This window comes from Copadichromis virginalis, linkage group LG23 (assembly GCF_057382275.1).
Source record: "Copadichromis virginalis isolate Kocher_CV1m ecotype Utaka linkage group LG23, C_Virginalis_male_GT1.1, whole genome shotgun sequence".
In the NCBI taxonomy this organism is placed as follows: Eukaryota; Metazoa; Chordata; class Actinopteri; order Cichliformes; family Cichlidae; genus Copadichromis; species Copadichromis virginalis.
In genome coordinates, this window is record NC_140639.1 from 29097072 (window position 1) to 29370774 (window position 273703).

Below are 273703 nucleotides of genomic sequence, written 5' to 3' on the forward strand. Positions count from 1 at the left end.
TTGTAGTGTATATTTCTTATAAGAACCTCTTGTAGTGTATATTTCTTACAAGAACCTCTTGTAGTGTATATATTTTCTGTAACGCTACCGATCTCCGACCTGTATCCCCATGTGATGTCTGTGTTGTGTGTGTAAGGTCGGGGGGGGTCCTATTTCACTGCAGGGCAACCTGCACGTGGCGAATAAAGCCTTGATTGATTGATTGATTGATTGATTGATTGAAGTGCTTTTAAGGAAAGTATGCATTCAGTATTTAAAACACTAAAGAGAATTACAAGCACCTGATTCTGCCTTTACTAACAACTCATCTAAGTCTGCTTATTAACTGCTTTAAATTTGTTTTGTTGATGCAACTTCCAAGTGAAAACGGTTTTTTTTTTGCGTAACTTCTGCACCGGATTTCTACAAATGATTTTTCAAATTACTCTTGAAATGTTATGTTTAAAAAGGGGGTTTAGTCTGCTAGAAAAAAGTCATAAAAATGTTACCCATGTCATCAGCTTCTGTACCAGCAAAAACTTATTCTCAGACATTCTTTAGTGGTACTGCTAATTCAGTATCCATGTAGCTGTAAAGATGCTGCCAACATCAAAATCACCTTCTTCCAGTTTCACAAAATAAATGTTTCCTTAACAAACATATTCAGGTAAGGTAATGACAAAATAAAGTGTTATTGTGAGCATTATGTCTCCGGGCCTTCTGAAGTTTATTTTTAAGGTTTCTTTGGCTGCTTTTTCACACATTTCCAGTCCAGTCCTTGAACCTGACCATTTTTCTTTTTGTTTCATATGTGACTTAACACTGACCTTTGACTCATTTAAGCAAGAAAAAATGCACCTAACTCTTTTCTCGACAGACAGCTTAGAAAAGAACCCATTTTAAATTGTACCTGTGGGCATTTTGTTATTAGCAGCCTGTCACAAAAACACATATTTTGTTCACATATCTTTAGTTGCAGTTACAAAAAACAAAAAACAAACATATCACAGTTCGACAGACTGTGATATGTTTCAGCAACACGGTGATTATCAAAGTGCTATTAGGCCAAAACTTTTCATATCTCAGCATGGTGTGCAGTGTGTTCTTAGAAGATTTAAAGCAGCTGGAGAAGTGGAGAACAAAAGACAAAGGGGAATGTTTTAAAAAACTATCTACAGCAGATGAACAGGATCTGAAAGTCTTATCAGTAGATAAAAAGTCCATCAAAGACTTGACAGAGGACCTGAGTAATGGAAGGGAAACGGGTATGCCAAATTACACAAGAACTGGACCCATTTGACCTGCAAATTCAATTCAATTCAATTTTATTTATATAGCGCCAAATCACAACATAAGTCGCCTCAAGGCGCTTCATAGATACAGAGAAAAACCCAACAATCATATGACCCCCTATGAGCAAGCACTTTGGCAACAGTGGGAAGGAAAAACTCCCTTTTAACAGGAAGAAACCTCCGGCAGAACCAGGCTCAGGGAGGGGCGGGGCCATCTGCTGCGACCGGTTGGGGTGAGAGAAGGAAGACAGGATAAAAGACATGCTGTGGAAGAGAGACAGAGGTTAATAACAGATATGATTCAATGCAGAGAGGTCTGTTAATACATAGTGAGTGAGAAAGGTGACTGGATGTCAGGATGAGGTCGTGGACGAAAGAAGGAGGACCCAAACGCTGGACTCACAGGTAGGTGAAGATTGGCGTTTTATTGTCAACGGAGTGAACAAACAGAACAGAAGTAGGAAACGGCTGGCCGGCTGGACGACTGACTGAATGGATGAATGAAAGACTGACTGACAACTGACCGGCTGACCTGACGGAACTGAACAGAGGACAACCTAACGGCGGCGAGAACAACATCACAATAACATCAATGACAAGACATTGGACTGGTTGAACTGAGGGACATAAATACACAGGCTGAGTGATGAGAGATTAGAACCTGGTGAGTACACAGCTGAACATAATGACCTAATGATAAACGGGAAGAGGACGGAACATAATGCACATGGACCAAGGCTAACACAATAAAACAGGAGGTGAAGCAGACAGAATATAAACAGTGAACATGAACTAAGAATACTGGGTCAAAGACCCAGAAACCCTGACAGTACCCCCCCCCCCGCAAAGGCCGGCACCCGACGGCCAAAAGAACGAAAAACCAGGACAGGGCGGGCGGAGGGGGCCCAGGACGGAGGGACGGAGTCCACACAGAGACAGTTCAGGGGGCCGACCGTGCGGAAGGCGACGGCGGCGATGACAGCGTTGGTCCGGGGGCCGACCGTGCGGAAGGCGACGGCGGCGACGTGGACGCAGTTCGGGGGGCCGGCCGTGCGGAAGGCGACGGCGGCCACCCAGGAGAAGAGGGTCCGGGGGCCGGCCGTGCGGAAGGCGACGGCGGCCACTCAGGCGAAGGCGGTCCGGGGGCCGGCCGTGCGGAAGGCGACGGCGGCCACTCAGGCGATGGCGGTCCGGGGGCCGGCCGTGCGGAAGGCGACGGCGGCCACTCAGGCGATGGCGGTCCGGGGGCCGGCTGTGCGGAAGGCGACGGCGGCCACTCAGGCGATGGCGGTCCGGGGGCCGGCCGTGCGGAAGGCAACGGCGGCCACTCAGGCGATGACGGTGCAGTTCAGGGGGCCGGCCGCGCGGAAGGCAGCGGCGGTGGCTCTCCAGTGTCAGGCGTACTGGCCGAGGCCCGGTGGGCACAGGACCAGTCGAGGCGGGACCAGTCGAGGCGGGACCAGTCAAGGCGGGACCAGGCGAAGCACAGGCTGAGGCTGCAGCAGACGAAGGCTCTGAGGCTGCAGCAGACGAAGGCTCTGAGGCTGAAGCCGGACCAGGCGGAGCAGAGGCAGAGGCCGGGCCGGGCGTGGGTGCAGCTGAGGCAGAGGCCGGGCCGGGCGTGGGTGCAGCTGAGGCAGAGGCCGGGCCGGGCGTGGGTGCAGCTGATGCAGAGGCCTGACCGGGCGTGGGTGCAGCTGATGCAGAGGCCTGACCAGGCGATGCAGGCGCGGAGGCCTCTGGCCGGAGACAGGCAGGGCCAGTAGGCGCGGAGGCCTCTGGCCGGAGACAGGCAGGGCCAGTAGGCGCGGAGGCCTCTGGCCGGAGACAGGCAGGGCCAGTAGGCGCGGAGGCCTCTGGCTGGAGACAGGCAGGGCCAGTAGGCGCGGAGGCCTCTGGCTGGAGAGCGGCCGGGCCAGTAGGCGCGGAGGCCTCTGGCTGAGGAGCGGCCGGGCCAGCGGGTGCGGAAACCCCTGGCTGGGGAGCGGCCGGGCCAGCGGGTGCAGAAACCCCTGGCTGAGAAGCAGGAAGGCTCACAGCTGGCTCTGGGTGCTGTGGCTGCAGGTCCGGGAACTGGACGGGATGGTGGACAGGTGACTGGGAAACAGGAGGCGACTGGACTACAGGGCACTGGGCGGCAGACTGGACTACAGAAGAGTGGAGGACAGGTGGAGACTGGACTACAGGTGACTGGAGGACAGGTGGAGACTGAGCTACAGGTGACTGGAGGACAGGTGGAGACTGAGCTACAGGAGGTGACTGGAGGACAGGAGGGGACTGAGCTACAGGAGGTGAGGGAACTGACTGGAGGGAAAGCTGAACAGCAGGTGAGGGAACTGACTGGAGGGGAGATGCTAAGGGAGGAACAGAGGCAGGCGTGGCTGCTGGCTGAGCTACAGATTGAGCTAGTGACGGAGATAAAATTACGGCTTGGGCTCGTAAGGCTGGTGCCTGGGCAGGGGACAGTTCAGCTAATCTAACTAGGGATAGTGCGAGGGCGTGAAAGGCTGGGTCAGGAGGTGGATGAAGTGGTGAAGTAGCAGGTGGACCGGTTAGCTCCTCCAAGCCTCCAGGGAGGTCAAGCTGGGTTCTGGTTGCCCTCAACCTGGGCGCTGGGACGGGCACGGAAGGTGGCTGGACACCAGTCACCCCCACCTGAGAAACAGAAGCGGGTGTGGAGGTAGACCGGGTCGCAGCTGCCCTCCTCCTGGGAGCTGGCACTGGTGTGGGCGTAGACTGGGCCCCTGTGCTGGTGGGAAATGGCTGAATACTGGGTGTGGAAATAGTGACGGTGTGTGTTTTACTGGCAGGTTTATTGGAGATTGTTCTGATTTTTCTGCCACCACTATTTACAGTCTTTAACTGAGCTGTCTTTGGGGAAACAGAGCAGAAAAAGTCTACCCAGTCCACATTGTCGTCCAAGAGGGACGTTCCCCATGAATCGGAGAGGCGTCTATTATTTATCTTATGTGAAGAGTCAACTGAGGAAGGTGGCAAACAGTCACTGGGACTCACCGCCGGGAGTGGCTGGAAATAGTCCATGTTACGGTGGCGTGTGTGCCGCTTTCTCCGGGTAGAGGAAGCGGGCGGGGTAAACAGATGAGCCTCTGGCACGGGAGCCTCCATTGAGCCGAGGTGGTAGGTGGAGCCGCTGTGCCATGGCGAGGTTGAAGGTCCGGTGAGTAGAACGGCTGGCGGGTGAGCGAGGAGCGGAGCAGCGGGAGAGCGAGCGGCCGAAGCTTGGCCTGTGACGCCCACTCTCCGCGGCGAATGCTCCGCTGCAGGTGAGGCAGCAGGTGGAGGACCGCGGCGTCTCCGAGGCCCGCCCAGAGCCAGACGAGTCCCCTCGAAGACGAGCTCCCTCTCTGAGAAGAGCCGCTGTTTCCACCTGAGCTTCTCCGCCCAAATGGAGAGCGCTGCGTCCTGCCGCTCGAAGAGGTCCGAGTCCGCTGGGTCCACATCGTGTCTTCGTGGCACGGGTCTTGTCATTCTGTCAGGATGAGGTCGTGGACGAAAGAAGGAGGACCCAAACGCTGGACTCACAGGTAGGTGAAGATTGGCGTTTTATTGTCAACGGAGTGAACAAACAGAACAGAAGTAGGAAACGGCTGGCCGGCTGGACGACTGACTGAATGGATGAATGAAAGACTGACTGACAACTGACCGGCTGACCTGACGGAACTGAACAGAGGACAACCTAACGGCGGCGAGAACAACATCACAATAACATCAATGACAAGACATTGGACTGGTTGAACTGAGGGACATAAATACACAGGCTGAGTGATGAGAGATTAGAACCTGGTGAGTACACAGCTGAACATAATGACCTAATGATAAACGGGAAGAGGACGGAACATAATGCACATGGACCAAGGCTAACACAATAAAACAGGAGGTGAAGCAGACAGAATATAAACAGTGAACATGAACTAAGAATACTGGGTCAAAGACCCAGAAACCCTGACACTGGAAAGGAAAAACTCAATGCATCATGGGAATCCCCCGGCAGCCTATGTCTATTGCAGCATAACTAAGGGAGGATTCAGGGTCACCTGGTCCAGCCCTAACTATATGCTTTAGCAAAAAGGAAAGTTTTAAGCCTAATCTTGAAAGTAGAGATAGTGTCTGTCTCCTGAATCCAAACTGGAAGCTGGTTCCACAGAAGAGGGGCCTGAAAACTGAAGGCTCTCCCTCCCATTCTACTTTTAAATACTCTAGGAACAACAAGTAGGCCTGCAGAGTGAGAGCGAAGTGCTCTAATAGGGTGATATGGTACTACAAGGTCATTAAGATAAGATGGGGCCTGATTATTTAAGACCTTGTATGTGAGGAGCAGGATTTTAAATTCAATTCTGGATTTAACAGGAAGCCAATGAAGGGAAGCCAAAACAGGAGAAATATGCTCTCTCTTTCTAGTCCCTGTCAGGACTCTTGCTGCAGCATTTTGGATTAGCTGAAGGCTTTTCAGTGAGTTTTTTGGACATCCTGATAATAATGAATTACAGTAGTCCAGCCTGGAAGTAATAAATGCATGAACTAGTTTTTCAGCGTCACTCTGAGACAGGATATTTCTAATTTTAGAGATGTTGCGCAAATGGAAGAACGCAGTCTTACATATTTGTTTAATATGTGCATTGAAGGACATGTCCTGGTCAAAAATGACTCCAAGGTTCCTCACAGCGTTACTGGAGGCCAAGGTAATGCCATCCAGAGTAAGAATCTGGTTAGATATCATATTTCTAGGCTTTTCAGGGCCGAGTACAATAACCTCAGTTTTATCTGAATTAAGAAGCAGAAAGTTAGCGGCCATCCAGGTCTTTATGTCTTTAAGACATTCCTGCAGTTTAACTAATTGGTGTGTGTTATCTGGCTTCATGGACAGATAGAGCTGGGTGTCATCTGTATAGCAGTGAAAATGTATGCTATGTCTTCTAATGATACTGCCTAAGGGAAGCATGTATAATGTAAACAGAATTGGTCCTAGCACTGAACCCTGTGGAACTCCATAATTAACCTCAGTGTGTGAAGAGGACTCTCCATTTACATGAACAAATTGGAGTCTATTAGATAGATATGATACAAACCACTGCAGTGCAGTACCTGTAATACCTACAGCATGTTCTAATCGCTCTAATAGGATATTATGGTCGACAGTATCGAACGCTGGACTAAGGTCTAGCAGGACAAGCACAGAGATGAGTCCACTGTCAGAGGCCATAAGAAGATCATTTGTAACCTTCACTAAAGCTGTTTCTGTGCTGTGATGAGCTCTGAAACCTGACTGAAACTCTTCAAATAAACCATTCCTCTGCAGATGATCTGTTAGCTGTTTGACAACTACTCTTTCAAGGATTTTTGATATGAAAGGAAGGTTGGAGATTGGCCTATAATTAGCTAAGACTGCTGGGTCTAGAGATGGCTTTTTGAGTAAAGGTTTAACTACAGCTAGCTTGAAGGCCTGTGGTACATAGCCGATCATTAGAGATAGGTTGATCATATTTAAGATCGAAGAATTAATTAATGGCAGGACTTCTTTGAGCAGTTTTGTAGGAATGGGGTCTAAAAGACACGTTGATGGTTTGGAGGAAGTAATTATTGAAGTTAACTCAGAAAGATCAATTAGAGAAAAAGAGTCTAACTTAACATCAATGGTACTAAGAGTAGCTGTAGATAATATTACATCTGTGGGATGATTACTGGTAATTTTTTCTCTAATGATAAAAATTTTATTTGTGAAGAAGTTCATGAAGTCATTACTAGTTAACGTTAAAGGGATTGTTGGCTCAAAAGAGCTCTGACTTTTTGTCAGCCTGGCTACAGTGCTGAAGAGAAACCTGGGGTTGTTCTTATTTTCTTCAATCAGTGATGAATAGTAAGATGTTCTGGCTTTGCGGAGGGCTTTCTTATAAAGCAGCAAACTATTTCTCCAGGCTAAAGCAAAGGCTTCATTTTTCAGCATGACAGTGATCCCAAACACACTGCCAGTCATGGATCGGCCTCCCCAGAGCCTGGACCTCAACATTACTGAGGCAGTGTGGGATCATGTCGACAGAGAACAGAACAAAAGGCAGAAACATCCAAAGAAGAGCTTTGAATGTCCTTGGAGAAGTCTGGAGAACTATTCCCGAAGACTACTTAAAGAAATGACAAGAAAGCTGCCTAAGAGAGTTCAGACTGTGCTGAAGAATAAAGGTTCAGTACAGTAATTGTACAAACTCTGTTTTTGCTGCATATAATGTCTTTCCATGTCTTTTCCATGTCTTCCCTAACCCTTTCTCCTATTTTCTCCTATTTTCCTCACAAAATATAAAGAAATGAGAGGTGGCTTGAGAGTTTTGCACAGTGCTGTAATTTCTTGAAATATTCTTTCAAATCACACAGTTTTTTAGTTGCCAATAATAAACAACATTATCAAAACGTGTGTTCTTGAAAATTAGAATCATTAAACTGACTATTGTGGCCACCAGTGGTTAACTTGTGCAAATCAAACCTGTTTCTTGGCCGGTAAATCTGTCCTGCAGTGAGTCTACTGCCGCACCTTGCAGGTGCTTGGAAATAGTTTGGCAACACATAAACATTTGTTCATTTTATCTTGTGCTTTATTTTATTGTTCTTATTCTGCCATTGTTTTACTAAGTGTTTTATTCTATTGTAAAGTGTCCTTGGGTGACTTGAAAGGCGCTCATAAATAAAATTTATTATTATTATTATTATTATTATAAACATACAGCACATCATCCAACTGAGAGACACACTGTAAAATGCATTTCCCTGAAACAAAACAGTAGGCTGTTTAACAGACGGGGAAATGTGGCATGGAGCCTTTTGTTTCATCTACACATCAGAACTGAAACTACACATTTGTTGTTGGTATTAATGTAGACCCTATGGGAGTCAGTCCACTTACAGATGCACGTTTCCACCTGACTGTCTAAAGTGACAGTGAGGACACATTTTTATTCATCTGTTGTCTTGTCCAGTATTGATATCAGTGCACATATGCAATCTTTCATTACAAAGGAGGCCTATTAATAAATTAGCAGGAAGACAATGGAGATTTACATATTTATTTTTAGCTTGCATGCCATACCCATCTCTGGAAAAATCAACAATACAAAACTCAAACGATTTATCCTTAGTTCTAATTTTTTAAAGAATCTGCATGGGCCAAGACAGTCACGAAAACAACTGCAGTTGGAGCCATTTCACATTATTTAAAGTGCTTTCTGTGAGTTGTGTTTTGCAACCTTGCTTCTCATGTTTTCCTGTTCCTTTCTCAAATTTACTTACAAGTTTGGTTTTTATAATCAGTCTTAAACTCACTTTCCATCAGTTTACACACATATACACAACGGGCATGAATTTTATGGTCATTTTTTTCTTCTAAGGATTTCTGTGAACTGTGATTTCTTTTTCCCAGTGTAGAATTATGGTACAGCATACATCGTTAATTATTTTAGAACGACAAGAACTGGTTTTTAATTTACTTTGGAAATTTTCTAATCCACACAATGTGAAAAGTATACATAGAGTCTCAAATATGTACACTTAGTCAAATCTTTAAAGTGCTGCTGAAGGTTCTACAAAATTTTTTAACTTCTCATTAGCAATAATAATTGACAACTAGTGGTGGTTTCTCTTTGCAACATAATAAGGACTTGTTTGACAGCACTCATTGGACTGACCAATACTCAGAACAATGGGAAAGTCCAAGGAACTCAGTGAAGATATAACAAGGAGAACTGTACTGTGTGTAAGTACAAGTCATTTGGCTGTGTCACCACTATGCAGAGATCTGGAAGAAGACCCACTGTCACCCTCAGAGGAAATTGAAGGATCAAGGGTTGAGCTATTTGGCCACAATGACAAGATGCATGTTTAAGGCTTTCAAACCTAAGAACACGGTACTGACTGTCAAACATGTCAAACTTCACCTCAAATTAGCAGCTATACTGCTGAAACCTGGATACAAGTGTTCCAACAGGACAATGATCTCAAACACATCAAAACTGGTTTTGGAGTGGATAAAGCAGGCTAGTTTTATCCAAATTTGGGGACTATACTTAAATGCTGGGTCTGTGCTAGGAAACCAACCAGTTTAAATGAACTCTACAAATTCTTCCAAATGAAGAGTGGTCAAATATCCATCCAGAATTGTACAAGAGGTTCGTATTTAAAGTCATTAAAGATGGATGCTGTACAATCATTCCACCCTGGAAAAAGAACAATTCAAAGAAATCATTAAAAGTCCAAAGATTACCCTGACATTCATGTTTATAATGAGTGCACGTAAACTTCTGACCACAGCTGTAGTTGCATAGTTGCCATTTAACTGCAATTATGTTTCTGGTCACTTTATAATTACTGTCTCAAAACTGTAGCCATCTGATCCACTGATGGATCAGAAATATTATCCATGCAACTGAAAAAAAACACCACTTCTATATTTAGGTACCTAAACTGAGATAAAATGTGTGGAGTACACAGTACGGCTTGAATGCTTGATGTGGGATCTGAAATTGTCATTATAGGCTGTAAAACAGATATTCTGATAAACTGTTCTGACCACCAGTCGCACCCTTTTATTTATAAATATAAAAGGCTTACATACAGAAACTCCACGCTGAGTCCTTTCATGTGCGTGCCCTCCAAAACACTGCCCTCTTCACCCCCACACACACAAATACACTGTATATCTGTCCATCGGTAAAGTGACGGCCTATCTGAGGTGGACTGCAGGGTACTTAAGGCTATCTGCAGCTAATTCAAGATATGTGAAATTGAAGGGAGATATGACATGAGCGAAGAGAGGGAGCGGAGGAAGAGAACAAGAGAAGTAGAGAGCAATGGGAAAAACAGTAGGAAATAGAAAAAGCGGCAGAGATGGAGATGAAAAAATAGAGAGACTTCTTGGAAAAGCTTTCAGATAAATGCAGAAATGATAAATAGAAACCACACAAGGACAGAAAAAGTATGTGGTGTGGGCAGTGATGTGTGCGTTTCAGGTGCTTATGTACTGTGCTTGTTTGTATACACATGAGCCCGTGTGTGCACATGTGTATGTGCGCATGTGCGTGTGTGTGTGTATGTGTGAGTGACTTTGAGGTGCAGTCCTTGGCACACAGATGCCCCTCCATTATCTGCCTGTCTTCGTCCGCTCAACCTACTCTGCCTCGGGCAACTCTCTACTTTAAAGAGCTGTCCAAAGGATACACACACACCTACAAGTGTGCACGCACACACACACATACTCTTCCTCACTCCATGTTCCAGTGGGGCAGAGTGGTTTGGCATGGAAGTGCTTGGCTAACAGCTTGCAAGAGTAAGGTGACATTTCTCTGTATGCACAGCAGTGTGTGTGTGTGTGTGTGTGTGTGCGTGCGTGCGTGCGTGCGTGCGTGTGTGTGTGTGTGGTAAACTAGCAGGTGCAGCTCTGGAAGTTTTTTCATACTTGAGCTTGTGTGAGCATTTTAACATGTGGGTTTTGAGATTTGTGTTTGACTGTCTGAACTGGAAGTTCAGTGTTCATTTAGCTATACAATTTGCACAGTGTACCTCATATTGTGTGTGTGTGTGTGTGTGTGTGTGTGTGTGTGTGTGTGTGTGTAAACAGAGAGCACACTCTGTGATGAGCCACATGAATTTTGATTCTTTCAATATTTTATTTTGCTGTTATATGACTGAACTGCATGGAGCACAAACTCCTGCTCACCTTTCAGTGCACAAGTATTACACTGTACTTTACAATAATACAGTATAAAGTATTACACTTCATTAAGTTCACCATTTATCTAATCTAATTAGCCAATCACAGACAGCAGCTCAGTGCATAGGCATGTAGACATGGTCAAGACAACCTGCTCAAGTCTTGATTTCTGCTACAATATACAGATGGTAAAGTCAGAATTCGGCATAGGCGACATGAAATCAGGACCCAGCCTGCCTTTTATCAGCAGTTGAGGCTGCTGGTGTAATGGTGTGGGAGATCTTTTCTTGGCACACTTTTGGACACTTAATACCCCTAATGCTATCATTTAAACTCCACAACCTATCTTTGTATTGTTGCTGACCATGCCCATCCCTTTATGACCACAGTGCACCATCTTCTGATGGCTACTCCCAGCAGGATAACACATCATGTCACAAATCTCAGATCATCTCAAACTGACATGAACATGACAGTGAGTTTACTGCACTCAAACGGCCTCCACAGTCACCACATCTCAGTCCAGTACAGCAGCTTTGGGATGTGGTGGAACGGGAATCTGTAGCAACTGTTTGATGCTGTCATGTCAAGATGGACCAAAATCTCTGAGGAATGTTCCCAGTGCCTTGTTGAATCGGTGCCCTGAAGAATTAAAGCAGTTCTGAAGGTAAAAGGGATTCAACCTGGTCCTAGCAAATGGCTGGTGAGTGTATATCTTCACTTTGAGAAAAAAATGGTGGCACTTAACCCCTAGCTCTAGGACTTCAAGTGTGTGTAAATACACTAATTTTCTGTGTAATCTGCAATTTTGCTGGCATGAAAATCAGTTTCTCAGTTTGTGTTTCATTTCACGCAGCCAGATAGGAGAGAAAAGTATCACTGTAAGCATTACATTTGTGGGACCACTAAAGTTGTTTTGGTGAGCAAATAAATCTAAGATTACTGAGTTACCTCATTATTTTTTGCCTGTAAAATGAGATTATTCTCACAATGAAGTTTAAATGTTAAGGAGAGGAGAGAGGAGTGTGGTTATTGCCCAGCGGAGCAAAATTCAACCTAATGAATAAAAAGTGAAAGTGTGTGTGTGTGTCTTTGTGTCCCTATCGACTAATCAACAATACACCTTGAAGACACAGCAGATAAGGGAGGAGATAGGCTCACCTTGAGACGCACACCGTATATATACATAATGCTGCGCTCACACACACACACACACACACACACACACACACACACACACACACACACACACACACACACACACACACACACAGTAACACACACACAGTAGATTCCTATTTGACCTGAGACTTTTAGAAGCTTTTCTCTTTTTTCCTGATAACTTCAGTGTGACAAAATGGCTGTAACTTAGTGGCTGGTGCTGTGAATAGATTAATTAGAGAACACAAAAAAAACTCAGCCCTGCCGCCTCACCAATTTCTTATCATTGAAAGAGAAAAAGTCGTGGTTTGCTGGCAGTGGAAACCAGAGGAAACGAGAAACACTTCACACTTACCGCATGACAAAATAAAACTGGTGTTGACAAAGCAAATAAAATAATCAGGCGGTAATACTAACCAAGCCAACAGGGTAATGTGTTTGACTGCAGGACTTAAACACATGTAGAAACATGAGAGTGAACAATATATTTTTATTTATTTATGCAGATATAAAGGGTATAAGAGTCTGTCAACAAGCCAATCTGCACTTAGAGTGAGGAGCTCTTGAATTCCTTTTATTTGCATTAAAACCTGCAGGTTTAAAGCACTGAGGAAAATACGAGACACAATATGTCTCTGCCATTTGTGAGATCAAAATCATTAGCTCCTCTTCTAAGATTATTTCCAAATTTTCCCCAATTTTAAAATACAGCATTTACATGCTACACAGCAAATCCAGCATGTCCAAATTAACACTGTTGGATTTGATTTCAACACTATTAAAGTGTCTATATGGGTCCACACCAGAGAGTGTTAATTTAACTCTTTTTGGAGAGTTGGTACGTTAACTCTGATTTAGTGTTAAACACCAAATCTGTCTGGAGTTGATAATTTAACACTTGGTGTTAAGAGTTTATATATTAACTCTCAAAGAGTATTTTAGTTTAACTACGTAAGAGTTATCTTCTAATTAATTCTAAAAAGCGGGAATTTTACTGTTCTGAACTTCTAGAAATTTCTTTTGGAAATAAACATTTACTAAAAAGACGTAATGGTTTTTGAAAAACATTTATTCTGAACTGTGCACCACAATTTCAAAACATTTTCTGAAAGATGTAACAGTATACATGTTCTCACTTTCATTAGAATTTTGTTTATCAAAAGGTCAGACATAGGTGAGCTGGTAAATGCAAATAACAGCATTCTCATCACTTATTTCTTCAATACAATATGCATGTCCTTCATTCATCACTTTGTGGAACTTCAACGCACTTCTGCTCTCCCCCATATTCTATCTTCAAAAGCATATCCTGTGCGGAGATTGAATAAAAATTAGTTGACACTAATTAATGGCACAAATAATCCAGTAAACAATTGCAGCACAGTAAAAAAAAAAAAAAGGAATCCTTTTTGAGCCATTACTTGTGTAAAGTATTTTCCCAAAAGACAAGGACACCGGCAACAGGTAATACTGAACTAAATGTAAAACCTCAACCTTTTTCATTTTTACCTAAACCGTGTGCACAAAACTCTGGAGGGATCTAAATGCTAACATAGAACCCAGTCAGGACGTCTGCTACTGCTGTTTGCTTGTTTTTTTTTTATTTTTATGCGAGATCATTTTCAGGCTTCAAGTAGCACCATTATACCAACATTTCACATTCTAGACATTGTTTTAGGTGTATTTGACCAAAGGTTTGACTGAAAATTCACATGCAAGCTTTTTTTCAAGGCTGTGGTATTTGCCCGCAAACAATACCTTTCAGCTAGCTAAAACAGAATATTATGCTATCAGCGAGCAACATGGCTAATGCCTTTCACACAGCTTTGTCTCAACTCCAAAGAGCCACAGAAGTAAAAGCTAATAATAATAATTGAAACAATCTTTAAAAAAATGACTTACCAAGCATGGCAAACAACTCAAATATGTAGAGCAAAATGTTCTGAAACGGCTTCACTTCAGCTTCGATTGGAGCCTATGGTGCTGGGGGCGGAGTCTGTGAATTTACTCTATTGGTGTCATAGCCCCTCTAGGAGTTCAGAGTTAAGAGGTCAAGAGTTAATGTTTCCATTGTAACACCTCCAGATTTGACAGAGAAACACTCATTTTTAACACTCGATTTTAACTACTATCATTTTACACCTCAGAGTTACATTAAAAGAATGTGACTCTACTTAGTGTAAAATTAACTCTACGTTTGCAAGAAGACTACTAACACCAAAACTAACACTTTTGAATTTGCTGTGTAGTTTTCTTAGTTGCCTGAACACCAACATGTTTATTGAGCCAAAGTACAAACCACTACTGTGCAATGATGTTCACTAACTTCGTAATTCTTGAAGGTTGTAAAATGAAATTAAAACTAAGGGTTATCTTCCAAAAGTATAAAAACTTCAGTGAGGGTTCGAGGTGTAACTTGAGAAAGCATCGTGCCAAAATCAAAAGAAATCAGTTTAGACTTGAGTGACATCATCAAGAACTTTAAAGACAGTTACACAGTACAGAACAAGCCTGGCAGACGTGGGAAGCCAAAGACTTATCAGAGATGTGTTTAAAGACCCCAGAATAACTGCCAAGACACTAGTGAATGACTTCGCCAAGTTCCAAATGTAGTCTTAAAAAAGGACAATTGCTAGAACCCTGCAAGGTTGCAGACAAGAAAACTCCACTTCTGCGGAAGAGATGGCTTCAAGCCAGACTGAAGTGAACAAAGGATTACAGGAAGCCCCTCCTTTGATCAGATGAAACACAACTCGAGCTCTTTGGCCACAGAGACACTGCTTATGTTTGGAGAAAAGTGGGAGATGCTTAAAACCCAAAGAACACCATTTACACAGTAAAACACGGTGGTGGGAGTATTATGCTGTGGGGATGCTTCAGTGTGTTTGGAACTGGGAATCTAGAAAGAATAATGAAGAAAGAAGGATATGTGGAGATGAAAAGAAAAACACAACTACTGGCCAGAAGACCATCAAATCTGGAGGAGCTTGGGGGATTTACCAAAGAAGAATGGGTTGGTATTGTTTAGAAGATGTGTGTGAGATTGTTGACTGCAGACTGTTACTCACCAAAAAAGATCACCATTTGCATCTCTGGGGCTAATAATTCTGACTCTGGTAGTTTCTCTGTGACAAGTAAAAATTAATAAGCATCCAAAATAAAACTAGGACATTTGAAAAAGCTGTATTAAAGATTTTCACTGCTACCTGTTTAACCTTGTGGGATACCATGCTCTACCTAAGCCGTAAACTACTCTCTCAGGCCTAAAAGAGAATTCTTTCTAATGCTGCTAAAATGCAACTCGTTTAGCCTGCATTTACTTGGTTATTTCTTTTTATTTGATATAATAATTGCCATGTCTGTATCTGTACTGCAATAGTCTGTGTGTCTTCGTGCATGTGTGTATGTATGTGCGTGCATGTGCAGTGATTATGTGAGCTATTAGCCGCTAAGTGGACTAGTGTCTGGCAGCATGCCCAGCCTGTTCCCTCGGGAGGGAACAAGCACGTCTTAAGACAGGGAGAAGGAGCAGCGCTAAATCAATGTTTGGTTTCTGCTGTGTGTGTGTGTCTGTGTGTGTTCATCAGAGAGGTTTTTTTTTTTCTGTGAACAGAAGCCTAGATTTTATTGCGATTAAAAATGTTTATCAGTGTCATTTTTCAAGGACATGAATTGACAGTGTGTTTTTATGCTTTACTCGCTGACTCTCCACAGATTGGTCTAATTGTTGCCTGTATGTACATGCATTAATACTCTCAGTGAGTAAACACCATTAAACTGGGAATAAGCAAAAGAACGGTGAGTGTCATTGAAACTGCACTGCAATATTATGTTTACCATATGTGGGATGAATTAAAAGAAAAAAAAATGCCACTATTTTACTGTTCCATTTGCTGCAGTACTGGTGCATTTGTTTCCTTTAAACGACTAAATGGGTGTAGATGGTAACTCAACCAGCATCTCATGGCGACCATAGCAAATGCTTTCAGCAGTGTATTTAGGCTGGGTGTGATCAAAAACAGATTAATGCAAGTAATCCTTTCAACATTAAATCTAATCTTGGCCGATGAGCCCTCTCAAGAAATGAGATTGTATACTTCCAAAAGTATGGTTATGTTATTGTTTGTTTAACAAGAATGAAGCCAAAAAGTTGAAGTAGTGTGTAAAAAAATAAAAACAGCCTTACTGCTTCCACAGGAATTAAGAGGGTAAGTAGCAGCCAGGTCCTGCTAATCAAATGCACTTAATTAAGTGATCATCAGTAAGTGTGAGCGCCTCTATGAGAGTAGAAGTTTTGCTGGACTGGAGCATTCAAGTGTGTGCTGACACAATGCCAGGAAGAATGACGTTATTTCCAAACAGTTTGAAGTCCATCATTCCATAGTGAGAAAGATTATTTACGAGTGAAAAACATTCACAACAGCTATCAATCTTCCCAGGAGTAGACGTCCCAGCAAATAAACCGGAAGTTCAGACCGTGCAATGCTAAGACAAACTGCAAAAATATCCAAGAGTTCAGACTCTACAGGTCTAATCAGCATGTTAAACTGTTCAAGAGAATGCAATTAGAAAAAGACTGAACAGGTATGGCTTGTTTGGAAGGACTGCCAGGAGAAAGGTGTCTTAAGATAAGATAAGATAAGATAAGATAAGATAAGATAAGATAAGATAAGATAAGATAAGATAAGATAGGACTTTATTGATCCCACAATGGGGAAATTTTTGCGTCACCTCAGCTCAGGTACAGATATCAGAAGGAAATACAAAAATACAAATAAGTACAATCAGTGAAAAAAGTAAGATAATACACTATATACAATGGTAGCATACACAGTATGTGATTATGGATATGGTTGGAAATATGGAAGACATAAACTATATAGCTTGACATAACTATTGTACCACTACTATTCCTATTTATAGACATGTACACACACACATGTACACACTAAATATACATATGTATACATATACATACATATATATACCTGCACATGTCCATACACATGGAAGGTCCATTATCCATGAAGTGGTGACCGTGGATTCAATTCAATTCAATTAAATTTTATTTATATAGCGCCAAATCACAACAAAAGTCGCCTCAAGGCGCTTCATAGATACAGAGAAAAACCCAACAATCATATGACCCCCTATGAGCAAGCACTTTGGCGACAGTGGGAAGGAAAAACTCCCTTTTAACAGGAAGAAACCTCCGGCAGAACCAGGCTCAGGGAGGGGCGGCCATCTGCTGCGACCGGTTGGGGTGAGAGAAGGAAGACAGGATAAAAGACATGCTGTGGAAGAGAGACAGATGTTGACAGTGTCCAGTGACTTATGACATCGTGATTGAGGAGTTATCCGGTTGTTCAGTCTGATGTCACTAGCCGTGTCTGGACCTAAACTCCGCTGCAGGTCCATATATCAAACGATCACTATGGCATTACTGAGAGTTGAAAAACTGTCTAAAGTCTTTCATCTTTAATAAAATGATCAGCGTTCTGCTCTACCAGGTGTAACAATTGAGTTTAACATCCAGGCATCCATGAAAACGGAATTTATGACATTTAACGGAGTTAGAAGTTAGCAGGGAGTTAGCTCGCTAGCTTCTATCTAAATACAATATAGCATGCCCTGACTGCGGGGTTTTGGAAACAAATTAAAACGTACAGCTCTGTTATCACTTCCAACATAAATGAAGACAGAAAACTAAACAGCAGTGACGTTTGTAGGGTTACTGAAGTTTGGCTAGCTGGTATATAATGATGTGCTACGTGACCGCTAGTGACACAGCTATGTTAGCATAATATAAACAAGCTAACTTTTTTCCACTCAATAAAAGTTAACGTAAGTGTTCTCGGTGGTCAGGAACAAATGTAATCGCATGGCAGGATGCTGTAAAAGGACCAAACTTCAGCCAGGAGAACAACTGAGATAATCCATCCACAATACGAGCTTAGTCATTCATATACTGCTGCATGGGCTGGGCTGTAGTTACATCCTAAGGTTTTAAAAACTGAGCTTAAATAAATGATTAGCGGTAATAAAAGCCGAGGGAGGTCAACAGTGATCACTGACTGTTTTAGGAGCTTTTTGAGATCAAATAGAAGAAAATACATAACATTAAACAAGTTAACAACACAAAAGCCATATTAAACGCAGACTACTTTAGGCCCGGAAGTAGGATTCGTCGTGTCATCCCTGAACAACCGGATAGAGTCTAACTGCTGTTGGGATGAATGATCTGCGAAAGCGCTCCTTCCTGCAGCAAGGGTGTTTCAGTCTCTGACTAAAGGAGCTGCTCAGCCCACTCACATACTCATGCAGTGGGTGATGTGGGTTGTTCATGATGGATGTCAGCTTTACTAACATCCTCCTCTCGCCAACCACCTCCACAGACTCCAGGGGACATCCCAGCACGGAGCTAGACCTCTGCACCAGTTTGTCAATCCTGCTCCTGTCCTTGTCCGTGCATCCACTCCCCCAGCAGGCCACTGCATAGAAAAGGGCAGATGCTACCACAGTGTCATAGAATGTCCTTAACAGAGTCCTGCAGACTGCGAAGGACCTCAGTTACCTCAGCAGGTGGAGTCGACTCTGGCCCTTCTTATACAGGATGCCTGTATTTGTAGTCCAGTCCAGTTTATTGTTGAGGTGAACACCCAGGTACTTATAAGAGTCCACTATCTCAATGTCTTTCCCTTGGATGTTCACCGGTGTGATAGGGGTTGACTTCCTCCTGAAGTCTATGATCATCTCCTTTGTCTTGCCGGCGTTGATTTGGAGTACATTGGTCTCACACCAGCCAAAAAAGTCACTGATGACCCCCCTGTATTCCTGATCATTCCCGTCTGATACACATCCAATAGTGGCTGTATCATCTGAGAACTTCTGTAGATGGCAATCGTCCGAATTATAACAGAAGTCTGAAGTGTAAAGGCTGAACAGGAAAGGTGAGAGAACCGTGCCCTGTGGTACCCCCGTGCTGCAGATTACCACCTCGGACACACGGTCATGGAGCCTCACATACTGTGGTCTGTTGGTAAGGTAGTCGATGGTCCATGCAGTCAGCTGTTTGCCTACTCCGGCTCCCTCCAGCTTCCCTCTCAGTAGTGCAGGTTGGATGGTGTTGAAAGCACTGAAGAAGTCAAAAAACATGATCCTCACAGTGCTCCCCACCTGCTGTAGGTGAGAGAGGATCGGTGTAACAGGTAGATGACAGCGTCATCCACCCCAATTCCAGAATGGTAGGCGAACTGCAGGGGGTCCATCACTGAGCCCACCAGTGGCCGAAGGTGGTGCAGGATGAGCCTTTCCATGGTCTTCATCAGACGAGAAGTCAAGGCAACAGGCCTGAAGTGGTTGGGCTTCCTGGGGTGTGCGATTTTTGGCACCGGAACCACACAGAAAGTCTTCCACAGTTCAGGCTCAGGTTGAAGATGCACAGGGCCACCTGACAGAGCAGGTCTCCACAGTCCCTGAGCAGTCTGGAGCAGATTCCATCCGGACCTGCTGCCTTCCTTGCCTTTGTCTTCTTGAGCTGATTTCTCACCTGATCAGCTGTGAAGTAGATGTGAGGCTGGGCTGGAGTGGGGGGTGGGGCTGGCTTTGTTGTGGGTAGATGTGTGGATAGGGGTGAAGCAGGGTTGTGGTGAGAGGAGAGCTCAGGTGCACCCGGAGGGGGGGGCAACTGGAGGGGGGTTAATGGAACCTGGGGGGTGGGAGAGGTGATAAGTGGGCTATTGTCAAATCTGTTAAAAAACGGATTCAAGTCGTTAACCCAGCAGACACTGTGGCTCCTCCATTGTCCTGGAAGTGTCCAGAGATTTTTTTCATGTTCCTCCAGACTTCTCTGACGTTTTTCTGTTGGAGTTGGTTTTCCATCTTCCTCCTGAAGCACTCCTTGCCTTCTCGGATCTTGTATTTAAGATCCTTTTGGACTTCCTTAAGTTCCTTCTTGTCTCCTGACCAGAAAGCGCTCTTCTTCTTGTTCAGCAGGGCCTTCAGTTCTGGGGTGACCCACGGTTTATTGTTTGAGAAACACTATCTTCTTGGTAGGTACAGTGTTCTCAACACAGAAATTAATGTAGTCCGTGATGCAGTGGGTGAGGGTGTCGATGTCCTCACCGTGAGGCTTGCAGAGTTCCTGCCAGTCTGTAGGTGGGGTGGAGAAGGACCAGGTTGCGGTCTGAGTGGCCAAGCGGGGGGAGGGGTGATGCACTGTAAGCCTGCTTTGTGTTGGCAAACAATAGATCCAGGGTTTTGCTGTCCCTTGTATGGCAGTCAACGTACTGGGAGAAGTTAGGGAGAGTGACAGATAGTGAGGCATGATTGAAGTCCCCAGAGATAATAATGAGGCACAGATGTGCCATCTGTAGCTGAGAGACAGTGGAGTGAATGTACTCACAGGCTGCTGTAGCGTCGGCCGAGGGTGGGATGTAAACAGTCAGCACAATAACGTGTGAAAATTCCCTGGCCAGGTGTTATGGCCGGACGCTAACTGCCAACAGTTCAATGTCTTTGGTACAGCTCTGTTCCTTCGCAGTAATGTGCCCCGGGTTACACCATCTCTCATTGACATACATTGCTAGTCCCCCACCACTCCTCTTACCACTCTAACCAGTTGAAAGCCATCCAGAGTTATGACAGAGTCCAGTGTGTGGTCCATGAGCCATGTCTCAGTGAACAGGAGGAGGCTGCTCTGCTTGTACTCCCACTGCAGTCTGGTTAGCGCAATTAGCTCTTCCATCTTGTTGGGTAAAGATCTTACACATTACCCATGAGAATGGATGGAATGCTTGGTTTGTACCGTCTCCTTCTTTCCTGGTACTTCACTCCAGCCCTGCATCCCCTCCTCCAACATCGTAATTCCTTCAGAATCTTGGGTCGCTCCTCCGGGAGTACTTTCCTGTTGCCCAGTTCTAGCAGCTGCTCCCTACTGTAAACAATGGCTTGGCGTACAGATTCTCCAGAAGTGGTGGTAAAAAGTCCCAAAAAGAGTAGAAGACATACTACTACTCTCACGAAAATTTGTGGGTCCATGTCCCTTTGCACAACAAATAAAACACGACTAAGAGTGTCGGGTAAAAAATGCTTAAAGTACAAGAAAAAACAGAAAGGAAAGGAAAAAGCTGGGAGCTGAGGAAACAGTCTGCCTACTGTGGCGCCATCTTGGAAAATATTTTTTTTTCTTGACTCTATAAAGAACACATATGTTTGCAAAGTCTCATCAGATTAAACAAGAAGACTTCTAGAAAAATGTCCTTTGGATAGAAGCCAGCACCATGTAAACCAAACACACCATATCAGCACAAACACCTCATACCAACTGTGAAGCACGGTGATGGAGGTGTGATGATTGTGCTTGCTTTGTAGCCACAGGACCTGAGCACCTCGCAGTCATTGAGTCGACTCCTCTGTTTACCAAAGTATTCTAGAGTCAGATGTGATGCCGTTTGTCTGAAAGCTAAAGCTTTGACCAAACTGGGTCATACAAAAGAACAATGATCCCGATCACATCAGAAAATCAACAACAGAAAAGAATCAAAGTGTTGCAATGACCCACTCTGAGTGCAGACCTTGACCTGGTGAGACCTACAGAATTTTACGTAAACGAATGCCTGCAAGCCTCAATGAACTGAAGCAACACTATCAGGAAGAGCGGGCCAAAATACCTCCACAACAATGCAAGAGACTGATAAAGTCAGACAGAAAACCATTAGTTCAAGTTACTGTAGCTAAAGCTGGGCCTACAAGCTATTAAATCACAGAGTGAAGGCAAAGTTACATTTTCCAGCCACTGTATTGTGGCTTCACCTGTCTTAAACAAAAAATATGCAACGTAATATTTAGAGATGGACCGATCCGATATTACATATCGGTATCGGTCCGATACTGACGTAAATTACTGGATCGGATATCGGAGAGAAATAAAAAATGTAATCCGATCCATTAAATATCAAAAAAGCACCTCACAAAACTTGCGACACGGCGTAACTCGGCTCATAACCGTAGCACGTCGGAGCAGTGTGGTCACGTGATAGAGCGGCTGTGTGTATTTGTAGCCTCGCTACCAAACCAGCATTTCATCTCCGAGGAAGTTATCCCAGAGAGAAGTAAAGCAAGTGTGTAAGTTCATCTCTGAATGTTTGTAAAGCATTCCCGCGTTAAGTTTAACAACGGATATATGGAGCGACTGCCTCTCTCTCTCTCCTGCTGCTACTACAATCATGAAACTGATCAATGATCAGCTGATCAGCTTTTCTGTCGCAAGTCCGTCTCTCTTGTTTGTTTTTGGCCCACTTTGCACCAGAAAGAGGAAACCAGCGGCTGAACAACAGCAGCACATTTAAGCTTGATAAGCTGTTGTTAGAATTTATTTAATATTACTTTCTACACCAGGATCTTTTTCTACTTAGCTGACGGCTGGTAACTGTGCAGGGGCGGATCTAGCAAAGTTTAGCCAGGGGGGCCGATAGGGCATGAACAGGGAAAAGGGGGCACAAAGACATACTTTTCTTTCTTATTCTCATTTAAAATGTCTAGCTTTTAATAAATAATTATCTGAATCTTACATCCAAAGTTTTAATCTGATGTAAAATGTATAGAAGTCCATTACTGTATATAGTAACTATTAAGTCTAATATACCCTAGTAAGCTATAGTACTTTTTCCATTGGGAAGGTACCATCTGTGCAGTCTGCAGTTCTGTTGAAGAACGATGTTGAATCTATTTAATTATTCTTGAAAAATAATTTAATTCTGTGCAATTTTTTTCCAACCAGCATCAAATTAAAGTTGATTATGTCGATTAAGTCTGTGAAGGTTCTCAGTCATCCAGGTCATCGTAGTCAAAGGAGCTTGCAAAGAAAAGCGTCTGGACTTCTTTAACTTGCTTGAAGACGTTTCACCTCTCATCCGAGAAGCTTCTTCAGTTCTAAGGTCAAATGGTGGAGAGTCCCAGATATAAACCTAGTGGGAGTGACCCCCCACAGAGGGACAAAAGGACCCCCTGATGATCCTCTAATCGCGTGAGCCAAGATGTGAAACTGGGCGTGGGTCCCAATCAGCCAGAGTTTCGGGTGTGTTCATTGTGAAACCTGGCCCCACCTTATCATGCGAATTCCTGAGGTCAGATGGCCCAGGATGTGAGTGGGCGTTAAGGCGTCTGGGAAGGGATCTCAAAACTGGATTATAGATGGCAGAGAGTTGGTGTCGTAAACCCCGCCTCTGTTCAAAGATGGTCGCTCACAGTGGACATAGATGGCTTCTTTCACTCCTCTTTCAAACCATCTGTCCTCTCTGTCCAAAATGTGAACATTGGCATCCTCGAAAGAGTGTCCTTTATCCTTAAGATGCAGATGGACAGCTGAGTCTTGTCCTGTGGAGGTGGCTCTTCTGTGTTGTGCCATGCGCTTGTGAAGTGGCTGTTTGGTCTCTCCAATGTAGAGGTCTGGGCATTCCTTGCTGCACTGTACAGCATACACCACATTGTTAAGTTTGTGTTTTGGCGTTTTGTCTTTCGGGTGAACCAGTTTTTGTCTGAGCGTGTTGCTGGGTCTGAAATGCACCAGGATGTCGTGCTTGGAGAAAACTCTCCTGAGTTTCTCTGATACACCGGCTACATAGGGGATGACAATGTTGTTGCGTCTGTCCTTCTTATCCTCCCTCGCTGGTGTCTGGTCTTCTTTTCTGTGCCTCTTTGCTGACTTTAAGAACGCCCATTTAAGATAGCCGCACGTTTTGAGTGCTTCCTTTACATGTGTGTGTTCCTTCTTTTTTCCTTCAGGCTTAGAGGGAACATGTTCTGCCCGGTGGTGTAGGGTCCTAATTACTCCAAGTTTGTGTTCCAAAGGGTGATGGGAGTCAAAGAGGAGGTACTGGTCCGTGTGTGTGGGCTTCCGGTAAACTTCGATGTTGAGTTTGCCGTTCTCTTCAATGTGCACAGCGCAGTCCAGGAAAGGCAAACAGTTGTCAAAAGGACAAAATTATTGACCGCCTTACATATCACCGTCTTTACCCAGGGGATGCCATACCCTGCATCTATGGACTTCCTAAAATCCACAAGGAAGCTGTCCCACTCAGACCCATAGTCAGTAGCATAAACTCAGCCACTTATAACATTGCTAAACACCTTGCTACCATCCTTGCTCCTCTCGTGGGGAACACCCCACACCACATCAAGAACTCCACCGACTTCACCGACAAGGTCCAGAAACTTACCCTGGATCCAGATGAAACCATGGTGTCCTTTGATGTAGTCTCTCTCTTCACTTGCATACCCACCACGGAGGCCGTGGAGACTGTCAGAAACGACTACAAGAAGACAGCTCCTTGGAGGACAGGACCAACTTCACACCCGATCAGATTTGCACACTGTTAGACCTCTGCCTTACCACAACATACTTCAAATACAACGAAGGCTTTTACAGACAAAAACATGGCTGTGCCATCAGGTTCACCAGGGAAGACACAAAGGACAACTGTTTGCCTTTCCTGGACTGCGCTGTGCACATTGAAGAGAATGGCAAACTCAACATCGAAGTTTACCGGAAGCCCACACACACGGACCAGTACCTCCTCTTTGACTCCCATCACCCTTTGGAACACAAACTTGGAGTAATTAGGACCCTACACCACCGGGCAGAACATGTTCCCTCTAAGCCTGAAGGAAAAAAGAAGGAACACACACATGTAAAGGAAGCACGCAAAACGTGCGGCTATCTTAAATGGGCGTTCTTAAAGTCAGCAAAGAGGCACAGAAAAGAAGACCAGACACCAGCGAGGGAGGATAAGAAGGACAGACGCAACAACATTGTCATCCCCTATGTAGCCGGTGTATCAGAGAAACTCAGGAGAGTTTTCTCCAAGCACGACATCCTGGTGCATTTCAGACCCAGCAACACGCTCAGACAAAAACTTGTTCACCCGAAAGACAAAACGCCAAAACACAAACTTAACAATGTGGTGTATGCTGTACAGTGCAGCGAGGAATGCCCAGACCTCTACATTGGAGAGACCAAACAGCCACTTCACAAGCGCATGGCACAACACAGAAGAGCCACCTCCACAGGACAAGACTCAGCAGTCCATCTGCATCTTAAGGATAAAGGACACTCTTTCGAGGATGCCAATGTTCACATTTTGGACAGAGAGGACAGATGGTTTGAAAGAGGAGTGAAAGAAGCCATCTATGTCCACTGTGAGCGACCATCTTTGAACAGAGGCGGGGGTTTACGACACCAACTCTCTGCCATCTATAATCCAGTTTTGAGATCCCTTCCCAGACGCCTTAACGCCCACTCACATCCTGGGCCATCTGACCTCAGGAATTCGCATGATAAGGTGGGGCCAGGTTTCACAATGAACACACCCGAAACTCTGGCTGATTGGGACCCACACCCAGTTTCACATCTTGGCTCACGCGATTAGAGGATCATCAGGGGGTCCTTTTGTCCCTCTGTGGGGGGTCACTCCCACTAGGTTTATATCTGGGACTCTCCACCATTTGACCTTAGAACTGAAGAAGCTTCTCGGATGAGAGGTGAAACGTCTTCAAGCAAGTTAAAGAAGTCCAGACGCTTTTCTTTGCAAGCTCCTTTGATTATGTCGATTAAGCATCATGAGGTGGAGGGTGGTTCCCTATTTTTTTTTTTTGCTGGGAGTTTCCAACCCTATTAGTTAGGTTGCTTAATATTTCTGCTAAGTACTCTTTAAAATACCAGAGTAGGGAGGATGGTGCAGGTTTAAGTTTATTAGATTGATCAGTATTGCTGAACTATGAAATATTTTGGGTGCAGTGTATTTTTTACATACAGGTATAACAGAATAGCTTTAGTGTTGTTGTTTATTTAAACTTGAGTATGAACTTATACAAAATGCAGAAAGATATTAAAAAAACAGTTTTATTGATTAAAAAACACACTATATCGGATTCATATCGTTATCGGCAGATATCCAAAGTTATGATATCGGTATCGGTACCACATAAAAAAGTGGTATCGTGCCATCTCTAGTAATATTTAATGTGTTGTTGTTCATTTGCAGTTGTATTTACCTCATATTATGTCCTGTTATATAAAACCTGATGACTGAAAGCAGGTGTACTTTGTTTTAACCATGACTGTATATAATTATTACTCCCCTCTTCCTTTTTCCTATGGTATATGCACTTTAGCTCCACCATACCTCTCACTGCCCCTACACACACACACACACACACACACACACACACACACACACACGCTAAAACACATGTGCACCAATACATGCATATATCCACAGTAAAAGGAGAGAAGAGGAGTGACCTTGGTCCAGCCTGGGGGGCTTCAGCAGATGGAGAGAGGGGCAGAGGGCTCTGGCACATTAGTCTGGACCTCACACACACACACACACACACACACACACACACACACACACACACACACACACATATGGACAAATGCTCAAGCTGGCGGGGTGACTTTGTGTGTGTCTCGGCAGGGCCAGCCTTTGGTTCCAGCACAATAGCTCTATTAAGGAAGGAAATCCATTCAGGAACATCCCAGTTTGGGAATGTCACTGTGCATTGACATGGATATCAATGATGTTACTTACCTTTGCCTTGATTTCCTTAAAAAAAACAAAACATTAAAATAAGAATAACTGTATAACTGTAAAAAAAAAAAAAAGAAATACCACAATTTCAACACTGTATGGAAGTGTAAAAGTTTTGATAACAACACACACACACACACACACACACACACACACACACACACACACATTCCTGTCTTGCATAACGACTGAGGACCGGGTAAGTGTACTATCAAAGTGAGGACCACCATTTCTGCTACACTTGCAGACAAACCTTTGCCATTTTTGAACACTGGGTGGCTCTCTAACACCAAAAATCACCTCAAAATCTTAAAACACTCAAGTAAAAAAAAAATCTCATTCTACTATCAGAATGAGGACCTTGTCATTGAGTGCTATTCAGGTGATTTTCCACCAGGGGGTGCTTTTGTGTTCGTTTCTGTCTATATGTTTTTTTCTGTTTGCATTTACTCCTTGACATTTTCTATTTTAGTGCAACCAAATAATGTTAAAGTTAAACAGTCTCAACTTTATACATAAATAGAATAACTAAAAAGTTCTGATAATCTATCAAGACAACCCTACATAACAAAAGGTAGTATTACATTTCAAATACCGCTGTAGATTTTATTAATAATTACCAAGGAAATTCCCACAATGCTGCAACAAGAGCAAATTCAGTTTATTTCACAATGTGACATCCTTCCAGAGGAATAATAATTGCTATTATAACAATGAAGACAACTATTAAGTCTAATGACTTACAACTAAAATAGTGATCAATAACTTTGATCAGTTTGTTTTGACTTCTGCCAAAAAGAAAAATCAGTAAAGCTTAGGATGGCTACAACTGTACCAGTATGACCTTCCTGCTTCCTACATAATTCCCAGCCGTCTTTGCACTGCCGTCTTCTCTGCTTCACTCCATGGCCTCTTGACCTTCGAACGGGGGATCTCTACAAATAACACAAAAGACAACATGGACTGTTAACTTTACAACATGTATGTAACCGTAGTTTTTTTGTTTTTGTTTTGATTTTGAAATGGGGTTCTGCTTGTGTATATTTACAGAAAATGCCAAACCAAACTGTAGGTTCAACAATTTACTCAACATTTGTACCCAAGATATGTAGTAAGCACTTTTAAATTAAGTATTTTGAGTTCACAGAAACATGAGATCAGTTATTGAGTAATATACCTACAGAGTGAAACAGCAGCCAATTTACTTTTATACATTTTGTTTTCAAAGGTACATGTTGCATCTAGCCTTTTAAAATAAGATGCTAACTAGTTATTAGTCCTGTTAAAATCATTCATCATAACAATATTCTTGTAAAAAAACAAAAAAACTGTCAGACTTTAATAATTTGCTATTGTTTTAAATAAGGCAAATATTTCTGATGTACTAGTAATAAAAAAAACCTGTGCTGGTGGTAGTAGTTCTAATCTAGTTAACTGACATCACATATTTTAAGTCAATTTTTTTTTTATTATGAAATACAATTGCTAATATCCTTGACAATGTAACAAATTACCTAGATCATGATTCAGAACCAAACATAACTGATTGACATGATCTTTTCATTTTATCTGAATTTATGCGTTTTATTTGACAAACTGTCACAGTTTTGCGACTGGCGCACAGATACAATACCAAAGAGCAGAATTAAGTTTTGTCTATCATTAGTCATAAGGCCTGTACTACAAAGCACATTCAACACATCAAGGCTATCTTTCCATAATCTGGATTCACTTAACCTGAAAGTGGCGATCTGGATAAGTGGTCACAAAAAGCTTAACCTGCATGGTCGCATGAAAGGGGTGGCATTGTGAGCATCTGTTCACTAATGATTATTGAAAAGCGTACTGGAAACAGAAGCTGATTTTTCAAAAGATAAAAGTATAGTATTAGGCAAATATGAAGATATTAAAACAGACTGCAGCATAACTAAGGGAGGATTCAGGGTCACCTGGTCCAGCCTGAAATATATGCTTTAGCAAAAAGGAAAGTTTGAAGCCTAATGTAGTCTACTCGATGAGCTTTGTTGCTTGTACTTGCCGTTTCTTGCTGTCTTTTCACAAACCTCACACTGAAAATGATGGTCCATACTGTCAATCTAGTTCACTTTACAAATTTTGATTTTAAAACACAACATCTGTGTGTGTAATTGGTGGAAACTAAAATACGCATTGTAAAAAAAAATAACATTGAGATAAAGTAGTTGTCTTTAATTGGTAAATCATAGGACCTTAAACAGGTATTTTCTATGATAATATAACAGGACATTTTCAGCCTGCATTTTTTTTTTAATTCCAGACTTGTGAAATGACCTGCAGAACCCTGCCATGTGTTTTGTAGTGCTGTTCTTGCAAAGTGTGAACTCACGCAACACAGCAGGTTAAACTAGTCACTCACCAGAATAGGTAGCCTAACAAATCATAAATGTAACAATAAAAGTGAAGCAATCATTCTTTCAGCTGAACTCTTTAGGGGTCATCACAGCGGATCATCTCCTCAACCTCCTCCTATACCAGCATCCTCCTCTGTCACACCAACCTTCTGCCTGTCCTCCTTCACATCCATGAACCTCCTCTGAGGTCTTCCTCTTCTCGTCCTGCCTGGCAGCTCCATCATCAACATCCCTTGGCAGCCTCCTCTGCACATGTCCAAACCATCTCAGCCTTGTCTCTCTTTGTCTCCAAACCTCTGACCTGAGCTGTCCCTATGATGTAGTCATTTCTAATCCTGTCCATCCTGGTCATTCCCAATGAAAATCGTCATAGCTTTCCTCACTACCATTTTGTAAACCTTTCTTTTCCCTCTTGCCGCTTTCCTTTTATAACACATCACCCCTGACACCCATCTCCACCCCCTCTGAATTCTCCTCTTCAACTTACTGTAAAGCAATACTTAAACATTTTCAATAATTTTTCTAATTACCAACAAAATAATTCTGGATCAATATTATCAAGAATTTTGTGTTTGTGTAGGCATATATTCTGCCACAGAGGACAAAACTATAAGGAAATAAAGTCATGTCTACAACCTGATTCATATACTGCAAACAGAAAATTTTAAATACATTTAAAGCTTAAAACATCTCACCCTTTGCTTTGGCCACTTTGGTTTTTCGCCTTTTCCTCAAAGCCAGTCTTGCTTCCTTGCTCTCTTCTAAAACAGAAACACACAAACAATGGTAGCTGTTATTGTACAAAGCAGATTGTACTGGAATAGAATTTGAGTAGAATACATACAACAGTGTCACTACATTTCAGACAAAAGCTTAAACTCACCATCTACATCTGAACTCTCTTCACTGGTGGGCTCCGGTCTCTTTTGAGAGGAGAAATGCTCAGAACTTCCACCTGAAAAACAGAAACATTCATGTGCCACATCTTCCTAATTCACTGTGTTTTTGTACTGAATGACTCTGTAAAAAACCTGACCTTCATCCATCTCACTGCCTCCTCCTTTTTCATTTCTCTGGGGGACACGGAGTAGCTGCTATGTCAAATATTAGCCATCTGGAGTCACAAAAAACTTCAAACACAAACAGTATTGTTGACAAATATGACAAAAAACAAAGATGCAACAACAACGTGCAAAGGAGCAATCTTAACTTCTCCAAGTGTCACTATGTCATCCTAGAAATGAAATTACTCTTCTTTTAGTTAAGATAATTAAAACAATGCAGCACAACCATTCAAAGGTGCCATTTGTGTAAACATGCACTGGACAAATGTAACAGTTTTTAATTTAGAATCTGGGTCGTGGTGATAAAACCACAAATCTCTGAGATGTCCTTTTTTCATGTGTTGTGAGTCTAGTTCTTGCTGTAATAAAAGAGCTCACTATAGAGTGAGTGTACATGATCAAGTGTTATCTGTTGTATAGACTACTGAGCACTGAACTAGGCCAACAGTGTGTTTCTTTGGCTGTAACATGCCACCCAGTTCATTTTACCATTAGGAACCCAAGCTAACAGGTTAACGTCACTCTCTAATATTAGTCAATGTCACATACATAACTTGCAGTTGCATAGCAGTTTATCAAAAATGCAGCTTATTCATGAGGCAGTATACCAACAGCTGTACTAGTGAGCAGGTAACACTTACCACCACTATCAGAACAGCCATTATCACTGCATGCGAGCGCCACGTTATCGTCTGCAATGTAAGAAATAAATATTGAAAGGATACAATTATATTTGGACATTTTTTATGAAGAGAGAAGTCTATAACATGACATTACTGTAAAAATGTATAACCTAAGCTAATTTCTATTGTCATGAGCTTTAACCTCCTATGACCTGAACTCTTCCATGCCATTTTTAATTTCTCTTTGCTATTTGGGCTGATTGGGACCTGATGTAAAAACAAAGAATTATCTGAATTTTTTTTACCTCTCTTGTTTCTGAGAGGAGTGAGATCCACATACGAGGGCATTTGTTTTAAATTTTGATAGAACAGTGGCAGTATAATGTCCTTGTAGAGCAAAATTTAGTATTTTGGTCGAGACAACCCAAAATGTGATGTCCACATATGTGGACATCAGGTCCAAGGAGGTTAAAGTACACAACACTAACAATGCACCATAAAACAACAAGCAGGAGATCATGAATAGAAGACTAATCTTATTTTAAAACCAGTGCCCATTTAAATTTAAGATTATGCCAGTCAGGATTCAGTTTGAGGTCCTCTAGCAAGGAATTCTACATGTTCTCTCCTGAACAGGAAAAGCTGTTTCTCCAAACAGGGATTTAAGTGACATCAGCTTCCAGCTGGAAGCTAACAAAGCCAAAAACTAAATACGACCATAAGATCACTGAGCATGTGGGAAATCTGGTTAATAAGCATTTTTTTTAATTTGTTTCAGAAAAATACATTTATTAAAATCATCAACCAAAAATTTCTTTAAAACATACCACTGCTGTGATGCTGACTTTGTCCTATTGCTTGATTATATACCATGAGACGGTGTTTGTAAACACGTTATACATGAAATTAAATGTAAAATAAATTCTCAGTGGATCAAACTATCTGTTGCATAAATAAATTGAATATATCCAAATAAATTTGTCATTTGAAAATCTGCTCATCATTTCAACCTGCTTAATAACAAAAATTTTCACATGTGAAAAGATATGTTTTTAAAGTTATAAGACTTCACTGAGCTCGTGTATTCCTGGCTGTAAGTAAAATAATATGTTGTGGTATAACCGTGGTATCAGACTGCAGAGGACTACACAGGTCTGCAATGAGGACACAGGCTGCAAACAAAAGTTACGTTCAACAACTTTTTGTCTTTGTCTCCTGTTTCTGTTGTCTGTTTGGGACTGTTTCTCATATCTGGCTTACATCATTTATATTATAAAATGCTGAGTTTCAACCATGTGTTGTCCTTGTGCCATTTTCAGGTAAAGAGGCTTCAAATGATTTTCTGATCAATGCCTATTTTATTTACATTTTATGCAGAACGTGGGGCCGATGTGATGCACATGAGTATTGTTCTAGCAGCAGTTGTTCATATTATAAGCAACAAAGAATCACATTTAGAAAACAATCACGTCTGATCTAAGAATCACCTATTCCCACCTTAACTGATAATGATTCTTAATGCATATTATAGTTTGTAGTATCTGTTGTTTGGTCTGTTGTTTGACACTCCTACGTACGATTCAGTAACGATTAAAGACTACATGTTCAAATATTCGATAAGAAGGCACATACCTGTATTTGGCTTGCTGCCGTGGCTTCCTTCACCTAATACCAAAGACAAAAGTCAAAGTTACTTCTCAGTTACAGTTAAATAATCCAGTTACAGTCAATAATGACTTGGAGGTGATACAGTAAAAGTGCACCAACAGTTTTGATGCAGCCCATTACCCATTCATTTACAGTAGCTCACCTCAATAAATATACAGGTGTCTTAGCAGTGAGCGCTCATGCAGGTGAACCTGCTGTAAAAATTGTGACCTACAACTCTATCAAATTTAAAGTAAAACAAAAAAAAAAACATGGAGCATCACAACGTTTCACCCGTTTTAGATATAGTAGTATTAGGCATTTAAAAAACAGAGTGTCATATAGGAAAGCTTATATGCCTTCTGATGGCTACACTGTTAGAGTGACATCATTTCCTTTTTTAACATACTTTTATTAATTACTCTCTGTACATAAAGCAATATTAGGACAGCATGTTATTGTTTCCTCCAAGGTGAGTCTTATTATAACACTAAAACATAGCAGCCAAAGAGACAACACATAAACACACTTTCAATTGTTGGAAGGCACAATTATAACACACTATACAAAAGGCTTATATTTTGTATAAGCATGTACATTATTTGCTTTGAATAGCCAAATTAATACTACATGACAGCCTTGATGTTCCACAGAAAAACACTATCTGAAGCCCACTTCAGCAACAGAACACCAGGCCTTCTGTCCAGTTATGTTTGACGGTGAAAAACAAATGAGAGGAATAAGACAAACGAGGCTAAACGGAGCACGCTGCTCAGCTGGGTCATGCTGATGTGCGGCTACGTCAGTAAATATACTGGACGGACAGACGCTGCTCAGTCACTGAAACATCGACACCAACATAAAACTCCATGTTGGCGTAAACACGTGGGAACGTTTATATTTGATGGATAAAGGAGGACAATGATTTCAAGCATTTTGGATTGTAAACACTTTAAGACAACAAAAGTTAAAGCATTGCTACGCGCATGCGTCACACTTCAGTCGTTTCCTTTACATATTTTGAAATGCTAACTTGATAGATGTTATAGCTGGGCAACTGAGGTTGGGTTTTAACAAAAGATTAAAGCGCTCGGAATAAAAGTGCCTTTCGACTAAATCTAGGCTAAAATTGTGACTTAAAAAGAAGGGGACAAAACCCAGTCAAGCTATAAAATGCCTTAAAGAGATACCCTAAATAAAACGGTACAAACCACAGTTTGGCCGCTTGTTATCTTTAATAAAGTTTGTGAAGAATTAAAAAGCATTCCACTAAGCTGTGTTGTGGCGAATCCACTTAGCCAAAAAAATGGATCGGACATCAATTGGAGAAACGATAGTCTTTATATAAGGCTTCAAAAGGGGGAATGTACAACAAATAAACTGCTCGACATCAGAGCAACATATAATGGCTTCCCAAAACTTTCTTTGCTAGCTAAAAACCCAGAGTAACTTTTGTCTACCACAAAGGATTCTGGGAAACGCAGTTTTCTAATGAAAATACCTGTTAAATAAATTAAATCTATAATTAACAGCTCTCACTAAACAAGTGACTAACACTTAAATCACTTACAAAATAATCCAAATGCTGTTATCAAACAAACTGCACTAAAGTTACAACAAGCTGTCTTGTTAAAAGGCTGGAACTCACACAGGTCTGCAACCAAAACACTGCATAGGATTTTTCATTTTAGACTTTTACTCACTGAAACCGTGAAAAATCTCTAACTTCATGTTTTCTTGCAAAAATCATGTTTTTACTGTAATTAAGCGTACATTTTCCCCCTTTAAACTGAAAACCAGATCCGATAATTATTTCTTACGTTAATTTTATATTTCTAAGAGCGACACTGAAGAGAAATACAGATAGAAATTGCCAGAAATTGAGGGGGAGGGGACGGTAGGTTTGGCATAAAATTTAGTGTTAAATATATCACGAAGGAATCGGTTTTTGTTCCTATGTTCAATTATAAGAAAAATTATGCATAGTTAATTGTAATAAAATATAGATTGAGACGAACTTTATGCATTGTTCAATTAAAAAAAAGTATATTTACTGCCGTGTCATTAAGTTAAAAAAAAATTAAACTTAATGTAAGATACCTTTTTCTTTCGTTTCTTAGAAAGACAACATTTGCACAGTTTTCATATAGCAAAAATGTGAAATCTTACCTGCAGAAAGCGTGCTTTGCAGTCTTCAGAGCTCCACTTAAACGGCTACTCCGACTGTGGACTGAATGACGTCACATGCCCTGCAAAAGTTTGAGAGCTGCAGTGCAGGTGCGCGGGGGGAGGGTCACTGATGGAGGAGCAGAGAGAGCCAAAGTTTTCTCCTCAGCTCTGACTCTCAAACCTGATTTACAGGCTACAATATGTGAAATAAAGGAATCCTGACATTTATTTTAACTACAGTTTAGTACACATTATGAAATCACAAAATAAAATTTATCTAAAGTAAGATTTAGTTTTACAGTCTAATTAAACTTTATATATATCAGTAGTGGAAAGAGCCATTACCATATTATTTATTTATTTTACACACACACTAAACAGCTATATTAGGTACACTTTGCTAGTCCTGGTTTGGACTCTCTTTTGCCTTCAGACCTGCCAAAGTGCTGGAAACATTTACCTGCCCCTCCCCCACTGCAGCAGCTATGGGGGAGGTGCAGGGCATCAGTTAAGTTGGGAGCAGAGTGAGCTACAATTCTCTGCTCAGCTCTCACTCAGGCTCAGGCTTAGTGTACTGGCCAGAACACATGAAACAAAGGAACCCTGACATGTTTTACTACAATTTAGTACACATTATAAAAGCACATACCAAGATTTATCTAAAGTAAGATTTAACTTTACAGCCTAATTTTACTTTATATACATCAGTAGTGGAAAAGTACTTAGTATTTATCTAAAAGTATTATTACCATAGGGAAAAGAAATACATATATATACACACAGTGGACTCATTGCGAGCCCTTCAGGAGGCGAAATGATGCAATTTAATGCAAAATACGTATTTCATCTGCTATGATGGGAAAGCCAGATATTTCATAGATGAAACTTTGAAATATCTGGCTTTTGATGATGATCAAACATTATTTTTTCTGCATATAGGGGAGAAGCATGTTAGGAGTCGAAGAGAAGGACAGGCAGGAGCGTGGAGGTACTATGACTGGCAAAGGGACAGAGCTGGCTGATATGACTGGAGAGAAGGAAGGTAGATTTACTGTGTGTGCAGGAGACCAGGTTGAAGGTTGGATGTCAGTTAGAAGAGAAAGAGGAATTCTGCAGTTAGTTTGATAAAGTGGTAGAGAGTGTTGATTGGAGCAGACTTCAGTAGCCATGTAGGTGAAGGAAAGAGAGATAATGAGGTGTTAGATAGGTATAGTGTTAAGCAGAGAAATGCACAAGGTCAAAATTAGGAAGATGGAAATGGCTGGGGTGAACTCATACTTCAAGAAGAAGGAGGAACAGAAGGTGACGTAGAAGAGTGGAAAAATACAACTGAAATGGTGAGAGAAAGGCAAAGAAGGTGTTTGGTGTATCTTTTGGAGAGAGAAAAGAGGACAAGGAGACTTGGTGGTGGATTGGACACTTTCCTGTAGTTCCTCAAAGGAATAGCTAAGAGAAAGTGCGATAGTCAGGGGAGATGGATAAAAGTAGACAGGAATACTGGGAGGCCAGGCCAACTGCAAAGATAGAGGTGGCAAAGGAAAAAGCTTATACTGAGTTGTACGTGAGGCTGGGTACTAAGGAAGGAGAACAGTACTTGCATGAATTAGCTATACAGAGATTGAGCTGAAAAGGATGTGCAGCAGGTTAGAGTGATTAAGGATAAAGATGGTGAAGAGAGTGTGTTGAGAAGATGGAAGATAGAAGTATTCTCTCACTGTCTTCATTAATGAAGACATTAATAAAGACAGAAACTGAGGACAGATGGAGGAAAGTTAGTAAATCAGGAAGCGCAGGGGTAAGTAAGGAGGAAGTGAAGGCAGCTATGAAGAGAGGAAAGGCAGTTGGTCCACATGACATATCTGTGGTTGTATAGAGATGTTGAGGAGAGAGGACTTTTTTTTTTTTTTTTTTGCCTGTCCCGTTTGGCTCTTTTGCCATCAGAATTATTGTCTAAAGGCAAAGAAAGATGCCCAACGGATTTACTTTACCAAATTGACCATCCCAGCCTTGCCGTAATGGTCCATTTGATTCACCTTTTATTGTTTATTTTATTTTCACTTGTTGAATACGGGACAGACTTGACTGGGGGAAAGAAGGGGAGAAAGAAAGAGAAAGAGCTGAGAAGAGGGATAGGGGAGAAGGGCAAAAAAACAAAAACCAACAGAATGGGCAGAAAAAGAAAAAAAAATGCATCTATCGATCACCTGGATCACCTGTTGAGAAAGAAAAAAGAAAACAAGCAGAAGAGAACAAGAGTAATAGAATAAACAACATCACAATGATATATGGGAATATGACAGTAAATACTAAATATTAAACATTATTGTGCAGCACATAGGATCAACAGAACACAGTGTGCTTTGAGGTAGGAGCCAAAAAGGGTGTAGTTTGTGGGTGTGATCACCCGTGTGTACACCTGTGAGCATGGACACGCTTCCATCCATCCATCTTCATCCGCTTTATCCGGAGCCGGGTCGCGGGGGCAGCAGCCTAAGCAAAGAGGCCCAGACCTCCCTCTCCCCAGCCACCTCCTCCAGCTTATCCGGGGGAAGACCAAGGCGTTCCCAGGCCAGCCGAGAGATATAATCTCTCCAGCGTGTCCTGGGTCTGCCCCGGGGCCTCCTCCCGGTGGGACATGCCTGGAACACCTCACCCAGGAGGCGCCCAGGGGGCATCCTTGTCAGATGCCCGAACCACCTCAGCTGGCTCCTTTCGATGTGGAGCAGCAGCTGCTCTACTCTGAGCCCCTCCCGGATGGCCGAACTTCTCACCCTATCTCTAAGGGAGAGGCCAGCCACCCTTCGGAGGAAGCTCATTTCTGCCGCTTGTATCCGCGATCTCGTTCTTTCGGTCACTACCCACAGCTCGTGACCATAGGTGAGGGTAGGGACGTAGATCGACCGGTAAATGGACGCGCTTGTTTTTTTAAAAGGTTCCTTCATGTAATGATCTGCTAGAGGGTGTGGGGGGGCCACAGCCCCGTCCTCCAGGGCATGAAGCAGGTATGGAGGAGATCAAAACTCCAGACATCCAGAGGCCCCCAGAACACAAGAGACCAAGGAAGACCAACAGAGGGGCAGCCGCGCCACTGTCCCAGAAAGAGCTGAGGAGAGTCCCAGATGAGGGCTCACTCAGCAGCCGCGGAGCAGAAGCCAGGGGGGGTTGCAGTGACGCGCCCGTGAGCTCCGCCGGCAGCCAGCTGTGCCTGAGTGACCGAGCCCCAGGCTGAGAGGCCGGGGGCACCCCACCTCCGAAGTGGCCCGAGCGAGCCCCAGGATCCAGGCCCCGATAAGCGGCCGCCAAGGAGTGAGCCGGTGTGTACCTGGACGCCCATCCCCTCATCCTCTCATATGCACTTCACACTCAACCAACGTGGAGACAGACATAAAGAGACGCTGTACACACGATCACACTCCCCAAGCGTACTCTACGAACCGGGTCTAGGTACCCTTGCCCCTGGAGGGGGGAACTGCACCCAGACCCAGGTGGTGTTACCCTTTTCCCTGCGGTGGGGAGAGGCAGACCGACTCCGCAGCAGCAGGGAGGCCCCACACTCCAGATGGCCAACTCCTCCTCCTAGCCCCCCCGCTCCAGCAGGCCGCAGATAACGGGGGTGAGAGAAGACTCCAAACCTCCTTCCACCCGCTTATTGTAGTGTTGATGCATGTGTGTTCTAAGGTGCATTTAAAACCCAGGAGGGCATGGAGCTACCTGCCAGAGAGCAGCAGGTAAGCGCATAGTCCCTCCTGCTAGCCCTCAATGTCTACGTGTATTTAAAATTGAGAGGTGGGCAACCACGCGAGGGGTGAGGTGTACACCCTGATGGTAATTTGGATTCCGTGTATCGTGCCCACTCCCAGAGAGGACTTTTTAACCAGATTGTTTAACACAAGTTTGGAGAGTGAGGAATGAATAAGTGTACTGATACCAGTTTTCAAGACCAAGGGTGATATGCAGAGCTGTAGTAACTACAGAGCGATAAAGCTGAGACACACCAAGAAAGAGTTGTTGAAGCTAGGTTAAGAAGAGAGGTGATGATCCATGAGCAGCAGCATGGCTTCTCACTGAAAAAGAGCAGTGCAGATGTGATGTTTGCTTTGAGTGTGTTGATGCAGAAGTATAGTGAAGGTCAGAAAGAGTTGCACTGTGTCTTTGTGGATCTGGCAAAAGAATATGATGGGATGCTAAGAGAGGAACTGTGGTACTGCATGAGGTAAGTCTGGATGTGAGGGTGGTGCAGGATGTGTTCAAGGTGAGGGTGGGATTACATCAGGGATCTGGAGTCAGGAGGAGGGACAGGAAACAGAAATGAGTATACAAGAAGGACAGCTCATGCTGAATGGTATGGAGAGAAAGTTAGAGACAAGGCTGAGATGATTCAGACATATGCAGAAGAGGGATAGAGGAAATACTGGACAAAGGAGGGAGAAAACAGCATGACCTCAGAGGTCAACACCAGAGCCTCTGGTGTTGTGACCCCTAAAGAGAGCATTTCTCTCTCATATATATATATATATATATATATATATATATATATATATATGTATGTGTGTGTGTGTGTGTGTAAATGAATGATGGATCAGGTGATCACATAACATGTAATGTGATCACCTGATCCACCATAGAGATCATAGAGGTCCTCTTTTGGATTGAGATCTGGTGACTGTAGAGGCCATTTGAGTACAGTGAACTGAACTGTTATGTTTAAGAGTGCAATTTGACATCATTTGAGCTTCTTGACACTGGTTATTATCCTCCTGGAAGCAGCCATAATGAGATGGGCACTTCTGATGGATGGGACATATTTAATTTTTATAAAGTATTACAGAACACATGAGTCAATATTATATTGCATTACAGATTATATATTAATGGTAGATTTTCACTAATAGAAGCTTACAGTAGAGGAACCAGGTTTTAATATAAAAGGGAACACAGCAATATATGTATCCTTTGTACGGAAGCCCATGCTTTAATATAATCTATCAAAATTCACCAGTATGATTTATAATAGTTTGAAAAATACTTGAAACAAAACTACAGTTTCTTGCACATTGTCTATATTTATGTTATGTAGACACAATTTGTAGCTCACTACTAAAGCAGGGTCAAGGTGGTTTTTCAGATTCAGTCTCCTATTTGTGGAGATATTTTGGTAAAATATGCTGGTAACACTAAATCGAAAGCAGCCCCTCAAGACGTTAAATGATTTTTTTTTTTTAACTGAATGGTCTAAAAAAGTTACTTATATGCCATTTCTATAGCAGAGATAAAAGTATGGTTTAAAAAGAGACGCCTAAAATGAGAACCAGAAGGCAGAAATGATGAGCTGCATTAATAATTTCTAAACCTGTCTCACATTAACTGATCAAACCCATGTTAACTAGCACACTGTTTAGTTTAAATTGAAAATCCAGTCGTAATTTTTCAGGAACTGAAGCACTGTCTCATAGCCCAGTTTAGGCCAGTCCATATTCAATATTTCTATTTCAGCATTTAATTTCAAAAATTGTATTGGTGTGCTTTCCAATTTGGGTAGACCAAGACCAGAAATTAAAAGTAAGACATAATAATATGTTTAACTTACCTTGTAGGGTCTTTACCCTAAAGTATAAAGTGCCCTCAGGTGACCTTTGTTGTGCTTTGGTGCTATATAAATAAAATTGAATTGAACTTCAAGGCGATAGAGCACTATTTATTTCTCCTTCATTAGATAAACTGTCATTATCTTCATTTGTAGTGAATGGGCAAAGACAGTAGTTGGCAGTAGAGTGCAAAAAAGTTCTTGGGTGCAGTGACTGTCCAAAAGCAGTAGGGGCAGTAGAGAGCAAAAAGTACTTGGGTGCAGTGACTATCCACAACCATAAGGGGCAGAAGGGCAGTAGAGAGCAAAAAGGCTCAGGAGCAGTGATTTTTCATAACCACTAGTAGCCAGTAGAGAGCAAAAGTGTGTGTATGAAAAGAATAGCAGTGTGTATAGAAGTGTGTATTTTTTCTCGTATTTCTATCTTTCTGAGGACCTCGCTCAAACTTTGAGAGAAGCATAAAAATGGCCTCTAGAAGCCATTACAGTGAAAAACAAGTGAGGACCATATTAAATGTCCTCACTTTCCCAAAAGGTCCTCACTCGTAAGGTCTAAAACCCGCGATGGTCCTCGCAAGTATAGCAGAACAAGCACACACACACACACACACACACTGTTTATCTTCGGTTTATCTTGTTTCTTTTGAACACTAACATGCGCTCGCATGCAAAAATCTGTTGTTGTTTTCTTGTTTATTCCCGTTAACAGATGTACATCAGAGAGCAAATAAAAGCCGCTATTTCAAATCGTTTTGGTGACAGAAGAAATCATAAAAGGCCATTTGGTCTCGCTAATTTGCAGTATTTATGTGGGACAATTTCTTAGGAGCCTGAGCAAAGGGGGGAAAATGTGCGACTACATATGTCCCTCCAGATTGGGACAGCGCATTAAAAAAACAGCAGCTAACGAGACGAGGAGGAAGGCGATGTGGGGGAGGAGGAGCGAGAGGGAAGGACAGGGTAGGAGGGAACATTTGTGAGGCTACGACTCTTTGGAAGGGAAGTGCTGCCTGCCCACCTGTCTGCAAGGCTGCCAGCTGCACCACACGCACACACACAAATGCGCACATGCATATGTTTGGTGATGCACACGCAAAAAAAAAAGTTTTAATAGGCAAGGAAGAGTGCATGAAGACAGTTTTAGCAAGTGTAACAAAGGCTTGATTGATCATATTCTGAAACTTTATATGCTTTGTAATGCACTGGAACAGGTTATTGGATACAGCCTGCTTTAATTGTGATGGTGGGAAGTGGATTGAGTTTGACTTTGGTCATAAGGTCTGTGGTTTTGAGTTTGTCTTTGGTTAACCGTCTATTCAGAGTTTTGAGGGAAGAGGGATCTGGAGCACAAAGGGCTTTTTATGCTTCTGAAGGCGGTCCATAAAAACACACAGAACAAGTTAGTGAGACGCTAAAAAGATACAAGCGTGGTGGTCTGGCCTTGGAGTGGAGGAATTTGGTTCACCAGTAGTCAAAAATGATTCAAATGAAATGTTTTAACTTTTTTCCTCTGGTTCTTGTTTAGACTCCACTTCAGTGAGCTTTCAGTTCCAGCTACAGCGCTGTGCAAAACTCTGGATTCATCCCTCATTTTGAAAACGGGAAACAGGTAGCAGAGATTTATCAAAACACGTGCAAACATACGTGGAAATAAGGTATATAAGACAAAAACACTTTTTGTTCTGTTCTCTGTCAACATGATCCCACACTGCTTCAACAGTGTTGAGGTCTGGGCTCTGGGGAGGCCAGTCCACGACTGATAGTGTTCCTCAGTGTGTTTTTCTACTTCTACATGCATTACACATACATGACCATATGCACATTATGGCATTCAACCCGGTAAGGATGTCTTTGATCATTTGTACCCATGAGTGGCTTTCTGTGGTTCTTAAGCAGCAAACTCAGTGCTGCATGTGATATTTAAAGGCCTAAACTGGCCTGATGAGAGACCTTGTGCTACAATGTCAAACATCAGCTTCCATTATCCTGAGAGGACATTAGCACTCGTGTGTTTTTCATGTTTAAGAGGACTAATTGCGCTCACTGCCTTCAAAGTAAGAGCGGGGCAGCAGAAAGGAAGTCATGCGGCGTGCGTGAAACTTGCAAAGAGCAGAGGTTGAATGTAAATATGGGTGATTATAGAGCCATTTATCTTATTAGAATTAGGGGGAAAACACAAAGGCAGACATACGTACAGTGTTCACACACATTAAGACACCCACACATAGGCATATACGCACACATACGCACACACACACACAGGGACACGAGAGCCAGCGTGGCCGAGTGAGCCAGCAGTGGATCTGTGCAAAGATGTCTTCCAGATGAATAGGTGGTAATGAGCGTGTAGTGGAACTGATTCTCTCCCATCATCCCCTCCACACACACACGCTTTCCTCCTCCTCCTCCATCTCGTCCACATCCTTCTGCCACCCCTCCAGCCCCATCTCTCCCTCCTTTTCTCAGGGCTCAGGTGTGCAACACATGGCACCTCTCCCACTTTTTCTCCCTTGTTTTCTCGCGAACTTGCTGTTATTACCCCTTCTGTTTCCCTCTCCTCAGCAGTTCTGTCCCTCTTTGAACTCTCAGAGCTCTTTTTATGTGACTTCTCACGCTCTGTCTCACTGTCCTTCTTTCTCCTGTCTTCTGCATCTGCACTTTGCTGTACTTACGCAAAAAAAAAACCCTCCAAAACCCCCAAACTTTCCACTTGCGGAGGCTTTGAAAGGCTGTTAACAGTCCACACTGTGCCCGTCATGCATCGAGGCAGACTTAGACTCAAACACCTGCACGTCTGGATCCTGTGAAAACGGCGTGGTCGACCACTCTGTCCGCTCGTGTTCACATAAATGCTGCAAGTTCTTAGAAAAGAAATCTTTTCATGGTGTTTGAGGGACATTTTAACCTTGCTTATTCAAATAGTCCTGTTTCTTTTTTTGTGCCTCGGCATTCACACAAGACCCCGGGAATAATGACAAGACATAAATAATGGCATCCTCAACAATGGAAGCGACTAAAGGAGCAATCAGAGTTTGACTGAAGAGAATAGGTCAGTAGACTGCGACGCATAAAAGGAGGCTGGCGGTTACAGGCTTTTTGGTGTATTCTGAGGCAGATGAAAAATGTGTCAATAGAAAAAAACAATTGGGACTTTTTACAACCATGTAATTTCCTTTAGTTTTCTAAATGTCTTAACATTACCTTGGATCCATATGTTCTGTCTTTCTTTTTCTTCTTCTTCTTCTATTTTTTTGCCATCACAGATTCATACTCAGAAGCGCACACACAGCCTCGTCCGGGGGCAGGTCCTGGGGGACCGAGGCACTTGAAGGAGTGACTGCCTAATGAGGGAGAAAATCTGTTTTACTGTGGGACAGGAGGCGCAGGAGCAATCAAAACAGACTGTATTTACATTACACATGCACTAATTAAAGATGTAATTGACATCAACAAGGAAACCTCAGCGCAACCCATTTAATCATTAGACATTTATTTCTGCTCTGGCTCATCGGCATGAATTAACAATCCCCAGGTTGGCCCGGGGAAATGCACTTTTGAATCAATCCGTGCATGTCGCGTTGCACCACGGCTGTTATTTCTTTTAGTTAGGACTTCACCTTGCTGCCTGTACACTGAAAAAAGTACAAAATGAAGTGTATCCCTCCTAAAATAATCGTCTTAGCCTTGTGTTCCAGCCCTGTAATATCCCCAAACAGTATTTTCTCCAGCACTCCTTTAACTGTTGAACTGAAGGCAGCAAAAAAAAAAGATGAGCGTGAAGCAGAAGTTATAGAAAGGTTACACTGTAGCAAACATTAAAGAAAGTCAGTCGTCATCAGTTGGGCTAAAGTACTAAAAAGCAGCAGTTCTTCTAGGGGCCACTTGAGGCTGGCTCCAAAAATTGAGTCAATCCCCATTCAAGGTGTACGGATCGATCCAAATATCAATAGTGTCGATACCAGCGCTGGTATCAGTGTCAGATCAATACTAGTGTGATAGGATCAGTACTTTGTTTCTATCCTCTAAGTTCACCATGTAGCCCACTGAATTGTATTATACTGTATAAAATTACTTAGTTTTCATTAATATGTGCTCAGAATTTGTAAATTGATGATGGTTCATCTCATAAATCACGACACACTGCTATCGGTATCGGCAATACCCGTCCTGTCTTTGCAGTATCAGAGAGAATGGATCCCCATAGACTTCAAGGTCAAGATGCTCAACTAAATAGCCAAAATATACAAGTTTACAGCCTGGTACAGCCAACACGTTTGGTTTATGTTCACCTGGTCTCACAGATGTTTTTGAAAATGAACTGATTTTTTGTGTTCATGAACTGAAATGACTGTGTTTGTTTTTGGGTCAATGTTTAAATAATGCATCTCAAGAGGAAACACAGTTCATGTCGGATATACACATTTATTTTAGGTTAAAAACATATGGGAGGTGTCATTTTGACAACCAGCTTTAAAACTTTAAAAGACATAGCAGCCAAGTAACAAGTAGTAATCCTTAAACCTAACGAAGTGAAAAGCTTTCTAATAACATATCTTACAAATGATGTGCAATTGAGCACCACTTATTCCTCCACCAACCTTACAACCTTCAAATGCATCAGTGAACTGATGAAAATCCATGTTTTGGAACATGAGATAATATTGGGGATTCTCTGTTGGGTCACAGGCACATGATAAATGATTAAAAATTAATGTTAAGCAACTCAAATCAGCAGATCATGACTATATCACAACCTACCGGAGGATGTGTTGATTAGTCATTTCAATTTTAAGGCGTCATGGCTGACTGACACATGAGTACAAACACAAGCCAATGTACCCACTTCTAGGCTTCACCTTGTTTATTTGAGCTTGCTTGTAGTGTTGGTGCCTTTTAGAACCTATTTTTAATGCTAATGCCTGATTAAAGCTTGTTTTCACCACTGATGTGTTGCTATTTATTTGTTTTTGCAAAATTTAGAGGTAATAAGAAAAATTTTGAGACAACTCTGCCTGTCAGGAATCTCTGTGAAGGTAATTTTCTTGGTATTCTGGGTCTGGGAAGGCATTAGCTACCAGTGCTACAGCTAAGCTACCAAAGCTACAGCTAAGCTAACAATGTTACAGCTGCCGGTCATGAATAAGCAAACTGCGGAGTACTTCCAGTGTGATTTTACAAATGATGAAATCCTTGTGTTACTAGCTGAACTGCATGGTGTTATTATCAGCACAAGAGCAGTTTTTTTTTAATGTTTACTATACACTGGTAGCTCACTGATGCTACCCCTAGTGGATATTAAGAGCACCTTTCTCTGCGCCATCTATTTTCAGGTAACATAGAAATGAACTCATTCGGGGTGCTTTGTGATTGGCAGTGTTAACTTGAAATTTTGAGACAATAACTCAAAATTTAACCTTATTAACTTGAAATTTCAAGTTATGAATTGTAAAATATTTATTTATTTATTTGGCTTGGTATAAAGAAACATCCAAATAATATTATCTGCTGTGTGATTAATTACAGTATGAGACTATCCAATAAATGTGAACTTGTAGCAGGTATCTGTGTATGCCTCTTACTAAAAAATGCTAGCGTTCGCTAAGAGGTTATAGCTTTTACTTAGAAAAAACTCAAGGCTTCAAAAGGGGGCGTTGAAGACAGTGGCAACTTTCATCTTTTAAACAGAGTATGTGAGCTGCACATGCACAATTACACACTGCTACGCACCACATTATTACATATATGACATGTTAATTCATCTGAACTCATCTTTGTAATGTGTATAACCTTGTAGTTAAACTAACTCTTTTCTCCAATGCAATTATCATCAGGAAGACAATGAAGTTCTGATTTACATTCGAGATCTTGCCTGAATGAAAATACTTGTTCTCTATAGGAAAACATACCAGCTAACTACTTTGTGCTGTTTTCTTTACATTATTACTGTTCCCCATGAACAGGAGCCCACTCAGACAATTAGCACAGGACAAATGCACACACAAAATCACAGAAGCACTCACAGGTGTAGTTATCCTGGGATTATGAGGGAGTGTGTTCTCCGATAAAGAATCTGTGTTTGATTTTAGGATTGGTGCAGGATTTAATGTGTGATCGGCATGACTGGCCTTGGGGAAAGAGCGACAGAAAGAGAGGGAGACAGACATCTGAGACTACATAGATTAATTCAGAAAACACCGATTTACAAATAAGAAAAGTCATCATGACTCAGTTCTCGGAAAATAGAAAGACTGAGCTTGCTTAAAAAAAAAAATCAAATCAGGGTTTGCGTTTTCTCCCATTTGTTTACCGCACCAGAAGAAGTGGGATGTAGGAGAAAAGAGTGATTAATCACAGGATGGAGGGATATTTTGTCAGAGTGTGTCTGTGGGTTGATAAAGGAGGGGTGGGTGAGGGTGGGGAGGACTGTGTTTGGGTTTGGGATCAGAGTGGAGACCGATGTGTGAACAGCACTCTATAAAGCACACAGATTATCAGGTCAACACACACAGAGACATACTTACTGAACTGAACAAAAGAGGACCCACTGAACTCTCTCTCTCACACACACACACATGCAAACACACACACCGAAAGAGATGCCATCGGATAAGCGCTCTCAGGCAGGACAAATAAAATACACTCCAGGAGAGCCTCAGGAGAACTGGGCTGAAAGACAAGAGAAGTGATAAATAACTATATTTTTAGTCACTCAAGAAAAATTGGCTAAAAACAACAGCAAGGAGTAGCTTTCGTTGATCATTTTCACCAAGAGAAATAATGAACAGCAGCCTATATGCCCTCTGGATTGTCTCTTGAAGGGTTGCACCGACAAACAGAAAAAAAATAATAATATTAATTTTAAAAAAACATATATGTCTGTTACCCTTTTTCTTAAAAACAAGCCGTTTTTCAAAGCCTTTTTAAAGAACCCTAAAACTGTACCCTACAAAGGAGACCAATGCCAGGTGCAGCACACCGGCAGAGAGCTAAACATGTCCCCACCTACTGGCCAAATGTGGCAACTGCAACACGCTCAAACCAATTCAACAGGCACTGATATGAACCAAAAGAGGGGGGAAATAGCATCAGGGGACACAGGTGATTAAGATAATGGTTCATTTGTGGTGTAAAATGCAGTGTGTCTGTAAATAAGTAGTTCATGCGTAAGAGTAGTCAAAACAACAAGGCTTCATATCAACAAAAGGCCCTTGTCGCTTTAATTTTGCTTGTTATGAAAACAAGCGAATCTGAGTCAATTTAATATGAGCTTGGTCTGAAATCTACAAATTTAAAAAACGGCGCATTCACACATTACAAATGAGAAATAATGAAGTGTCATTCTGTGACAGATTCCTGCACTCGTTCAGGCTTTTAATGTTTTCTAAATTTGTAATATTACCAGGAACTCTTTGATCAATTCAAGTGTTGGTGACCTAACACTGCAAAAATGCTGCTCCTGTTATAGAGGCGCTGATGATTTTCTATGGCAAAATAAGCAAATAATAAAAAAAATGTAAAAATGGGTACATGTGATAATACAGCAAGATTATGACAGGCTTTCTGACTGATTTCAACATCTATGCCTCTTAAAAAAACATTAATAAAAAACATTCTTTTTTGCAGAAATTTTTACATTTGACAACATTTGAAATTTCATCAAATTGATTTATGGTAATATTTACTTTTTTACAATTTTATTCAGGCTTGCATTGTTTCTCATGTAAGTTCACTTCTTATTAAGCTTCTCCACATTTTTTAATCAGCTGTTAAATAGTGAATATAATCAGAACATCATTATAGCAGATCATTGCATTACATCTGCATAAATGAGGGTCCTTCGTGTAGTACAGTTTCATTGATTCTGCAGCCGTGTGTGTGTGTGACATTCCTATGTTTTCTCTAAGTGTAACACTTTGCCGTGTCTTGCAAGTTTGCACGTGGTTTCAAATGATTTCTCTGAAATGTTGTGGCAGTGAAAATAAAATATGGTCACTCCTGATCTGGTTTTAAATTTACAGAAAACTAATTCCTGTGTGTGTGTGTGTGTGTGTGTGTTTTGTGTTATGGAGACAGATGGATGTGATGCTGGCACAGAATCAGAGAGAACATCAACAAAGAGCTCTGAACACACACATGCGCAAATGCACACAAACACGCGCTACACTCCATTGTGCTTACTTGTACTACTGCCCAGTTAGGCGCTCATATTGTGAACTGTAGCAGAGCTTCAGTGTGTGTGTGTGTGTGTGTGTGTGTGTGTGTGTGTGTGTGTGTGTGTGCGTCTCAGGCCTTTTTGCAATCCTGCCATATCAAACCTGCAGCTCTGTGATGACAAGGAGCCACAGAGAGGCTCCCCCCTGTGAAACACACACACACACACACACACGCATCACTGTGAAACAGCCGATAATGCTGTGTGGATTTGTATTTGTGTGTTAAAAATTACCCAACAATCCAAACAGGTTTTCCCGTTGCCTCTTTCAGCCTCAACGGAGGACAGAAGCAACAGCTGCAATTAGCCCTTTGTGGCTAAAACCAGCCTGATTAGACATCTCGTTAGGCATCGTTAAGGCTTTTACTAACAGGGCGCATAGATAATGAGCCTGCCCACTGAACAACCAAGATACTAATCATAGGATAAAACGCCTACGCATTTAATTGGAGGCAAGAGCACAGAAGAAAAGAAAGGAGACACTTTATAGAGAGAAATAGGCAGGAGGATATTAAGTGTTTAAAAAAACCGACTGAGTGGAGGAGAGAGTGAAAGGGAGGAGAATAAAAGATGGGAGATTGTTAGCTATCCCTAAACTTTGATCACATCATCTTTTTTACGCCTCCAATTTTAGTGAATTTATTACTTTCATTTCCAGTGAAAGTACTAATTATTGCTTTAAAAATGTGATAAGAATCCTGCTAATGTGTGTTCTCACCAGCTTACAGTGTTTAAAATTAGAGTAAGTAAAAATGAAAGTGAGGATAAATAATAAAATAGTTTTAATAACAAAGAAAAGAAAAATGGAAGAAGGTGGAGGTAATAAATACACTCATAAATACTCTCAGCTCGTAGATTTAAGCAATGAAATAAGAGAAGCTACATAAGCAAACTCATCAGTAGTGCTAGTACCTGCTAATTCAGGTATCAATCCAGTGCCACATAAATACAGGGCTTGTATTGCCCATGATAATACCAATACATTTTAATGACCACTAAATCAGTGTGATATTAATAATACTAAACACTTAAGAAAACACACCTTTCAGCTTTTAATGTATTTTTAAATGTGCATGTCTCTAAAGCACTCTGGCTCAACTTCTGCGCTATAGGCTAAAAAATAGTGAACTTAGAGAATAGAAACAGATTCTATTGCACGAGTATCGATCCAGTACTAATACCAGCGTTGGCATCAATACTGTTGATATTTGGATTTATCCGCCCACCCTTACCACAGTTATAACAGTGAGTTAATTATTGAGGTCTCCTGAGTAAATAGGTGCCATGCAGTAAATTATCAGTGACAGGGTTTTTCATCACACAATCATCTTCCTTTCTTCATCTTTGCAGTTTTTCTCCCCCCAAAAAATGCATTCCTTTTTTTTTTTAAATCAGCGGTGGTGATGGCCCAGCAGGAAAATAGTTGTTTTCCCTGGCTAATACACTGTAATCTCCAGTTAACACATAGGTCACATTGGTGCTGATGCAGGGTCAACTCCCTCCCTACTCTGACGCCCAGGGGCATTCTGTGAAAGTCTCCTAGTTTATCACATCGCCGGGTAAAAATTTTATGTTTCACAGTCCTTGCTGCTCTGTGGCCACTGAAACAACCAGTCCAAATGAACACCGCTGCGGTTAAGAGAGAATCTGTTCTCAGGGCGCCACTTCAGCTTGCAGCGGCATACGGACAGATGCAAATGGACTTAATAGTTGCAGTGAGTATTAATTCGGCACATGCTCTGACCTCCGTCACCCTCACCTTGTGCTATTATAACGAGGCCTGCCACATGACAGACACACAGCGCAGAAAGGCACAATCACACGCGTTCCGCTAACACAAAAGCATTAGCATATTTTTCAGATTAAAAACAATGTGAACTTCTAAGCACAGAACAGACATATGCAAATGACTGCAGCAATTTACCAAAACAAAGCTGGCACTAATGTCACGTGAAGCAAAGGGAACGGGGAGGTGACATGGCTAACGGACACGTTAACCAAAGGTTCTGTACGAGTGTGTGTGTGTGCACCTGTGCGTGAACTCACTGGGTATGGACTGAAATTGAGGCTAAGGTGACTACACAACAAACTCAGTCATACAATAAATATGTATTTATATGTTTTAGTTGTATGTCAGGTTCCCCACCTTTTTCATCTGGCAGATCAGATGAAAAAGATCACTCAACTCAGAAGCCAGCACACTTCTTTATCTTTATTTAAAATGCCTTTAAACTGGATCTGGACTATTTCAGTTTTATGTTCATCTACTGACTTTTTAGAAGATTGAATGTTATAAAACTTCCAAACCAATCAGCTACAAGGTGTATTATGACCATTTGGACTTAAAAATAAAAAAATATATATGTAAAGGAACATGAACAAAAAGGCTAAGTTACAAGACTGTCTACTTAATTACTTTTGACAGTGAAGAAACTGCTCGTTGCAAATTTTATAATCCACAATGAATGACTTCCAAAGTTCTCAAATTCAATATATTTCATTAGTTCATAGTATTGATATGGTTAAAAGTTAAGTTAATATTTTCCATTGTAACAGATAGGATTGTGGGTAGGGTAGTTGTTCTTTATGACATTTCAAATAAAATGCATTTTTGTTTAAATAAAATCCCTATGCAGAATATGAATGTTATTTTTGCCTCCAAAATTTATCTATTTAAAAAATTCTCCTTTTAGCCAATACAGTTTACTAGCTGTTCACAAAATTTCAGTTGTTTGTATTTTATATTTAGCCTATACTCTTTTAGCTGCTAACTAGTGCTAGCTAACGGTATAGAATAACAAGCCATGCTTTTAGATGGAAATTTCAAATTTTTTATTTACTTATTATTAAAAATATATATTTTCGATTTTTCATCCATTATATTTAGCTAATAATTCTGACTGTTTAGACACAAATTTAGCACACAGTTTATCCACAAAACTGGATAACAATCTGAATTGTTAGCTATATTTTAAGCTAGCTATTACGGCCCCTTATTCTCTTTTTGGCTCTCAATTAGCATTACTTATTACTGAATTTTTCAGTTTAGTAATAAATAACTTTACGTGTTATCCTTTTCAATTTATTTTTGTTTTGTTTATGTGTCCTTTAGTGAGCGACTCAGCCAAAAAGAAAAGATGAATAAAAAACATTAGATGTAATCATTTTAAAATATACAGTGACCGTGAAAAGATTATTGAGATGAGAGGGAAAGAAAGCTGCAGAAAAACTGAAACAATCAACTGAAAGACACATGGAGAAACTATAGCTGACTTGGCAAGGAAGGTGAGAACACTGGGAAAGGCTAAACATGAAAAACTGGGAGCTAGAAGGTCAGCCAGAAGCTCAAATGGAAGACATTTACAGCTCCAACAAGACCGTATGCACACACATGCACACACACAAAATAAATACATCTGAGCCAATGTCTTTGCTGGAATAATTGCACAAGCGAACACATCTGGTGCACTTTGAGATCGAGTTCTGGCTCGACGTAGCGATGGTAATGACAGTGTGTGTTTGTGTAAAGGGGTTCATGTGTCCACTCCAAATGCCACCGCGGTGCTTCACAGGGTTTAGCTCCTCTCATTGTGGCTCACAGGAGAATGAAAAATGACCTCATGAAAAAAAGCTTTTCATCTGAATTGAAACAGTCGCATTTGCAACATAATTTTACTGTTTATAACTGATGCATGCAAAAGCAAAGCAATGCTGTGTGTGTCCATACATGAGGTTTTCCTATCTTCCTTTAGATCTTGCAGCTCAGTACAAGCTCTTTTCTTTGCGTGATTATTCACTTACCATGAATTAAGGGCAATAAACTCCAAAATGTGTGCCATAATTTAAGGTTTGCTCAGTCATAATTTGTTTTTAAGCTCCACCTGATATTTACAATTACATTGCACTCTAGTTTATAAGAAAATAAGACATTGAAAGACATTTTAAAAATCTTGTTTTCTGTTAAAATTTGCACAACTTTGGCTGTAGAGGCTGATAAAAAGAACATAGATGACAGTTCCTGAACATGTACTAAGTAAAGCAGTCCAAGCAAGTGTACTTTACATGCAGCTGTTTGACGATGTGTAACAATAGGTAACACATTAGAGAAGAACTCGTTTAAAAAAGTCATAAAACACTGTCAAAATCATCACTTTGCTCTAAAGTGTTGTCTCTGTGCAGTGACCTTAACATCTGAAAACAGTAATGATATGCAGAAAGAAGCTGGAGTGGCCACTAAAATATGTCCAGTTGTCATGGTGACAGAGGCACTCAAACGCACCTCACACCGAAGGGAAGGTCATTGTAAACACAGTAGAGTCAAATTGGCAGACATGTCACAACTCTCTCTCTGTCACTATCCCTCGTGGCTGTGAGACAAAAGAGGTCTCTGCTATTCAGAAAGTTAGGAGGGAATGGTTGAATAGAAAAACGAAGCCCAAATATGCGATCATAGCGGCGAGATGATGAACATGACATGCAGCTCTCAAGGGTTTAAAGTTGGCCTCCAGTTCTGACCCAGACTGTTCTGATGAATGTGGTTCTGTAATTTTTTTTAAATTAATACGTGGTAAGCAAAGACAATTTTTTAGATCTCTGTTTTGTCTTTTGTGTGAATTAACAAAATAGCTCTAAGTCCTTCAGTGAGAACGGTGTTTAATCGCAAGGGTCAACACCTGTAAGGTAACTAAGGCAATAATGTTATAAACCAGATTATATCAGCTTGATGATATATGTGCATGGGAATGTTCTTTCCCTGAGCATAAATTGAGGACAAATAGTACATAATAGTACATGCCAGGTCTCTCTTGGAAATGAGATTTTTAATCTCAATGAGATTTTTTACCTGGATAAATAAAGGACTAAAAAAAAATAAGACGAAACTCTTAGGCAGCTTTCTTGTCATTTCTTTAGATAGTCTTTCTCCAGGTTTCTTGACGGACATTCAAAGCTCTTCTTTGGATGTTTCCACCTTTTGTTCTGTTCTCTGTTAACATGATCCCACACTGCTTCAATAATGTTTAGGTCCGGGCTCTGGGGAGGCCAATACATGACTGATAGTGCTCCACTGTGTGGTTTTCTATCCAGGTATGATTTTACTGCAAGTGACAGTTGGTTTGGAATCATTGTTAGTATATCCGATTTATTCTAAATCAACAGGCTTGTGTTTACTTCCTGCAATCTGCATATTATCTGTATATAGCCACGCCCCATTTCTCTATATGAGGAAACACGTTTACATGGAGGTGAATTATATGATGATGTAAAAGACCTCTAACACAAAAACAAGGAGAAAGTCTGACTGGAGAAACTTAAATAACACTGTTTGACATCTGAGGAGGAGGCTAGAACAAGTGAAGGAGGGTGGAGGGTTTACAAAGTGTTTCTGTGATGTTTAAAAAATGAATCAATAAAAAGAAACACTCAGGCAAGAGCAGCCAATGCCCAGAGAAAAACCTTGATAAACCTTCAGAAAGCCTTGAGAATTATTGCTTAAGACTACTTTAATAAATGTCTGGCTGCTTGGAAGCAAAATGATTGGTGACTCAAGATGTTCTGCAGTACTGTATGTCATGTTTGATGACTGAAATGCCAGCAATGAACGATCAAGTTCAATGTTATTTCATTTCAGTGTCAAGGTCAAAGGATAATTTTAATAAATCATAATCAAGATAGTGACCAGACTATATACGTATTTGTAATCTCACAAGTTTATTTGAAAACACTTATTAAACAGGCATTTTTTAGATTTACTATAAGCTATTATGCATGTAAATAAGGATATTGGTTGTTTAGCACGGATGCTAAATGCTACACGCTGCTGATGTGACTGTGGCAACTGGCCTTAAGCCAGTAAGTAGAGCGCTGCATGGCTGCGAAGGCCCCCGTCTCCTCTGTAAAGGCCTGCGAGGCATCTTAAAGTGCAGTCATTAAGCAGCCACTTGTGTAGGTGTTCTTGCAAGAAATATTGTCAGGCAGATACCTGCTGTCTAATTAGCAAGACAGCACACACTTGCTCAAGGGGAAGAAACGGCAAGCTCAGTCAGTGGCTGTGCAATGTAGTGAGTGGGTCCGCTGCTCAGTGTGTGTGTGTGTGTGTGTGGTTGTGTGTGTGTGTGTATGTGTGCTAATAATGACCTGAGGCTCAACCTGCTGTTGAGAACAGTAACTTGTGACTCAATGCCTTTGTTCACCCCGTAACATCTGGCTCTGACCGAAGGCTGTGGCTGTGTGTGTGCTCGTGTTTGAAATGCATTCAAGCCGAATGGTCCATTGCTCAAAGAGTGTGTGTGTGTGTGTGTGTGTGTGTGTGTGTGTGTGTGTGTTTGCGGGGGTACTGAGGCGAGCACAGCAAGGACTAAGGCGCGAGGAGTTGATCATCATCGTGGAAACCTCTGAGGGAAAAAGGCCTGGAAGCCCCTTCTGTCAGCTGGGCTCTGCGATGCTTCCCCTCGACTGCCTTCACACACACACACACTCACACACACATGCATACACATTCACACACACACCCGAGGTCCCTCCGGAGCAGCAGATTAAGGACTGAGTGAGTGTGAGCAGAACAATACCCCAGTGTGTGTTTGTGGAGCCGTGGCTAATTGTGTTCATTTGCTGCTCAAGTTGAGACGACGAGGACACTGGAGGGGTGTGTGTGTGTGTGTGTGTGTGTGTTTACATGTGTGAAAACAGACAGAAAAAAACAAGAATAGGAACAAGAAAGAGTGACAGGGGGAGCCAGGACAGATGAGCAAATGTGCAAGTGTGTGTGTGTGTTTGTTTGCAAGGGGATGAGAAGTGCAATGTGAGGCCATGCAGGTAATTCTCATTATGATGCGGAGGTGTTCATTTGTGAGGCGAGTGTGTGACGATACGTGTGAGGTGAGCTGAGTATTTAAGAGTGCGCTCTTTTCCCTTCATACATCTGCCTGGCCTTGCGCACATTACACACTAAGATGCACTCGCTTAGGTCCTTAGGAACGCACACATTTATAAACACATGCTATCCGGCATTTTGCATGACTTCACAGCTCATGCTTGCACACCACTTAGAGGAATTAAACCCCTATTTGCCTTAATCTTTGAACAACGCACAACCGTGCCAGCAAACAGAAAAGTTACTTTCTGCTGCTGAAGCTCACTGAGAGGCCCTCTGTCTGTGAGGCCAGTCATAAAAATATTGATTCTTTATGTATCTACGTGGACGTGCTTGATGGAAAGCTTGATTTGACGATGGCAAAGTGCCTTTGCTTGCCTTCCATTTCATTCCCGTGTATTGTGCCTTGGTGAGAATAGGCATGCAATCCAAGCAACACCTGCTCTCTTCATGTTTGTGAGCATTTTATCAAATATCCTTGGATTCCCTGAACATTTAGCTTAAGAAAAAAAAACTATTAAATTATTCTTCTATTGATGCTGGTTACAGTGCCATAGAAAAAGGTGTTATGAATGGGCCATTAGTGTGACTCAGAGTATATATCACAATGACATAGGCAGTGTGTGTGTGTGTGTGTGTGTGTGTGTGTGTGTGTGTGTGTGTGTGTGTGTGTGTGTGTGTGTGTGTGTGTGTGTGAGAGACAGAGAGAGAAAGCGAGAGGAAAAATCAGCACCATGGACAGATCCAGGTGGTTTCATATTGGAAAGCTACTGCATTCCTGGGCCTTCATTTTCTCCTGTTACCATAAACCATTAAAAGCAATGGGCTTTTATTTGAAGTAGGCTAGCATTAGAAGCAATTTATGGTAGATCCTGCTGGCACTAGTAAACTTCGTGCATTGTACTTTTAACAATGTGGTGATTGTCGACACGTTCTTGTGTCCTATCTGCACTCGCAACACTCTGATAAAGATATTCTTGATCTCAAAAGTTCACATCTTGGTTAAATAAAACATTTTAAAAAGAAAAAGTTAGCATGTGTTTTTGCCAGCTAGTACCAATGAAGGTACTGCACATGGGTCACAGTAAAAAACACAAATTCAGTTTGAAATTACAGTTATAGATTTTTATATGTTAGTGAATTACACATGGTAATATAAGGTGGATATTAAACATTACTCTGACCTATATTTACTGCTGTTGTATTTAAGTTTGGGAATGGCTGGCAAAGCCCAGAAGTTTGGTATAAATCCAGACACCCTCTGCACTCGTGGTGTCACAGCACCAAAAATACAATATGTTATTGTATTTTTGCACACCTCTGTTGCTTGTGAAGCTCGCACACAAGAATTTCACTCGCATGTACTGTACCAGTGTACCTGCACATGTGATGTGACAATAAAAGTGATTTGATTGATTTGATTTAAGCAAGCTGACATTTTTGAGCTGTGCTAATGGAAATTTGACATTCCCTGGCAACACAACATATTCTCCATATTCTGGTACAGATCATTCAATAGACTGGTGACTTTTTAATTGAAAAAACATGATTAAACTCACAGTATTTAAATACTGCCACTCAGTCTAAACACTAACAGAAGATGATATTTTCCTTTGCAGATGAGACTTGAACTCGGGTAGAAATCCTGTTAATACACAAGGTGTTGTATTCAGGTTTCCATCACTTGTTGTTTAGTTAAATATAGCACTGTGCAAAGTCTTCTGTGGATCTTGGCTACCTGTTGTTCTGTTATCTGTCAAGAGAAGATGGATAATGTTGAGGTCCAGGCTCCCCTACATCACATAAACATGAGATTAAGGAATTGTTTTTCCAAAGCACCCTTTTAAAAAAACAAAAAAAACAAAAAACCTTTAAGAACCAATTATTTTTGATTCAATCTCAAACTAAAACACGTTTCCCATGTTACAGGTCAGGTTTGAAATTTGAGGCAGTGACCAGAAACACAATTGTTTTACCTTTTTCATGAGGGAATGCAGCGTAGCTGTTTGTCTTTAAAAACAGAACAATAGAGGCCAATTGTTGGTACAGTAGTCCCAGTGAGACAAAATATGAAACAGAGGCAAATCAATGGCAAATAATGTCATCTTAGAAGGTCATACCTGGACCTTTTGACTTTGTCGATACAAACACACACTTGTGAACACACACCGTAATTACAGTAACATAGTAAAACGCACACAAGCCATCTGACATCTGTATAACATTTCTAATGATAAAATGACACACAAACTGCAATAATAAACTTACACACACCTGCACTTTGTCTCTCTGTGCCTCCCTAACATGTAAACTCTGCAGGCTACTAAGCGGTATTAAACCTCCCTGCCTGGCCACGCTGTGGTTTCCCCGACGCTAAGTGTCCCTCTCTCCTCCCTGCCCGGGGTGAGCAAAGGAGAAAATAAACAACTAAAGAGACAAACAGCAAGAGCCACTTAGAGCCAGTTAAAGCCAAGGCTCCTTCCCACAGCGAAGCACTTCCCTAGGGCTACTGATGTCTGCCTGCCACGGTGGGAGACATCCGGATAAAGAGACAGAGAGAGAAAGAGAGTCTGAGAGGGAAGCGGAATGAGAGAGGAACACAGAGAAAGGTTAAGAAGAAAAGCTTCAAATGGAGAGGAGAGAAGAAGATGGGAAGAAAGAGAGCAGGAAGGATAGGACTTAAAGAGAGAATCTCTCACTTTTGTTCTCCTCTGAAGCACACTGAGCCTCCCATAAGGCGAGGCGAGTCGCCCTCATGAGTAGTGGCAGTAACCTGTGGAGAGGAGACACTGATCTGAACAGAGCCTCGCTGATGAGCTAAGACACACATCTCTCCCCGCTGTGGGTAGTGGGCACAAACTTTCTGCTTTACACTCACTGTGAAGGACTAGATTTATTTTTTTAATTACCACATAAATCCTTCAATTTTTTTCTTCAGCTAAGAATGTCATTCTTTTCAAATCCCATGTAATGGGTTGAAGTTTTTAAGCGTTGAAGTACTTTTTTTTTCTCCAAAATTTGATTATAAAGTTTACATTTTTTATCAGCATAGAAAAATGGTACTGGTTAATATTTATTTAGCGACGACAAGTTAACATGCTTTTCTTTTTGTTGACTGGCTTTACAGTTCTGCTGTGCCTTATTGCTTATAGCTGGCATAAAGGTGCTAAATCCAACTATTTTACCATCACCTATTTTAAAAACATTAAAGTGGACATGAAACACTGCATGTATGAAGGTTAATTTACACCATGGCGCACTGCTCTAAAACAGTCTGTGAAGCTGGATTTATGAAATAAGTGCTTAAAGCTAAAGTTTTTAGAATATGTTTAGCGCTATCTTGTGCCAGTATAGAGCATAAAAGTGTGATGTCACCGAGTTGGTTGGCTGGGCACAGTTAATAAACTTACATTAGTTTATGTTAGCTAACCAGTGACAAAACCAATAGCTCAGTGGACAACGTGAGTTATTCTTAGTTCCCTTGTTTTCTGTTATCAGCTCTGTCACTAGTTTGCTAACATAAATAAATAACTAAAGTAACTCTCTAGCCGCAACCAATCAACCAACCGACCAACCAATCCAGTGACATAACCTTTTGAACTGGTATGAGATGATGCTAAACATGTTCCAAAAACATAACCACATATTTCTTAAATCCAACTTCACAGACAGCTGTTAAATCTCTGTCTGTTTTTGAGAGCAGGGCTCCATTCCCTAAAATAGCCTTTATCCATGTAGTGTTTCATGTCCACTTTAATATGTGTTGGTGTAAAAGTCTGAATTTTAAGGATTTTTGGAAATAATCAAAGGGTCCATTGTCCTCATCTAACGTTAAGTGAAACATTTTATTCTACTAAGGGTTCCCATTTTAAGGGTTATCAACAGAGATGGGCAGTAATCCGATTACTTTTTTCAAGTAACGAGTAAAGTAAGGGATTACTATTGCAAAAACGGTAATTAGATTACCGTTACTTTCCGTAGGAACGCTGCGTTACTGCGTTACTAAAACCGTGATTTTTTTGCAAGAATGTCTCATGACAGTGACGTAAGCAAGTGCGACGTTCGTGACACAGCTGTGTGCAGATCAACAATGGATCATATATTGAGTGCAGGAGACAGTATGAGCGTGCAGTGTTTAAAGCGTGGAAGTACTGACCTTACTTTAAGTTTGATTCCATAAAAAGTGACAAAAAAATTAGCGTCCGTTGTGCGTGGGAAGAAAACTTCTTGTTACAGCGAAAAAAAACAACCCTAAACTTCCAAGCAAATAAGTAATCAGTCAAGTAACGGGATTACTTTTTTGGGGAAGTAATCAGTAATTAGTTACTGATTACTCATACTCTCTAAGTAATCAGTAATTAGTTACTATTACTTTTTTTTAAGTAACTTGACCAACACTGGTTATCAATATATATAGCAAATTATTTAAGGACCTATTGTCACGATTATCGTTATTGTCACTCACAGCATTCTGACATTTCATCAGGACATGATGGCGTCACGTTTTAAAGCTCCTTAGCTTTAAAGTGTTTCAAGCTTAGAACACGATAAGTGCTTGGCCACCTACACATTACTGCTAAACTGACTTGTTGCCACAGTGGCATCCACAGTGAAATTCACAAATGTTTTTAAAGACAGATTGCATGGCTAGGTGCTTGATCTTACACACGTGCCTTTAACGCTGTGTGTATGACTCGCTGACATTAATAATTTGTAGCGAACAACCTGTGTTATTTATGTTTTTTGAACAGAATTTTTAATGAAATATATCACTTTCTATTTCTCTTTTATTTTGATTAGAATGAAGATTTAAGACTGGATGGGCCCCATTGAATTTTTTGTTTTTTAAGTGGGCTGTAGCACTCTTTGAAAGGGCGGAGAAGCTTGTACCAGTCTTTTTGTGTGTTTGCCTGCAAACTCCAACTACATGATCAGGAGGTGAGCAGTCAAAGTTGTCACACAGTTATATCTTAAGCCCCTGAAGGCTCTTATCCATATCTGATATTATATTGCTTAGCAAGTACCTACCAATGGGCTAAAGCATTGACTACAGATATATGCTCACAAAAGTTTGTATGTAGATTGTATAGAGAAATGCCGTGCATCCAGAGGTGATATTCTAAGTTTCGTGTGTAAAACTTTGTATTCAGTCATGCATGTTAAAATTTACCACAGGTTTCTACGCCTGTCACCACAAAAAGTATAACTTTTAGAAATCCATTGATTCTTTCTGATACAGTCTGTATTCTGTTACCAGCAACCACGTAGCAACAGACTAAAAATGATTATTAGCATTTATGAACCTTGAACACCCAAAAAAAGCCTTGTATCATCATACTAGTCTTTAAAATGTAACGTGTATGGGTTGTGACCAACGTCCATATGAGCCAAGGATTGAGGTTGTGTTGCATTTGTAGTGGGTGAGATAATTTGTACTTAATTATATGTAGGGGTTTAACTAAACCAATTCTAGGAATAAGATGCTGTTCAGTATGTTTAACTTCGGACATTTCAAAATACCATGAAAAAAGAAACCTTGTCATTTAGTGTTCACATTTCCAGGCAATTGGATTCTTTGATTTTAAAAGCTCTTCCACAGATACTTTTTAATATTAACTTTCTAGTTAATTAGTCAGATCATTTTCCCATCTTTCCCTCTTCTCTGTCGCTTCCCATTCTTCTTCTGTTGTCTTTCTCTGGTTTCATGCTTTTTCCATTATCTGCTCTCTGCACTCAGCCTTGTTTTCACCATTCCCTCCTGCCCTCTCCCTTCCCTTTTGTGTCCCCCTGACTGTGAACCCAAAGGTCACCTCTCCCCTGAGGCCCTGTTTACCTGAGCCACTTCCCTCTTTTTGACATTCAACTACTTAGAGACAGAAGGAGAAAAGGGAAGAACAAATTTAGCAATTCATTGCTCAGAGGTCGGTCGCTCTCCAAAACCTTAACAGGTATTGAAATAAAATGTCAGTTTTCTGCCAAAAGCTTTAATCACCAAAAAATAAAAAATAAAAAATCTAAACTAATGGCTCAGCATGGCCTCATCTTCCTTTTCCAGGCATTTTGCCCCAATGTTCAACATTCATACAATGGAAATCCATCATCTTTAACATTAGACAGAAGCAAGAAAAGGTAATTCTCTGGTCAAAAAAAAGTCTCGAGCTCACGTAAGAAATGATGAATTTAACATTTTTCCTTTCAGGCAGTAGAAATGTTGATTCAAAAGTGATATTAGCTGGAAATCTAACAAAAGGTCATACTGTAATGCCTCAGGGATGTTTTCAAGGAAAACATTTACATGAAGCTAAGTGAAGCTCCGTCCGCCTATAAGCAATTAGGAGACACTTTTCACTTTTGAAGAGTTTCTAAATTTTAAGGGTGTGTTATGAAAAAAAGAGAAAAGCTGGAGTGGCTACTTGAAAAATAAATCAACCTTGGATAAAAACATACAGCAATACCTCCTGGGATGACATGTATGTGCGCATTATGCACGAGTAGCTTTGTCCATCGCTCAGGCCCGACAAGTCGTCCTGCTTTGTTTAACCCTTTAAGACCTACCATAGAACCAAGTCCGCCAGAGCTTATACTATGTTTTTACATGCTGTAGTGCTGTAGTTTTTGGGAGCATTTCAAGTTGCTATACATCAATACAACCATTAACCATTATAGCCCAAATTTTAATAATATGTGCATAGTAATTACATACATTGCAAAAAAGTGCAATAAACTACAAAAAAATGTAAAATCATTTTTGTTTTTTTTAACATATATTTCTAGTTAGAGAAATTTAAGAGGCTTATCCCTCAAAACTGTAAATACAAAAAATTTTCACAAAATAGTTTCCCGCCACAGGAAATTTATTTTGAGTGTCTTCATAGTTTCATTTTTGAAATACACCAATTTTTATATACTGCAGGAAAAACGAAAATAAATATTATAATGCAAATTTGCAAAAAAAACAGCACATGCATCAAAATAAACAGTTTCCAGCAGTGCAATATGAGTCCTAAGCATCCCAGAAACGACACTGAAAGTCATAAAGTCAAAAATAACTTTAAAAAACACCATAAGGCTCATAAGGCCCTGATGGTAAAAAACTACATTTCCGCAAAATGACGTCACTTCCGGTTTCGGGCAGGACATGGAGGACACGCGATAGTTCACGCTGATGGTCGTAGGAAGTGTTACAAACAGCTGATCGGATCAGCAAAGCGTGTTTCTGGAAAATTATGTTTTTGTTGCTGCAAGTGCTTTTTATGCAGTTTTTGCAAAGATATATGTGGAAGGAAACCGTGACCGAGGACAAGCTGATGGCATAAGATGTAAGTACAACTCCTCCGGTTTTATATGCAAAAAAAATTATTGCGCTAGCTTACGTGGTTGCAGTGCTACCGGGATTTAAAAATAGTTAGGCAAAACAGAGCGTCCCTGCTCCGATTGGCTTTAAAGGGTTAAGAAGTGCTTTTAAAAATGTGTGATTTGGAAATGTAAATAACTTCATAACCTTTCTTTATGCATTAATGCACAGAGAGTATAAGAACACTTGTCTATGAAGTATGTAACCTGGATATTTTCAGATAACTGCAATCACTCGTGCTACTGTTCCTCTCTAATCATCTCCACAGCGTCTGTAACCTTCCAGAACATGCGACGCCAGCATGCGTGTCTTTGCTGTCACTTACACAGCTAACAGTGTGTGTTTATGTTGAGGGTTATGCATGCTGATGGTGACCCAGACCCCCACAGAGCCTCCCACCCTTCAGACCCTCCCCCTCCCAGGGCGAGGGCAGCAGGATGGGGTCAAACAGACAAATCTATCCCTCCTGCTCCATGGAGGCCTGCCCAGGGCCATTAGTATCCATTACCAGGAGGCACGGACACGCCACAGCCTGTGGTGCTTGTTCTCCAGCGCACACACATACTCGCACACGCATACTGTCAGCTAGCATGCAGCATATAAACAAGCATAATTACACAATAAAAGCATGAAACTCATGCATTCGCACAAGTATACAATTAGGCACTCAGATATGAATGAGCATGAAAGCGCCAAGAAATCCACACACGGGCAAACACACCTGACAGTGAAGCAGGCGTCCAGCAGCTTGCCACAGAGGTCCTAACTTCAAACAGACATTCTCAGAGGGGATGACCTTCTGGGAGTCTGTGGGGTGTGTTCATGTGTGTGTCTGTGAGTGTGAGAGGCTGATGAAGAAATTTAGAGCTGAACCGGCCACAAACAGTATGCACATAACTATCTGCCAAAAAGATGCAAGCTAAATGATTATAAATGGGCTGGAAGTTTTTAATGTTTGCTTAATAGAAGCATGAAAATGTGAACGAAGCATGAAAGAAGAATCAAATATTAGAAAAGTGGGAAGAAAGAAGTTTAGAAAGAGCCAGAGGAAAGATTACTGAGTCGTCACTGCATCCTTGGTTGCCCTCCGTTCACCGGCTTTTCCAACTAGTGTGTCGGTGTCTGTCGTGTCAGCTGTGGCTGCCTAACAAGCTTTATCCTCAACAGCCTATTATCTAGAGCATGGCAACTGGCCCATACCTGCAAGGTGTGTGTGTGTGTGAGAGAGAGAGAGAGATTCAGAGCGTTGCAGCTGTGTCATACCTGCAAGCGTCTTCGGGACACTTTCCTCTTGTCTAATGGTGCAGAAGAGGGGGATTGTGGGAGAGGTGAAGGACGAAACTGATATCTTCTTCCTCCCTCTTGTCTTTTCCCCTCCCATGTGAGAGGGAATGGTGGTGTGGATGTTTCTTCTTGCCTCCTTAGAGGGCACAGAGGAGATACGGTGCCAGAGGCCACGCGCACACATGAACAGCTGCTTGCATGAATGAATGCGTTCAGAAGACACACGTTAGGAATGTCAAGGACATTTCTTACTTATCCTGCACGACGCTTGATTAAAAGACGACAAAAGCAACCATCAAATATTGATGATCTGCAAAAATGTAGGCAGTGGCTCATTTGTAAATGCCGTAATTCTTTTTAATGTCCAAACACATTTTATGTGCGATATCCCTAAAAATTTCACTAAGGTTAGCATTTTCTATATGTACATGCACACACAATTACGGAGCATTGCTTTTATTGCATGTACACACAAAGCCGCATACATATATAGTCTGATGTATATATTTTGCTATTTTACAAGTTTGCTGTAAGTTCTTGCAAATTTATTAACATTTAAAAAACTAAAATCTAACATGTTCGTAAGTATTTAATCTTTGCCCAATAACTTGTTGAAACCTCAAGTATGATGCTAAAAGTTTGGCATTCCTATTTTTGGGCTGTTTCACCCATTCTTCTTTGCAGAACCTCTCAAGCTCCATCAGGTTGGATGCTCAGTGTCGGTGCACAGATCTCTTCCAAGATGTTCAATTAGGTTCAAGTCTGTGTCCTGGCTGGGTCATTCAAGGACATCAAAGAGTCGTCCACAAGCTACTCCTTTGGTAACTTGGCTGAGGGTCATTGCCCTGTTGGAAGATGAACCTTTGCCCCAGTCCGAGCAGGCTATCATCAAGGATGTCTCTGTACGTTGCTCATACATGCTAACCCTCCCGATTTTTCTGAGAGAATCCCGAATTTCAGTGCCCCTCCCAAAAATCTCCCGGAGCCACCATTCTCCTGAATTTCTCCTGACTTTCCACAACAAAAATGCAAAACCATATCCCAGAATTCATAGCGCGGCCCAGCCAATTCCAGTTTCCAACAATGGCGGCAGCTACTTAGTTTTTATATTACCCTTATTACTCTTTCTGGGTCGCAAAATAAACTTTTAGCAGAAGTTTCACTCCACAGAGAGAGCTTGTGACGTAATTCTGGAGGCCGTCACAATCACTCACTTCCGGCCTACCGGGCTTTCGGAGTACCTGGCCCACTTTGACAATGAAGGCCGGGTCCTCAGGTAGATGCAGCCTCTGAATTTGGACAGCCCCAACTGGGGGACAGTAATAATGGTGACATTTAACTTACTTTAAATAAATAATTTGAAATAAACAAACACTGTAAAATTTAAGTTATTTGTTTATGTATATTTTCATATTAGCTCATAATTCTTTTTAAGTGTATACAACATTTATGTCGAAATACGGAACATGCGTACATATATTCTTGATTCAAGCACTGAGTAAAAAAGTTTTCTTCTGGTCTAAAGACCAAATTGAAAATCTATATCCTTTACTTCCTAAACTGAGATGTGTTTAATACCAGTGAATCCTCTCAGCTTACATTTTTGACACTGCTTCTTCTATTGGTCAACACACCTCTGGGATGTGTATTAATATTACAATCCTGATGTTTTGCTCTTGAATAGACTTTGTTGTAGTTTTGCATATCAAAAGTATGCATGTCATTAACCGAGACAGCCAAATCATTTATTTATTTAGATTTAGATACCCCCCGTGTTGCAGGTAGAACATTTGTGCGCTGCAGACTACTGACATCTCAAATGTGGTTTTAAAGAACCTCTCAGAGTAAAGAAATGAGATAAGAAGGGTAAAATAACTAGTGAATCACTTGCAGTAAAAAATTTTAAGTGCTTGAACCAAACACACTGATGCAAAGAATCAAAGTATACACCATCAAATGGGTTAGATCTGCTGCTACAGGCACAAAAACTACCTGTGAATAAAAATCAGGGTGATGATAATTTGGAAAAAAACACCAAGGTAACCAGGTAGCGCTTGATGCTTCTCATTTATGCGTTCTTGTTCTTTGCCATCCCTCCTTTCTATCTCTCTTTCTTCCTTCTCTTCGCTCACCGTGACCAGAAGAAGTTCTTCTGCACTGGTGCCCGTCCACTCATCCTTCCAAGCAGAAAACTCTCATGTGCACGCACATATACACACATGCAGACCAACAATCCCCCACCTACTTACACACACCTCCAAAGCACATACGCACATTCACCTACCTCCCACCCACCCCACACACACACTCTACATGCGTACACACTCGCCACCGGCCACACCAGTGGAGGCCTTAGGGCTCAGCCATCTGCTGCCCACCCAGCCCATCTCCCCCCCTCTGTAGTACCCACCTTCCCAACATATGCAGCCCTTGCCCTGGGTAAGGTGGCAGGGGCACTGGCCCTAGCCCTGGCCAAGAGAAAGGGGTGAAGGAGCACATATGTAGCCCAGACGGTGTGTGTGTGAGCGCGAGGGGAGGAGGGAGGGGAGAAAAGACACAGAGACAAATCAAGGATTAGATGGCTCTCTCCTTGAATCTCTACATCTATTTCTCGCTCTGTCTCACCCATATGGCTTGTTTCTTGCATGTTCACACCAGCTCAGTGACCACCAAGGTCGCACCCTACAAAGGGCTAGTGAGGCCTCAAGCGAGGCAGCTGAGAATGAAGCAGGGAGAGGTAGACATGGCGAGAATGAGGGGGGCAGGAGCGATGGTGGGGGTTGGCATTGTCGCTGAGACACCTCCTTTTTTTTCACACCCCCTTTTTTCCTATCCTTCATTTCCTCTGTCTGTCTCTTCCCTCTGTTAAATCTTGCCTCGGGGCATTCTCCACCACAAAAGGCAGGGGGAAAAAAACGAGTGTGGCACTTTCATCCTCCCATCATCCCTTCCATCCATCTACCCGACCTTGTGTCTTTACGGATAAGATGTGTGTATGTGTGTGTTTGTGCGTGTGTGAGTGTGCAAAACAAGTGATGTGACAGCAATGGTGGGCATTTTGTTTCAACGCTAACATTAATTACATTGACTATTCCAAAGTCGTCCATATTTCATGAGCGTTCTTTTGCATGCCGGGGCAATGCACCACTCACCTATTCTCTTTAGTCTTCCGGTGCCTCTTTACACGTTCCAGGAAACCCAGTGCTGCTGTCAGTATCGGCTTAGGTTAGAAATCCAACAGGGAATTGGGCCAAAAATACTTTGGAAAGCTGACAAAATGCTGTTGCGGTAACTGTAGTGGTCCAACTATTTTAAAGTTCAACTTTATGTGGGAATAATGCAACATTGTAACTGCAGTTAAAATGCAACATTTTTTTAATGTTAATGGAAAAAAAATGTTTTGATAAATGTAATCGTGTATTGTTAGTATGTCAGTTTGTGGCTAACAATAGCAGCAGACGCACTCTGTTGGCTGCAAAGGAAACAGTAACAAATCCCTTATTATGTGTTGGCAGGAAAAAAATATGAGTTAATCTCCACAGCAAATAATAACTAACAAAAAGGGTTTTGGGACCATTGTTTAAAATCTTCACGTTTAGTAAAGCTACTATTTTAAGTATTTATTAGCCTACAACTTAATGGTGCAAAAACATAGTAACAAAAACACTGAAACTAGAGAGACAACTTTAACATTATAGGGCCCAGATACATATTTTCTCATCTTCGTCTTTCGGCTGCTTCCTTTAAGGTCGTCACATCATCTTCCTCCATCTCATCCTATCACTTGTATTCCTCGCTGTCACATGTCTTTTTCTACATTCATGAATCTTCTCTGTAGTCTTCCTCTTTTCCTCCTGCATGGCAGCTCCATCTTCAACATCCTTTATCCAAAATATCGACCATCCCTCCTCTATACATGTCCAAAGCAAGTCTGTTACTTCGTCTTTCTAAGTCATCTCCACACACTCAGACCATGCTGTCTCCTTCACCTGTCTTGTGCACAGTCCATTGCTTTGGATGATTGACCTGGTTGCTCCTCGCTGCTTCACCTTTCCACCTGTCTCTCATTCAGTCACATGTTTTGTCTTACTTCTACTGATTTTCATTCCTCTTCTCTTCAGAGCATGCCTCCACCTTTCCAGGCTCTCTTCCGCTTGTTCCCTACTTTTACTGTGATCCAAACATCACAGTCATGAAAACTCCAGCGTGACCTCATCTGTCAGCCTGTCCATGGACAATGCAAAGAAAGTTTCTCAGGGCCAATCCCTGATTAATTCCACCCCCACATGGAAGCCATCTGTCATTCCTACCGTACTGTACCTACCTCACCTCTGTCTCACTGTCCTCAAACATGTCCTGCACCAGTTCTCTGTCACTCCTGACTTCCTCATGCATCACCATTGTTCCTCTCTTGGTATCCTATCAACTGCTCGAGATCCACACACAGAGTGTAAATCCTTCTGCCATTCGCTAAACTTCTCCATCAACACTCTCAAAGTAAACATCACATCTGTAGCGCTGTACTGCTGCTCACTCACCATCACTCCTTTTAAATCTAGCTTCACCAACTCTTTCCCATAGCCTCATAGTGTGGCTCATCAGCTCTATCGCTCTGTAGTTACTACAGTTATGAACATCTGCTTAGGTCCATATAGTATGTTGAAAACCTCACAATTAATACTGAAGAGAATGTAATTTGTCAGTTTGCTGGGGAAGAAATTAACAGTGATTAGCAGTGTAAGCTGCTGTAAGTACCATGAAAGTAAATTTTATTCTGTATAAAACCTCTAAGCAACTCCAGACTCTAGGAGAGGGTCATGAGCTGCTATGAATGTCCATGTATGAAGGTTTTTTGGCAATTCATGCAACACTGTGAGCCTATCTTCCAGATATTCAACAATCAACTGTAAGGGAGCCTAAGGATATGTGTCTAGGAACAGCACCTCAGCCTCTGTCATTAACATCAGCACGATAGCTGGGCACCAGGAGCTTCATGGCATGGGTTCCATTGCCAAGCAGCTTCTTTAAGTGTAATGTGTAGATCGCCCAGATCCTTTGTAGATATCATATAAGTTGTTTCAAAGTTCCACTGTAAGGTTAATACTTTTCCATTATTGCACCGTTAGATGAAATTTAGTTCCTCTTTTTCTCTCTGACAAGGTGGTAAAAGAGAAAATCACCCTTCTCTCTCCATCTTCTTTTTTTATGTGAAAAACATTAAGGTGGTACATAGATGTGGAGAAAAAAAGGCAAGCTGGAAATAATTGTGTGTATGTGACAGTTGCGGTGTGGTGTTTGTGCACATGCGTGTGTGTGTGTGTGTGTGTGGCTGCTTCTGATGGATCAGTGATTAAATAAATCATAGTAACCTTTCCTGTAACCTTTCCCCCTCCCTCCCCAGCCCCTGTATGACCTTACAAGACCTACACACATTAAAGACTCTTCTCTTCTCCTTCATCTCTCCCTCTTCCTACTGTAAGTCGACCCCTCCTTATTCTTCATCTTTTTTTACATAACTCTCTGTCTCGCTTCCTTTTTACTTTGCGTAGTTAAATAATGTCACATTAGTATTACACAAATTGCTCTTTAACCTTTTATAGTAAATATTAAAGGCATAACACAAAAACTGAAACATTTCATCTTAAGTCCCTTGGATGAGTGACGAAACATTTATCTCACTGAAAACGTTACATCCAGATGAACAGAATCAACTTTTTTGGATTTCCTTACCTGGATGATTGAGCACGCACAAATACATTAAAAAATATATAACTTACTTTTACTACTTTATTTATTTTATTGCTTTATATTATTTACTTTTGTTACTTTATGTTACTTAAATAATCAGACCCCGTCTTATCTTAATGACCTTGTAGTACCATATCACCCCATTAGAGCACTTTGCTCTCACACTGCAGGCCTACTTGTTGTTCCTAGAGTATTTAAAAGTAGAATGGGAGGGAGAGCCTTCAGTTTTCAGGCCCCTCTTCTGTGGAACCAGCTTCCAGTTTGGATTCAGGAGACAGACACTATCTCTACTTTCAAGATTAGGCTTAAAACTTTCCTTTTTGCTAAAGCATATAGTTAGGGCTGGACCAGGTGACCCTGAATCTCCCTTAGTTATGCTGCAATAGACATAGGCTGCCGGGGGATTCCCATGATGCATTGAGTTTTTCCTTTCCAGTCACCTTTCTCACTCACTATGTGTTAATAGACCTCTCTGCGTGAATCATATCTGTTATTAACCTCTGTCTCTCTTCCACAGCATATCTTTTATCCTGTCTTCCTTCTCTCACCCCAACCTGTCGCAGCAGATGGCCCCGCCCCGCCCCTCCCTGAGCCTGGTTCTGCTGGAGGTTTCTTCCTGTTAAAAGGGAGTTTTTCCTTCCCACTGTTGCCAAGGTGCTTGCTCATAGGGGGTCATATGATTGTTGGGTTTTCTCTGTATGTATTATTGGTCTACCTTACAATATAAAGCGCCTTGAGGCGACTGTTGTTGTGATTTGGCGCCAAGGTTATTATCGTTAACGAAAACTAACGAAATAACGAAAACTAGAAGTGAAAAAACATTTTCGTTAAAGGAAATAAAAATAAAGACAAAAAAAGGAAAACTAACTAAAACTGTAATGAGTTTTCACAAAACTAACTAAAATTAACTGAATTTATAGCAAAAATGTGTTTAGCTTTCATTGATGTGTGCGTGTCATACAATAGTCAAGGGTGAAAATGAAGTTTAGTTTCCAGATTTTTTCTTGCTGTCTCATTATGCCAGCAGGTGGCAGTACGTTAGTCGAGTCGTCTGTATTGCTGCTCCGTCCACGCGCAGAATCATGTCAGGAACAGTCGGGAGAAAGCGCCAGAGTCCAATTTGGGATTACTTTGAATATGACTGTGTTTTGGATAAAGCAAGTGTCTTGTAGTGGAAAGAGACAAATTATGAGGGACATTTCTAAAGGGAAAAAAAATCCCACAAACCTTAAAGTGCACTTGAAAAGCTCACACAAGAAGGCTAACCTAGCTTACCTTGAGAAGGGAGCACACTCAACCCTCATCCCCAGAAAACAGAAGCTAACCCCAGGCAAGGCAGCGTGATGCATCCCGAGACAACAGGACTGGGACATCTACATAACTGTGTGAGTCAATTGCCTTCAAAAAGTTTATCAATTCACTTGGACCAAAATTACGAACACCCGGTGCTGCAAGAGTTAATAGTCTCATTGGGGCCAAGATATACATTTTATAGTTTCCTGGTATCAATGGTTGTTCATCTGCCTTTATTTATTTATTTAAAGAACCCATAGGTGGGAATGTGAGTTGTCTGTCTCTGCGTGTTAGCCTTGTGACAGACAGGCGACCTGTCCAGGGTGCAGGGTATGGTAGCTGGAATAGCAACATACCCAAGGATAAGCAGAAGAGCATGACTGATATGATGAAACTGGGATTTTGTTACACTTAATTATTGCAAACACAACTAAAACTATAACTGAAACTAATCAAAACTACACTGTAAAAAAAAATCTGTCAAATTTACGGTAAAATACCGGCAGCTGTGGTTGCCAGGAATATACCGTGTAAAAAATGTGGAATCTGTAAAAGACAATACGGTATACTGGTTTTGTAACCCTAATTTTTAAGGTAGACAACGTATTATTTTACCAAAATCATGATAGAAAAAAACCAAATATATTTGTCAATTATACAGCAATTTAATGTAAAAAATGCAACTTTCCATAGCTTTTTACGGATATTTGCAGTAAAAAAAAAGTAATAATATAATAATATTTACAGTAATTTGTTGTTAATTTAACAGTAATAGGATAGACCCTATTATTGTAAATAACTGTAAAAATAACAGAAATATGTTAAACCTTATTAAAACCTTTGACAGTAAAAAACACAGTGAAATTGTATAACAAATTACAGCATTTTATTTTGACCAGATACATTTTACGGTAAATTCCTGGCAACCACAGCTGCCGGTATTTTACCGCTAAAAATACAGTACAATATGAGGAACATAAATGGTTTACCGTACATTTTACATTTGCAACCGCTAAATATAGAAAAATCTAAAGATGCTCATATACAACCAAGGTAGAGAATATTACTGATAAACAATGAGAAAATTTGACATACCATTTGAAAACAGACTAAACATATTATTTTCTCTATTCCTACAAAACAGCATAGATCTTGAGAATACAGCATGTGTCCATATATATGGCTGGTAATCCATGGAGGAATGAATAAACATGAAACAAAATATTACCTGCCCCTGACCTATCAACAGTAATGAGTCACTGGGTCCTGCCTTGGTGAAGGAAAGGACTCGGTGGAGTTTCTAATGCGCATGGTGTTGAAGATACAAGCTCTGCAGGAGTACTTCAATGTCCATCAGGAGTTCACTTTGGACTGGCAGGATCCCCTCTGCAGCAAAAAAAATGGACAAAGTTTGATCAGTGCTTGAGCAAAATGCACAGAAATGAACAAAACGTGCTGCCAAAACCAGATCTAATGATAAATGATTTCTTAAGTGTAAAATATACAGTTTTTAAAGGATAGCTATTGTCAAAATGCAACCTGGGCTGTTTTTTTCAGTTTTTTTTTTTTTTACTGTAAACGAGACAAACATATATCTAAAAGCATAATTACGACAAACAAGCCGTTTTTGAGATTGACCGTGATTTTGTTTTGTGGTCAATAGCCAGTGAATGGGAATACTAGGGGGCCGGGGCATAAATTTGAGCACATCAAAATCGATACAGTAAAAAAAACAAAAAAAAAAAAAACAGCCCAGGTTGCGTTTTGGCAATAGTTATACTTTAAATCTACTTATGTAAAAGTTATACATAGACAACGCAGCCCTAATCACAATCATAATTTGTTGGAAAACGTATTTAAGTTTCGTATTGATTTATCATAGAACTTGAAGTTAATGGCTGAATGCATGGTGATGAGACCTATCATTCAATCTACATTTTATAGCGTATGAAACTGCTCACCTGGACATGAACCTGAGCTCGGCTGATTAAGATTAGTGTCTCCTGTCCATCTTTCTTTAGCAAAACTTGAATAATACCACTGCTTACCTCTTATTGAATCTTTGGGTGCAGACTTAATTGAAGAGCCTCGTATAAACAGGCAGGGTGTGATGTTTAGGGAAACCAAAGAATACAGCCGCCATCATTTCTGCCAGAAGACTCATTGGGTGCAACGAAGCTTTCATTGTGGACTGGCTAGATACCTTCTGCATTCAGAAGGAAAACAAGAAGGGCATACACCATAAACAATAATAACTGACAAAAATAATGAGACAAGAAATTAAAGTAACAAAATAAGTGCAAATCAAGTTTCCCTGTGTTACAGTGTAGCTGAATGTTTTTCAACAATTTGATTTACGGTAAAACACATACCAAATATTTCCAGCCAAGGTTTGTTTCAATCTTCAGCATTTTTTTCCTGCCATTGTCTTGAAACTGTTTCATCTGTCTCTCTCATTTGATGCTGTTTACAAAAACAAAACAGCAATATTGTAAAGGGAAAAAGGAAAATTAATTTAATGGAAAAAAAAAGATTATGACCTGAAATCTCACCATTTCCTGAGAGTCACAGGTCCTTTGAGTATCCTTATGGTTTCTGCTCAAATTCAGTGTCTGAAAAGGGCAGGAACAAAACAAACCTTTTTAATCATAATAAAGACAAAATAAGATTTAGAGACAGACGACAAAGAAATGTGTAAAATATCTTCTTGAATCTGTTTACTTTACTAACCTTGAAAGAGACTCTTGGGTCTTAGCTGTGCCACCACCCTTAAACCTTAAAACAGATGGAGACGATATGCTGGCCTGGCTTGAAATTTCCATATTTGGTGCTGTAAAACAATATCACAAACAATAGATTAATTGTACTTTTTGGACCTTGGCCAAAGCATAATAGAAAAAACAGAAAGTCCTTCATGGCTATTGTGCAATGAAATCATAATACTTACTGGTTTGTTTCTCAGATGTCTCCACTCCTAATGATTGTAGTGCCTCCAGTACAATTTCAAGGATTGAGGCAGACAGGTCCGGCAGCACCTTAGTAATGGAACTCCTTATGCTGCCCCCCATTTCCAAGATGTCTGATAAAAGAATGTGAATAAAGGTCAATTTACACCAAGTGGTACCTTTGGTCTTAAAATATGAAGCTGATCTTGCTTGATACTACACTTTTATACAGTGTTTCGTAAGTACCAAACTAACAGCACCATTATTGTGACAGCACACTGTGTTTCAGTGGAACCATTTGGTACCCATACTTCATGTAAGATGTTAATGGATAGAAATCAATTAAGTCAATGGGTTTTGACCAAAAAAATCATTTTATTTAAAACAGCTTACTATCACTTATGTCACACAGAACATCAGCAGGAGGCTCAGTAGAGGGCTCTTCTGATTTCTGCCACAGATCAGACTCTAGCAGACATCTCAAAGTCTCTCTTAAAGGCACATAATAGGCAAACCTATCTTTTCTGTTTTCATCTCTCCCTAAAAATATTTTCTTTGGTTCCGCATAGTTGAAGGCTTTTTTAAAGATCTGAGCTCTGGAGTGCACTGTCCTCAATGGCCCGGTATGACATGCAGAAAAAAGATCATAGCTTTTGACAGACTCACAGACTTTGTTGATGTCCTCCTCTGATAATGATGTGTCATCTTTTAACAGTGATGCAAGTTTACCCAAACTGTATGTCTGTCCCAACTCATGCATGTTCTGCATTTCCTCTACAATGTTCTGTATGGTTGAAGCAGGCAGTAGAAACTGACCCTGCAATTTTAAGTAGAATAGTGAAACGTTTCTCAGAAAAAGATCACAGAATTCAGGGGGCATTTCCATGTTATCTTCATGTGTAATAGACTGTGCAGCAGTCAAGGGTACAAAGTCATCTGATGTGGTTGGAACAGATGATGATTGACATGCAGACTCTCTATATAAATCACCAATGCTGCTGTCTGAAAACTCTGTGTTTACGTGACATGTGAGCAGTAAAAGATGATTTAACTCTAAAGGTATTTGTGCATCCTCTTACTGGACAAGTGACCACGTGTCCTTCCACAATATGGCTCTTCAGATGAGCTATTAACTCTTTAGAGTTCTGACACTGACGTTCACACATCGCCATTGCACATGTAAACGAAGAAACCACCACCACACCAGTGACATGGGTGGGGGCAGTGTCTTCGGTAAAAATGAGCCTTAAACGCGCCATACCTGGTGCATGTCTGCTTGCAGCCTGCTTCAATACACCGAAAGAAACAACGTGGCTCATTCCGATGCAGTTTACAATGAAGCACGTAGCCCCTTGATGACTGAACTACCTTACCACAGAAATTACACGTTAACATAACTCCATGTACTTTGGTAATTCCTCCCTAGCGAATTAAGCACGCCATATACAGAAACTAATCCAGAGCAATGCTTCCCTCGCAACAGTAATGCTAACTCAACTCACAAATGCTAACTAAATTCACAACCTCACTCATAAAAAACGAACTGCTAAAATTATCTATAAACGCTGGGCTGGTGGATTTTTATAACAGAGATAACTTGAAGTTGCATGTACTCACCTCACCTCGAACTAATTGTAAGCTGCCAGGATGTCTACAAATTCCGAAGATGCTGTGGTCCAAGCAGCAATAAATGGCGCTAATATACGAGTTCAAAACTGTGTCCGTTAGCGAAGCCAACTTGAGTCTCCTGCATGAAAAAAAGAGCGGTTGGCACACAGCTCAGCAGCGCACCGCGCTATTGGTCATTTTCAGGTGACGTCATCCCGCAATGTAACGTCGCTCTTTGTTTCTTTAGGAGGTTCGAATTTGATCAGAAGTCACGTCTGCAGACCGCTGCAGCCACGTCTTACCTTGCTTCCCCTTTTTTTGGTGAAATGGTTCGCTCATACTGCACAATGTTGCTACCAGATTTTTTTTCTCTGCAATTCGAACGTAAAACGTCTGTACACAGTTTACCAGCAGTTTAGCTACCAATCAACAGCGATCACACAAATTCAAAATTTAAGGCCGACCCACTTAAGGTGGTCTGATAATATGGCGTGAAACACAACAACATATAGTTGTTTTAAAATAATAATTAAAAAAGATTATTGAAATCAATTTTATTCACAACCATAAACTTTATTTTTAACATCTTCTTTTGCTGTTAATTTTTTTATCAGAAGGTTAACAATGATATACTGCAGGCCTAACTTTTAATCTGTATATCAGTATCTGAATTTTAAAATAAAAAAATACTATCAGTTTTATTGTCTTTCACTGCTGATATTTGCTTTTTTTTTAATGGTATGTACTGGTTGTATTATTACGGTGGACCCTATTTTTTAACATCTTGTTTCTGTAAAAATGAATGTTTTTGTTTGCTTAAAAATCTACAGCTTTATACTGTGAATTCCAATGTGCACAACCCCAAAAGATGTAGTTTTACTCAAATAATACCGTAAAATCTAAGTTTTTCAGACATTTTCAACATTACAATATGTAATTGTAAAATGTATGCATATTTATTTGTTTTCACAGAAAATATTTATAATTTCAACATTTTATTACAGTAAAAAACAAAGTTTTATCCAGTCTCACAATTAACGGTTATTCAATCTATTTAATACAGTAAAAGGAAGTTTTTGATTTTACGCTCCATTACCGTTGGAATTTGACGGTGTTTTGCTGTATATTTTACTGACTTTTTTTACAGTGTAAACTGAAACTAAGGATTTTCAAAAAAATAAAAACTAAACTAAACTAGCAAACAATTGGTAAAAACTAATTAAAACTGATATAAAATTGAAAATCTGAAGTCAAAACTAAATAAAAATAAAAACTAATGAAAATTGCAAAACTATTAAAACCCTGTTTGGCGCTATATAAATAAAATAAAATTCAGTTGAATTGAAATTAATATTATTTACAACACTTTGTGTTGTTTTTATTTTTTTCCTTTTGTTACTTTTTTACTCAATCTATGTTACTTACTTTGTTTTTTGTTACTTTGTTATTTTAATTGTACTTTTAATACTGACTATCTCTTTAAGCTTTATCCTTTTTAACCACCTGAGTGTGGAGACAGCATTCTTCCTATGGGAATAATAAAATGATGTTGGATCATTTTTACATTGTAATAACAAGGTATCGTGTTTGCATCACAGTGACAGCGTAACAACCAACGTTTAACAAGATAATGTCTTAACTGTGGTTAGGCAGACCTCTGAACCCCCACAAGCAAAGTGGTTCCTTTCTTTTAGCATTAATCTGTGTGTGGTTGTCTGTGTGTTTTTATGATCTTTAAGATCTGGAGGTTCAAACGGCTATTCTCACCACGCCTTGCCACTGAACTCACCAAGAGGTCGCTGAGACACCACAATGTGCATGAATGTGTTCATACAAGTTAAGTGTGTTTGTGTATGTGTGTGTGTGCTGACTCCCTGATCTCCTGCTCTAATACCCTGAGGACCTTTGGTTCCTTAACTGTAGGAGGTCCTAAGCAACCCACCCACACACCCACATAGAAATGCACACTGTGCACACATGCTCACACATCTTCATAGGATATCAAAGATTAGACATCAATCATTCTCACCTCTTGAAGTCTTGAAGAACGAGCACCTCATATGAAAGGTCAGCACACACCTGGAGAGTTAGATGAAATCAATATGCAATGATGAAGGCGAGGATGAGGGAAGAGGTTGGTAAAAATGATGAAAACAAAGAGGCAGAAATAGTAAATACAAGCAGAAGGAGAAAATCTTTAGTCATCCTTTTTCAAACTTGCAGATAACTTGCTTGACTCACATTAATGGTGGCTTTCAGGGAGCTTTTCTATGCTTTTGGTGGCCAAAGAAGAAAAAAAAACTGTCAGTCAGTTTTGAGTGAAATTTATTCAATACCGGCTCATGAGATAGATTTGCAGGTCTAGACTGATGCAGAGCTACCACACATGCTCTAACTTGAGATGTTTGCGCAACTATACATAACAGATCAAACTCATTGCCACTTTTTCCACTTACTTTGTCATAACTTTTAATTGCAGGTGCATCAATAATAGCTGCATTTCTCTTCTGCTGGTTTGAACTTTAGAGCCTTTCTGTTGTGCTGAACTTTGTTTGGCCTGGAGTGGCGAGTAACTGATTGAGATAGGAACAGGGAGGCTTATCTCTGAATGCTTGGTGTTTGGATACGTATGATGTCAGACCAGTTCTCATAATGCTTTCTAGGCTGCGTGTACTGATAAGCTTTGGGATCTGGAGAAGGTAGAGACATACGTAGGTAGCACACAAGACACAATTGAAATTGGAGCAAGAGAAAGGGCCAGTTTGTGTTTGTTTGTTCAAGTGTGCGCTTGCGTGTGTGATGTTCTTCTACTCTGAGCCTACTTTAGCTCACCGTACTCCCTGAGCAGTGACCGGAGCACTAAGCCCCCGGTCCAAGCACTTGGAAACTGGAACGAGGCGAGGAGAAAGAGGGGATGGATGGGAAAGAAAGAGAGCGATGCGATGGGGGAGAAAAAGGATGGAGCGCAAAGAAAGAGAGGACAGGAGAAGAGTGGAGGCAGAGACAGAGCAGCAGCACATGGAACGGCACAAAACGGAAAGAACTGACGATCGAATGGAACCAAACGAAAGGAGGAGAAGTGTTGGACTGAGGGATGAGAGGGAAGGCGAAGCCACCTCTTCTTCTCCCTCTCCTCTTCTCGTCCCTTCTCTTCCCCCCCGTGAGAATGTGTGTGCGTGTGTGTGTTTTCTTCCTCGTCAGATCTGCCACGCTTTCATTCGCACACAAAGACGGCACGTAGACATACCTGGCACAGGGGGACGTGAAGGAGCTGGCAGAGGCGCGTGTATGTGAGAAAGAGACAGATAAAGAGACACTGGCTCACCTGCCTGGCAGAGAAGGGTGCCTGTTAGAGGATGGCCTGTCTGTCTGAGATGTCCCACTTAACACTGACACACACATGCACACACATGCTTAATCCACTCAACACTTTCTTTTTTTCATTGTTGCTGCTCTCTCCTCCCCAGTCTCTTTCATTATATCACATATTTAAATGCACACTGCATCTGCTTGACATTACTGTCTGAGTGCAAATATTGTAGTTATCAATGTTTTGATATACATTTGAAATCAATTTAAAATATAGAGTTCCTGCCTCAGGATCTGGTGACTTTTCAAATACCACAATCGTCAGGTTAAGATTTCAGTTTAGCTAATTCAATACTTCATTTTTGCATTGTATTAATTTCTAATTAGTAAATATTAAAGTATAGTAAATATAATTGCTAACAAGTCAAACTTTTACCGGGTCTCAATTTGGACATGAGCTGTGATTATTGACTATTTATGCTAACATGCTCAGGTGAGTAGCCTCTCGGTCTCTGCCTCCTCCTCCTTTTTGCCTTCCCTTTCTGGTCTCAGCATTTCATGTTCTCCATAAAACAGACCATGAGTACCTATTCTGTCAGTGCTGATCTGTCTCTGACTTGTCAAAGATGGGAAGTGTCAATTTAGATATATCCTTGGATACATTTTCAAGAGCGAACAAGCGGGACCCTGAGGTGTCAGTGGCAGAGAGGCAAAGAACTAAAATAATTTCTTGGATTCTTCAACTTCTACAGGAGATTCATGTGGAATTAAAGCCAGGCAGCTACACTGCTCACCACATTCACCTCAACTTCTAAATCTTTCTTCGGGAGATTCAGATTCAGATCTCACTGTCCCGGTTCCCTGATGAAACCTGATGCTCTTTACTGTCAGTTTTCCTCCGAAGATGACTTCTAAGTTAAACTGGACCGTGACTCTGTTGGATCATCTCCTCTTCAGTCCACTCGTGAGTTATCCATTGGGCCCACACCACAAAATTTGCCTGGTATCACAGGATAAGTCACACCATCACCCTCAACACTTTTTTGTGGCTATTCCTAAATAAGAATTTGGCAGAATATGCAGCTGCAACTAGAAATAAGAACAGCTCTCAACCACCAGCAAGAGCAAATCAAGAGCTTGAAGTTGCTTTAAGACATGTAGTTTCCCCCAACTCTGCTTCCTGGAGCTCAGAGCCTTGATGGATGTCTTCTGCAGCCAGGCTTTGTCAACCTTCTCTATTTCTAGTCCAGGAGGGAGAAGCAGTGGGATCCTCCATCCAGCATGATCTGTAACGCTGCCGTCGAGTCTGGAAACTGTGCAAAGCTACCCTCCTTAGAACTGTGGGCCAGAATCAGCACCTGGCAGATTGATGGAGGACCCCAGCCCTGCACTCCACCCAAGTCAGAAGTGTCTTCCACAAAATCTTTCTCCAATCCATCTTCCTCAGTTTTTTAAGGACAAGAAAGTCTGGGTCTGTGGAAGTGGGAGCACAGAAAAGGTCCATAGTTTGAGTCTCGTCTTGGGTCTTTCTGTGTTGAGTCTGCGTGTTTTCAGCTTCCTCCCACAGTCCAAAGACATGTATGGGTGAGCTGTGAATATGAGTCTGAATGGTGTCTGTCTGTCTGTGTTAGCCCTGTGACAGAGTGGAAGCCTGTCTAAGGAGTACCCTGCCTTTCACCCTTTGGCAGCTGGGATAGGCTTCAGACCCCTGCGACCCTGAATCGGATAAGCGTAAGAAGAAAAAAAAAAAAGGTGTTGAGTGCTTTTTAGTAGTATTTTAACAAGAGTTTTATCACTGGGAAGAAAAATACTTCAGAAGGCACAAACAAGGCCGTTTAGTAAATGATTGCAGCACTTAATAAAAAGGAACTGAGTTAAATGTGATTGATTCATTCTCACAGGGAGAGATTTATTTTTGTAATACAATTTATGTGCACATAATTTCCTTTCCTTTTTGTTAAGCAGAAGAGTTTTTTTTTAAAAAAAAAACATGGGGCGGGAGAATTGGCTAAAAAGTCAAATTGCCACCCAACAGCTGCAGCAGAATGAGTTTTGACGCCGGAGTGAAAATGTGTCCATGCTAAAGAAATTGGAGGGGTCTGCAATGCAACACAAACAAACAATAAACAAGGAAGCAAACAAATTGACGCACACACGAATAAGCACACACACACACATGCGCGCGGCAATCGGCTATGCTGCAATTAGCTTGTTTTAAAGGAAACAAATAACAGTAATTTCAACAGAACAGCAGCCATAACAATTCACCCCTGGAGGGGATCAGCAATTTGAACACACACACTGGAGAACAGGATACATTCACACACAGGGATCCACACACACACACACACACACACATACACACACACACACTGTCAAGTATGCACATGCAAGTGCAGTCATATTCAAATCCAGCAGACGGACAGACACACTCACGATGCACATGCATGCTCAGACACACACACACACACACACACACACACACACACACACACACACACACACACCTCCATTAAGTGTACTTGAGAGCGGCAGAGAGGGTCAGCTCAGTGTCTGAGTTATTACGCTACTTTGTTCTGCCTCAGTGGGAAGGCTGCACCCCGCACACACACATGCACAAAAAGAATTATTATCACCCATCAACACTCAAGGTGCAAATATAAAAGGGTTGCTTTGATAATGGATTGAAAGAGATGAATAAAAGAATGGGTAAAAAAGAAAAAAGATGGATGAATAAATGCAGAGAGAGAGAGAGAGAAAGTGTCTGGTAGCTGTTTCTTTGCTCGTGTGCAGAAGTTTGCAGCTGGCTGGCGAAACCACACTCCCTCTTTCTGTTTCCCCCACCTCTCCGTCCATCTATCTATCCCTTCCTCTCTGTCTGGGCATTCAACAATGGCACGAAACATCTGTGACTACCAGGTAATTACGGCTGAGCCAAAACAGTGGGCAGTGCCGCGCCGCTGAGCTACGACACCCCGCAATTAGTCCTGCATCTCCATCCCCCCTCGCTCTGTTGCTCCCCTGATGACCAGCGTATTATCTCTCTGAAGAGACCCGGGAGACAGAGGAGAGTGGAGAGGGAAAATAGACAGATGAGTGGTCTCAGAGGTACACGAGTGATGGGAGAGGACAGCCACACCACCAGAACTGTCCATCCCAGCAACTCATGTTTTCTCTTTCTTTGGCCTCCTTTGGATACTTTGTTTAGAGCTCCAGAGGGAGCTCAAAGAAATCTGATAAAATTGCCTCAACTGATGTCAGTCGAGTCAGCATCACTTCTGACAATTACAAGTTTTAATGAGGGGAAAAATGGGGCTGTGGTTTGGAAGAAGTAAGAATACCAGAGCCCCAAAACCATAAACCAGCAGCAGAAGCTTGATTCTATAGTAGCCACTAATACTGTAGTGGCTACTGTAAAGTATTACAGTAGCCACTAATACTGTAAAGTATTAGTGGCTACTTCTATTCTTTCTGTCATACTGTATACTGCTACAGGGCTGGATCCTCACTGACCTCAAATAGTGTGGTCAGTGTATATAGAAGCTCAAAAGGCTTCGGGTCAGGCTTCAGATTCCTCTGAACAATAAGTTTAGAGTTTTTTTCACTCTTGATTATGTGATTCTGTGGGTCATTTCGAGCACAGAGCTTTGGCTGAGAGGACAAAAGCCTGTCCCACCTACTGTTCAACACCAGTTGTTTGGAAGTGACAGGTAGTCTTAGGGTATTTTTAGTTTAGTTCAGACTTGCAGCGTACACCTGGTAGCTGGCTCGGATCGATGTCAGATCATCATTTAGAACCAGACAGAGACCATCTAGGCGTGGTTGTTTTGTTCGACACCCAACTACAATTACAGTGTTCACATCTGCACAAATGAGCAACACTAAGCCAGAGAATGATTTAAACAGACTAAACAGCGCAGATGTGAAAACACCCTTAAAGGGAGGGTGGCCTTAAAGGCAGACAAGATAAAATAGCTTGTTTCAGACAGTAGACCAACTAAAGGGCTTCTCCCAGACTTAGTAAAAGATAAATAAGGGTTCACAGGTACTTCACATATGTGCTACAATGTTTCATTATACCTTTGTGTGTTCACAATCCAAAATATCCCTTGCATGTCATTTCAGCTCCTGTTACACCCACCCAGCTGCGCAGTTCACCTGCACACCTGTTGCTGTTTCCCCATCAGTTCTGTGTTTTAAAGTCATACAGGGGTTTTGCCCATTGTTGAGTCTTACTTTGAATTCTGTTAAAGTATTCATCTGCTCTGCCTCCCAGTCAGATTCTTAGCTTACAGGAAGTACAGCGCAGTAGAAACTTTGAATCTTTAAAAGCTCAAACTAAAATCTGGTGCATTGTAAGTTGCAATGCACCACACTTGTTTTGGAGTGGAAAACGTTTTCATTTTTAGTAAGTGTAAATGAACAAATGGCCTTTTTTCTGTAATATAACCAAGTCTGCCTGAAAACTTTGGAAAAGACTAAAAATGATCCTTTAAGTCTGAATCTATCACAAGTGTTTTAACCAGGAGACTGTGCTTCATGTCCCATTTGGACACTTTATTCTGCTTTGGTTTTCTGGCTTAGAGATCAAAAAAACACTATTTTTAGATTTAGAAAAATATGATTTGGATCCAGAACCGGTGCCACAGTGTGGTGAGTGACCTTGCTCATGTCTCTGAGAAGTCATTGTCAGTGTTGGTCAAGTTACTTGAAAAAAGTAATTAGTTACTGATTACTGATTACTTCTCAAAAAAGTAATCCCGTTACTTTACTTATTACTTATTTTCAAAAGTAATTAATTACTTAGTTACTTAGTTACTTTTAAAAAACATGATACACTACCTGAATGCGTGATAAAGCAATAGACCTTTTGGGCCAATTCTATTTTTTCTGCATAATCCATCATATAAAAGTGAATCAAATGGAAAAGTGTCTTTTTAAAAAATTGTTTATTACTTTTAATCTTAACTTTATAAACAGTGCATCAAACAAAAATTTAATTAAATTCAACAGTCTTTGACTTTAATAAATTTGTTTAACATTTGAACATATTTCTGCACATTACACCATATTTTAAGAAAATAAAGGCTTAAACTATATTTCTGCATACTCCAGCATATAACATAAATTATTTTTGTGTATACACACACACATCCTTTCATATAAATACAGCAAAAAATAAGTAAATAAAATAAATAAAATTAACAATAACATCTTTTAACAGTTAGTAAAGTGCAGAGAGGCATAATATTGAGATTACAAAAACAGAAAATGCTATTGCATGCTACATTTAGGCTGTTAATCCAGTCTCAGTTTGTGGCAACCCTGAAAAAGACCTATGTTTTATTGTTTTCTTTTGGACTGAAACAGTGGTTATATCGCATCAGCAGAAGCTTCTCAAACCTTCTATCAGACATTCTGTTCCTTTTTGGGGAAAGCACCAATCCACCTAAACTGAACAGCCGTTCCACTGGTGCACTGGATGGAGTTGGACTGTTGTATTTCATGTACATCTTTTTGAGATTTGGGAACTGATTCAGAATCTCAAGCTCATAGCCTGACCTTAAAAAGTCAGTTACTTCTTTTTCTGCTGAGAAGCTTTCTGTGGGCTGATTCTGAAATTCAAAAAAGTCCATTTCGGCTGGGCTGGCTGGGATTTGGGACACATTAGTGTTCTCAGTTGCAGGAGCAGCTTTACGACACTCTGTTATCAGGAGCTCCTTCACATACTCTCTCCTACGCTCATCTCTCAGCCAACGAAGTTTAAACTTGGGACAAGTGGCCACTGCGAGAAGTCCTTCTTGGCTGTCCAGAACAGCATCAAAACGAGTCTTGATGGCCTGTAACATACAATATGATGCATCTAAGAATAAAATTATTTTACTATATAATTACCTATTGTCATTATTTTGTGGGCTTTACAGCTCTAAACCATCTATATTTTCTATTATCAATACTGTATGAGATTTAATTTTGGCTGAGGCTTTTGTTGATATTATGATTAATATTCATGATTAATGATGATCAATGTCCCTGATATTTAACAAGGGGTGAATACTTGGTCTTTTATTCTATCATTTTAATAATTGTACCCGCTGCTTAAAACAAAGTATAACATCCACCCACTGTGAATGGTATAATAAATTTAACAAATCCAACCAAAGCAATTAATAATAATCTTACCTTTACAATGACATCTGGAAGGCTGGCTGTCATTCTAGAGAGGTCATCTTTCAGGGCAAGCGTCTTTGACATCAGGCTTGTGAGTGTTGGCAGTAAAGCCCCGTAGGTGCACTCATCCCCTTGTAAGATGTCCAGAGCCACTGTCAGGGGCTTCATCACAGTACAGTACTCTTTCAAGAACTGGTACTCCCTTTCATTAAGGCACTTGATTCCCAGTTTTACACACAGGGGATTAAGTTCATTCAAGGGAATTGTGATGATTCTAGAAATGGCCTCATACAGGGAATTCCACCTTGTGGATGTCGGTACCATTAGTTTCCTCCGACTGACTTCCTCCACCTGTTCAGAGGCTAATGTTGATCGACTTGCTTTAGTCCAAAGAGCAGAACATTTTGCAATGCTACTCCTATATACAGCCTTGGTGTCTGCACAGGAATTTAGATGTTTGTCAACATTGCTTGTTGAAATCAAGTTAATTGTGTGCGATGCACATCTGTAGTGTGGAGGGAGGCTAAACTGTGCATCACCAGAAGCAGCTGAAAGAGCTTCTATGACATCAGTAAAGGTCGGTTCCTCGTCATCACCTTCTTCATTTTCAGATTCAGACTCCAAATGACAGGGCTGACATACTCTGAATGCTTTGGCAAAATTGGATGCATTATCCGTTACAGTGGCAATAACTTTGCCTTGTAGTCCATATGATGAATGGATTTCTTCAATCTCTGCTCCAATTACATCATAGGTATGGCTGCCTCTAATTCTCTTGCATGCTAGAGCGGCCTTGTTGCGTTGTAATGTGGAATTAATCCAGTGAACTGTTACACCCATAAAACTTTTATTATTTACCGTCCAGATGTCAGCAGTGGTGGAAACAAACTCTGCCTCTTCGAGTGTAGCCTTCAAGTTAGAGTTCATTTTGTCATATTCTCTCTCAAGGTATCCTACAAATGACTTTCTCTGGGGCAGCTTGACACCACTTTTAGTTGGTATTTTTTCTACGATGCGTCGGAATGATTCAGAGTCAACAGTGGAAATCGGCAACATGTCCTCGACGATATAGGCAGCGACGAGCTTGTTCAGTTCAGCGGCACTAAGTCCTGTCGCTCTTACGTCTAGTTTAACCTGTTTAGCAGGAGTGGGTCCATCTGAGGTTTGCCCGGTGGAAGTAGATGTGGTAGCCACAGCGGTCACGTCAGTGAGGGGATCCTGGGGGTTTTCTGTCAATTTAACATTCTTGTGGCAGTGTGCTAGGTGCTTGCTCAGGTTGGAAGTGGAATTTTTCGACATAGAAAAAAGTTTTCTTCCGATGCAGAGTGTACAACGTACGCTTATGTTTTTGTCGCTTTTTAAAGAGTCAAATTCAAAGTAATGTCGGTATTTCCAAGTATTAAATGCTGCACGATCGTATTCTATCCCTCGCTCCATGTTTTCTATTATTGACACACGAGCTACCACAGCCGTCGCACTCACTTACGTCATTGTCATGAGACATTCTCGCAAAAAATCACGGTTTTAGTAACGCAGTAACGCAGCGTTCCTACGAGAAAGTAACGGTAATCTAATTACCGTTTTTGCAATAGTAATCCCTTACTTTACTCGTTACTCGAAAAAAGTAATCAGATTACAGTAACGCGTTACAAGTAGCGCGTTACTGCCCATCTCTGGTCATTGTCCGTGTTTGACAACCTGGAAACAAGGACAGTCTGACTGATTCGATCTTAACCGGAATGTTCGCTCAGCCAATGTTACAGAACTTTAGACTTCTTTTTAAGCATTTTAAAATCGTAAATAAATGTATCTTCATATCAAAGTATGTTTGGCACTTGGATAAAAACATAGTTAGGCAGAAATGTCCTTGTTTTATCACATATCCCATATAACTACCAGCATACAGGCCTTGTTAAATAAGGATCTAATCCTAACTAAGACAGGGAATGGAAGCAGTTGGGAAAACTCAGTAGTTTAACAGTTCAAATCCCAGGGGGCAGCTTCCCTCGCCTTCTCACATTTACCATCCACTGTGCCTTCATTACATGTTTTTGATGGGTGGGTGCACGAGTGTGCATACACATTAACACGTGTCAGCTCTCCCCTGTTTGCGCATTAGCTAGCTTTTGCATGTGCACCCCAAGTGCGTATGTGTGTTCCTGACTGTGGGTGCATTTTATGATGTGTACTTTTTTTCTCTTCTTAGTCCAGGAGTCCCCGTCAGGACCCCTAGGCTTCCCTGTGCCTGCCTGCCAAAAACGTCTGCATCTCCTGGACCCCCTCGAGGCAGGGGACAGCCAAATGTCACTTGGACCCTCTACAGAGTGGTGAGAGGAGGACAGGAAGAGGCCAGTGGGTAGAGGGGGGAGGGAGGGAAGAAGAGGAAGGAGGAGAGGGGGAAGAACTCAATCAGGGGGAGACGGAAGTTTAGGAGGAGATACCAGGATATGCGGCATGACCAAAGTGTCTCAGATGAAAATTGGGTGGAATTAGTGAGATCCTGATTGACTTATATAATAAATAAATGAAATATTAAATATTAGAGACTCTTGGAGCAACATTTTACAGTCAGCACCTCCTACATAAGGCATTTAACTGCAGTCTTTTAGATCCAAAATTCTCTTTCCAGGACCTTCCTCTTACATCTTTAGTCCAGTATATGAGGATTCTAGTTATGTGAACAAAAATGAACACCTCTTTATTACTAATATACATCACAAAGCTGGTTTTAGACCATTTAGATGTTCAGAGTTAATTTTGTTAAGTTCTTAATAAAATCAATTATCTTTTATCTGATCGGTTTTAATAAGTCCTTGAACTGATTTCTCACCTAGAGCTTTTTCCAATGATTGTTTTTTAATTGTTACACGCTAATGCAGCTGAAGGGCCTGTTGCTATCACACATACATCCGTATCCATGTATGTTGTCCAATATGCACAAATATAATACACATAAACAATCACTCAAAATTAACAATTTTCTCAAACTCGAACATACTGTTTAAACTGCCTGTGCATCTTTGTGAAAAATCGACGGATAAAATAGATTCTGTCTCAACTTTAACACATTTGGTTTCAAAATCTTTTCTTAAAGCTCATATTTTGGTAGTTAACACTCATGTGTCAGGTGTTTGAGCTTGCTTTTACATCCTTACTGACCAAGATTAATCAACATGTTTCTGAAATTATCGCTTACTCAGTAAAAAATTTATTTATCATTATTATTATTATTATTTGTATTATTCGATGTAGCAGGAGAGTACAATAAAAAAATAGGGCATGAGGTTACTACCAGCTTTAATGCCTGACCTCATACGTACAGAAGAGGATTACAGCCACTGAAATACAAACAAAAAATACATATATAATATTTAGGTCATCCCTTGATTGAGAATTCTGAGTGGAAAAATTAATTCTGAACCCCCCCCCCCCCCCCCCCCCCAGATTCCACTTTAATAATATATTTTCTCCAAACTAGAAAAAAAGGCTAAATTCTGAGATTAGTCATTTCTTCCCTGAAATGTTTCTTTAATCTTTAATTACAATTGTTTTTTCTCAGAACTATTAAAGAAATTCAGAATCCAGAGACTGAAGTCAGAATTCTGACTTTTAAAAAAATCAGAACTATGTAAAAAAAAAAAGAAAAAGAAAGAAAAGCCAGAATCATGAGCCATATTATTTTCAGCGGCTCTAATCGTCTTCCATACATACATCGCAGACATGTTGAGAACAGTTTAAAGCCATTTTTTTTGCCCGATTAGTCCCTGTTTTGATCCTTTTTAGTGTGTAAGTGATTCCAAGTGATCGGATACTCAGCATCACATCCACAGTGCTTTAATATTTCTACTGAAGAAAACTGAAAAAAAATTACTTTTTAAGAAATTCTCATTTCTTATCTCTTCCTCGTTCCTCTCAGCCAATCCCAGACTGCACGTGTTGTTTATGTGACTGTGTGCACGTTGATCCCTGTCCTTGTATGGAAGACAAATAGAAGACAAGGACGAGATGTCCAGCTCCCTCACACACAGAACATTTATTCATACACTAGACCAAGAACGATATAAATTTCATCTTTTTTTAATAGAAAACACTTGGGTCAAGTGTGTCTGTATTAATGAAGACATTTGTTTGTTTTTAAATGCCTTATTTTGGGTTACAGCTGCAGGAATGAAAACACACACACAAAGTGTCTTGCCTACAAGTCTCATGTGTGTCCTGTCACATTGGGGGACATGCAGTATCGAACACGGATGTGCGCGGAGCATGAATACAAACAACAGAACGTCCTTCATGCTTTTATTCCTGATTGATATAACATCAGTGTATATTCTGCATTGATTATGGGTCAGGTCCTCGGAGGAAAAAAAGAGAGAGACTTTTTATTTTAGTGAAGTAATAACTTCATAAAACACGGATAACTGAAATGAGGTTGTGTAGCTCTTCTTATTAAACGCAGTCACATATCAGCTTAACTGAAATCTGTTGCAATCCCAGACTGTAGCCTTTAATATGGACAGTCTGTCTGACAGAATTCCCGAATAACGCCACATCGGGGAAAAAAGACCTGCTAACTTAGAATTAGGAATAAGAGCGAGCGTGTAATTAAACGAGTTGTCATTCATTTACAATCCAATGCATATTCAAGCAGGCGTGCACACGAGAAAAGAATGAACTGGCTGTAACTAGTAGCTAGCTCTCCAAACAGCACCTACACTGCAATTACTGATGAGAGATAGGTGCATGCGTGTGTGCATATATGTGTGTGTGTGTGGATCTGCTAACTTAATGGCTGCGTGGACGCGACAGTCTAAATGTTTTCATCTGTAACGTTTTATCCTGGTTCAACTCACTCTGCCACTGTCACGCAGTAAACACACACTCGAGCAGCGAGGATGGAGGGAATGGGAAGAGGGAGAGAGAGAAAATTACCCACCAGCTCAAGTTCATTTTCCACGCCAGGTAGTTTTCCAGAATTCTGAGAATTTTGTTTCACTTTTTTTGATTATCGATCGCTGTGAAAAAACAGTTATGAGGAAAGCTGATGTTGGAACTGGAACTAATGGAGAGGAGCTGGAAGGATTGAGCAGACTTAAAACAGCGCACTGGGCCTTTCCATGGTGCAATTGAGCTACAGTTTTAAATATAATAAATCTAGTTAATGTGCGTGAATGGAATATTAGCGTCAGCGAGGTTGATCTACAGCCTGTGTTTGCATCAACGCATCTACGGTGCGTCATTTCCTGAGCTTTAAATCAAGAGGCTCAAGATCAGAAAAACATCTGCGGGTTGCCTGATGTGTCACACAGAATTCAGCCCCAGCCATTTAACAGGGGGTGGGGGTGAAAAACACATCTTTTAAGAGCATATAACAGTCTGATATTTCAAATATCCTCATTGGGTCATACTTTTAACTTGACCCCTTTGGCAGGAAGTTAGGGTTTTTAGATGCAAACTGAAATTCATTTTGTAATTCACATTAAGCATTTATCTGTTGTTGTTTTTTCCCTCTTCCTGAATTACCTTTTTTTCCTCCCTCTCTCTCTCTCTACTGAGTAACACAAAGGCCAGCTTATCAATACAAGTGAGGGACAGCAATGCAATCGCAAATGCCGAAAATCAGAAGAATTTGTTGGGTTTTTTTTCTTCATTATGTTCCAGTAAAAGTGAATAAAATCAGCTATTAATGAAGCTATTCAAGACTAGGACTGGAATAGCATTGCATACACACCTCTAAACACACACACACTCGGATGCTCACTGAGTGCAAAATATTTGGCGTTGCCAATAAAAAGTTGAATAGTCTGTCTGGAATTCAGTTAAGCGGGTTTTTTTAATTTCGTTTATATTTGTGAAAATATGCACAACTAAAGTGTACAAAGAGCCTCTTTTCATTATGTTTATCAGCAAAGAATTCCTAATTAAGAAAAGGGGAAAGGCAGGGCATCATTATTAGGTGTTCACCTATCGCTCTCTTGTGGTTGCTTTACGCAACTACACTGAAGTCAAAGTAGAGGAGATGTTGCTTGGTGATGTTCCTCTGTTAGCTCCAGAGTTACTATAATAACAGACAACTTTTTAAAAGCAGTTGACTCGCAGTCTTGTAGACATCTTGTCTTCTCGATAATCATGTCCATTAATGCCTCATCAAGGAAGCTGTAATAATTTTTTTTTTACCAAACTAACAGATACTAAAATGAACTATATTTCCTCTATATTTTTTACTTTGTTTTAGTTAGCTTTCCAACCTCTCCACATCAGTTCAATTATTTTTTCCTTTTTTGTAGTCTAGTTTAGTTTTAAGCTACCTATAATACCCATAGTTAGCTCACTCAAACGAAATTAATAACCGAGTCTGCAGAGTTATACTTAAAATAATTACATAAAATGTGCTTAATATAAAAAATAACATGAAAGAAAGAAGAAATTCCTCTTTCTGAATGCATAAAAACAAGCATTCACATATAAAACTTCACAAATAACAACTAAAATAAATGTTCGAAATTAATAAAGTACATTTAAAATGAAATTAATTTTAAGAATGATATTAAATGTCTTGTAAATATTCAAGGAACAAATAGTACTAAAATCGGTGAGAGCATATCAAACTATAATGGAATGCAGCCCTGGTGGCCTCAGGAGGACTCTACAGAGAAGGTCAAAAAAATTATTTTATTCAAAAGTAAGTATATTTGTGCTTTTATAAAGCTTTGCTTGTATTTGATTGGCACCACGTTGTTGTGTAACACGATTTAGCATGTTTTACTTAGTAATTTGACTATGGATAGTGGCCGTGAAGCGTTATGGTTTGGAATTCGGCCCCAATCTGCTCCGTTGCGTCCTACCAAAACAGGAAGTTTTCAAGAGTTTGGACCTGCAAGCTAGCCACCTAACCTGCGGGGTACATTCGGAAATTACTATGAATTTTCAAATGTTTTAATCTAGTGGACAACCTGTCACGAACAGAAGTAACGTATACCCTTCTCAGCTGCTACTGGGAGTAAATATATCTATCGGCTTATGTTTGTGCTGTGTGGCTTAAACGCCGTGTCAGAAGTTTGAAGGTTAGCCGAGTAGCTAGCTCCTGAGCTAGCGTTAGCTTAGTCACGAAAGCCATCGGTTTGTACGGAGCCTGCCTGCCCTGCCAGGCTGATTCTGTACGGTTAGCCACAGGGCTGGGCTTTGATTTACAGTCCAACCTGTCAGCTTTTCGTCTTTTACCTATCCAGTCCGGTCAGCTCACCAAGTGGCACCGTAACATGAAGTTATGGAGGAGCGGAAGCTAAAAAGAAAGAGTCCCAGGACTTCCACCAGCGCGGCGCCTCCGTCCGGTGGCTCTGGCCGGAAGAATAGCGCTTCCACTGGAGGACGGCACCTTGGCTACACGGGGACTCACTCCAGCCAAAAGAACAAGAGCAGGAGGTAGTAACAGTGTAGTTACAATGATTTAACCTCTCAATATTTTTCAGTTTTACCCAGCCTTAACCGAACTGGGGTTGTTGACTTGTACTCACTCTGCCTGTATTTGCTTCCGCCTGTTTTAGGGGAGTGAAGGATAAACCCAGGTATCAGCAGGGTTTGGGTGGTAAAGCTAGTCAGAACCAGGGCCAGGCAACACCGATCGTCCAGCACTCTTTTCTCACAGATGTTTCAGATGTACAGGAGATGGAGAATGGCCTGCTCAGTCTCCTCAACGACTTCCACTCAGGGAAACTACAGGCATTTGGTAATTCTCACTAAAAACAGGAACGTTTTACCAGAGCACACACTGACTTTCATATATCCAGTAATAGAAATTATCCTATACACTTAGAGAGAGATATGATAGATACGGATAACTGAGGACTGTTTTTGTCTTAGGCAATGAGTGCTCTATTGACCAAATGGAACATGTGAGAGAGATGCAGGAGAAGCTGGCACGCTTGCACTTTGACCTCTACGGTGAGGTGGATGAAATGCCCGAGGATCAGAGGAAAACAGCCTGCGACACCAACATGGACAAGTTGCTCCTTAATGTAAGGCCACTGTGACATAACTCATAAAATATTATTTTCATAGCCCGTGGCATGCTGCCTGACAGTTTAACAGTGTTGCCAAATAATCCGTTCACTGATGTCATGTAACTACTCAGTATCCCTGTGAGGATTTAGCTGCTTATCCTCCGGCAAGTGTTAAACTCTTAAAGAGTTTAGTCAGCTGGCTTCATGCTGAACAGGATAAAGTCTGGAATGTCATTCTGCAATCATTTTTTTTGCATTTGTAGTGAAGTAAAACATGTTATTTTTTTTTCCACAGCTGGAGGAGCTGAGTTCTTCCATGTATCCTTTTGTCTTTGCCCTTAATACGTTTGAAATAAGCTCACGTTTAACAGCTCCTGTAACTTTTGTATTTCTTGACATCGTTTCTCCAGTCAGAAACTGAATCTAGCCGACACACAAGAGATCCCGAGGACTGCGAGCGTGTGACTTCCGTCGTCCCAACATTTCTCAATCAAATTTGAGCCGACTATTTCATTTATAGTACCTATGGGGGTCTATAAGTATGGGGGGTTGAAACTGCCATAATAAATAAATGCAAAATATCTATCTATCTATCTATCTATCTATCTATCTATCTATCTATCTATCTATCTATCTATCTGTATATATATATATATATATATATGTGTATATATATATGTATATATGCAATTAAATGAACCAAAATATAGTAAAAAAAAAAAAATGACAATAATAATAAATTGACCATATATGGCACATTTGCTTTAAGTTGCTTTTGTACTTATTTACCTTTATATTAATTTTAACTTGCTGACTTACACATTTGAAAGTTTTTACTTACTCATTTCCTCAAACATTTCTTTATGCATTTTTCTGTCACATATTGTGGCTGCCTTTAGCTAAAAGTCTGCACAATGAAGCAGAAATGCATAAACAAATGGGGAAAAAACAAAAAAAAGTAAGTCTGGGGCTAAAAAAATTGAATATGCATATATATACACATAAATTATTAAGCATCCAGACTTCTTTACTAAGTAAATGCAGAAGCAATTTAAAACAAATATCTAATTTAACATTTAATAAATAAATAAAATTTCAGCAATGAAAGTAGTTTCTATATTTTTTCAATCTTTTTTGTACATTTAATGGCATATAATTCTTTTTTAAACAAATCATTAATTTATTTTTGATTTAGGTAGTTTCTATCCTTCATATATAAGGTGTCAGCAGTGTTGATTGTATGTATTGCAATGGAAATGGCAACAAAGCGTTCCCTGTTTGTACAGGGGGAGGGATGTATTGTAAAGTAATCTAATAGGGATGCACCACATTACACCCCCCCCCCCCTCCTCCTCCCCTTCTTTTTTTTTTTAAACAATAGCTAATATTGAATGGAAATCTCTCTGGTCTGATCTTACTAAGACAGCAGGATGTTAACTTACCTGAGCCGTGGCTGCATCCAAGGGAGGTTTGTGTTCTCTGAGATCTTTAGCTAATGTGCTGTATTCTGTATTTTCTATATTGGCTTTGGTGGATCCCTGTATTGTTTAAAGCCAAGCCGTAGTGCGTTCACTCATTTCCAAGCAGTTTAGATTTGCAATACATTGCTAACCAAAGTGATGCCATTCACCTGAAAGTGATTGTAAACGTGCTCCTTTGACATTAATCAGACGTATGTAGATCACTTGTGTTGCACTGATCTCCTCACAGTAAGAAACAGAGCTGGACTTTTCAAAGTCTAGGCATTAGTTTCTAATTGTTTCTCAGTATTAGAGCTTTAAACAGCAGCATAGATTTAAAAATTCTTAAACCAGCCAAAAATAACACAAGGACCCGGTGAGTACTGAGAGTAGTTAATTCCAGTTTGCGATTTTTGCATATGATTTTTGCAGAGTGGACTTGGTCCATTTCAGTATATTTGCACATACCCATGCGACACACAGCATGCACTGCACACGTTATCACTGGTGTGTTGTTTTGACGCTGGAGAAGACTAAACAGTCCAAATGTTGTCATCACAAACAAGCCTTAATTTAATCATTTTTTGCCTTATTGGTTCTAAACTTTAAGTGATTTTAGGTGAGTTTAGGTTTGGATTCAGAGTTTTGATAAGATAATTTGATGCTGCTTTGATTGTAAATTCTTTTTCTTTTTTCTTGGACACTGTATTTTAACCCATGTTTTTGGGGTGTTTAACCTGTTTGTTTTTTTTCTCAATAAAGTTCTCTGTCTGAATTTCTTGGTTGCAGCTGTAAACTAAGATAATAGAGAAGTGAGTAAATAGGGTCATAACAGTACCTGGATTGGGGGAGGCGGAATTGATAGTTTTCCATTGTGTTCTTTTTCTATCCGGGTCTACTTTTACTGTATTGGAAGTATGCTTGGGATCATTGGGATCATCATTGTTAGGTGATGTGCCATTTGTACAGGTTTCTAAGGGAATACTCTTTGATCCTCCAAGCATTAAAGTCTGAACCATGAATTAATTGCCAGAAAATGGAGTGTTTATTGAAGCATCTGACAATTAAAAAAAATCACGAAATAATGATAATTACATTTCCGTATATGTAAAATTTGTATAATATTTTTTCCAGACATTTTTTTGTTCCTTAAAAATGTATTGTGCAATAGGTTTTTCAGGGGGATTTAGGGGGTCACATTTATGATGTACAGCTCTTAAAAAACATGTATCAAATATGGCACACTAAGCCTTTAGTGGTTAAGTATAAAGTTTGTGTAGCATTTGATGCTTTCATTTGTGATTGCTTATATGTGAACCCTGCGTGTTGAATTATTAATGTGCAGGAGGCAGGGGAACGTGCTGCGTGCAGGAATGCAGGAATCCTTTTGTTGATGCGTCTCTAAGGTGACTGACTGCACAGAACAGCACAAGGGGCAGCCTGGCAAGTAGACACTTGGCTTAAAGACATCAATCTGGAAATAAATTGATCGGACTTTAAGTGAAGCGGAACTCAAGGTGCTTCCTCAAAGGTGTTTAAACCGCCTGTGCACATGGAGGCGAGCCTGACATCAGCCCCTCACTCGGTGAAGCGGTGGCAGCTAAGCGGGACGGACTATGAGCCGCAGCAGGCCGGCGCCCTGCTGTCCGACACCCGCTTCAGCAGCTGGACTCCCCTGAACAACAAGCGGATCAACCTGCAGGTCAGAAATGCTACGTGGGCCTTGGTAAACCCCCTGCAGATAAACTTTGTGATATTCTATTAGCAACAACATGTCACTGAAATCAGAGTTAATGCATTTCAGGACAGTGCAGGGCTTTATGAAGGCTACTGAATTCCTAATTTTGAAACTCCACTCCAACCGGTTATGTTGCGGATCAAATTGACACATTTCAAAGTAAAATGATCTACAAAAATAAATAAATAATTAAAAGTATTTTTCTTAAATATGAAGCTTCTTCTGCTTGACTTAATAAGTTGCAATCAATATATATGTTTGTAATACAAAAAAAAAAAGAAGCAGTCATGAAAAGTGAATTTTACGTGTAGGTATTTCCAATGTACAATAAAATGTTTTAATGTACTTTTTTTTGTGAAAAACGAGCGAATATGTCCTTATTGAACCATGATCTGTGAGGGGTAAAGAACACAGGTGGACCAAATATTGATTGAAATGGAGTTAATAATGAGATATAAACAATGTTTATTGGAATTCATTGCTTGATTGGATTGGATTGCCCTGGATAACTAAACCTGTACGAGGTCAAATTGGCCCAGGAACATCATTACTGTATCTGAGAAACAAACATAACTGAAGGTTTAAAAAAATAAGCATGAAACATAAAAAAAACAGGGTGAAGTTAAATCACTTCTTTTAACACAGCAAAATAAGTTTATTCTTAGAGATATGTTTATTAAATATAAGGTAAACTGATTGTTTTTCCAATGGAGCCAGCATTTCTGTGCACATTGGTAGCTTGAGTATTTGACCATCAGAGGAAACTAATGCAATTCGAGGCCATACCTTGTATTTACTGCCCACACCTCTTATATAAAACCATCAGGAGAATTCTACTTTCATTACGTTTGTTTGCAAGAAATGTAATGAAAAGTAGCACCTAATATTTATTTTAGTTTATTTTAAATACTTGTGTATTTTGTCACAATCATTTCATTTTCTACATGTAGAATGTAGAACTGAGCATACCTAAAGTCAATGTCCAGCAAGAGACTCTTTATTGGTCTTCATCTGGACGTAGCGTTTTGTGGGAGAAACGTTTCGTCACTCATCCAAGTGACTTCTTCAGTCTCAGCTGACTGCAGGTTTCCCCAAATCTTATAAACAGTACATTTGCATAATGACTGAAACCAGCCCACTGAAGGAACAATGGGCTGGGAGGTCAGTTCCTTAAGCGATTTACTGAAACGTGCAAACTTACATGGAAATACAGTATATAACACAAAAAAAGTTTTTACAATTCTAACAACTTTGATATTTGGTGTGACAGTATTTATTTTTCAGCACTGTCTGAACTCTCTTAGGCAGCTTTCTTGTCATGTCTTTAAGTAGTCTTCAGGAATAGTTCTTCAGGCTTCTTGAAGGACATTCAAAGCTCTTCTTCTCTCTTCTTCTGCCTTTTGTTCTGTTTTGTTCTGGAATATTTTGTAGATTTAATTAAAGTTATGAGAACAAAGTATCAAAGTGCATAAAGATACAATTTAAAAGTGTTTTTTGCTAAGTTGGTTCTGTGTAGACACAACAGTTGTTCTTCCCTTAAGTTAGGTGCCTTTTATATACTTGAATTTAGGTCAGTATTAAGTGGTTTAACAAGCAAAAAGCATTCCTCTGAAAATGGTCAGGTACAAGGACTGGACTGAAAATGAGTGAAAAAGTAGCCAATGTCCAATAAAACTTTGAAAGACATGCAGAAAGCCTGGAGAACTATTGCTCAAGAGCACTTTAAAAAGTTACAAGAAATTCTGGCTAATTGGAAGCAAAATATTAAGAAATGAGAGGTAGCTTGAGACTTTTTCACGCGCTGAATGTGTCTATGTTGGTATCCTTTTTCCATTTTCCATACCAGTTATTTGAGGAGAGAGTGAATCTTGTGCTGCACTGGTTTGATCTGTGGACGGACAGACAGAGGAAACACCTGCTGCACTCTCTGCTCACTCGTTGCACCAAGTCACAGCTCAGGTAAAGTGGATTGTACACGTTTGTGTCCTAACCATTAATCTCAGCCTGAAACTGTAACTAGTAAAGTGTACACAGGTGCACAGTTCAAACTGGTAACCTCTGTAACCTGAACAGGTACTGCCGGGATTTGCTGATTGAGACGGTTCCGGTCACTAAAGTGGACCTTACGTCGGTGCTGCCTCGGTTTCTCTCCCTGTATGTGATGTCATTTCTGTCCCCACGTGACCTTTGCAAAGCTGCCCAAGTCAGCTGGCACTGGAGGGTTCTAGCTGAGCAGGTGAGAAGCCCTGAAGAGATCTGAAATGTATTCATACATCTTAATTGGGGTTTTATGAAACAAGTTAAATCCTCTTCTTCTTTCTAGGACTGTCTGTGGGCGGGCCGGTGCATCAGACGAGGCTGGTTCCTTCCTTACACTCCTGGAGAAAAAGAGTTTGGTGCATGGAAAAGTCACTATGTCTCTTGCCTCTCCACACTTGACTGGCTCACTCCACGGGAGGCAGCAGAGATGTATGGGACCCTCAACCAGCAAAGCACAGGAATGACAGAGGAGGAGGAAGAGAGGAGGAGGGAGAAGAGGATCAGGCAGCAAATCAGAGAAAAGCTTCGAGAGGAGAAGAGTGAGTGGAAAAGAAAAAACAGAAAAATGACAGGGTGTAGAAACTATAGCAACACATTTTTGAGGTGGTAAAATCTGGGTCTGTGTCGTGGGGGCAGTATTCTAAGTAGAAAAAGCCAGACCTCCCTCTCCCCGGCTACCTCCTCAAGTTGTTCATGGAGGATACCAAGGCAAGTCAGCTGATATATTCTCTTCAGCGTGTCCGCTTACCTGGCGGATGATCATTGTATCACGACGCACCTGCCTACCAACTTTGGTGGTGGTTGGGCGTTAGCCCATGGGGCCTGGCCTTCTGTGGGCCCACCACCTGCGCTAGGCACTGTAGGGTTCTGGTGAGATGTGAGTTGGGCAGCAGTTGTGGGCAGAGATCCTGATGGTCTGATTCCTGACTAGTGAAAACAGCTCCTGGGACATTTCCTTTATAACTTTTTATAAATGTCATTACAAGCTTTGTGGGACTGAAAACAAATATAGAGACAAATCCAAAGGTTTCCTGTGTCAAACGTGTTGTATTTTTTATATCAGTTCAAAGTTCAAATCAGAATTGTGGATGTTCTGAACTAAGACTGGACTATTTCTAACTCCCTTCATGCGTCTCATAATTCAGTGAGATGTGCCTGAATGGTTATCATCCATTAACTCATTCACTGCCACTGACGTCTATAGCCGTCAATGGCAGTGAATGAGTCAATGGGTTTAACTCATTCACTGCCAATGGCTGGCAGTGAATGAGTTAATAGTTTTTTTGGTTAATTCGAATACAGTTGGTTTGTTACTAGTAAGCGAATCGTAGTGTTTACTCAATCTTTTATTCTGTGTTTTGTCCTGTCTATGATCTCTGTTACGTTTCTCTTTCCCCTTCAACCTCTAATGCGTAATGGTAGATGACTGCCCCTCCCTGGGTCTGTTGGAAGGAGGGAGTTCTTCATTCCCACCATCTAAAAGGGGGTCATTTTGGTTTTACTGTACATTAAAGCGACTTATCTTATGATTTAGTGTTAAATACATAAACCTGAACTGAAGGAATGTTATTGAATGTGTTTAATGAATGTGATTAATATATTTTATTGATTCTCAAACAGTTAATCTTTGCCTTTCCAACTCATTGCTAAGCACAAAACGCTCCTGATTAGTAAAAACTCGCCCTTACTGGCAGATGCATGTACTGTATCTGTGATATCTGTAGGACTATCTGTGAGTGCCAGGAAACCCTGGGGCAGCTACACAAAGCCAGAAATAGCCAGAGGTGGAGGTACCCAGAAAGGGAGACCCAAGTCTGGCCTAACATTCGTCTCTCAGCCCTCCCTCTCCTGGCCTCTGAGGAGCGTTGGCTCTTCCAGCCACTCTCTCAGCCTGGAAAGAGGACAGCCCACAACTGCACCTCAGACCTGGGAGAGAGTCCAGGCTTGCAGCATTAGCAGGTGATTGTCTAACCACATATTAGATGAACCTCACTTAGCTTCAACCACAGTCAGTGGACTCTGCATTTTGAATCTTCAACAACTGTACCATTGTTATCAAGGGGAAATTTATCCCTGGAGACCAAAGCCATATTTGTAGCATCCTGTATACATGTTTATTTCTGTTGTTTAGTGTGACATTTTACAATGGCGTCTACTGGGAGTGACTCATTTTTGTAGCCCGCTTTGTTTCGGCTCTGGAGGTTTCAAAGTCTATTTTGAATCGATTGAAGTGTACAAAATACTTTATATACACTGAATAACTTATCTGTGAGCACATGTGAAAACATCTGTATAATATAATGTCACAGTATGCTGAAAGCAACATGCATTTTCATCTTTCAGCGAAACACGAAAGATCCGAGGAGCGCTGTCGTCTTTTATCTACAGACCTGCACAGCCTCACACAGTCTCTCCCCTTCACCTATCCGCTCCTGCCCTGCTATTGCTCATCTCCAACAGAATTCCTGCATATGAGGTGAATCCACATCATCATCTATTTATTTATTTATTTTCCTGAAACAGCAGACATAAAACACTCCCGCGAGTACAGAAATAAAATGCATACTGGGAAGATGAATAAATAACATTCCTCCCCGTCCGCTCTTTTTAATCTAGCTGGTGTTGAGCGGAGTGAAGCCCAGTGTGACTGCGGTTCTCTATGACCATAGAGGGACTCTCTCATCTCTGCTAACCCAGGTGGAGAGGGCTATTTCTGGGAAACCAGCTCAGAGGATTGGCCTGCTAGCTTGCGGAGGAACACAGGACATTCACCTGCTTCACAGTGAGACTCAATCACAATGAGTAAATTCATGTGCACACACTGCAGGAGTTTGTTCTGGACTAACTGGACTAAAGTCCTGTGCTGACATTTTGAAAACATTTTAACAAAGTGGTACCTGCCATTTTAATCCATTGACCAAAACTTAGCCCAAGAGATATTACTTCTCTATTACACTATTTTGCTGACCTACTATGTAATTCTGCCCTGACTTTTCAGACTCTAGCCTATCAGAGAAGACTCTACTGACTCCTGATCATAGGGAATTCTGGGAAAAACTGTGTGGCATGGTGGCTCCAACTGAGGAAGGAGGAGGGATTGACATATTCTGCCCACTGGCTGCATCTGGTAGCAGATGTTACAACACACATACTCTTCTCTCTAATCAGCATTTTCTCATTAACTTCAGCTCCCTCCTGCTTCGCCTCCTGTTTTCTCTTCTGCAGCATCAGGAGTGACTCTCCTCCAGAATCTCTCCACTTTGACTGGTCTGGAGGTTCGGGCACCGGTGGGTGTGGCCACCGGGAATTTCCAGAACAGTGCGTAACCCCTTAAACTTTGACCCTAAGCATAGGAATATTCCCCTCCCCTGTCATTGTTTCGTAGACTACAGTATCCCTCACAGTGTGTGTTTCTTTAAACATACTTCATCTTCTCCCAGTCCTCAGCGAGTGGTCTGACGGCAATGTGCCTACTGGCCTCTCAGAGAACCAGCCAGCACTCCCGGCCCTGCAGTATGTGTGTGAGGCTGTACTGCAGGGCTGGTGTGCACAGGCTCATTGGATGGAGGAGGCTCTGGTAGAGCTGAGGAGCACCTTAGGGCTACAGCTACAGTGGACCAGCCTCCAGGCCAGGGGCCGAGCTCTGGGTGAGTTTCATGTACGTGTTGGTTTGTGTCGTGGTGTAAAGGTAGAGCAGATCGTCTACTAATTAGAAGTGCAGTGGATCTTTGGCCAAGATGCTGAACCCCTGGTTAAAAGGATTTAACTGTAGAGAAAAGCATTTTTATGAATAAGGTGTTGTATGAATAAGAAACGTCTTTGAGTGCTAAATATAAATAGAAAAGTACTATATAAGTAGCAGTCTGGTTAAATTCTATTTTTCTAGGCTATTTTCTGTGGGAGAGAATCCGCCTTGATGAGATTTGTGTGTCCAGAGATCTCAGCGAGGCTCTGATCGAAGGACTCACTGCTCTGACCAGAGAGGAGGAGGTGGGAATTACTGTAGAGCAGTTTGTGTAATGCACCAGTTCAACAGAAAAAGAAAAAAGTAATTGGACATAACTCACATAAGAGTGTTTGTGTGTGTTTTTTAACCTTCTCTTACACCTTCAGACCCGACCTGTGGAGTTTCTTTCCATCTTTCTGAAAAACTGGAATGAAGAGAAGAAGGGACAAGAGGGTAATGGACAGGACAGCAGTGGAGCTGATGGTGGTTCACAGACATGCTTCAACGTGATACCTGATCTACCACAGGTGTGTCTGCTTTAAACTGCCCCTTGTAGTGGAAACTCAAGGAGAACAATTAATTCATCTTTTCTTTCTTTTGGTTTTAGATGGTTCTGGATTGGAGAGGTGCAGCTGCGAGAGAGCTGCACCACAGCGAGTGTCTTTATCTGGGAAAGCTGAGCGCTGTGCTGAAGGTATACTTTAGTTTTGTTTGTTTTTTATCTGCAAGTGCCAGAACTTAACAATCAGTGGTAAAACAATATTCCTTCAGAACTAAAACATATATATACATCTGTCTAAGCAAGTCCAGAATACAGGTATCGATTGTTTAATATATGCAAACCACACAAGTTGAATTTTAAGGGCAACCACAACCCTGCAAGTCCATTTTTGTCCATTTTTGACACTCACAGTGTTTATGTTGACATCAGAGAGAAGAAAGCTTTCAGTATTTAGAAATATTCATTTGATATGTGTCGTCTGCGCTGAAGGTGTACAAGGAGCCTCTCACAGCAGCTCTGAACTCCAACAGAGCCATTCTGAGCTATGCTGACATCCATGTTGTCCTCAGTCCTGTTGCACAAATACTGGAGCTCAACAGGTACAAACAAATACACACACACACACACACACACACACACACACACGTATATATTTATATATATATACATGTAGCTGTTCCGAATGAGAGGAACATCAGGAAGAAGGAACACGAGAAGCTCGAGAAATACCAAGGGCTCAGAGAAGAGCTCGAGAAGATGTGGAGGGTGAAGGTGACAGTGGTCCCAGTGGTAAACGGAGCACTAGGTGCGGTGACTCCCCTGTTGCCAAAGTGCTTGCTCATAGGGGGTCATGTAATTGTGCCTTGAGGTGACTGTTGTTGTGATTTGGTGCCATATAAATAAAATAGAATTTAATTGAATATGTAAGGTGACTTCAAAACAAGCCAAATCTCCACAAAACACTTGCTCCAGGTCAGAGGTGGAAACGGTATCCACCTGACCTGGAGCAAGAGTCAAAGGACAAAGCAAACTGTCTCCAAACATCAGTTAGATCCCGGATGAGCCCCTAATTGCCGGCCAATGACAAGGATGTGAGACCAAGCAGGGTGTGTTGCCAATCATTATTTTATTCACTAAATCAAATAAATAAATAAACATGTGATATGAGGAGATGTTAGGATAATGAATGCTCAAATCAGTTCAATTCAATTCAATTCAATTTTATTTATATAGCGCCAAATCACAACAAAAGTCGCCTCAAGGCGCTTCATAGAGAAAAACCCAACAATCATATGACCCCCTATGAGCAAGCACTTTGGCGACAGTGGGAAGGAAAAACTCCCTTTTAACAGGAAGAAACCTCCGGCAGAACCAGGCTCAGGGAGGGGCGGCCATCTGCTGCGACCGGTTGGGGTGAGAGAAGGAAGACAGGATAAAGACATGCTGTGGAAGAGAGACAGAGGTTAATAACAGATATGATTCAATGCAGAGAGGTCTATTAATACATAGTGAGTGAGAAAGGTGACTGGAAAGGAAAAACTCAATGCATCATGGGAATCCCCCGGCAGCCTACATCTATTGCAGCATAACAAAGGGAGGATTCAGGGTCACCTGGTCCAGCCCTAACTATATGCTTTAGAAAAAAGGAAAGTTTTAAGCCTAATCTTAAAAGTAGAGATAGTGTCTGTCTCCCGAATCCAAACTGGAAGCTGGTTCCACAGAAGAGGGGCCTGAAAACTGAAGGCTCTCCCTCCCATTCTACTTTTAAATACTCTAGGAACAACAAGTAGGCCTGCAGAGCGAGAGCGGAGCGCTCTAATAGGGTGATATGGTACTACAAGGTCATTAAGATAAGATGGGGCCTGATTATTTAAGACCTTGTATGTGAGGAGCAGGATTTTGAATTCAATTCTGGATTTAACAGGAAGCCAATGAAGGGAAGCCAAAACAGGAGAAATATGCTCTCTCTTTCTAGTCCCTGTCAGGACTCTTGCTGCAGCATTTTGGATTAGCTGAAGGCTTTTCAGTGAGTTTTTTGGACATCCTGATAATAATGAATTACAGTAGTCCAGCCTGGAAGTAATAAATGCATGAACTAGTTTTTCAGCGTCACTCTGAGACAGGATATTTCTAATTTTAGAGATGTTGCGCAAATGGAAGAAAGCAGTCTTACATATTTGTTTAATATGTGCGTTGAAGGACATGTCCTGGTCAAAAATGACTCCAAGGTTCCTCACAGCGTTACTGGAGGCCAAGGTAATGCCATCCAGAGTAAGAATCTGATTAGATACCATATTTCTAAGATTTTCAGGGCCGAGTACAATAACCTCAGTTTTATCTGAATTAAGAAGCAGAAAGTTAGCGGCCATCCAGGTCTTTATGTCTTTAAGACATTCCTGCAGTTTAACTAGTTGGTGTGTGTTATCTGGCTTCATGGACAGATAGAGCTGGGTGTCATCTGCATAGCAGTGAAAATGTATGCTATGTCTTCTAATGATGCTGCCTAAGGGAAGCATGTATAATGTAAACAGAATTGGTCCTAGCACTGAACCCTGTGGGACTCCATAATTAACCTCAGTGTGTGAAGAGGACTCTCCATTTACATGCACGAATTGGAGTCTATTAGATAGATATGATACAAACCACTGCAGTGCAGTACCTGTAATACCTACAGCATGTTCTAATCGCTCTAATAGGATATTATGATCAACAGTATCGAACGCTGCACTGAGGTCTAGCAGGACAAGCACAGAGATGAGTCCACTGTCAGAGGCCATAAGAAGATCATTTGTAACCTTCACTAAAGCTGTTTCTGTGCTGTGCTGAGCTCTGAAACCTGACTGAAACTCTTCAAATAAACCATTCCTCTGCAGATGATCTGTTAGCTGTTTGACAACTACTCTTTCAAGGATTTTTGATATGAAAGGAAGGTTGGAGATTGGCCTATAATTAGCTAAGACTGCTGGGTCTAGAGATGGCTTTTTGAGTAAAGGTTTAACTACAGCCAGCTTGAAGGCCTGTGGTACATAGCCGATTATTAGAGATAGGTTGATCATATTTAAGATCGAAGAATTAATTAATGGCAGGACTTCTTTGAGCAGTTTTGTAGGAATGGGGTCTAAAAGACACGTTGATGGTTTGGAGGAAGTAATTATTGAAGTTAACTCAGAAAGATCAATTGGAGAAAAAGAGTCTAACTTAATATCAATGGTACTAAGAGTAGCTGTAGATAATATTACATCTGTGGGATGATTATTGGTAATTTTTTCTCTAATGATAAAAATTTTATTTGTGAAGAAGTTCATGAAGTCATTACTAGTTAACGTTAAAGGGATGGTTGGCTCAAAAGAGCTCTGACTTTTTGTCAGCCTGGCTACAGTGCTGAAGAGAAACCTAGGGTTGTTCTTATTTTCTTCAATCAGTGATGAATAGTAAGATGTTCTGGCTTTGCGGAGGGCTTTCTTATAAAGCAGCAAACTATTTCTCCAGGCTAAATGATGATCCTCTAGATTTGTGACACGCCATTTCCTCTCCAGATTACGAGTCATCTGCTTTAGGGTACGTGTTTCAGAATTATACCACGGAGTCAGGTACTTCTGATTTGAGGCCTTAGTTTTCACAGGAGCTACAGTATCCAGAGTCGTACGTAGTGAGGAGGTGAAATTATTAACAAGATAATCGACCTCTGTTGGGGTAGCGTTCAGATAGCTACTCTGCTCTGTGTTGGTACAGGGCATTGTACCAAATCAGTGAAATGTATGTGTGCTGGTATTGGCACTAGTGTGAAAAAAACACAACCTGGATGTGTCATTCCTCGAAGGGAGCGAGGGAAATGATGACCTTCTCAGGCCACACAGGCGTAACACAGTCAACTTAACCACCCTTTAAGTTGTCTGTCTGTGTGGATATGACACGGGAGACATGTTTGTGTGTACTTCACAGGGTGTTTCAGGCTGATTTACAGGTGCGGCTACAGCAGTGGGGTGCAGAGAAGTGTATTGGAGATGTTTTCGTGAAGTTCTGCTCAAAACTTAAAGTCTACACAAACTACCTCAACAACTACACCACTGCCATCCACACCATTGATAAGGTAAAGCCAGTGTCTTTTTAAACAAAGAACATTTGTTTAATCGTACATAACTTGAAATTTAGCAGAAATGGTTTACATGACAATTGACAATTAACAATCAATGCCATCATCATGTTGCATAGCAACCACCTGCCAAAGGGCTAAAATAACCAATTTCTAGTATTTCTAGCACCTTTAACCTCTTATAAAAGCATTATATAAGCGTTTTCATTTCATGGCCAGCAGCACAAACAGGTCAAACATTACTGCAGTTTATAATAATTTTAATGGTACATAATGTATTCTTTGGGTTTCAGATTTGGCTAGCTGAGCGTTGAGAGTGTGTGACATTGTAGTTTTTACTCTAAAAGAAAATTGATTTTCTCTATTTATTTTGATTGAGGTTGAATTTTTTTTTATTGAGTAATCTTCCCTTTACGAAAGCCATGCAAAGTGGCTCATGCAGGTACGAATAAAGTATACGATTAAAACGAGTTTGTTCTGGTTTACGGAAGATGCAGTACACACTATTGTTCGGCTCTAATAGTTAAACACAAAAATATATCTGAATTTAATTGTGGTGTATCTGTACATGTATTTGCGTCAGTGCAGGGAGAGCAAACCATCATTTCGAGCTTTCTTGAAGAGATCAGACAGAACACTTGCAACTCACATGCTGAGGTAAGAGCAGACACAACGCTTTTATTTGCTATTATGCATACCTGCCTGCATGTATCAAACCACAGTGTTTCAAAGTACGTTTGTGTTTATGAAGCCTACAAGAGCTGCTGCTGTGCCCAGTGTGGAGGATGCAGGAGTATGTGACTCTGCTTCAAGCTCTGTCCTTGCACACACACCCCGGTCATCCTGACCACGCACATCTCCGCTCTGCCCTCAACACGCTGCTCCAGTTCAGAGAGTTCATACACAAGGTGACGCATGAACTGAGAGCTATAAGCCATGTAAATGCCTCTGTTGTGGCTGTGCTGGCTCTCCTCTTATGCATATGTACTTTGTTGTGTTCAGTTAAAGCGCACCTCAGAGGCAGACAGACTGATAGAGGAAACGCAGCGACAGATTCAAGGCTGTCCGGTAAAAAATACAAAAAACACATATAGCTCTTCCTCTCTCTTCATGCCTCTAACTCTTTAATAATTTATCATATATGCTCAAAACCATATATTTGTGTGTGTGTGTGTGTGCGTGTAGAACCTCAGTGAAGAAAACAGGCAACTAATAATGACTCAGGATGCTGCTCTGCACAGGAGCCCTGATGAGCAGATACCAGATTCTCTCAAGTAAAAACACCAATTTTCTTTCAGACAGCAGATGTATGACTAATATTTTTACATTCTTCAATGTTGCTACGTGCTCAGATTCAGACTATTTTTTAACCATGTGTATATTTGCAGTATAATAATGTTCTTCTTTATGTAACTTTGCATGCGTATGTACTTTGTCTGTTTCATTCAAATGCTTAGTAACACTTTTTAATACGGCCCACAACTGAGGGTGTAATTCTTTTGTAATTAAATGGAATTTCAAATTTAAGCAGACTGTAAGTAATTTTAATTAAGTATTTTAAATATTACATAACTTCATGTATTTACGGGAAAGAAAGAAGAATTGCATTGTAAGTAATTTTAAGTACTGTTTAATGTTTTGTTAATTTTGTGAAAAAACCCAACATCTCCCTGTCTTTCAAGCTAACTACGCTGCACTTTTCTGGGTGCGGACTATATTATGTGGTAGCTTAATCTTGCCTAACTTCCTGGTATTTTACATGAAACAAGACACTTCCTTTAAAAGTTGTGTTTGAACAGTGATTGTGAAAGAGAAAAAAAAGGTTATACTTGGCTCCATTATAAGATAAGATAAGATAAGAAGAACTTTATTTAACCTGAGGGAAATTCTTTTGTCATACACATGCTCAATGCAGCAAGAGAGACAGAGAACAGAGGAATAACATATACAATAAGAATAGTAGTATACAGTAGGATAGTGCAAAATATAATATCAATTAACTCTAACGAAGTAACAATATAACTATATCCTGAAAAATAAATATCTTAGCTATCAGTGCAGGTGATTCTAAAAGTGACATAGTATTGTGCAATTGAAAAGAGAGTAGCAGGATATTATGGGGAGATGAAACAAACATTCGATGAAATACTGTTGGGTTATATTGCACGGTTTGAATGGGAACAGAATAACTTTGCTATTAATCCTTTGCTATTAAATAAAGAAAAAAATAAAGATGTAAAAACAAAAGACAGGTTTAATACACTCCATAGTACGTCCACTGAACTGAAAGTTGCAAGTTGGGAAATAGTGTTTGTTTTTTTGCAAAATTGCCATGACATTGCACACTACCTGAAATTACTTGCACAGTACTTACATTTACTTACAGTACACAGTATAATTACATTTTAATTTGAGATAAAATACTTTGAAATTCCATTTTATTACAGGGGAATTACACCCTTAGTCGCAGGCCGTATTATAAAGTGCTACCAAATGTTTTTGAACTAATCCTTTGCCGTAGGACCTATCAGCACGTCTGTGATGTGGGCCTCTTCCTGCTCAACAATGCTTTGGTGTTGACTCGGCAAAATGTGCGGCACACACCTTTCACGCTGGCTCACCAGAGCACGCACACATTTCTGGCCTCTGTGGCTCTCACCAGCCTGTCTGTGAGAGAGATCAGGCACACACGCTGTGAGTTTTTCAGTGTTTGCTGACCTCTAGTGGGTAAAATAAGCACCTTTAATTCTAAAGCTTACAACTTTATTCATGTATTTCTCTGTAGATGTGAGCCATGCCTTTGTCCTTGAGGGTCCCTGCCACTCCTGGGTCTGTGCCACACAGAGAGGAGAAGAGAGACGGCACTTCCTATCTGTGCTGCGTTCAGCTATAGAGTGTGCTTTGGCAGGACATCAGTGACAGCGAGGTTTGGAAAAAGACTGTTTGACTGTTTTTATGTCAAAAGGTTTTTGGAAACTAAAATTTATGAAGGAAATTCTATTTTAATGTCGTAGTTAAGTGTGAATATGTAGGGGTCATATGATTGTTGGGTTGTTGAGGCGACATTTGTTGTGATTTGGCGCTATATAAATAAAATTGAATTGAGTTTACAACATCCTTATACTCCATTTAGCGATACAGTTATTCATTAGACATTAGACATTTTCACACAGTTTCACATGCTGTCTTGACCTTTTCTTAGCAATACCAAGCAGAGCTGTATGTTGAGTCAGATCAGATGTTAAGCAGACTTCATCCTGCCAGCTCCCAGGTTCAAAGTCTGTGTAATCTCTGACTGGTGTGAGAAAAACACAGGTAACTGTCTGGAAAATGTAAAGTAGGCTGTTGCCTCAACTGATGTATTTCTGGTAGTTTTTTGTGATATGAGAAAGGTCTGATAAAGAACAGTGGTGCTCTAAGTCTTGTTTTTTGGTGTAATAAATGTAATACAGCATGAAAAAAACCACAGTCCAAAAGTTTCATTTTTTTCCCCTTTCTTATGTTCCTAAAATTTCAAAACATGCAGAGTAACATGCAAAAAACTGATTTTGTTAATCAGTATTTCTTTATTTTGTATTAAATTCTGTATCAAAGATACTTTTATTAATGGGGGAAACTGATAAACAGTCCTTTCTAGCACATTTGTAAATGATTAAACTTCCAATAAAAACTATAAGAAATCATCCAAACAGCCTTAACGCAATAGGCTAAAGACATAAAGGTTTATTTGCAATTTTTGTTTCAGAAACTCTTGAATAAGCTTTTCTGGACATTGTTTGTAGAAGACAACAGGTAAGATAACAAACAACAGAAACAGAGGCCGATATTAGCGACCTGCCATTATATTGTCTTCATTTATGGAAAATGGACCACTACTTGTGGAGCGCTTTTCTACTCTGTTTGAGCACTTATTTACTTATTCAAACACATGTTCATAGAGCATTCTGCAACTTTCCTGTTTGCAACACGTGTTTTAAATGCTTCAAACAACAACCAGCCAATCCGAGCAGACAGTAAGGGAGTCGATATTTAAGCAGTGTTATTATATTATCTTAGTAACTACTCAAATAATTACTCATAGGAAATGTTAGACAAATCTGTTTATGATTTGTGTGTTTGAATGGAAAAAAAATGTCGATCAATGTATCAGATTTGTAATATCACCTAATATCGGTACCAGTATCGGTCGTAAAAATTCTATATCAGTCGTGCTCTCATTGACAATACTGCAAAGTCTGGCTGTTCTTTCTTGTGTCCTTGCTTGGCTGTTTTTGTATGCAGCCAGTGTTCACAGTCTGCATCTTTTGCCAACTTTTCTGTACTGCGTCACAATTAATTAAACGTAAGCCCCAAATTATGCGAGCTGCTGAACGTCGACCAATTAATAATACAAAATTGCTATTTCCCGAAAATCTTCCACATCATTTCTCTAGATTTTAAAATTTTGACGTATGTATGTGTGTTACAATCTTCTCTGATCCACTCTTGTCTTGTAGTGAAATATCTATATGGTGTATGCATGGAAAAACTGTTGCTCCTGCTGCACAATGGATATACTGAAGGTATCACGCAAAGCTGCTTTTGCAGTTTTGCGTGAGTTAAAATGACCACAGTAAGGCAACATTCAATTTCTTTTTCTAAGTGTGACAGGTGAGACCTGGAGACTTGGGACCGCCCCTGGTGGGCGGAGCTGGTCTTCGCTCCTTTCATAAGCGCAGGTGTGGGCAATTGGGTATTCCTTTGCAAACCTGAAGCTGCGAGTGCTTGGTCCGAGTTGGGCAAGTTGGTGTTTCTTAACTATGAAAGTCTGATACGCGTCCTCCCCTAAAGTTCTTTTAGAACGGTAGGTTACACAAAAATGTACCACTTGAGCTCTGGCTGTTGGCAGAGGTTTACAGTTATTTGCACCCTTGTAGGTGGGAAACATTGCTCCCGTGAGAACGGTATAGTGGACTTCATCGCCACTGAGCCACATTTATTAGGGTGTGACACGAACTTGTGGACAGGTAACAAAACCAATTCAGTGGAGGAATATTCCTGTGTTTTATTGTCCAGCTAGTGATCTCCTGCCTTTTATTCACAGAGTACCGAGCTGCTGCTTTGCCAGGTGGATTTCTGGCTGCGGGCAAAGGACCCGACACATCAGTGTGTTTTAATTTGTTTTAAACTGGTGTAAGTCGGACTGACTGCTGCGGCTGTCGATGGTTTTGTTTTTTTGTTTTACTTTTTTCTGTATCAGTAGGCACCACAGATATTGATTCGCAGGCGGTGAAGGCGCTGCAGGGAAAACAAATCCTTTTTTTGCCTCCCCGCTTTTGCATGCACAGCGGGGGGCCCGAGTGAAGACGGCGCTGAAGATTTGCCTTTTTTTCTATAGTGTTTTACCCATTTGGGGTCATGTGTGAGTTGCCGTCCATTTTTAACCTGTGTGCTATGTCGATTTGTTTTTAAACTGTTCCCCGCAGCGCTTGTCCTGTCTCACGGGCAATCGTACAGTTTTATCGTTTTTAATAAGGTAATGTTTTAATTGTTTTTAGGTGCTGCTGTTACACTGTTTCTTTTATTTTGTATTAAAAATTAAACTCTTTTAAACTGACTGCGCCTACGGCTCTGTCCTATTTTAAATAGGTACCTACCACGGGTCACAAACGCTAGCTTTTATTAAGTATCCATATGATCTGGGCTTATCGCACTATAATGTTTACTGGCTTTGTCAGTTTCTCCTTTATGCTCTCAGTCGATAAGATTTTCTTTTTAGTCACATAGGAAACATTTCTCGAGTTCAAGGTATAAAAAGATTTTTATTGATAACCAAAAAACCCCCACAAATGTCACAATTTACACATAATCACTATGAATGAGCTGCATTACAACAGTTATATACCTACAGTATGTACATTATTGTCACTTAAAAAATACAAACGTTCTATCCTGCGAAATGAATAAAAGGCTGTTTCATCATCTGTATCCGACAACAGATAAAAAGTAAGCAAAGAGGAACCAAAATAGTCACAATACAAATAAATATTTCATTAAACAACATATAACACGCTTGCTGATCTAATGTTACGCTTTTTTTTTTTTTTTTAATTCTCACAGTGGCTTCCCCACATAAATCTGACAGAAAAAGTTATTTACTGGTTTGTAATCAGTGAATAATTAAATGAATCCACATTTAATGTACTTCCTGTGACTTGTTAGTTTTTGCAGTGCACACGCTGAACAGTTGCAGTTTTGCAGTCTTGAAAGCACCACAGATGAATCATGGGTCATGATGGATCTTCTCTTAAAGTCTTCATCAGTTTAAAATGATTGTTATCCTGTTTAATATATCAGCTAACTACGGGTATGTTTTTGGCGTCGACATACTGAAAGCTTTCCTCCTGAAGAGAAATGATTGATTTCACAGTCTCCGGTTTGCTAGATTTGGGTTGTTGTTGTGCGATGCAGCTGTGTGTGAGGCCTGCTCTTTCCCACCAGGTACGTGAGTCTGTGGCGGCTGACTCTTGCACTGCAGTCCCAGGTTTCCTGCTGTGCTGTTTGTCCCTTTCTGGGAGCAGAAGCCCTTCGGTTTGGGGATTCTTGTCGGTCCTGGACGTCGGAATGCTTCTAGAGGTATCTGCTGAGGGAACAATGACAGATTTCTCCATTATGACTTATAGCAACGACAATGAGGAAAGAAGTGAATACAGTAGATGACTGCATGAAAAAGAGGTGTGTTTGAAGGCTTTACTTCTTTTCTGGCTGAACTGTGCCCATGAGCTCAGCAAACACTGACTGTAATACTCATAATGACCACTAGAGGATATCACATCACATTTTATGGACACACTGCCAAACTTTTGCTGCATGACTGCAGTATTTTGTGCTTGTAGCTTAAAAATATAGTAACTTGCCATGAAATAGAGCAATTTTCAGTAAAGGAAAAGGTTTCTACTATTTTTAAAATGCATTAAACATCCTTTCAGCAATATCACAATATGTTTAATGATACATTTAGACAGTTTTGTGCAAACTTTAATACACATCAGTGCTTCTTCTGAAGAAAACTACAAGTATGGTGAAAGCTGTTAAGTCCAGCAGTTAATCAAATAAATGGTAACAGGTACAGTGGGGCAAAAAAGTATTTAGTCAGCCACCGATTGTGCAAGTTCCCCCACCTAAAATGATGACAGAGGTCAGTAATTTGCACCAGAGGTAGACTTCAACTGTGAGAGACAGAATGTGAAAAAAAAATCCATGAATCCACATGGTAGGATTTGTAAAGAATTTATTCATAAATCAGGGTGGAAAATAAGTATTTGGTCAATAACAAAAATACAACTCAATACTTTGTAACATAACCTTTGTTGGGAATAACAGAGGTCAAACGTTTACTATAGGTCTTTACCAGGTTTGCACACACAGTAGCTGGTATTTTGGCCCATTCCTCCATGCAGATCTTCTCGAGAGCAGTGATGTTTTGGGGCTGTCGCCGAGCAACACGGACTTTCAACTCCCGCCACAGATTTTCTATGGGGTTGAGGTCTGGAGACTGGCTAGGCCACTCCAGGACTTTCAAATGCTTCTTACGGAGCCACTCCTTTGTTGCCCGGGCGGTGTGTTTTGGATCATTGTCATGTTGGAAGACCCCGCCTCGTTTCATCTTCAAAGTTCTCACTGATGGAAGGAGGTTTTGGCTCAAAATCTCACGATACATGGCCCCATTCATTCTGTCCTTAACACGGATCAGTCGTCCTGTCCCCTTGGCAGAAAAACAGCCCCATAGCATGATGTTTCCACCCCCATGCTTCACAGTAGGTATGGTGTTCTTGGGATGCAACTCAGTATTCTTCTTCCTCCAAACACGACGAGTTGACTTTATACCAAAAAGTTCTACTTTGGTTTCATCTGACCACATGACATTCTCCCAATCCTCTGCTGTATCATCCATGTGCTCTCTGGCAAACTTCAGACGGGCCTGGACATGCACTGGCTTCAGCAGCGGAACACGTCTGGCACTGCGGGATTTGATTCCCTGCCGTTGTAGTGTGTTACTGATGGTGACCTTTGTTACTTTGGTCCCAGCTCTCTGCAGGTCATTCACCAGGTCCCCCCGTGTGGTTCTGGGATCTTTGCTCACCGTTCTCATGATCATTTTGACCCCACGGGATGAGATCTTGCGTGGAGCCCCAGATCGAGGGAGATTATCAGTGGTCTTGTATGTCTTCCATTTTCTGATGATTGCTCCCACAGTTGATTTTTTCACACCAAGCTGCTTGCCTATTGTAGATTCACTCTTCCCAGTCTGGTGCAGGTCTACAATACTTTTCCTGGTGTCCTTCGAAAGCTCTTTGGTCTTGGCCATGGCGGCGTTTGGAGTCTGACTGTTTGAGGCTGTGGACAGGTGTCTTTTATACAGATGATGAGTTCAAACAGGTGCCATTCATACAGGTAACGAGTGGGGGACAGAAAAGCTTCTTACAGAAGACGTTACAGGTCTGTGAGAATCCAGAGATTTTCCTTGTTTGAGGTGACCAAATACTTATTTTCCACCCTAATTTACGAATAAATTCTTTACAAATCCTACCATGTGAATTCATGGATTTTTTTTTCCACATTCTGTCTCTCACAGTTGAAGTGTACCTCTGGTGCAAATTACTGACCTCTGTCATCATTTTAAGTGGGGGAACTTGCACAATCGGTGGCTGACTAAATACTTTTTTGCCCCACTGTACCAACAAGACAGTGTACATCACTGTGACAACAGCTTTATGGTTTTTCCTATAATACCTGGTGGTGTAGTCTGTGATTTTTTTGTCAGTCCAGCTTTATATATTATGTTTAACCCGAGTTCCCAAGCGGTCAGCTGGTGGGTAACAAGGCATCTCCGAAAACGTCAGAGCACTTATGCAAATATGTGATGTCTTGATGAATCGAGCAGGTATTAGAAGTTTACACAGCAACATTCTCGCATGAAAATATCTTAAAAGTTTATTTTGTGACCCAGAAAGAGTAATATTTCAAACCTTGCCACTCTGCGTTCCTCTGCCACTGCCTCGTTTGAGTTTTGGATGAAATGGATTCTGGGATATTGCATTTCGTCATTTCGAGCTGATTGGAGACCAGAACAGCCAATCAGATTTTTTTGCATCCAAGTCTGTGATTGGCTGGTTTTGTGGCACAAATATAACGGTGTACAGAACGAGTTGAGCACGCACGGGCAGAAATGTTGAAAGCGCGAGCAACACATTGTGAGTGAGCGCAAATGCGAAAACTGAGCGAGAGGGGCTGCTATTGTATGTGTGGGTGGATAATAGCAAACGCGGAAATACATTTTTTCCACGCAGCAATGTTTTGTTCACTCAAATTCAGCTTTTCTTTGCTCAAAAATAAATTTCTCCTCAAAATACAACACTTGCACCTGCAAACTTTTTTTTACGTGCGCTCAGAATCGTGGCACAAAAATAACGCCATACAGTTCTTGCACCCATTTTCAGACAAATGCTTTTTTTTTTTTTTTTTTTGTTAAGCCACTTAAATGTTGATCAATGATCATGTTTGACAGACATAAAATACTATCTTCGCACCAACGAGTGGATTCCCAAAGAGCTATTAGCCAGGAAATAGTATCAGTGAAAGTGTCTATTAAGACGCCATTCTTAAGGAAGGGAAACACGGCAAAAAAGCTGGTGTATTAGCCTCCCCAGGGCCCGGACATCAACATTATCGAAGCAGTGTGGCATCGTGTTGACAGAGAACAGAACAAACATCCAATAAAGAGCTTTGGATGTCCTTCAAGAAGCCTGGAGAACTATTCCTGAAGACTACTTAAACAAATGACAAGAAAGCTGCCTAAGAGAGTTCAGACTGGGCTGAAGAATAAAGGGGGTTAAATAACGACAAATATTGACTTTCAGGCTTGTTAGAATTGTAAAAAGCTAATTTTTGCCTCATATACTGTATTTCCACGTGTACTGGCTCATTTAAATAAACCACTGCACGTATTTCCCATTTTCTTAGTAAAATATAAAGAAATGAGAGATGCTTCAGGACTTTTACACATGGCTGAGTTTAATCTTTTCACAGCTTTATTCTTCATTTTCCTCATTTTTCAAAAGCTGATTGGTACTGCAAAAAAATGTCTTTGTACTTTACATCAAACATCCCTAAAACAGAATTGATATTAGGAAAGCATTTTAAGATATCTCTAGCAAAAAAAAAGTTTCAAAAGCCCTTTTCAGTCCAGGCCTCTTAACTTTTTTTATCTGGAGTTCACTGGAGTCAGAAATAAAAACCGAAACCGTCTCTTTGTATGAAAGTGTCATCGATCTGGTATCCTTTTCTCCAGCCCAGTGAAAGTTTTCAGTATTTCCACGAGTTTCATCACTTCACTGATATTATTCCCTGCCGAGCTCCAAACCTCTTGCTGTTAGGAGAAGCGCTCGTGAGGTTTAGAGAATTAAGAAATATTCAGTGAACTACAGCCTTAAATATTCATACGGGGGTATAAATTTCAGAATAAGTAGGGCCTCATGCTTCGGCGGAGCTAATGGTCCAGAAAATCTGACCCACGTCATGGGAGTGCTGTTGATTTTACATGGAGAGAGACCTTAATGTGCGGCTTTGTCCTCTCATATATCAGCGGTACAGCAGGAGTTCAGCTGAGTACTTCCTCCTCTGCCCCACACTCTGCACCGGCACAGCTGTTTCTGTGGCAACCAAACACGAGGTTTGTTTTGGTGCTTGCGTTGCGGTGGGAGAGAGGCTTGCTTTCACAATGTCTGCACTCTCACACTCACGAAGCCTTTTGTTTAGACAAAACCCCAGTACTGCTGTTTATTAAGGGTCAAGGTGGGCTAAAGCACGGAGATCTGCTCTCTTTGTTCGCGCCGTGGTAATCGTTCAATTTTCCTGTCCCTGGCTGATTGATATCAGTAGCTGATTGTTCAAAAGTCACATCAGGATGTCTGGCATTTTTGATGTTTTCTTTCACCCCTGAACAACTCTGCTCTTAATCAGCAGTATCATTGTGAGCTTAGTGTGATTACAGCTTCGCTCTCGCCCAGCAGAAGGGAGCATTGCTGCAGGCTTTTAAATGAAATAGCCTTCCAGTGTGTCACATGATACTCATTCTCCCAGTCTGGCTGGGATACCGTGCACAGATCTGTCTTCCTTGGCTGAACCAGATGAGTTTTATGAATCGAATAAGTTTAAAGTGAGTCAGGGGGTGATTAAGGTCGCAGACAGTAATCCCAGCTGCTGGATGCTTTTCTCAAGGAGAGGTCTAATGAATAGCATCTTGTTTAGCCCCTGCATCGTTTCATCACACCCAGGCGAGCTTTGGATCTGGTTTCCACAGCTGCGCTCCTTCTCACTCATTGGATTTAATGCTTGATTTAATCATCGCCTCGTTGCCACACCAGCTCGTCTGCCTTTGGGTCAGGTTCAACAGTTTTCCTGCAGCACTTGCCTCGCTCCATGAAAAATCAAAGTATGAGTTTGTAATTCATTAAAGTGTATTAGTTTTTAATGGTTATTGGTAAAATGTAAGACTTTGGGTAAAGAGGAAGGCTCAGGGATGGAAAGAAGAGCAATGAACTTTCTCAAATTTGTCTTTCTACCCCTTACAACACTTAATTTGTTGCCCTACTTGTTAACAAAGGTGTGAATCACCTAACAATTAAAGTGTGTGTGTTTGATTTTAAACAAGCCAATCGTATGATGTAATTCTAGTTTTAGGTTCATGCGTACATAAAATGCCACTGCGATGAGGAAAGCCCATCTGAGGCGTTCATTATCTTTTCCTTAAGACATGAAATGAATTACCTTTTCCTCTTGCATCCTTTCATTCTTGCCTTTCAATCAACCTCCCCTCCCCGACCATCCAGTTCTGACCTTTGGTACAGATTTAACGTGAAGTGAAACGCACGTACGAGGTAACATTTTCAGTCCATGTGGAAGAATGCATATACATAGAAAACATTTGCAGGCTATACAGATGACTCATCTCAAAGGACGTGATTCATGGGAGAAAAGAAAATAAACGTTTTGGTTTTCTACCCAGTCAAAGGCACGCTCGGTAAAAAGAACTTTCAACGAATACGTTTGTGTTCCTGTGACCCAAACACAGTATCAGGTTTTGTGAAGGGGTTTTGTGATGTTTACAGTATGTTTCCTGGAGTGCATTATTCAGTTGCTATGCTCATAACATTGGGAAATAAAGGCATTTTTTTTCCCTCTATTTCCACCACTTTAAAAGTTTTAGGATTTTCTTTGTCACGCCGCATGTTTGATGAACATAGTTCACTTTTAGTGCAGTGCCCTCTGGTCCCAGTGCTTAGAGGTGGGTGCGTCTTCCTCTCAAAGTAGTGAGCAGCAGTGCTGTCTTCACCTCCTACAGTTCACACCCAACTTCATACAACACCGCTGCATACAGGTAGGCACAACAAAGGGCCTCCACTCAGGAGCAGCTACAGTAGTTTTTGTTCACTGAACATTTTTGGGCCAGATTCATGAAAACACTGAACCAGTGCAAACTGGGTTTTAGGTAAAAAAAAAAAACAAGTGATGTGTTGGTATTTCCAACAAGAGCACCATGAGAAGGTATGAGGTGTAAACTCACAGATTTTTGTGACAGACAAAGTATAAGGAGGAGAATATTTAAATTGGACTGTGATCCGTAATTTACCGCTAATTGTGCCGATATTGAATACTAACAAAAAGGATGTCTTTTATTTTTTATTCAATTTTTTTGTGCTTCATATTGAAATTAAATACCTGCGCCTGTATTTTGAACACAGCACAACTTTTATAAAACTAAAACTAAAGACACTTTGCACTAACAATCTAGTTACCCCGTTTAGTTAATCTGGCTCTTTATAAGTAATTTTGTTCAACGATGTTGAAGTATTTAACAATTATCCTAAACGTTAACCTGGTCAATGGCATGTTAGCATTACCCGTTTAACTATTAGCAGTTGCCTAATAGCCACATTAGCTGTGAGGATCAGAGAGTAGCGGCTAGCAGTTAGAGCTATATTTTCAGTCCTGCCCATTTGTAACATATATAGGCAGATGTTAACTTAGTAAGATAATGCTATTGTTTGTGTCTAAAAACTGTTGTTTCTCTTACAGTCCCAGATTAAGTCTGAGAAAAGTTTACCTCCTGGTATGGGCAGCCATACCAACTTCTAAGCACAGGACTACCTCAGATAACCTAGACATACTGTGGTCTTTTTTTTAATTTATTTTTTTGTTTGTTTTTCTTTACTACTTAAGAGAATATTAAAATAGTTTTAATATGTATAAGTTATGATTATATTACTATATCTTTTGCACTATGTCGGACAACTTAGACTGTTATTATGTAAAGTTTTTGTATTGTTGTAATCTTTTAAAAAAAAAAAACATTGCTCGTCATAGTTTACCCTAAATTTGCAGTAGATAATTTTCCAGATTTCTTTTTTTAGATTTTTTTCAGAATTGTACTTTACATCTTCTTTCAACTGCTCCCTGTAAGGACTGCCACAAGGGTCTTCTGTCTCCTTCTCATTCTGCCCTTTTCCATCATCTTCTCTTTACTCTGACCCTCATGTGAGATTGAAATGTTCCCAACCTTTTTCAAGCCAGCATCACATCATCATCTATTGAGATCTATTCATTTAAATCGAGTTTAAACGTATCTTGTTTTCACATTTAATTATATAAAAATGTATGTTGTTAAAATAAGTTTTCAGCCAGTTGAACTATCATTGTTTAGGCCAGTTTCATCTGAGTGTCAGCTATGTTTACCGTTAGCCACTGCTTTCATCTGACCATTTAGGAGTTATAGTTAGCTTATTAGTAACAATAAGCCATTACTTTAGGCTACAGCTCCAATTAGATGCAGAGTATTGATCTTTATATGTGAAGTATTTGTTCACATTTATGTCCCTTTTATATTCATCTATAATTAAAACTATATATAAAGTTTTGTGTTGTGTTTTTTCAGAGAAAAAGAAAAGTCATGACTCCCTACATTTTTTTTCTCAGTGGACCTAATCCTCATCTGTATATGATGTATTTATTGCTTTTGGGTTTCTGTTTGTACTGTTTATCCTTTACGGTCATATGAGTTTTAATGCTTCTATTCATACCTATTCAGGTGCATTCAGTCTTCCCACGTAATCCATTGTCTCTGCACATACACCCGCAGGCTTTCTTGTGCTGTTGACCCTGGTTTGAAATCACTGATGTAATCCAGCAGGTACCCTTTGCAGTGCTGCATACACGATTGATGCTAAAAGTTTTCATGGTTCAGTGAATATGTAAGATTGTTTCAGTTATGTTTGAAAAACCACTGCTGAAGAACAACTGCGGCTGTTGCATTTTTAAAAGTACAAGACTCACCTTCCACAGCAGCTTTACGGTGTGCTGCACTAAGGTTTAAAGGTTTTAAGCAGAGTTTCCATTATGTCATTTAAGAGAACTCCCAAGTTCACACAACTGTGGTTTTCTTTCTCAGTTACTGGGTTTCTGTGTCCCGAAGAAGAAACTATGACATCAGCTTATGATTTTAACTCAACCATGTGAGAATCCCTGAGGGGTTTTTGACTTTGCGTTTGTGTCATCTGGTCAAACATAAGCACTGTGTTTTTTATTCTGAAAAATCTTCCACTTGAGTCTAACGGAAAGTGATCTGCAGACATTTTGACTTTGACTCACTGGATTCAAGTCTTTAAGTGTTAAAACGTTACAGTGCATGCAGCACAAATCAAATCAAAGAGCTGATTTTAATCTATTGGCATATTCCCACATTATATGTATTTTTAAAAAGAAAAAATTCAAAACATGCTGGATTTAGTGAATAAATGAAATCGGCAAGCATGGATGACAAACTAAAACATACTTCTTTTTGCACACTTTAATTCTCAGGAAAGCAAACAACTTAATAATAATGCAGTATGTGGAGTATGAAGTATAAAAATTGGTATGATACATCAGTGTGAATAGTCTGACTACATGGCAAATGTGCCACTGAGTACAATACAGTAAGTGCACTTAAGTTAAAACCTTGTGTTATGTCAGATTAATTCAAGTTCTAGTGCTTTATTTTTTTCATGCAGGCACACAGTTGTTTGAACTTTATCACACAGAACCAAGCAAACCAACAAAAATGAAAAGTAAAACATTCAACTGTTTAAGCTCAAAAATGAAGCAAATCAGACGTTTTTTAGGGTATAGAGTTGGGGTATAAGAGGTATCTTATGGGCAGGATGGGATGGAAGGTTTTGGGGGTTATCAGGTCAGTCGTAGGCATTACTTACTGTAATTTGTGATGGCCTTTGGATTGGGGTGGAGGTGGGCTTAATCATGATGCTACTTGTGATTTTGCTGTTGGCTTTGACAGTAGGAGAACTGCAGTTTGCAAGCACCTGAGTCCTTTGTTCCGGAAGTCCAGGCGTGTGGCATGGACTCTGCGTTTGGGACGAAGTGCTGATGCCCTGAATGAATGGGCTCCCTAAGTGAATGTGGATTTTGTTGTCCTCTGTGGTGATGACGTTGGGCCCCAAGCTGGGGGACCTCTGGACCTGCCAGCTGTTCTGCCTTTCGGGGGTCACGCGGAAGACGGCGTGTCCTCCAACAACCTCGACTGGCTCCGTGGATAAGGAGCGGTCGGGGGTGCCTGTCATCACTGATACTATTTGTATTGGTGACATGGCTCTGTCTGGGGTTACAGAGCCACAGGAGTCTGGGGTCATCGCTCTGGAGTATGTAGCCATAGTAAAAGGTGACAGGGCCCTATCTGGTGAACATGGCTCATCAGACACAGAGGAGCTCTTAGATTTTGCTGTTGGGGAAATGGATTTTGCATTAGGGGATATAGATGCATTCTGGATGATGGTAATTCTTTGTTTGGGTGGACCCCCGCTTGTGGGTATGACAGCAGTGCTGGTGAATGACTGGGTGTTTTCTGTGGTTGGACTGGTGATCTCTAGCGTTGCAGTGTTGTGTCCGTGGTCAGGTGTCACTTTAATATGCAGAGGTTGCCCAGGACTGTGGGTCAGCACGACGTCTCCAGGCTGAACATGGCTGCCATTCTGCCGCGGGTGCATTTTTCCATTGACCTGATGAGGAGCGTCTTTGTTCTTAAGGAGTGGGCCTCGTGCTCTTTTCAGGTTGTTGTTAAGATTATTTACATTATTGATAATCGAGGGGCTACATTTGGTGAGCTGCAGCTCATTGCTGTAATTAGCATTTTCTTCTGGTTCGTTCTCGTCGTACAGCTTGCCGTTCACCACTGCACGTTCCAGCGGTGGCATACCCTTGCAGTTGGGAGACATGAAATCAAGTGGGTCTGTCTGAACCTCCTTAGTGGAAACATGCAGGTCTGAAAAGCGCCTGCCGTTCATTCCTGGGCGAAGGCTTTTGCTGAACCGTCGGTATCTTTCCAGCTCTCGAGTGAGCGTCTCCATTTCTCTGGCCAGTTCTTTGTTTCTGACTTCCTGCTGGGTCAGTTTTCTCTGCAGTGTCGAGTGGTCAGTTTTCATGCGGCAAATGGACTCTTCTGTTCCCATGTATTCATGAATCTTCTCTTTCAGAGCTGCCACCTCTCTGGTCAAATGGCTGGACTTGGCCTCCTCTTCCTTAAGGCGTTTGTAAAGGACGTGCTCTTGGTTGCACTCTTTCTTTTCAACCAGCTGGTACTTTGAAAGCTCTTTTCTAGATACTTCCAGCTCTTCCATCAAGGCTTTAGCTTTTTCTTGCTCGTTGTTAAATCTTTTCTCCAGCGATTCAAACGCCTCTGTTTTTAATGATTCGCCTTCCACCACTTTCATGTCTTTTAACTTGCGTCGGAGGCGTTCGACTTCCTGGGTCAAATCTTTTACTTTGTTGTCTTCTTGCTGGAAGCGGTTAGCAATTGGCGTTTTGATATTCTCCTCTTTAGCCTTGTTTCTCAGGTATTCTCTCTCTATTGTCTCAAGTGATTGCAATCTTTTCTTCATCAAGCTTATTTTAGACTCCAAATCGTTACTCTTCTCCTCCTCAGCTCTTAACCTGGCCTTCAAGTCATCCTTTTCCTTTGTAACACTGCAGATTTTCTCCTCAAGCTCAGCCTTTGATCTCAGTGCTTTCTTGCTTTCGTCAATAAGCTTCTCTGTAACTGATGTAACTCTGTCCTGTTCAGCCTGCAGTTTGCCTGTGCTGTTCTGGACTTTGTTCTCCATTTGCTTCAGCTTCTCTGCCATTGCCTTTCTCTCATCCACCAGCATCACTGTGAGAGTCTTTAGCTTGGTGAGATCTTCCTTCAGAGTCAGCTCTGTCTTTCCCAGCTGGCTTTCAGCAGCCTCCAGTTCTTTGACTCTGACTTTGAGGACTTCCAACTCACTGGTCAGAACCTTTGACACCGACCTCTCTTTCTCCAAGTTGCTTTTCAGTGAGCTGCATTCTTGTTTGCTCTTACTGAATGCATCCTCTAGTTTCTCCAAGTCCATGATTCTCTGATTCAGTTTGTCCACTTCAGCTTTCAGGCACCGGTTTTGGCTGGCCTCTTTCTCCAGTTTTTTGTTGAGGTCCCTGCATTGGTCCTCCATTCTGATCAGCTCTTCATCCTTTCCCTCCATTTCAAGTACCCGTTTTCGTAACTCTTCAAGCTCTGACATGAGGCCAGAGTTTCCACACTCACCGCGGCTAATTTTGTCTCTCAGCTCTTGCAGTTCCTCTTCAGCCCTGCGCAGGGTTTTATTGGTCTCCTCCAGCTCATCAAGCTGCCTGCTGAGAGCTGAAAGCTTCTGACGCAGCTGCCTGTTTTGGGCATCCTCGCTGGTTAATTTGGCAGTCATGGCTTCCTGTTCCTGATGGTATCGACTGGCTTGGTCACGCAGCTCAGCCTCCAAGCGACAGACCTTTTGCTCCTCTTCCTGCAGACGAGCATTAGCTGAGCTCAGCTCTTCCTGGGCTTGTGAAGAACTGGCACTCAGTTCTTGAACTTTAGCTGTCTGTTGATTCAGCTGCTCGGTAAGACGCTGCTGTTCATCCACAACCATCAATGCAAACGATTTGAGTTTTGTCAGCTCCTCCTTGAGGCTTGCCACCTTTTTGTTGTTTTCTTCGTCTTTGCGTTCTTGGTAGGCCTTTTCCTGATCAATTAACAGCTTTAACCTGTAATAAAAGGAAAGAAAAAAAGGAACATGATTTTTAGGAATTTGATTAGTTAGCTTTTTTCCTGACAAAAGTACGTTATTTAATTAAAAAGCACAAAATATAGAAAATGTAAAAATAGGCGTTAATTAATTTTTCAAACCGTATATAGGTTGATATTTCCTTTTAATATTTACCTTTGTATTTTGTTATCTTTTGATAATTTCTCAATTATTATTTATTTATTTTTTGGCAGCTTAAGTCTTCCATAGAGGGTAAAAATAGAGCATCCTAAACCTAAATATCTAAAATGCTAATCCTGTTTATCCACTAATATTATATAAGAAAACCCCTAAAGGAACTCTACACCCTCACTGTTGTTATCCATACAGTCCAGCTCTCCAAGCTCTGACACATCATAAACACTGTTATTTTCCCAGCATTTCAAAGGAGGAATAAAGTTCTTATGTCATGGAAAGTTTAACACATAATAAAAAAAGCATCACTTTATGTTCTGAAATACCTTTGGTTCATTTTTGTTCCCTCAGTGCCAGCTAATTCTCATATGCTTTGGAAACCTGAGTTCCTGCTCTAAATAGTGGGTCTTAAGTTTAACAATCAGTGAATTTCCGAAGGTTTCCACAGTGGGTGAGGTGGTAGCATAAGACCTACGTCCCCTGTCAGAAAAGAGACACACAGCCAAATGCTGACCTCTGAAAGTGATCATCTGACTGGACAACATGACATATTGCAAGCACAATAAAATATGTCTGTGACCCACTTATAATCTAAATCTGAGGCCTGATTGTTAGCTCATAGAAGGAAATAACTGCATCATTGCACAAGAGCAAATCAGGAAATCAGGATTCAAGCAAAAATGAGAAACACTTTAGAATGTAAACTTTTTTAATGTCTGTCACAGCTGACAAACTGACACAAATAAAATAAAATCAGAAGCAGTCTGTTTAAGAAAAATAACAAGACCCGACAGGGTAGCATATGTAATATTTATATTTCCACAACTAATGAAATCCCATATTTTTATACTATAGAATATGTTTGCCATGTGATGCAGCTGTAGTCCCTTAAGTACAGTGTGCAGCCCGGGTCAAGGCGTCTGGCACATGCATGCATCACCAAAGTGCCTACAGCCCCTGGAGAAAATATGTTATGACTGCTGTGTGTGTGTCTGCCAGGCGTTTCCACACAGATGGCCCACTGGCATGGAACAATCCTTTAATTAAGGGGTTCCTCTACTACCAACCCTCCTCCCCCTCACTAAACCCACCACCACCTACCCACCCTGCTTTTTTTTTTCTTATACTTTTAAAGGAATTCCCCCTGCTTCCAAAAGCAATTACAGCTCCGCAGAGTTTATTCAGAAGACCCCCCCCCCCCACACACACACACACACACACACATACACACACACACACACACACACACACACACACACACAAATTCCACATGTACACTTGGGTTGTGGGCCATGATGTAAGTGTGGTACAGTAGGGTGGGTCACTTCTACAGCAGTATGTCATTTCTTTCTTCAGTAGCTGCTAAAGGGCAGTTGGATTTAGGGGGACACATGTAACTAGATCCATGTGCTGCTATTACACAGAAAAACACCCAATAAAGTACATATAAATTTGCATGATTAAGAATAAGACCTAATTATTAGTGTGGTTGTAATGCATTATGGGAGGAAATCTTTTTATGGACAAGTAAAAATAAACTTATTTATAGTAAATTATGTTGAAATTTTCTAATAAAGATGTACCATTCTAATATTGGGTATAGTCAGAGTAGAGCATTGAACTAGAGGTGGTTAGATCAATCCAAATATAGATAGCAACGCTGGTATCGGTATCGTATCGATACTGAAGCGCCAGGGTTGATACTTTATATAAATATAACTCTAACATGCACTGTGAAAATTGTCTGAACCTTTCTGTTTCTCATGTTTTATTTGCTTATAGCACATTTAAACAACAGAAGGTGACCCAAAGCGCTTCAGAGACAGGCACATTTACATTTCAAGGTGCCAAAAACACCCAGTTTCAAATGCATGAAAAGCTTAAAAGTGTGTTTTCTTGTGCAAACTAATTATTGTAGAAAGTAAAAGTCACAGTGATTTATTGATCATTAACATATGTTAATCATTTGGAAACCGATGAAGATTCATCTCATAAATCATGACACCCTGCTCTATCGGTATCGGTATTGGTATCAGCGATACTCACCCTGTATTTGGTATCCGAGCGATACCAAAATTTATAGTATCACACAACACAAGATTGCATCATCCTTTATAGTTTAGCTTTTCATGGTAAACTCAAAGTATATTTACTCAGCTATTATACTTTAGTACCATTTTTTTGGAAAGGTTCCCCGGTGTATTACTTTAAACTTCAGTCAATTACATTTAAACAACTACAAAAGCTCTATTCACTTTTACTACTTATATTCCAGTTTAACTTAAAACAGAGACAATCTACACATTTTGATCTATTCTGGTGAAATTACATGAAAAAGTTGAAGTTATATGGAGGTATATATTAATACACACTTACACGTATGTCAGTTTTTAAAAAAATGATTTATGTCTTGAATAAACTACTTTGATTTTTGCATATAGAGGATTGATATGGCTGCTATGCTGGGGTTATTAGGTGACATGGTGTTCAACAGTGTATTAAACAAATCTCCAATCATGCTTTTTCATTTCAAGGAATCTGATAGCCCCAAGGACTTGCACTTTTCTGTCTGGGTTTTATCAACATAGCTTGCTCTTGTTTTTAATCCTGTCTCCTACACATGTTGATTGCAAATCATGCCCAGGACTACAAAGTGCTTGCCAGTGGTGTCATCAAAATACTTATCGCCTCATCAGGAGCCATGCATGTGCTGAAAGGTTGCTTTTTCTTTGATTAGATTATGCGTGTGAAAAGCTGCAAAGCAAAACTCCTCTACAGCAGGCAGACATGTCCTTTTCAAACCAGTTTGTAATCACTATTTATTTAATCTCTTATCTCTGTCCCCACTGTTTTCCTAGTGATGTCATCGGCGAAAATAGAAAGATCAACATACTTTGTTCCCTAGTATTACTGGAAACTCTGTCACTCTGGCTTAAAAAAAAAAAACATGTTAAAAAAAAGTCCTGAAATGGATATTAATCCAAATTACTGCATGCAAGAGAACTTTGCATCACTAAAGACAAATTCTACCTCCTTTGTAGGACTATATTACTCTGTGCCTGATGTACTCTGTGGTACAGAAAAAAATCTTTAAATCAGATAATTTGTTCCCGGACTTCTTCTCATCAGGGACACACAGAGAGATGAATGTAATTGGCCAACAGAGCAACATCTGAGACCATTTTGGGTTGTTAGATATAATTTAGAGCACACTGCATGTTGCATGGATGCGGCAAAAACAGACATAGTGACACTTGGTGAAAAAAAATACGATGGACTTATCTATCGTGATGTCACCCATTGTTCCACACCTTGAGCTGTCAACGTTACCATATTAGCCAAAGCTGTTTTTCAAGCCAGACGTTAGCTTTTATTGATAAAAGGGTGGATGGCTAAGTTAGCAGCTAATACTAGCTAGCTTGGTTAGCAAGCTGCATTCACAAAGTGCAACACAACAGACCCATATCAGCTAATTAGTGTAATTAGTGTAGTTAGAAATAATAGAGTAGTAGAATTTCCCTCAGCACATCTGAAGGACAAACTTTTTGGATGGCCTATACCATAATAATCTAATATTAGTCAGATAATTTATTAAAATGCAACATACATACAGTGAAGGGGTCCAGTTTAATGACTCAAAGTAGTGGATGAGGCTTAGCAGACTCCGATCAGCTTCAACTACCTGTGTCAGGGAAGCTCAATTGTCCAGCTGGATAAGTTATTAAAAAAATTATCCCACTTAGAGTTGTTATGAGAGGGGGAAACTATCCATAGAGGCCAAAACCTTTTTTCTTTTTCCTCTTTTTTTGGTCAAAGTTGAAAACATGTTTTCTAATGCTTTGGTCTTCCATTTTAAAATGGGAGCCTTCCACGATTGACTCCTTTCTGGAGCCAACCTCAGGTGGCACCTAAAGGAAGTACAATCAAACTTTTAAATGATGGTTAGTAGCTCAACCTACCTGCTGTCACCATCTAATTTACTATGTGTGTTGCATTTTCAGGGCCACATTTTGAACCCCATCACGCTACATTTTCAGCATTGCAAGAGTGTAGCTCCTTTACGCAGAGATCTGTGATTCTTGAAAAAAGAACAGTTTAACAGCTATCACTATTACCACTCATGGAGCAGCATGTGCAAACTTTGCATCAGGTACTAATCTCATTCAGAGCGGTTTCCCCAGGAAGACAGATGCATAGTCACCACTGTCAGTCGTTAAATGTCATGGAAAAACAAGTCGTGCTGAGTGATTTAGTGTGTTAGGGTCCTTGAGTGGATATCTTAATGTTATATTATATTTTCCTTTTCTCTCAAATGTACGATAACATGAATGCACTCAAAGAAAAGGAAACATCCAGTCGGGAACTCTCAGCCAAGTCCATATGGGAGACACACTAGCACACATTACAGCTTTGCCGAGGGCTTCCCTCTGTTTTTATGCTGGAAACTGTGGCTCACCCGCTGTGTGTAAAGTGCCGCTGCGCCTCCTCTGCGGGTTGCTGTGCCATTTCCTCACCGCAAGCGATTAGGTCATGTATGTATAGACTAATATATCCTGTGCACATACATGAACATCTCCTCCTTCTTTAACAGATGCTGGTGTGACAACAGTTCAAAGGGAGGACACTGATTGATGAGGTCCACGGACTGTATTTAAAATCCGCACAGGCCAAGTGATATGCCCCCAGAGTGCAATCAAAACGCGTGATATATGTTGTTCGGGTATTTATTAACTTCCTGCTAGTGGTATTATGATTAATAACATGGTGTGAACCAAACAGAGACCTGGATGTGACTCTCCTGAAACATTCGGGTCTTAAGCACCAAAACTGTTTTACTTACTTTAAACACAGCTGCTGTTTTATACAATGCAGTTAATGGCATTACTCTTAATTGGTGTGACTTGAATTAATATAATATACTTATTACTATCATCACAGAACTGTGCCATCTGCTATTGCACACGCACTCAGTCGCACACAGTCATTTTTCTTGTCGTTACACATGGGACCCAAATATTTGTGTGTAATTCAATTAGGCGTACATTGTGTACTAATTTCTGCTTATTATTTGACTTACATAGCACGCAACGAGGAACATTTAGGACCTTACCTTAGATTTCCCTAATTTTACAGTCTACATATTTTAGTTGTCATATTAAGTGCTCCTTTCCGATCATTTCTATTAAATTCATTCAACTTTTATAAGAATTTCTCAGCAAATATGCAAAAAGATACTTGGGAATTAAAACCCCCACAATGGTGTCTAATTAAGTAGAATCTAATGTCTTAATTTTCCTATGCAGCTGTTTTAAAGAAGACACATTTCAGATGTAACTTACAGTAACTATACAAAATATAATTTAAAAGAACAACCAGAATGACAAGATGCAAGTCTGAAAATCTGTGTGCGTTCAGGCTCATCAAGGGAGCAGCTCTTTTAAAGTTTTGAAAGTTCTTCTCCTCAAAGGCAATGTTTTGTGTGCCTACCTGTGCCAGCGGCTCTCTCTCCCAGCTTTACTGCCACAAGCTCATGATCAACTTGCCGTACAACACCCGGGCTCTCGGCTCTCCCGCTCTCTCTCTGATTCTCAGACTCTTAGTAGCAGTAATGTGGGCATTCCTGCAGTCAGACCAAACAATAAGGGATGTGCTCCCTGCCTATGGACCATTACATCATCAACATGTCCTTATATGGAGCTTTGCATTGCAGAGGCTCACAAGAAGGGGGTGTGCTTGCTCGCATGTGTAACTGCGCTTGAGCAAGCCTGCTGGAGTAACTGTTTAACTAAAGGTTGTGGCACAAAAAAAATAAGAAGGGAAAAGGTATGCCTTGTCGTATGTAATGTGTGAAATATCTGCACGGTCTGTCAGTGCTCTAGAGGCCGAACAGTAAGCGAGGACAGATGAAGAGTTCGAGTTACAGTATGTCCTTATGGGCCTTGTCAGCTTAACTAATTTTTTCAGCCAAGGGAGAAGAGGGGAAAAAATAATCAGCTTGCAAAGTTAATAAGAGATTCTTGGATGCGGATTTGTAACTGAGACCAGTGCTGGAGAACATGACAAGACTTGTAACGCATACTGTATCTTTGTGAAATGTATACACAGCCCACTCCTAAGAGATCCCCTGGCATTTAGTCTCTCAAAAGGTTTGTTAGTGATGCTGATTAAGCTCAGGGAGTGTTTCCCTTATAGCCACCTAGTAGCAGAACCTGTTTAGTGTCATGGAGCGGTGAGCACAGTTAGTATGCTGTATTATGGAAATTCGAGTTAAAACCTATTTAGTTTCAAGCATATTAGAGTGATGAAAAAACATAAAATGTAGTTTCTTCTCCCTAGGCAGTGTTTTTGTCCACATAATGGCAGATTTAGTTACCAAGTACTGACCTGTTCTTTCACCAAACATGGCCCATTATGTCAGCCAGGTCTTCTTTTTTTTAAACTTTTAAGCACTATTTACTTTTTTCCATAAATGTCAGATGTAAAAGTAGTAGAGAGCTCATTTTTACTACCTCATTTAGTACAGTTAGGAAATGGCTGGAGTAACGATGATTTCTCCGCACATGCTCAGTGGGATTCTGTGAATTCTGTTGAAAAGGAAAAGGATCGTTTGAACCTAATTTTGAAGGGGGGGGGGGGGGGGGGGGGGGTGACTGCAGGTTTAAAACTAATTAATTATGGATGTTATGAAACCAGATTTTTTTTTTTTTTGTACCAATATGAGTAGATTTGCTTGATTTACCTAATACGATGCCAAAACAAGTCTTGTTTTTTGTTTGGTACATTGTGTCAGTATAAGCATTTATATAATGTTATTCATTGCAAACATCTGAGCTGACGGGACAAAGTTGATTTCGCAACAGCAGTTCCAGCTATCTTAAATAAACCTGTGTATTTCAGCATAAGAATGATAATATTTTGGATATTGTTGTATGCTGAATTGAACACATCTGGATGCCATTTTTTAGGTGCTTCGCTAAGCTGGAAATATCTCTTTCCTTTGTCTGAAAAGCACAAAAGAATCATTTGCATATTGCCTTTTTTGTAAATCAATTATCACCCCTTATTCATCCACCCACAACACAAAGTACTTCCATACCCAACTCTTACTGCTTTTCTTATCAATGAGTAAGGGTGGAGCTATTGAAGTATCTCATGTGACATCATGTGGGCAACTGATGCATAGTTGGACATGATACAATCACCGGTTGCTAGGGGAAAATGTGTATTCACCAACTGATTACAGAAGTTCTGGGGCATTGCTGGCTGTCATTGGGTAAAGAAGCAGTACCAAAAACCTCCTGTAATTGGTTTTGTTGTTAGAGGATTGCTAAGATTTCCTGTAGTTATTTCTCTATGAATAATAACTATAAGCTCAGCGGTAATAAACTTGAAAAAGTGTGACACAAACTGGATTCGCCTTGCATCCGACTTAGGACAGTTTCACTACAGCTTGGAGAGTGGCTGGGGAAGTCAGTCAGTTCCACTCAAACTACAACCGCAGCAATATCCCAGCACCCAAAACAATCACTGGGAGGATTTTTACCAACTGGTTGGGGAATACACGTGCCAGGCGGTCACTGACTGGTCTGTAGGCCTGCATGACTGGGGTCTTATTCACTCGATCCTATATTGTCACCATGATTCTCACACTTCAAAAATGGTACACAAGCTAACATCGTGTGGTTTGTGGTCACATGTCTGCAAAACCTCAATTGCAGCAGCTGCACTGGTCACCATCTTCCACATATAGTTGTCCTGTGCTTGTTGGCACCCTCCTCCTTCAGCGCATAAGGATAGACTAGAGCGCTCGATTTATATGCTGCCTATGTTACCTAGGGTAGGGTAGCCAACATAGTGTAGGGTATCATGAACATTTGTTCTGGCTACATTCCTAGTTTCATTTGAATCTTCAGGTTATTCATCTAAAATAGCTATGCTAATACGGTTGCTGCTAGCTAGCATACAAGATTTTATCATGACTGCATATAGCCTAGTATAAGTAAGTTAGTAGTGTATTGATGTACTTTTCTTTTCTAAAATTAACATATTTCGCTCAGTTTATATGTAAAAATAAAAAAGCAGCTCATTAATAAAAACAGTGTGTGTTGTGTGTGCAAACTGTATTAAATACAGACAAAAAGTGGGACTATTTAATGGTTAAAAAACAAAGTTTCCCTCACTGTAGGTTTGTCTGCAGTGGATATAGTGGTTTGATGGCACAACAAAATAAGAATGATTACTTTACAAGTAAGAAGCTTACATTTTACAAATTTAGAGCGAGCTAGTAGAAGTTTTGTTCTGTGCACCAAGAGTATATTGAGATTGAGATGCAGATATACTTGAGTCATAGCCAATTAATAATTAATAATCCAATCATTTGTTGTTTAGTCTCCTGCAGAAATAGAAAGAAGGCTTAAGTAAGATGATTAGATATGTAATTAGATATCTGTCTGTTTTTAGGCCTGCTTTTGATGATGGGGGAGGGGGGGGGGGTTAGTATTACAATTTCCCCCACTTAGTGGGCTGGTGTATTTCAAGTGATCTGAGTATGGGGAGAAATGTCTCTCATACACATCAGAACAACTTTCTCTGGTAAAATAAACTTGTGTGACTATGGTCATGTGTTTTTATTAAATATGAATCTGGAGGCTGAAACATAGAATCTAAAGCAGCCATCATGGCCCAGGAGCAAACAACATCTGCTTCCCAGCATATTTTTCACAACTTATTTGCTTATTTATCTTTTCAAAATCCAAAGTATAAAGATTACACATTGGAGCTCTGCCTTTGGACTGAGCCAGGTTATGAGAAAGTCTGAAGCAACGGTTGGGTGGTTAAACATCTTACCTGTGTGGTGAAAAGTGGCTTTAAGCTAATGGCTCCACAAACAAAACAATGGCGTTCCACACTGTGATGTAATCACAGCTTAAGTCAGCGCACATCAGTCTTTATCTGTGGCGCATTGTTTGGCTCAAAACGCCAAAGTCTTAATTTTTTTCTTCATCGGGGGTGTTCTCACCTTACTCTGAAAATTCTCAGCCTTTAACTGAAGACAGAAGCCACAGTGTGTCACCTATTGTCACATGAGGGGCGCAAATTTAATCTTTAAGTGAGGTTTCCCAGTTTTTCGTGGGAATAAATGTGCCCAGTATATTCCAGACAATAGGAGTGGTGACACTTCAGGAGCATTTCAGCGAGTGACATAACTAGCTCCTGACAAACATGGTGCGAGAACGGCAAGGTTTCATGCTCGGTGTAAGGTGACAATGCATGGCAGACAGCAAATGAGTTACATAACAGTTTGTAAAAACACAAAGCATGTTCTACGAGTACGTGCTTCAGGCAGTCGCAGTTATAAGTGATTCCAGCAGTGTAAGGGAATAACGAGGGCAAGAGTCTTCCTGTCTCCTGCCCACTAAATACAATATGTCATGGCTTCACAATGGCTGAGGTCACTGTTGCTAAATGTTACGAGCTCTGCCAACTGAGCTGAAGGAACTGGATTTTCTGGGTAAATTTAAAGCGACAGTAGGGCAGGATTAATATGTTAAAGATGTGACCATGTTAAACTTACTTGATGACCAGGATACAGATTAAAGGCTCGCAAGTGTTCAATCTACATGCCCATCTGACTTTATGACCCTTCCTGTCAGCTGAACGCTATGCAGTATGAGGAAAAGTCGGTATTATCATTTATTTCTGGCATCACAAGATGTAATTGTGCATTGACCATACAATAATACTGGAAATGATGCTTTTACATTGAAATTGAGTTAGCGTTCAAGGCCACAAGCATCTAGGAAGCGTTTTCATCAGAGTCTGGACAACTTTAAGGCCGGAAATGTAAAACCCAAACTTTGTCCAGTGGCGTATTCCAAGCAAAATTCAATTTAGCCGATACAGCAGATGCCAGCATACACAATCTGAGTCTATGTCTGTTCATTAATAGTGCACGGAGCAACGTTCGTGAGTCGCAGCGGGTGCCAGACACGACTCACGAATTCCTAAAAGGAAGTAAACTCAAAACATGTGGCCCAACAAGTTATGTTTAAAAAAAAAATCCAATTAATCACAGTGTTTTTTAACCAATTGGAGGAGACTGTTGTTGGAGGACAATGAATGAGGCTGTGTGAAAAGCAAGTCTGTGCAAAGAGTGTTGGTAGAAGCCAAAGATAGCATGTCTTTCAGGTCAGGAAGTTCCTGTGCAAACACACAAAATGTGATTTTGTTTGGTGTCTTGAACAGGTTATATATCACCAACTAAAAAGAGAGGGACTGGGTAGAGCTTTCTGTATGGGAATTGTCACATGTTACTCAACAGCTAAAGACCAAAGAGATGGGAAGCTAAAGCACAAGCAGAAAGACATCGTTGCCTACTTTTCTGAGACTGAAGTCTTCACTCATTTCATAGACGAGCTGTTTTTTTCAACCTTTTGAAAATCTGCACAGTGCAATACTTAGTGTGACGGATTACCATCAGCACGATCTGTTATAGCGATGTGTTTTTCCCCATTTCCCTGCAATAAAGTGTTTGTTCTTGGAACAAACAATTCGGTCATCCAAAATAAGACCCTGTTTCTAAATCAGGACATATTCAGAGCCCTGAGTACTGTACACTTGAAACAGATGTCAAGGATCAAACACAAGAGCGGGCCGCACAAACATGTTTGCTGTGACAAGCCTCTGCCAAATGACAAATAGTGTGGGGATGAAGAGGTGTTATGCAACCTCAGTGGAATGACTATGGCGCTGACTATACACAGAAGAATGAAGGTTTGGGATTTGGTTTGGATGAGCAACGTGTGCTTTTTGAACTCATCCAGTCTCAAGGCACGGTCTTCCGCCATTTCAACATGTTCTTTTGGACCTGGTATTAGTGAGAATTCCAGATGTGTACGAATGAGACATGATGTGCTTATCTCGTACATGAAGCATTAGTGGGTCTGAAAGACTGATGGCCTGCTTTCTAGTGCTTTGTTCAGACTGACACTATCATGGTTTCCGGTGTGATTCTGACTGGGGATGATACATCTTTGTCATCACAACAAGAACAGTTGAATTGTACTGTGGAGGAAAAGTAAAGCCTTATTTTCAGAGTTTGAAGTTGGCTGAGGTGTAAAAGTATTGGTTAAGGAATGATGGAAAGATGCATGACACATAAGTCACATGAAATCGGCTGATTCTGTTATTTACGTGGTTAAAGGGAAGCACACCGAGTTTGAGTTCTAACATTAATCACCAGGTCTTGAAATGAGTTAATATGACCTCAGATAAACTACAAAACAAGTTTGGGCAGTTTGCTGCTCTGGAGCATTCAGGCGTGTGTTAACACAATGCCAAGGACAGACATCAGCAGTGAGCTTAGAAAAGCAGTTATTGCTGCCCATAAATGTGGGCAGGGTTATGAGGCCATTTCCAAACGATTTGAAATCATCCTATAATGAGAAAGATTATTAAGTAGCAGAAAACATTTAAGATAACTGTCAGCCTTTCCAGGAGTGGATGTCTCAGCAAATTCACTCCAAAGTCAGACTGTGCAATGCTCAGAGTAACTGCAAAAAACCCCAAGAGCTGCGTCTCATATAGTGTGTTATATAGTCTGAAGCACGGTAGTGGAGGTGTGGTGATTTGGGCTTGTTTTGCAGCCACGGGACCTGGACACCTTGCAGTCATTGAGTCAACCATGAACTCTTCTGCATGTCAAAGTATTCTAGACTAGTATTCTAGGACATCTGTCCTGGATCTACAACCGAATAGCTGACCAGTCAAAGTTCAGAACTCAACCTAACTGAAATGCTGTGGTGGAAAATGAAGTGATGTTATAAAGAAGAGAGGGCCTAAATTCCCCTACAATGATGTAACAGACTGATAAAGTGACAAAGAGCTTGTAGGCTCTACAAGCTACTGAAGGATGGGATGTATTTACCTTTTCACACTGCTTCTGTATTTCAGCTTCATTTTGTTTAAATATACAATGAAATGGTGAAATCTACCACATGCTGTTTCACACCTCAGGTTAGATTTAAATCATTTTAGATGTTGCTAAGGACCAGATGATTTTTAAAAATATATTTATGCAAAACAATGTTTTATTTAAAGAGTATTTAACGATATTGTGTGTTCCTTTTTTGTTCCTGTTTCATAAGATCATTTTCTTTTCTTCTGTAAATTTAGGTGCAGCTTGAAATGATTTTACGGTGAAACTTAGTAGACTTCCTGAATTGTGGTTTATCTTTGGACATGGATCTGCATAACCAAAATCAGTCTTTTATCAACTCCGAAGCACATGCTGCAAAATTACTTCAAATTTGTGGGGGAAAAGAATGAGAATAACATCACAGTGAAGTACAAATCATGTCAGGGTGATAATAAGTGTGTGTCAGACACATGACATTTACACAAAGCATTTGAAGACTAAGAACAGCTCTACAGAATTGTGCAAGTGACAGAGCTCCTGAACCACGGTCAGCAGCAGACCACATGAACTGGACGGGCAACTTTGACAGGGAGGGAATCGACTCAAGTCATTTTGCTATTCCATTAAAAAAAAAAACCCATGCACCTGCACTCACACACCCTCTGTGCATAATTACAACCATATATAAGATGGTACAGTCAGAGAAATGTAGCCACAGTTCTAAAAAAATGCAAAAATATCTGTCTTAGATTTCAAATGCAAAGCTTTTCTCTGTATTACTGTATTTAAATCCAAATCCAATTTATTTATACAGCACATTTAAAAACAGAAGGTTTGCCCAAAGTGCTGTACAGAAACAAAAGGGGAAAACACAAGATAAAACCATTGACACTCACATTAAAACATAATAATACACATAATAGCTTACAACATGATGCACCTTGAGGCTGATTTGGCCCTATATAGATCAAATTTAACTGAATTACATTGAAAGCTGGAGACACACAGGGGAAGCGTTTTCTCTAGGTGCAGAAGTGGATCCATGAACTCACCACGCACTCGTACAGCTCACTGTGTGCACAGTATCATGCTTAAAATCAACTGCACAGACCTCTTTTTAGATTCAAAGAGTAGTGCTGTACTGCACTATACCGTGCATAATACTGCAAATTTTGGTATTGATCCAATAACAATTAAATACAGGGCCAATATAGGTGATATTGGCGGTGTGGGTGTTTAGGTTTTTCCAAATTGCATGAATAAGTGTAACTTATAGTTTAAGTATGTAAGCAGAATTCAGTTGAGGGGATCCAGTGACTTTATTGGGCGAACTTGGACCGTTGAGGCCCGTCCTGAACAGCAGCTGCTAACTTTTAGTTCATCTAAAGCTGTCACTACAAGGGAAATTAACAGGCTTGCGGTAATTGCTCTGTAGGTATATTGTGACAATTTACTTTTAAATGTAAGGTTTCCCAGTGCTGGTAAATCGTTGCACAGATAACAGGGGAGCAGGGAAGTGCTTCTGAGTGCATATTTGTGCATATATATATATATATACAAGGTATGAATCTGATAAAACCATTAATGTCCAAACCAGATGGAAACCAGAGATAAAGCAGAGTGTGTGTTTTTTTTCAAATAACACATGTGCACATTTTTTGCCCCCTAGCAATATGTTTAAGGATCTGATCCACTGGCTGCATGAAGCAGAAGCAGACAAAGTCAGACAAAGACACACAGTCACTCTCTCCACTGAGTGTGGTTTCTGCTGCCATCACGGACAAGGCCCGGTCTTGCCCAGCACACTTGAGGGCTGTCTAACACACACGTGCGTGTACAATACACACAGCCCAGGGGCTGATTACCTGACATACATACATGACATCATCGCCTTGTAATCAAATCCATATGTCAGCTTCCCTCCTCTTCCACCTCCTCCTTTTAAGGTCTATCTTGCACAGGGTTGTCTCATTTTTGCATCTAACCCGTGGCTCCTTAACCTTCGTCGTATTTGTCACTCTCCTCTTTTTCCTCCTCTGCTTCACCGGTTTTTCCCTATTTTTGCCCACCTCCTCCATCTGTCTCTTGTTTCTAATCTTAGCGCAGGCCTCAGCATGAGCTCTGTTAAAATGGAACATGATTTGGATTGCCCGCCTAAAAAATCCCATGTGGATGTTTGCTGGCCTTTTATGGTCAAACTTGGGTTTTATGGCTGTTCCTCTGGCTGAAGGCCTTTCACTTATTGTTGTGATGACATACTGTAGAATCCAGATATCTGTAACTGCATGTTAAAAGTGAGCCTGATCCTCCTGTGGTTGGGTTCCCCCTCTATAGCCTGCATTTTTTCTTTCTTTTTTTTTGCCTTTAGTATGCTTTTTAATTACTGTGCATGCTGCTGCCATACAGTGAAGACTATTTGGTCCTCAGTTTATGTCTAATCCATCAGCTTGTTGACTGGAAACTGATGGTTGGCGATAACCTTGACATTTTACCTCTTCTTTCCCTTGGGGAGATTTTGTAGCACCTAAGGCATTTTTACGACCCAAAAAAAGGCTTTGTGGTTTTTGTGCACTGTCCTTTAGTTACGAAACAATTTAATTGCCAGTGCATAGCAGGTAACACACGTCATCCCACGATGGAGGGATATAAGATTATGGGTAGGAATCAATCATGGCTGCTTCAGAGTGAAGCTCTGCCAGACAGAGAGGCTGTAATTTACAAGCTAACAACAGCTATTGCCTAAAAAAGGATTACACTTGTAGTGAGAAATCAAACGAGATGTGTACAAGTGTTTGTGTGTGTATGTGTGATCTCAGTCAGCAGGGAAGGCGTGTGTCTGATACCCTCAATTGGTACAGCTGATAATCATTACCCCTCAAAATCATTGGACTATGGGTTAAATCGCAAACATTTAAGGGGGATGTTGGCGATCTGTTTGCTCAGATGTGGTGGATTTCAAAGCCCCGGGGTCACACATTTACTACCAGCCATTACATGTACAGAATGGCAAGAACTCGATACCAGCTGGTTTTACATAAAGGAGCGCAGCCTGTGAACACAGGGGCTGTTACTCAGATTGATGTTAGGTGTGCCAGTGTAAGGTGGAAGATTACAGCTTACTGATAATACAGTGGGGGAAATAATTATTTGATCCCTGGGTGAATTTGGAAAAAAAGAAAAAAAGAAATGAAAGCTCTGTAATTTTAATGTTAGTTTCATTTAAATGGAGACAGACATAATATCAACCAAAAATCCAGAAAAAACATATTACATAAAAGTTAAAAACTGATTAGCATGTCAGTGACTCAAATACATGTTTAATCTCCAAACAAAACATTACCTTTAAGTTTCTTGGCCATTGCTTGGCCAATCAAGCTTCATCTCTCCACAAGATTGAGGTCTGGAGACCGGCAAGGTCACGCCATGACCATAATGTGCTTCTTCTTAAGCAACTCTTTGTTGCCTCAATAGTTTTTGGATTATTGCCAAACTGGAAGACCCATTCACTACCACTTTCAATGTTCTGGGTGAGAGAAGAAGGTTCTTGGTTCGAGATTTTACAGTACATAGTCCCGTCTATTGGGCCCTGAATGCAGTCATCCTGTTCCCTTTTCAGAAAAGCAAATTCAAATTCAAATTCAAATTTTATTTGTCACACACACACAACCATACACAGTATGACATGGGGGTGAAATGCTTGTAGCTGTACAATGCCCGACCATTAAATGACAGAAGAAAAGTTTTACAATATTTACAATTTACTACAAAAATTTACAAATTAACTTAGGAATTTACAGTAAAGAATGTGCAAATAGCAGAAGAGATTATAAAGATAAGGATTATAAATTATAGGAATTATAGGATTATAGGAAATGTGTGGTGGTGCGTGTGGTGACGTGTGTGAGAGTCCAGTCTTATAGTGACGTGTTTGGGAGAGTCCAGTCCTACACCTGGTTCAGGCCCCGAATAGCCTGGGGGAAGAAGCTCCTCCTCATTCTCTCTGTTTCTGCCTTAAGGGAGCGGAAGCGCTTCCCAGACCTCAACAGTGAGAAGAGTCCATTGTTGGGATGGGAGAGGTCCATCATAATCTTCCTAGCTTTGGACTTGCACCGCTTGGTGTAGATGGACAGCAGGTCAGGGAGCTCTGATTGAATGATGCGTTCTGCCGAGCGCACCACCCTTTGCAGATCTCGTCTGTCCTGCTTGGTGCTGTTCCCAAACCAGGTGCAGATGTTTGCCGTCAGGACGCTCTCGATGGTGCAGGAGTAGAAGTTCTTGAGCACCTTCAGTGGCAGATGGAAGTCTCTAAGTCTTCTGAGGAAGAAGAGACGCTGACGGGCTTTCTTAACCAGGGTGTTGATGTGACAGGACCATGACAGGTCCTGAGTGATGTGGACACCCAGGCATCGGAAACTGTCCACTCTCTCCACTGGCGTGCCACTGATGATGAGGGGTTTGTAATTCCTCGCCTGCTTTGTAGTGAAGTCCACGATCAGCTCCTTAGTCTTGCTGATGTTTAGGAGGAGGTTATTCTCCTGGCACCAGGTCTCCAGGTTCCTAATCTCCTCCAGGTAGGCCGTCTCGATGTTGTCGGAGATCAGGCCCACAACAACAGTGTCGTCAGCAAACTTGACAATGGAGGTGGTGTCGGATGTGGCTACACAGTCATAAGTGTACAGTGAGTACAGCAGGGGGCTTAAAACACAGCCCTGAGGCACTCCAGTGCTGAGTGAGATGGAGGGGGAGACTTGTTTTCCCACCCTCACTGATTGGGGTCTGTCTGTGAGGAAGTTGAGGATCCACTGACACAGTGATGAGCTGAGTCCTAGATCCGTCAACTTGGTGAAAAGCTTAGAGGGAATTATTGTGTTGAATGCTGAACTGTAGTCCACGAACAGCATCCTAACATAATTCCCTCTGCCAGTGTTCAGGTGACTCAGGGATGTGTGGAGCAGGTGAGATATGGCATCGTCTGTGGAACGATTAGTCCGGTAAGCAAACTGAAGTGAGTCGATGGTGGCAGGAAGTGAAGAAGTGATGTGATCTCTCATCAGTCTTTCAAAACACTTCATCACAATTGAAGTCAGTGCTACTGGACGGTAGTCATTGTGGCAAGCGGGCTGTTGTTTCTTTGGAACAGGGACAATAATGGACTGTTTGAAGCACGTGGGAACCACAGCTTGGGCCAGGGAGAGGTTGAAGATCTCCGTGAACACCGGTGCTAGTTGATCAGCGCAGGCTCTAAGGACCCGGCCAGGGATTGCATCTGGTCCTGCTGCCTTCCTGGTGTTCACCCTCCTGAAGGTGTTCCTCACGGCATGCTCTGTGATGACGAATGCATTTTCTTCACTGGTGCACTCCGAGCGCGCGCAGCCGTTTGTTGTTTTAATTGCTGCGGCGTCAAAGCGAGCATAAAACGTGTTCAGCTCATCAGCCAGTGAAGCATCTGCATTCATCATTGAAGAAGCTGGTCGTTTATAGTCCGTTATAGTCCGCAGTCCTTTCCACAGGCTCCTAGAGTCGCACTGTCGTAGCTGTGACTCTAGTTTTTCCCCGTAGCTCCGCTTTGCCTTTTGGACCGCGCTGCGCACGTTGTAGGACGCAGCCTTGTATAGGTCCATATTACCGGAGACAAGCCCTTCATTGTAGGCAGCGGTGCGTGATCTCAGAGCGTCGCGGATGTTTTTATCCACCCACGACTTCTGGTTGGGAAACGTTCGGATGATAGTTCTTTCTGCTGTGTTGTCCGCTAGTTTCCCGATAAATCCCACAACCGCTTCCATAAACATGTTGATGTCATCAGAGCTGCACCGAAACATGTCCCAGTCTGCGTCATCCAGTGCGTCATCCAGTGCGTCCTGCAGCGCGGCCACCGATTGGTCCGTCCAGCGAGCGACCTCCCTCCTGATTGGTGGTTGCTGCTTTAGCCTTTGTTTGTAAGCAGGCATGAGGAAGATGGCGGAATGGTCCGATTTTCCAAATGCCGGCAGGGGCTGAGCCTTGTAACAGTTCTTGAACGGGGTGTAGCAGTGGTCTAATGTCCTCGTGCCCCGGGTGGGGCAGTTGATGTGCTGGTGAAGGTTGTGAAATGTCCGTTTGAGATTCACTCTGTTAAAATCTCCCATAACAATGAGTGCGGCATCTTGGTGAAGTGTTTGTTGATGTGTGAGAGCCTCATGTAGCTCACATAAGGCAGTGTCCGAGTCTGCGTGAGGCGGAATGTAAACAGTGCAGGCAATGACCGCAGTGAATTCCCGAGGGAGGTAGAAAGGGCGACACTTAACGATCAAAAGCTCCAGATTGGGCGAGCAAGAGCGTGTGAGTGGGGAGATGTTTGTGCTGTCGCACCATCTGTTGTTCACCATCAAACACACTCCACCACCTCTTTTCTTCCCCGACTCCATTGTTCTGTCCATGTGGTAAACCGAAAAGAACCCCGTCGGCTGCACGGCGTGGTCTGGTATCGCTGGGTTCAGCCAAGTCTCGGTGAAGCAGAGGAGGTTGCAGTCCCGAATGTCTCTCTGGAACTTGATTCTGGCTCTGAGGTCATCAAGCTTGTTCTCGATGGATTGAACATTGGCTAGCAGGATACTGGGCATGGGTGCGCGGTGTGCGCGAGCCCGTAGCCTGTTCCTGATGCCGGCTCTTTTACCTCGAGGCCGTCGCTTAGGGTCGCGTCCTTTGTTCTCTCTCAGGATCTCCTTTGGCCAGGTTGGGTCCGGAGTTAAACATGGTGAAATGTTCGTGTATTGCAGACCAATAGAAACCAAAGTGTCTCTACTGTAGCGGATTTGTGTGTTTTGCATGATGCCCATGCAAGATTATCGCAGATATAGCAAAAAGTGACGAAAAACTGCAAAAAGAAGTTAGTGGAGAAGTTAGGGCAGAGCATCCAGCACGGCAGCCGACCTCACCGGCGCCATTTTTTTCAAAGCAGCCACAAAGCATAATCTTTCCATCTCTATGCTTGAATGTGGGGATGCCGTTTGGGTTATACTCAATATTTCTCTTCCTTCAAAAAGTTTTGGTTTCATCTGAGTGCAGCACTTTCTCCCAAGCTTTCTCGAAATCATTTAGATATCAATGGCAAACTTAAAACGGGCCTTCTTGAGCAGCAGGACTTTGCAAGTGCTCCAAGACTCTAAGACTTTGTCCCAGCTGCCTTCAGATGATTTACAAGCTCCTCCCATGTAGTTTTGGGCTGATCCACCACCTTTTTCATAATCAACCTCACCCCATGCATGGATCTCTAGACTCATTGTGATTTTATATTTCTTCCATTTCCAAAGAATCACACCAAAAGTTGTCACAAAAGTTTGTAGCCCACTCCAGTTTTGTGCAGGTCTAAAGTTTTGTCCCTGACATCCTTTGGCAGCTCTTTGATCTTTGATTGATTGTAATCTGTGTGCACACATCCAATCCGTGGCAGCCAGAATTGTGACTAGGTTGTAAAAGGATCAAAAACATACTTCACTCAATGACATTTGGCTCAAATTTATAACTTTTATGTACTGTGTACTTCTACTTGCTTGATATTTTGTCTCTGTCCATTAAAATTAAACTACAATAAAAATCACAGACTGTTCATTTCTTTGCAGGTTAGCAAAGAGGTCCCCTTTGGTTGAGGTGGGGGGGGGGGGGGGGGGGGGGGTGTTATATATATTCTTGGTTGAGGAATCACTATTAACAGACATTTGAGCCTCTGAGTGAGGTTCCTGTTATTAAACTTACACACATTTATGATGATGAGTCCATTCAGATTCACTGACAACTCTAGAAATACATTAGAGAAACAACTGACCACAGATTTCGTAAGGTGGTGGCCAGTTCACAGGAAGAAAGGAAGTGGCACACATATGCACAATCTGCCCAGCTGTCAGGTGAGTGGGGTGCCTCCAGACGCTCTTTGATGGTTTCCTGGTGGATTAGCATTCATATCAAACAGTCCGTGGAAGCATACAAAAGCTGCTTTCTGGTCTCTGGCACTAAAGCCTGTCTTTTTCCCACCCATAGACCTACCAGGTAATCTTATTCTTTTGAGCTATCAGAGGTGTGTTTGCAGGCCTGTCTCATAAATTTTCGAACTTGTTGGGAGACTGTTTATTCAAGATAATTAATAAGCAGAAGGAAGCTGCCATTTGACTAACAGTGAAACCACTACCTGGGTAATCTCTTAATGTTTGCCTTCCCAGGGGCAGCATTAACATCCCCAGCCTTACCTCTGTGATAAGCAGCCCCCGAGCCTTCACCAAAACAAAGGTTGTGTTTACGCAGTTAAAGATAGCCGCACTTGAGCCTTCAGTGCGGAGGTTGTGTTTAAGAGGGAGCATATATGCTGCATCTAAATGCTGGTTTAACCTGAGGAAAAATTACAGTGTGACCACCATCCAGGGGACCAGTTTAAAAGAAATGAAAGCAGCAGTTTACTTGGAGGTCATTCCAGCTGAATTCAAGGTGCTTGGAGTAAACGCTAGCTCATTTCTCTGAGTTAATACAAGCATAATTTTCATTTTAACCACCTACTCTTTTCATAACAGTTCAGGGAAAATAGAATTCTGCTGAATAGGGGACCTACAGCAGAGGAAATTCTCAAATCTGCCATTAGTGCGGTGTGGCCAAACTCCTACTCAGATACTCATTCACTCTTTCTCTGACGTGCACTGTCCAGGATTTTTAAACACAGGAAATGGGTTTCCTAATCTGGTCACCCTTTCACAACTGCATTAATGGAAAACAAGCCCAGTCCACTGCGAAATATGGTCCCATGATAACGGGTGTCATCACATTGTTATTTCAACACTGGCCTAAATAAAGTGACGCATCCAAAGGCTGTCAGAGATGAGATGAACAGCAAAGTTGAACAAAAACAAAACAACTGTTTTACGTAACATTAATGAGAACACACATTTGCCATTTGGGAAGTAGGCCTCATCGTGGCTGAATCGATGTGTCCCTTCTTTGTGCGATGTCAAGCTGGCCTAGCGGAGTTGTTTCTGTGGCCACAGCACTGAGTCCTTTTACTTGTTAGAATAGAATAGAATAGAATTCAACTTTATTGTCATTGCACATGCACAGGTACAAGGCAACGAAATGCAGTTTGCATCCATACAGAAGTGCTTTAGCCATGATATAGATATATTACAATATATATTAGCAATAATATAGATATGTGAGTATATTACAGAAATGGGTCTATTATGGTGTGTTATAATGTACACAGTATGAAGTATGTTATGAATATGCTATAACTATAAGTATGTACAGGCTGTAGTGAGTACAAGCTATGTACAGGCTATGAACAGGATATAAACATGAAAAACTATACAGAATATGAGATATACAGCTATGCAGAAATGTGAACTATGCAGGTTATAAACAGTTGTAGATTTAAAAATTGTACAGAATGATTATTTACACAGAATTATACAGTAGTGCAGTTAAGATAAGTGAGATATGTGGAAAATTTCTACAGAGGCTATATAAAGTGCCCTTTATAATATAAAGTTGTTGTTTTCAACAGGAGTGGATTTATGTGGTTTTGTGTGACTTTTTTTGTCTTTTCCTTTTGAATTTGTTTTAAACGATACATGTTTTTCTAGCATTGGACCTTCAACTTTATCCAATCAATCATACTGAAGAGAGCACCGTTTATAGCATTAAATGACGTGATAAGATGTCATCTGCTGGCTTTGAAGAGAATATTTATTGTTCTTGTTGTTTTTAGAGCTAGAAGTTCATATATTTGGACAAGAATATGGAGTTCTAGGTTTGCAGTTAAGGCTAGCAGGCTTGGTTAGCAAAGCAGGGTTGGTGCTTTGCTTGGACGCATGCTTTTGATAATTAAGCCTAGGTGACATTCAAATAATATGATCTAATTCACTGAGGAAAAAGTAAAGCACAGTACAGACAAGCTGTAGCTACAGTTATTCACCACAAAGTTAAGAGATCTGAGGGGTGTAAGTGGGTCGCATGTGTTTGAGAACAGTTTATGTTTGACGTTTAATTTTAAAATCCACTGGAAGTCCCACATTTTCACTGATTCTTTTATTTGCATCCTGTTTTAATGTTAATGTAGATTCTCTGCTGCCACAGTCACAAATGAAGGGCTGCTGTAGTTACAACAGTGTACACTATGCATCACACTGTCACTAGTGTCTGCATAAATTCAAAACCAGAAATTGTATAAATGTTTTTCTACTTTATTCTAATCTGTCAGGAAGTCTCTTTTACACTGCTGGAACTACAGGTAACAGAACACACATCAGAAAATTGATCAGACCATTGATACAGAGTTGATCAGTAAATTTAATTTCACTTTGATCTGGTGCCAAACTAAACCGATTTCCACGTCTTCTTTAGTAGGTTATGCCTCAGGAACCTTTAATCTTTAAATGTATTCACTTTCAAGTTTCAAGCTCTAATCTGGAGCCATTATATTTTTCATATTCTTTATAGATAGCAGAAAAAGCTGATAAGCAACGACGTGATAGCCATTATGTCCAAGTTTTGGAGTTTCATCAAGCCAGCTAACACAAAGAAAGCCTGAAAGCCTGTAGATGCCAGACCTGAGGGGTCTGGCATCTACAGCTCCATTTGAGACACCCGTCAATCAAAGCGGCGACACCTCCCTCTTGCCATTAAAGGCAGCCATACTCATAAATAAAGTGGTAGGTTTAAATTGAAATACAATTAAAAAAGGGCATTTCACCAACGGAAAAGGCAAAAAATGGGGAGATTTTGTGGTTTTCTGTCAGGAGGTAAACATTTTTTCTCTTCTCCTGAGTTGGGAATTTTAACACAGGGTGTTTGAAGCTGGCCTGCCTCATGTGGCCATTATAGGAAATGTAGTTTTTTTGCACCTCCTAAGTTGGCGAAATTTTCCAGCTGCACAGATCGCCGCCTACTTTCCATGCCCAGTTCAGAGAAAAATGGTTTGTTACCTCATTAAAAAAAAAAACCCTAATGCCTCTGGAAAACTTCCACCTTGGATATACAAGCGTTTGGTTAGATTACATCAAAACCCTAACATTTACAAGTTTATCTAAGAAGTCATGCCAATGGCAGTTCCTCATGTTATCCAGCACTGTATTTAAGCACTTGGTAGTATAATCAGAAAGGAATCTAGTGTGTAGCTGCATTTATATCTTTACCCTGCTGATTATAACTTATAACATTTACAGTGTAATCCTAGCTACAGTTAAGCTACATTAGATTTATGTGGACCAACAGCCTGCTCAGATCTAAGTTATTGATAATGTTATATCAGTCAAGTATGTTCTCATATGCTGTTTTGTAGATGAGTCACATATTAGATCTCTTTTTTCTTAGATCTCTTTGTCATATTTCCTATTCTTACCTCCATCTGATACCTCTATCATCCTTTGGCCATCTCGGTCGGCCCATCCGTCCTCCTCTCTTTCTGTGTCTCTACAGTATCTTTGTCAATGACACACCCCTGACAAAATTCTCCAGATGTCCTCATTTGTCATTTATCTGAACCCTCTCATAAGGCCTTGGCTCTGTTCACTTCCCAAGCAGGAGCAAGACCTCAGATGACACACTTCATTTTTCAGAAATAATGGCTCACATGTGAGGGGATTAGTGTGATTAGAAATAAATGACGGATCATCTGTTGGGCCCAAGGGGGAGAAATGTTATCAGATTACAACAAATAAAGGCATAGTTTCATTGGTTCACATTCTACGTAGGAAGAAGATTCAACTTGTCAAACCAAAATGAGGAGTAGAAAAAAAATGCTGTTGCTGATTTGGCAGAACGAAATGTCCAGCACAAAAGGTTTTAGTCAGTGCCTTCCAAAACCACTCATGACTTATTCACAAGCCCTGTGATTAAATAATAAGTCTGGTGATGTTCCAAATCCTGCGAGAAGCCCAAAACCAACTTGACTCACAAGTATTGTCCCTGTAGCCAAAGCCTGATACACATTATTCCTGCCCTACTGTTTCTGGCTGGTATCTCTCCCTGTTCACCATAAGATTGTAGATATATTTAAGTTAAGGGTATACCCCGCCTCTCACCCTATGACAGCTGGGATAGTCTCCAGCACCCCCCACCCCCACCCGTGACCCTGATAAGCGAATGGATGGATGACTGGCCAATATTAAGCCTTATTTAACACAGGACAATGTTAATTTTAAAAATGTCGCCCTATTTAGAGTCAAATAAATTATAAAGTGGGTTATGCTATCACTGGGACAACGTCTTCAATATCCCAGACAGATCCATCCTTCACTGGTCATGTTAGACTTGAGAAAGTAACATGGAGTTAGCCAAAATGCCCACACACGAGTGGGTAACATCATGCTGGCTATGCCCATCTTTTATATACAGTTTATGAGTCAGACAGTAAAATATGGATGACTACGTGTAGCATTACTAATACATCAATGAGTCTGTAGAATTATAACAAACCAAAACATTGGATTGTAGCATTTGTCTGTATGTCTGATCCTGAACTCCTCCTAGTTCAGTCTTCATGAAACTTAGCCTATGAAGTACCTTACTTCAAATAAATTCCTGTTGTATTTCTAATAGGTCCAAATTGTGATTAAGTCACATACCTGCAAACACAATAGCTCAAAAAGTTTTGAATTAATTCTGATAAAACTCAGCTTAATCCATTAAAATTTGGCTTACATCCACCGAGATCTTCAAGGTCAACCTAATTATTTATCCGTCTAAAACTGACAAAAAAGCGTTAAAACCTAGAATCTAAGTGTGAACGTACTGATATAAAGGTTTAAGTATCATGTCACAGTTGACCTCTGACCTCTCTTTTAAGGTCAATAGACCGATGGTCAACGCGATAATAATGCTACATAGGGCTGCCTATTACTGCAATTGTTAGTACTGGCAACATATAGGCATATAGGAAATGATATATGGGGATTCTATATATCACATTAGTTTGAACCTTGACCTCTTCATCAAGGTCAAATAAGATCAAACCTTCATAAACTGTGTTAAAAATACTGTTGCCTTTGTATTATATTAGCAGCATTCATGCAGGCCTGTCAAAAACTTCTATTTTATTCCTTTAAACCGCCGTGTGCTGAGTAAGAGTTCGCTAATAGTGAGCTCAGCATTACCTGCACAAGTGCTACTGATTGTAAATGTGTCCCTTCCTGAATTTTGACACTTGAGCAACCACCACCTATTATGACAACTTCCTTTACATGATTTATTGTCAGCATTGTTCCTCCCGTTCTCCCCTTTCTCCTCCTGCCCTCGCTCTCCTTTTCTTCTCTTGTTCTCACCCTTCTGCTCTGTCCTCTCAGCGTTTCCATCCCGGCCAGCCAAATAGCTCGCTCAGCCCGGATCCTCCCACTCGCTGCTCACCTCTTTGTTTTTGGGAGGAATGTAAATGATAGTCATTTGGGATGTGGGGTGTGACGCTGGAATTTACTTTAGCGAGACGCTGCTTAGATGGGCTGTGAGTGTGTGTCTGTGTTATCATCTATGCTAAGGTGACATCACTCCCCTCCCAGAGCGATCAGAGGGCTATGACAGCCTGGATGGGCGGCGTTTTTTGGGATCCTGGACATGAGTTCTGTCTATTGTCTGCTCACTTCCTGTTCGGCTTTCATTATCCCAATTGCTTGGCAGCCCGCCTCAAAATGTCTCGGACTCTGAATTAATGTGAAGACAAGCAGACCGAGGGTGCCACGTCATCGCTCGACGTTCTCACAGATTGCCGTATGTCATCCCCACATCTGTTTCTGTTGGCACGGTGTTATTTGAGAGCAAAAAAAGTTATATCACAAGGGATTTTTTTTTCATTTAGCTGTTAAATGATTCATGCAGGGTGGCTTCACCCTCTGAAGGATCAGCTATTGAGGGGGCAAAATGGTGAACTGTAATACTCTAAAATGGGGGCTCTACAAACCAGTGGGTGATGCCTTCTTTTTTTATAATGACACACATTTTTTTGTCGTCAAAGCTTTCCATTGTACACGTTTGATGAAGTCTGTCTGAGTCAGACACTTGCACTGCGTTGTTTACATTGTTATGACCAGTGGATCTAAAAAAACAACAAAAAAACTGTTTTATGCTCTAATGAATAGAAATGTGGGGAAAAAAATCATCATAGTCTCATTCTCAGGGCATCACATAGTACTCTTTTGTCATAGCAACTAGCAGAGCTGACGTCCTTTGGCGTTGATCCATTGGCGGTATAAAAGGTGGCCGTAGCTACCATGATGTCACCCACTGGTTTCTGAATTCCCATTTTGAAGCTTCCACTGTCGTCATCTTCAGTGGAAGAAAAAAGGATGTAACTAGGAGGGGCTCACTGGCTAACCCCATGGTGGTTTCACAGCACAAATAATCCTTTTTGAAACATTATACATACAAGATTTTTTGAAAAAAGACCATAAACCCAACAGGAAAGTGTTTTCAAAGATCAGGGCAGGTCTATAAGTCCGAGAGTCACCATAGCTATCACCATCTGGTGGCCTTCAAATAGACTGGAGGTTTAAGGCACTTCCTTGGCTTCATTTTTCGGCCCAGAAGATATTTCCATGTTTTATACTGTCCCTGGTCCTAGCAGTAATGGAGTCCAAGAAGGACCTTCTCATGGTTCTTTCGTCTTTTGTCTATTGCTCAATTTTTATTTGATGCTTGGTTAGTCTTAAGAACAACAGTTTTTAAGGAAATGATCACAGTTTGGGTTGAAATACTTACTGAAAAAGGACACTAAAGTATACCCAGTGTGATAAAAATGTGAAGGTGGATCCTGATCAAAAGCCTTTATATTGGGTGAGATGTTGTTTTTATCATTCTTTAATATTTCCCTTTTTTTAAGTCTTATTTCAAAATATCGCAAAAAATCTGCAGTTAGAAATCAGCAAGTTGGTACTGCATGGCGGGTGCAGAAAAAAACCTCTCTGACTGTGTGTGCATTGAAGCCAGTTAACTGATATCTTTTCTTAATGTTCCTTGTGTCACCTTTTATCCTGCAACCTGTTTTAAAACGGGTCCAGTTTTTTAAGTACTTTTAACCATGACTTTATGTCACTCCATAAAATTCAAAACCTTCAGAGCGACGTGTTATGGAACTGTTGTACAGCGTGGCCTTGGTGTTCAGGTCTCCTGGCCACATTAGGCTCCCTGTGGCAGAAAGCACTTATACTGTTGATGAAGTGCACCAGTGGGACACCTCAATTCATGCTGAGAGCTTGCCTGAAAGGCTTGGATCAGCGGTGTTATTAATGAACAGTGCTGGATTTTAGCTGTCTCTATTCGGGGTGATGTCACCGTCTGGATAGACACGACCAGTCTCACCTCAGTGACTGAACACAACAGATGGCTCACATCTGGAGGGATTCCAGAGAAGCATTTTAGCACTGAGGACTGTGAGGTTTAGCTTTGTCCACTAACATCCAGTGATGATGAAGATCGATGGTGATTTTCTTTTCTTTTGGTGCAATTAGCTCTGGCAGGGTGCCGAGTCTTGAGAGGTTTTACAAGATATTTAAAAAATGTAAAAAAAAAAAGAAAAAACATCGTCTAACAATGTTGCATGGATCTTTACACATGCTTCTGTTTTTTTTTTTCTCATTTACAACATTAAGAAAACTTTTTTTACTGCATAATTTGTAGAGGTATAGAGCTATCTTTCTACATACTCCTACATGCTTATATAAAACATTAAAATACACTAAAGGCACTTTTGACAGGACAAAGCGTTTGCTGCGCTCACAGGAATCATTGTTCTGTTTGAAGGAGCAGTAGATAAGGCAGCAAAATAAATAATTCTAATAATAAAAAAAATAGTGAAAAACCATCCAATCTAGTCCTTGTACCTGACCATTGTCAGAGTAATGTGAGCCACTTAACACTGACTTATGGATCATTCAAGCAGTTGAAAAAGGACTAAGAGGACTCAACTCAAAACCAACATCATTCATTGCAACTTAGGAAAAAGACGATTTTAAATCTTTTGGCACTTTGTTATTAGCAGCCTGTCCAAAAAGAAAAAAAAGAAGGAAAAAAATAAAAAAAAATAATATATATATATATATATATATATATATATATATATATATATATATATATATATATATAGATAGATAGATAGATAGATAGATAGATAGATAGATAGATAGATAGATAGATAGATAGATAGATAGATATCGATATCTATATAGATATATATAACGAGGTGATTCCCAAAGAGCTATTAGCTGAAAAATTGAGATATTTCAATTATGAACACCGAAAGTACCATAAGACTTTAATCCACCATGCAATACCATTTGGAAAGCATCTGATTGACAGCAGATTTATTTTTCAGCATATCATTGAACCCAAACACACTGCCAGTCCAGTAAAATCATACCTGTATAGAAAAACACACAGTGGAACACTATCAGTCATGGATTGGCCTCCCCAGAGCCCAGACCTCAACATTATTGAAGCAGTGTGGGATCATGTTGACAGAGAACAGAACAAAAGGCAGAAACATCCAAAGAAGAGCTTTGAATGTCCTTCAAGAAGCCTGAAGAACTATACTTGAAGATGACTTAAAGAAATCACAAAAAAGTTTGTTTCCGGCCTTGTTGGTTCCAAGGAAGGCTTTTCTTCCCAGTGTCTCGATACTTTGTATCAGGGATACAAAGTCAGGGAATTCAGACATGCTGTCTTAACTTTTCCTTCATTTTGCCACACATGCCAGCTGCAGAGTGGATGTCTCATTTGTACTGGCCTTGCGGCATTATCACAGCATGGATCAGTCACACTTGGCTCGTGCTAAGCTGTGTGCTGTACAAACATAAAAATCATTTTTGTGCACCTCGAGCCACTGGAGTCACTGGTTTCCGACCGCACCACGGCTAAATGCTAGTTCAATTATTTTACAGTTTTGCGAGGATGTAGTTAAAAACTTTACATGCCATAGTGGTCAAGGTCTTCCTGTTGTCATGCTCTTGAATAGCAAATCATGTACTTGAACGCTCTACTTTGCAGAATTATACACACTCTATATGTACACGCACACTTTGGGAATTCTTTATGCAACACCAGTCTTTTACTATTCTCTACAACCACCCAGCAGCCGCTCCAGAAGTTCCCTAGAGAACCCAAGGAAGCATTTTTTGGACCCTTCCATCACACTTCGGTCTCCCCAAGCGCTCAAGCTGGGGAACCATAATTGAACAACAAAAAAAAAAAGACTAACATCTGTATTTGAGTATATATTTGTGTCTGGCCTCAAAAACAAACAGACTAAATGAGGTTTTAATTTGATACTAAAATCAATTTAATTTTATCCCTTCAAGCTAGAACAGAAAGGCCTCCATCTGAAATGTAATATTAAAGTTTGGATGCAGCACTGTCCCTCTGAATCTAAGCCAAGGGGCTAACGGATCAAAGAAAAAGAATAGCTGCTCGATCCGATTTTTATGTTATATCGGGTTGAGCACAATACTGGCTGTAATATACGGCTGCTCGAAATGCGAGCTCATAATTTTCTTTGTTTGAAAAAAAAAAAAAGCAAAAGAGTGCGCCTGAGGAATGAGCTCACGCTATACTTACATTAAATTAGAGAGATCCAGGCATAGCATTTATTCTGTCTTGTGTTTGCTCTGTGTCCAAACCACAGATCGCGTACCTCCTCCTCGCCATGCTCAACAAGCCTTCTTAAATTGTTAGATCCATTTAACCAGATTATAGGTGATACGAGGGAAGAAGGCTCACTGACGTTCTTTACTTTGGCACTGAGACATTGTAATACACGCAGACTGATAAAACTAAATATGAGTGTCTTTCAGAGGGGAGTGAGATAAGGAATTGGGGATTTATTGAAGTGGATAAAGCAAAAAAATACATTTTCTTGCACCTCTTTGCAGGACTGCTGTCCAACCCTACTTGTCTCCTTGCTGATATGGATACTTCCTCTTTATTCCCCTTCGCTAAGCCATAAGAGGCTTCTGAAACTGGATAGACCCTTTAAACCATTTTTCCACCCTTTTAGTCATACTCCAAACCCGCCTACTCTCCCGCACCTCTGCCACTGCCAGGGGGATTATCTCAGTTTCAGGCCCAAAAAACATTTGTCCTGAGATATCAGCCTGTGGACTCTGACAACAGTCTGGTTTCATCACTCTAATCTTTTATGGCAAAGTGCACAAGCCGTCTTAAATCCCGCTGCTACCCATTCAAAACATCATCCACCGGACATCTCCATCCATCACTGTTACACGCTATAAATGCCAGCCATTTATAGTTCGCTCAGGCTGCAGTTCCTCCCCAGGTCAACACGACATCGGGATGGGAGATTTTTGAGTAAAACTAAATGGGCTGCATAATTTCATCTTGGAAAAATACAGTGTAATTGAGGTTTGAGGTTTGCATCAGAAAGGGCCGCTCTGGAAAGGACTTCGAGGAAGAGTGCGGTTCAGAGTTTTTTGGGCAGAGGAAGGTGGATTGTGTTTGTTTTGCTGTTATGACAATGCCATTGTCCTTGTTGTACCGCTGTTTGTGCTGGTTAATTAGCTTGGCGATGATCTCACCTCCTGCCATTAAAAAAAAGAAAAAAAAGAAGCAGTCTGTTTTTTTGTGTAGTCATGCATCTTATTGAAAGTTAAATTACACGTCTGCACTATTTCTGCAGAGTCTTGTCGAGCTTGTAAAAGATTAAACCGATGAACGTTTCTTCCACATTCTTTTATTCTAGCAGATGTTTATGAAGTTTTTACTAATTTCCCCTGAGATATGTGTGAATTATCAAGCGGGGAAATGTGGGTCTGAAAAGACAGTGTTTACCCTTGTATCTCAAACCCCAAGAACAGCGGTGCCAGCTATTCTCCAGCCTCATAACCTTACAGGAAAACGTTCTCATCAATCATCCCCAGCACCTTGCAGCAGATCTGGGTGGAGGGAATTTAAAACCCTAAAGCGTAGCTCTTATTTCCTGCTTTCTGGGTTTTCTTGTCAAAAGCTGGGATGAACTGGGATAGGGTGGTCCCTCTGACAGCTCTCTATTGTTCCCTCTCCAAAGAGTCAGTCCCCTAAGCGTTAAATTTTGGTTTCAGTATCACAGCTTTGACTCCCCGACTACCTCACTCCCTCTCAAGGCAGGTCTTTGAGATTTTTCTTACCTTCACACAACCACGAGCCAACTTTTGGCTTTCTTTCTTCAGGCTGCACGGGGGATTTATGGTGTCGGGTACCTGACATCTTTAAATTCCTTTAAGATGACAAATGGTAAATATTGTGCAAATCCATCTCCCTGAGCCACAAAATAAGGAGACAAACCTCGTCAGGGAAAAGTAAATTGAACCTCAGTCGGTGTAAACATCCCTAATTAGCACTATTACTGCCTCCGAATCAAACACCTCCTAGCACCCTGTAAGTGTTTCAAATTTTACACAAATCCAAACAGCACACATTGTTTCAAGCACCGGCATTAGTTTAATGGGTGAGAGAAAAGAGAAAGTAGAAGGATTTTTACATGAATTAAAAATATAATTATTCACAATTAAAAAGGAATTCGTTTTTGGTGTTTTATGTCTTTCTTTTTCGTGGCAGTGTTTTCTAGACTGGAGTGTGATTAGCTGCATTTGGGATGATGTTAAGAGCAACATTATTGGTGGAAGTCACTGACACGCAGGGTGCTTCGACTCACTGCGTTGTTTACATGGAAAAGTGTCTTTCATCAAGACGAGGCGCATGTGGTGAGATGTGGCAAAAGTTTCCATACTGTAATGAAGGGGAAAAAAGAAAAAAACCTTTTACCAAAGCAAACTGTATTTGTGTCAAATATGGTCCCTCTGGTGGATTTCTGTTTCCTGTAGGGCCTGGCTTAACTGAAACTTTGTCCCTCAGCCTGAAACAGGATGTGAAACGTGCTGACATGTATTTCCATCATAGACTTGTCAGTATAGAAATCTATTTGAACATGTGCTCTGTCTAAATCAAATTTATCAACGTGTTTAGTTTTTTATGTACATTATTTTACAGTCATTCTACAGTTCACACTTCCAACTACATCACCATCTTTGGTGTTCTTATAGTAAACTCAAGCTATTTAGCTCCTCTTCCATTAAGGGCAACCTTTACTTAAGCTAGTTTTTTTTTTTTTTTTTGATTGGCTGTACAACTAGAAGGCCTGAGAGCCTTATTAAAGATAACAATATGACATAATACAGAGTCATGAGGAGGGGGGAACATTCTGAAGCATGAGGTTTGATAATAACAGGATATTTTAAGTGTAAATGCAGTCATGAAAAACTAAGTCCACCCCATGATTCAGTAGCTTGTAGATGCATCTTTAGCAACAAGTCATCGTTGTCTGTATGATTTTATCAGTCTCACATCACTGTGGAGGAAATTGAGGTTTGTATTCATTTACTCACAGCTCTCTTAATGTTCCACCCCAGCATTGCAGTCAGTAAGGTCTGCACTTTGACTGAATGATTGCAACACTTTGACTCTTTTCTTTTTCAGGCTGTTGTAGATCTGCTTCTGTGTTTGGGATCATTGTCCCATTGATCCAGTTTTAACCAAGCTGTCAGACAGACTGTCTCATGTTTGACTCTAGAATACTTTGGTATACAGAAGACTTCATGGCAGACTCAATGACAGCAGGGTGCTAAGGACCTGTGTCTGCAAAACAAGCACAAATCCTCACCCCTCCACCACCATGCTGACAAACATGCTGCAGTGCATCATGGGGAAATGGCTCCACTTTGGTCTCATCTCATCTTTTACTATTTGTTCTGTCGTGAAATTTAACATTTTACATGCTAGCCGAGGCCTGTAAAGTCTGAGAAGTAGCGCTTGGATTTTTTGCATTTTCTCTTAGTTTTTTTGGGTAACACACACCTGGGAAGGTTGTGGTGCTGTCTTTAAACACACCTGCTCCAGTTTTTATGCAGTTGATCACACTGAACGAAGTGGAGTTGATTAGGAGCTCATGGCTGATAATTCCTGTGCCACCAGCATGGGGGTACCTACTTTAAACAAGATTGCATAGAGTTCAGTGAATTATTCAACTTCACATGCCAGCTTAAAAGTTCCACTCTAACATTGAGTAATAAATATTTTTAACACAGTATCATGCGCTTGTACATAGAGAAAAGGTCATTTTTATGTGTTTTCGTGTAGCTATGATGTGATTGGAAGCTTAAAAAGACAAAGGTTGTTTTTAAAATGATTTAGCATATAAAACAGTTACTATTTGGATAGAGTAAGAAATATCCCATCTGCTTAATAACAACAGCACAGGAGTGACTCTTTCTTTGTTAAAAAGAAAATGTCACCACTCTCTGCCTGTTTGCTCAGTTCATTGTGGCCCTGTCCAGATAGCCCATTCACCACTGTGAGACATTGGAGTTGGCAGATACAGGCAGGCTCTTTCCTCCCTCCATATTTCACTCACTATCTCAACACTGACTCGACTGGGAGCACAGGCGTTCACTCATTGTTCAGACACAGCAGCTGCCAGCAACAAGGACGTAAAAAGCGCAACTTTCTCGCTGTCACTTCCTTCCAGCCTGACAGGACAGGAGGGGAAAAATGGCTTCCCTTTGCGGTGTTTTGCCAAGCCATAACTCAACACAGTGTCTGCTGTAACAAATGTGAGAAACAAAGTAAATCAGAGAGATTAGCCCTCGCTGGCGGGTAAAAGTGTCCTCCACAGTGTTTAGCCTGTATGTCGGATTTTCTCTGTTGCCTGCTGCATTTTCAGTCTGGCCATCACTCGCTGTCTCCAGTGCTGGCAGGGGCCACGCACGGTTCACAGCAAGCGTAGAAATGTCATGCTAAGTCTACATTAGCCGCATTTTTTTTCCTCCTTGACCTCCTTCTCTCCACCCTCGGTGCTATTTCCTTTCACAAACAGAAGATTAGCTCATACATCACTCCTGCGGATTCCCAGTCAGCGTAATCATTTATCAAGCTCTATTCAGTTCACCATTGAGTTGTTCCTGCTCTTTTATAACCCTGACAGATGTTCTAAGTTACAAATATGCCGTTGAAATGCTCAAATAACATTTTGGCTCTGTTCATTTTACTGGAAAACTCTTTATTATAGTTAGTCAAGCTCACCAATCATCGCAAAGAGCTATATCATGCACGGCTTTGTTTTTAATTGCACTCTTTGATTGCAATCCAGTTGAGTCTGTTAATGTAGTCAAGGCTCATGCAAAAGCCCTGAGGTGTTCACTGTTAGGTTTAAAGGAAAATGAACCCTAAAATTATACAATCTCGTATAAACACTGGTTACAAAGGCACTTTTCTCCTCATTGTTAGTGTGGAATAATATGGGGACAATACCTTTTGCCGCGCTGAAAAACATCCCACATCTGCTACAGAATTAAAAAGACAAATTAAGAAAATGTGCCTCTTTTACTGCAAAACATTAGCGCTGAGTTTTTATAGCAGAAATGTAATGTTTTAGGAGAATTGCCACATTGAAACACTCAAATCCATTACCTGCACTGCTACAGAAATAGAACACAACGCGTAAGCGCTATTTTAAGCTGGATTCCTCTTTTATAACAAGTCTAAAAAAGGCTGGAAAAGTACAAGCTGCAAGGCCCCGAGTCCTTGTGGTTGGTGAGGTCTAATAGCTACATTCTGTCAGAGAGATGTAATCACATTACGCCATGCAGTGACGAATCACTTGGCCCTAATTACTACCCAGCGCACAGATGTAACGGAGCAATATTTTGACACACGCATTTCATGGCACATGAAAGTACGCTTCATGTGAGCTGTGTCTTTGGCTTCTGTCTCCCAGCACCTTGTGAAGCACTCGTACCTGCACATCTGCAGTACAGAGATGGCAAGCATGTGGATTAAACCATGCATCTGTTAGTGTCTTGTCTCTGTTTTTTTTTTAAAGATTACCTCCATATTTTTGTCTTTGATGACTCCCTAATAAAACAAAAACAAAGGGTGATTTGTTGCTCAAAATTTGCTGTGTTCATGGAGCTGTGACACAAGAAAGTATTATGCTCCAAGGCACACCTTCCAGTTGTGATATACTCATGACCTATAATGTATTAATTCTCATTTCTGAACATGAGTTTTAAATATTTTTTCTCAAAAACCAGAAATCTAATCATGCAGATTTCATATATTCACTTTTTTTCACAGAAAATAAATTAGAAAAAACAAACACAAATCCGTTAGTGAAATGCCGGGTCAGTCACTGGACTTAATTAGATTAAGTCATCACTCCTTTAAAACAAAACATAATTATCCATAAGGAAACACTCCTTAGAAAGTACTTCTGTTAATATTAATAGATAAAGTTGATGAAATCCAAAAGCTTTAAAGGTTAATGAATGAATGGGCTTGTCTTAATCCCATCAACCTTGTTACAGTACATTCAGATAAATGAGGCTGAGGTCAAGAAGACTGTGAAGCCATTTGGTTGTTATCTGGCTAAAGCAGGGAAGGGAGTGTTGGCTGACCAGCACGAATTAGGTCAGTAGCCACTCAGTTTTTCCTACAATGTGGGAACAATACAGTGACGAGCATCAAGACACACAAACAAAGAGCAAGACAGCAAACGCAGAAGGGACTCATCTAATCTCATCATATTTCTATTTCTCAATCATCCATCGTGTCTAATCGAATGTTTTATTTTCCTACTGTGCTGACTGTCTTCAACAGTATGTCCTTGAGTGTGTTCGTGATTTTTTATGACTTGTGTGTTAGATTGCGAAGTGTATCAAACAGGCCTAAGACCTCGGTCACACGGGCCTAGAGACCAGTTGGTGGCCCCCCTGGGCAAAAAATAGGTGTTGTTAGGTGGCTGCTGGCAGTTGCTGTGTGAAATCGTTCACACAGAAGTAAGAGGTTCTGCACAGAAAACCTGCTTGCAATTGCTGTGGTCAGCTGCAGAGTGCTGCAGTTGCAGCACTTTCCAGGAAGATGCCGACTTGTCTGCAAGCACTTGCCAACTGCTTGCCAAATGGTAGTAAAACTGTGCCTTTGGCTACATAAGTAAAAGGTGCAGTGTTTCACACATGTTGGAAGGCACATTATGCCTCCCATGCAAACTATGGATGACTGTGGCAATCTTCTAGCAACTATTGCAATCACAAGGAGGTTTTGGGGTAGTACCCACCAATTTTACCTGGCAACAGGCAGCAACCTTTCGGTCTCTACGATAATGTTTTTTTTATCCATAAACAAACTTCCATCCATGAAGCAGAGCTAACACATGTAACATCTCTGAATATACATTTAAATACATTACTTAAGAAAATGTATAAGCCTACTTGTCTTTTACTGTCTGCCGCTGAAAACATCTTTTAATGGCTTTTAAACTGAACAGACTACAAGTTTTTGAGAAAAGACGACATCACCGTACATTTTAGTGACTGAGCCACAAAGATATGAACTGCTATCACATTGTTGGCTTGTCTGTCTTCTCCTCTGTCTGGATTTAATTCCTGATGTCTAACTAAACCAAAACAAATTTCATAAAGTCTTTGTGATGCTGAATGTGCAAATCAAGCAAGTGTTTTACAAAAATCTGTAATATAACCGGCTTCATGTAGAAGGTGGCACTGAATGTGTTGTACATGCACTAGTCAGCATGAAGAAGAGCTTTCCTTCTCATAGAGGGAACTGTTTGGCTTCAGCTGTTCATTACTGAGATGTGTATTTTCCCAAGCTAACATTTGATTAAAGTTAAATATTGCACAGTTTAAAACTAACCAGACAGTTTCTAACCTTTCAGATCACATTTCTCAATTTCTCAACCTTCATACCAAAAGCTTGAACTTTGCTTGGTACAGGAATGTATGAAATGCGCAAGGCTGAAGCATTTTTGGGAGGAAATAACAGAAATAACAGCCTTTGCAAAAAGTTTAGGCATCACGTGTCAGGTACAGTTGATGAATGAGGCCAACAGTTTCAGGAGCACTGATAATATCTTAACGATGCATAGGTGAAGACGGATCCTTCGCACCCACGGGAATATGCGTTCATACGGCGCGGCAGCTGCTCGACAACTTCCTAAAACACCCCGTCATTCGTGCAAAAACGCTCTTTTATTTGCATAAAACTGCAGAGTTCACAGCCTGCCTCTAAGGTGAACTTGCAGAGGCAGGACCATCATTAATAACCAAAGATCCCAGATCGTAAAAAATCCAAAACTCGTCTGTTCGGTTTCAAAAAACAGGGCAGGACTGGATAATAACATCTCAGCAATGATGAAGAAATCGCTGAAGAATGTTCTCAATTTGATCCACGGGAGTGATGTCACCACCGCTACTGTTAAGTCAACCAAATGGCATGAACATGTATCGTAAGCCCTGCAAACTGTTAAGAGGTGGATGAAGGTTATGTGGTGTTATGTTTGGAGCTACTGTACTTTATATATATACTATAACGCTGATAATAACCCACTGTGCCAGTGAATGACATCAACAAGGTGTTGTTTCAAATTATCTGCAGGCTATTTCCTGTCACACCACCTTGTTCGTTCCTATAAAGGTCTTGAGGCATTTTTCGAGAACTTGTAAAATGCAGTTACAACTGAAGGACTTTTATTGGAAAGTGCACCCGTTTTATTAGTGTTAATCATCAACTTGTGCTGTAATAGAATGACAGCAGCTGCAAACATCTATTCAGTTAGCACGATTTCTGTCTCTAAAATACCACAAATAAATATTTGGCATTTGTGTGCTCTACTTTCAGCCAACATGAGCTGTATTTATGGCCACTTGAAATGGCCTCGAAGAGGCGATTTTAAGTTTGACCAAAAAGTTTGCTTTTCTTAAAAGATTTAAAGGCATAAAATTATAAAGGTATTAAGAAAGAACAAGAATAAAAGCAAAAAATGAATTTTAAAACAATGCTTTCTATTTGATGTAAGATATCATTAATCCTCTGAAAATGCCCCTTAAAGTGAGCCTTTCTAATATGACAGGGGTGGGCAATTAATTTTTCTAAAGGGCCACAGGTAGGACCCAATTGTAACTTCAATTCAGTTTTATAAAGACCCTACAGTAATAGCAAGAAACCAAACGACACCCAGTGATCAAGCACTTGGCGACAGTGGGAAGAAAAACTCCCTTTTAACAGGAAGATCTCCAGCAGAACCAGGCTCAGGAAGGCTGCCACTGGTTGGGAATGAGAGGAGGAAGACAGGACAAAAGACACTGTGGAAGACAGCCAGAGATGAATAATAACTAATAATTAAAGGCAGAGTGGTGTATAAACACAGTGATTAAAGAAATGCTCAGTGCATCATGGGAAACCCCCCAGCAACGTGATCACTTGATCCAGTCCTAACTACAAGCTTTATCAAAGCCTAACCTTAAAAGTAGAGATAGTGTCTGTCTCCCGAATCCAAACTGGGAGAAGAGGGGCCAGAAAGCTGAAGGCTCTGCCTCCCATTCTACTTTTAAATATCCCAGGAACCACATGTAAGCCCGGAGTCTGAGAGCGAAGTGCTCTAGATGATGCAGTAGTATGAGGTGTTTAAAATAAATGGGGACTGATTATTCAAGACCTTGTATGTGAAGAGAAGGATTTTAAATTAAATTCTGGATTTAATAGGGAGCCAGTGAAGAGATAAAATTCACATTGAGCAGTTTGAGTTCAACTTTTTGGTTGAGCCCTCCACAACAGCCCTAGTTTCTCATGAGGCTCTTTGGGAAAATTACTTGCTGTAATAGACTGTGATCCTAGTCTGTGTAATTCAATGCATAAACTAGTAAAAGTATCTAGAATTTGTCACAATGTCTGCTTTTGTGAGTTTTTAGTCAGAGATATACTTTATTGTGTTTCTTAATGGGGTGACCGTGGCTCAGGGGGTTAGGAAGCACATCTGTCGATCCCCGGGCTCTCTGTCCTGGTCGTTGTGTCCTTGGGCAAGACACTTTACCCTACCACCTACTGGTGTTGGCCAGAGGGGCCGATGGCCCGATATGATTCTGTCAGTCTGCCCCAGGGCAGCTGTGGCTACAACCGTAGCTTGCCTCCACCAGTGTGTGAATGTGAGAGTGAATGAATAGTGGCATTGTAAAGTGCTTTGGGTGCCTTGAAAAGCGCTATATAAATCCAATCCATTATTAATTTTTGTTTATTCACTGTGTCATCTGTGATTCTCTGGCTTCTTTTATTTCCTCTTCAATTAAACTCACATGATCCAAAAAAACGAGACAAAATACAAACTATACAGTTGCTACCTAAAAGCTATTTTAATTCTTTTTTTGACTATAAAATAATCTCAAACAACCATACTTGTTATGTGTTTCACTGACATTACGTCACAGAGTTTCTCTGAGTTCGTCTCATTGGTTTATTTGCTGTCACCGACAGTTGTGCAAACTTTAAATGATAGAGACAGCAGGTTGATTTGGATGTTTGACTCTTGCATGACAGCATAAGCTGGAACCTGTCACACTAACATCAGTTAGAAGATACTCGTGGTAATAAAATTCCCTCCCTGCTCTGTAGTTTTCTGCAAAAGAACAAAGGTGAGCAAATGGCCTGTTGAGGCATAGATGTGTGTGTGTGTTTGTGTGTATCAGCGAGCTGAAGTCATGTTTAAAGTAACATCTGTTAAAGGTTAAGATGCCGCTCTTGCTCTCACACCCCTGCTGCTCCTGCAGTGCTCAGCGCGCGATGAGGTCATCATTCATGTATGGCTGCTCAATTGACAATTAATCGGTGGGGAACCGGGTTCATCCCGACCCCCTGCCCGGATTTACATCCTCTTTAGAGGTTGCAGGTAGGAGGTCAATCGCAGGCCTCCTGCTATGAAGAGTGAAAGAATTAAAAAATGGCCGTGGGCGATGAGGAGTTTCTAAACATACAGGCTGAACTTTGAGTGAATTTAGTGAAAGATGGGGGGGAATAAGGTTTGTCCACTTTCAAACGCTGCTCCACATTACCCCAGGATGCAATCACAACTTGCAGTTTTCCAGGACCCAGTTAAAGGAAATGATTACATGCAGCTAAAATGCATCATATAACAGTGGATTAACGAGAGTGGAATTAAAGCCCGGTGTGATGTGGTGTCTTTCATACTGTACATGCTGAAGCCATAGCAGGCGCTCTTAAAACATAGACGGCTGTTTCAGCTCTCCTTAAACAAGCGATAAGTGGCTTTTTCCTTTCAGAAGTCAAAGTTTTGGGGTTTCTTTTATTATTTCAAGCCCTCTATAATAATATTTTGGAAGGAGCGCAGAGTTTAGCAGAAACCACTGAGCAAACTTTGTGTTTTGCATGGGAGAAGGACTAAAATGGTGTTTGCTTAAGCTCCGTGGGGGATTCTCCCTTTCTTCTTGCATGAGGCAGTTGTGATGACATGTCTGCCTCTTTAAAGGGTGACTGAATGGTTATATAACAGAAAAATATGCTCACTAGATCTCGTTAAGTCTGCCTTGTGATCAGCACTGAGATCCTTATTCACTAGACTTACATGAAAGATTTATTATGAAGCTGCTGCCAGAAACCGATCGAGTCCTTCAACAATGATTACGTCACCATTGGTTCCTAATGAATGATATGATCCATGCAAGCATAGCAGATATGACACATACGATTGTGAAAGTCTGTGCTAAGATTGACATAGGGTAAAAATAGGAAAAAAATATAAATCAGGAGATATTTCACAACCTTCTTAAGTTTCACTTTGATTTCCTTCTTACTTTCACTTTTCCTCATAGCTTTTTTGTTGTTGTTGTTGCTTCTTTACACAGCCAGTAGAGGTTTACTCGTGTGCCGTACTCATACGTTGTCAACTATATTCTTTGTGATACAACCACTGGTCACGAGGGAAAATTTGTATGTATGCTCTCACATTGCATAGAAGACAGACTTCTCTGCAAACTCAAACTTGAAAAGGCAGGATGCAAACCGAAAACGGTAAACGGTTGCTTTCAAAGTAAAAGTTGTGCCTCAGTGCTACAAGTAACATGTTTTAAAAGGCACAAATTTTACTTTGAAGGTTAACGCTGCAATGTTGCTTCAGGTCCTCATTGCACTCTTTTCCACCTTTTCACTACCACTCAGAGAGTAATTAACGAGTGTTTGCAGACAAGTCGTATGGTTCATTCAAACTGTGGGCAATTGGGGAAATCTGATTTGGTCTATTGCAGATTCTGTTGATTGCCCACAGTTTGCATGATTGCTATTGGAATGAACATTCTAGAAACCAGTGGTTGCCAAGGGGTCACTGACTGGTCTTAAGGCCTGCATGACTGGGCCTTTAGCAATCAATTTGATAGTGATAGTGACAGTTTGCCAACTGGTAGAGGAATACTAATTTTTCACTTGCAACTGCTGGTTGCCATATGGTTGTAGACCATTATCTAGGCTTGTTTGACTGAGGCAATGACATTTGACTTTACAGAGGCACACATACGAAAAGGTGGAGAAGTTACTGACATATGATTTGGGGTCATGTAACTGAACCCTCAGCAGGTAACAGCTTCCACAAATGACAACTTTGGCTGTATTCTTTGATCGTTGGTTAACTCCATGTTAGATGTGTAGCACATAAGCCTGAGCTCACAAATTGATTCATCACATCAAATTGTACAAAAATGCTGACTATTTTAAATCTGATTTTGTAGCATTTAACCAAAAATCTAATAGTTGGAAAGTGATCAACACTAGCAGAGTGAGTTCCAGGAATTCATTGTGCACTAACTCTGAAAACCCACCAGCTAGTCTGCTTACTTGGCCTCTGTGAATGAGAGCCAGTTTTATGGGGCTTCTGGTGTAGTCGGGATATTAGATAGCAGATAAAGAAAGTGACATTCCAGACTTCTTGTTCCATGTGCCATTGTTCACTCTGTCTAGCTGCTAAACCTGCTCAAATGTGACATGTTCAGTAGAACTTGGACTAACCCAAATGAAAACCAGAAGGTAAGAAATATGACCCCTTTCCATACAGAATCTTCATAGTCATTTTCCATTATTTGCCACTCATAATCCCATCTGAAACCTTTATCTTCCCTTTCAAACAGGGATGTTAGCAGCTCAGCAGGTCTTGTTTGTTTGAGACAAGTGCATCATCATAACCAATAGAAATGCTGGCCAAGACTCAATAAGTACAAATGAAGCTGTTAATAAATACATAGCATAGTGTACAACTGGGTTTTCCTGCTGGCTGTGATAACTATATGCCCTTTTATTTATGAACCAGAAAAGCTACCCACAGTCACTCAAGAGAGCACACTTACATCATTACCATATAGTATAACTTATAATTATCCAAGTGGCGACACTGAGAACTATAATGTCTCATGTGAGGATTGTCTGGACAAACAGGGAGGGGAGGGGAGGTAAGAGGACACCTCTGAACACACACGTTTGCCTAATAATGTTGGATACACACATACTCAGCTAATACACAATCCAGAGGCCAGAAGACAGTGGCAAATGTTCAATGCCTTTACACACAGACTTGAGCTCATGCTAAAGTCTACTGGCAAGCTCATTATCAAGAAAATAGACCCTTGTCCACTATTTCCATGGTATTCTGGCATGTTGTTGAACATGCACTATGACTGATACTTTTCAGAGCTTTTGGGTAAGTTTTCTTCTTTTCTTTTCTTTTTTTTTGTTCTCTCAGTCATATAAATCTTTTGCCTTTTCTCACAAGGTAATTAGCTCGACCCTGGACAGGGGTCTGTTTTTCATGGCAGCCTGTCCTTCCTGACATGCTCTTTGACAAAGCCCAGACCATCGTCACACTGCCCTCTCGATCCAACTCAAACATTCTGCTATGGCTGAAGTGCAATGATGTGATTGTCCCAAATAGGTCACGGGCCGCTGTCCAGCTGTGTTTCCCTTGTGAGATTAATTGCCGAGATAGTGTGTGTGTGTGTTTTTTGCCTGTGTGTGTGTGTTGCAGGTGAGTTTCCAGGTTAGTGCACACACTGTGCTTGTGTATGATATGTGATATTGCTGAGGAAGCAGTAAAAAGAGTGCGGCCCAGTAACTGCTCTCTATGTGACATTTACAGAAGAAATCAGACATGTTTCCACCTCAGACCTCCAGCTGCCTCTGTCTTGGCTTGCAGTGCTGAACATGACTGCTAAATAATTCATCATAGCTTCATCTCATATTACAATATTTTTCTCCACTGGAAGTGTTAGGACTTCTGCAATATTCAAAAATATACATTCAGGGATGTTGGGCTAAATGCTAACATTGTCATGACCAAGACAGCATGATGATGATAGCAATTACCATTTCAGACTTAATAATTGTCATTTCATGTCATTTAGACTCTGTTTTATTTCATTTATTTTATTTTATTTTTGTTTTGTCTGAGCACATACGTGTGTGTATTTACATATATATTCGTATTTGTAAATGCAAGTATGTGTACTTGTGTATATATTGTTTTTTTCCTGTATATGTCTGAAATAAAGATACAATAACAAATAACAATTAGCTTAAAGTACCAAATACCATATGGACAAAAGTATTGGGCCACACATTTTAATTTTAAATTCAGATGTTTTCAAGTCCATTGCCACTGGGTTATAAAATCCGCACTTAGCCATGCAGTCTGCCTTTACAAACATTAATGAAAGAATGCATGGTTGTAAAGAGCTTCCAGAGTTTGGTAATAGGATGCCACAGTTTATTTCTGAGTTTATTTCTAAACATTATTCCTTCCTAGATATTTCACAATCAGTTGCAAGTGGTATTATTGCAAAGTAGAAGTTTTAAGGAACCACAGCAATGCTCTGCTGACTCAACAGCTGCAGCACTTTAAACCTCCTCTGGTATTAACATAAGCATCAAAAATGTGCACCAGGTGTTTTGTGGCATGAATTTCAGTGGCCGAGCAGCTTCTCTCAGTCCGAGATGACAAGCTTCCAGCATCTTACTGCAGTCTTTTAGTGTAATAAAATTTCCCATATTCGCACTCAACCTCGGTCAGGAATTATTTTTGCACTCAAAGTAACCTTAGGCTACACAGGCTACACCTTTTAGGCCTTGAGCTTGGCATTGTGGCGATATGATCTACTGCATAGGGATTTTTCAGCTTTATTGAAGCCATTAGAAGAGCTACACCAAAAATGTAAACTTTGTGGTGGTTATAGCATTCATTGTTAGATTTTATAAATCCCTGCACTACACTGGGTCCAACTAGGTAATGTTAGAATATGTTACTCTGAAAGGAAATTAAATTGGTGGACTGATGCATCAACAATGCACTGAGGAAAACTGATTGTGGTTTGTGCTAAGCTGTAGTGCACAGGACACTGTATTAAGAAAGGTGTGTATAAACCTTCAGATTTGAGCAGTTGTAATATACTGCTGCTGATCTTGGAGAGTTTAAAGAATTACATCATAGCACATCATGAAATGGCAGCACCAACAGTCAGTGTCCCTCGTGCTGAGCTGCTGCCTCAAAGCTTCACTGGCAACGAAATGCAGACTTAGCCCTTATGACAGTTTTCCAGGGATGTGGTTTCCCCCCCATTTCATAAATATCCACAGTGCTACCATAAAGCAGAACTGTAAATGTAAAGCTTATTTGTCTTTTTAAGCGCACATGTAAATTATCTGTCCTGCCTTCCATTCCTGGTCACTGGATTAACTCCAGAAACAACTCTTGGTTTGTTCCAGGTTTTTGCAAAGTTGTTCAATAAAAAGTGATAGTAAAAGTAAAAGACCTGGGCTAGGTCATGGGAACAAAAGTATTGGATGTTTTGTTTTTTATAGGGGATCTTCCTCCTGTTCCTAAAGAACACTGATTTATTGCTAACACTATTAATGAATACATTAATTATTATTATTACATTTATTTGGTGACACTGAGTGGCTTGAGTTGGAAGGAGGCTGTCTGTCTGTCGATATCTCATATTATCAGTTCAAGGGAAAAGATTCAAGGGGTGGCTGTAGCTCAGGTGGCTGTAGCTCAGGTGGCAGAGCAGGTCACTAATCAGCCACTAATCAGAAGGTCGGTGGTTCGATCCCAGGCTGCCTCCTGGCTGCATGCTAAATATCCTTGGGCAAGATACTAACCCCATGTTTGCCTACTGGTGGTGGTCAGAGCGCCTGTGCCCGGCAGCCTCGCCTCTGTCAGTGCGCCCCAGGGCAGCTGTGGCTACAATGTAGCTTGCTGTCGCGTGTGTGTGAATGAGTGAATGACTGAATGTAGTGTAAAGCGCTTTGGGGTCCTATGGACTAGAAAAGCGCTATACAAATGCAGGCCATTTACCATTTGATCACTCCTCGTGTACTTGCCCTCTGCTGGCTAAAATGGTTTAACCTCCTAAGACCCGAACTCTTTCATGGCATTCATTTTTAATTTCTCTTTGCTATTTGGGCTGATTGGAACCTGACGAATGTAAAAACAAAGAATTACCTGATTTTTTTTTTTTCTTTTACCTGATTTTTGTTTCTGAGAAAAATGAGATCCACATATGAGGACGTTTGTTTTAAATTTCAATAGTGGCAGTATAATGTCCTCGTAAGTGGATATCAGGCCCCTGTAGAGAAGAATTTTGTATTTTGGTCTAGACAACCCAAAATATGATGTCCACATATGTGGAGTCCAGGTCCTAGGAGGTTAAGAGGACCTCTCACTCCAAAGTCAACACTGACTCAGAAAGACACTCATATCATCGCGACAGTGAAGCAATTGGAGATGGCAGCTATTGTTTAAGAAAGAAATCAGCATCAGCTGTAATTCTAGCTTCAGCTTGATACAATGCACATGTTTGGAGTCGCTGCCTGTTGGAGGTCAATGAAACATGAAGTGCAGGTTAGAATGGCTGTCCTGCAACAGTTTGATTTACATCACTTCACATATAAACATCTACTTCAAGAAGAACTCCAGAGCTTGACTACTTTTGTCCATGTAAATGAAGCTCCAGGAAGCCTTCTGGGTTTCTAAAATCTGATAAGCGTTCTAAAGTGATGCCACTTGAGATGAGATCAGTTGTGCTGAAGACTTTAAGTTTCCTCATGGACTCCATTTTAAACACAACAAGAGAATAGCGCAATAAAAATCTGCTGTAATGCAGTTGAAGGGCATCCATAATCTTTTAAATCAGACATTATAAATTATAGAGTGACACTGACGCCCTTTCCCTTAACCCAGAGTGAGATTTCCTGTATTCGCTATCAGATTATAGGTCACCAGATTTCTCCAAGGAAACCAGCATAAACACAGTCAGACACTTCCATACTGAAGCAAATTGTGATTGCCATTTTTGGTGGGACTGCCAGTTTTCTGACTGACTGCCCAACTTCTCCTGGTAGTTCGTGCACTGACCTCTCTCGCTCCTGCTCCAGCAGGTTGGTGAACTCGTCACTCTTCTTTATGAACTCCCCGTGGTTCCTCTTCTCATCTTCCAGCTTGTACAAGGTCTGCTTGTGTGATTGTTCCACCATCAGCAGCTGCTCTAGCATCCGCCGGTGCGTCTCCCTCTGCTTCTCCACTAGCTTATCCAGCTGTGATGGGAGCAAATAAAAAACATCTGTCATGTCTGGACTGTACTGCATTGCTTGGACAGTGGATTAGTAGATTAGAGATTTTGAGTGACTGTTTGTTACCTCTGCCATGGGTTTTTCATAGATGTCTTCCTGGAAGATGTCACACTTGCCCTGGATGGCGTCTCTCTGCAGAGCTTGCAGGACCTTCTGTGGTGTGACAAAACCATATTTGGCCTCCAGCAGGGCCAAGTCAATCTTCTCTGCCTTCAGCACTGTGATCACCTCATCTCTGGCCTGCAGTGAGGGAAGAAAAGGAATGTGGCTGGTTTGAACTTTGTATTGCAGGATTAATATGCAGTGGAATAAACTGTTTTCCTGCTAATGTGCAGCAGCAAGATAGCAAGAGTCTACGTTCTGCAGTTACCATGGATTGTATGGAAACATTGTGGAGCACTGTTGAAGTAAATTGACAAATATATTAGGATTTTTTTATTTTTGTGCATAGATCCACCTTCTGTCATTTATTTGTGTCTACATCACAGGGACAGTAGTCTAAAGAGAAAAGCCCAGACCTCCCTATCCCTGCCCACCTCCTCTAAATTGGCAGATAAATCACAGAAATATTGAGCATTTTTCACTCATTAACATGAGCCAAACTGATTAAATCTAACAAGAAATGAAACGGACCAAGGCTAAACACCACCATTTACAGGATTACTGTTTCCTGTATAGATTCACATGCCAGAAACCCACAAAAGGTTTTTCTCTGCGGTGAAAAACACTGAGTAAGTTTCAGAAGCTATGCAAGCTATAGAAGGCCAGTGAGGGACCCAGAGTGAAAGCTGAGTGACTGTCGAGCCCAAACAGCCAGACTCTTAACTTCAACAGGTAACAAGCAGGTGAGCAGTCAGGCTGCAGCTGCCCTTTCTACTTGTTCACATTTCTAAAGCCGAATCACTGTGGAGATTGCTTTTTTGTGCTGGTTTTCATCTTTGCTTTGTGCAGCCAGCTTTGTATTCTACTAAGAGAAAGATCTTAGAGACGCGTGTGTGTCTGCATTAGGGATTTGTGTTGGTGTGTGGGGTTGTAGCCTCAGATTTCTTACTTTTTACCAGGAGTAATTAAGTTAGGTACTGTATTACTTTCAAGAAAAGTGTTCAGTGTTATATTTGTAAAAAATACTTTTTTGAGTAATGACTCCAACACTGATCACAACAAAGAGGAGAAATACCTCAACAGACTGGAAAACATTTGACCCACAGCATGCAATTCACTGTCATGAGTGTCATTTCTTTATTGTTGCTTAGCAATGGTGGTGACTCTCAAAATGGAGCCAATGAGAATCGATAAGGGAATCGATAAGGAATGAAATTAATAACTGATAGTGATAATGGAATCAATAGAAATTCTTATCAGTTTCCATTCCTACTGCCAGGCGATTCTCGGCTCTAGTGTAGGAAACAGGAAGTAGCCTCAGCTGTCAGCTGTCTGTTAACACAGACCAACTTGAGAGCGCACTAAGCCAGGGGCTGGTGCTATGTCTGCAGGCCTACCTGCTGCTTTAATGGTTATATGTTGTCTGGGCTAAATCCACATTCCCCTAGTCATCTCTACTGTTTGGGTTACCTGTAGCTCTCCTTCAAGCAAACTCAGAAGAAAGACAAGGTCATCACGGGAAAGGTCCCTGCCCTTCTCCCTTCGACCACCCTTGGCAGCGCCGCTGGCACTGCTGCTGCACCCACTTCCTCCTGCGCTAGTGCTCTTCTTGGGAGTCTTGTTGTTCCTCTGAATGGTGCCGGTGTCGTCTGGTGGCTCGCTGTGACGACCGCGACGCTCTGCCCTTCCAGAGGGCTCATCTCGCTCTGTAGATCTCTTGCGAGTGTCTGCCTGCTGCGTCAGCTTGGCCTTGGTTACGTCCTCCAGACTGTTGCTGCGGGATCGCATGTTCGTCTACCTGTTCAGTGAGGAACACGCTTGTTACTGTCTGTATGCAAATAAATGTACATTTATATATTTGTCTTTTCTGTCATTCGTTTTTGCATAAAGTCAAGAGGAACGGAAAAGAAACTGAACATATAAAGTGTCTGAAAACTGATTTCATTCATAACTTTCAATTAAAGGACAATGTCACAATGTCATCATTTACATTGATTTTATGGGCAAATATTTTAGGCCAAGAGTGTCAAACATAAGGCTCAGGGGACAAAATCGGCAAAGACTCCAACTCCAAAAAACTCAGATGGGCAGTTTTGAAACAAGTGAAGAATTACATAGTTTTGACCTTTAACTGTATTTTCATTAGTTTTACAGCTTTTCCCCCATGGCCATTCATTCATATTACAACAGACAGTAATAGATAAGCAATTAAACAACAAAAACCTTTCTGTTTTTTTTACTACAACAATCCACATCATCATTATTATTATTATTATTATTATTATTTTAAAAGAGAACATCTGTGATGCCTCAAAGACCTCAAAGGCATTTACACTATTCTGTATCTCTTTTCAACTACAGTTTTCACCGCTTGTCAAATGAAGATTCTGAGAGTAAAAGGTCAACACTACTCGGACTGTATTCATTGACAAAGGTTAGCTAGGTGTTTAATCAGAGTTGCTACACTCTGCAACAGAACACTACAACATCTTCTGTGAATTACCACAAAAAGTTTAATGGCATGTCATGGCAACAAGCTACCAGAACTTCTTCTGTAATTTTACACATTTATTACGTATAATTTTTTGCGTGTCATGGCGACAGCTTTCTTTCATTTACTACAGTAGCTTTGTTGCAGGAAATCTGAGATGTACATTAGGACTTGCACTTCTTTCTCTAATACAAACACATCTCAGGGATTAAGGGTGTAGTTAAACTTCTTTATACGAATAGAAAGGGGAGTCTCACTGGTCCGGCCCACTTAAGATCAAAGTGGGCTGTACAGTGAGTTTAACATCTCTGATTTAGGCCTTAGTGGGTAAAGGTGCCATTTAAGAGCCCTCTTCAAATGCTTGACAGGTGCACTTGCAGGACTGGTTCTGCAAGCATATTTAAAGAGGGCAGAGGAACAATGAAAATAGTCCACCAGATATACTCTTTCAATGACAGGAAAAGTATTTAAGAGGGGACCTTTCTCATCAGTGTCTTGTCTTTATCCTGAAGCATGTTTTTATCAACATGCTGGACTCCACATGGGGATCTCATCACACACCATCAAAAACAGCAGATGTAACCTGTCATCGTCCAGAAGTAGGTCATAAACTAGACCTGCATCCAGTTCCATATTTGCAATGCGTACAGGGCGGCGGCATGTCGTCATTCCCTGCTGTGTTATTACTAGTCACTCAGCGGAATTGATTCATCATCACCACGTCGTACCACCGACCACAAAGCCCGATTAGTCCACCAATTTTCTGACAGCACCAGAACCGTTTTTGGACTCTGGACCTTTAGTCCTGTCGCAGCGAATTACCCAGAACTGCTGACAGTCATTAGCAGCTGGTGAATTTTCCCAGAAAGGGCTTTATTTATTTATTTTTAACATAGAAAAAGCAGCCAAAATCAGTCAGACCCCTGAGTTCTGTAGTTTTAATGTGTACCTACTCTGTTAGTTTTATATATGATGATAGGTGGGCCCAGAGTGTGGTTAGAAAAAGGGTTAACATTAGGGTAGATGATGTTGTGTGCTATGAATAAAAAGCATCGTGGCTACCTACCAAGGTCTGTTTGGCATATACAGTGTGCCTTTGTGGCATCTGGTTTAGGAATGGGCTATTCAGGGGCTCATTGACTATGACAAATCAAACTACAGTATGATAAATAGATGAATGCAAGCTACAAGCTTGTGGGCAAAGAAACCCCTTTGAAAGCTCTTTTGCAAAGTAATTTATTACTTTTTCAGCATTATGCTCGGCTAAAGTAAATATATTCAAAAGACAAACCAGAACTGAAACATGCTGAGACTCATTTGTGTTTGATGTCAGAGAGAATAAGCTGCCCAAAGGCATTAGATCATAATTCATCCGGCTCCACTCACATCAAAATGAGTCCAACTAACTGAGCTCAAAGTGGCAGTTCTGGCTAACAGACATATTTCACAACAGTATACTTGGTTACATTTATTTTGTCATTTGTAACTGAGCAACATAACATAATGCAATACTGTACTCCTGGTAAATAGATATGAAAGGGACAGTGACAGAAATACTGGGATTAGAGTATGTTGATTTTCTTTGAAAGGGAACCAACTAAAGCAGCTCGAAATGACAGCAAGGACAAGGAAAAGGGAGGTAAGATGCTACTAATAAACAGTTAATAACAGAACAAGTCATATATATATATAGAACAAGTTATACATATACAAATACATATATCTATATATATATATACATATATATATATATATATATATATATATATAGATATATACAGAGGTGTGGACTCGAGTCACATGACTTGGACTCGAGTCAGACTCGAGTCATTAATTTTATGACTTTAGACTTGACTTGAAAAAATGTTCTAAGACTTGTGACTTGACTTGGACTTTTACACCAATGACTTGGGACTTGAATTGGACTTGAACCGGTTTACTTGAAAAGACTTGATATTTTACCCCAAATATAAAATTTAACATGCATATTATATAGAGATTGAAAATGTGACGTCATTCACGGGTAGAACCGCAAAGGATTCTGGGAACTCGTGGCAAGCGGTACTAGCGCACGCAGGCTTTCAATTGAAATCAGTCACACAGCGATAAAAAGAAACACAAAAATGTCAAGAAGCTGTTGTATTATTAACTACAATAGCCGGTCGCATGACAGCCACGGGAAGCCGACGGGTAAAGAGATCGGTTGTTATCGGATTACGTCGTTGAAGAGAAATTGTTCGAGCCATGTTTCCGAAGTAACAAAGACGCGACTGGATTGCAGCCATTCAAAGATCAAATATAACGTCCCAGAACACTCCAGCTCACAGGTTAGTCTGCTCCAAGCATTTACACAAAGGTCAGTCTGCTGTTGTAGTTAATGCGTCATTTTCATAACATAATTAGTGATATAGGTTACAAGCAAGTCTGGCGCTGAACAGAAATTGTCGCGCTATGCTCCTTTATTTATTGTGCATAAATAGTGAATTGTCCTGACACAATATTGCGTTTCGCTTCTGTTATTATGGTACATTGACAAAAACATATACTTTTATTCACAGAATAAAACAGTTGTTTTGTATCACTAATTGTCCAGTGCGATTACAGCATACAATATTATTGTCACTGCTACATTTCTGTAAGGCGTACCAGAAATTATTTCCACTACTAATTAATTACCGTTAAGCTCAAAGGTTATATTAATAAACGGATAACGAATGTGTATTTATGAAGACTATTTGTGAGACTGGTAAACTTATGATACGTACGATGGTCTTTACTTTCTACACGGTGCATTTCAAGGTCCTGTACCCATCCGTCGGTAAACTGTACCTGGGCTTGTTGCAGTGACCGGAAGTTACTAAACTTCACGAGTGTATGCACTCACAAGAACCGTATAATTATAAATATGCATATAAATATGCTACGATGAGATAGCTGACTTCATCTAACTAGCAAATGTTGTCCAGGCTACGTTGGTGATGCAGTTTTTTTAATGTATATGATATTTTTGTCATGCGATTTTAAAGCCGGTGTTGTGCCAAAAAGTGATTGTCTGCCAAAAACTGATTTCCAGTGTTTCTGTGTATTTTTTATGTGTAATATCTTTACGTATGTTCGTAAATAGACTTCGGTGAACAGGGGATACAAAGGGGTTACATAAAGAATTAAAAAATTATCTGTTTTTTAAGTATCTTTACAACTTGTACTTACATTATAACCAATCCGGTCCTTTATCCCCACTTAAAATATTTTTACAGAACTATTGTAATATTTGCTGCCATTTCTGCTGTCCTGTTGGGCAACTTACTCTTACAAAATACATTTTTAATGTTAATGAGATTTTTTTTACTGCATAAATAAAGGTTATATAAAAGTCGCTGCCAAAAACTGATTGCGGCTTGTATCTTGCTACACGAATGTTGTTTGTGGCTCAAGATGACTTTATGTCATCCATAAGGGATGCATTTGACATATGTTTAACATATTATAGCCCAACAAGTTACTTATAGCACTTTAAATATGAGCAATCGCTTTTTGGCAAATACCGGAAATCAGTTTTTGGCAGACAATCACTTTTTGGCACAACACCGGTCCTACAACCGCATCCAAGAATAACATGCAGCTTATCTCAGAACTGTCGGTGAAAATTATTCTTGGAGCTAGGTTTAATTGAGCTGCATTTTAAAGAGGTGCAATTTCATAATTTGTGTATATTTTCTAAGTTCACTATTTTGTCATGTGTTGAGAAAAACACAGATTTAAAAATTACATGGTCTAATATTTACATTTAGCATAACTGCAACATACTTCTTTTTTTTTTTTTTTTTTAAAGACTCGAAAGGACTTGAAATTCAAAGTTTCAGACTTGTGACTTGACTCGGACTTTTACACCAGTGACTTGAGACTCGACTCTGACTTGCCTGACATTACTTGAGACTTGACTTGAGACTTGAGGATAAAGACTTGAGACTTACTTGAGACTTGCAAAACAATGACTTGGTCCCACCTCTGGATATATATATATATATATATATATATATAGATAGATAGATAGATAGATAGATAGATAGATAGATAGATAGATAGATAGATAGATAGATAGATAGATAGATAGATAGATAGATATGTGTGTATATATATATATGTGTATATATATATACATATATATATATATGTGTATATATATATATACACATATATATATGTGTGTATATATATATACATATATATATATGTGTATATATATATGTGTGTGTGTGTGTATATATATATATATATATATATATATATATATATATATATATATATATATATATATATATATATATGTCTCATGTATGTGCAAACATACATGATTCTTTTTATGTTTGACTGATTCGTAGGTCAGATTTGCATGGCTTAACACACAAAAAGATTATCTGAAAATGGTCAGGTACAAAGACTGGACTGAAAATGAGTGAAAAAGCAGCCAATGTCCAAAGAAAAATGTTAAAATTGGAAGCAATGAAGGTTAGGTCAAACCTTTTGTACAGTACTATATGTAATGAAATACTAAAAGTCCATGTTTCATCTACATTGTGCTGTACTTAAGGCACGAGTAAAGAATGACAACATATCTGAAGGAGACTGTCATGGCCACCACTGAATGCCAAAAGTCAAGGTGTAGTAAATCATTCCAGCGCCCGCTGTTCTATCATATCCTGTTAGTGTTTAGATTTCAGACACACAGTTTGCAGTAAAAACATGTTGTAGGTTTTTGCTTCTTTATACGATTTAAAACTGTCTTTAAACTGCAGATTAAAATGAGTGGAGTCAGCCAACATCTGAGTTTACCACAATCGTATCTTAAATGTTTTTTTTAAACATCAAGGCAAAATGTTTGTGTAGGTGTGTGCCCCATTTTTTAAAGCTCCAGTCAGAACAGCTGAGTCACTGACCATATCCCACTGCAGGCTTAAGAAAATAGGGTTTTTAAGAGGATTCCCACATTTTTAAGTGGCTTCAAAATAAAGATAAAAAAGCCTTTTAATACAGTCAGGTACAAGGACTGGACTAAAAATGAGTAGCCTGGAGAACTGTTGCTCAAGACCACTTTAGAAGTTACAAGAAAGTCTGACAGCTCAGAAGCAAAGTATGAAGAAATGAGGGGTGGATCAGAACTTTTAATTACAGTACAACAGTCAATCATTTACGTTAAATTTTATCTCAAGTTGCCTGACCAGGAAAGCCACTTCATTCACTTCACCTATAATAAAACTCCAGTTTCCTCTTCCATTTGTGTTAAATACAATTCTACTGGAAGCATTTTACATACAGTGAACATCTACTCAGAAAACAGAAGACCAACTTTAGGGCTGTGCATTCGTATTAAAAATTACAGATCACATTAGCTTTTAAAAAAACAACAACAACAACAACACATACCATGAAAGTTACAAAAGTTATTATTTTAGCCTATGTCATTCCAGCGTTGTACTCCTCCATCATCACAACAGGATGTCTGGCCCAACAGCCATATGTTTGAGTGTGGCTCAGCTACACCTGCACAGCATATTTGGTGATACCCCAGCTACACCTAGGCTTGTGATCTGTCCCCATGTGCACTCTGTTTGAACTGTATCTGCTTACTATTTAACACAAAGTTCAAGTCATATTTTTAATCCTAATACAGCCCAATTGGAACAAGGAAAGAAACAGTGTGTTTGACTCGACTCCTGCAGTTCGTGTCCAGCCTCTGTGTGAGGCCCTCTGACAGTTTATGAGTAAGAAAGATGGCTGGCTGATTGCATTGTGCACACTCTAGGCAAGGCGCCACATGATTCAGAGCTGAGGTAATTCCCTGCAGTCTAAGACAGACTCCACATCGGCTTACTCAGAGATCTGGGCTACAGGCGCTAGACAGAGCTCTTCGAAATGTGTGAGCAAGTGTGTCTGTGAAGAATTAAGTAATGTGCTTGCAATATGTAAAGCAAACATGCGGTTCAGTCTGTGTCATCAGAACAGTAAGTGTCCTAATGAAACACAGCTATTAGTCACTACAGCACAACTGCAGCCTGTTCAAGTTCACAAATGCAAGATACATATTTGGGGCTGGAGAGCGCAGATTTGATCGGGGATTGCGCAACAAATCCAAGGGTCACAGACATGTAAAGCCCTGCTGGGATTCTTACATGTGCAAGTATCACGTATCTGCAAAATTTCCAAGATGGATCAGAAATACATCACATAGTTCATAAAAAAAATGAAAATGTTCACTGAGGGAACAGGAAAATAGCACAGGATCAGATCGGATCTGATGTTTCTCCAAATCAGTCCCCTGCAGTCCTGGTGGGAGTCAAATAAATTAGTTTTGAGATCAGCATTGTATCTCGGGTGAGTGATGTCCCTGATTTTTCTGATCTGTATTATTGGTTACAGGAAGCCAAGATGAAAGCAAAGAAATCTTTGGAAACATTCAAATGGGTGTGCGAAAGCAAGCCGGCCAGCTGTGCTGATGTATTTTTAAACAGATGGGAAACTAATTTGTTTGACTGTAGTTACAAAGCACAAAACACCTTTCTTTTTTCTTTCTAAATGTAAGGGGGTAAAAAAACAAACAAAACGATTTGATGGAGCAGACTTCGGCTGATCGATGCGATAACACTGGAGTTAATCGCCGTTAACTGTTAAAATCCCATCATCTGCTCTGCAGCATCAGCAGCACCATCCAAATCTAAATAAACACAGGATGTAAATAGACATTGGAAGGCAGCAGTGCCAAGAGAAAGCAAAGCTTACAAACAAAGCAAGATAAAACTAACAACAAAAAAAAAGATGCTGTTTGGAAATTTCTTTCAGACCTTCCATCACCCGAGGAGTCGGAAAAACAATAGCTCTTAAAAGCTGGTGTGAGGCCATATTTTCTCCATGACACTGTTGTTGTCAGCAGAGAAGGTGTGAAGACCAAGTTCCGGTAACTGGCCACCATGTGTGGACAGAAACCTCGGATAACACTGTCAGGACCATTTTAGTGATTGAGTTTCTATATGGGAGGCGTAGGAGGGTTAACCTGGGTTTGAATCCACCCATTCTCTGTGCAGTCTGCCTTTGTTACCCCTGTGATGGACTGGTGACCCGTCCAGGGTGTTCCCTGCTTCTTACCCTATGGTAGCTGGGATAATCTCCAGCACCCCTGTGACCGTTGATTGGATAAGTGGAAGAGGATGAATGGATGGATGGGAGTTTCTGTTATCCTCTGTGTATGGCCAAAGTCTAACTGGGGAAAACGTTGACTGTGTTCGAAGCCGAAAACCAGTTCAGACCTGTCAATATTTCAGATGAAGTCATCGTATTATCCAACTGTCAACCTGCTGAAGCTATCGTGTTTCTACCTGTGATTCTCATATAATAACAACAGATCACCATTTCCATCTGCCGAAGTGCTTATTGACACAAGCAGCATGAATGAATGGGCGTGCGACATGTGTGAAACTGCCCAGGGATGACTTAACCGCGCTTTGTCCTCTCACTAATCCCATCCAACCAGAGTAAGGCGTGCTTGTCAGCGCGCTTTGAATAAACTCTGCTCATTTTTCATTTTGCAAGCAAAGATCAGTGCCAGGAGTTGATGTTATGATTAACAGGTGCTCAGATCTTATGCAACAGAGTTGGCCGCTCATTATGCTTTTTGGCAATAAAGACAAACACACTAAAAGAGAATCACTCAAGCACAAACACAATTGGACACAGAGGGAAAATTAATAGGTGTGTGTGTGTGTGTGTGTGTTTGTGTGTGTTTGGTTTAAACATCTCAACAGCTTCTCATTTTTAGGTGTGTATACACTTACATGTGGGTGTGTACCCACACACAGAGCCCATGCTGGCACAGCTTCCTGATATAATTCGGCTAAGTGGTGTTTTGAGCTAAACAGTGAGTAAGCTAAAACAACAACAATCTTAGTTTTCCAGCTTGTAGACATAGACTGTATATAAAAGATGGGTGTGAACCATTGACTGTAGAAAATATGGACGACGCGACACCGCCTCCTACCATTGTGCAAAAATGAAGCCAAAATACCCCGCTTGTGGAGGCTGCCATCTTGCAAATTTGGAGCCAAAGTCTGCGCAGTAGTGACTTGAGGTGGAGCGACTGTGTAACGCTCCCGCCCACACACCCGCTGGACGTGACCGCAAACACGCCCCCCTACACTTTTTACGTAGCCCGGCTGCTCGAGTTTTTTTGCCGGTTTACCGCGACTGACGACTCGTTTAATTAAGGTAAATACAACCATGTCACTGTTATAAAAAAGACACACAGTTTATCATCTTATAGTTCTAAAATCACTCTGTTGTTAATTCGTTAGTTAGATTAGCCGCTAGCATACGCACTGTGTTGGAGGCTTGTTGCTAGCTAGTTAGCGATGCTACACACCTGTTACTCTTAATAGTCTTCAACACTTGTGTTTTTTTTATCCATTTTTAGACAGCGATGAGATCAGCTGCACACTCTACAGAGGCCCAGAGTTACTGTTAATATCAAAAATATAATGCTGTCCTTTGAGATTTTAACATAAGACTGAGTGTAATGGATCTAAACCTGTTTAAATCTTCAGAGCCCCTGGTAACATGGAGACTTTAAAAACATCAGCAGAACGTTTCAGTAGTGTAGTCTAATTTGTTCTTTTCATTTAATAATAGAGTCCATATTATATCAACAGATACATTTACCCTGGAGAGAAACTAGTGAGGGAGACCATCAGGACCAAGCTGGGTTTCCTGGGTCCAGAGGTTTGGAGAAACTTCTTCCCTTTCTTTCATCACAGCTGTCCTGTGCCATAAGTTCTGTTGACCCGCTGTAAGAGGCAAACACCAGGAAGACTGAAGCTCATGACATTGATCAAGCAGGACTCATGATCTTCACCAGCAGCTCCCTCACAGGGAAATCTTCAGAGCTCCTCTGTAGGCCCGCCCCAGGAGATGGATAAACCCAGCATTTCATGAACACTGTGATGAGACCTTTGGTTTGTGTAATGTTATAAATACTTGGATACTCCCCAGAGGCTCCGGACTTTTACATAAAGATATTATATTCAGTCCTGTAGAAAGTTATATATTTAAAAATATGTGATCCTCTCTGGTTACTCTGGTATGAATAACTCTGCATCACTTTATGGTAAATAACACGTTATGTGTAAAAAAACTGTGAAAAAATTCCAGATAACAAGTTTGTAGTTCACCATACAAGTGACGACCTTTGACCTTCATCAGGTTTTATTTAATTGTGTTAGAGAAAGTCTCATATGCTCTTCATGCAGCTGAGTACATCAAGTGTTTAAAACAGAAGCTGTGCAGGTCTGAGATACAAACTGAGGTCCTGTTAATGCTGATATATAGTGACACAGTTACATGAGTGATTAATCCTTTTGTTTTTTTGTCTTTAACTTTATCAATAAAACAGCTGCAGCTTTCACTACAGCACGTGTGGTACTTTAACCTTTGTACTGTTTTCATCAGTTCATTTTACAGTTAACATGTGAACATGTTGGATGATCTGTCTGCTGTCACTCAATGGAGCTGAGGTCTGAATCTGAGGGCAGCTCCTGTAATCACAAAGACAACAGAACCATCAAACTCAGATATACATTTTATCCCTCAATATTGAAATAAAGCTGATTCTTCTGTCCTCACACACTCAGGATCTGAAGTTCTTCTCTTACATTTTTTTCAGTATTACAGTACACTACAGTACTTTAATCCATAGTTCCTGATTAATGAGGAGTTACTGAAGTACAAGCTTTCAAAAAAATTGTTACTGCCTTTACAGATGTGGCAAGAGACTGAAAACATGCTGTTGTTTGCACATATTTAATAATCAGCTCTGCACAGGAGCTGAAGCAGGGTGCAGCCTGCTGCTTTTACAGTATAATACTTGTAATAAAAGTACAGTAACAGTAATTAGTGACTGAGCAGCCCGGAGCGTTTCTCTTGATTTCTTTAGTAAATTCATTCCCCTGCACAGCTAAACGAACCCTGACAGCCGAGTGCTCATTTTAGCTAGCTAGGTCTCAGGAGCTAGCTAAGGACGGTAGTTACGGATTAGCTTACAAACACGTTTAACTTACCGAAAAAGTGCAGCGGGGCCTCGGGTCCTTCTGTCGGGTAGTCCAGTTTACTGAAGAACACCTCAGGCTGTCAGGTTAAAACACTCGGTCGAGTTTCCATAGCGGAAACGCTGGGGGTCCTCTCAGAGCCTACGCTCTATCTGCTGTTCCCGAACAGAGATACGCAAGTTTCTCCGTGACTGCAGCTGTCAGTCAAAGCTGTTATGATGACGTTTCACCCCAATTTAACATCACCGCGGTAGGAATTGGAATCAAACTTATGGGAAAGGAGACCCCTTGAACATCAATCAGCGTGATGAGAACTATTGAAAACAAAAGAAAGAATCTTTGGAAAAAAATTATCTAAGGAGAATTAATTTATTTTAGTCAGACCCCAGTCCCATCCGCTAACATGGAGGAGGCAGGGTTTATGACACCACCTGTTGGTTGGTGAAGGTGCCGTCTTGGTATTTTGAAGTTAAATGTGACGATCGACGACTAACCGTGAAGCTCAGGGGAGCTGCAGGCTCAATCACCACACAGCCCCGCCCTAAATCACGAGCTGCTTTGTCATCTTTGGGAGCAGACTTCACTAAATGAACATGGCACAGAGTTAATGTAGAGGTGAAGTGGGTGCATCCAACTATATACCACTAAGGAAGTCTTTACTGAGGTCATTAGTAGGGATGGGTACCGATGTCGTTCTGACATAAATGGTAGTAACCAGACCAAAAGGCAGCGCACATTTCGGTGCTTTATTTTGGAGCTTTTTTTTTTCCTGGGATGTCACACACTTTGGATTCTAGCCAATCATTTTACCTTTCCAAGGATAGTATGCGGGCTCAGGTACGTACGTTCTTTTAGAGCAGAGCTACAGATTAAAAATGCCCAAGGCGAAGTGGTCAAAAGTCTGGCTGTATTTCACAGCAAAAGATGCAAACTCAGCAGCCTGCAACAAGTGCTTTAAGGTGATACTGTGCAAAGGAGGTAACACCTCGAATCTGAGGAAATACCTGGTAACCCATAGCGTTTTTTTAAAAGCCAAGAAATGCACCGTATTTGATAGCTTGCTGCGAGACCTCACACCGAGCATATCTACTGCGGGTGTGGTGCCTGTTATCGGACCCGGAGTTAGCAACATCCCCCAAGAACCCAAAGAGGAAAGTCCTGGCCCCTAGCCCTGCTAGTGTAGCAGAAATGATGATGATGGCAGTGTTCCAGATCTACTGGCGTTTAGATCAACTGGCGTTGGTCGAACAGATGTGTGGCAGTCTTGCGTTTCAGTAGCTCCTACCGACAAACCAGCAAAAAAACGCCAAATGTGTCACCTGTGACACTTGTGAGGTTGTCTCAAACACACTCCGTCAGTCTTGATGCTGTTGAACAACAAAATGTTTAAAAATGTGGCGAGTTTACCTGGTGATATCCTCATGCGCGACCAAATAAACCATTGAAATGAATGAAATGATATCATGTATTTATTATCAGCCTACATTTGTACAAAATGCCAAATGACATACACATAGTCATAAGAAATCACCATCCTGATATCAATACTTTTGCCCATAAGAAAAATGTCGTGAACAAATATATGACACACTAATATTTCACCAGTGTTGTAACATCACATGTCGTTAGCATTGTCTGCCTGTGTCTTCCCTCTGCAAACGAACATGTTAGAGTTGGTTGTGATATACAGTCTGCATAAGTGTGGTCAATCTAATAAACATTTGTAAGGAGACGGCAGTTACTGTGAATGTACAGCAGGTGATTAGTAATAAACAGTCAGACAATGACTCTGACAATCTCATTCAATCTTGCAGATTGAATGCACCTTCTGTGGAAAGTGGTACCACACGGTGTGTGTGGACTTCCCCTGTGCAGAAGGCGACTACAAATGTTGTGGGTGCTAAATAAACAGAAAAAATTGATCCCTGTTGTCTTTGCTTACTGATTGTTTTCAGTGTTGACAATCCACATTGCTGGCATTGCATCTTTCAACATGTTTGTGGGTAGATTTGGATGTACCAGGGGTTAGTGCCATAGCTGGACTGGCCATCGGGCATACTGGGCATTTGCCCGGTGGGCCGCTGGCGATTTTTTGTTTTTATGGGCCGATCAATTTTTTTTTTTTTTGGAAGGGTATAAATAATGAAAGGTGTTGGATTGGCCAATTGGTCATGATCGACTCTGGGCTGGACCAATTACAGCCGAGGAGGTCGGATGCACCCTCCCCCTTGTTTAGCAATCTTATAGGCGAACTAAAGAAAATGGAGAACAAAAAAAGGAAAGGAGGTGCAGAAAAAATTAGGGCCAAAAAGAAACAAGCCCTTCAGGCAGACGCTGCCAAATGTGTAAAAATAACTGAATTGTTTGGCGGTAGCTATGGCATAGCTTCCACAGATTTAGCAACATCAGCAAGTGGTGGAGGCCAGCAGGTGGATAAGGGAAAGGGGAGGCAAGAGGAGGAGAGACCCGAGGCGGCCGCCGGTCATAGTGGCAGAGGAACTGAACTTCAGGTAAGAAGTTATGACCTGCTGTCTATCTGTGTCAGATATAAACCAAGTTTAGTTGTAGTTTGTTTAAGTTGTGCTGACTTTTTACAGTCGCTTAGAATAACTGGTACTGCGTACTAGCTAGCATGACGGAGTTTATATACTGCTGGGCGGGTGCTATGAAGTTACTGATAGTAAATTTTATTTTATGCTTAAGGTTAGTTTCTCAAACTCCTCAAAATCTTAACAAATTGTGCCAATCCTTACATGTTGCACCAGGCTGATTTATCATCTAAAGTGGAGAAGTCTGTGACAGAGGAGACAGAAGAGCAGCAGAGAGAGATGGAGCAAGAGAGAGAAATAAAAGAGCAGGAGAGAGAGATGGAGATGGAGAGATGGCTTTATGTCATCCATGAGGGATGCATTTGACATATGTTTCACATATTATAGCCCAACAAGTTACTTATAGCAATTTAAATTTTTTGGGAAGTCTGACCACAACGCCATCTTTCTCATTCCCCAGTATAAACAAAACATACGGAGGGAAGACGTGACCACGAGGGAGGTAAAACGGTGGACTGCCCAATCAGAAGCTACGCTACAGGACGCACTCAACGACGTCGACTGGGACATGTTCAGAGCATGCGCAGTCGACATCAACGAGTTTATGGAAGTAGCAGTATGCTTCGTCAATATGCTAGCGGAGGAGATTATCCCCACTGCGAGAGTCACCACATTCCCAAACCAGAAACTGTGGATGGACAGAACAATCTGCACTGCAGTAAATGCCAGGACCGCCTCCTACAACGCGGGTCTCGCCACTGGCGATATGAGCGCCTACAAAGCGGCCTCATACGGCGTGCGGCGCGCGGTGAGAGATGCCAAACGCCAGTACCGGGAACGTGTGGAGTCCCGCTTCCACCAGGGCAACACACGGAGTATTTGGCACGGACTATGCACCTTTACGGACTACAAAGCCAGGGACACTGCGCCGATCAACGCCGACTCTGCATTCACCAACGAGCTGAATCAGTTCTACGCCCATTTCGAGGTTAGCCAGGCAGCTAATGCTATCTACCGTCTGACTACCGAGGACAGTGACGTCATCAGCGAGAGACCGGTGACCAACATCGCGGAGCATGATGTCCAAGCGGCATTGAGGAGAGTGAACACAAGGAAAGCGGCGGGGCCAGACGGCATCACTGGCCGTCTGCTGCGCTGCTGTGCTGACCAGCTAGCAGGTGTGTTCACTTACATCTTCAACGAGTCCCTGGCGAAGTCTGTGGTCCCCACATGCTTCAAAAGATCCACCATCATCCCTGTGCCCAAGAACAGCAAACCCTCATCCCTGAACGATTACCGGCCAGTTGCACTGACCTCGGTAGTAATGAAGGTGTTTGAGAGGCTGCTGAAGAACATCATCTCCTCCTCCATCCCAGACACTACAGATCTGCTGCAGTTCGCCTACAGATCCGACAGATCCACAGAGGATGCCATCGCCCACGTCCTACACACCACTCTCAGCCACGTGGACAACAAACAGGGTAACTATGTGCGAATGCTGTTTGTTGATTACAGTTCAGCGTTTAACACAATAGTGCCCTGCAGACTGTTCACAAAGCTCAGGGATCTGGGACTTAACAGCCGTCTGTGTGCATGGGTGTTGGACTTCCTCACTGGCAGAACTCAGGTGGTGAGGGTGGTGAGGGTGGGTAGATGCGTCTCTAACAGCATCACCATCAACACAGGAGCACCACTGCTCTACTCCCTCTACACTTCAGACTGTGTGGCCACCCATGGCTCCAACACCATTGTGAAGTTTGCTGACGACACAGTGGTGTTGGGTGCCATCTCCAACAACGATGAGGCGGCCTACATGGATGAAGTGAAGAATCTGGCATCATGGTGCCAGGACAACCACCTCCAGCTGAACGTCGGCAAGACCAAGGAGCTGGTGGTGGATTTCGGAAGGGGTCAGCACAGAGACTACAAGCCCATTATCATCAATGGAGCTCCAGTGGAGAGGGTGCAGTCCTTCAAGTATCTTGGTGTCCACATCTCCTCAGACCTGACATGGGCTGCCCACATTCAGGTCCAGACCAAAAAGGCTAGGCAGCGCCTGTATCACCTACGACAACTGAGGAAGTTCAGGGTCTCTCCAAAGATCCTCAGGATTTTCTATACAGGCGCTGTGGAGAGCATCCTCACACAGAACATGACATCGTGGTTTGGGAACAGCTGTGTGAAGGACCAAAAAGCTCTCCAGAGAGTGATCTGTACAGCAGAACGCTGCTGCAGGATTGCTCTCCCCGCGCTTCAGGACACCTACACCAGGAGATGCCGGATTAGCGCAGATACTGAAGGACCCGTCCCATCCTGGCAACAAACTGTTCCAACTTCTGCAATCTGGTAGAAGGTTCCGCATCATCCGGGCAAGGACAGAGAGACTCAAGAGGAGCTTCTATCCCCAAGCCATCCGGACCCTAAACACACACACCCGCCCTCTCACATCATCTATAATTGACTGAGACAGGACTCTCTTCCAGACACTCTAAACCAAGGCACAATGGGCATTCCAAATTCCTTTAATTTTGAATAAGTTTACATTGTCTATCCTGTAAAATAGTCAGATGTCTATTCATATTAATGTACAGAATTCACCTGCTTGCTGCTACTACTGCACATTCACCCAATGTATATACTATATATATATATATATATATATATATATGTTCTTCCTCTACCCCCCCATTTTTTCACATGTCAAGGAGCGTGTCAGGCTACATTTCACTGCGTGTTATACTTGTATAACTATGCATGTGACAAATAAAGAACCTTGAACTTGAACTTGAAATACGAGCAATCAATTTTTGGCAAATACCGGAAATCAGTTTTTGGCAGACAATCACTTTTTGGCACAACACCGGCTATTGCAGTTAATAATACAACAGCTTCTTGCCATTTTTTGTGTTTCTTTTTATCGCTGTGTAACTGAGTTCAATTGAAAGCCTGCATGCGCTAGTACCTCTTGCCACAAGTTCCCAGAATCCTTTGCGGTTTTACCCCTGAATGACGTCACATTTTTGGTGGGCCGGTCTCTAGTCAAAATGCCCGGGCCGATTTTTTGTCCCAGTCCAGCCCTGGTTAGTGCAGCCACTCAGCCTCTACTCAATGTGATCATAGCAGCAGGTGCAGATGTGTCACAAGTTAATCTAGTAGTAGGCTATGGTCAGTGTTGGGGAGTAACGGAATACATTACTCCCCAACACCGTTACGTATTCAAAATACAAAATATGAGTAACTGTATTCCGTTACAGTTACCGTTTAAAAAGGTGGTATTCAGAATACAGTTACTTTGTTGAAATAAATGGATTACACTGCGGTACTTTCCTGTTTCATTTTGTCGCGGGTCAGGACTGTTTGGGTTTTGTTTGACAGCTACGTTCTGTTGTTCCAGGCGGCAGCGTTATGGTTGCCATGGTTACAGGGCGACGCTCTCTCTCTCTGCGACTGTGTGTTTCCTGGGTGAGAGAGCGCCTTTTCGTTGTTGTTGTTGTGCTAAGCTAACAGGCAGAATGCTACAAGCATAGCCCTAAAGAATGTAGCATCATGGGCAGTGTAGTCCGTGCTGCAGGGAGAATGGACTGCCATACACGTTATGGGTCTGTGAGCGCGAGGAGCGAGAAAAAGGAGAGTGGAAAGGTACGAGCTGTCATCGAGGAAAAACGGGAGCTGGAAGCATGTAAATATAATAATAACCACTGCAGCCAAGAAGAGTGCCTGACGAGCCCAGTTGTACGTAAGCTATTAAGACTCGACTGTACGCTGTGTTGGTGTTTTCCTCCGAAACAATAAGTTCCGTTGGAGCAGCCTTTCAACGCCTCTCTCTGTCTCTCGCAAGAAAAGTTGACCCACACAACAAAGTAAAGCTATTTTTCGGCTACGAGCCGACAGGGACCCCGCCGTATTAGTCAGAGGTCCCTTTACTACAGTTCGGAGTCGCGAACCTTCAGTAATAGTAATAAATCACACAGCAATAGTACATTCACGTTGTTGTAAAAAGCATGATAATATATTAAGTAATCCAAAGTATTCAGAATACGTTACTGTCATTGAGTAACGTAACGGAATACGTTACAGAATACATTTTGGGGCATGTATTCTGTATTCTGTAATGGAATACATTTTAAAAGTAACCTTCCCAACACTGGCTATGGTAGTAGTGGACTGAGCTCCATTTGAAACGGCTCCAGCTGCTGTGTGATAGTGGATCTGCTACAAATTGAAGATCATAAGCAAGTTTTGGAAAATAACCCTTGTATTAAGTTGAAGAACAAACAATTGACATTGATTTTGTTGCGAGTCATTTAGATCCGTACTGTGTAAATCCACTCAGAATTATCCAAAAACTGCAATAAAACAATAGCAACTTTATTTCCCATCAGATAAACATGTAGAACACAGACATACAACAGTTAGACTTTCCATAACTATTTTAGGAACAATTTGGTTTTTCGTTCTTACAAACACGTATTTTGAACTTGCCCAACGTTCTCAGTTTTTCAATGCCCAACATTTTCGATTTTGTCCACATGATGGACAGAATGTAACTGTGTGCTTTCTGCAGATGTACTTCTTGCATTTCTCACAAAAAGTGCTTGTTTTCAAACAGGAACCTTCCTAACTAAGATTTAAAACAAAAGATTTCTACGTCTCCTACAGTCCCACAAACAGATGACAAACCAAGCGACACACCTGAGTCACTGACTTTCTTATATCAGAATCAGAATCAGAATCAGAATGGGTTTTATTGCCAAATGTTGAGCGGGTTTACAACATTAGGAAATTGCTGCGGTGCTTCAGTGCAAACATACTGTTAGAAATACTGTTATAAATTAAGCTTAAATAGACATGAAACTAAAAATGAGAATAAGAATTAAAAGTGCTAAGTAGATAGATAGATATATACATGATATATACATGAGTGCAGGTGGTGATCAGTGCCAAACATGGAATGATGCAGTGAACACAGCGTAGGGTCATGTGTTAGTGGTGGGAACAGTCATATCCACTCACTCTCACTGACTGTTTATTACTAATCACTGTGTAACTGCTGTGAATTCACAGTAACTGCCGTCTCCTTACAAATCTTCATTGGATTAACCACACTTATACAGACTGTATATACCAACTACCAACTCTCCAGCCATGTTAATGGATTGCCTATATTGGCTGGAAATATTCATTTTCAGGGAAAAGACACAGACAGACGATGCTTACAGGATGTGATGTGACAACACTAATGAAATATTGATGTGTCATATTTGTCCAAGGTGTATTTCATTGTTATGGAAAAAGAAAATATTAAAATCATGATGACCAATTGGAGTGGTGATTTCTATGACTTTGTGTATATAATTTGGAATTTTGTACAAATGTAGGCCAATAAGGAATATATGATATAATTTCATTCTTTCCAAAGGTTTATTTGCATGACGCACAAACAGACACAATTGAAAGGTACAAATGTGCATGACACGAATTCAAACGTGCTGCAGATGTGTGTCACCAGTTGATCTGGCTGTAGGCTGTGGCACTTGGCCAGAGGTGGCGCTGGTTGACTCGACTCCATGTTAGTGCACAAAGTAAACTGCTCGCTTTAGTTGTGAAGCAAAAACGCTGAATTCGGAGAAATAAACCGTGCGAGGGGAACGATGACGACGACAAGAGTCTCCCGATCGTTTACTCTTGCTGTCCTGTGAACAACAACGGCGTGGTATTACTTGTTTGCTGTTTTCGCGATCGCGTCGCGCATGAGGATATCACCAGGTAAACTCGCCACATGTTTAAACATTTTGTTGTTCAACAGCATCAAGACTGATGGAGTGTGTTTGAGACAACCTCACAAGTGTCACAGGTGACACATTTGGCGTTTTTTTGCTGGTTTGTCGGTAGCAGCTCCTGAAACGCAAGTCTGCCACACATCTGTTCGACCAACGGCAGTTGATCTAAACGCCAGTAGATCTGGAACACCGTTCTTCTCTGGGTAAGTAGCTTAATGTTGTTCGTGTGTGAGTAGGCTAACCATGTTATTAAATTAATGCATGTAAGGTGAACTAGCAAACACCATTGTTGTTACATGCGGCTGTCTTCTTGTCTTCAAAGTTTGTGTTTTCCATTGTTTAAGCACCGGTTCCAACCAAAGGAGGTATGTTGTATCAACAGAAAAGGCTAACTTGGTTAGCAGAAAAAAAGAGATCGCTAAAAATAAAAACATAAGAGGTTTTTGGACAAAGTGTGTGTTCTCCATTCTTTAAGCACCGGTTCGAGCACCGTTTAAGCACCGGCACCGTTTCAAAAGTACCGGTTTGGTACCAGTATTGGATAAAACCTAAACTATACCCATCCCTAGTCATTAGTCCAGTGAGCAGTGGGGGTCACTTTCTCATCAACCTTTAAGCAGCCAGAGTCATTTCCCCCTGCTAACTATCTGACAGAATGACATTTTAAAATACTTCTGCATTCATGTCACTTCTCATATTAGCATTTATTTACACAAGAGCATAGCTGATGGAAATTGTATTAATTTTGTGGGTATCTGGGCATCAATTAAATAAATAATTAGTGGACAAATTTACATTTAGGCCTATAACCATTAATACCAATTAGCCTAACTCCATGTATGTTTTTGGACTGTGGAATTAGGCCAGAGTGCCTGTTTATGTCAGTGGTTGTGTGTGGAGGCGAGGAAGAGATGACCCAAACGCAGGACTCACGGTGCAGGGTGATGATGTTTTTGTGACAGGTGAGACCTGAGTCTGGGAACCGCTCCTGGTTTAGTGTTTTACCCTTTATATACAGGGGTAGGCAACCTTTCTGATGACGAGTGCCATCTAAAATTTCCTCAGAAGTCATTGTGCCATATGATTGCATTAGGAATAAATTTAATAACGCTCTATATTAACAGTTACACACTATATAGAAGAACTTTATAGAATTATATTTGTTCGCAGATGTTGGCAGCTATCAGCGAATAGCTATCAGCTATTTTGAAACAAAAAAAGACACTTTTTATACATAAAAAGAACTCCATAACAGCAAATGAAGTGTACAACGGAAAATACATATGCTATTTATGGTCTCCTCACAACAATGATAAGAAAAATAAACTGGGCCAATATGGCATGTTTGTTAATACAGGGATACACATGTTAAAGTGATCTCTGGTCTCCCACTCAGAGACACAGGTCTCCGAGTGTCCAGCATTCAGACGGCTACCTGAGGACACTCTTCATGTGAGAGAAAATTTGCTCACACAGACATGTAGAGCCAAATACTGTCAATAAGGCCTCTGCAATGCTCTGAAGACAGTTAAACTTGTCAGGTAGTGATGTCCAACAGGTGAAAATGCAAGCTCCATGAACATGCACAGGATTCCAGCTGCTTCGATGTTGCATTAACTGGCATTAACTCAGCCAGTTAATGCAAAACAAATCTAGCTGCTCATTAAAGCTTTCTGGTTTGATCAGAAAAAAAAACATTGGTCCATACACCTGAAAGTCCCAAAAACGCATTGTGAATTCTGTCTCGAGTCTACGGATGTATCCGTATATTTCCATGGTGCTCATGCTGTGCTGAGCGGAAAGCTCCTGAAGCTTTTGAAGTGTCGGAATGTGGAAAGCTAACAACGTCCCCCTCACCAGTAGGTGAAGTTATTTTTAGCCAATTACAAGTTAAATCTGGTAGTTGGGGTTGTTAGCTAAGATACCGTCATTAAGAAGCAGCACAACTAATGTGTCTATGCCAGCTAATTTGCGATGTGCACCGCTGGTGCGGCCATTTATTTTTTTTAACGCACCTTCTCAGATTAATTCACTGCGTGTCGTACTCAGGGCTGGACTGGGACAAAAAAATCAGCCCGGGCATTTTGACTAAAGACCGGCCCACCAGGTATTAAAGCCATAAAGCCTTTGAATGAAAACAAACACTGTTGTGACAGTGATGTACAGTCTTGTTGGTATATGTATGATTTCTATACATTTTACATCAGATAAAAACTTTGGTTGTAAGATTCAGATAATTTTTTAATAACAGCCAGACATTTTAAATGAGAATACTGGTGGTGGTCAGAGGGCCCGGTGGCGCCAGTGTCCGGCAGCCTCGCCTCTGTCAGTGCGCCCCAGGGCAGCTGTGGCTACACTATAGCTTGCCATCACCAGTGTGTGAATGTGTGTGTGAATGTGTGGATGATTGTGTATAGTGTAAAGCGCTTTGGGGTCCTTAGGACCAAGTAAAGCGCTATACAAATACAGACCATTTACAGAATAAGAAAGTATTTCTTTGTGTCCCCCTTTCACTGTTAATGCCCTACCTGACCCCTGGCAAAACTTTGCTACAGTCGCCCCTGCACAGTTACCAGCTGTCAGCCACTTAGAAAAGAATCCTGGTGTTATTTGTATCTCAGAAACAGTTCATAACTTCCCTTCAACTCACCTAAAAGGTAAACCTGTTTCTCCATCACCTGTTCAGCTCTGATGATTCAGTAAGGACATCTCCTGGTTTCATCTTCATGTTTCCCTCTCACCAGATATCCAAACCGACATCATGACCAGCAGCTTTATAGCTGTGGCTCCAGCAAACATCGGCTGATACTAGAAATTAATATTAAATAAATTCTAACAACAGCTGATCAAGCTAAAGCTGTTGTTTAGCGCGACATCCGGCGGTTTCCTCTTTCTGGCGCAAAGTGGATGATAAACAAACAAGAGAGAAAAGCCGATCAGCTGATCATTGATCAGTTTCATGATTGAAGTAGCAACAGGAGAGGGAGGGGGAGAGAATGAGAGGAGAAGATGCAGCTGACAGCGTAACGACAGAATAACTCCAGCTTTGTGTCTTTTTCCATTCTAGCTCAAGTACGGGGCAAACTGTGTTCCTTTTCAGCTCAATACGAAACGCATAATATTTTCTCTGAATGTGGGACGATTCCGTCTTTTTACGGGACGGTTGGCAACTCTACTAACTTATGAATAAAATAAAGTTCATGCTAGCTAGTACGCAGTACAAGTTATTGTAACTGACTGTAAACTTGGTTTATATCTGACCCAGATAGACTGCAGGTCACAACTTCTTACCTGAAGTTCAGTTCACCTGACACTCGGACCGGCGGCTGCCTCGAGTCTCTCCTCTTGCCTCCCCTTTCTCTCATCCACCCGCTGGCCTCCACCACTTGCTAATGTTACTGAATCTGTGGAAGCTCCGCGATAGCCACCACCAAACAACTGAGTTATTTTTATACACCGGCCAGCATCTGGCCAATCCACCACCTTTGATTGTTTATACCGTTACAAAAAAAATAAATAAAAAATCATCGGCCCACCGAGCAAATGCCCGGTATGCCCGATGGCCAGTCCAGCTATGGTCGTGCCATCAGTTAACTCTTTGCGTGCCAGCTATAGGGTTGCCGACCCCTGTATGTGTGTATATATATATATATATATATATATATGTGTGTGTGTGTGTGTGTGTGTGTGTGTGTGTGTGTGTATATATAGATAGATAGATAGATAGATAGATAGATAGATAGATAGATAGATAGATAGATAGATAGATAGATAGATAGATAGATATAGAAGACGGCCATAGTGATCGATGTAGCGGTTCCGAATGACAGCAATATCAGGAAGAAGGAACACGAGAAGCTGGAGAAATACCAAGGGCTCAGAGAAGAGCTCGAGAGGATGTGGAGGGTGAAGGTAACGGTGGTCCCCGTGGTAATCGGAGCACTAGGTGCGGTGACTCCCAAGCTAGGTGAGTGGCTCCAGCAGATCCCGGGAATAACATCGGAGATCTCTGTCCAGAAGAGCGCAGTCCTGGGAACAGCTAAGATACTGCGCAGGACCCTCAAGCTCCCAGGCCTCTGGTAGAGGACCCGAGCTTGAAGGATAAACCGCCCGCAGGGGCGTGCTGGGTGTTGTTTATATATATATATATATATATATATATATATATATATATATATATATATATATATATATATATATATATATATATATATTGTTGTAGACAGTAAAGACACTGTGTGGAAGACAAATCCTTTTTTGTCATGCCGCTTTTTGCATGCACCGCGGTGGGCCTGAGTGAAGACGGCACTGAAGATTTGCCTTTTTTTATAGTGTTTTGCCCAGTGGGGTTCAGTGTGAGTTGCCGTCCCTTTTAACGTGTGTGATATGTTGATTTGTTTTTAACAGGATCCCCGCAGCGCTTATCCTGTCTCCCAGGCAATCATACAATTTTATCGTTTTTACCGTACTTAATAAAGTAAAGCTTTCAATTGTTTTTAGGTGCCGCTGTTACACGTTTACTTTTATTTTGTATTCAAATTAAACCGATTTTAACTGACTGTGTGCCTACGGCTCTGTCCTATCTTAAATAGGTACCTACCACGGGTCATGAACAGAGCAGGAATGAAAGGACTGACTGAAAGACTGAATGGCTGGCTGAACTGAACACACGTGGGAATGACAACGTAACTGAAAACACTGGGTCACTGACCCAGGAACCCTGACAGTTTACAGCGGACCTTCAGTAATAGTAATAAATCACACAGCAATAGTACATTCACGTAGTTGTAAAATGCATGATAATATGTTAAGTAATCCAAAGTATTCAGAATACGTTACTGTCATTGAGTAACGTAATGGAATACGTTACAGAATACATTTTAGGGCATGTATTCTGTATTCTGTAATGGAATACATTTTAAAAGTAACCTTCCCAACACTGTTAGTTTAAGTGGTGAAAACATTGTGTGAGATGTCTGTTCACAATCAAAAACAAATGCATTTGATTTCTCTTTTGCAGTAATCTGCTCTCAATTTGTAATCTACTCTATTTGGAAACAATGTTGACATTGTTTCAGTTTTTGTAGACAACAACAAGCAGTTTTGTTGGGTAGTCATCATCTGGGCACCCCAAGAGTCTGTTTTCAGTCTAATTCAATTCAGTTCTGTTTTATTTATATGGCAACAAATTGTAACAACAGTCACTTCAACAAGTTTTTGCAAGGTAAAGACTCCACAGTATTAGAAAGAAAACCCCAAAAATCAAATGCCCCACTGTGACAAAACACATGGCGACAGTGGAAAGGAAAAACTCCCTTTTAACAGGAAAAACCCTCCAGCAGAACCAGACTCAGAGAGGGGAGGCCGGGTAAAGTAGAGACAGGAAAAAAGACAGACTGTGGAAGCGATCCAGAGATTAATAATAACTAATGATTAAATACAGAGTGGTGTATAAACACAGAGAGAGTTTATCGTAAGCCATCCAACAGCTGTTGAAAAATGCCACGACATTAAAATTAATGGTCTAATATTACCACCAAGTCGTTGGCAGTGGATCCATCGGGTCCTCAGGGCTGCGTGGATTGGGTTCACTCTCACCCATCGCATGAATGATTGATCTGATGGAGATGTGAGGGGACTGCATTTGGTATTTGCCTGCTGCCACTGTGGAGTTGCATTGCCATGAGGCATGGAGTTGATATCTCCTTATATTGAACCCCTTTACCCCCGCTGCTATTATATTTTATAACACTGATCATTAGTTTTATGGGGATGATATGCACCTTTTATTTGTTTCTTTTACTGCTTTTATGTATTGTGGACATTTTGTGCTTTGCCTGTGCTTACTTTATGTCTACAGGATGCCTGAATTTCCCTGAGGGGATTAATGAAGTGTCAATCAATCTATCTATGAGCTTGTTTGGACATGTGGTGTGTTTCAAAGTAAGACTCCAGGTTTACTTCACCTGTCAGTGGTTTTAATGTTGGGGCTGATCTGTCTGGAGCCAATGATGTACTTACAAACTGACAGACGAACACTGGCATCCATTCTGGTGTGGCGCTATTAATGAAAAGAGCTAAATTATTTAGTCATGAGTTCCCTCCCCTGCCTTTCCCGAGGCCCTTCCATTACCTTGTGCTCTCATTAGGCAAAGAGGACGATGGCCGAAGCCAAAAGCAGAGCTGTTACTGGAAACAGTTGGCAGTTTAGTCTTGTCTAGCAGAGACCACCAAGGTTTCTTTGACTTCCTACCAGGTCAAAAGGCTCATTCATTCAAAGAGTTTTTACGCAATGAACTCACCAAGCCAGCCAGCCAGGCAGTCACTAACTCATAAAGCCTTATAAGGCCAGTTATAATGGCCATTAAGTTATTTTATCACACATGTGAGTTCCTCACAAAGCGATTAGGCTTATTATTATGGAGCTTTATGATATTGGGTCTTTTCTAGGACTGCTGGGACTCACAATCTTCGACCAGGCCCGTTCTATGGCACATTAAGGCACGAGAAGACAAAGCCTTTCCCCAGATGTTTTTTAATCTTTTAAGAAAACAACTCATCAGGGCATCAGGACTCTCTCCTATAAGCATTTGGTATCCCTGAAAGATAAAAGAGGACTTTTTTTTTTTTTTACTGTAGTGATGACTTCACTTTTTATATGTGTTGGATGTGAAGCAGAGGAAAAGGGCCATTAAAGTCGCTGGGGTGAAAGGTGAGCAAACAGGTGTGCTACAAAGAGAAGGTACCTCACTCTTTTTCAGCCAAACACACACACATACATTGAAATGCAAACAGCAAGCTGGTGGCATGCGAGCAGAAATCTCGCAGACACGCACAGAACATATGCATGCGTGCACACACCCACCACTGCAAAGACACATACACCGAGAAATTACAGAGAAAATTCCTGCAGCCTGACATCACGCTGCTGTCGGGATGATTGAGGGGAAGAGAAATGCAGATCAAAAGAGAGCAGAGAAAGGGAAGAGAGGGGTGGGAAAGACGGAGGGGCAGATCTTCTGGTAGCATGCTGCTTACTGAACAGAGTGTGGACTAAATCACCACTTAGAATCACTTTAAGAGGTAACCTTTAACAAATCGCACTGGATTTGGATGGAACATACCCAGTGTTATTAAAAAAAAACAAAAACAGCTTTTTTGCTTATCTTGGTTCCTAAAAAGTTTTGACACAGATGTTTTTCATTCAGCGCAAACAGAATTGTCTGTGTTAGCCAGCTTAGAGACTAAAGTATACACCTCTAAACCAGCACTGGGAAAAATCATTTCAGCTTTGAGGCAGCAACAGGTTAGCTTACCTCAAAAGCTTTTATTAAAAAGAAACAACAGATGTTAAATGTGAGGTTTCTATAACTATAAGCTGTACAAAAACAGTCGTTCCCAGCACGAGGCTGCTATTTTACAGTGGACTCCAACAACCGTGGATTTTGGCATGGTTGTTGGACTATTTCAGAAACTGTTGAACTACTGGGATTTTCCCACACAACCATCTCTAGGGTTTATAGAGAAAGAGAAACCATTCAGTGAGCAGCAGTTCTCTGGGAGAAAATGCCTTGCTGATGCCAGAGGTTAGAGGAGAATGACTGGGCTGTTTCAAATAATAGGAAAGGGGGGAAAAAAAACCTCAAAAAATCAACCCATTACTACCAAGGCATGCAGAAGAGACTCTCTGAAACAGATGGGGTACATTAGCAAAAGACCACACCATCCTATCAGCTAAGAAGAGGAAACTGAGAATTTCATTTTAAAATATAAGCCCCTCAAACTTCGCTAGCGTTGGAATGTTTTTGGCAACATTATTACACCCAGTGCAGTAACCAACACAGGCAGTGTTGGGACTTGATATATCATTGTTTTGCTTAGATGAGCTCAAGTTTAAGTTTTTTCCTTAACTGAAAATAAAATTTTACAGCTGCTGTCTTTTCACTCAACAGCATTAACATTTACCACATTAAATTGTATTTACAAAGACCAGGACATTGTACAAATGTTCCTGCAATTTTACAGCAGTTCCAGCAGTTTACTGTATACAGGAAATTCTATTCATTCTACTCCCAGAAGATGGAAAAAATTTACTCTTTGAACCATTAAAAGTGATGGTGTGAAATAGAAAGTTGTTCTTCATGGAGGGCAAATTCATAATGAAATAATTGAAGAATTTACTTAACGCTGTACATTATCACACATAACTGTAACATGTCACTTATTTTTAACACCACCAAAGTTTGGTGTAATCAAAGTCCAGTTTTAGTGTTTGGTCCCAGCTATGCTGTTCTTTCTTGTTTATTGCATTAGTTATTATAAACTCATTTATTCATCTTTTACTCTGCATGCATTTCTGCTGAATGATGTCACGGCATCTTCGTTTTCGATCATGTGCATCATTATTCACAATCATAATTATGCGTTTTTGTGTATGCAAGGCCATGTGCTCTAATAGCAAAAAGGAACACATATAATTTGAGGGTCAGCGATGATTAAACTGCAAAGGCATTTGGAGCCAAAGAAGGTCACAATGTCGTGAGATCCCAAAACAGCGCTTTTCCTTTAAGCTCAAACTTAGTTGCACCAAAAAAGGGATTTTGATGTTTATATGTGTTTATTTTATGCCTAATATACTTGCTTATATTGGTAAATAGACTGCTGTAAACAGGATTTACAATGGATTGCACAGTGCATAAAGAAATAACCTGCTTTGAAATGATCTTCTTGACCTTGTGTTATTGTCCCCTACAATATCTTGATAGAACTGTGATGTTTCATTTGTTGCCATTTCTGCTGCTCTCTCAGTCAGATCTCTCTTGAAAAAGACATTTTAATGTCAGTGACACTTTTTACCCAGATAAATAAAAGATATATAAACTTTACATCAAGTTGATTTCAGCTTCTCCCTAGTGACAGGGATGTCCTTTCTGGCTCATAATGAGAGATATATTATACACAATCAAGCCATTTACAACATTTTAAATACTGGAAGTCACTTTTTGGCAAGAAAGGAGAAAAAGCTACAATGGCCCTGAAAGGTCAAACAGACTGCAACTTAAGAAAACACCAGCAAATAGGGGGAAAATGCCATAAAAGTGTGTTGTTGTGGGGGTTTGTTGTTTTTATGTCTATTTTCATTGTTTTATTTAACTTGAGTTGTGTTTTGTTGTACAACGTTTTCCTATTTGCTGCTCTTTCTTTGAGTGACCTCTCAGGGCCACCACAGAAACTACTTATAGCATTTTTAAATCAAAGATTAAAAAAAATACTTGACAAAAAATACAGAAAGACTCAATGAAATAAATAAAAAGCACCTCTTAGGAAATATGCAAGCTTGCCTGTGATCTCAAGACAGTGAGCTTCACAGCTGTTAGCAGAGGTCTGCTGTTTTGTATTTAACTTTTTAAGAGTGTAAGAGTTTAGAGGCCAATAATGTAACAAAAGTCAGCGAGTTTACACCAAAACAGCATCTAGGTGTTTTACTCATATACAGGCACACATACTGTGCGTTAATGGCCACAGTAATACCCATTAAGGGGCAAATATGCACACTAGAGAGGACAGGGACACTTTTAAACTGTGGAAAAAAAGGTGTGGGTCTTCTCAAGAAAAGTGTTTCCATTATAAAATAAAAATATATGTCTAGTGTTTCTACTCATACTGCTTCACTTAAAGTGTTATTAAACACTGCTAAATAGGTCAGCACCCAGAGAAAGGCTGTCAGAGAGTAACACGCTCAGCTGGAGGGGTTTCCTTCGTTGGTCCAAGAGAAACAGTGAAATGTTTACAAACAGTGCGGTTGCCGCAGCAACAGGTAGCGACCAGGATTCGGGCCTCGAGGCTGGAAGAGGTGCCGTAAAACCGTTGAAGATGTTTCCTGCGAGTATTAGTGTAAAGCAGCAGGAGAAGCAGTTTTGGGAATTCCTCTGCACTGAAGTCGTCCACAGCTTCAGGCACACGCTGTAACTCCTCCAGAGCGACGGAGGAGTTACGCTTGGAGACGAATAGAGATGTTTCAGCTCAGATGTAGGCATGCTGGTTTTTGTAAATCAGCAGGGTGGATGATGGCGACTTTCTGCTGCAGGCCTTATGGCTGCTGAAATGTGCGTCTAATGAAAAAGAGCACCGTTGCACATTTTTGTCTTATATCTAGGCCTCCTCTCAGCGGGATGATGCAATCCAATGAAATGTTTGGACTGGCCCGAAACTGTAACAGTGTCATCTTAGCATGTTTCCAATACATGGATTATGCCGCAGAGGCAGGCATCAGATTCAGTAATCATCTAGCATTTCAGAAGTGGAGCACTGATGATGCTTTTTACTGGTATCGACTGGAGAAAAATAGCTCTGCATGCACAGTCATGGGGAATATCTCTTATTTGTTTTTGTTTTTTGGGCATCAGTTCTTGTTGGATTAGTAAAAATGTGCAGCCACACTGCTGCACAGTGGGCAGCAGGGACGTATCTGTTCATCAACAGGGGGCGCCATGCTGCCATTCTGGGTACATTCAGGTGAATATTCCAAATGTGATTCAGCATATTCAAAATCAAACCTGGGTTTTCTGATTGTAAATGTAAAAAAGGGGGCACACAAAAGAAAACATTTAAATCTGCAGGATCAGTGTTTCTTTCTTTTTTTTTCAGGGATCTGTACGATGAAGAATATTGTTGATGGAGAGATTTTAGTGTTTTACAGACATTTGGTGTTGACGAAATAAGGTACTCACACACATGGATGACTCAAGAAAGTGCCAGGAACATTTTGATCCATGTTCACATGAAAGCATCACAGAGCTGCTTCAGATTTGTTTGCTGCACATTCATGATGTGAATCTCCCGTTCCACCACATCCCAAAGGTGCTCTATTGGATTGAAACCTGGTGGCTGTGGAGGCCACTTGAGTACAGTACAACTCTTTGTCATGTTCAAGAAACCAGTTTGAGATTATCTGAACTTTGTGACATGATGTGTTATCCTGCTGCAAGCAGCCATCAAAATGGGTGCACTGTGGTCATAAAGGGATGGACATGGTCAGCAACAACACTCAGGTAGGCTGTGTTGCTGCCTACCTGAGTGGCGCACTTTGGCGCACTGACGGGCCCAAAGTGCGCCAAGGAAATATCCCCTAGACCATTACACCACCAGCCTGACCTGCTAATACAAGGCAGTGTGGATCCATGCTTTTATGTGTTTATGCAAATTCTGAACATTTCCTGTTCTTACTGACTGACGTGGACCCAATGTGGTCTTCTGCTGCTGGAGCCCATCTACTTCAAGGTTTGACATGTTGTGCATTCAGAAATGCTACTCTGCAGTCCTTGGTTACTGTGGTTATTTCAGTTACTGCTGTTTCACTTTGAAACAGCCTGACCTCCTTTGCACTCATTATCTGCAAGCCACTTGTGTCAACTTTGATAATAAACGAAGTGAGAATTAGGCTTCTGTCCTCAAAATATTCCATGCAATCTGACTTTTTTTGCATCCAAAGGAGTCACCCTCTGCTGGTCAATAGTAATAAAGCAGGTTCAGTGCTTCTCCACTGGCTTCACTATTCACACCCATATAAGCAGTCTATGGCCAAAACACTGTTCTCCAAATGATGAGCTCATTCAGGTAACACGTATAAAAAAAAAACAAGACAGGGAAGGAGATGAATCCTCTGGGAAAACAGACGAAGAGCATTCGTTTACATTAAAAGGAATAGGGGAGAAGGCCCGAGTTGGAAACATGAAATGCGGTCGAGCATACATGCAGTTTGTCTCAGTTGCTGCTCTAAATGTGTAAATGCACACACACAGACACACACATACTGTATTCTGCCTGGTATTAGTCTGTATTTGAGCAACTGTGGTGCCAAAAGGATATCTTTCTCATGACCTCACGGCTGGCTTCAAATGTTGCGTTTTACAGTGTGTGTGTGTTTGTCTGCATGAAGGCGTGAGTAATATCATTAATTGTCTAGGTCTTCACTGTATGTCAGAGATTTGCTCTTGTTCTTCCTCATGTTGAGGTCTACGCATTTAACAAGGTCAAGCTCATGAAAACAAAGCCAGACAGCGGAGCAGAACTTCTTCGACCTCTTAACCAGAACTAAGACTAAAATGACTTTTTAATGGCGCCGGTCACACTGTTTTGATTCAAACATGAGCGCAACAGAAGATGACGCACACCAAGTGAGCCTCACGCTGTGACTGTTGCTCTTTAAACCCACTCAAACAGGCTCTATGTTTAGCCAAGCTGGCTCCCATGGCAGCCTCAATACGAGGTCTAAACATGCCCGATATATTTAATATCCTGTATCAGCTTTCATTTTTTTGGCAGATGCGTCTTGCTCAGTGTCATCAGACTGTAACCTTGTCGCTTCTGGAGTAGGTGATTATGAGAAAGAGGAGTGATGGAGCTTGAGTTGTCCAGGAGCTGCCGGGGGTGTCACTCCACTGGATGGCACAATGAACAAACCAAATGTGAGGGGTCGTCCGGTTCAGTGGAAGGCTCACCGGCGTGTTTCAGACGTTTGCATGACTTCGTCAGTGTTGATTGTTGCTTGGCTGTACAGCTGCACTAATCAATATTCAATGTTGGGAAGGCTACTTTTGGTAACCTTGATTTCTAATCAAATTTATGCAACATCTACATTTAATAGCATTTTACTTGCTTTGCTAAAAGTTATTTTAAACTGGAAAATTAACTCAAAGAGTAAATGTTTGTGCAGGTTTGATGTCAAGTAAGTCAATGTTGGCTGCATTTTGATGGCTAGTACTGAAGCTTTAGCACCTCTTTTGTATTTCAGAAGGAAAGGTTTGGCACATTTCCAGCACTGAAGGTATTTTTGTCCAACTAAATGGACGCCCACTTTGACCGCTAAAAGCTATGGGCATTGGTAGGATTGTAAGGAAAGAAAAGCACATCCCCCTTTCACTGGCCACCTCCTTCAGCTCACCTGGGTGGTCACACTGGGTCATCCCCAAGCCAGCCAAGATATATATAAATAATAAATATATATGTCCAGCATGTCCTGGGTCTGTCCTGGGGTCTCTTAATGGTAGGACAGTACTAGGACACCTCACAAACAACCTCGACTGCCTCCTTTCAATGCAGACTAGCCTCTGTGAATCATTGTGGGGTTTGTGTGCCTTTGTGATCCCAGGACCTTTGTTGTCAGGGACATATGCTCCTAGTAGGATCTCCCAAGGCAAGCTGCCCAACTCAGGGACAGCTTTTCCTGGGCCTGACCCTGAAACAAGGCCAGGGAGGGGGTTCGAGTAGCTGCTGGTTTTACTCAATGGGGTGCAGCCAGGTGCAGCATGAGGTAGTTCCTGTGGAAGTCATAGTGCTAAATGAAAAGAGCCTTCCTAAGTCGTATGTGTTATTGTAAGTACAATAGTTTTAACGAAACCTGTGATAGGAAAGACCTAGACTAGACCTCAAAAAGTGCTTAGAAGATGCTCTGCAGTATCCAAACAAATTTGTATCCTGTTCACATCCTCGTTGCACTAAAGCTGACAGAGCTGCTAATTTAGTTCATAGTGATATAGAATTTCTATTGCACACCCCTCATTTGGTATTCACTTGGAGTTTCATTTATATTTTGCCACAAAAGGGAAACAGACTGCACACTGTTAGGCTACAATTTAATAATTAAATTCTCTTTAGAAACCTGCTTTTGAAAGCGATGTTTTGATCCACTGTCACCTGCTAGGGACAGTAATCTGAACTGATTATTGCCTGTAAAAGAAGAGCCTGTTTTTCACACTTTGAAACATGCCTGGGGAAGATCCTGTGGATTGAAAACATTGTCTTCAAAAGAATGTTTTATAAGTGACTTCAAAGATTCAACTGGAGCCTGGTTGTGCGCTCTCTTTTCACTTATATTTATACCAGTTTCACCTATAGCACTCAAAACAAGGCACATCTTCACAAATTTCCCAACATTAGGCAGAATTTAAAAAAAAGAAAAAACATCCAGTTCTGTTTAAACTTGATCCTCTGTTCCTGCTCTCCCTCATGTGTGCCCAGCATGATGGAGCAGCTCCAGACAGATATGGTGGTAAGGAGGTGTGAATAGCTGAAACAGCCTGTCACCACGAGGGCCACCGTGGAAGATGATGGATCACCCACAAACTCCCACATCCCAACACCTCATTCCTCCTCTGTTTAATCCCAAAGATAAACACATATAAACACCTGCAAAAGTCAACAATTGTATATGAATCCAGTGTGAAGGGCAGCAATTTTTTCCAACAAATTATCAAATAAAGTTTCTTTAAATCGACTGATACAGAAAGATACAACCAAAAAATATTGCAGCTGTTTATGCGTTTTCTTAAGCTTCCCATGTCAGGCACTTTAAGACATGGACATGCTTTTCTACAAGATAGTCAGCAGATCGGTGTAGGTAGGGTTTAGGCTAGGTTTGAGATTTGAGATGGGCTTACTGTGTTTTTGTTCACATCAGAAAGTGTGTGTTAACTAAATGATTCTGTTACAAACTTTTTCATTTTCCCAGGATTTCTGTTGATACTTTCATTGATTTCATTTATTGTTTTTGTACTGTTTCTGTGGCATTTAATTTTCTTATTGATTTCCTGGGTGAGGTGTTCCAGGCATGTCCCACCGGGAGGAGGCCCCGGGGCAGACCCAGGACACGCTGGAGAGATTATATCTCTCGGCTGGCCTGGGAACGCCTTGGTGTTCCCCCGGATAAGCTGGAGGAGGTGGCTGGGGAGAGGGAGGTCTGGGCCTCTTTGCTTAGGCTGCTGCCCCCGCGACCCGGTCCCGGATAAAGCGGAGGAAGATGGATGGATGGATTTTATTTTGTGTACAGTGCTTTGTGACCACTTGTCTGAGAAATGTGCTTAATAAATAAATGTTACTTACTTATTTGAATACTTATTTATTTACATACTTCACTTACTTCTGTGTGACTTCAAAAGTTTCCCTAATTTTTAATTTCATATCATCATGTAGGTGCCAATTTGGTCTGGTGTTTGCCACAAGTATTATGAAGGTGTTATATGATTTACATTTTTTTATTTACTCAAAGGCAATGAGCTACAGAGCTGCACTGCTAAACATTTAAAAGATACAAAATGTTTTTCTTGTTTTGGTGTTTCACTCTTTTTAACAGCAGTTTTATAGCATTATAAATGTTTCTAAATTGTTTTAACAGCTGGAGTCTTTCTTAATTTGAGGTTAAAGTGGAGTCTTGTTTTAAAGTAGTTTTCACAGGAACCTCTGCTTCAAACAGCCAGCAGAGGGCAGCACTTTTTTGTGTTTTGGGGAGTGGCCTTGTGGAACTTCTGGACATTATCAGATATTCATTTGGCTACATAGACTACCACTGGCTTCACTGTACATAGTTGTTAGGGAGTGTTAGGGAGTTTAGCAATATTTTCTTATTCATTTTAGCATTCAGTGTCTGTTTTTATGTAGCATGAATGTGTTTTGCTCTTCCTGTTTACCACTGCTGCTGTCTAATTTACTCTGTTGTAAAAGGATCATTGCATTGGTGGCAGCTTTCATTGTCAGATCCCTTCATGGACCTGGCACTAAGCAAGCTGACCCTCTCACAGATTAACCAATCATTGAACAAGTTGGGCTGTTAAAGGATTGTCTTAGTGTCTGTGGGTTTACCCCAACATTTTAATGTATTGTGAGTTCACAGTCTATCCCAGACTGTGGTCTGAGGGCAGATTAGCTGGTAAGCAGGCTGTTAATTTGTCTCGTCATGGAAATCTGCCGCATCACTCATGACATAAATAATTACATCTGAGGGTGTGTCTTTCTTGGACGTTTTAGCGTTCGCTACATAACAAACCTCACAAGGCATCAGCATGCAAGTGTTCATTCATGCATGTGATCCCAGTCAGTCCATCCGTCTGTGCAGTGACAGCAGATTGAAAGTAGAGGATTACAGGTTCGCAGCATCGATCAGCTGGCCCACATGGTGTCACTTTGCCCTCACACCTAATGCCACTGATTAACAGATTACCTCTGTTAAAGCAGGGGGCTTTTCCCTGTCACTCATTAATGACTCACAGATTGGCTCAAAGTCTTCAGTCAACATCAACTGAAAAGTCCAAAATCTGAATGTGAGCTTTGGTATTAAGACACAGAATTCTGAATACATGTTACAACAGTAACGGAAGGTGGGCGTGACAACACATAGATCATCAAATGGCATTAAATCAATTGTATTCATGTTCATTAGCCATGATGTTAGTCCTAATGCAGAACTGAGTAAAAACACCAGCAGAATTGTTGACATTCCCACCAGCCTCAGCTGTTCCAAGTGTGTGGTGCTCGTCAGGGAATGTTAAAGTTAAAATTAAGACAGCGAACATTGTAAACAGCAGCATATTAGCATTGTCAGTGTGAGAGGAGCATTGCTGTGCTTTATAAGTCCTCTGAGTAATGCTAGCGTAGCTGTGAGGTCATACATTACAGATGAAATAGAAGGTAAAACTATTATTGGACACGTTTTATTCTGCTTCAAGTCATTGTGATGATTTACTCTTGTGGGAGTCGTTTTGTCTAAATAAGTGAGATTTTTTAAATTGGAAAATTATAGTAGTAGTAAATAATAAATGAAGCACATATGTGGTGATATTCCTCTTTATCCTCTGAATTATGACTGATGTGTCAGCTCCTTTTTGCCTGTAATCCAAACTGTCCAGCAGCCAACAAATCAGCCTGGGCTAAAATTAGTAGGTCACCCAATCCCCTGCACGGTAGAGGTGAGGAGAAGGCAAGAAGTCAGATAAGAACTCTACTCTAGTCAGCTCCAGCCAGGGTTTCATTTAGAAAGCTTTGAAGGTGCTTTTCTCTGATTGGCCTAAATCACTAGACCTGTGGTTGCTGCAGATTTGTCCTATATTCCAAAATAAGCTGTTTGAATAAACTTAAATGGGACATTTGAAGCTGCTACTGTAACAGCACAGTGAACACAAAGAAAACCTGAGTCACTAACCAGGCTGGGTTTGAAGAAGTGGAAAGTTTTGTATGATTTCTAAAAATGTGTGAGGACTGAAAGCTTTAAAGGTGCACAACGCTGCTCCTTTGTGCATTTTAAATTAGTTCACATTTGGGTGTTTTTTAATTGATGTGAGATTGTCAGTCGGTGATTACAGAAAGGTTAGCAGTCTGTTAGCTTCATTTAAAGTCTAAAAGCACACGCAGTGAACCTGCTACAGCATATTGAGAGCCAAAGTACTGGCTGCAGCAATACAAGTAACATGTATCCAGGTGTGCACACGTGTACTGTGTGCCATACACAAGAGTACATGAATTGGTACAAATGGGAAAAGGAACAGAATGCAGTGATTAGCAAATTTCACTCACCTGTATTATGTTCACAACAGAATAAAGAAAACATATTGAACGTTGACACAGACATTTCACTATTTCCTGAAAAATATCAACTCATTTTGAATTTAATGCCAGCAACACATCTCAAAAAAGTAAAAGTAAGTGGTACTACAGAGAAACAGCTGGAGGAACATTTTGCAGCTAATTAGTGAATGTTGCTGTAGCACTGTAGAAAGGCAGAGGGTCATCAATCTGCAAAAAAACTGCATCTACAAATTATGGATATTCCTCAAAGTAAAATTCATCATCTTTAGTGAATAATAGCAGCAAAACATTAAAAAAAACTGGAGAAATCTCTGAGCTGCTGCTATGTACTGCACTCTATAGAGGACTGAAGCTGTCAAATAATAATAATAAATAAAATTAATAAGTGACTACATAAAAATAAATCAAAATCCCATAAAATACTGACACCAGATCTACACGTCAAATAGTTTTACAAATGCATGAATTAATTATCATTTTTATTTATTTACCTTTGTATTAGTCCCCTTATTACTTTCAAATCTCGTGATCCTACTTATTTATTTTCTTGTTAAATAGCTTTATCTTTGGCTAGGCTGCTTTAACACCTTGGTTATCTGGTAAGCTGACATTTCTGCTGTGATCCTGGTATTGATTAACCTCTAGATGAAAAGATGACCTCGTCACACATAATTATTTGCTCACTAGAGCAGGAATGGATTGACGATAACAATTAAAATGATAATTCTATATTAAAAATACATTTTGATCATTTTAAGACAGAAATGCAGTTGAAAATTGTAAAAAATTGTATAAAATTATTACAAAAGCTAATTTTGAGAAAAATAATTACCCACTATGTAGGGAAGGGAGATAGTTATGGTTCCCTAAGCATCTTTATTCAGTTTTTAACTTAACCCAGTTGCCCAGCAACATCCTCAGTAAGCTGTCCAGTGAATCACAACAAGGGCAATTTACAAGTCAAATGTCTAAGCTGTAATTACAGCACAACATGCCACTGAAAACTGTAATAAACCGGGTGGATGTGTCTGATCGACAAACAGGTATTATAGATGTGATTGTCTGAAACGTCTCATTGGAATTTCATTATGTGTGATCAGGATTTTTGGTTTTGTTTCCTAAAGTGAAAGTGGGGTGAGTTCAGTTTCACCTGTGCTGGTCATTCATTTTAATCTATTAGAGGTGACTGACAAGTACGTATAGGTTAATCATCATAGGTAAAAATATATCATCATACATAACAAGATGAGGTTTGTCCCGAGGTTGTATCAACTCAATATTTAGTGGCTATGCTGCATCCAAGCAGCAAAGCAATATTTCTCCAGGAGCTGACTCATGGCTTCTTTTGAACAAGATCTGAGCATTTCATTTGTAAAGAACAGAGCTGCAGATCTCTTTTGTTTTTTGTTTATTATTCTTTGAGTCATCAGTGCGGTTTATCAGCTGAGGAAAATTATAAATCCTTCAAGTTAGCTGCCTCTGCATTCATGTACTTTTTTGCACAGCAGTTGACAAAAACAACGTAACATGTCGTGAAAAAAACACATCCCTGATTCAGGCACAGGGATCGCAGCGCTAGAGAGGACGAGAGGTTATAATAAAACCGCAACACTTTCATGATGAGCTGTGGAAAACCGCAGTTCATCCTGTCCAACTTGGACACCAAACTCTGAAGCACTATTGTGGCTTTGCCCACCCACCCCACCCCCCGCCCGCTCTGCTTATGAGTCATCTTGGCAGAGGGGTGTAGCGTTCTCCGCTTCATCCGCACCAACACTGTCTGCTGTCCAGCCTTTGGCCTCGTCCCAGACGGACACTGCAGCACTCGTGCCAAATACAGTCTCTCTGTGAGCAAAAGACCCCCAGTTAGGACAACTTCCCACTTCATCCAGGCGAAAGTAAGCAAATATGTCCCAGGGTGCAACAGTGACATTTCTCACTGTGACACTTGTGTCCTTTCCACTTCTGCCCCTGTTTGCTCTCCACATGCCTCACTTCTCTTAAATAAGAGGTAGCAGGGAAAATGTTAGGGAGGGGGGATCATCAGAAAATAGTCTGATAACTGACCCCGTCATTTAACGAATGCAAAAGCCACTCACAGTTACAGATCCATGCTAAGCCCGCATCTCAACTAGGACCATTTCTATGGCAACACCAAACACAGACAGGAGCAACAATGGAGGCTTAGGCCCAAAGAGGAGCACAGACACACTCACGGACCCCTTTGGGTGTTTTATTTTTTTCCCCCGCAGAGAATTTTTAGCATCAGGCTGCCACCTCTGTCACTTTATCCCATCGTGTTGCATATGCCAAGAATTTCACAAGCAAAGCCAAGGCCCCTAGGGGAACACAATGCAGATATAGCAGCAAGATGTGAGCTGGTTCATGCTGAGGTTGGATTGTAAAGAGCTCTATAGAGATTACATTTATATAATGTTTCTCCACAAAGCAGGCTAAGCTACACCCATGGACACGCTATGTTTTAGTCAACCATAGATTTATCCCATAGTGTGACAATCATTGTGCTTACTTTTTCTTCCAGTAAGAAAAACTATTGCTGTCAGAATTCAGGTGTGTGCTGAATGCACAATGCCAAGAAAGACAAGAGCAATGAACAGCAATTGTTGCTTCAACATGGGAAGGGTTATAAGGTCATTTCCAAACAGTATGCAGTCCATCATTCTACAGTGAGAAAGCTTATTTAGAAGTGGAGAACATTCAAGACACATGTCAGCCTTCCCAGAAGTGGACGTCCCAGCAAATTCACCCCAAAGTCAGATAAAGCAATCGTCTGAAAAATTGAAAGATGCCAAAACCTACATCTCAGACTCCACAGCCTCAGCTAGCATCCTGACACATTCTGCTGCATCATGGAAACAGCTCTGCAGTGGCCCCTTATTGTATATTTAACTTAGAGTAGAGGGACTAAACAAAGTAAAGGTGATGACGCGCCGACAAATCCCAACAATGCGAATGACGAACATTCACAGCACGAGGAAATGAAAAGACAGCCAGGGTTACAAATCCGATAAAGGTGACAAATGTTTTCTGGTTTCTTTGTAATAAGCACACATAGTCGAGTTTTCATGTGTATCAGAGTCCTATAGTTCATTAGGTGCTGTATGAAGTAGCAGTTAATAATATGACCAAGGTAAAAGTGATAAAAGTCTTCCTGTTACATATTTAATGGGTTACGACCTGTAGACAAATAAATATTGTGCTTTCTTTGATAATTTACACATTAGTAGAGTTTGTCCCTTGTTTGAGAGTTTTATAGATTTTAGTTGTCTATTTATATTACTTAACAATATTAAGCTATGTTCCTCTAACATAGCTAATCTTCACAGGCTGAGCAAGATCATATTTGTCTGTTATTACAGCTTCAGCTTCCGACGTGTGTTTTGTTCAGAGCACCAGTTCGATTCAAAGTAGCGACTCCGTTGTAGTTTAGGACGTCTCTCGAGAGCCAACGCAAATCTTTTTTTTGTTTATTCTGCTTCTGATGTTCCTTTTCAAGCGTTCTTCATTTGTTGCAACATATGCAGACACAATACAAGATTCAAATGAGAATGAATGGTTACAAGTATATACATATGACTCATAGCTGACAAAAAGAAAGTGATCTGAGCTGTCTGGCAAGTTATTGAACTTTGCAGATTATGCAGAACTTCAAAGTGAGTTCAAAGAGTTTTTTGGGTCTGGGATTTCACCATATAATTGAAGCCTCCAGCCAACCCCCCCCCACCTCCTGCTGATAGTTTTTAATGCAGCACAGGCAGTCATCCGTCACTAATGCTCCACGGTGTACTAATGCACCTCGAGTGTTACTTGCTTTACTCTTGCACGGAGATGAGCGACGACCACGACGACCGTGTCTGCCGCAGCAAATCATGCTGTAACCGCTCAGAGCAGAACAGGCTTGGAGATACCCTGGTGAATTATTTATGCGCTTGGAGTTGAGCTGTTCCTGTAGTGAAGCACCTGCAGGAAGAAAAGCTTTGCTGAAGCAGCGTAAAGATAATTTAGCTCCCATCCCGAGTGTGTTTCATGTGTTTTGCACTAAACACACCGTCTACGGTCACCAGTGCACCTTTCTCACTTTTTTTATAGCCACTTGTCCACGACACTCTGTTTGTTTGTCTTGCCTTGCTCTCATGGGAACGTCTTCTGCGAAAGCACACTCCAGCTGATCTTTCAGTGCCCCCCCACACCCACCCCTGCCTGAAAAATGGATCTCGGCTGGCTTATTTTGACTTTGCTTGACAGCAGAAGGCAAGCTGTGAGAAATGGAGAGAGAGAGACTAATGTTGGACAACACTGGGGTATATATAGTGCTCTTTTCCCAGAGCTGTGAGCTGTTGGTATTCTGTGAGAGAAACAGGATCCCCACCAATGAAACGAGTCACTGTTCCTGCAGCCAAGCACCATGTGGCCCACTACCCATGCACTTCTTGTACTTGTCGACCCCACTACGCCCAGCTCAATTAAACAATCTGCAACACCCGCAGTTTTTGCGTATCAGCCCTGAAGCTTTTTAAGGAGCCACTTTCAACCATCAAACTGAGAAGCCGAATCCCCCGCTAATCGCTCAGTACTGATACATTCATTCAACAAGTCCTCCAAATCAGGGGCGGATCTAGAGAAATTTTCTTAGGGTGGCATGAGGGTGGCAAAGAAATCAAATGGGGTGGCAAAATCAAAGCCTTTTTTTAAAACACATATGCAGGTGGTTACATATGGTTAAAATAATTCAAATGCAGTAAGTATACACGTTTTTCATATAAATATAGTCTATAACTTAATTATTGTCTGTAGCCCACATAATGACACACTTTAGTTACATAAAACATGTGAGTTTTGATCTTATGTACTGTATAGCCTTTATAATAAATAAATATGTAGCCCAATAACTATAAAATCCAGAAAGCTACACAAAATGAGGCGGTTCATTTACAAACACAAGTCTAATTAAGCTTCAGACTGTTTTTTGTTAGAAAACAATCACATTGTTATATGCTTAAATTACACAAAATGTCAGAAATCTGCACTGTCATGAACCAAAATTTAAACCTAATTTGTTGGATTAACCCACTGAGGTCTGAAATACAACTGCCCATTTTTGATTCCTTTTGAGTTTACGCTTGTATTTCACCCTCAAATTGTTTCATTTTGGTTTTTTCCCCTTGCCTTGTTTGGTATCATTCTTTTCAGCTCAACTGAATTTAGTTGTTTTTTTCACTGACATACTGCATTAGTATTACTGATCTGAAATCACACAAAGAACTTAAAAATACGAGTAGTATTTTTTTTTACTGTAAAAAAAACCACAGACATGTTGAGTAAATTTTTATAACTTGAAATGCAAATAGAAATTGTACGTTTTGTAAACATATACAACTATTTATCTAAAAATGCAGCCAATACACCTGCCGTTTTTTGTTTTTTTCATTTTCTACAACCATTTAAAAATATTACTAAAACTAAAATGAGAGAACAATCAGGTGTTGCAATAAGATGCCCCACAAATGATGTGTGCCAGTAAAAAAGAAGTTTGTCCACCAAAAGACAGAACAGCACAGGGATAAACCTGCAGGCCTGACAACAGGAGGTGTATCACTCCGCTGGTTGACAGAGTTTACGTTGCAAATGTGCCTCTGTGACATTCATTAGTGCCCTCACTGACACACAAAACAAAACGACTACACAACAGAACAACTACACAAGACAACACAACACACTAAGTATACACTCCACACTAAACGTCACAAATCTCCCACATCTAAAAACTCTCTCGCTCTCTCTCACTCGCTCTGTCTCGCTGCGTGGCTGCAGCTTGTTGCTATGTCAGCTTACATCAGTCATGTGATTTGGAGGTGCAGCGTGTCCGTGGACCACAGAGGGTTAATAACATTCACCTTCCTTCCATTTCCAGAGTGTAACATCTGTGTAAAAAGTGAAATTCCCATGATGTTGTTCAAAATGTGCTCTGGCACAATCATAAACATCGCTTGCTACTGAAAACAAGAAAAAAATCCAGTCCTGCTATGGGCTGAACCATTTGTTAATGGTGGTGGGGGGAAACACTATGCAATCAGTTTTAGCATTTATATTCACCGTTGACTGTAACTATGCTCAAACTGTTAATGCTATCTTATTTTAATAAACAACACTGTCATATGGAAAACCTGGGGTGGCACTTGGGGTGGCAAGGGATAATTTTAGGGTGACACTTGCCACCCCATGCCACCCTTGTAGATCCGCCCCTGCTCCAAATTAAACGGCAATCACCTAATTTTCCTTCACAAATGGCCGTTTGACGATTACTGCCACGTTTTTAGTAGACTAATTTAAACTGCCTTGAAAAAACAAGAAATAAGGATTGTAGTGTTCAGGTAGACTATGTGTAACGATTACAGACTCCTGTCATGGTTAAAGTTAGGTTCAGATAACTGACACAATGCAAGCGGATAGTCAGTTAGGAGCCTTATTTTGGTTTTCTCATCCAGGGAAATCAAATACTGTTTTAGGTCACAGACTTGCCTGAGCATTGTTAGACACTGACAGATAAAGTTTCTCTATTTAGAAAGCATAAAAGCCCACATTTGGAGGTTGGAGGGGTTATTAGGTTGGAGTAGGTTATAAGTTTGTACTCGCCTAACCGTTGCAGTTTCCAAGGGGATGAAAAAGGAGTAAACTTCAAGCATCTTTGATCCATGTTTTTAAACCCTGAATTTAACCACCAGTCGCTTCCTGCTGATGAATCAAACACCTTCAATAAGACCTTTTGAGCTAGACCTTCTAATCCAGTCTCAGGGTGCCAGGAGGTTTGCCTTAATGCGTGTCTTGCTTAGCGATCTCTGCCCCACTACCCTCAAACTGTCAATCAGACTGAAAGCAAAGCACTTTCTAGCAGGGCAGGATGTCATTTTTAAAGTCATTTGAAGGAGTTTATACAAAACAGGTATAAAAAAAAATTGGAGTTTGAAAAGTTTCTGTCAATCTAAAATCTGACATGTGAGGGGCCTGTCATTGCTTCGAAACTCCCATCAGGGCCTATGGTGAACTGTCTATAAATCATTCACACACATACTATAAACACCATTCACACTAAACCTGCTGATCATCCTGCTGGCCAGCCCCCTTTTGTTGTCTTACAGCAGATTACCAGCACCAGAAGGCCGTGGCTCTCGGCCCCGCTATCATACATGGTTAACCCGATTAACCGGTCACTTCTGGTCACAAGCTAAACTGCAAGCCGTTTAAACCTGAACGGCAAGGCATCCTTCTGCCCAAATATTTACTCACAGGAAGAAGGTTTCTTCCATTCGGGAAGGAGTGCTTCGAACACCTGTCGATGCTTTTATTGCAGACCTTTAAACATCAGAAAAAAAGAAAAGAGGTGGAAATGGCCAACTGTTCCAGGAGCCCAAAAAAGAGCCCCAAATTCCACCTATAAATACCAGCCTCAAGCCATCATCGTTCACATCCTGTGAGTAACCACAAACCAAAATGTTATGTGATGATCTTTAAAGGCTATGCTAATCCTTTTATTAGTAACATCTCTCGCTCTCACTGTGCTGACCACCACATACCAGCACATCATCAAACTATGGATGCCAGCACAGCACCTCCCCAATCCCATAATATGATGAAAGATTTGGCATGTTATAAGCCAAAGGAGAAAATAATAAAGTGAGAGTTTCATAATCAAACCAGTGGAAATGCTTCATTGCTACCAGTCTCGCCCACGTCTTTCAATCTGAGACTTGAGTCCAAGATTGGTAACTTGACTCCCTCCCTCCCTCCCTTCTTCCCGTCACCCACCCCTTCTGGTTGGTCTCAGATACTGTATGACACTGCTGTGGGTTCTCATGGACACGCTGCCCTTTGGAAATTCCCCGGCTGCAACTAATACAACCCCGCCGTGTAACACCAGCGTCCGCTCGAGCTAGTGTCACCGCACAGGAGTGGATGAATTATCACCGCCAGCTTTGATGTGGTGGGCAAATTGATCACGAGGCATGCTGCCACTGCCGGGGCCATATCATGTTCTGCCCTCATCAGCAGATTCAGCTGTAATGGTGATTCCCTCCAAGAAAGCAAAACAAAAGTGTCACGCAGAGCCAACCGCAAAAAGAAACCCAAATGTGTGAGAGCCTTGTCTGTCCCAGCCAAAGAAATAAACCTAATTAGAGCAAATTCAACCTGATTAGATTGAATTAAAATCAGCAGGAGTTCACTGTGCCCTCCCCTCCTCAGAGCCTCGGGTCTCCTCTGGCCTCTAATCTTTGTATCTATTCAATTAGCAGCAACCTTGCAGAAAAGCTGCCACAATGCAGATTATGTTCTGCTCAGTGGTTGTTCTGAAAATCCACTGAAGTTCAGCGCATCTGCGCAAAAGGCTTTGCAGAAATACAGACTATACTTCAATAATAAATTCAGGATTTTTTTTTTTTAAATCAAGATTTTTTTTAATAAATAAAATACAATTTTGAAAATGCCAGGCTGACTAGGCTGAAAATGAAATACTTGTAATTTATTACAAACATGACTCAGTGATAATTTTCCATGACATCCATGCACAATCACACAGGCTCACAACCTTTTGCATTTGTGTATTTGCCTCCAAAGGAAACAGATGATATACACACATCTTATGACACAAACACACACACTGTCTCATAGCCAAGCTCCAGCCTTACCTCTCGCAGCAAATCTTTAGCCCACGGTGCTGATGTGCCTCTGCAGTGCCACTGGCTGTGCCTTCAGCCTGCCAGCTCGGATGAAGTGTTATCCTCAGTGTGAATGTTTGCTCCGCTCTCCTTCCCTTTGCAACGCTGAGCGTCCCTTCTCTCTCCTCCACTGCCGTCACTGCTGCTGCCGCGTCCTCAGCTGGCCTCTAGTACAATCCAGGTGGTCTGATGAGTGAGAGAGAGGAAGAGGACAAAGAGGACGAAGAGGTGCGTCTCCTGACAGGGAGCTGCTGCTGCTGCTGTGTGTGATGATGTCTGTGGCTGGTGACTATGAAGACAGACTGTGTGTGTCTGTGTGTGAGGAGAGAGAGCAGAAGGGGAGAGACAGGACCTGCCATGCAGAGATCAGCCCTGTTGCTGTTAAATTTAAACCACCCTGCCTGCTGACACCTTGAGCCACGGCTGCTCTCCCTCTCCAGCACACTAACACACTGGGACGCAAGTGCACACAGATCCCTGATGGTGCCATATGGCTCACGAGCCTTTGGGAGTCTATGACTATCAGAAGAGAAATAGTGAGCGGGGGTGTGAGGGGTGAAAGGAAATGTAGGTGTTTTTTTAAGGTGTTAGTGGCTCAAATAAACTAAACATTGCCCCAAAACTGCTTGAAGATGTGAACAAAAGGACTTTCAAAGTCAGCAATGTCAAATCCACCAGTCAGTGAATCTATCCTGTCAGTGTAAAGAAGAGGGATGTCATAACTTTTTTATACTGTGGGCCATATGCATGAAGTTTAACATTTACAGTGCAAATTAGATTTTATACTGAAATAAGTGAAAAGCAATGAAAAATTACTGCACAACTTTTTGGGCTTAAATTGTAAGAAATAAATGTGTAAAAGTACAGAAAAAAGTGCAGTGGCTCATTGCCCAGACTGTCCCGTAATTATAAAACACAAAGCTTTTGTTAATTCATACAAAATGTCCTTTTTTCTGTGGACTTATAAAGACATTTCCCTAGTAGATGTCATCATTTACTTGTTTATCTGCTACCTAAATGTAGTATGGATGACTATCCAGGAGGTCTTTATCAGTGGGAAAACTGTACGAAAATAAAGTTAAAAGTTGAGAATTTATACCATCTTTCACATTTTCCAAAGCCGCCCAGTGGACCAGATTGGTGACATTGCTAGGCCAATTCTGGCTCCTGGGCCTTATGTTTAATACCCCTGGTTAAGAAGTCTAACTACACATTTACAGTACATGCCAGTTTGTTTTTTTAATGATAACGGCATGCTGTTGTAGAAAATAAAAGAAAACATAAGCTTCCTCCTCACCTGCTTGAGACAGTCTGCAGGTGAGGAGCTAACACTGGCTAGCTTCTATTAGTATGCTAGTCGATAGGGGCTTGGCTAGTTTTTACATTATTATTATTATTATCATCATTATTATTATTTGCTTATTTTTGAAAGGAAATGCCCAAATTATTATGTACTGTATTTTTCTTTATTGTTTTAGATGAGGTAATGATTAAACTGAATACCAACATTTTACTGCGTTTTTATTATAAGAATATGAACATGCAGTGCATATTTACACTATGCCCAGCTGGCTGTGCACTGTGCTTCTAGCACAAGAGTATCCCTTCTTTTTTTTTTTTTTTTTTTTTTTTTTTTTAAATGACATCAGAAACAGCAGTATGCGACATTACGTGATGGCAGAGCTTCAGTTCATCCTTTGTCTTTTTTTTTTTTTTTTTTTTTTTTTTTTAATAAATAGGACAGGGGGAATGAATGAGAGAGAGAGGGGGAGAGAAAGAAAGAAAACCCAAGGGGAGAAGAGACGGTGAGAAGGGGGGTGAAGAGAGACAAAAAAAATACAAAAAAAAACAAAAAAAAAACAAAAAACTCCTGGGTCACCTGTATGGAGAAAAAAAAAAAACAAACAAACAAACAAACAGAGGAGACAGCAAACAACAAAGAGCAACATAATAATAGAGAAAACAAAGCACCATCACAATAAACTAGCTAGTCATAGATATCAGTATTTACTAAGTAATAAACGATATTGTGCAGCACGCAAGATAGACAGCGCACAGTGTGCTTTGAGGCAGCAGCCAAGAAAGCTTTAGTCCGCGTCTGTGAATACCCATGTGTGCATACCTGTGTGGATCAGCATGCTTGCATTCCAAAGGTTTCTCCATGTAATGATCTGCTAGGGAGTGTGGGGGGGCCACAGCCCCGTCCTCCAGGGTGTGAAGCGGGTATGGAGGAGATCAAAACTCCAGACATCCAGAGGCCCCCAGAACACAAGAGACCATGGAAGACCAACAGAGGGGCAGCCGCGCCACTGTTCCAGTAAGAGCTGAGGAGAGTCCCAGATGAGGGCTCACTCAGCAGCCGCGGAGCAGAAGCCAGGGGGGGTTGCAGTGACGCGCCCGTGAGCTCCGCCGGCCCCCAGCTGCGCCTGAGTGACCGAGCCCTAGGCCGAGAGGCCGGGGGCACCCCACCTCCAAAGGGGCCCGAGCGAGCCCCAGGCCCCGACAAGCGGCCGCCAAGGAGTGAGCCGGTGTGTACCCGGACGCCCACCCCCAGACACAAAGAACCACCAACACACCGACACCTGAGGGAGTCCGCCACCGGCAGGGGAAGTGGTGGTGGAGATAGGCCTCCAAACCTTGGAGGGCCTGAGGTGTCCCCAGAGAGGTGGCGTCTGATACCCAACCTGACATATAGACACAGACATACAGGCACACACAGACACAAACATCCATTCCCACCCTCATGCTCTCATATGCATTCACTCCACACTCAACCAACGTGGAGACAGACATAAAGAGACGCTGTACACACAATCACACTCCCCAAGCGTACTCTACAAACCGGGTCTAGGTACCCTTGCCCCTGGAGGGGGGAATTGCACCCAGACCCAGGTGGTGTTACCCTTTTCCCTGCAGTGGGGAGAGGCAGACCACCCCGACTCCGCAGCAGCAGGGAGGCCCCACACCCCAGACCGCAGTCGGACGGCCAACTCCTCCTACTAGCCCTCCCGCTCCAGCAGGCCGCAGAGAGTGGGGGTGGGAGAAGACTCCAAACCTCCCTCCACCCGCTCATTGTAGTGTTGATGCATATGTGTTCTAAGGTGCAATTAAAACCCAGGAGGGCATGGAGCTACCTGCCAAGGAGCAGCAGGTAAGCGCATAGTCCCTCCTGCTAGAGTATCCCTTCTTTGATAGTTAAAAAGTTGGCAACCCTTGGTAAGGATGCACCAAAAATAGATACCTGGTGCTTTGAGTGCTTTAAAAAATAAGGGTTACTTTCTGATGCAGTCTGAGGCAGGAGGGTTGCAGACGGTTGAGTCACAGGCAGCTTCTTTCCCCTCAGCGGACGTCACAGCAGTAATAGAATTATGGGCATTGTTCAGCTTCAAATGGCATGCAGGGCTAAAATAAACTGCTTCGAAATGAATTAGTTTTCTATTCAAAGTCTGCCTTTCACTGAAGGAGAAAAAAAGCAGACCAAGGACTGACCTGTGGATGTGTCTTTCTTTAATGTGTGCCTGCGTGACCTGAATTGCATCAGGACTGGGAGTCCTCCAGCTGTCAGTGGCTCCTCTCCTTGACACTCTGCCATAAATCTACAGCCAACTCTCTTTTCTTTCACCTTTATTTACCCAGAGGTGTGTGTGTGTCCATGTGTGTCCATGGCTGTCTGTATGAGAATTTTTTGTTCAGTTCTTTGATTACTTGTTTATCAGTCTGATTCAGAAAGAAGAAAAATAATGTGGGTGTCCTCTTAAAAGCCACCTTCTTTTAAGCCTGCAGTGGGATATGGTCAGTGACTCAGCTGTTCTGACTGGAGCTTTAAAAAATGGGGCACACACCTACACAAACATTTTGCCTTGATGTTTAAAAAAAACATGTAAGATACAATGTGGTAAGCTCAAATGTTGGCTGACTCCACTCGTTTTAATCCACACTTTAAAAACAGTTTCAAATCGTATAAAGCATCACAAAGCTACAACATGTTTTTACTGCAAACTGTGTGTCTGAAATCTAAACACTAACAGGATATGATAAAACAGCACGTGCTGGAATGATTATACTCTGACACGTTGATGACCCTGGACAGGTCGCCAGCCTGCCATGGGGCTAACACACAGACAACATTTCACACTTATGGGCAATTTAGAAAACTCCACAGGAATTAAACTCAGGACCAGAGATGGGCAGTAACGCGTTACTTGTAATGCGTTACTGTAATCCGATTACTTTTTTCAAGTGACGAGTAAAGTAAGGGATTACTATTGCAAAAACGGTAATTAGATTACCGTTACTTTCCCGTAGGAACGCTGCGTTACTGCGTTACTAAAACCGTGATTTTTTTTGCGAGAATGTCTCATGACAGTGACGTAAGCGAGTGCGCTGTTAGTGACAACAGCTGTGTGCAGATCAACAATGGATAATATATCGAGTGTGGGAGAGAGTATGAGCATGCAGCGTTTAAAGCGTGGAAGTACTGACCTTATTTTGAGTTTGATTCCATAAAAAGTGACAAAAACATTAGTGTCTGTTGTGCGTGGGAACAAAACTTCTTTTTACAGCGAAAAAACCCTCTAAACAAGCACCGAGTGCGCTATGACGTAATGGGAAATTCACAGAGAAACTCGCGGATTCTTCCACTGACCGCTGCAGCACACCTGCACCAGGGTAAATCTCCGCCTACCCTACTCCTGCTTTACAGGTGAAAATAGAGCAACAGGACCGCTAGTCTTTGATTTTATTTATTTTCTGCTGTGTTTTACTTGCATCTATTTGAAAGAGTGAGTGTAAACACAAAAAATATATATTTTATGTGCTGGAATGTGCAGAAAATAGGTTTAAATATTAAACAAATTTCTTCCAGTCAGTGAATGTTGTATATAATTAAATGTTTGCTTGATGCCTGAAGTTAAAAGATTAAAACTAATAAAACAAGTTTAAAAAAAAGAGACTTTTCCATTTGATTACATTTTGTATGATGGATTATGCCAACCGTTCTCACTCCCAAAGCGTAACATTTTACGCTAGGTGACAAATCGTCACCATATTACGTTTTCGGCTACCCACCACGTTCCTAAATGACGACCTCGGAAAAAAGAGGAATATGAGAACCGTCTGGACTGAATCTACACATGTTCGCTCTTTTTCTTCAAATCACTTAGAAACACGCTATTTAACATCATTAAAGTCCTGGATAAGGTCAGGAATAAGGTTCTGGTCAGGGCTAGGGATAAGGTTAGGTTTAGGGCTGGAATACAGGGCTGGAACGTCTGTTACCGCGGGAGCGTCATTGCACTGGATTCCAGCCATAACCCGCCGCGTACCATAAGAACGCCGAAGGTCTCCTTTCGCGTTCCTCGGGAAAGCCGCGGGACGTGACAAAACGTCGACATGTTACGCTTCGGGAGTGAGAACGCTCTGATTATGCAGAAAAAGTAGAATTGGGCTGAAAGATCTATCGATTTATCACCTATTCAGGTTTTTAAATCGTGTTTTTAAAAAGTAACTAAGTAACTAAGTAATTAATTACTTTTGAAAATAAGTAATCAGTAAAGTAATGGGATTACTTTTTTGGGGAAGTAATCAGTAATTAGTTACTGATTACTTTTTTCAAGTAACTTGACCAACACTGCTCAGGACCTTCTTCGTATGAGGCAACAGTGCAACCATACTGCCTGTTGTTAAAAAAATATCTATAATTTGACAGAGCTAAAAAAAACACAAAAGAAGAAATAGTAAGCCTAAAAACTACAGCAGATGAAGAGTATCTGAAAGTCATGACCTTAGGACAAAGGAACATATCAAGGAAAGACCTGACACAGGATGCATCTGGACCTTTAGCTGATTCATCTACTGTTAACTGAAGCCTCATCATAAAGGGTCTCAGTAGAGGGGTGGCTGTCAAGAAGCCATTTTTAAGGAAGGGAAACAGGGAGAAAAGGCTGAAGTATGAAAATCAGAAATGTGGCAAGTCTTGAGTGATGGATCTGACCATTGCTTGAAATCATCATCCACAGCATGTCATTGTCCTGTCTTCACCCCCCCCCCCCCCCCCCCCATCCCTAATCGGTTGCAGCAGATGGCTGCCCGTCCCTAAAACCTCGTTCTTGTGATTTGGTGCTATACAAATACAATTTAATTAAGAATTGAAATGAATTTAGGTATGTACAGAGCAGGTCAGGAGAGAAGTACAACACTGAGTGTCTACAGCAGGGGTGTCGAACTCCAGGCCTCGAGGGCTGGTGTCCTGCAGGTTTTAGATATCACCCTGGGTCAATACACCTGAATCAAATGATTAGTTCATTACCAGGCCTCTGGAGAACTGCAAGACATGTTTACCGGCCCTCGAGGCCGTGAGTTCGACACCTGTGGTCTACAGCCATCTGTAAAACACAGTGAAAGCTCTGCCATGCTTCAGGCTCAGCCAGTGGTTTTGGAGATTTTGTCAAAATTGATGGAATTATGAACACAGCAAAGTACCACCAGATATTGATCCATCATGCAATACCATCTGGAAAGCAACTGGTTGGCACAACTTTATTTTTCATTGTGACAATGATCCCAAAGACACTGCCAATCTGGATAGAAAAGCAGGGGCGATTTTAGAATCAGAATCAGAATGGGTTTATTGCCAGATGTTGAGGTTTACAACATTAGGAAATTGCTGCGGTGCTTCAGTGCAGACAATAAGAATTAAAGTGCTATGTAGAAAGAAAGATATGTGCATGAGATATACATGAGATATATACATGAGAGTAAGAATTATGAGTGCTACGTAGAAAGATATATACATGAGTGCAGGTGGTGATCAGTGCCAGACATGAAATGATGCAGTGACACAGCGTAGGGTCATGTGTTAGTGGCGGGGACAGTCATGTGGTTATTGTTCATGTGTCCAACAGCAGAGGGGAAGAAACTGTTCTTGTGGCGAGAGGTTCTGGTGCGAATGGACCGGAGCCTCCTGCCTGAGGGGAGCAGGTCAAACAGACTGTGTCCAGGGTGAGAAGGGTCAGCTGAGATCCGGGCTGCACGCCGCAGTGTCCTGGAGGTGTACAGGTCCTGCAGAGATGGGAGTCTGCAGCCAATCACCTTCTCAGCAGAGCGCACAACACGCTGCAGTCTCTGTTTGTCCCTGATAGTGGCTCCAGCGTACCACACGGTGATGGAGGAGGTGAGGATGGACTCGATGATTGCAGTGTAGAACTGCATCATCGTCCGTGTTGGCAGGTTGAATTTCTTCAGCTGCCTCAGGAAGTACATCCTCTGCTGGGCTTTCTTGATGACGGAGGTGATGGTGGGCTCCCACTTCAGGTCCTGGGTGATGGTGGTACCCAGGAAGCGGAATGAGTCCACAGAGGTGATGGGGGTGTCAGTCAGGATGATGGGGGGGAGTGGGGCTGTGTGCTTCCTGAAGTCCACAATAATCTCCACTGTCTTCTGGGCATTCAGCACCAGGTTGTTGTGGCTACACCAAGACACCAGACGTTCAACCTCCCTCCTGTAGGCAGACTCATCCCCGTCAGAGATGAGCCCAATGACGGTGGTGTCATCTGCGAACTTGATTAGCTTGACAGACTGGTGGGTGGAGGTGCAGCAGTTGGTGTACTGCTAGGGGGTGCTAGGGGGTGCTTCAGCAGATTTCTTACTTTTTTGGCAATATTTGCTATTTGTGTGACACACTACTAAAAATATAAAAAGCATACAGTACTGTACTTGTTTGAAACGTAACATTTTAACAACAAAAGTATAGATAACCCCCCCTCCCAAAATGGTTTGTTCCAACTCTCCCCTGCTCTGGTTCTAGCGATGGTGGCTAAGACGCAGCGGAGCTGAGGTGGAAGTGCCTGGCTTAAAACAGGACATATTAGCTGCATTTAACCTTCAGTTACTCTTTATATAGTTGGTAGGAGTCAGACCAGGTTTCTTTTTAGCTGAAAAACATTACTGCTTCAAATCCACCTCCATCGTCCCGATACCCAAAAACTCCAACCCATCTTGCCTCAATGATTACCGCCCAGTAGCACTCACCCCCATCATCACTAAGTGCTTAGAGCGACTGGTCCTAGCACACTTCAAATCCTGTCTCCCCCCCACCCTGGACCCCCACCAATTCGCATACCGCCGGAACAGGAGCACAGAGGATGCAGTCTCCATCGCAATGCACTCTGTCCTCTCACACCTGGACAACAACAACACCTACGCCAGAATGCTGTTTATAGACTTCAGTTCAGCATTCAATACAATCCACCCCTCACAACTCATCAGGAAACTGACAGACCTGGGTATCAGTTCCCTCATCTGCAAATGGTTACTGGACTTCCTGACCAACCGCCCCCAACATGTCCCGCTGGATAACCGCTGCTCATCTACCATCACAATGAACACCGGTGTACCACAAGGCTGTGTGATGAGCCCTTTCCTCTACTCCCTCTTCACCCACGACTGCAGACCTGCTGATGGTTCCAACACCATCATTAAGTTTGCAGATGACACCACGGTGATTGGCCTCATCAGTGACAATGATGAGGCCGCCTACAGGGAGGAGGTGGATCGTCTGGCTGAGTGGTGCGACAGAAACAACCTGCTGCTTAACACCGAGAAGACTAAGGAGCTCATCGTGGACTACAGGAGGAATGCTGACCCACATCCACCCATCCACATTAAGGGGACGGCTGTGGAGCGTGTGAGCAGCTTCAAGTTCCTGGGAGTCCACATCTCCGAGGATCTCACCTGGACGACCAACTGCTCCAAGCTGGTCAAGAAGGCTCACCAGCGCCTCTTCTTCTTGAGGACTCTGAGGAAGAACCACCTGTCCTCAGACATCCTGGTGAACTTCTATCGCTGCACCATCGAGAGCATCCTGACCAACTGTATAACAGTCTGGTACGGGAACTGCTCTGCCTCGGACCGGAAGGCGTTGCAGAGGGTCGTGAAAACTGCCCAGCGCATCGCCGGAGCACCACTTCCTGCCATAAAAGACATCTACAGGAAGCGGTGTCTGAAAAGGGCTGGGAAAATCATCAAAGACCCCAGTCACCCATCACATGGACTCTTCACCCTCCTGCCCTCTGGGAGGCGCCACAGGAGCCTCCGGACTAAGACCACCAGGTACGGGAACAGCTTCTTCCCCACAGCTGTCAGACTCCTGAACTCTGCCTCCTGACGTGACCCACGTTAAACTCATGGACTGAACATACACACACCCACAATGGACAACTGTACCCTCAAACACAATAATAACATGGACTGAACCACCACTCACAACCACTAGCACTTTATATAGCCTCTGTAGAAACTATCTACACCCTCACTTATCTTAACTGCACTACTGTATAGCTCTGTGTAAATAATCATTCTGTACATTCGATAATTTTTAATCCTACAACTGTTTACAACTTGCATAGTTCCCATTTCTGTATAGCTGTATATCCCAGATTCTGTAAAGTTATTTATTTCATATTCTGTATAGTTTTTCATATTTATATCCTGTTCATATCCTGTACATAGCTTGTACTCACTACAGCCTGTACATACTTATAGTTATAGAATATTCACAACATACTTCATACCGTGTACATTATAACATACCATAATAGACCCATTTCTGTAATATACTCACATATCTATATTATTGCTAATATATATTGTAATATATCTATATCACTAAAGCACTTCTGGATGGATGCAAACTGCATTTCGTTGCCCTGTACCTGTGCATGTGCAATGAAAATAAAGTTGAATTCTAATTCTAATTCTAATTCTAATTCTAATTACACCAGGTAGAGCAGGGCGATATGGCCAAAAATATTTATCACGATATATATTTGAAAATTTGCGATAACGATATAACTGACAATATAATTGATGCGTGACAAAATACAACTCCACAACATTACTAGCGCAAAAAGACAACCTATCATTTATTTTCACTTAAACAAGAAGCTGGTTTTTATGTACATTAAAGCTTTATAAAAATGTAACAGTGCAAATGCAAATTCCTTGCTGAAAGTTTAACCAAAAGGCATTTCCAGTAGAAATGGGCTGACATATCCTGAGCATAACCATGTATAATATCCACTGAAGTTAAAAAGAGGTGCTTTGCAACATTAAACTGCAGTGTGCAGTACGTATTTTTCGGACCATAAGGTGCACGGGATTATAAGGCACATTAAGCGAAACAAAGCAGTCAGATAAATCAAACTTTATTAAACTCATTCTTCTTGCTTCCTCCACTTCTGTACCATTGATTCATTAATGTTGAATTCTCTGGCAGCGGCTCTATTCCCATGTTGTTGCAGTATATTAATGACTAACCTCGTATTGTGGATGGATTATCTCAGTTGTTCTCCTGACTGAAGATTGGTCCTTTTACAGCATCCTGCCATGCGATTGCATTTGTCTCTAACCATGAGGAACCTTAACGTTAACTTTTATAAGTGGAAAAGTGTTAGTGTTCGTCCTCCAGCTTCACTGTTTATGTTATGCTAACATAGCTGTGTCGCTAGCGATCACGTAGCACATCATTATATACCAGCTAGCCCAACTTCAATAACCCTACAAACGTCACTGCTGTTTAGTTTCCTGTCTTCATTTATGTTGGAAGTGATAGCAGAGCTGTACGTTTGATTTTTTTCAGAAATCTCTCAGTCAGAACATGCAATATCATGCTTAGGTAACTAGCGAGCTAACTTCCGCTAGCTTCCTGCTAGCTTCTAACTCCGTTAAATGTAATACATTTTGTTTTCATGGATGCCTGGAAGTTAAACTTCATAGTTACACCTGGTAAAGCAGCAATGCTGATCGTTTTATTAAAGATGAAAGAATTTAGACAGTTTTTAACTCTTAGTGATGCTGCAGTGTTCGTTTGACCTGAAAAAGACGGAGTTTAGGACCCAGATTACTCCCAGATTTAAGGGCATCTTAGTCCGACGGCCGCTTGCATGTTCTGCAAAAAAATGTGCTTTGTGGACAAACACCAAACCAGTTCCACATCACTGAAGTTGCACCATTTTTACAAACCAATTCTGGTTCATCTCTTTCACTCAACAATCGGCCATGTGCGTATGAAAACAAAGGCACTGCGCATGCGCGTTTTACTCATATTCTATCGCGATATTTCATTTTCCTATCGTTGCCTAACATTATACCGGTATTACCGTGAACGGTATAATATGGCCCAGCCCTAACACCAGGTAACCTGCAGTGTTGAAAACTTGTTTTCCAACGATGTTTGCTACCCTACAATCCGTCCTGCTCTGTAGTAAATTCAGCGACATTTCACCGTCCTGTTGCTCCCATTTAAATGTATGCAGACTATTTAAAAACTAAAACTTTAAATTCTCCGTAGCCTGCTGTTGTTACCACTGTCCTGTTTGAAATGGATACTAGCTAACTAACTAGCTAACTGACTGAATGCCCATTAACCTTATAACTCCTGGTGTGTGTGTGTGTGTGTGTGTGTGTGTGTGTGTGTGTGTGTGTGTGTGTGTGTACAGAAAGACAGCCAGGTTCATAATGGATATGAGGAAGTGTTTTCAGAAAAAGGAGCCACATTCAGGTATCCATCCATCCATCCATCTTCATCCGCTTTATCCGGGGCCGGGTCGCGGGGGCAGCAGCCTAAGCAAAGAGGCCCAGACCTCTCTCTCCCCAGCCACCTCCTCCAGCTTATCCGGGGGAATACCAAGGCGTTCCCAGGCCAGCCGAGAGATATAATCTCTCCAGCGTGTCCTGGGTCTGCCCCGGGGCCTCCTCCCGGTGGGACATGCCTGGAACACCTCACCCAGGAGGCGCCCAGTGGGCATCCTTGTCAGATGCCCGAACCACCTCAGCTGGCTCCTTTCGATGTGGAGCAGCAGCTGCTCTACTCTGAGCCCCTCCCGGATGGCCGAACTTCTCACCCTATCTCTAAGGGAGAGGTCAGCCACCCTTCGGAGGAAGCTCATTTCTGCCGCTTGTATCCGCGATCTCGTTCTTTCGGTCACTACCCACAGCTCGTGGCCATAGGTGAGGGTAGGGACGTAGATCGACCGGTAAATTGAGAGCTTCGCTTTTACACTCAGCTCCCTCTTCACCACGACGGACCGGTGCAGCGTCCGCATTACTGCAGCTGCAGCCCCAATCCGTCTGTCGATCTCCGGCTCCCTTCTCCCATCACTCGCGAACAAGACCCCGAGATACTTGAACTCCTCCACTTGGGGCAGGAACTCATCCCCGACCCGGAGTGGGCACTCCACCCTTTTCCACCTGAGAACCATGGCCTCAGATTTGGAGGTGCTGATCCTCATTCTCGCTGCTTCACACTCGGCTGCGAACCGTTCCAGTGCGAGCTGGAGGCCCTCACCCGATGAAGCCAACAGAACCACATCATCTGCAAAAATCAGAGATGAGATTTTGAGGCCACCAAAGCGAAAGCCCTCCGCCACTCGGCTGCGCCTAGAAATTCTGTCCATAAAAATTATGAACAGAACCGGAGACAAAGGGCAGCCCTGGCGGAGCCCATCACCCACCGGGAACGAGTCCGACTTATTGCCGGTGTTATGACCCAGGGTCATTATTTGTGGTACGGGGTTGTTATTGTTTGTATTTGTATTCAGCGATGCTTGTTTCCAGGTGGAGGCCGCCCATTGGTGGAGGAAGGAAAGAGGCCAGCTACAAAAGGGGTTGGACTGGGCTGGTGAGCAGACTTTTCCTGGTTCCCCGTGAGCTGTGTGGCTGGGGACCGTCGTGGCTGCAATATTAATGTTGAAAAAGGGTTGTACCTGGGCTTGGTAGCTGTAGGGGTGGGAAGCCGTTTTCTTTTATTCCCCTCTTTTTTCCTGTTTCGGGTAGGGAGACAGGTTAGAGAATTGTATTTTGTTTTGGAATCGTGGGAGGTAAGTTAGCTCTGTTTTTCTTTCTAGTGTGTTTTGTTTGTTGTTTTGGCATCGCCCACCCTGAAGCTCGCTACCTGTTCAGTGAATAAATTAACCAAACTCGTCATTCTGCCGTGGTGTGTTTTTTTGTTTGTCGTTATTATGTATCGGGTTTATTTTTTTGTTGTGTTGCACCCCGGCTTCGGGTCGGTGTGTAACATAAATGGGGGCTCGTCCATTTGAGGGATTTCGGGTTCGTTTGTGTGTCGTGGGGCTCGTGTGGGTGTGTGGGGTTGTTTTTTGTGTGTTTGGGGGTGGTTGGTGTGGGTGGCCGCGGATGGAGTTCGATGTGGACAAGTTTGCCGAGGCGCCTTCCTTGCAGCAGTTGGGTCGGTGTCGGAGGGAGGATTTGTTGCTTATTGCGGGCCGTTTTGATGTGCGAGCGCCGGCGGGGGTAAAGAAGGACGATTTGCGGCAGCTTGTCGCGGTGGCTTTGAGCGAGCGGGGTTTATTGTCGGGCGTGCCGCTTGTTGGTGGACCGGGCGGGGCGGTTGTGGAGCCGTTGGCTCCGGTGTCTGTTCCTCCTGTGGCCACCCCCTCTGTGGCTCCTCCGGCTCCGGTGGTGGGGTCGTCGGCGGAGGAGCTCCAGTTGTTGCTCCGCATTAAGGAGGTGGAGTTGAGTAGTCACCGGTTGGAGGTAGAAGCGATGCATCTGAGGGTGAGGGCGTTGGAGTTGGAGCGTGGACCTCCGCCGCGTGCCCCTGACTCTACGCCGCGTGCCCCTGTCTCTACGCCGCCCACGTCTGCGCCCTCTGTGCTCCCTGCGCCGCCGGCGCCTGGTCCCGCCCCGGCTCTCCGTCAGGATTTTGATATTGGGAGGCACATTAAATTGGTGCCGCCCTTTTGTGAATCGGAGGTGGAGTCGTTTTTTTCTGCTTTTGAGCGTGTGGCTGCCGCGTTACAGTGGCCGGAGGAGGTCTGGGTTTTACTGTTGCAGTGTCGGCTGGTGGGTAGGGCTCAGGAGGTGTGGGCTAGCCTGTCGGCATCTGAGAGCTTGGATTATGGTGTGGTTAAGGCTGCTGTATTGCGTGCTTTTGAGTTGGTGCCTGAAGCGTACCGTCAGAAGTTTCGGCAGTGTGTGAGGGGGGGGGATCAGACTTATGTGGAGTTTGCGCGCGAGAAGGGTTTGCTCTTTGATCGGTGGTGCCAGGCTAGTGAGGTTAAGGAGTTTGCACAGCTGAGGGAGTTAGTGTTATTGGAGGATTTCAAAGGGTGTTTGCCAGAGCGGGTGGTTGTTTATTTGAACGAGCAGAAGGTCGTTTCCCTCGCGAAAGCGGCGGTTCTGGCAGATGAGTTTGCTTTGACGCATAAGAGGGGTTTTTCCCCTCCGTTACGTCGGGGTTCTAGAGTTTTGCCGGAGGTGGGGGGGGGGGCGTTCTCCCCCGCTCTCGCGGCGTAGCCCTACGGTGGCCGCTGGGGACCGCCGATGTTTTTTTTGTCATGAGCTCGGTCATCTCGTTGCTTCTTGTCCCGTGCTGAGGGCGAGGGAGGGGGCGCGGGCCAACATTTCGGGGGGGGCCGTGCAGTGTTGCTCCGCGGTAACCCGCCCTAGCTTAATGCCGATTGGCGTCGTTCCGCGGGGGATAGATGAGGTGTTTCGACCGTTTATTTCGTCGGGGTTTTTATCGTTGTCTGGTGATGCGGGGGACCGGGTTCCGATCACTATCTTGAGGGATACAGGGGCGAAGCATTCGGTGGCGCGGCGTGGAGTCGTGCCTTTCTCTCAGCAGTCGTATTGTGGTTCTGACTTACTGGTGTGGGGTATACAGATGAGTATTCTACGCATGCCTCTCCATACGGTTACTTTGACCTCGTCTTTTGTATCGGGCGCTGTGCGGGTGGGGGTTCGAGATCAGCTGCCGATTGAAGGTATTGATCTTATTTTGGGGAATGACTTGGCCGGGGGAAAAGTGTTTCCGGCTACTCCGGAAGTTATTGAGTGTCCCACCTCGGATCGGTTATGCCACTTTCCGTCGGAGCTGGGTGACTCCACGGTTTTTCCGGCATGTGTGGTTACTCGTGCTCAAGCTCGTCGCTTGGGTGGTGAGGTGGACATATCCGGAATGTTTCCGGACGGCTCTGAGCCGCATGATAGTTCTGTTCCGGGGGTGGATGGTGGGACGGCGAAGGTTTTTAGTGTGGTGTCGGAGGATTTGCGCCTGGCGGTAAACAGGGAGCAGCTCATTGCGGCCCAACAGGCTGATGATACGTTGTCTGCCTGTCGAGCTGCTGCCTTGCAGCCAGGGGCGGTGCCTGGTGCTGCTTCTTATGAGGTTGATCGCGGGGTTCTGTTACGCAATTGGGCTCCGGTGGGTGGGTTGGGGGGTGAGGTGGTCACTCAGGTGGTGGTGCCGACGGAGTACCGACCCCAGGTTTTGAGTCTGGCCCATGAGCATCATCTGTCAGGCCACTTGGGGATTAAAAAAACTTATGACCGAGTGCTTCGTTACTTTTTTTGGCCGGGGCTTAAGTCTGATGTGGCGTGCTATTGTCGGTCCTGTCATGTGTGCCAGGTGTCGGGTAAGCCCAATCAGGTCATTCCACCCGCCCCGTTACATCCAATTCCTGCAATAGGGGAGCCCTTCGAGCATGTTATTGTGGACTGTGTAGGGCCTTTACCGAAAACTAAGGCGGGTTACCAGTACGTACTCACCATAATGTGTGCGGCCACACGGTTTCCAGAAGCTATCCCTCTGCGATCGCTTAGGGCTAAGGCCGTGGTGAAAGCCTTAGTACAGTTCTTTTCTATATTTGGGTTACCGAAGTACATTCAGACCGATCAGGGCTCTAATTTTCTGTCGGGGGTTTTTGCTCAGGTGATGACTGAGTTGTCGGTTAAGCACCGGGTGTCTAGTGCTTATCACCCAGAAACACAGGGGGCTTTGGAGCGATTCCATCAGACCTTGAAGGCCATGTTACGGAAGTACTGTTTTGAAACTGAGTCCGAATGGGATGTGGGCCTGCCGTTATTGCTATTTGCCATTCGAGAGACCACACAAGAGTCCCTGGGTTTTAGCCCGGTGGCGTTGGTTTTTGGGCATACGGTGCGTGGACCCCTACGTCTGCTCCAAGAGGGGTGGCTCGCGCAGCCCGACCAGCCGCGGCCTGTGCACAACGTGCTTGACTATGTAAGTTCGTTTAGGGAGAGGCTGCACGCTGCATGTGAGTTGGCGCGCAGGTCGCTTTCCGGTGCTCAGGAGAAGATGAAAGAGAGGTATGATAGGAAGACCCTCAAGCGCACCTTTTTGCCTGGTGAGCGTGTTTTAGTTCTCTTACCCATTGTGGGTTCATGTTTCCAAGCTCGTTTTAGTGGTCCGTATGAGATCGAGCGCCAAGTTAGTGACACGGATTACCTGATTAAAACCCCGGATAGGCGGAAGAAGTCCCGGGTTTGTCATGTTAATATGCTCAAGAAATATGTGGACCGGAACCAGAGCCAGACTAACTCTGTTTCCCCTGTGGTGACGGTGGGTTCACCCTCCTACCAACCGGAGGTGGATGGGTTGCGTGAACCCCAGGGACCCAGCTCAGGGGCCCGCTTGGAGAATTCAAAGATCTTGGAGGACCTTGAGGCTCATTTGCTTTATTTGGGTGAGCCCCACAGGCAGGATATTTACAATCTGATCTGTGGTCATATTGTGCTCTTTAGTGACAAGCCGACTCAGACCACTATGCTTGAGCATGATATAGATGTTGGCGAACACCGGCCCATTAAGCAGCATGCCTATCGGGTCAATCCCGGAAAGCGGGCAATCATGAGAAAGGAGGTGGAATACCTGTTGGAGAATGGTTTTGCGGTGCCCAGCTTCAGTCCATGGAGCTCTCCTACCCTCTTGGTGCCTAAATCTGATCAAACCCCACGTTTTTGTAATGATTACCGTAAAGTAAATGCCATCACCAAGCCAGACTCCTTTCCGCTCCCCCGTATGGATGACTGTGTTGATAGGGTGGGCTCAGCCAGATTTGTCACCAAGCTAGATCTTTTGAAAGGTTATTGGCAGGTGCCCCTGTCGCAACGGGCGGCGGAGATTTCAGCTTTCGTGACACCAGACCATTTCCTGCAATACACGGTGATGCCGTTTGGGTTGAGAAATGCTCCCGCCACGTTTCAAAGGCTGATGAACATGGTGCTACTGGGTGTTCAGGGATGCGAGGTCTACTTAGATGATATTGTGGTTTACTCGCTGACCTGGCTAGAGCACATGGAGACGCTACGGGAGGTTCTTGTCCGATTGAAGGGTGCCTGTTTGACAGTCAATTTGGCCAAATGCGAGTTTGGCAAAGCTGTGGTTACCTACCTAGGGAAGCAGGTGGGACAGGGGCAGGTACGCCCTCTCATGGCCAAAGTCCAGGCCGTCTTGGATTTCCCTGTACCAACTACGCGGCGTCAGCTTCGCCGTTTTTTGGGAATGTGTGGCTACTATCGAACCAAGCTCTTGCAACGGTTGTATAGGGATCGAATGGCCCGTAGCAATGGGCCAGACACCCCATATTCCCGCAACACCTCCCACAGGACACCCTGAGGGACACGGTCGAATGCCTTCTCCAAGTCCACAAAACACATGTAGACTGGTTGGGCAAACTCCCATGCACCCTCAAGTATCCTGGAGAGGATAAAGAGCTGGTCCAGTGTTCCGTGACCAGGACGAAAACCGCATTGTTCCTCCTGTATCCGAGGTTCGACTAACGGACGAACTCTCCTTTCCAGCACCCTGGCATAGACTTTCCCAGGGAGGCTGAGGAGTGTGATCCCCCTGTAGTTGGAACACACCCTCCGGTCCCCCTTCTTAAAGATGGGGACCACCACCCCGGTCTGCCAGTCCACAGGTACTGCCCCTGATCTCCACGCAACATTGCAGAGGCGTGTCAACCAGGACAGCCCTACAACGTCCAGAGCCTTCAGGAACTCGGGGCGGACCTCATCAACACCAGGGGCTCTGCCACCAAGGAGTTGTTTAACTGCCTCAGTGACCTCGCCCCCGGAAATTGGCGGGTCATTCCCCTCATCCCCAGACTCTGCTTCCTCCTCGGAAGACGTGTCAGTGGGATTAAGGAGGTCCTCGAAGTATTCCTTCCACCGCCTGACAATTTTCTCAGTCGACGTCAGCAGCGCTCCGCCAGCACTATACACAGTGCAGGTAGAGCACCGCTTTCCCCTCCTGAGACGTCTGATGGTTTGCCAGAATCTCTTCGAGGCAGTCCGAAAGTCTTTTTCCATGGCCTCTCCGAACTCCTCCCACACCCAAGTTTTTGCTTCAGCCACTGCCCGAGCCGCATTCCGCTTGGCCTGTCGATACCTGTCGGTTGCCTCCGGAGTCCCACAGGCTAACCAAGCCCGATAGGACTCCTTCTTCAGCCTGGTGGCTCCCTTCACCTCTGGTATCCACCATTTGGTTCGGGGATTACCACCACGGCAGGCACCAACCACCTTGCGGCTGCAGCTCAATGCAGCAGCTTCGGCAATGGAGACGCTGAACATGGTCCATTCAGACTCAATGTCCCCAGTCTCCCTCGGAATGCTGTTGAAGCTCTGCTGGAGGTGTGCGTTGAAGATCTCGCGGACTGGGGCCTCTGCTAGACGTTCCCAGCACACCCTCACTACGCGTTTAGGTGCACCAGGTCTGTCCAGCGTCCTCCCCCGCCACCTGATCCAACTCACCACCAGGTGGTGATCAGTTGACAGCTCAGCCCCTCTCTTTACCCGAGTGTCCAGAACATATGGTCGCAGGTCTGCTGATACGATTACAAAATCGATCATCGATCTACGGCCTAGAGCGTCCTGGTGCCACGTGCACTTATGGACACTCTTATGTTCGAACAGGGTGTTCGTTATGGCCAAACTGTGATTAGCACAGAAGTCCAATAACAAAGCACCGCTCGGGTTCAGATCAGGGAGGCCGTTCCTCCCAATTACGCCCCTCCAGGTCTCGCTGTCGTTACCCACGTGAGCATTGAAGTCTCCCAGCAGGACAACAGAGTCTCCAGGTGGAGCACCCTCCAGCAGGAGGGGTATTCAGGTAAACACATTCCGGTAAAAGTGTAAAATCAAATGATCCGTCAATCAAGAATAATGTTGGATCAGTGTTTCAATGTTTATATCTTTTATTAGATGTTCATGTGGTTTGGTTATTTGCCTTTTGGTTGAAAGTACACTGAGAGAGGACTTATTGTTAGTGATCTTAATAGTATTTTTTAAAATTAATTTAATTTTTCATCTAATTGAATACAATCTATTTGTGTATGATTGTCAGTCCAAAGAGGGAGAGAGGAAAGAGGGAACGTGAGGAGAAAGGGCAAGGTCAGGAAGAACCAGGTAAGAAAACAGACAGGGAACAGTGACAGGCAAAACAGAAACTGTTAAACTGACAAAGAGAAAAAAACTGATTTTACTCACACAATCTGGAAGTTGTGTCCTCCCTATATTAAAGCTGCTATACAGAATCTGCAAAACAAACTGGGTTGAAACATTTTTGACCCTCTTTAACAACATTCCAACATAACATTTTCATTGATTGAGGAGATTAAAATTAATGATATATTTTTATGTGGTTCAGCCACAACTCTACTAAAACCTCAGCCAGTGATAGGTAGGCCAACATTTGGACCGTCCAGTTGTCTGTATGTCTGCTGCATTACATACATCACATTTGCGCACTATCAGAAAGTGCCAATCAGCCCTGGTGGAGTGAGGAGCTGTAAAGAGAAGCAGATGCTCTGTTTATATTCTAAAAATGTTTTAAGCTTGTTTCAAAGATTCTGTACAGCAGCTTTAAATGTTTTCCAAAAGCACACATACACTTATCAGTGTTTCTCAAACTTTTTATAGTGTGTACCACAAATGTCAAGCTCTCCTAAGTACCACTATGAAAGCATGAAACTCATAAATCTTACAACACAAAATTAGTATTATTAAATTAGTAAAATTAGTATCTGCAGTAAAGATTTACATTGTATACATTCTACCACAGGCAAAGTTTCCTCCATTTCTATAGTTTTTTATTAATATTTTGTAATAATTTATTTGTAATAATTTATTCTGTTTTGGGAGTGTTTTTTATTTATCTGTATTATATTATACATATACATTAAAAGTGAATCTCTGTCGAAAAAATACACTCAGTTTACTTTTTACTCACTATGAGCATCATTCATTATTCTCCCCCAGTAATTAAGGTCAGGAAATTTTTTTTTTTCCAATCCATTCTTCTTTTGCAGCATTTAAATAACCTTTATCAGATTTGATGATTTTGTTACAGACTTTTCAAAAAAGTGTTTTGTTTTTCTTTCACAAATGTGGGAATTAAATTGTGTTAAAATGTACAAAACAGTGATGTCATGTTTTGTGACAAGGACCCAGGCACAGAGAGACTTGATGAATTTAAGAATCTTATGATTTAATAAAGAAATCTGCAGACTTGCACAGAGATGGTAAAATTATGATGACTGATAACAGAGATGACGACAACAGACAATGAGGACAGGGAGGAACAGGGGTTTAAATGCACCAAAGTGACAGTCAGAGAGAACTCGGGACAACATTTAAGGATGCAGGGACTGACAGAGACAGGTTTATCTTGCCTGGCTGGGCAGCTCTCTGGGTGCTCAGCACCCCTAAAGCTCTGATTCTAGAATCACCCCTGTAGAAAAGCATACAGTGGAGCACTGTCAGTCATGGCCTCTGTTTTTGCCTTATATACTTTCCATGTATGTTTGCAGGAGTTTCAATACATTTCTGCACCTACAGCCAGCAGGAGGTCGCAAAAAGAACACTGATTGGACAGAAGTCTATAATTTATAATCTCATTTATAATCATTTATAATCAGTGATGGGAATAACAGCGTTGCAAGTAACGGCATTACTACCGGCGCTACTTTTTTCAGTATTGAGTACAGACGGTTGAAGCTGTGTTCAGCTTACCGCATCTTATATCAGTTGACCGGAAGTAGCTGTAAGTAATCTGGGCGCTACAGCTTTAAGCAGCTGCGCGCACTCCCACGGACCGCAATCACTTTCTGGCAGACAATCACTTTTTTGCACAACACCTGGAGCTAAGGGGGCAAAACAATTGCATGAGTGCTGCTGTTTGACTGAGGAAGAATAAAGTAGTCGTGGTAAGCCAATCACATGACCACTTCAAGATGACAAAGCAACAAGGTGATATATACCAGTTTTTAAATTGTGTTGATAGGCCATAAAACCAGACTCATGATTAACAATATATACGGAGCGTTTTTTTTCCTCAATAGTTTCGTCACATTTACTGTCTAAGGACAGCGCTAGCAAGTACTCTCTGCTTATGAGCAAAACAAAAAACAAAAAAAAACAATCCTTTCGTGTTGGTTGGAAAATGCACCATGTCGACCAATCAAAAAATGATATGGCAACATGACATTTGGTTGTTTAGGAAGAGGGGGAAGTTTTAGGAGTGATGGCAAGAGAGAGAGAGAGAGAGAGAGAGAGAGAAAGACAGCAGAAAAAGAGAGAGAGCGAGTTTTGAGATGTGAGAGACGTTTAGCGTGTTTGGAGTGTGTAGTTCATGTGTTGTCTTGTGTAGTTAGTGTGTAATGTTATGGATAGTTTTGTGTTGTGTGTCAGAACAATGAGGCGACTGCTGTCTCCAGGTAGAAAACAGGAGTGATACTCCTGCTGCTGTCAGACCTGCAGGTATCAGGCTGTGATGTTCTCCTTTATAGTGGACAGAAATATTTGGAGTGGTACAAATAATTTGTGTGTCATCTTATTGAATGGAGAACAGCTGATTGTTATGTAAATAGTTTGAAATGGTTATTTTAAAAAAAGGGTAATAAAAGGTAAATGGCTGCAAATAACTTGCAACATATGATTTTAAAATTGACAATTTATATTTGCATTTAAAGTTATGAAATATGATTCATTAAACATTTTTGTGGTTGTTACAGTAAAAAATATCACTTTTACTACTCGGATGTTATTTTGTTTTTTCTGATTTTAGATTTAGTAAATAAAAAAGAAAACATAACTGTAAATTCAGACATGTGAGGCTGTGCTGAAAAGGATGATACCAAACAAAACAAAGTAAATAGTTTTTAAAGGTAAAATGTGGAGGGGAAATCAAAAGTAGTTAAAAATGGCCAATTATACCCTGGACCCCAAACTTTTTTTTAAGTAACTCAATAGTTACTTTTCAAGTAATTAATTACTTTTAGAATCTTGTAACTCAGTTGCTAACTCAGTTACTTTTTTTGAAAAAAGTAACTAGTAACTATAATTAATTACTTTTTCGAAGTAACTTGCCCAACACTGTTTATAATCATCAATCTCAGCTTCATCGTCTTGATTATTAATTTCAAGTGTTATTTAGTAGAACATGGCATTCATTTGCACATTTGCAACCAATTTAGAGTAAAATAGATGACAACAAATGATTATCAAGTGAATAACAAGTCTCTAATGTACGAGTGTGCAGTGCACTCAGTTTCTCAATCTCATCCATGCTTTGCCAGTGGGGAACAGTTTTTTAAAAAAAAAGTCCATCTATTTCTACACAGTCTGTGATTTAGCACAAGAGAATCCACTCATCAATGCTAAACATTAACACTATTAAATTTTGTGTGGCTGCTCTATCAAGCCTTTGAAAACTATGTGAACTATGTAATGAAACACTACACATATGTGATGAAATGTCATACGTTTCAAAACTTTTGTCAAGTCCAGACGTTTGCAGCGTAAGTCCTGGACTGGTCTTGGGAAGCTGTAACCTTACACCGGTCACTAATCACAAACATCACAGAATTAACCTCACTGACATCTCTGAAGGTGGCACGACAGAAAGTGCAGGCCTCGAAGTTTCCAACTAGCCATCTCTCATCACTCGCAAATGGTTGTGTGTCTATGTGTGTTTCTGATCTGGATGTGCACATGCTCAGAGGTGTCATGTTGCTTTACTCTCATTCACTACCATATTCAGTCATCAAGTTTGTTTATGTTGATTAGACAAGATAAGCATGATAAGTTACAGGGAAGACACGGGGGTGGGGGGGGGGGGGGGGGTATTTTTGTTTAGTATAAACTGAATTTCAGTTCTTTGCCTTGGAAATGGCAACAAACCGAAAGCACCACAATGCTCAGCTTTTGATTATGTAACACAGGTTGTTTTCATCTGATGATGAAGATTGTTTTGTCTAAAGAATAATATACTTTAATCAGCCCAACCACCACACAAGTCATAAACTTGCTAACATGAATATACACTCATTATCCACTTCGTTAGTTGCACAATGCTTGTACTGGGTTTACCGTCAGAGCCATCTTAATTCTGCATGGTGTAGATTCAACAAGGTGCTGGCAACCCACATTGTTGGGACAAAGCAGGATGGATCCATGCTTTCATGTTATTGACACTAAATTCTGATCCTGCCATCTGAATGTTTTCCCAATTTTCTATTGTTCAGTTTTGGTGAAACTGTGTTAATTGTACTTTCCTGTTCAAAGCTGTAGGGAGTGAGTGATCTTCTGCTGCTGTCATCTTTTTGTTTGAAGACTTGATGTGTTGTGCATTCAGAAGTTCAGTATACGTCAGTTGTATCGTGTTGTTATTTGAGTTACTTTTACCTTCCTACTAGCTTGAAGCACTCTGGCCATTCTCCTCCGAGCTCTGGCATCAACAAGGTATTTTTCCCAGAAAACTGCTGCTCATTTTGTTAAAAAAAGAAATCAAATCTGTTTCCAAACAGAAACTGACCGTGCGTCTGCTGATTCACTCTAATTCTTTCTTGAATACTATTTTCCTTTTTTTCTCAAGACACCAAGTTACAAAATAATCTAATTGTGCATGTGTGTGTTTATCAGCATGTGAATATAACTTTGTTGTATTCACATGCTGTTAAGCCAGAATGTGTAATGTTTACAAAAAAAGACGCAAGGAAATATTTAAATAACATCTCGATAATCAATTCTTGTCTATTATTTCCTTTCCTGACCTTTTACTAAATAACATTTCTGACTAAACTAAGTGTGCAGCAACTAATCAATCTGATCCCCATTTCGAACGAATGACAGAAACAATGAATCATCACAAAATATTCTTACCATCAACCAGACGTTTGCCTCCATCTGCCATGTTTGGGCTCTGAGGTAAATAACTTTGTAAGATATACAGCAGGAATTTCTCCAACTTTCCAAGTGTGTGTGTGTGTGTTTTTTTTTTCCACTTTGCTTGTCATTAAATCAGCTTGTATCATGCAACAGTACAAACTAACCATCTCCTGGGTAAGACTAACTCTCCATTGTCCCATCTTTCTCACAGTGATGACTCTAACCCATTTTCCATCAGTCTCTTGGTAAGTTGGAGCACCTGCCTCTATCCAATCCACATCCATGGCCACCATGGGTGCTGTTTTATCACTGCCTTTACGAGCTGTCTGCTCAGCAGTTCAATACAGTACATGTCAAAGCAGCTGTTAATGGCCTTTTTGGGGCATTTGCTATTGCACTAAAGAGCTTTTACACAACAAAAGAGCTACTTTACAAATGTGTGCTGTGTATACTTTTAGAAAGAGGGGGGTCTGAATGTCATCTCGGGGACTTTGTATATAACTAATCTGCTTGTGCTGAAAAATGTGAAGAACTGGCTCATTCTCACATACAACATGCATTTGTATGTCAGTGTGCCTCATCTTTGTTTTTGGTTACTAATTTCTGGAAACTATCTATCCAATTTCTTCCACTTATCCAATTCAGGGTTGCTGTGAAGCTGGAGACTGTCAAAGGGTTAAAGGTGGGCTACATGTCACAGGTCTGCCAGGGGGACATTTGTAAAGCAGTGGGTCCTTGTTTCAGACAGAAATAAACAAGCAGGATTCTTACATTCATCATAAAAAAAACTGCAGTTAAAACAATTTAACACCAGCAAAGCTGCACTGAACCCCCTGCTTAACACCTCCTGCCAGATGAAGAACAGATACACAGCAGACACAGTTACTTACACCGGAGAGGAATTATCGCTATGAGGAAAACGAGGAAAGTAGTTTTTAATTTGATTTTTATTGAGGCATGATTTGTTAGCTGCCATGTAAAACCAAGCAAATGTTTTCCACTTGGTTATGCCAAGTTAGTTTATCACATACAGCTACACACACACACACACACACTCTCTGACCCCCATCCTCCTTCCTCTCTCGCTCGGCATTATGGGAGCGGGCCATTTAAAAACAGAGGTATTTACGACTCAGCCCTCTCCTTTTGAGTTCTTGGAGCTCCTCTCGACATGTGGGTCTGGCAGCTCAGTTTAAAGATAGACTGGGTTTTGGTTGTGCCTATTTTGTGTCACGGCCCATCTGTCTGTCTGTACACCTGCCTGTCTGTCTGTTAAAGCAGGGCTGAACATTTCCTAGTTATGCAACGTAAGTAAGGTCAGCTTAAGAAAGAAAACTGAAGCTTTTTTTATATTCACAAAAGTGTCTGGGCAGTCTCCTTGATTCATTGTGCCTTGGATAATCAACTCAGAAGGGATGCAGTTTACAGAAGTCATCTCAAGCCACTTTGCAATGAAAAAGTAAAGAACCTAAAATATTGTAAATAGAAAGTTGATAAGCATGTATGTGATAGTGGAGAGGAGTAATTCCCTTTTACCTCTTTATTGAACGTGGACCTGGCAGTAGGCCCATTTACCAGTGCACTTTAAGTGAGAGCTAGAGGCAAAAAGATAGCCGTTATGGGAAATTCAGTGTATAATAGTAGCACAAAGGAAAATCACATTACTGTTACTCCTCAATGATTTTGGGCTGGAGAAAAAAATCCCAATGCTTCCTGAAAGATGAGAATTATTCTTACATTTTAAAGCCAAAACCAAAAATCTTGTCAGTCCGGCTCAGTCTCAGTGAAAATCTTAATATTTTCATCTTTCATCTGTTCATCTGTTATGTTTTCTGGGCAGACATGAAATCAAAGCGTTCCTTCCCCACACTTCAAATCTGAAGGAATCTGTCACCACCCACTGGTGAACAAGGAGAAATCAGCCATCTCTGAACCACAGCTGAAAACGATGCAGGGATGAGTGAAGCACAGCAGGGTAGAAGAACAGAACCACTCTGCAGAGCCGGACCTGTCACAGCGCAACGTTTCCATCGTCACTTTTATCAGTAGACTTTTGGAGTGGATGAAATCAGTGGTCTGGAGACGGCCTGTCAGATAAAGAAAAAGACAAAACACCTTCACAGGTGTTCACACTTCTACAAAGCAGCACCATTGAGGCCGGCATATAGAGTTGGGTCGTAGTCGTATGTTTTTATATGTGGCAGTTATTTAAGCCAGTATCATAGCTATACCTAACTAGCTAGTCAGACACATTTATTCAAAACCTGAGAGATTATTGTACACACTTGATTTTAATTTACTATGTTTAAAGCACTGATTATGGGTCTAAACCAGGTGTGTCCAACTCCAGCCCTCAAGGGTGTCCTGCAGGTTTTAGATATCACCCTGGGCCAGCACAACTGAATTAAATGATTTGTTCATCATCAGGCCTCTGGAGAACTTTAAGACATGTTTAAGAGGCAATTTAGCCATTTAAATCAGCTGTGTTGGATCAAGGAGACATCTAAAACCTGCAGGACACCAGCCCTTGAGGCTGTGAGTTGGACACACCTGGTCTAAACAGTCAAAACAAAGTGGGAGATTCCAACTAGCGCCACAGTAAAGGAGGCCCAGACAGATGGTCGCTTGGCCAAAAGGTTTCTAGAAATACTCAGAACAATTTCACAAACACATTTGGTTAATAATTAAATACTGTCATGTTGTTAGAAATGTCTGCATGTTTAATCTCGTTAAATGTTTTGATTGAGAGTGTTTAGCTCCTAACTGATAAAGGCCACACGTGGGTGGAGCTACCTGCCCTAAAGGCCGGAAGAGAGGAAGGGAGCATGTGTCGGCAGCACCAATTGGTCGCAGCTGTCAGCTGAGCCCTTGCTGCTATCATTCAAGACATTCAGTGCTTTTTGTGGTTATGTTGAAGGGAATCCTCAGACATGTCTGACACGTATTTTGAAATTCTGCAACGGAGCTGCAGTTCAGGGAACTACATCCCGTCAGGTCGGCAGCTTCCCAGGACGCCGCCCTTAACAAACGTAACAAGACAACTGGATTTCACCAACCTTGAGGAACCAGAGCAGAACATGGAGGTACATAAACGTTTTGGGTTGTTTTTTTTAAATCCGACTACTTCATTGACTTGACCCATCAACGTTTGTGCTTTCATAAATAGGATGGTGTCAGAGATAAAGACGAAGGTAACCAAAAAAGTCAGACAGATACAGGTGAGCAACAGTTTTGTTTTAGAGCCTTTGAAAATGATACAAATATTAAACGTTCCCATTTGGATTTTAACAGGTGTCTAATTTATTGAACAGAAACTGAAATCATCTAGATTTTAGTTTTGTAAAGAAAGTTTCACACTTGGGTTTTTGTCACAAAGTTTTGTCTTAATTACTATTTGCTCAGAAGAACTTCCAGAATCTCATGACCCTCACTCCATGCTGAAAGGGATGAAGGGTTACCAGCTCACTGCTGCTGACTTGGAATTTTTAAAAAAGATGAAAGAAGAGCAGCTTGTCAAAAAAATGCAGGTAGGCCTCATATATGGGCATTTCACCATGAACGGCTATAGTGCACTGATACAGTTGGATGTTCTGGCGGTCCTCAGGTTAAACTAGAAGAAGTGCAGAAGCTGTTAAAAACGGAAATGGTGGCCTTAGAGTTGGCATGTGCTTCCAAGATGAAAGCAGAGGCTGAGCTCAAGAGGGTGAGTTATTCTGAAATGCAATAGACGTGGTGACTTTCACACATGCAACATGACCTCCTATGCTGTGAGCCTCCAAATGTATCCTTTAAAAGCAACTCTTTGATGTTTCTTTACTTCTACAGTTGCTTCTGGGGCGCATCTGTCTCTTTTTATTGTCGTAATAACTCTGTGTATGTTCAAGCTTCAGTGTGTTACAGGCATCTTCACTGGCTTCTTATATTCCCCCCTAAAATAGCATTATCCCCCACCACCACCAAAAAAAGTCTTTACTTGAAGGGCAGCGATGGTATGGACTTGAAGTTTAAAAAGATGGATCCTTTGAATGATTCCTTCTGGCATTTACAGCCTGTTAGATAACATTCACTGGAAATTCCTCAAAATCATGGAAGCTCTTAACAAAGGTTAAGAGGCATATTTAATCCACAACATCAAACGCTAACCTACTGAACCTGCAGACTTTCGGGGGTTTTTTTGCTTTACCAAAAAAAACACTAAACCTTGCAATAGAGACATGTACAGATTGTTTGCAGTTGAAGTTTCACTGGAAATGTGTTTTTTAATGTATTCTGATGATAAATCTCCTCTGTTTGTCAGTTCCCATCTTGTATAGAGGTCACTGAGTGGGCAAAGGTGGTCCTCAGAATGGCATGCCCACAGGCTGACTTGACTGACGCGGATGCCAAATCTCTCCTATCCGTGATGAAAATGAGAGACATCCAGGACGCCATGGATAAGAAGAGGGTCGAGTTGTATCAAATAGAGAAGATGGTGGCAAACAAGTAATGTCTTCCTTGGATACAGTAATGTAGGGCCAGGGTTATGGCTCTGTCTATTCATGTTTTGCAGTAATGGTTTGCGTCGCTGATGAATGCTGTCAGCATCTTGGCTTCTGAAAGAAAGGGAGGGGAAAAAAATCCCATTACTGTTCATATGTTTGACATTACAGGAGGAAGGAGGAGGCTGAAGAGAGAGGACAGATGGAAAGGCAAATTGCCAATAAACAGGTAAGAGAATATGGAGGCCGAAAACTGCAAAAATATGCACTCACTGGCTGCATCATTAAGTGCACCTTGCTGGTACTGGGTTGAAACATTCCTTCAAGATTTTGATCCATATTGACATGATGGTGTCACACAGTTCCTGTAGATTTGTTGGCTGCATGACTGTGATGTGAATCTCCTCATGAACACATGAAAAACAAGCTCCATTTAACAGAGATCTTGTGACTTTGGAGGCCATTTGAGTACAGAGAATTCATTGCCATGTTCAAGAAACCAGTTTGAGATGTTAATATTAATTGTAGTTTCCTCTTCTTAGCTGTTAGGAAGTGGCACCCAGTGTTGTCAAATATGGGTAAGCTGTTGCGAATTGTAGCTTCACTTTCCTGTTCTTTGCTGACAGGAGTGTGCTCTTCTGCTGCTGTAGCTCATCTGCTTCAAGGTTCAACATCTTGTGTGTTCACACATGCTTTTCCGTATACCGTGGTTGTTTCTGTAACAAGCAGATATTTGAGTTAGTGTTACCCTACTATCAGCTTGAAGTAGTCTGGCCATTCATCTTTGACCTCAGCAAGGTATTTCCACCCAGAACTGTTGCTCACTAGATATTCTCTTTTTCAGACCATTTTTTTGTAAATACTAAAGATGATTTTTGTTGGGAAAAATCCCAGTAGATCAGTGGTTTCTGTAACAACCATACCACAATCAAAGTCACTTAAATCCCCTTTATTCTGATTCTCAGGCTGAACTTCAACAGGTGGTCTTGACCGTGTCTGCATGCCTAAATCCACTGAGTTGTTTCCATGTGACTGACTGATTAGAGATTTTGTATTTTTAAGTGTTTGAAAAATGTATCCCTATTAAAGTGGTCAGTGCGTATAGGAAGCCATCAATATATGTATAACTTGTAATGGAAAATAGTGTTTTCTATTGACTGGTTTTTTGTTTTGGTTTGCTCCCCTCCAATTTTTGAATAGTCAGCAGGGGGCTGTCACTCAGTCCTTCATGAAGTCAACTTCTTGGTGGTAGTTAAATTCAAGAGCAGTAAAGAAGATGGCAGTCTGTCAGAAAAACAGAAATAGAACTGAGCTGTTGGGGGTTAATTTGGCCGTTTTTTGACTGCCATAAAAGAGAGGCTCCAGCCTGAAAGTCTACATTTATTGACTATTTGTATCCGTTTCAGCTGAGGATACAAGGTTTGATGAGGCAGTTGTCTGATTTGAAAGCTGAACTTGCACAGCGAGAGGTGAGGACCCGATTTAGTCTCATCTTACACCACTTCATTTATCTTTTTAAACTTGAGGTTTGGTGCCTGTATCCACACATTAACAAAAGGCTTACTATTTTTCCATTTATGTGGTTTCAAAGGAGGCCTGCACGTCTCTGGAAATGCAGGTGAACATCACGGAAGCACCAGAAATCAAAGAAGATTTAGATGCCATTAAAAGCCAAATGAAGCTGCCAAGAAAGAGACAAAAGAAAGCTGTTAAATCTACTGAAATGTTGCAAGACGCAACAAACACAAGTAAATCAACAAGGAGTAGAAACAGGGACACTCTGAAAACCTCAGCCGAAGAGCCAACCCGGTCTGGAGCTCCAGGAGAGCAACAGAAAAAGAAGGTTAAAGCAAGCAGAGGGGAAAATGAGGAAGCTGAAGGGCAGGACTTAAATTCCCGAGAGTCAGTACAACCTGTGAGAGGACGAAGAAAGCCTGCTGGAACTGCTCAGACCACAGTTTCCCAACAGAAAAGTCAAAGTAAAGTGAAAACTGGAGAACCTGAGGTGCCCTCTCGTGGCAGGAGAGCTGCTGCCACCACTGCAGATAATGCTGGAGAGGAGGCACAAACCGAAGGTCTGAGACGATCCAAGAGGATCGCCAGCAAGAAGTGAGGAGGTGCACATTTTTAGCCTTATCAAATTATCATTATAACCTAATTACAAACACTTTTATTTCAAAGTTCAAAAATGTATTGTTTTATCAGTTTGTCATTTTAATCATAAATTTGCTTTTTTCCTATAAAAAATAAAGTGGAACTTTCTCAAAGGTAGACTTGTGTTTTTCCTCTAATAATTCAGCGGCCTCTCTCGCTTAATAGTACAGGCTTCAGCACTGGAAGCAGTTGTTGTTAACTAAGCTGCTGACCAACCCATATGGACCTTCGCAATGAAACCCACGCCATCCATTATCCAGGTTTGGGACTAGCATTAAGGGCTACATTTGCTCGTGTGTGTGTGTGTGTGTGTGTGTGTGTGTGTGTGTCTCTGCATTTAGTTATTATTAAATTCCGGATCTCTTCCAGAGCATGTCTTTGTCCTGTCTTCCTTCCTCCCGTCGCAGCAGACGGCCCCTCCCTAAACCCTGGTTCTGCTGGAGGTTTCTTCCTGTTAAAAGGGAGTTTTTCCTTCCCACTGTCACCAAAGAAGTTGCTTATAGGGGTTCATATCATTGTTGGGTTTTTTTTAAAATTGTAGTGTTTTTACCATAAGAAGTGCCTTGAGACAGTTGTTGTTGTTGTTGTTGTTGATTTGGTGCTATATAAATAAAACTACATTGAATTTAATTGAACTGTGGATGCCCCATGGCTGGATTACAAGCTGGACTATTTCTGAGTGTTAATCAGTGCAGGGTGAAATGAAGTTGTTCCCCCTAAATGTGTATGTAAAATTACAAAAAAAAGGAAAAACATGAAATGAATTGTTCTTACGAGAAAACCGCTGGCCTGAGAGTTAATGTTGAGAGATTTGTCAAATGTAACAGTCTCAGGGAGGTTAAAGGCTGGTCGGCTGCAGAGCAGGAGCATTAAAGCTGACTTGTGGTTTCCATGTTCCCTCAAACACCTTTAGGAGAGTGAATGCTTGCCAGCACTGGGGCCTGAAGCCCGAACCCTCATGACAAACCAAATTATAAGTGATGTTTAATTTGTTGTTTTAATAACTGAATTGAATATGCCCGTGCAATTTTTACGGACCGTTTAACCTCGAAGGGAGAACTGAGCTGTAAACCTAGATGGACTGATCGGCACATGTTAATGTAGCAAATATTTTGAATGAGAGGTTTCTGTAGCCCTTTTTGTAGGTGTGGGCTGATGTTTTATCACACCTCATCTCTCTTCCACTGTCACAGTTGGAAATCGGTCACAAGCACTGGGGATTCACTGTAATTTCCTCTCTAATAACTCTTAGGAGGCTAAACTTCAATTTGGATGCAGGCTGCCATCGTTAATCTTGCATTAGGATGGAAGAAAAACACCCTGCGCTAACATGGGAAAATGTGCTGACAGTAGGAATGTTTCATGGCACCTTCTTGAGTTACAAATAAAGTTTGATCTGACAGTTGGCTTTCACTCCTTTGCCACGATCCGCTTCATGAACTGCTGTGGTCTTAACAGCCGAAGTAACGTCTATCTGACCAACTAGACTTGTTATTTTTCCACCTTGGGTCTTGATCCTTGTCTTTCCCAGCTGTCTGGGAGGCTTGCTTTCAGTCTGACTGTAATCCTCAGAACGTGATGAGGAATTCCCCCCCCCCCCCCCCCTTTTTTTTTTTTTTTTTTTTCTTTTCGTTCTAACGGCTATCCATACACACTCAAACTTACACAAGCACAACTGGTGAAATTTTCATCCAGAGGTCAATAGCAGCGACCCAGCCAAGACCAAAGTAATACAAGTATAGGGTGGGAAGAAAGGCTCCATATCCTGCTATTAAATTTAATACTCTAATATCAATAAATTCATCCTCCTCCAGTATGTTGTGAGCAAGAGTTTTCTCTAAAATGGGTTTAGTTTTTACTGTGGACATTTTAACTTTTTTTTTTTTTTTTTAACGTTCCTGCTCATGTTCCTCTGTGTTGCTTGCATGTGTTTGCCAAACCTGGAACCCTGAACTGCTTTTAAGAATTAAGGCATGGGAATGTTACCTCAAATACGTCAATTTTAGAAATCAGATCTTGTTTACGGACGGAGACCAAGCAGACAGTCAGGATCCTGGCCTCGGGCGCTGTGGGTCATGCATTGCATACAAATTGCTCATGTGTTTTGCCTTGTGGCTGGATAAACTTCCCTCTGTATTTAGGCACTTATGAAATGACCTCTATTTACAAAATATGCAGCACTGGTGCTACAACCTCACTGTATGGTTTTTGTTTTTTTGTTTTTCAGTTTAATGCTTTGAAGTGCATCATAATGACCAAAAGGTGTTACAAAACTAGCACAATTATTTTCCATTTATTTCAGTCATCTTTTTGCATTAGGAGCAGACTGTCAATAATAGTTTTAAATGGATGAATTTGCTATTAGCCTCCAGTAGAGGGCAGTGCTATCTACAAGCCAGTGCCTTGCAGGAATTAGAACTCTCTTATTATTATTTTTTGACTCTCATACCTGCACTTCTGTAAATATCTATGTTAAATTTCTCCTTGTTTTTTAATAATTATGTTTTGGGACTATTAGATGGGCAAAGAAAGCGTTGGTAAGAAGTACTTTGTTTAAAATTCTTAAGATAGACTTTTATTTAAATGTGTGTTGGGTGAATTTTGCAAATGTGTGAATGTACTGTAATTAATAAAGGAGACCCTTCCTGACTCTCTCAGCACAAATATCAGTGACTCTCTTCTACTTCTACAACCCGATATTACAGCAAAGTAATGCAACTTAACCAGGTGTGTCCATTTCACTCCTAAGGAGAGGTAAAGCGTGGCTCATCCACATAATAAGCCAGCAGGTCTATTACGTGCTTTGCTGTGATACTGGGTTGGCTTCCATCATCAACAGTGAGCAACACTGGTTAACAGTAGCTCACGATTTAAGGCCACTGGTCAATTATTACAGCAAACCACCTCCTTAACACTCCAATACAAACTTCCCATAAGGACAACAAAACCAAAAACCTGTGTCAAAACACAATTAGATACCACAATGACAACTTTTGAAAACTAGGTTTAGCCGTCTAGCTTTTATTTCGGGTAGCAACATTACAGACATAGTAAAAAGAAAGGACACTGTCTTTAAATTCTGAGGTTTTACATGTCAGGATCTGATAAACTGATATCCCAGTGTTGGGGATATTCCTACATCATCATAACAATTTTAGTCCAGGATCAACATCAGCCAGTCATGTTATCTGTGTATTTAGTTAGCATTAGCCAAAGCGGTTAGTGTGTTAACACACAATACACAACCAACATGAGTGACCTAAATCTGGATAACAGCTAACCTAACTTGATAATATATCTGTTATACTGTGTAAATTTAAAAAAAAAAAAGAAGAAGAAGAAAACATTTGATATGGAAGTTACAAGTGAGTTTTATATAAACAAAGGCAATTTTTTTTTTCTACCACATTTCAAAGCTATGGCATCACCAGAATGTGATTGGTCAATTGCAATATTAATCCTAGACCAATGTTTTTATGATGCAGGAACAACAACAACACAGTGATATCAGATACACCTATCAGGACAGTTTAAAAGATGAATATAACCTCAAATGTACTAAAAAGTGTGACATATTACACCGGAGTAAGTAGCAGCCAGATGCTGCTAATCAAATGCACTTATTTAGCTGATCATCAGCAAATGTGAGTGAGTGCTTTTAAGTTTTGGCAGTTTCCTGGACTGCAGCATGCAGGTGCATGTTAACACAATGCCAACTAGAAAAGACAACAGCAATTATCTTAGAGAAGTAATTGTTGCTGCCCATCAATCTGGGAAGGGTTACAAGGTTATTTCCAAACAATTCAAAATTCATTGAGACAGATTATTTATAAATGTGGATATTCAAGACTAGCAAATCCCAGCAAGTGTCTTGCCCAAGGCCACAACGACCAAGATAGATGGAGCAGGGGCTGAACCGGCAACCTTCCGGTTACAAGATGAGCTTTCCAACCCCCTGAACCACGGTCGCTACTATGATCACAAGCACAGCAGCAAATCTACAAAATAGCAAAAAAGAAAACAATCAAGGTGTTGTATTGGTCCAGTCCAAGTCCAGACCTCAGCATTCCTACACAATAATGTGAGAGAATGATTAAGTCATACAGATATTAACTGCTTCAAGTTACTGATGATCGAGGTGATTTTATAAGGTCATGTACTTAGTTTTTCACACCCTGCTTTGCAATTTCTACAGAATAAATACTAATACTGCATTATGTATTATATACTGTATTATGCCACGTGTTGTTGTTCAACCGATAATTTTAAGATCTGATAAGGATTAGATATTTTTTATTATATCCTAATATGTAAAACATTACTTTTGAAAGAAGTTGTACATTTTTTTTTACCAGGACTAGCTAAAAGCTAAATGGAGTCCAATTAATGTTTGTTGTTTACAGTGAGTAAGAACTCAGAAGTGAATACTAATCCTGGGTATATTTTTAAAAGCATGACACTATCTACATGTTATTTGCTTTCGCCACATACTGGCCCTTTTTTGCCATTACTGTTTCTGAGTTTACGCACATGTATAGATGAGGGTAATGATCCTTTATTAGAAGATGCTGTCAAAAATGGATGATGTGTGATCAAGGCAATAGAGAGCTAACTAGTGTCGAGTGTCTAGACTATCTTTGGTGTGACAAAATTATTTAGATTCCTCTTTGCAATCCCGAATGCTTCTCTGTTTAGTTTGGACACCAAGGCAGGATGGACCCCTCTCCCCTGCCAAAAAAAAAAAAAACACTGTAAAAATATATTGGTGAGAACGATGCCTGAGACCAGAGGAGGTGAGGCCTGTGACACATGTACGAGTGGTCTTGCCAAGTCTGGCAAGGCAGGAAGACATATTTGTATCCAAATCTCTGGGGAAGCAAAGTGTGAATCCTGCGGCTTCAGTCTTGCGCCAGTTGCACTGAAATCCCAAACTGTGAGAGAGAGCACTTCACAAGAGGATGTGCCCATTTAACGTGGGTTTGGAAATGTCTAAGATTACCACAAAGCTTTTGTTTAATCATTAGTGCAAAGAATCTCAACCACATCATCTTTGTGTATAAAAGAACTTTGGTAAAAGTAGAAACCTATAACTACATGTAAATCTGAGCAATCTGTGGGAGCTGATATGCAGAAGAGCTGAAGTTATTTTGCTCGTTGCGTGGAAAGGAAAAGACAGGAAGGAAGGGTGTCGCCTTGTAGGTGTTCAGAATCCAAAATGAAAAATAACAATTCATTAGACTAAATATTTGGACAATGCTTGCAAATGCACAGGCAGCTCTGTGGACACTGAGGAGAACTTTCTAAAGGCCCTAAATGCTTTTGTCCATCAATCATCTACCCATAACATATCTCCACCCGCAGCAGGAACACTGTACTGATCTCCAGAACGAGGCTGAGAAGACAAGAACTGTATTAGTTTGTCACATGGCATTAAAGGAAGTATTTTTAACAGAAGTAGGATATTAGTTTTCATAATATATAAGAGAAAACTAAAGAGTCCGAAACAACTGGAAGTCACACCATGCAGCACCAAATACTTATGTGTCTCCTGGCCATTAGCCAATCCTTATGATCCGTCCCCTGGATTGAACAATCACGGAGAGGCACCTGCACACTCAGATTGACATATTACACAAAATTACGACAACAGTCGTAACAAGTCCAAAGCGGAAAAGGAGACCATTCACCTTCAAAATAAAAGTTGCTCCTTTTTAAATCTGTTAGCTGTAGTGCTGAGGCCCAACTTTGACTTTCAATCAACCTGCATTCCTGGTTTACCTATCACTTTCTCAAGTATTCCTACCACTCAAGCAAGTCCATAACATGCAACTGTTTCAATTAGATTGATTGTCATTTTAACTGACTTTTTATTTTATTTGAATTTTATTGAATTTTATTTTTATTTTATTTGTATTCTTTCACTTATTGTTGCATGTGTGTTGTTGCTGCCTGTGTTTGAGTAATTTCTGTAACTGTGAGACATCTGCTGCTGCCTATCTTGGCCAGGTCTCCCTTGAAAAAGAGGTTTTTAATCTCAATGGGATCTTCCTGGTTAAATAAAGGTTAATAAATAAATAAATAAAGTAGTTAATGTTTGAAGATAAGTCATCGTCTTCCGTGCAAACTACAGACAACCGCAGAAATCTGCTAAAGCAATCGTAAGGATGTTTTTAGTGAAGCATACTCTTTGTGACCAATTTCCACTAGCTTCAGCCTCAACCTCCAGAAATGAGTTGCAGACCCATCAGGAAAGAAACATTACTAACTGCTAGCCCACTGGTAGAAACACTTCAAAAGTGTGATGTTTTTAAAGTAAAAGGTGTTTGCAGTCATGGAACCAGTTGCAGCAGATGGCTGCTCCACTCTGAGCCTGTTTCTGCCAGAGATTTCTTCCTGTACAAAGGGAGCTTTTCTTAAGATAAGATAAGATAAGATAAGATAAAACTTTATTAATCCCTCGGGTGGGTTCCTCTGAGAAATTCGGTTTCCAAAAGCACAGCACGGACAGAAGTTACAGTTACAGCATATTATATATATATACACACACACACACACACACACACAAGGGCAGGGATAGCTCAGTAGGTAGAGCGGTTGCCCCATGATCGGAAGGTCAGGGGTTCGAATCCCCTGAACGGGTACCCTTGAGCAAGGTACCGTCCCTACACGCTGCTCCCCGGGCGCTGCACTGGTGGCTGCCCACTGCTTCACTGAGTGAATGGGTCAAATGCAGAGAAGAATTTCCCCACGGCGATCAATAAAAGTGTACATTATTATTACATATATAAATAAAATATACGAAGGGGATAAATAGAATAAATAGGAATAAAAATACAAGTGAATTGCACATTTCAAGTATGGAGTCTATTGCACCGTTGACTATTAACAAAGGTATTGCACAGTGAGGTGAAGAGGCACTACAGCTTAGTTGTTCCCCCCTCCTTTGTCCACCTGTTTCCCCTCCCTCTCCCCTCCAGAGAGGAGTTAAACAGTTTGATGGCGTGTGGGACAAAGGAGTTTTTAAGTCTGTTAGTTCTTGTCTTGGGGAGAAGCAACCTGTCACTGAACAGACTCTTCTGGTTGTTAATGGCCGTGTGCAGAGGATGCCCAGCATTGTTCATAATGTCCAGCAGTTTTTTTAGTGTCCTTTCCTCTGCCACTGTCACCAGAGTGTTCAGCTTCATGCCGACCATTGACCGTGCCTTTTCCCCCATCCAGGTGTGAGTGGGCTCTATGCAGGAGGTACAGGATGCCATCCTCCACTCCGACATCCGCCTTGTATGCAAACTGTAGTGGGTCCTGGGCATGTTGTACCTGTGGTCGGAGGAGGTTGAGGAAGAGCCACTCTAGAGTCTTCATAAGATGTGACGTCAGTGTCGGAAGTCATTCAGCTCATTGGGCCGGTTCCTTTTGGGGACCGGGACGATGCAGGATGTCTTCCATAGGGCGGGCACTCTCCCCAGTCGCAGACTGAGATTGAAGACTCGTTGTAGCGGCTCCCCAAGTTCAGCAGCACATGCCTTTAGCACCCTAGGACACACCTTGTCTGGGCCTGCTGCCTTTCTGGGGCGAAGCTTCCTCAGTTGTCTCCTGACCTGATCCACTGTGACACTGGGAGATGTTTGGGAAGGGGGGGAGGGGGGGGGGAGATGTCTTGCTGCTGAGAGAGGGATTGGAGGAGGGGGGTGTCATAGTGTCAGGAAGGGGGGGAAGCGAGGGAGGTAGGAGAGTGGGGAGAGGACTCTGTAGTAAAGGTGAGGGTGAGGGTGGGGGGGTTGTGGGCTGGTCAAACCTGTTGAAGAAGTTGTTGAGTTCGTTTGCCTTCTTTCCCACAGTTGTCAAGTGCTTGCTCATAGGGAATCATTTGACTGTTGGTTTTTCTCTGTATTAGTTTAGGGTCTTTACCAAAGTGCCTTGAGGCAACTGTTGTTATGAATTGGCATTGTAGTTATGGACTGATCTCTAGGTCTCTAATATAACTAGGGATGGGTACCGGTGTCCGGTGCCATGATGGCACCGGTTCTGACACGGTAGTAACCAGACCGAAAAGCAGCGCACATTTCGGTGCTTTATTTCGGTGCTTTTTTTTCCTGAGCTGTGATACACTTCTAGCCAATCATTTTACGTTTCCGAGGATAGTAGGCAGGCCAGGTACGTACGTTCTTTTAGAGCAGAGCTACAGATTAAAAATGTCCAAGGCGAAGCGGTCAAAAGTCTGGCTGTACTTCACAGCAAAATATGCAAACTCAGCAGCCTGCAACAAGTGCTTTAAGCTGATACTGTGATACTGTCAAAGGAGGTAACTCCTCAAATCCGATGAAACACCTGGCGACGCATAGCGTTTTTTTTAAAAGCTGAGAAATGCGCCGTATTTGATAGCTTGCTGTGAGACCTCACACCGAGCGCATCTACTGCGGGTGGGTTGCCTGTTATGCAACATCCCCCAAAAACACGAAGAGGAGAGTCCTGGCCCCTAGCCCTGCCAGTGTAGCAGAAATGATGACGGATGATGATGCAGCAGCAGCCGTTCTTCTCTGCGTGAGTAGCTTAATGTTGTTCGTGTGTAATTTACGTTGAGTAGGCTAACCACGTTATTACATTAATGCATGTAAGGTGAACTAGCAAACATCATCATAGCTACATGCAGCTGTCTTCTTGTTTGATGGCAGATACTCCCTTCACCCTGGCCAAAAAGGCTAAAAAGACCAAAGAAAAAGTGGAAAACACTTAAACATGAGAGGTTTAGGACAAAGTTTGTGTTTTTTCCATTGTTTAAGCACTGCTTCCAGCCAAGAGTGATACCATATATGCCCCATAGCTGCAGAAAAGGCTAACATTGTTATCTTTTTACAAAAAACAGCTGAACATGAGAGGTTTTTGGACCAATTTTGTGTTCTCCATTCTTTAAGCACCGTTTGAGCACCGGCACCGTTTCAAAAGTACCGATTTGGCACCGGTATCGGATAAAACCTAAACGATACCCATCCCTAAATATAACTGTGTCCTTATTCATTTGACCCTTAAAAAACTTATAAAGACAAGTATGGTGTTAAATGCTAAGAATGACAACTTTGAAACAGAACTTGTCTTCTTACTCTTAAATACATTTTAAGGTAAGGCAATATCACAGCTCCGTCAAAGGTTCTTTATAACATAGTGCAAACCCTTGAGAATGTAGAGCAAAATGCAGAATCATGCAGATGTAATGGTGCAGTGTTTGTAGATACTATGCAATGTATAGACTAGGGTGCTATCTAAATAAGATTTATGATGGCAACCAGTATTTGTGCTCCTGGAATCTGATCTAATCCCTGCTGGTTGTGATGCTACATGCAGCAGTTTCTCACTAACTGAACATATCTGGCAAATGACACATCAGCTAAAGCATATCTGTAAACATAACTTTTTGGTCGTCTCATGAGCGATATTAACATGTCCACAGTTGGCCAGCAAGCTCTTTTTGAAAAGTTCATGTCAGAAATGCTATAAATGCCAGTAGCCAGACTGCTTCCACACACACACCTGCACCCAGTTAGTCTCTCTGCCTGCTGAATTTTGCTGAACTTTAATCAGCTCACCATGCATGGAGCAGCTTTAGAATCCATTTTAACCTGATATGCAGATACAGGTTTTTGAACATTTCAGCAAGTATATGTTTTGCAATACCCTTTTGTGTTTATAACTGTGGTTCCTACAGTGGGGGTCAGGAAGGGGTCCCAAAATAAGTGTTGGATAGCTTTCCATGTTCCGACTAACAAGTTGTGCTTTATCTTGAGATAATATATATGTGTGCGTATATACTAAGGAAGCAGTGGCTCAAGGTGCTAAGGCAGGTAGACGAACTTGCTGCTCTTTGGATTAAATATCTGTAGACTTCAGCGAGCCTCTATCATGGCTTCAATAACTTCTCAGTCAGTACTTTGTGTGTGCATGCTCTCTGCACGTGAGCCAATAAAAACTTGTTCTCCTGGCACATGAAAAGAGAGTCCGCCAAAGCTGGACAAACAGGGTCCAGACAGAGCCGAGCTGCTGAGGAGGCACAGACCCTCTGCTAGCACCAACAGTAGCCTTCTTTGCCATTCATTTTCCTTTTCTGGCCTGGCCATGTTCTTATTATTATTCTGTCTCTGTTTAAACTCTCTCACACTTTCTCCAGTCGCATCTCTAAGGTCAGTCGAAATTATTATTAAAACACTGATGTGCTGAGGTGTGGGCCCTAGTGAAGTTAATAAAGTGTTCAAGTGATGGTCGACGTCAGCTGAAGCTTTGTCTGGAAGTCATTTCACTGGATAAGTGGAACTTGAATGTCACCGTATCCTTTGTTGATACATGTCTTTATGTATGTAAAGGACATTAGTTGTCCATTGTGATAGTTAAATGACAGCATCAGTACTACACAGCAGATGAACACAGCCCCTCAACTAGTGACGTCTTGTTGAAATATAGCACCCTGTTAGTGACAAAATGTAAAAACTGGAAAATCAGTTACAACACAAATAATAGTGTTTAGTCATAGTTGCTTTAGGGTTAGTAGCAAAATCTTGTTCCAACTGCTTGCACAATAGGCAAGCAACAGTTAATATAGAACGTTTGCTTTCGTGCGTGTCATTTATCTGTTAACATTATTGCTTGAAAGGTTTTGAATAGATTCTGATTAAACGTAGACTCGGGTCATGTTTGCAAGTCATTAAAATTAGGCTTCCATGCACCAAGGTCTTCATGGCTAACTCAATGATTTATTGGCTGAAATTTGACCATAAGCCTTGTAACTTTAAAAAATAGAAACTAATTGAATTATATGCATTTACACATTCCATTAAAAAGATGAAATACGCGATTAAATACCCTAATTGTGAATTCTGAAGCAATTACATCTTCCACAGGGAAGGTTTTTTTCAGTAGGCAGAAGCTAAATGAGACCACAGACATTGTTGCAAGCATCCAACATCACAGTGACAGGATTTCAATGGTGGTAACACTTTGAAGATCATTTAAGTCACATCACTTGAGGATGATATTTTCTTGATGAGCAGATCATCATATTTTATTCACCACAGAGCCTATTGTCTGTGTCTGTCAGTTCCAGGTGGGCCTAAAAGAAAAAATAATCACTGCACACAACACAGAGGAGTTATGGTATGTCTCAGTTCTAGTTTCTAGGGTGATTGTGGCTCAAGAGTTGGGCGTTTGCCTTGTAATCGGAAGGTTGCCGGTTGGAGCCCCGGCTTGGACAGTCTCGGTCGTTGTGTCCTTGGGCAAGACACTTCACCCGTTGCCTACTGGTGGTGGTCAGAGGGCCCGGTGGCGCCAGTGTCCGGCAGCCTCACCTCTGTCAGTGCGCCCCAGGGCAGCTGTGGCTACAATGTAGCTTGCCATCACCAGTGTGTGAATGACTGGATATGTAAAGTGCTTTGGGGTCCTTAGGGACTAGTAAAGCGCTATATAAATACAGGCCATTTACCATTTTAGTTTGGATTGTTTTTGTTTTGTTCTTTTTTTAGGTTTGGGCACTGAAAGAGTTTAAGTTAGTTTAGGAAAAGTTCATAGGTTGCACTAAAACTAGGCTATCACAATTCCAGATGTAGTTGCTACCAATAGCAATACAAGTTCAGTTCACCTCAAGGTGATTTAAGGTACCTTTCTCTGTATTATTGTAAAGTAAATACCCTACAATAATATAGTGAACCCCAACAATCAGAGCAACCCTATGAGTAACAACTTGCTCAAACACTTCTCAATACCCAGTACAGTAGTGCAGCTTTCATGCTCTTCTGCTTGTCCTTATTAGGGTCTCAGAGGGACTGGAGCCTATAAGCCGAGAACCAGGGCAGGATTGTCTTCAAACTTGACAACAATATACTATGCCTTGGGGGACACACGAGTACTTAGGCTGGCTAACCATTTGACCTTGGCTTTCATTGTTTTCAATGATTTCATTCAATTCAGCCAATTCTGTTCCAACTGTATGGGTAAAGATAATAAAATAAACCATTTTAGCATGAGAGAGGAGGGGGTAGAGGTGTAGTGAATGGCCTGGGGCAGATTCAAAAGTCAATGGCCTATTAAATCCAGGGAACTACACCGGTGCCCCTAGTTTTGGAATTTTAGTATTGAGAGAAATTGTATGTACTAGTTCTGGTTACAAATGACTACTTAAAGCACACTCTTTCACAACAGTACCCTATTTGTTGAGGTAGGAGTGTCGAATCCTTTTCACTTTAAGCTGGTGTGTCGTGGCACAAAAACCAAAAAGCACCTTGTGAGTAAAACAGCAAAAATTGATGCTCCGGGGTTAACAGTGTGCATGTACCGCCAGCTGTGCAGATTTACTTCAGCCTTTAATTATGTCTCAGGGTGAAGTATCTGTGAATTGACTCTACTATAAGGAGTAGAAACTCACAGCATGTAGAGGAGAAAAAAAACCCTGCACATGCTCTGTCTGCACCACCTAAAAGTGAAAGACTGACAAGTTAATGCAAGACTGTGAGTAAATTCAGGCACATCTCCATGCTCGGTAATAACAGGCTAGACCCAACAACGCCGAGGCGTCAGTGTCTCAGCCTGTGTGGCAGAAGAAGGCCAGGGTCAGTTTATTCTGCTCCTCAGAGGAATTCTGGGAATTGTTTGCACTGTCTGCTTCAGCTGCTGGCCTTTTATACAGCCTTTACTTCTGGCTGGCTCAGATTTGCTGTTTTTGGATGTGCACACAAACACACATCCATAAAATCATTTTTCTTGCCTGTCAAGAAATGTGCGCATCAGTGTTTTATGTTGTACCTTGTAAAGAGTACAGTGGGTTTTGGTGTTATGGCTGGAGCCTGTTTGTGTTAATAGTTTCTGAGAAACACTGGATAGGAGTAAAGCTGGTGTGTGTTTGTTCCTGTATTGTGTCTGAGAGTGTGCTTTTAAACCAGTAATAGACAGAATCTGGGATCAATATTCAGTTTCTGATGTTGGCAAATGCAGCATCCTGGTCTGGTTGGCGAAGTGTCGAAGCAAGCCTGTTTTAAAGATATTAATCCAAATATTAAGCCAAGCACAGAAATAAAACAGGGCTTTGTGGCTTCATCGAACGCACAAGCAGGAAGGAATTCAACTTTTTGCAGTGGTCACATGGTTTTTCTGTTCAACATCACACTCCCTCGTTTGACAAACATTCCTGAAAACACATTACAAGACCGAGTCCTTTGACCATTTCACAACATGGGGCTGAAATACCTGTGGTTTGGCACTTTTCATAGTTCAAAGTGTGTAATGTAAGCTGCAAATTACCCAGGGAGGGGGGTGGCTGTAAATTCTCACTGACCTACTGCTACCTGACCTGCATGAATAGGTGCAAGAAAAGGAATCTGTCAGTTACAGTCATATAAAAATTCATCCTTTAATTCCTCTGGACGGCTTTGACGGCCTTGTTTCACGGAACTGAGACACGATTTTGACTCACTGTCTAGTTTTTTAGGCAATAGCTCAATTTCCAGTCAAATGAATGTCAGACAGCTTCCATTCCTGACTTTGGAATAACATGAACTTATTCACATTAGAAAATGAGTGCACGTCCACATTTTCTCAGCGTTAGAAATACTGCAGGATACAACAATGAATGCTTGTTTTACCCCTAAAATGTAAAGAAAATATCTGCAGTGGCTCGTGTTGGTTGTGCACAGCCTTGCTTGTGATATCAAGAATTGGCATTTGGATTATTTATTCATAGTTTATAAATGAAGTCACATTTCTACTTTGGAACATCCACCTGGAGAGTAAATTTGGCCTCCTCTTCCTCTGCCTGTCAGTTATTTTTATAAGGTTTAGCCTAAATTCAAAACAGAGATACTAATATTACAGTCACGCTACGGAAAAAAGTGATTGGAGACCACAGTATGACCAAAATTATTATAACTGTGTAGGATGAACATGCCATCCTGTTGCCTTTGAAATCCACCAGTTCCATAACTAATCACGGTCAGTTGCTTCAAAGTGACTTTGGTGCACCAAGACAACAATAAAATGGCAATCAGTGTGCTATAGGTTTGTGACTGAATGGGGTCAAGCTGGCAATGACATGCAATCTATTTCTGAGAATATATCAATTAACTATATAAACTGTAAATCTGTAGCTATCTACAAATTCAGACGGAAACTTCTAGATTTGTTCCTGTTCTAACAGTAACAAAATGGAGGGCCGCATCAATAACCTGAACTCAATTCTACTCATTTTTCAATTTTGTGAATTTCAGGGACTGTGCGCAAAATAGATTATACACATAAAGAATGGAAAGAGGCTTTGTACCAGATTTAGCTAGTCCTTAATGCTGATTTTATCTCTTAATAAACTTTAACTGGGAAGAGTCAGTGTTACAATTAGGCACTAACTGTGACCCTTGGGCAAATCAATTGCCTACCCCTGGTTTACACAGCTCAGTGATTGGTCTGTTATTCTGATATTGGTAACAATTTTTGGTTTGACTAAAGTTGTATAACATTTAAACCCTAAAATTAACAAGTGGCACACCATGATAATAGTTAGCTACCGTTAGCTAATTAGCACTAACCACTGATGTGATCATTTGAAATTTTAAGGGAAGAAAAATGGTTTTGTGTTTACATTATTATTAGTTTGTGATAACAATATCTATGAGACATCAGACACACTGTAAAAAAAAAAGCTGCATTTTTAATACAATTTGCACACAGAATAGATCTTTTTTTCTTGGCTTAAATGCCATTTTATGTCCAGAGTATCATGCTAGGTGGTTAAATAATTTTGCAGATACTAAGGTAACTGACCAATTATACACACACATCATGGACGGTATAAAAAAATGGACATTGCTTCCTTGAAGCCATCTTCCCATAGACTTCTAGAGAACGGAAAATCTTCATGGAACCACAGCTATCGCCACCTGGTGGCCTTAAGATAGAATTCAGATTTAATAATAATAATAATGGATACTTTATTGATCCCCATGGGGAAATTACTTGTTTTTCTCTGCATTTGACCCATTCACTCAGTGAAGCAGTGGGCAGCCCACTAAGCAGGCGCCCGGGGAGCAGTGTGTAGGGACGGTACCTTGCTCAGGGGTACCTCAGGGTAGCCGTTAAGTGGATTCGAACCGCCGACCTTCCGATCATGGGGCGACCATGGGGCGACCATTTAAGACACTTATCCACTGGATCTAACATAACAAAGCAAAATATTTAAAAAAGAGAAAGACCAGGGGGTGCACAAAGGAGTGCATTTCAGCTCTCTTTTTTCAGAATATGACTACAGTGACTAAAGTTGTTCTGCTTAATTTTGGAAATATACCCTTGTCCAGAATATACTACATGTGCTATAGAAGTACAAATATACTTAAATGTGCATGCTGTTAATATTATTTTTAGCTATATTAATGTCATTTGAATGTGTGAATACAGAGATTTAACACTTGTACAGTGTTCAAAGCCAATATTTATTTGGTCCCCTCTTGTTACAACCAGATTCCTGAATCCATGCTGCAATACTACTCCTACCAAATGAACTGCTGTTTGCTTAATTTTATCACTCATTTGTGTTCTTTTTCATAGCCTGGATCAATTTATAGCTCGACTGCAGAAGAACTACAGGTTCACAAATGAAAGAGTAACATCTTTGTGTTGGAACTTACTGTATTTTGTTACAGTGAACTGAGTTTCTACAGAGAACTCATTGTCATGTTCAAGAAACCAGAGATAATCTGAGCTTTGTGACATGGTGTGTTATCCAGCTGGAACAATCCATCAGATGATGGTACACTATCATGATAAAGGGATGGACATGGTCAGAAACAATACTCAAGTAGGCTGTGGTGTTTAAATGGTGCTCAGCTGGTATTAAGGGGACTATAGGCCAATAAACTATCCCCACACTATCACAACGCTAGTCTGAACTGGTGAAATAAGACAGTATGGATCCATGCTTTCATGTTTTTGACACCAAATTATGACCTTATCAGTGATGCTATTCTGGATATATTGGTTGTAACAAATGATTATTTGAATTATGGTTGCCTTCAGATCAGCTCAAAGCAGTCTGGTCTTTGTCCTCTGACCTTTGGCATCAACATCACAGAGAACTGCAATTCACAGGATATTTTCTCGTTTTTTGGACCATTCTCTGTAAACCCAAGAGATGATTGTGGGGTAAAATCCCAGTATATCAGCAGTTTCTGAAATAATCAGACCAGCATGTCTGGCACCAATAACCATGCCACAGCCCTAATATTTATGGCAGTTCAACAGTTCTGTGACACTTTGAGCTTAAAGGGCAAACTCAAAAGTTTGGCACAAAAAGAATGGGATCTGCCTTTGACCAGACACAAAGTTAGATTAACAGACAATGACTCAGCAGCAAGAAAGCAAAAAGATCAATTTTTTTTCTTTTTCTTCTGGATCACCTAAAACTCTTTAATGTACTTCCCACCATTAAACTCCAGGGGTTTCCAGTCTTCTTGGCCCTTGTTCCAAGGCCAACAGAGGAATGAAGTGAAAACCAAAGCTTATGGCAAATAAATAAAACATTTGATAGGAAGCCTCTCCTAAAGTCCTGGTTTTTTTTTTCATACATGTGTAGTAATCTTGATATGCAGCAATTATATTGAAAGTTGATAAAGTGAGCGAGATGATAAAGTGGATAAAAGTGGAGAACACTGTATGTGGGTCTATAAGCCATGGAAACTCTAGCAGTTTAATATCAGAGTACATATTTAATATAGTGCCTCATTTATTTCCAAATATAAAAAACAGAGTTAAACACACAGCTAGGTCCATATTTGGATATTGATACAGTTCTTGTAATTCAGCCTTTTTACAGCACCACAGCAGACTTTAAATCAAACTGTCAACATGTAACTGAAGTGCAGACTTTCAACTTTAATTCAAAGAGTTTGGCAAAAGTGTTCATATCATGTGTTCAAGATTCTTTTATATTTCTGAATTGTTGCACACATTTTCAGATACTAATAACTGGACAAACTAGTTACTGTTTGTTACAACCCGGCTCAAAAGCCGCAACATTAAAAAAAAGGAGACGGATACCAGAGTGTTAGTCAGACGAGGTTTTATCTTAAAATGGCATAGCAGGCTGGGTGAAATGGCTGATGCCACCAAGGTAAAGACAAGTGAGCTCCTGGGAAGCTTGCCTCAGGTATACTTTTATCCACACCTGACTAGGTGTGGCCAATTAGCACCAGCTGAAAACATTGAGATGATTAGGGGCTTCAGAGGGACGTAACACTGTTAAATGTAACTATTGTTTGGCATTTAGTAATGGAGAACCTGTTCTATTGGGTGGCCACTGAAGAATAACCTCTGTTATTTGCTTTGAGAAGCTCTTTTCCAGTATCCTTTGTGTCATCATTCATTTGCGCCATGAAGCAACGTCTGATTAGTTTGTCATCATCTGGGTGAACCTGCTACTTCTAACAGTGGTCACATCATCAATAAACACGAGTGGCTCAGTTCCCCTGGCAGCTATACATGACCATGCATAACACTGTCTCCAGCATGTTTGACAGATCATGTGGTATCCTTTGGATCCTGGTCTGTTTCTTTTCTTCTCCATATTTTCCCCATCATTCTGATTTCATAAGTCCAAAGATTTTTTTCCAGAACCATGCCGGCTGTTTTAGATGTTTTCAGGAAAACTTGAATCTCTCCTTCTTGTTTTTGAATATAAATCAGTGCTTTTTACCTTGTTGTAAACTCTGTTTACGTTCATGAAGACATCTCATGATTGCATACTTGCATCTGTCATGATTGCATGACAGTGATATACCCACCACCTTGGGAGTGTTCTTGACTAGGTTAAGATGTTGTGGCATTGTTTTTCTTAAAAATGGAAATAATTCTGTCATCGTGCGTTTTTATTATCTTCTTCCATGTTTCAGGCCTTTTGGTGATGGTGGGCTATCCAGTGCAATCAACACACCTACAGTTTTTGCATAACGGCTTTTCAGACAACTGTCCAATAACTTTTAAGGCTCTGAGACTATGTATGAAAATTACTGTAATTCTTAATACTTTAGTTAAACTCCTTGAATTAAAACTGAAACTCTGCACTTCAGTCCACTCTTGACTTTTTTTATTTTAAAGTGATAGTGTGAACAGTTGTTTGAATACTTCTATGAACCTAACTGTAAGCACTCATTACATTAGATATACCCATTACATATATAGACTATTTAAGTCATCATTGTTGTAATATCATCATGTGCAGTAAACACACTAGCACACATGGATGAAATTATTTTAGAGCGCCGTAAGGATGCACAAAGCTAATACTGACATGTTTTCTGATATTTTAAATGTAGTCCAATCACAGTTATCTTCAGGTGTTTGTAAGTGCAATACAGACCTCAGACCTCAGCCAGGCCTCATGTAGGAGTTGACTAACAGACTGCAGAAATTCAGAAAAAGTAAACAGTTATAGATTATAGTCACCATTTTTCATAAATGTAATTACTCCAATACTGTTAAAGGTAACATTATACTCCTGAGCAGAAAAGCTGTTCACAGTAGCTCTATTGATAGATTTTTTTCAGCTTGTGAAAACAGTCATTTAATGTCTTGTGTGGCTCTGGAGGAGTTTTTTTCCATGTCTGAGAAATTAACTATGATGATGTCATCTGGGTTATCTCAGCTTAACATTTTTAGCTGAAAATTTTTACTGAGCAGGAGGGTCCAGTATTAAAACTGGAAAAGCATGGAAAAATAGGATTTGTTTTGCCACTTAGCAAAATCGTGCCATTCATATATCACAAGCACTGCATCGGAATGTTTGTTTTTTATGGTACAACACTTGTGTCTTTGCAACAGCGCCTTCCATACGATTTAGAATTACTATAGGGCAAAAGATCATTATTATTATTTATTACTTCATGTGTTAGAAGCACTACAAAGGTATGGCAGCATCCAGCCTTAGCATCTGATCCTGAAATAGGTGGCTATTTTTATATACTAATATACTTTTGGTATTAATAAATGCACTGCATTCCACCTTGTTGTTTAGGTCTCTACAGAGAAAGCAAAGGGCTGGGAAAAAGTTCACTCTATTGAGGAATGTTAAACTGCAGTAGTTAGGCGATAGATTAGATGAGCTAGATTATCAGATTGTCCGCATGCCGCACTAAAGTAATTCCTCCCAGCTGTTTTATTGTCTGCTTGGTGATGAGTTGATCGTCCTTTTAACCAACACCAATGCACCAAAGCAGGAAACCACTAGTCTGAGGCTAACCAGTTTACCAACATGGTGGGTTTCTTCACTCGCAATAACGATAATTAGGAGGCTGAGCTTACTGGGTCATTTAAGGACAAGGCTGAATGCAGCCAGAAGAGCATGTTGTATTAAGGTCACCACCACAGAGCTGGCTAATTATTCATGGTTTTATACTGGCTTGATTGAAAGCAAAACAATTCTTTGTGCGACTGTCATTCAAGCATATCTAGGAAATCAGCACCTATGTAGGTCTCGGGAGAATGAGTGCACCAGTGCATAATAACAACACATCTGGAATCATTTTACATCTCAATCAGTGTCTAACAGCACACCAGTACATAAATGTGTCCTGAACTAAAGTCTGGTAAAAAAAAATAATGAATAGGTCTGAGAACCTAGACGATTGCATCACACTTCAAACAGGGAGAGATCTACACGTCAGCTTCAGGTCCCACTGTTGTCCATTCACATTCAACATGCTGATGTATTAACACTACACTAACAGACAACGCAAGAAAGGGTGCTTAAAGCACTAACTGGAGGCTTTTTTATCCTCCCCATACAAATCCCTCTTGTTTCTTTCCTCGCCATACAGACTTAATGACCACAGCAAATGTTGGTAAAGGCGGTTAGCAGCTAACGATCTTTTTCCTGTGCTATCACGTGGAACTGGCATGCTTTGGGTTGCTGGGTAATTGGTCTGACTTCACTAAAAGAAAACATGCTGTGACAAACTGAATTAACTGTATTCGAATGCTTCTCCAACCCAAAAAGTGGCTCAACCAGTATTTTTTATTGTTTTTTCACAGGCCGTGCCACATGGCATGCTACAGTAAATGATTTGAGCGGCATACAGTGCTAATTACAATACTTTACTTCTTTAGCCATTTACATTATTTTGAAAACGTAGTTCTGGTATTTGTGAGGGCTCCTTTTTCTTACTGTTTTACTTCAGAAAAACAACTTTACTTCAAATTCAGTTTTCAACTGAAAAATTATTTTTTTCTTGCATTGTTCTGAGAAGGTCAAGTCTAATGACTAAGTTTTACTTTGACAGTTAATTGAACAACTTACGTATTTGCTATTAAATTCAACTACAAACACACTCCTCAAAGTGGGAAATTTAAATGATTTCTTGACAAATCTGTACCAGATCTTCTGCCTTTCACACCATCTCTTAGTTTTAATGAAGGGATAAAGTCAAGAATGTCTTCTCCAGGCTTTTGTAGATTCCTTTCCTTGCTCTGCTCATAGCCTCATTGCCAAACTCTCAAACTGTCCTCCAAAGATGGAGAAAAACATTCGAGTTGCAGGCCCAACTCAAAGCAGGCTCTGAGACGACGGGATCAACAGCCAGACAGAAAAATTCAGAGGTGGTCATGAGAGAGCAAATAGCTCGTCACCACATTAAGAAACTGGTTCCAACAGGAATCAGTGGGTTTGCTTGTTTCACTGTGAGGAAGTACTTCAGGCAGCGTTGACTGATCTATAACCTATACTATGTACACCATATGTATGTTGTCACTGGGAACGTATACACAGTTCCACTCCATCACGTTAGTACCTTTATCCTACTTATCCCACAGCTGTAACTGGCACTTAGATTGCATTGTTTCATGTAATGACATCATATAACTAAAATCTTTCATCAGCCCCAATCTTAAAAGTGCAGTCTACAAGTACAGAAAGCTGACCCGCTATATACTCAGAGCTAGTGGTACAGTATATACGTCTACCTAGATATTTCTTCTTTTGAGTTTCTCAGATATAACCGAGACTGCCTCACAGGACCTTTTTTCTGCCTTTGACATTTTGGCAAACACAGAGCAAACAAAAAGTGAATGTTAGGAATAATTTTTGCTTTTGAAGAGTGGCAAACAGGACAAGTCGTGACTTCCTTATGTGGAGGCTGGATAGTATTGTCAACTCTTGCGCTTCCACAACTGGGGAGTCAGGGCAACTCAACAGTATGTTGAGTATTACAGTCTTGTACAATACAACTTTCTTTATCTTCTTCATTCAGTTGATCCCTTTGAAGGTCACTAAAGTGGACCCATCTCAGCATATCTCTAGCATCCTCTTCTGTTACACCAACCTTCTGCATTTCCTCCTTCGTTTTAATCCATGAACTTCCCCTGAGGTCTTCCTCTTGTCCTAATGCCTGGCAGCTCCAACTTCCTTTGTCCAACATATCCACTATATCTTCTCCACCAGCCCTCGTCTGCACTTACCACTCTTACTTTGTCTTCAAGCTGTTCAACCTGAGCTGTCCCTCTGATGTACTCATTTCAACTCTTGTCCATCCTTGTCACTCCCAGTGAAAATGTTTGTGAAAAAAAAAAAAAAAAAGAAAATGTTTGTGGCTGGGTATACTGGCAAGAGGCAAAGTATAAGCCGTGTAGAAATGCAGAATGCATCTGTTTGTTTGTTTTTTAAATCAAAGCAGAAAATTCAGAAATAGCTGAGGATCAAGTGTGTCTGATCAGGTGTGATCAGCTGGTATGTCTCTATTACAGTTGTTAGTGTTTTGTAATTTATAAGTGCTTTTTATTCTAATTAATTTTGAATTTTTGTCTTCACTTTAGTTTCACTGAGTTTCCAGAATGGTTTTGCTCTTATCTGATTAGTTTTAGTTTGGTGCTAAGATATCACCCAGTGTTAGCAAGCCTGGTTAGCAAGCTCCTTTCATAAAATGTAAGAATGCAGTACAGAGAAACTTAAAGATCAGTAAACTACTAGAATTTTGCTCACCCAAACTGAAGGGCAGACTTCTGGGATGGTATGTAAGCACACAGCAAGCCAGCATATTAGTCAGATAATCCATGAAAAAATGCACATGCACTGAAGTTTGATAACCTCAAGTAGAGGATGAGACCTGATGGCACTAATTAAAGGACTTTTCAGTCAACGTCACCACTCCCCTAACTCCAGATGGATGAGTAATAAAAAAAAAACCACCCTCAGTTCTTATAGAGGGATAGCCACAACACCAGCCGGGCGCATGGGCAGAATGGACAGCCAACACTGTTAACATGACAATTAGGTGACACAGGATTTTCTTTTTTTTTTTTTTTTGCCTGTCCCATTTGGTTCTTTAGCCATCAGAATTGTTGTCTGAAGACCAACAAGGATACCCAATGGATTTACTTTGCCAAATGGATCATCGTGGCATTGCTGTATTGGTCCATTTGGTCGATCTTTGTTTTTATTATTTATTATATTTTATTTTCAGATGTTACAGACGGGACAGACATGAGTGAGGGATAGGAAAGGGAGAAAGAAAGAGGAAGGAAAGGAAAAACAGAAGGGGAGAGGGACAGTGAGAAAGGGGGGGGAGAAAAAAAAATAAAGATCTCCTGGATCACCTGTTGAGAGAAGAATAGAAAACAAGCAAAAAAGACAAAAAACAAAACAAAACAAAGCAACATACTAAACACAACACCATCGCGTTAATCTAGCTAAGTGTAAACAGCAGTAAATACTAAATATTCAATGTTGTTGTGCAGCACGCAGGACAGATGTGCTTCGAAGTAGCAGCCAAGAAAGGTGTAATTTGGGTCTACGAGCAGTGAACACCCGTGTGCATACCTGTGTGGATCAGCGCGCTTGTATTCCAAAGGTTTCTCCATGTAACGATCTGCTAGGGAGTGTGGGGGGGCCACAGCCCCGTCCTCCAGGGTGTGAAGCAGGTATGGAGGAGATCAAAACTCCAGACATCCAGAGGCCCCCAGAACACAAGAGACCATGGAAGACCAACAGAGGGGCAGCCGCGCCACTGTTCCAGTAAGAGCTGAGGAGAGTCCCAGATGAGGGTTCACTCAGCAGCCGCGGAGCAGAAGCCAGGGGGAGTTGCACACTTTTAAGTGGCGACTCGAGGAACTGCAGTTTTTATCTCTTCTACATTTCCTCCATTTTCCAGCTCTTGAGGATGGTTCCTTCACCTCAAACAAAAGCAACGACAAGATGAAGGATTAACAAATTGTGAAGATAACAATAAGTATATTATGCTTATTTGGAACATCGGTCAGACCCTGAGCCACTGGTGGAGGTGTTGGTGGTTCAGTCATATTCAGGCATAGCACCAGACATTCATGCCTGATCAGCACTTTTATTTTTGACATGTCATGTGTGGTACAGAGTTATGTCATATACCCTCAAGAAATATCATTGTCATTATTTGCAAAAGTAAAATCTCTAACAAGAGGAGAGAAAAAACCCAAAAACTTCATTTCTATTCTTCTATTTTTTCTTTTCTTAAATTATGTTAGATTAGAAAAAGTTAGACCTATTTTACACAGCCCAAATATATTTTGAGCTTCAGTCGTGTCTAGCCTGTATTCTTTTTTTTTTTTTCTTTTTTTTTCTTTTGCCTGTCCCGTTTGGCTCTTTTGCCCTCAGAATTGTTGTCTAAAGGCAAACAAAGATGCCCAACAGATTTACTTTACCAAATTGACCATCCCAGCCTTGCCATAATGGTCCATTTGATTCACCTTTTATTGTTTATTTTATTTTCACTTACTGAATACGGGACAGACTTGACTGGGGGAAAGAAGGGGAGAAAGAAAGAGGGAAAGAGAAACAGCTGAGAAGAGGGACGGGGGAGAAGGGCAAAAGACAAAAACCAACAGAATGAGCAGAAAAAAAAATGCATATATCAATCACCTGGATCACCTGCTGAGAAAGAAAAAAGAAAACAAGCAGAAGAGAACAAGAGTAATAGAATAAACAACATCACAATGATATATGGGAATATGACAGTAAATACTAAATATTAAACATTATTGTGCAGCACATAAGATCAACAGAACACAGTGTGCTTTGAGGTAGGAGCCAAAAAGGGTGTAGTTTGTGGGTGTGATCACCAGTGTGTACACCTGTGAGCATGGACACGCTTGTTTTTTTTGGGGGGTTTTTTTTTAAAAGGTTCCTTCATGTAATGATCTGCTAGAGGGTGTGGGGGGGCCACAGCTCCATCCTCCAGGACATGAAGCAGGTATGGAGGAGATCAAAACTCCAGACATCCAGAGGCCCCCAGAACACAAGAGACCAAGGAAGACCAACAGAGGGGCAGCCGCGCCACTGTCCCAGAAAGAGCTGAGGAGAGTCCCAGATGAGGGCTCACTCAGCAGCCGCGGAGCAGAAGCCAGGGGGAGTTGCAGTGACGCGCCCGTCTAGCCTGTATTCAGGTGGGCTATAATGAAACAAAAGCACCACAAATTTCTGTTTTCTCACGAATTCCTTCTTCCTTTTTTCAATAATCACACTGCCGTACACGTTATTTTGTCAGTCTCACCAGCTTAGGCCCTAGCATTTTTTCAGTGCCCATCAGTCTCACCCACAAAGACCACAAAGACCAAGCTGGCATCTTTTCAAAAGGCAAGTTACAATTACTTGGCCACAAAATCCACTGTGGAGTGTTGTTACTACATTCAATTTGCCCTCAAGTGATCGCAACAGAGAGGGAGTCCAAAAAAAAGCTGATTCTTGTGACTGGTTGACCCCCCCCCCCCCCCCCCCCCA

General features: G+C 41.3%; 4 protein-coding genes and 1 long non-coding RNA gene across 11 annotated transcripts; 3 read left to right on the top strand and 2 right to left on the bottom strand.

Moving 5' to 3' along the window:
- Window positions 1–71616: 71616 nt before the first annotated feature.
- Window positions 71617–76039, bottom strand: LOC146681111 (uncharacterized). Of its 3 annotated transcripts, XR_014918118.1 has the most exons (8): window positions 75827–76039; window positions 75534–75663; window positions 73919–74050; window positions 73702–73801; window positions 73524–73583; window positions 73344–73434; window positions 73020–73177; window positions 71617–72357 (listed from the first exon to the last, which is right to left on the bottom strand). It is a non-coding gene; the product is annotated as an uncharacterized LOC146681111 (long non-coding RNA). The 3 variants fall into 3 exon arrangements; XR_014918119.1 differs by lacking the exon at window positions 75827–76039 and having other exon boundaries at window positions 75539–75698; XR_014918117.1 differs by lacking the exon at window positions 75827–76039 and having other exon boundaries at window positions 75534–75698.
- A 15564-nt stretch (window positions 76040–91603) lies between these two features.
- Window positions 91604–95236, top strand: ccdc28a (coiled-coil domain containing 28A). The gene is made up of 6 exons (XM_085447774.1): window positions 91604–91683; window positions 92231–92423; window positions 92546–92727; window positions 92862–93016; window positions 93297–93319; window positions 93412–95236. Exons 2-6 carry the CDS (start codon window positions 92269–92271, stop codon window positions 93464–93466), a joined length of 570 nt encoding a protein of 189 aa, XP_085303900.1. The 5' UTR covers window positions 91604–91683; window positions 92231–92268; the 3' UTR covers window positions 93467–95236.
- Window positions 95237–95315: 79 nt separating this feature from the next.
- Window positions 95316–112158, top strand: ect2l (epithelial cell transforming 2 like). 4 transcript variants are annotated; one of them, XR_014917865.1, is made up of 23 exons: window positions 95316–96163; window positions 98046–98158; window positions 98273–98435; window positions 98523–98778; window positions 99964–100198; window positions 100583–100715; window positions 100856–101021; window positions 101238–101366; window positions 101465–101557; window positions 101680–101886; window positions 102126–102229; window positions 102353–102493; window positions 102574–102660; window positions 102958–103067; window positions 106411–106558; window positions 107145–107218; window positions 107313–107469; window positions 107564–107629; window positions 107747–107835; window positions 109083–109255; window positions 109347–111404; window positions 111478–111567; window positions 111645–112158. XR_014917865.1 is itself a non-coding variant. In XM_085447772.1 (21 exons), the coding sequence occupies exons 1-21, from the start codon at window positions 96014–96016 to the stop codon at window positions 109478–109480; spliced, it is 2928 nt and encodes a 975-aa protein (XP_085303898.1). In that variant the 5' UTR covers window positions 95316–96013; the 3' UTR covers window positions 109481–112158. The 4 variants fall into 4 exon arrangements, 2 of the variants coding, with proteins under 2 accessions (XP_085303898.1, XP_085303899.1); XR_014917864.1 differs by having other exon boundaries at window positions 109347–111567; XM_085447772.1 differs by having other exon boundaries at window positions 109347–112158.
- Window positions 112159–112342: 184 nt separating this feature from the next.
- filip1l (filamin A interacting protein 1-like) lies at window positions 112343–218749 on the bottom strand. 2 transcript variants are annotated; one of them, XM_085447310.1, is made up of 6 exons: window positions 218303–218749; window positions 172808–173135; window positions 171302–171475; window positions 171021–171199; window positions 121849–124684; window positions 112343–113180 (listed from the first exon to the last, which is right to left on the bottom strand). In XM_085447310.1, exons 2-6 carry the CDS (start codon window positions 173123–173125, stop codon window positions 112965–112967), a joined length of 3723 nt encoding a protein of 1240 aa, XP_085303436.1. In that variant the 5' UTR covers window positions 173126–173135; window positions 218303–218749; the 3' UTR covers window positions 112343–112964. The 2 variants fall into 2 exon arrangements, with proteins under 2 accessions (XP_085303436.1, XP_085303435.1); XM_085447309.1 differs by having other exon boundaries at window positions 112343–113183.
- Window positions 218750–245250: 26501 nt separating this feature from the next.
- On the top strand, window positions 245251–248940 carry LOC146681115 (uncharacterized). Its single transcript, XM_085449699.1, has 8 exons — window positions 245251–245403; window positions 245487–245538; window positions 245723–245847; window positions 245925–246023; window positions 246618–246802; window positions 246970–247027; window positions 248205–248267; window positions 248390–248940. Exons 1-8 carry the CDS (start codon window positions 245251–245253, stop codon window positions 248909–248911), a joined length of 1257 nt encoding a protein of 418 aa, XP_085305825.1. The 3' UTR covers window positions 248912–248940.
- The last annotated feature ends 24763 nt before the right edge of the window (window positions 248941–273703 follow it).

Coding starts and splice junctions, on each gene's coding strand:
- ccdc28a (XM_085447774.1), top strand. CDS start 92,269: ATGGAGGAGCGGAAGCTAAAAAGAAAGAGTCCCAGGACTTCCACCAGC. Junction 92,424..92,545: donor CAAAAGAACAAGAGCAGGAG/GTAGTAACAGTG, acceptor CGCCTGTTTTAG/GGGAGTGAAGGATAAACCCA. Junction 93,017..93,296: donor TGGACAAGTTGCTCCTTAAT/GTAAGGCCACTG, acceptor TTTTTTCCACAG/CTGGAGGAGCTGAGTTCTTC.
- ect2l (XM_085447772.1), top strand. CDS start 96,014: ATGGAGGCGAGCCTGACATCAGCCCCTCACTCGGTGAAGCGGTGGCAG. Junction 96,164..98,045: donor ACAAGCGGATCAACCTGCAG/GTCAGAAATGCT, acceptor TTTCCATACCAG/TTATTTGAGGAGAGAGTGAA. Junction 100,716..100,855: donor ACAGAATTCCTGCATATGAG/GTGAATCCACAT, acceptor TTTTTAATCTAG/CTGGTGTTGAGCGGAGTGAA.
- filip1l (XM_085447309.1), bottom strand. CDS start 173,125: ATGCGATCCCGCAGCAACAGTCTGGAGGACGTAACCAAGGCCAAGCTG. Junction 171,200..171,301: donor ATGAAAAACCCATGGCAGAG/GTAACAAACAGT, acceptor CTCCCATCACAG/CTGGATAAGCTAGTGGAGAA. Junction 113,184..121,848: donor AAAGGCCATCACAAATTACA/GTAAGTAATGCC, acceptor TTGTTCCCTCAG/CAGATACCTCTAGAAGCATT.
- LOC146681115 (XM_085449699.1), top strand. CDS start 245,251: ATGTCTGACACGTATTTTGAAATTCTGCAACGGAGCTGCAGTTCAGGG. Junction 245,404..245,486: donor AACCAGAGCAGAACATGGAG/GTACATAAACGT, acceptor TTTCATAAATAG/GATGGTGTCAGAGATAAAGA. Junction 245,539..245,722: donor AAAAAGTCAGACAGATACAG/GTGAGCAACAGT, acceptor CTATTTGCTCAG/AAGAACTTCCAGAATCTCAT.